At 44.2% G+C, this 288,358-nt stretch overlaps 2 protein-coding genes across 7 annotated transcripts; one reads left to right on the forward strand and one right to left on the reverse strand.

The window, feature by feature from the left end:
• Nucleotides 1-28,503: 28,503 nt before the first annotated feature.
• On the forward strand, nt 28,504-179,720 carry DZIP1 (DAZ interacting zinc finger protein 1). Of its 5 annotated transcripts, none has more exons than XM_077297158.1 (19): nt 28,626-28,759; nt 72,969-73,529; nt 75,359-75,431; nt 90,605-90,729; nt 92,479-92,646; nt 99,829-99,972; nt 101,584-101,646; nt 106,256-106,396; nt 114,728-114,773; nt 124,243-124,305; nt 125,836-125,883; nt 128,937-129,079; nt 129,178-129,376; nt 129,667-129,820; nt 143,402-143,455; nt 157,466-157,677; nt 158,164-158,294; nt 165,768-165,930; nt 178,967-179,720. In XM_077297158.1, the coding sequence occupies exons 1-19, from the start codon at nt 28,757-28,759 to the stop codon at nt 179,047-179,049; spliced, it is 2,574 nt and encodes an 857-aa protein (XP_077153273.1). In that variant the 5' UTR covers nt 28,626-28,756; the 3' UTR covers nt 179,050-179,720. The 5 variants fall into 5 exon arrangements, with proteins under 5 accessions (XP_077153274.1, XP_077153273.1, XP_077153276.1 ...); XM_077297160.1 differs by lacking the exon at nt 28,626-28,759 and adding an exon at nt 28,779-28,910; XM_077297159.1 differs by lacking the exon at nt 125,836-125,883 and having other exon boundaries at nt 28,504-28,759.
• A 1,451-nt stretch (nt 179,721-181,171) lies between these two features.
• CLDN10 (claudin 10) lies at nt 181,172-215,202 on the reverse strand. Of its 2 annotated transcripts, XM_077297163.1 has the most exons (5): nt 214,862-215,202; nt 208,413-208,574; nt 205,494-205,575; nt 195,777-195,884; nt 181,172-181,399 (listed from the first exon to the last, which is right to left on the reverse strand). In XM_077297163.1, exons 1-5 carry the CDS (start codon nt 215,073-215,075, stop codon nt 181,297-181,299), a joined length of 669 nt encoding a protein of 222 aa, XP_077153278.1. In that variant the 5' UTR covers nt 215,076-215,202; the 3' UTR covers nt 181,172-181,296. The 2 variants fall into 2 exon arrangements, with proteins under 2 accessions (XP_077153278.1, XP_077153279.1); XM_077297164.1 differs by lacking the exon at nt 195,777-195,884 and having other exon boundaries at nt 214,862-215,192.
• Between the last annotated feature and the right edge of the window lie 73,156 nt (nt 215,203-288,358).

A 288,358-nucleotide genomic window follows, 5' to 3' on the forward strand; every position in this document is an offset into this window, starting at 1 on the left:
AGAGGGGGAGTGGTGCTTCAGCCCAGGGGGGGTGGCTTCACCCCCCCGTGGCTACGATCGCTCTGATTGGCTGTTGAAAGTGATTTGTAATATTTCACCTAAAAAACAGGTGAAATATTACAATCCAGCCATGGCCGATGCTGCAATATCATCGGCCATGGCTGGAAAACCTGAAGTGACCACCCCCCACCCCACCGATCGCCCCCCCACCGCTCCGTTATGGGGTCCGGTCCCCTCCGTCCTGTGCTCCGCTGCCCCGTGTTCCTGCCCGCTCCCCCGTCCTGCTGTCCGCTCCCCCCGTCCTCCGATCACCCCCCCTGTGCTCAGATCCAACCCCCCCCCACCCCTTCATACTTACCGATCCTCCCGGTGTCCGGCCGTCTCCTCGCTGGGCGCCGCCATCTTCCAAAATGGCGGGCGCATGCTCAGTACGCCCGCCGGCCGGCAGATTCCTTACAGGTACATTTTGATCGCTGTGGTAGGTTCTACCACAGCGATCAAAATAAAAAAAATAATAAATAAACCCCCCCCTTTATCACCCCCATAGATAGGGACAATAATAAAATAAAGAAAATATTTTTTTATTTTTTTTCCCACTGTGGTTAGGGTTAGAACTAGGGTTAGGGTTAGAACTAGGGTTAGGGTTACGGGTAGGGTTAGGGTTATGGCATGTGCGGATTTGGCAGCGGATCCGCAGCGGATCGGCGGCGGATCCGCAGCGGATCGGCCGCGGATCCGCAGCGGATCGGCCGCGGATCCGCAGCGGATCGGCCGCGGATCCGCAGCGGATCGGCCGCGGATCCGCAGCGGATTGGCCGCTGCGAATTCGTAGCAGTTTTCCATCAGGTTTACAGTACCGTGTACACCTATGGAAAACCAAATCCGCTGTGCCCATGGTGCGGAAAATTCCGTGCAGAAACGCTGCGTTGTATTTTACAGCATGTCAATTCTTTGTGCGGATTCCGCAGCGTTTTACACCTGTTCCTCAATAGGAATCCGCAGGTGAAATCCGCACAAAAAAACACTGGAAATCTGCTGTAAATCCGCAGGTAAAACGCAGTGCCTTTTACTTGCAGATTTTTCAAAAGTCGTGCGGAAAAATCTCACACGAATCCGCTACGTGGGCACATACCCTTAGGGTTAGGGTTGGAATTAGGGCTAGGGTTGGAATTAGGGTTACGGGTGTGTTGGGGTTAGGGTTGTGGTTAGGGGTGTGTTGGGGTTAGGGTTGGGATTAGGGTTATGGCTACAGTTGGGATTAGGATTAGGGGTGTGTTGGGGTTAGTGTTGAAGTTAGAAATGAGGGGTTTCCACTGTTAGGGCACATCAGGGGTCTCCAAACGCAACATGGCGCCACCATTGATTCCAGCCAATCTTGCATTCAAAAAGTCAAATGGTGCTCCCTCCCTTCCAAGCCCCGACGTGTGCCCAAACAGTGGTTTACCCCCACATTTGGGGTACCAGCGTACTCAGGACAAACTGGGCAACAACTGTTGGGGTCCAATTTCTCCTGTTACCCTTGCAAAAATAAAAAATTACTTGCTAAGACATAATTTTTGAGGAAAGAAGAATTATTTTTTATTTTCACGGCTCTGCGTTGTAAACTTCTGTGAAGCACTTGGAGGTTGAACGTGCTCATCACACATCTAGATAAGTTCCTTGGGGGGTCTAGTTTCCAAAATGGGGTCACTTGTGGGGTGTTTCTACTGTTTAGGCACATCAGGGGCTCTGCAAATGCAACGTGACGCCCGCAGACCATTCCATCAAAGTCTGCATTTCAAATGTCACTACTTCCCTTCCGAGCCCTGACGTGCGCCCAAACAGTGGTTTACCCCCACATATGGGGTATCACTGTACTCACAACAAACTGGGCAACAAACATTGGGGCCCAATTTCTCCTGTTACCCTTGTGAAAATAAAAAATTGCTTGCTAAAACATCTTTTTTGAGGAAAGAAAAATGATTTTTTATTTTCACGGCTCTGCGTTGTAAACTTCTGTGAAGCACTTGGGGGTTGAATGTGCTCATCACACATCTAGATAAGTTCCTTGGGGGGTCTAATTTCCAAAATGGGGTCACTTGTGGGGTGTTTCTACTGTTTAGGCACATCAGGGGCTCTGCAAATGCAACGTGACGCCCGCAGACCATTCCATCAAAGTCTGCATTTCAAATGTCACTACTTCCCTTCCGAGCCCTGACGTGCGCCCAAACAGTGGTTTACCCCCACATATGGGGTATCACTGTACTCACAACAAACTGGGCAACAAACATTGGGGCCCAATTTCTCCTGTTACCCTTGTGAAAATAAAAAATTGCTTGCTAAAACATCTTTTTTGAGGAAAGAAAAATGATTTTTTATTTTCACGGCTCTGCGTTGTAAACTTCTGTGAAGCACTTGGGGGTTGAATGTGCTCATCACACATCTAGATAAGTTCCTTGGGGGGTCTAGTTTCCAAAATGGGGTCACTTGTGGGGTGTTTCTACTGTTTAGGCACATCAGGGGCTCTGCAAATGCAACGTGACGCCCGCAGACCATTCCATCAAAGTCTGCATTTCAAATGTCACTACTTCCCTTCCGAGCCCCGGCATGTGCCCAAACAGTGGTTTACCCCCACATATGGGGTATCAGCGTACTCAGGAGAAACTGGACAACAACTTTTGGGGTCCAATTTCTCCTGTTACCCTTGCAAAAATAAAAAATTCTGGGCTAAAAAAATATTTTTGAGGAAAGGAAACACATTTATTATTTTCACGGCTCTGCGTTATAAACTTCTGTGAAGCACTTGGGGGTTCAAAGTGCTCACCACACATCTAGATAAGTTCCTTGGGGGGTCTAGTTTCCAAAATGGAGTCACTTGTGGGGAGTTCCTACTGTTTAGGCACATCAGGGGCTCTGCAAATGCAACGTGACGCCCGCAGAGCATTCCATCAAAGTCTGCATTCCAAAACGTCACTACTTCCCTTCCGAGCCCCGGCATGTGCCCAAACAGTGGTTTACCCCCACATATGGGGTATCACCGTACTCAGGAGAAACTGGACAACAACTTTTGGGGTCCAATTTCTCCTGTTACCCTTGCAAAAATAAAAAATTCTGGGCTAAAAAAATATTTTTGAGGAAAGGAAACACATTTATTATTTTCACGGCTCTGCGTTATAAACTTCTGCGAAGCACTTGGGGGTTCAAAGTGCTCACCACACATCTAGATTAGTTCCTTGGGAGGTCTAGTTTCCAAAATGGGGTCACTTGTTAGGGAGCTCCAATGTTTAGGCACACAGGGGCTCTCCAAACGTGACATGGTGTCCGCTAATGATTGGAGCTAATTTTCCATTCAAAAAGCCAAATGGCGTGCCTTCCCTTCCGAGCCCTGCCGTGTGCCCAAACAGTGGTTTACCCCCACATATGGGGTATCATCGTACTCAGGACAAACTGGACAACAACATTTGGGGTCCAATTTCTCCTATTACCCTTGGAAAATTAAAAAATCCTGGGCTAAAACTCATTTTTGAGGAAAGAAAAATTATTTTTTTATTTTCACGGCTCTGCGTTATAAACTTCTGTGAAGCACCTGGGGGTTATAAGTGCTCACTATGCATCTAGATAAGTTCCTTGGGGGGTCTAGTTTCCAAAATGGGGTCACGTGTAGGGGAGCTCCAATGTTTAGGCACACAGGGACTCTCCAAACGCGACATGGTGTTCGCTAACGATTGGAGCTAATTTTCCATTCAAAAAGTCAAATGGCACGCCTCCCCTTCCGAGCCTTGCCGTGCACCCAAACAGTGGTTTACCCCCACATATGAGGTATCAACATACTCAGCAGAAATTGCCCAACAAATTTTAGGATCCATTTTATCCTGTTGCCCATGTGAAAATGAAAAAATTGAGGCTAAAAGAAATTTTGTGTGAAAAAAAAGTACTTTTTAATTTTTACGGATCAATTTGTGAAGCACCTGAGAGTTTAAAGTGCTCACTATGCTTCTAGATAAGTTCCTTGGGGGGTCTACTTTCCAAAATGGGGTCACTTGTGGGAGCGCTCCAATGTTTAGGCACACGGGGGCTCTCCAAACGTGACATGGTCTCTGCTAGCGATGGAGATCATTTTTCATTCAAAAAGTCAAATGGCGCTCCTTCCCTTCCGAGCCTTACCATGTGCCCAAACAGTGGTTTACCCAAACATGTGAGGTATCAGTGTACTCAGGAGAAATTGTCCAACAAATTTTAGGATCCATTTTATCCTGTTGCCCATGTGAAAATGAAAAAATTGAGGCTAAAATAATTTTTTTGTGAAAAAGTACTGTTTAATTTTTACGGATCAATTTGTGAAGCACCTGGGGGTTTAAAGTGCTCACTATGCTTCTAGATAAGTTCCTTGGGGGGTCTAGTTTCCAAAATGGGGTCACTTGTGGGGGAGCTCCAATGTTTAGGCACACGGGGGCTCTCCAAACGCGACATGGTGTCCGCTAAAGATTGGAGCCAATTTTTCATTCAAAAAGTCAAATGGCGCTCCTTTCCTTCCAAGCCCTGCCGTATGCCCAAACAGTGGTTTACCCCCACATATGAGGTATCAGCGTACTCAGGACAAATTGGACAACATCGTTCGTGGTCCAGTTTTTCCTTTTACCCTTGGGAAAATAAAAAAAATGTTGCTAAAAGATCATTTTTGTGACTAAAAAGTTAAATGTTCATTTTTTCCTTCCATGTTGCTTCTGCAGCTGTGAAACACCTGAAGGGTTAATAAACTTCTTGAATGTGGTTTTGAGCACCTTGAGGGGTGCAGTTTTTAGAATGGTGTCACTTTGGGGTATTTTCAGCCATATAGAACCCTCAAACTGACTTCAAATGTGAGGTGGTCCCTAAAAAAAATGGTTTTGTAAATTTTGTTGTAAAAATGAGAAATCACTGGTCAAATTTTAACCCTTATAACTTCCTAGCAAAAAAAAAATTTGTTTCCAAAATTGTGCTGATGTAAAGTAGACATGTGGGAAATGTTATTTATTAACTATTTTGTATCACATAACTCTCTGGTTTAACAGAATAAAAATTCAAAATGTGAAAATTGCAAAATTTTCAAAATTTTCGCCAAATTTCCGTTTTTTTCACAAATAAACTCAGAAATTATCGACCTAAATTTACCACTAACATGAAGCCCAATATGTCACGAAAAAACAATCTCAGAATCGCTAGGATCCGTTGAAGCGTTCCTGAGTTATTACCTCATAAAGGGACACTGGTCAGAATTGCAAAAAACGGCAAGGTCATTAAGGCCAAAATAGGCTGGGTCATGAAGGGGTTAACTACATGTTCTGTTCCACAAACTAATGTTGTGCATTGCAATAGCCGCCGATAGATTTTAACCCCTTCACCCCCAAGGGTGGTTTGCACGTTAATGACCGAGCCAATTTTTACAATTCTGACCACTGTCCCTTTATGAGGCTATAACTCTGGAACGCTTTGACGGATCTTGGCGATTCTGACATTGTTTTCTCGTGACATATTGTACTTCATGTTAGTGGTAAAATTTATTCGATATAACTTGCATTTATTTGTGAAAAAAACGAATATTTGGCGAAAATTTTGAAAATTTCGCAATTTTCCAACTTTGAATTTTTATGCCCTTAAATCACAGACATATGTCACGCAAAATACTTAATAAGTAACATTTCCCACATGTCTACTTTACATCAGTACAATTTTGGAACCAAAATTTTTTTTTGTGACGGAGTTATAAGGGTTAAAAGTTGACCAGCAATTTCTCATTTTTACAACACCATTTTTTTTTAGGGACCACATCTCATTTGAAGTCATTTTGAGGGGTCTATATGATAGAAAATACTCAAGTGTGACACCATTCTAAAAACTGCACCCCTCAAGGTGCTCAAAACCACATTCAAGAAGTTTATTAACCCTTCAGGTGTTTCACAGGAATTTTTTGAATGTTTAAATAAAAATGAGCATTTAACTTTTTTTCACACACAATTTATTTCAGCTCCAATTTGTTTTATTTTACCAAGGGTAACAGGAGAAAATGGACCCCCAAAGTTGTTGTACAATTTGTCCTGAGTACGCTGATACCCCATATGTGGGTGTAAACCATTGTTTGGGCGCATGGCAGAGCTTGGAAGGGAAGGAGCGCCATTTGACTTTTCAATGCAAAATTGACTGGAATTGAGATGGGACGCCATGTTGCGTTTGGAGAGCCCCTGATGTGCCTAAACATTGAAACTCCCTACAAGTGACACCATTTTGGAAAGTAGACCCCCTAAGGAACTTATCTAGATGTGTGGTGAGCACTTTGACCCACCAAGTGCTTCACAGAAGTTTATAATGCAGAGCCGTAAAAATAAAAAATCATATTTTTTCACAAAAATGATCTTTTTGCCCCCAATTTTTTATTTTCCCAAGGGTAAGAGAAGAAATTGGACCCCAAAAAATGTTGTGCAATTTGTCCTGAGTACGCTGATACCCCATATGTGGGTGTAAACCATTGTTTGGGCGCATGGCAGAGCTTGGAAGGGAAGGAGCGCCATTTGACTTTTCAATGCAAAATTGACTGGAATTGAGATGGGACGCCATGTTGCGTTTGGAGAGCCCCTGATGTGCCTAAACATTGAAACTCCCTACAAGTGACACCATTTTGGAAAGTAGACCCCCTAAGGAACTTATCTAGATGTGTGGTGAGCACTTTGACCCACCAAGTGCTTCACAGAAGTTTATAATGCAGAGCCGTAAAAATAAAAAATCATATTTTTTCACAAAAATGATCTTTTTGCCCCCAATTTTTTATTTTCCCAAGGGTAAGAGAAGAAATTGGACCCCAAAAAATGTTGTGCAATTTGTCCTGAGTACGATGATACCCCATATGTGGGTGTAAACCATTGTTTGGGCGCATGGCAGAGCTTGGAAGGGAAGGAGCGCCATTTGACTTTTCAATGCAAAATTGACTGGAATTGAGATGGGACGCCATGTTGCGTTTGGAGAGCCCCTGATGTGCCTAAACATTGAAACTCCCTACAAGTGACACCATTTTGGAAAGTAGACCCCCTAAGGAACTTATCTAGATGTGTGGTGAGCACTTTGACCCACCAAGTGCTTCACAGAAGTTTATAATGCAGAGCCGTAAAAATAAAAAATCATATTTTTTCACAAAAATGATCTTTTTGCCCCCAATTTTTTATTTTCCCAAGGGTAAGAGAAGAAATTGGACCCCAAAAAATGTTGTGCAATTTGTCCTGAGTACGATGATACCCCATATGTGGGTGTAAACCATTGTTTGGGCGCATGGCAGAGCTTGGAAGGGAAGGAGCGCCATTTGACTTTTCAATGCAAAATTGACTGGAATTGAGATGGGACGCCATGTTGCGTTTGGAGAGCCCCTGATGTGCCTAAACATTGAAACTCCCTACAAGTGACACCATTTTGGAAAGTAGACCCCCTAAGGAACTTATCTAGATGTGTGGTGAGCACTTTGACCCACCAAGTGCTTCACAGAAGTTTATGATGCAGAGCCGTAAAAATAAAAAATCATATTTTTTTCACAAAAATGATCTTTTTGCCCCCAATTTTTTATTTTCCCAAGGGTAAAAGAAGAAATTGGACCCCAAAAAATGTTGTGCAATTTGTCCTGAGTACGATGATACCCCATATGTGGGTGTAAACCATTGTTTGGGCGCATGGCAGAGCTTGGAAGGGAAGGAGCGCCATTTGACTTTTCAATGCAAAATTGACTGGAATTGAGATGGGACGCCATGTTGCGTTTGGAGAGCCCCTGATGTGCCTAAACATTGAAACTCCCTACAAGTGACACTATTTTGGAAAGTAGACCCCCTAAGGAACTTATCTAGATGTGTTTTGAGAGCTTTGAACCCCCAAGTGTTTCACTACAGATTATAACGCAGAGCCGTGAAAATAATTTTTATTTTTTTTCTCAAAAATGATTTTTTAGCACCCAGCTTTGTATTTTTACAAGGGTAACAGAATAAATTGGACCCCAAAATTTGTTTTCCAATTTGTCCTGAGTACGCTGATACCCCATATGTGGGGGGGAACCACTGTTTGGGCGCATGACAGAGCTCGGAAGGGAAGGAGCGCCATTTGGAATGCAGACTTAAATGGATTGGTCAGCAGCCGCCACGTTGCATTTGCAGAGCCCCTAATGTACCCAAACAGTACAAACCCCCCACAAGTGACCCCATATTGGAAACTAGACCTCCCAAGGAAGTTATCTAGATGTGTTTTGAGAACTTTGAACCCCCAAGTGTTTCACTAAAGTTTATAGCGCAAAGCCGTGAAAATAAAAATTCTTTTTTTTTTTCACAAAAATGATTTTTTAGCCCCCAGTTTTGTATTTTCACAAGGGTAACAGGATAAATTAGACCCCAAAAGTTGTTGTCCAATTTGTCCTGAGTACGCTGATACCCCATATGTGGGGGGGAACCTCTGTTTGGGTGCATGACAGAGCTCGGAAGGGAAGGAGCGCCATTTGGAATGCAGCCTTAAATGGATTGGTCTGCAGGCGTCACGTTGCATTTGCAGAGCCCCTGATGTACCCAAACAGTACAAACCCCCCACAAGTGACCCCATATTGGAAACTAGACCTCCCAAGGAACTTATCTAGATGTGTTGTGAGAACTTTGAACCCCCAAGTGTTTCACTACAGTTTATAACGCAGAGCCGTGAAAATAAAACATCTTTTTTTTCCCACAAAAATGATTTTTAGCCCCCCAAATTTTTATTTTCCTAAGGATAACAAGAGAACTTGGACCCCAGAAGTTGTTGTTCAATTTGTCCCGAGTACGCTGATAACACATATGTTGGGGTAAACCCCTTTTTGGGCGCACGGGAGAGCTCGGAAGGGAAGGAGCACTGTTTTACTTTTTCAACGCAGAATTGGCTGGAATTGAGATTGGACGCCATGTCGCGCTTGGAGAGCCCCTGATGTGCCTGGACAGTGGAAACTCCCCAATTCTACCTGAAACCCTAACCCAAACACACCCCTAACCCTAATCCCAACGGTAACCCTAACCACACCCCTAGCCCTGACACACCCATAATTCTAATCCCAACCCTAATCCAAACGTAAATGTAATCCAAACCCTAACCCTAACTTTAGCCCCAACCCTAACTTTAGCCCCAACCCTAACTTTACCTCCAACCCTAGCCCTAACCCTACCCCTAACCCTAACCCTAAACGTGACTGAAATACGTGGCACTGAAATACGTGGCACTGAAATACGTGGCACTGAAATACGTGGCACTGAAATACGTGATACGTGGCACTTAAATACGTGGCACTGAAACACGTGGCACTGAAATACGTGATACGTGGCACTGAAATACGTGGCACTGAAATACGTGGCACTGAAATACGTGGCACTGAAATATGTGATACGTGGCACTGAAATACGTGGCACTGAAATACGTGGCACTGAAATACGTGGCACTGAAATACGTGGCACTGAAATACGTGATACGTGGCACTGAAATACGTGGCACTGAAATACGTGGCACTGAAATACGTGGCACTGAAATACGTGGCACTGAAATACGTGATACGTGGCACTTAAATACGTGGCACTGAAACACGTGGCACTGAAATACGTGATACGTGGCACTGAAATACGTGGCACTGAAATACGTGGCACTGAAATACGTGGCACTGAAATATGTGATACGTGGCACTGAAATACGTGATACGTGGCACTGAAATACGTGGCACTGAAATACGTGGCACTGAAATACGTGGCACTGAAATACGTGGCACTGAAATACGTGATACGTGGCACTTAAATACGTGGCACTGAAACACGTGGCACTGAAATACGTGATACGTGGCACTGAAATACGTGGCACTGAAATACGTGGCACTGAAATACGTGGCACTGAAATATGTGATACGTGGCACTGAAATACGTGGCACTGAAATACGTGGCACTGAAATACGTGATACGTGGCACTGAAATACGTGGCACTGAAATACGTGGCACTGAAATACGTGGCACTGAAATACGTGCAACTGAAATACGTGGTACTAAAATATGTGGCACTGAAATACGTGATACGTGGCACTGAAATACGTGATACGTGGCACTGAAATATGTGATACGTGGCACTGAAATACGTGGCACTGAAACACGTGGCACTGAAATACGTGGCACTGAAATACGTGGCACTGAAATACGTGGCACTGAAATACGTGGCACTATGACTGTCAGAAAATGTTCATTAAACGGTTAGGGGTGAGGTTAGGGGTAGAGTTAGGGTTAGGGTTTGGATCTCTTTATCACCTTGATGGTGGTGGGTGGCTTTTCAGTGTGTTTTCTGTTTTTTTTTCGAAAAAATGCATGCGTTTTTAACGCAAACAAACGCATGTGCTTAAAAACGCAAGAAAATACTGCAGGTTGTATTTCTGAAAATGAACGCATGCAGAAAAAAAACGCATGCGTTTGAAAACGCGACCAAACGCGTACAAAAAAACCGCATGCGTTTTCAATGTTAAATATAGGGAAAAAACGCATGCAGACAAAAACGCAAGTGTGAAACCAGCGACGCTTTTTATAGCAAAAAAGTTTTTGCGTCTCCACATTTTGAGACCTATAATTTTTCCACATTTTGCTCCACAGAGTCATGTGAGGTCTTGTTTTTTGCGGGACGAGTTGACGTTTTTATTGGTAACATTTTCGGACACGTGACCGTTTTTGATCGCTTTTTATTCCGATTTTTGTGAGGCAGAATGACCAAAAACCAGCTATTCATGAATTTCTTTTGGGGGAGGCGTTTATACCGTTCCGCGTTTGGTAAAATTGATAAAGCAGTTTTATTCTTCGGGTCAGTACGATTACAGCGATATCTCATTTATATCATTTTTTTATGTTTTGGCGCTTTTATACGATAAAAACTAAAATATAGAAAAAATAATTATTTTGGTATCGCTTTATTCTCAGGACTATAACTTTTTTATTTTTTTGCTGATGATGCTGTATGGCGGCTTGTTTTTTGCGGGACAAGATGACGTTTTCAGCGGTACCATGGATATTTATATCAGTCTTTTTGATCGCGTGTTATTCCACTTTTTGTTCGGCGGTATGGTAATAAAGCGTTGTTTTTTGCCTCGTTTTTTTTTTTTTTTTCTCACGGTGTTTACTGAAGGGGTTAACTAGTGGGGCAGTTTTATAGGTTGGGTCGTTACGGACGCGGCAATACTAAATATGTGTACTTTTATTGTTTTGTTTTTTTTATTTAGATAAAGAAATGTATTTATGGGAATAATATATTTTTTTTTTTTATTATTTATTTAGGAATTTTTTTTTTTTTTTTTTTTACACATGTGGAAAAATTTTTTTTTTACTTTTTTACTTTGTCCCAGGGGGGGACATCACAGATCATTGATCTGGCAGTGTGCACAGCACTCTGCCAGATCGACGATCTGCTGTGCAGGGCTGCAGGCTTACGAAGTGTCTGCTCTGAGCAGACACTCGGTAAGCCACCTCCTTCCCTGCAGGACCCGGATGCCGCAGCCATCTTGGATCCGGGACCTGCGGCGAGGAGGGAGGTAGGAGACCCTCAGAGCAACGCGATCACATCGCGTTGCTCCGGGGGTCTCAGGGAAGCCCGCAGGGAGCCCCCTCCCTGCGCGATGCTTCCCTATACCGCCGGTACACTGCGATCATGTTTGATCGCGGTGTGCCGGGGGTTAATGTGCCGGGGGCGGTCCGTGACCGCTCCTGGCACATAGTGCCGGATGTCAGCTGCGATATGCAGCTGACACCCGGCCGCGATCGGCCGCGCTCCCCCCGTGAGCGCCGCTGATCGGTGATGACGTACTATCCCGTCGGCGGTCATACGGGCCCACCCCACCTCGACGGGATAGTACGTCAAATGTCGGGAAGGGGTTAATTTCATAAATTGATTAATTTCCATAATTTCCATGTGACTTAAATATGAGTGGCTGAGCAAAGGGTCTGAATACTGATGACCATGTGATATTTCAGTTTTTCTTTATTAAATTTGCAAAAATTACTACATTTGTTTTTCTCAGTCAAGATGGGGTGCACAGTGTACATTAATGTGAAAAAAATGAACTTTTTTAAATTTACCAAATGGCTGCAATGAAACAGAGAGTAACAAATGTAAAGGGGTCTGAATACTTTCCGTACCCTCTGTATGCTATTCGGTTGCGCAACCATTTCCCACTTTTACTAATCTATGTATGTGCCATAACCTGACCATATGACCAATTTTTACAGCAGCCAGGAAGGTTGTCACCTCGGGCTTTCTTGCGATGGCGCAACCCACTGTGGGCCTTCAGCATCCTACAAAAGATGGGTAACAACTGTGGGCTCAGTAAAGGCACATGTGGCTAATCACCCGGCTCTTCCCCCTTAATTGGGTGGGATTTGACTTTTGCAGCAGTTTTCATATATTGAAATTCAGTGGCACAAATCTGCAGGAACTCTGCAATAAAACAGCATTGCCGTGCGGCCCCGTAGCCTGGAGTCCCCCTAACAAATAGCCGGGGAGGGTCAGAGCTCGCAGTCAGACCTTAGAACAAGAGTTAATAGTTTTATTTCTTCTGTCTTAAAGGAAAAAAAGGCTAAAATGACTTCTACAAGAAAATTGCCCCCAAGTTATCCCGCCTGCTGTACCACCATCATAATTTACAAGAACGTCGCTGACATCGTGCTAGGAAAACGGAAACAAGGAGTAAAGAGAGAAGTTCCTTATGGCTGCATGGAGTAATGCAGAAGATCGCCAAGTCTGCAGGGACAACAGAGACTTTACCAAGAAGGGAAACCAGGATTTAGTGTTGGCACCAGTGTGAGGAGATTTATGCAACAGGACTGAAGTTCTGGAACAGATATGAACCTAACAAAATACATTGTAGACAAACCTAATTTGCTAACTATTCATTTCATTGCCTTCCATATTACCATGAACTTTCCTTAAATCCGGTATTTAATAATCCACAATGACATATACTGAATGTTCACTGCCCTTTAGGCCTCATTCAGATGTCTGTTTGCTGTGATTTTCACGGATAGAACACAAACCCATTATTATCTATGGGGCTGTCCACATGTTCATGTTTTTTTGCTGACCCTGTGTCCTAGCAAAAATCATAAAAACGTGTTTGTTTGTTTTTTATCAGAAGACGCTGCAGCAGCAGAGAATGAGGAGAGGTGAATATTTGTTTTTATTTTTAGGTATGTAGCAATATATGGGGCCATTATACTGTATGGAGCAATATATGGGCCATTAAACTGTATGGAGCAATATATGGGGCCATTATACTGTGTGGGACAATATATGGGGCCATTATACTGTATGGAACAATATACGGGCCATTATACTGTATGGAACAATATATGGGCCATTATACTGTATGGAGCAATATATGGGGCCATTATACTGTATGGAGCAATATATGGGCCATTATACTGTATGGGGCAATATATGGGGCCATTATACTGTATGGAATATATGGGGCCATTATACTGTATGGAGCAATATATGGGGCCATTATACTGTATGGGGCAATATATGGGGCCATTATACTATATGGAGCAATATATGGGGCCATTATACTGTATGGAGCAATATATGGGCCATTATACTGTATGGAGCAATATATGGGGCCATTATACTGTATGGAATATATGGGGCCATTATATGCTGAATGGAGAAACATATGGGGCCCATTATATTGTATGGAGCAAATATGGGGCCATTATACTGTATGGAGCACTACATGGGGCCCATCATACTGTGTGAAACATTATATGGGCCCTTTATTCTGTATGGCCCATTATACTGTATGGAGCGCTATATGCAGTATGAGCTCCCATATAGCCTCCTATATACAGTATGATCCCCCACATAGCCTCCTGTATACAGTATGAACCTGCACATAGCCCCTATATACATTATGAACCTGAACATAAAATCCTTTATACAGTATGAGCCAACATATAGCCCCCTGCACACAGTATGAGCCCGCACATAACCTCTTGTATACAGTGTGAGCCCCATATAGTCTGCCATATACAGTACTCACATCGCATACACATAATAATTAAAAAAAAAAATACTTATCTCTCTCCCATTGCCCTGCTGATTTGCTCTGGACCCCGAGGTTCCACTTCTAAATGCTAGCGCGCTGACATCATCCTCGCTCTGGCACATCACAGCACAGCACGTCACAGCTCCTCTAGAGCTGCACTACCATTTGTCATACACTGTGTGCAGAATTATTAGGCAAGTTGTACTTTGATCACATGATACTTTTTATACATGTTGTCCTACTCCAAGCTGTTCAGGCCTGAGAGCCAACTTCCAATTAAGTAAATCAGGTGATGAACATCTCTGTAATGAGGAGGGGTGATGTCTAATAACATCAAAACCCTATATAAGGTGTGCTTAATTATTAGGCAACTTCCTTTCCTTTGGCAAAATGGGTGAGAAGAGAGATTTGTCGACCTCTGAAAAGTCCAAAATTGTGAGATGTCTTGCAGAAGGATGAAGCAGTCTTGAAATTGCCAAACTTTTGAAGCGTGATCACCGAACAATCTAGCGTTTTATGGCAAATAGCTAACAGGGTCGCAAGAAGCGTGTTGGGCAAAAAAGGCGCAAAGTAACTGCCCATGAATTGAGGAAAATCAAGCGTAAAGCTGCCAAAATGCCATTTGCCACCAGTTTTGCCATATTTCAGAGCTGCATCGTTACTGGAGTAACAAAAATCACAAGGTGTGCCATACTCAGGGACATGGCCAAGGTAAGGAAGGCTGAAAAACGACCACGTTTGAACAAGAAACATAAGATAAAACGTCAAGACTGGGCCAAGAAATATCTTAAGACTGACTTTTCAAAGGTTTTATGGACTGATGAAATGAGAGTGACTCTTGATGGGCCAGATGGATGGGCCAGAGGCTGGATCAGTAAAGGGCAGAGAGCTCCACTCCGACTCAGACGCCAGCAAGGTGGAGGTGGGGTACTGGTATAGGCTGGTATCATCAAAGATGAACTTGTGGGACCTTTTCAGGTTGAGGATGGAGTGAAGCTCAACTCCCAGACCTACTGCCAGTTTCTGGAAGATAGCTTATCAAGCAGTGGTACAGGAAGAAGTCGGTATCGTTCAAGAAAAAACATGATTTTCATGCAGGACAATGCTCCATCACATGCCTCCAACTACTCCACAGCGTGGCTGGCCAGCAAAGGTCTCAAAGAAGAAAAAAAAAATGACATGGCCCCCTTGTTCACCTGATCTGAACCCCATAGAGAACTTGTGGTCCCTCATAAAATGTGAGATCTACAGGGAGGGAAGACAGTACACCTCTCGGAACAGTGTCTGGGAGGCTGTGGTGGCTGCTGCACGCAATGTTGATCGTAAACAGATCAAGCAACTGTCAGAATCTATGGATGGAAGGCTGGTGAGTGTCTCCAGAAAGAAAGGTGGCTATATTGGGCACTAATTTTTGGTGTTTTGTTTTTGCATGTCAGAAATGTTTATTTCTAAATTTTGTGCAGCTATATTGGTTTACCTGGTGAAAATAAACAAGTGAGATGGGAATATTTGGTTTTTATTAAGTTGCCTAATAATTCTGCACAGTAATAGTTACTTGCACAAACAGATATCCTCCTAAGATAGCCAAATAAAAAAAAACCCACTCCAACTTCCAAAAATCTTAAGCTTTGATATTTATGAGTCTTTTGGATTGATTGAGAACATAGTTGCTGATCAACAGGGCCGGCGTCAGCACCCGGCGTACCCGGGCAAGTGCCGGGGCCCTGACGAGACAGAGGGGGCCCATAACGGTAAGACACTGCTGCCGACACTAATGTGCATCATGCGCTCCTGGGGGGGCCCCGAAGCCGGACTTCATCCCTCCCTGCAGGGCCACCATCAGGGCATTACAGCCCTACCCTTACTGGCGTATGGTGCCTGCCCGGTGAGCAGAGAGGGGCCCGAGCGGCCCCTCACTTCTGCTCTCCACTCCTGGTACAGCCGGCGTGCTGGAACACCGAGTATCAGCGCATCTGCGCGCACTCATTCTCTGCTCCTTCCTCTCTGCAGAGTGAGGACTGGAGCAGAGTGCTGGCAGTGCGCGCGGCCGTGCAGAGAGTTGCTGGCTGCAGTGTAGCAGGGGCACACAGTCACACACGCTGTGACACTACTCACCGCACCTGCAGTCAGCAGCAGAAGCATCGGATCCCTCCCCTCCAGCAGCGTCACAGCTCTCACACTGTGAACAGCCATGGAGGGGCGGGACTAAATGTCGGGGGTGGAGCCACAGACAAGCAGGGAGAAGAAGGCAGAAAGGATTAAGGAAATATAAAAATCAGAGCGGGAGACAGAAAAGATGTAAGAAGAGAGACAGAAAACACAACAGAGAGGCAAGACACAGGTGAGAAGTTTACATATATATATATATGTTTGTATATATATACTATATAATTGTCTAAGGGTCACACTTCTGTCTTTCTGTCTGTCACAGATATTCATTGGTCGCGGCCTCTGTCGTCGCTGATTGGTTTCGGCAGCTGCCTGTCATGGCTGCCGCGACCAATCAGCGACGGGCACAGTCCGATTAGTCCCTCCCCTGCAGTCAGTGCCCGGCGCCCACTCCTTCCTCCCCACAATCAGTGCCCGCTCCATAATCTCCTCCAGTCACCACTCACACAGGGTTAATGGCAGCGGTAACGGGCCGCGGTGTAACGCACTCCGTTACCGCTGCTATTAACCCTGTGTGTCCCCAACTATTTACTATTGATGCTGCCTATGCAGCATCAATAGTAAAAATATGTCATGTTAAAAATAATAAAAAAACAAAAAACCTGCTAAGGCTACGTTCACATTTGCGTTGTGCGCCGCAGCGTCGGCGCCGCAGCGCACAACGCAAACAAAAACGCAGCAAAACGCATGCACAACGCTGCGTTTTGCGCCGCATGCGTCGTTTTTTTCATTGAATTTGGACGCAGCAAAAATGCAACTTGCTGCGTCCTCTGCGCCCCGACGCGGGCGCCGCAGCGACGCATGCGGCGCAAAACGCAAGTGCGCCGCATGTCCATGCGCCCCCATGTTAAATATAGGGGCGCATGACGCATGCGGCGCCGCTGCGGCGCCCGACGCTGCGGCGCTGGCCGCAAATGTGAACGTAGCCTATACTCACCATCCGTCGCCTTTCCCGCTCCTCGCAACACTCCGGTGCCCGCTCCATGCAAGCGGCAGCTTCCGGTGCCAAGGATGGTATGCGAGAAGGACCTGCGATGACGTCACGGACATGTGACCGCAACGTCATCACAGGTCCTGCGCTCATACCAGCCCTGGGACCGGAAGCTGCCGCGTGCGGTACAGGGCCAGAACTTCATCGGAGGGTGAGTATATGTTTATTTTTTATTTTAAGTCTGTATACTACGTGGCTTTGTGCTGTATACTCCGTCACTGGGCAATATACTACGTGGCTGGGCAATATACTACGTGGCTGGGCAATATACTACGTGGCTGGGCAATATACTATGTTGCTGGGCAATATAGTAAGTGACTGGGCAATATACTACGTGGCTGGCCAATATACTACGTGGCTGGCCAATATACTACGTCACTGGGCAATATACTACGTGGCTGGCCAATACACTACGTGGCTGGCCAATATACTATGTGGCTGGTCAATATACTACGTGGCTGGGCAATATGCTACGTGGGCTGTGCAATATACTACATGGCTGTGTTATATACTACGTGGCTGTGTTATATACTACATGGCTGTGCTATACGCTACGTGGGCTGTGTTATCCACTACGTGGCTGTGCTATATGCTACGTGGGCTGTGTTATATGCTATGTGGCTATGCTATATTTCTCTGCTGTATCTGTGCATCATGAATCGTGCTATGTGTTAAAGGGGGGGCCCACTGAGACTCTTTCGCCCGGGGCCCTCTAAAACCTGGAGCCGGCCCTGCTGATCAATAAGAAAAATAATTCTCTAAAATACAACTTGCCTAATAATTCTGCACACAGTGTAGCGTGTGTCACTAGGACAGGGCTGCAGTGTGATCATGAGCTTACACTTTAGGGTGTCACTATAACAGGGCTGAAGTGTGACCATGAGCTTACACTATAGGGTGTCACTAGGACAGGGCTGAAATGTGACCATGAGCTTACACTATAGGGTGTCACTAGGATAGGGCTGCAGTGTGATCATGAGCTTACACTATAGGGTGTCTGTAGGACAGGGCTGCAGTGTGATCATGAGCTTACACTATAGTGTGCCACTAGGACAGGGCAGAGTGTGAACATGAGCTTTCACTATAGTGTGTCACTAGGAGAGGGCTGCAGTGTGCACATGAGCTTACACTATAGGGTGTCACTAGGACAGGGCAGAGTGTGAACATGAGCTTACACTATAGGGTGTGTCACTAGGACAGGGCTGCAGTGTGACCATGAACTTACACTATAGGGTGTCACTAGGACAGGACTGAGTGTGAACATGAGCTTACACTGTAGTGTGTAACTAGGACAGGGCTGCAGTGTGCACATGAGCTTACAATATAGGGTGTCACTAGGACAGGGCTGCAGTGTGATCATGAGCTTACACTATAGGGTGTCACTGGGACAGGGCTGCAGTGTGATCATGAGCTTACACTATAGGGTGTCACTAGGACAGGGCTGCAGTGTGAACATGAGCTTACACTATAGGGTTTCACTAGGACAGGGCTGCAGTGTGATCATGAGCTTACACTATAGGGTGTCACTCGGATAAGGCTGCAGTGTGAACATGAGCTTACACTATAGGGTGTCACTAGGACAGAGCTGCAGTGTGAACAGGAGCTTACACTATAGGGTGTCACTAGGACAGTGCTGCAGTGTGAACATGAGCTTACGCTATAGGGTGTCACTAGGACAGGGCTGCAGTGTGAACATGAGCTTACACTATAGGGTGCGTCACTAGGACAGGGCTGCAGTGTGACCAGTGCAGTGTTTATTCATTTATACAAAACATGATTAAAATGTTCAGGAACATGCAAATACTGGAAAAATGGAGGTTGAATGAAGGATCACTACTAAGTAATGACATATATGGCAGACAAATTTGAATATAGCAGTAATTAATAACAACCAATATGTGAATGGCAAATTGTTTGCATGAGTAGAAACTAATATCAACCAAAATATTTAAAGTGCTTAGTGCATAAAAAATAATTTACGAATGCGTCATTTAATGCCATCACTATTAAAATTAGCCACTAATTGGTGATATAACTCAAACAATTGAAAAAGTAAATTAATGAGCCTGAAGTACACTGCTCAAAAAAAAAAGAGAACACTTAAACAACAGAATATACTGTAACCCCAAGTAAATCAAACTTTTGAGACCTCAAACTGTCCACTTAGGAAGTAACACTGTCTGACAATCAATTTCACATGCTGTTGTGCAAATGGAATAGACAACACATGGAAATTATTGGCAATTATCAAGACACAATAAAGGAGTGGTTCTGCAGGTGGGGACCACAGACCACATCTCCGTACCAATGCTTTCTGGCTGATGTTTTGGTCACTTTTGAATGTTGGTTGTGCTTTCATACTCGTGGTAGCATGAGACGGACTCTACAACCCACACAAGTGGCTCAGGTAGTGCAGCTCATCCAGGATGGCACATCAATGCGAGCTGTGGCAAGATGGTTTGCTGTGTCTGTCAGCGTAGTATCCAGAGGCTGGAGGCGCCACCGGGAGACAGGCCAGTATACCAGGAGAAGTGGAGGGGGCCATAGGAGGGCAAAAACCCAGCAGCAGGACCGCTACCTCAGCCTTTGTGCAAGGAGGAAAAGGAGGAGCACTGCCAGAGCCCTGCAAAATGACCTCCAGCAGGCCACAAATGTCCATGTGTCTGCACAACGGTTAGAAACCGACTCCATGAGTCCAGGCGGGAGGTTTAAGTTCTGGCAGCAACACAAGCAGCGGGCACAGAGATATCCAGGTAATTATCATTTGCGGCGTTTAAAATCCTATTTATAAATCTTATCAGCCACTTGCATTTTCAAGCTTGCAGGGCACAATTCGGGCTGTTTTATGTATTAACTAGCTGTACTACCCGGCTTCGCCCGGGTTAATGACTGCTGTTAGCAAAATAGAATGTGTTAACAAAAATTTATTCTGCACACAAAAACCACAAAACAAATAGATAGAAATGTAATTATTAAAAGGCAAAAACTAAGCAAATAGAAGCATTTCACAACATATATTAGCTTTGTTATACTGAGAATGTCTTTGTTGCCTATATTAACCAATCAGAGCTCAGGTTAATTAACTGTAGCAAAATAGAAGCTGAGCTGTGATTGGTTGCTATTGGCAGCCTGATAAATCCCCAGCCAACAGGAAGCCCTCCCCCCTGGCAGTATATATTAGCTCACACATACACATAATAGACAGGTCATGTGACTGACAGCTGCCGTATTTCCTATATGGTACATTTGTTGCTCTTGTAGTTTGCTTATTAATCAGATTTTTATTTTTGAAGGACAATACCAGACTTGTGTGTGTTTTAGGGCGAGTTTTATGTGTCAAGTTGTGTGTGTTGAGTTGCGTGTGGCGACATGCATGTAGCGACTTTTGTGAGATGAGTTTTGTGTGGCGACATGCGTGTAGCAACATTTTGTGTGTTGAGTTGCATGTGACAGGTTAGTGTAGCAAGTTGTGTGCAGCAAGATTTGTGTATGGCGAGTTTTGCGCGTGGCGAGTTTTATGTGTGGTGCATTTTGAGTATGTGCAAGTTTTGTGTGAGGCAACTTTTGCATGTGGTGCAACTTTTGTACATGTGGCAATTTTTCTGTGTGTGCAAGTTTTGCATGAGGTGAGTTTTCCATGAGGTGAGTTTTGCACGTGTGGCGAGTTTTGCGTGAGCCTAGTTTTGCATATGGCGAGTTTTGCATGTAGCGAGTTTTGAGTGGTGACTTTTGTGTTTCGACTTTTATGTGGCGAGGTTGGTGTGTGTGTGTGGTGAAATGTGTGCTGAGGGTGGTATATGTGTTCAAGCACATGGTAGTGTGTGGCGCATTTTGTGTTTGTGTTCATATCCCCGTGTGTGGTGAGTATCCCATGTCGGGGCCCCACCTTAGCAACTGTACGGTATATACTCTTTGTCGCCATCGCTCTCATTCTTTAAGTCCTCATTGTTCACATCTGGCAGCTGTCAATTTTCCTCCAACACTTTTCCCTTCACTTTTTCCCCATTATGTAGATAGGAGCAAAATTGTTTGGTGAATTGGAACGCGCGGGGTTAAAATTTCACCTCACAACATAGCCTATGACGCTCTCGGGGTCCAGACGTGTGACTGTGCAAAATGTTGTGGCTGTAGCTGCGACGGTACAGATGCCAATCCCGGACATACACACATACATACATACACACATTCAGCTTTATATATTAGATATACCTGTATGTAATCTCCTGTATATAGTATATACCTGTGTGTCATCTCACCTATATATAGTATATATCTGTGTGTCATCTCCTGTATATAGTATATACCTGTATGTCATCTCCTCCTATACATAGCATATACCTGTGTCATCTCCTCCTGTATATACTATATACCTGTAGGTAATCTGCTCCTGTATATAGTATATACCTGTGTGTCATCTCCTCCTGTATATAGTATATACCTGTATGTCATCTCCTCCTGTATGTAGTATGTACCTGTATGTCATCTCCTCCTCTATATAGTATATACCTGTGTGTCATCTCTCCTGTATATAGTATATATCTGTGTGTCATCTCCTCCTGTATATAGTATATACCTGTGTGTCATCTCCCCTGTAAATAGTATATACCTGTGTGTCATCTCCTGTATATAGTATATAGCTGTATGCCATCTCCTCCTGTATTAGCCCTCGTTCACACGTTATTTGGTCAGTATTTTTACCTCAGTATTTGTAAGCTAAAATGGCAGCCTGATAAATCCCCAGCCAACAGTAAGCCCACCCCCTGGCAGTATATATTAGCTCACACATACACATAATAGACTGGTCATGTGACTGACAGCTGCCGGATTCCTATATGGTACATTTGTTGCTCTTGTAGTTTGTCTGCTTATTAATCAGATTTTTATTTTTGAAGGATACCAGACTTGTGTGTGTTTTAGGGCGAGTTTCGTGTGTCAAGTTGTGTGTGTTGAGTTGCGTGTGGCGACATGCATGTAGGGACTTTTGTGAGATGAGTTTTGTGTGGCGACATGCGTGTAGCAACTTTTTGTGTGTCGAGTTGCATGTGACAGGTTAGTGTAGCAAGTTGTGTGCAGCAAGTTTTGCGCATGGCGAGTTTTGCGCGTGGCGAGTTTTATGTGTGGTGCCTTTTGAGTATGTGCAAGTTTTGTGTGAGGCAACTTTTGCATGTGTTGCAACTTTTGTGCATGTGGCAATTTTTCTGCGTGTGGCAATTTTTCTGCGTGTGCAAGTTTTGCGTGTGGCGAGTTTTGCACGTGTGGCGAGTTTTGCATGTGGAGAGTTTTGCGCGTGGCGAGTTTTGAGCGGCGACTTTTGTGTTTTTACTTTTATGTGGCGAGGTTGGTGTATGTGTGGTGAAATGTGCACTGAGGGTGGTATATGTGTTCGAGCACGTGGTAGTGTGTGGCGCATTTTGTGTGTGTGTTCATATCCCCGTGGTGGTGTGATTATCCCATGTTGGGGCCCCACCTTAGCAACTGTACAGTATATACTCTTTGGTGCCATCGCTGTCATTCTTTAAGTCCCCCTTGTTCACATCTGGCAGCTGTTAATTTGCCTCCAACACTTTTCCTTTCATTTTTTCCCCATTATGTAGATAGGGGCAAAATTGTTTGGTGACTTGGAAAGCGCGGGGTTAAAATTTCACCTCACAATATAGCTTTGACGCTCTCAGGGTCCAGACGTGTGACTGTGCAAAATTTTGTGCCTGTAGCTGCGACGCCTCCAACACTTTTCCTTTCACTTTTTCCCCATTATGTAGATAGGGGCAAAATTGTTTGGTGAATTGGAAAGCGCGGGGTTAAAATTTCACCTCACAACATAGCCTATGACGCTCTCGGGGTCCAGACGTGTGACTGTGCAAAATTTTGTGGCTGTAGCTGCTACGGTTCAGATGCCAATCCCGGACATACATACATACATACATACATACACACACACACACATTCAGCTTTATATATTAGATATGTATATATTCTGATAAGATATCGTATTTTATAATATTTATACAGCCTAAACATCATTGTCTGAAGATTGTAACTTAGGATCAATATATGAGACGCTGTTACAGCTGTGTTGGCTTGATCTTGGCAGCAAATATACTTCAAGCTCATTAATTTACTTTTTCAATTTTTATAGCACCATCTAGTGGCTAATTCTAATAGTGATGGCATTAAATGACAAATGCGAATGTAAATGATTTTTTCGGCACTAAACACTTTATATAATATTTTAGTGTTGATATTTATTTCTACTCTTGCAAACAATTTGCCATTCACATATTGGTTATATTTTATTATTAATTACTGTTATATTCAAAATTGTCTGCCATATATGTCAGTTCTCAGTAGTGATCCTTCATTCAACCTCCATTTTTCCAGTATTTGCATGTTCCTGAACATTTTAATCATGTTTTGTGTAAATTAATTAACTATTATAGTTTTAGTAAATTTCGTGTCAACTTCCAAAATTTTTTTTTCTGCACCACACTTCTTGAACAGGGTGCATGAAAAATAAGGTTGTGTTGTTAAACTAGTAGGAAGTGTTGGCCTTTGATTATGGGCGTTCTTATTGACTGAGGACTTGTTTGTTGGATTTAGCTATAGACTACAGTGTAAGCTCATGATCACACTGCAGCCCTGTCCTAGTTACACACACTATAGTGTAAGCTCAGCCTTGTCCTAGTGACGCATACTATAGTGTAAGCTCATGATCACACTGCTGCCTTGTCCTAGTGACACACCCTATAGTGTAAGCTCATGGTCACACTGCAGCCCTGTCCTAGTGATACACCCTATAGTGTAAGCTCATGGTCACACTGCAGCCCTGTCCTAGTGATACACCCTATAGTGTAAGCTCATGATCATACTGCAGCCCTGTCCTAGTGACACACTATAGTGTAAGTTCATGGTCACACTCAGCCCTAACCTAGTGACGCACCCTATAGTGTAAGCTCATGTTCACACTCAGCACTGTCCTAGTGACACACTATAATGTAAGCTCATGATGACACTCAGCTCTGACCTAGTGACGCCCTATAGTGTAAGCTCATGTTCACACTCAGCACTGTCCTAGTGACGCCCTATAGTGTAAGCTCATGTTCACACTCAGCCCTGACCTAGTGACGCACCCTATAGTGTAAGCTCATGGTCACACTGCAGCCCTGTACTAGTGACGCACCCTACAGTGTAAGCTCATGAAAACACTGCAGCCCTGTCCTAGTGACGCGCCCTATAGTGTAAGCTCATGATCATACTGCAGCCCTGTCCTAGTGACACCCTATAGTGTAAGCTCATGTTTACACTAAGCCCTGACTTAGTGACACCCTATAGTGTAAGCTCATGATCACACTGCAGCCCTGTCCTAGTGACACCCTATAGTGTAAGCTCATGATCACACTGCAGCCCTGTCCTAGTGACATACCCTTTAGTGTAAGCTCATGGTCACACTGCAGCCCTGTCCTAGTGACACCCTACAGTGCAAGCTCATGATCATACTGCAGCCCTGTCCTAGTGACACCCTATAGTGTAAGCTCATGATCACACTGCAGCCCTGTCCTAGTGACACCCTATAGTGTAAGCTCATGATCATACTGCAGCCCTGTCCTAGTGATACCCTATAGTGTAAACTCATGTTCACACTCAGCCCTGTCCTAGTGACACACCCTATAGTGTAAGCTCATGATCACACTCAGCCCTGTCCTAGTGACACCCTATAGTGTAAGCTCATGGTCATACTGCAGCCCTGTCCTAGTGACACCCTATAGTGTAAGCTCATGTTCACACTCAGCCTTGTCCTAGTGACACCCTATAGTGTAAGCTCATGGTCACACTCAGCCCTGTCCTAGTGACACCCTATAGTGTAAGCTCATGTTCACACTCAGCCTTGTCCTAGTGACACCCTATAGTGTAAGCTCATGATCACACTGCAGCCCTGTCCTAGTGACACCCTATAGTGTAAGCTCATGATCCCACTGCAGCCCTGTCCTAGTGACACCCTATAGTGTAAGCTCATGTTCACACTCAGCCTTGTCCTAGTGACACCCTATAGTGTAAGCTCATGTTCACACTCAGCCTTGTCCTAGTGACACCCTATAGTGTAAGCTCATGGTCACACTCAGCCCTGTCCTAGTGACACCCTATAGTGTAAGCTCATGGTCACACTGCAGCCCTGTCCTAGTGACACCCTATAGTGTAAGCTCATGTTCACACTCAGCCTTGTCCTAGTGACACCCTATAGTGTAAGCTCATGGTTACACTCAGCCCTGTCCTAGTGACACCCTATAGTGTAAGCTCATGTTCACACTGCAGCCCTGTCCTAGTGACACCCTACAGTGTAAGCTCATGGTCACACTCAGCCCTGTCCTAGTGACACACCCTATAGTGTAAGCTCATGGTCACACTCAGCCCTGTCCTAGTGACACACCCTATAGTGTAAGCTCATGGTCACACTGCAGCCCTGTCCTAGTGACACCTTATAGTGTAAGCTCATGTTCACACTCAGCCTTGTCCTAGTGACACCCTATAGTGTAAGCTCATGTTCACACTCAGCCTTGTCCTAGTGACACCCTATAGTGTAAGCTCATGGTTACACTTAGCCCTGTCCTAGTGACACCCTATAGTGTAAGCTCATGTTCACACTGCAGCCCTGTCCTAGTGACACCCTACAGTGTAAGCTCATGGTCACACTCAGCCCTGTCCTAGTGACACCCTACAGTGTAAGCTCATGTTCTCACTGCAGCCCTGTCCTAGTGACACCCTACAGTGTAAGCTCATGTTCTCACTGCAGCCCTGTCCTAGTGACACCCTATAGTGTAAGCTCATGATCACACTCAGCCCTGTCCTAGTGACACACCCTATAGTGTAAGCTCATGGTCACACTGCAGCCCTGTCCTAGTGACACCCTATAGTGTAAGCTCATGTTCACACTCAGCCTTGTCCTAGTGACACCCTATAGTGTAAGCTCATGTTCACACTCAGCCTTGTCCTAGTGACACCCTATAGTGTAAGCTCATGGTCACACTCAGCCCTGTCCTAGTGACACCCTATAGTGTAAGCTCATGGTCACACTGCAGCCCTGTCCTAGTGACACCCTATAGTGTAAGCTCATGTTCACACTCAGCCTTGTCCTAGTGACACCCTATAGTGTAAGCTCATGTTCACACTCAGCCTTGTCCTAGTGACACCCTATAGTGTAAGCTCATGGTTACACTCAGCCCTGTCCTAGTGACACCCTATAGTGTAAGCTCATGTTCACACTCAGCCTTGTCCTAGTGACACCCTATAGTGTAAGCTCATGGTTACACTCAGCCCTGTCCTAGTGACACCCTATAGTGTAAGCTCATGATCACACTCAGCCCTGTCCTAGTGACACACCCTATAGTGTAAGCTCATGGTCACACTGCAGCCCTGTCCTAGTGACACCCTATAGTGTAAGCTCATGTTCACACTCAGCCTTGTCCTAGTGACACCCTATAGTGTAAGCTCATGTTCACACTCAGCCTTGTCCTAGTGACACCCTATAGTGTAAGCTCATGTTCACACTGCAGCCCTGTCCTAGTGACACCCTACAGTGTAAGCTCATGTTCACACTCAGCCTTGTCCTAGTGACACCCTATAGTGTAAGCTCATGTTCTCACTGCAGCCCTGTCCTAGTGACACCCTATAGTGTAAGCTCATGGTCACACTCAGCCCTGTCCTAGTGACACCCTACAGCGTAAGCTCATGTTCTCACTGCAGCCCTGTCCTAGTGACACCCTAAAGTGTAAGCTCATGTTCTCACTGCAGCCGTATCCTAGTGACACCCTATAGTGTAAGCTCATGGTCACACTCAGCGCTGTCCTAGTGACACCCTATAGTGTAAGCTCATGATCACTCTCAGCCCTGTCCTAGTGACACCCTATAGTGTAAGCTCATGCTCACACTGCAGCCCTGTCCTAGTGACACCCTACAGTGTAAGCTCATGTTCTCACTGCAGCCCTGTCCTAGTGACACCCTATAGTGTAAGCTCATGATCACACTCAGCCCTGTCCTAGTGACACCCTATAGTGTAAGCTCATGATCACACTCAGCCCTGTCCTAGTGACACCCTATAGTGTAAGCTCATGATCACACTGCAGCCCTGTCCTAGTGACACCCTATAGTGTAAGCTCATGTTCACACTCAGCACTGTCCTAGTGACACCCTATAGTGTAAGCTCATGGTCACACTCAGCCCTGTCCTAGTGACACCCTACAGCGTAAGCTCATGTTCTCACTGCAGCCCTGTCCTAGTGACACCCTACAGTGTAAGCTCATGTTCTCACTGCAGCCGTATCCTAGTGACACCCTATAGTGTAAGCTCATGATCACTCTCAGCCCTGTCCTAGTGACACCCTATAGTGTAAGCTCATGCTCACACTGCAGCCCTGTCCTAGTGACACCCTACAGTGTAAGCTCATGTTCTCACTGCAGCCCTGTCCTAGTGACACCCTATAGTGTAAGCTCATGATCACACTCAGCCCTGTCCTAGTGACACCCTATAGTGTAAGCTCATGATCACACTCAGCCCTGTCCTAGTGACACCCTATAGTGTAAGCTCATGATCACACTGCAGCCCTGTCCTAGTGACACCCTATAGTGTAAGCTCATGATCACACTCAGCCCTGTCCTAGTGACACCCTATAGTGTAAGCTCATGATCACACTGCAGCCCTGTCCTAGTGACACCCTATAGTGTAAGCTCATGATCACACTGCAGCCCTGTCCTAGTGACACCCTATAGTGTAAGCTCATGTTCACACTCAGCACTGTCCTAGTGACACCCTATAGTGTAAGCTCATGTGCACACTGCAGCCCTGTCCTAGTGACACCCTACAGTGTAAGCTCATGATCACACTCAGCCCTGTCCTAGTGACACCCTATAGTGTAAGCTCATGATCACACTGCAGCCCTGTCCTAGTGACACCCTATAGTGTAAGCTCATGATCACACTGCAGCCCTGTCCTAGTGACACCCTATAGTGTAAGCTCATGATCACACTCAGCCCTGTCCTAGTGACACCCTATAGTGTAAGCTCATGTTCACACTCAGCACTGTCCTAGTGACACCCTATAGTGTAAGCTCATGTGCACACTGCAGCCCTGTCCTACTGACACACTGGCTGCACTAGTGCCTCCTGACTCTTTCTTGCACTGACCCGTTTCTGTGCTGATTCTTTACATGGGTTTATGTGGCTGACAATTCCAGATAAACCCCCCGTTTTTGGTCCGCCCAGCTAAGTGGTGCCGGTATGATGCGCCAGGGCGCCCCCTCATCACAGGCCGCGGTGCGGTGCCTCGGACCTAGTCCGCAGCAGTATCACCGCCCCCCGCACATGTGGACGCCGCACTGAGGGTGAGGGATGTCTGGGGGCGGAGCGTATAACTTCAATCTGTACAGTGCAGTGTGAAGATTATGGGCGGAGCTTCCCTCTGTTACCATGGTAACTGTGCAGACCACCCGGGCTCCTCCAGCCTAATGCCAGCAGCTCAGCGAGTCCCCGGATGATGAAGAAGCGGAGGAAAGGGGAATGGTAAGGAGGGGGAGGGGGGATTCCGGGGAGCCCTGCACGTACAGGCGGGGGCCTCATATTAACCCCTTCCTATGTCAGTTTAACTAGCGCCGGCGGGTGCGCTGTGTGTCGGGTGTTTCGGGTAGCGGAGCTCGTACTATTGTCCAGTGAGGTGAGTGTGCCCCCCGGCCACCGAGTACAGCCCCCACTGTGCCCGCTACAGCCGGTGAGGGGTGCGGGCACCACAGCTGGAGAGGGGGCAGAGCTGGGGAGGAGAAGGAATGTGCAGCCTGTGCAGACCTGTGTGCAAGGAGCGGGTCCTCAGTGTCAGGCCCTGTGTGTGTGTGTGTGTGTGTGTGTGTGTGTGTGTGTGTGTGTGTGTGTGTGTGTGTGTGTGTGTGTGTGTGTGTGTGTGTGTGTGTGTGTGTGTGTGTGTGTGTGTGTGTGTGTGTGTACGGGCATGTGTGCAGGGGAACCTATAGATGGAGCATGTGTGCAGGGATAAGGGGGTCATATATATATGGAGCATGTGTGCAGGGATAAGGGGGTCATATATATGTGGAGCATGTGTGCAGGGATGAGGGGGTCATATATATATATATATATATATATATATATATATATATGGAGCATGTGTGCAGGGATGAGGGGGTCATATATATATGGAGCATGTGTGCAGGGATAAGGGGGTCATATATATGTGGAGCATGTGTGCAGGGATAGGGGGTCATATATATATATGTGGAGCATGTGTGCAGGTATAGGGGGTCATATATATATGGAGCATGTGTGCAGGTATAGGGGGTCATATATATGTGGAGCATGTGTGCGGGTATGAGGGGGTCATATATATATGGAGCATGTGTGCAGGATAAGGGGGTCATATATATGTGGAGCATGTGTGCAGGTATAGGGGGTCATATATATGTGGAGCATGTGTGCAGGTATAGGGGGTCATATATATATGGAGCATGTGTGCAGGGATGAGGGGGTCATATATATATGGAGCATGTGTGCAGGTATAGGGGGTCATATATATGTGGAGCATGTGTGCAGGGATAAGGGGGTCATATATATGTGGAGCATGTGTGGAGGTATGAGGGGGTCATATATATATGGAGCATGTGTGCAGGGATAAGGGGGTCATATATATGTGGAGCATGTGTGCAGGTATGAGGGGGTCATATATATATGGAGCATGTGTGCAGGGATAAGGGGGTCATATATATATATGGAGCATGTGTGCAGGTATAGGGGGTCATATATATATGGAGCATGTGTGCAGGGATAAGGGGGTCATATATATATATGGAGCATGTGTGCAGGGATGAGGGGGTCATATATATGTGGAGCATGTGTGCAGGTATAGGGGGTCATATATATATATGTGGAGCATGTGTGCAGGTATAGGGGGTCATATATATATATGGAGCATGTGTGCAGGGATAGGGGGTCATATATATGTGGAGCATGTGTGCAGGTATAGGGGGTCATATATATATATGTGGAGCATGTGTGCAGGGATAAGGGGGTCATATATATATATATGGAGCATGTGTGCAGGGATAAGGGGGTCATATATATATATGGAGCATGTGTGCAGGGATAAGGGGGTCATATATATGGAGCATGTGTGCAGGGATGAGGGGGTCATATATATATGGAGCATGTGTGCAGGGATGAGGGGGTCATATATATATGGAGCATGTGTGCAGGGATGAGGGGGTCATATATATATGGAGCATGTGTGCAGGGATAGGGGGTCATATACACTCACCGGCCACTTTATTAGGTACACCTGTCCAACTTCTTGTTAACACTTAATTTCTAATCAGCCAATCACATGGCGGCAACTCAGTGCATTTAGGCATGTAGACATGGTCAAGACAATCTCCTGCAGTTCAAACCGAGCATCAGTATGGGGAAGAAAGGTGATTTGAGTGCCTTTGAACGTGGCATGGTTGTTGGTGCCAGAAGGGCTGGTCTGAGTATTTCAGAAACTGCTGATCTACTGGGATTTTCACGCACAACCATCTCTAGGGTTTACAGAGAATGGTCCGAAAAAGAAAAAAAATCCAGTGAGCGGCAGTTCTGTGGGCGGAAATGCCTTGTTGATGCCAGAGGTCAGAGGAGAATGGGCAGACTGGTTCGAGCTGATAGAAAGGCAACAGTGACTCAAATCGCCACCCGTTACAACCAAGGTAGGCCTAAGAGCATCTCTGAACGCACAGTGCGTCGAACTTTGAGGCAGATGGGCTACAGCAGCAGAAGACCACACCGGGTACCACTCCTTTCAGCTAAGAACAGGAAACTGAGGCTACAGTTTGTACAAGCTCATCGAAATTGGACAGTAGAAGATTGGAAAAACGTTGCTTGGTCTGATGAGTCTCGATTTCTGCTGCGACATTCGGATGGTAGGGTCAGAATTTGGCGTAAACAACATGAAAGCATGGATCCATCCTGCCTTGTATGGAGCATCTTTGGGATGTGCAGCCGACAAATCTGCGGCAACTGTGTGATGCCATCATGTCAATATGGACCAAAATCTCTGAGGAATGCTTCCAGCACCTTGTTGAATCTATGCCACGAAGAATTGAGGCAGTTCTGAAGGCAAAAGGGGGTCCAACCCGTTACTAGCATGGTGTACCTAATAAAGTGGCCGGTGAGTGTATATATACACTCACCGGCCACTTTATTAGGTACACCTGTCCAACTTCTTGTTAACACTTAATTTCTAATCAGCCAATCACATGGCGGCAACTCAGTGCATTTAGGCATGTAGACATGGTCAAGACAATCTCCTGCAGTTCAAACCGGGCATCAGTATGGGGAAGAAAGGTGATTTGAGTGCCTTTGAACGTGGCATGGTTGTTGGTGCCAGAAGGGCTGGTCTGAGTATTTCAGAAACTGCTGATCTACTGGGATTTTCACGCACAACCATCTCTAGGGTTTACAGAGAATGGTACGAAAAAGAAAAAAAATCCAGTGAGCGGCAGTTCTGTGGGCGGAAATGTCTTGTTGATGCCAGAGGTCAGAGGAGAATGGGCAGACTGGTTCGAGCTGATAGAAAGGCAACAGTGACTCAAATCGCCACCCGTTACAACCAAGGTAGGCCTAAGAGCATCTCTGAACGCACAGTGCGTCAAACTTTGAGGCAGATGGGCTACAGCAGCAGAAGACCACACCGGGTACCACTCCTTTCAGCTAAGAACAGGAAACTGAGGCTACAATTTGTACAAGCTCATCGAAATTGGACAGTAGAAGATTGGAAAAACGTTGCTTGGTCTGATGAGTCTCGATTTCTGCTGCGACATTCGGATGGTAGGGTCAGAATTTGGCGTAAACAACATGAAAGCATGGATCCATCCTGCCTTGTATGGAGCATCTTTGGGATGTGCAGCCGACAAATCTGCGGCAACTGTGTGATGCCATCATGTCAATATGGACCAAAATCTCTGAGGAATGCTTCCAGCACCTTGTTGAATCTATGCCACGAAGAATTGAGGCAGTTCTGAAGGCAAAAGGGGGTCCAACCCGTTACTAGCATGGTGTACCTAATAAAGTGGCCGGTGAGTGTATATATACACTCACCGGCCACTTTATTAGGTACACCTGTCCAACTTCTTGTTAACACTTAATTTCTAATCAGCCAATCACATGGCGGCAACTCAGTGCATTTAGGCATGTAGACATGGTCAAGACAATCTCCTGCAGTTCAAACCGGGCATCAGTATGGGGAAGAAAGGTGATTTGAGTGCCTTTGAACGTGGCATGGTTGTTGGTGCCAGAAGGGCTGGTCTGAGTATTTCAGAAACTGCTGATCTACTGGGATTTTCACGCACAACCATCTCTAGGGTTTACAGAGAATGGTACGAAAAAGAAAAAAAATCCAGTGAGCGGCAGTTCTGTGGGCGGAAATGCCTTGTTGATGCCAGAGGTCAGAGGAGAATGGGCAGACTGGTTCGAGCTGATAGAAAGGCAACAGTGACTCAAATCGCCACCCGTTACAACCAAGGTAGGCCTAAGAGCATCTCTGAACGCACAGTGCGTCAAACTTTGAGGCAGATGGGCTACAGCAGCAGAAGACCACACCGGGTACCACTCCTTTCAGCTAAGAACAGGAAACTGAGGCTACAATTTGTACAAGCTCATCGAAATTGGACAGTAGAAGATTGGAAAAACGTTGCTTGGTCTGATGAGTCTCGATTTCTGCTGCGACATTCGGATGGTAGGGTCAGAATTTGGCGTAAACAACATGAAAGCATGGATCCATCCTGCCTTGTATGGAGCATCTTTGGGATGTGCAGCCGACAAATCTGCGGCAACTGTGTGATGCCATCATGTCAATATGGACCAAAATCTCTGAGGAATGCTTCCAGCACCTTGTTGAATCTATGCCACGAAGAATTGAGGCAGTTCTGAAGGCAAAAGGGGGTCCAACCCGTTACTAGCATGGTGTACCTAATAAAGTGGCCGGTGAGTGTATATATATGGAGCATGTGTGCAGGGATAAGGGGGTCATATATATATGGAGCATGTGTGCAGGGATAAGGGGGTCATATATATGTGGAGCATGTGTGCAGGTATAGGGGGTCATATATATATATGGAGGATGTGTGCAGGGATAAGGGGGTCATATATATATATGGAGCATGTGTGCAGGATAAGGGGGTAATATATATGTGGAGCATGTGTGCAGGGATAAGGGGGTAATATATATATGGAGCATGTGTGCAGGTATAGGGGGGTCATATATATATATGGAGCATGTGTGCAGGGATGAGGGGGTCATATATATATGGAGCATGTGTGCAGGTATGAGGGGGTCATATAGATATGGAGCATGTGTGCAGGGATAGGGGGTCATATATATATATGGAGCATGTGTGCAGGGATAAGGGGGTCATATATATGTGGAGCATGTGTGCAGGTATAGGGGGTCATATATACATATGGAGCATGTGTGCAGGGATAAGGGGGTCATATATATATATGGAGCATGTGTGCAGGTATGAGCGGGTCATATATATATGGAGCATGTGTGCAGGGATGAGGGGGTCATATATATGTGGAGCATGTGTGCAGGTATAGGGGGTCATATATATGGAGCATGTGTGCAGGGATAAGGGGGTCATATATATGTGGAGCATGTGTGCAGGTATAGGGGGTCATATATATATATGGAGCATGTGTGTAGGGATAAGGGGGTCATATATATATATGGAGCATGTGTGCAGGGATAAGGGGGTCATATATATTGAGCATGTGTGCAGGGATGAGGGGGTCATATATATATGGAGCATGTGTGCAGGGATGAGGGGGTCATATATATATATATGGAGCATGTGTGCAGGGATGAGGGGGTCATATATATATGGAGCATGTGTGCAGGGATAAGGGGGTCATATATATATATATGGAGCATGTGTGCAGGATAAGGGGGTAATATATATGTGGAGCATGTGTGCAGGGATAAGGGGGTCATATATATATATGGAGCATGTGTGCAGGTATAGGGGGTCATATATATATGGAGCATGTGTGCAGGGATAAGGGGGTCATATATATATATGGAGCATGTGTGCAGGGATGAGGGGGTCATATATATGTGGAGCATGTGTGCAGGTATAGGGGGTCATATATATATATGTGGAGCATGTGTGCAGGGATAAGGGGGTCATATATATGTGGAGCATGTGTGCAGGTATAGGGGGTCATATATATATATGGAGCATGTGTGCAGGGATAGGGGGTCATATATATGTGGAGCATGTGTGCAGGTATAGGGGGTCATATATATATATGTGGAGCATGTGTGCAGGGATAAGGGGGTCATATATATATATATGGAGCATGTGTGCAGGGATAAGGGGGTCATATATATATATGGAGCATGTGTGCAGGGATAAGGGGGTCATATATATGGAGCATGTGTGCAGGGATGAGGGGGTCATATATATATGGAGCATGTGTGCAGGGATGAGGGGGTCATATATATATGGAGCATGTGTGCAGGGATGAGGGGGTCATATATATATGGAGCATGTGTGCAGGGATAGGGGGTCATATACACTCACCGGCCACTTTATTAGGTACACCTGTCCAACTTCTTGTTAACACTTAATTTCTAATCAGCCAATCACATGGCGGCAACTCAGTGCATTTAGGCATGTAGACATGGTCAAGACAATCTCCTGCAGTTCAAACCGAGCATCAGTATGGGGAAGAAAGGTGATTTGAGTGCCTTTGAACGTGGCATGGTTGTTGGTGCCAGAAGGGCTGGTCTGAGTATTTCAGAAACTGCTGATCTACTGGGATTTTCACGCACAACCATCTCTAGGGTTTACAGAGAATGGTCCGAAAAAGAAAAAAAATCCAGTGAGCGGCAGTTCTGTGGGCGGAAATGCCTTGTTGATGCCAGAGGTCAGAGGAGAATGGGCAGACTGGTTCGAGCTGATAGAAAGGCAACAGTGACTCAAATCGCCACCCGTTACAACCAAGGTAGGCCTAAGAGCATCTCTGAACGCACAGTGCGTCGAACTTTGAGGCAGATGGGCTACAGCAGCAGAAGACCACACCGGGTACCACTCCTTTCAGCTAAGAACAGGAAACTGAGGCTACAGTTTGTACAAGCTCATCGAAATTGGACAGTAGAAGATTGGAAAAACGTTGCTTGGTCTGATGAGTCTCGATTTCTGCTGCGACATTCGGATGGTAGGGTCAGAATTTGGCGTAAACAACATGAAAGCATGGATCCATCCTGCCTTGTATGGAGCATCTTTGGGATGTGCAGCCGACAAATCTGCGGCAACTGTGTGATGCCATCATGTCAATATGGACCAAAATCTCTGAGGAATGCTTCCAGCACCTTGTTGAATCTATGCCACGAAGAATTGAGGCAGTTCTGAAGGCAAAAGGGGGTCCAACCCGTTACTAGCATGGTGTACCTAATAAAGTGGCCGGTGAGTGTATATATACACTCACCGGCCACTTTATTAGGTACACCTGTCCAACTTCTTGTTAACACTTAATTTCTAATCAGCCAATCACATGGCGGCAACTCAGTGCATTTAGGCATGTAGACATGGTCAAGACAATCTCCTGCAGTTCAAACCGGGCATCAGTATGGGGAAGAAAGGTGATTTGAGTGCCTTTGAACGTGGCATGGTTGTTGGTGCCAGAAGGGCTGGTCTGAGTATTTCAGAAACTGCTGATCTACTGGGATTTTCACGCACAACCATCTCTAGGGTTTACAGAGAATGGTACGAAAAAGAAAAAAAATCCAGTGAGCGGCAGTTCTGTGGGCGGAAATGTCTTGTTGATGCCAGAGGTCAGAGGAGAATGGGCAGACTGGTTCGAGCTGATAGAAAGGCAACAGTGACTCAAATCGCCACCCGTTACAACCAAGGTAGGCCTAAGAGCATCTCTGAACGCACAGTGCGTCAAACTTTGAGGCAGATGGGCTACAGCAGCAGAAGACCACACCGGGTACCACTCCTTTCAGCTAAGAACAGGAAACTGAGGCTACAATTTGTACAAGCTCATCGAAATTGGACAGTAGAAGATTGGAAAAACGTTGCTTGGTCTGATGAGTCTCGATTTCTGCTGCGACATTCGGATGGTAGGGTCAGAATTTGGCGTAAACAACATGAAAGCATGGATCCATCCTGCCTTGTATGGAGCATCTTTGGGATGTGCAGCCGACAAATCTGCGGCAACTGTGTGATGCCATCATGTCAATATGGACCAAAATCTCTGAGGAATGCTTCCAGCACCTTGTTGAATCTATGCCACGAAGAATTGAGGCAGTTCTGAAGGCAAAAGGGGGTCCAACCCGTTACTAGCATGGTGTACCTAATAAAGTGGCCGGTGAGTGTATATATACACTCACCGGCCACTTTATTAGGTACACCTGTCCAACTTCTTGTTAACACTTAATTTCTAATCAGCCAATCACATGGCGGCAACTCAGTGCATTTAGGCATGTAGACATGGTCAAGACAATCTCCTGCAGTTCAAACCGGGCATCAGTATGGGGAAGAAAGGTGATTTGAGTGCCTTTGAACGTGGCATGGTTGTTGGTGCCAGAAGGGCTGGTCTGAGTATTTCAGAAACTGCTGATCTACTGGGATTTTCACGCACAACCATCTCTAGGGTTTACAGAGAATGGTACGAAAAAGAAAAAAAATCCAGTGAGCGGCAGTTCTGTGGGCGGAAATGCCTTGTTGATGCCAGAGGTCAGAGGAGAATGGGCAGACTGGTTCGAGCTGATAGAAAGGCAACAGTGACTCAAATCGCCACCCGTTACAACCAAGGTAGGCCTAAGAGCATCTCTGAACGCACAGTGCGTCAAACTTTGAGGCAGATGGGCTACAGCAGCAGAAGACCACACCGGGTACCACTCCTTTCAGCTAAGAACAGGAAACTGAGGCTACAATTTGTACAAGCTCATCGAAATTGGACAGTAGAAGATTGGAAAAACGTTGCTTGGTCTGATGAGTCTCGATTTCTGCTGCGACATTCGGATGGTAGGGTCAGAATTTGGCGTAAACAACATGAAAGCATGGATCCATCCTGCCTTGTATGGAGCATCTTTGGGATGTGCAGCCGACAAATCTGCGGCAACTGTGTGATGCCATCATGTCAATATGGACCAAAATCTCTGAGGAATGCTTCCAGCACCTTGTTGAATCTATGCCACGAAGAATTGAGGCAGTTCTGAAGGCAAAAGGGGGTCCAACCCGTTACTAGCATGGTGTACCTAATAAAGTGGCCGGTGAGTGTATATATATGGAGCATGTGTGCAGGGATAAGGGGGTCATATATATATGGAGCATGTGTGCAGGGATAAGGGGGTCATATATATGTGGAGCATGTGTGCAGGTATAGGGGGTCATATATATATATGGAGGATGTGTGCAGGGATAAGGGGGTCATATATATATATGGAGCATGTGTGCAGGATAAGGGGGTAATATATATGTGGAGCATGTGTGCAGGGATAAGGGGGTAATATATATATGGAGCATGTGTGCAGGTATAGGGGGGTCATATATATATATGGAGCATGTGTGCAGGGATGAGGGGGTCATATATATATGGAGCATGTGTGCAGGTATGAGGGGGTCATATAGATATGGAGCATGTGTGCAGGGATAGGGGGTCATATATATATATATATATGGAGCATGTGTGCAGGGATAAGGGGGTCATATATATGTGGAGCATGTGTGCAGGTATAGGGGGTCATATATACATATGGAGCATGTGTGCAGGGATAAGGGGGTCATATATATATATGGAGCATGTGTGCAGGTATGAGCGGGTCATATATATATGGAGCATGTGTGCAGGGATGAGGGGGTCATATATATGTGGAGCATGTGTGCAGGTATAGGGGGTCATATATATGGAGCATGTGTGCAGGGATAAGGGGGTCATATATATGTGGAGCATGTGTGCAGGTATAGGGGGTCATATATATATATGGAGCATGTGTGTAGGGATAAGGGGGTCATATATATATATGGAGCATGTGTGCAGGGATAAGGGGGTCATATATATTGAGCATGTGTGCAGGGATGAGGGGGTCATATATATATGGAGCATGTGTGCAGGGATGAGGGGGTCATATATATATATATGGAGCATGTGTGCAGGGATGAGGGGGTCATATATATATGGAGCATGTGTGCAGGGATAAGGGGGTCATATATATATATATGGAGCATGTGTGCAGGATAAGGGGGTAATATATATGTGGAGCATGTGTGCAGGGATAAGGGGGTCATATATATATGGAGCATGTGTGCAGGTATAGGGGGGTCATATATATATGGAGCATGTGTGCAGGGATGAGGGGGTCATATATATATGGAGCATGTGTGCAGGTATAAGGGGGTCATATATATATATGGAGCATGTGTGCAGGGATGAGGGGGTCATATATATATGGAGCATGTGTGCAGGTATGAGGGGGTCATATATATATGGAGCATGTGTGCAGGGATAGGGGGTCATATATATATATGGAGCATGTGTGCAGGGATAAGGGGGTCATATATATATATATATATATATATGGAGCATGTGTGCAGGGATAAGGGGGTCACATATATGTGGAGCATGTGTGCAGGTATAGGGGGTCATATATATATGGAGCATGTGTGCAGGGATAAGGGGGTTATATATATGAGAGCATGTGTGCAGGGATAAGGGGGTCATATATATGGAGCATGTGTGCAGGGATGAGGGGGTCATATATATATATATGGAGCATGTGTGCAGGGATGAGGGGGTCATATATATATTTATATGGAGCATGTGTGCAGGGATGAGGGGGTCATATATATATGGAGCATGTGTGCAGGGATAAGGGGGTCATATATATATATGGAGCATGTGTGCAGGGATAAGGGGGTCATATATATGGAGCATGTGTGCAGGGATAAGGGGGTCATATATATATGGAGCATGTGTGCAGGGATAAGGGGGTCATATATATGTGGAGCATGTGTGCAGGTATAGGGGGTCATATATATATATGGAGGATGTGTGCAGGGATAAGGGGGTCATATATATATATGGAGCATGTGTGCAGGTATGAGCGGGTCATATATATATGGAGCATGTGTGCAGGGATGAGGGGGTCATATATATGTGGAGCATGTGTGCAGGTATAGGGGGTCATATATATGGAGCATGTGTGCAGGGATAAGGGGGTCATATATATGTGGAGCATGTGTGCAGGTATAGGGGGTCATATATATATATGGAGCATGTGTGTAGGGATAAGGGGGTCATATATATATATGGAGCATGTGTGCAGGGATAAGGGGGTCATATATATGGAGCATGTGTGCAGGGATGAGGGGGTCATATATATATGGAGCATGTGTGCAGGGATGAGGGGGTCATATATATATATATGGAGCATGTGTGCAGGGATGAGGGGGTCATATATATATGGAGCATGTGTGCAGGGATAAGGGGGTCATATATATATATATGGAGCATGTGTGCAGGATAAGGGGGTAATATATATGTGGAGCATGTGTGCAGGGATAAGAGGGTCATATATATATGGAGCATGTGTGCAGGTATAGGGGGGTCATATATATATGGAGCATGTGTGCAGGGATGAGGGGGTCATATATATATGGAGCATGTGTGCAGGTATAAGGGGGTCATATATATATATATGGAGCATGTGTGCAGGGATGAGGGGGTCATATATATATGGAGCATGTGTGCAGGTATGAGGGGGTCATATATATATGGAGCATGTGTGCAGGGATAGGGGGTCATATATATATATGGAGCATGTGTGCAGGGATAAGGGGGTCATATATATATATATATGGAGCATGTGTGCAGGGATAAGGGGGTCATATATATGTGGAGCATGTGTGCAGGTATAGGGGGTCATATATATATGGAGCATGTGTGCAGGGATAAGGGGGTCATATATATATATATATATATATATATATATATATATATAGAGCATGTGTGCAGGGATAAGGGGGTCATATATATGGAGCATGTGTGCAGGGATGAGGGGGTCATATATATATATATGGAGCATGTGTGCAGGGATGAGGGGGTCATATATATATTTATATGGAGCATGTGTGCAGGGATGAGGGGGTCATATATATATGGAGCATGTGTGCAGGGATAAGGGGGTCATATATATATATGGAGCATGTGTGCAGGGATAAGGGGGTCATATATATGGAGCATGTGTGCAGGGATGAGGGGGTCATATATATGGAGCATGTGTGCAGGGATGAGGGGGTCATATATATATGGAGCATGTGTGCAGGGATAAGGGGGTCATATATATATGGAGCATGTGTGCAGGTATGAGGGGGTCATATATATATGGAGCATGTGTGCAGGTATGAGGGGGTCATATATATATGGAGCATGTGTGCAGGGATAAGGGGGTCATATATATATGGAGCATGTGTGCAGGTATAGGGGGGTCATATATATATGGAGCATGTGTGCAGGGATAAGGGGGTCATATATATATGGAGCATGTGTGCAGGGATAAGGGGGTCATATATATATGGAGCATGTGTGCAGGGATGAGGGGGTCATATATATATGGAGCATGTGTGCAGGGATAAGGGGGTCATATATATATGGAGCATGTGTGCAGGTATAGGGGGTCATATATATATGGAGCATGTGTGCAGGTATGAGGGGGTCATATATATATGGAGCATGTGTGCAGGGATAAGGGGGTCATATATATATGGAGCATGTGTGCAGGTATAGGGGGGTCATATATATATGGAGCATGTGTGCAGGGATAAGGGGGTCATATATATATGGAGCATGTGTGCAGGGATAAGGGGGTCATATATATATGGAGCATGTGTGCAGGGATGAGGGGGTCATATATATATGGAGCATGTGTGCAGGGATAAGGGGGTCATATATATATGGAGCATGTGTGCAGGTATAGGGGGTCATATATATATGGAGCATGTGTGCAGGTATGAGGGGGTCATATATATATGGAGCATGTGTGCAGGGATAAGGGGGTCATATATATATATGGAGCATGTGTGCAGGTATAGGGGGTCATATATATATGGAGCATGTGTGCAGGGATGAGGGGGTTATATATATATGGAGCATGTGTGCAGGGATAAGGGGGTCATATATATATGGAGCATGTGTGCAGGGATGAGGGGGTCATATATATATATATGGAGCATGTGTGCAGGGATGAGGGGGTCATATATATATATATATATGGAGCATGTGTGCAGGGATGAGGGGGTCATATATATATATGGAGCATGTGTGCAGGGATGAGGGGGTCATATATATATATGGAGCATGTGTGCAGGGATAAGGGGGTCATATATATATATGGAGCATGTGTGCAGGATAAGGGGGTAATATATATGTGGAGCATGTGTGCAGGGATAAGGGGGTCATATATATATGGAGCATGTGTGCAGGTATAGGGGGGTCATATATATATGGAGCATGTGTGCAGGGATGAGGGGGTCATATATATATGGAGCATGTGTGCAGGTATAAGGGGGTCATATATATATATATGGAGCATGTGTGCAGGGATGAGGGGGTCATATATATATGGAGCATGTGTGCAGGTATGAGGGGGTCATATATATATGGAGCATGTGTGCAGGGATAGGGGGTCATATATATATATGGAGCATGTGTGCAGGGATAAGGGGGTCATATATATATATGGAGCATGTGTGCAGGTATAGGGGGTCATATATATATATATATATGGAGCATGTGTGCAGGTATGAGGGGGTCATATATATATGGAGCATGTGTGCAGGGATAAGGGGGTCATATATATATGGAGCATGTGTGCAGGGATAAGGGGGTTATATATATATGGAGCATGTGTGCAGGGATGAGGGGGTCATATATATATGGAGCATGTGTGCAGGTATGAGGGGGTCATATATATATGGAGCATGTGTGCAGGGATAAGGGGGTCATGTATATATGGAGCATGTGTGCAGGGATAAGGGGGTCATATATATATGGAGCATGTGTGCAGGGATAAGGGGGTCATATATATGTGGAGCATGTGTGCAGGTATAGGGGGTCATATATATATATATGGAGCATGTGTGCAGGGATGAGGGGGTCATATATATATATATATATATATGTGGAGCATGTGTGCAGGTATAGGGGGTCATATATATATGGAGCATGTGTGCAGGTATAGGGGGTCATATATATGTGGAGCATGTGTGCGGGTATGAGGGGGTCATATATATATGGAGCATGTGTGCAGGATAAGGGGGTCATATATATATATGGAGCATGTGTGCAGGATAAGGGGGTCATATATATGTGGAGCATGTGTGCAGGTATAGGGGGTCATATATATGTGGAGCATGTGTGCAGGTATAGGGGGTCATATATATATGGAGCATGTGTGCAGGGATAAGGGGGTAATATATATATGGAGCATGTGTGCAGGGATAAGGGGGTCATATATATATATGGAGCATGTGTGCAGGTATAGGGGGGTCATATATATATGGAGCATGTGTGCAGGGATGAGGGGGTCATATATATATGGAGCATGTGTGCAGGTATGAGGGGGTCATATATATATGGAGCATGTGTGCAGGGATAGGGGGTCATATATATATATGGAGCATGTGTGCAGGGATAAGGGGGTCATATATATATATGGAGCATGTGTGCAGGGATAAGGGGGTCATATATATGTGGAGCATGTGTGCAGGTATGAGGGGGTCATATATATATATGGAGCATGTGTGCAGGGATAAGGGGGTCATATATATATATGGAGCATGTGTGCAGGGATGAGGGGGTCATATATATATGGAGCATGTGTGCAGGTATAGGGGGTCATATATATATGGAGCATGTGTGCAGGGATAAGGGGGTCATATATATATATGGAGCATGTGTGCAGGGATGAGGGGGTCATATATATGTGGAGCATGTGTGCAGGTATAGGGGGTCATATATATATATGGAGCATGTGTGCAGGGATAAGGGGGTCATATATATATGGAGCATGTGTGCAGGGATAAGGGGGTCATATATATGGAGCATGTGTGCAGGGATGAGGGGGTCATATATATATATATGGAGCATGTGTGCAGGGATGAGGGGGTCATATATATATGGAGCATGTGTGCAGGGATAAGGGGGTCATATATATATATGGAGCATGTGTGCAGGATAAGGGGGTAATATATATGTGGAGCATGTGTGCAGGGATAAGGGGGTCATATATATATGGAGCATGTGTGCAGGTATAGGGGGGTCATATATATATGGAGCATGTGTGCAGGGATGAGGGGGTCATATATATATGGAGCATGTGTGCAGGTATAAGGGGGTCATATATATATATATATATATATATATATATATATAGAGCATGTGTGCAGGGATGAGGGGGTCATATATATATGGAGCATGTGTGCAGGTATGAGGGGGTCATATATATATGGAGCATGTGTGCAGGGATAGGGGGTCATATACACTCACCGGCCACTTTATTAGGTACACCTGTCCAACTTCTTGTTAACACTTAATTTCTAATCAGCCAATCACATGGCGGCAACTCAGTGCATTTAGGCATGTAGACATGGTCAAGACAATCTCCTGCAGTTCAAACCGAGCATCAGTATGGGGAAGAAAGGTGATTTGAGTGCCTTTGAACGTGGCATGGTTGTTGGTGCCAGAAGGGCTGGTCTGAGTATTTCAGAAACTGCTGATCTACTGGGATTTTCACGCACAACCATCTCTAGGGTTTACAGAGAATGGTCCGAAAAAGAAAAAAAATCCAGTGAGCGGCAGTTCTGTGGGCGGAAATGCCTTGTTGATGCCAGAGGTCAGAGGAGAATGGGCAGACTGGTTCGAGCTGATAGAAAGGCAACAGTGACTCAAATCGCCACCCGTTACAACCAAGGTAGGCCTAAGAGCATCTCTGAACGCACAGTGCGTCGAACTTTGAGGCAGATGGGCTACAGCAGCAGAAGACCACACCGGGTACCACTCCTTTTAGCTAAGAACAGGAAACTGAGGCTACAATTTGTACAAGCTCATCGAAATTGGACAGTAGAAGATTGGAAAAACGTTGCTTGGTCTGATGAGTCTCGATTTCTGCTGCGACATTCGGATGGTAGGGTCAGAATTTGGCGTAAACAACATGAAAGCATGGATCCATCCTGCCTTGTATGGAGCATCTTTGGGATGTGCAGCCGACAAATCTGCGGCAACTGTGTGATGCCATCATGTCAATATGGACCAAAATCTCTGAGGAATGCTTCCAGCACCTTGTTGAATCTATGCCACGAAGAATTGAGGCAGTTCTGAAGGCAAAAGGGGGTCCAACCCGTTACTAGCATGGTGTACCTAATAAAGTGGCCGGTGAGTGTATATTGGGAGCGAGTGTGCAGGGATAAGGGGGTCATATATATATGGAGCATGTGTGCAGGGATAAGGGGGTCATATATATATGGAGCATGTGTGCAGGGATAAGGGGGTCATATATATGTGGAGCATGTGTGCAGGTATAGGGGGTCATATATATATATGGAGGATGTGTGCAGGATAAGGGGGTAATATATATGTGGAGCATGTGTGCAGGGATAAGGGGGTCATATATATATGGAGCATGTGTGCAGGTATAGGGGGGTCATATATATATATGGAGCATGTGTGCAGGGATGAGGGGGTCATATAGATATGGAGCATGTGTGCAGGGATAGGGGGTCATATATATATATATATGGAGCATGTGTGCAGGGATAAGGGGGTCATATATATGTGGAGCATGTGTGCAGGTATAGGGGGTCATATATATATATGGAGCATGTGTGCAGGGATAAGGGGGTCATATATATATATATATATGGAGCATGTGTGCAGGTATGAGCGGGTCATATATATATGGAGCATGTGTGCAGGGATGAGGGGGTCATATATATGTGGAGCATGTGTGCAGGTATAGGGGGTCATATATATATATGGAGCATGTGTGCAGGGATAAGGGGGTCATATATATGTGGAGCATGTGTGCAGGTATAGGGGGTCATATATATATGGAGCATGTGTGTAGGGATAAGGGGGTCATATATATATATGGAGCATGTGTGCAGGGATAAGGGGGTCATATATATGGAGCATGTGTGCAGGGATGAGGGGGTCATATATATATGGAGCATGTGTGCAGGGATGAGGGGGTCATATATATATATATATATGGAGCATGTGTGCAGGGATGAGGGGGTCATATATATATGGAGCATGTGTGCAGGGATAAGGGGGTCATATATATATATATATATATATATATGGAGCATGTGTGCAGGATATGGGGGTAATATATATGTGGAGCATGTGTGCAGGGATAAGGGGGTCATATATATATGGAGCATGTGTGCAGGTATAGGGGGGTCATATATATATGGAGCATGTGTGCAGGGATGAGGGGGTCATATATATATGGAGCATGTGTGCAGTTATAAGGGGGTCATATATATATATGGAGCATGTGTGCAGGGATGAGGGGGTCATATATATATGGAGCATGTGTGCAGGTATGAGGGGGTCATATATATATGGAGCATGTGTGCAGGGATAGGGGGTCATATATATATATATGGAGCATGTGTGCAGGGATAAGGGGGTCATATATATATGGAGCATGTGTGCAGGGATAAGGGGGTCATATATATGTGGAGCATGTGTGCAGGTATAGGGGGTCATATATATATATGGAGCATGTGTGCAGGGATAAGGGGGTCATATATATATATATATGGAGCATGTGTGCAGGGATAAGGGGGTCATATATATGGAGCATGTGTGCAGGGATGAGGGGGTCATATATATATATATGGAGCATGTGTGCAGGGATGAGGGGGTCATATATATATTTATATGGAGCATGTGTGCAGGGATGAGGGGGTCATATATATATGGAGCATGTGTGCAGGGATAAGGGGGTCATATATATATATATATATGGAGCATGTGTGCAGGGATAAGGGGGTCATATATATGGAGCATGTGTGCAGGGATGAGGGGGTCATATATATGGAGCATGTGTGCAGGGATGAGGGGGTCATATATATATGGAGCATGTGTGCAGGGATAAGGGGGTCATATATATATGGAGCATGTGTGCAGGTATAGGGGGTCATATATATATGGAGCATGTGTGCAGGTATAGGGGGTCATATATATATATATATATGGAGCATGTGTGCAGGTATGAGGGGGTCATATATATATGGAGCATGTGTGCAGGTATGAGGGGGTCATATATATATGGAGCATGTGTGCAGGGATAAGGGGGTCATATATATATGGAGCATGTGTGCAGGTATAGGGGGGTCATATATATGGAGCATGTGTGCAGGGATAAGGGGGTCATATATATATGGAGCATGTGTGCAGGGATAAGGGGGTCATATATATATGGAGCATGTGTGCAGGGATGAGGGGGTCATATATATATGGAGCATGTGTGCAGGGATAAGGGGGTCATATATATATGGAGCATGTGTGCAGGTATGAGGGGGTCATATATATATGGAGCATGTGTGCAGGGATAAGGGGGTCATATATATATATGGAGCATGTGTGCAGGGATAAGGGGGTCATATATATATGGAGCATGTGTGCAGGGATGAGGGGGTCATATATATATATATATATATATATATGGAGCATGTGTGCAGGGATGAGGGGGTCATATATATATGGAGCATGTGTGCAGGGATAAGGGGGTCATATATATATATATGGAGCATGTGTGCAGGATAAGGGGGTAATATATATGTGGAGCATGTGTGCAGGGATAAGGGGGTCATATATATATGGAGCATGTGTGCAGGTATAGGGGGGTCATATATATATGGAGCATGTGTGCAGGGATGAGGGGGTCATATATATATGGAGCATGTGTGCAGGTATAAGGGGGTCATATATATATATGGAGCATGTGTGCAGGGATGAGGGGGTCATATATATATGGAGCATGTGTGCAGGTATGAGGGGGTCATATATATATGGAGCATGTGTGCAGGGATAAGGGGGTTATATATATATGGAGCATGTGTGCAGGGATGAGGGGGTCATATATATATATGGAGCATGTGTGCAGGGATAAGGGGGTCATATATATATGGAGCATGTGTGCAGGGATAAGGGGGTCATATATATATGGAGCATGTGTGCAGGGATAAGGGGGTCATATATATATGGAGCATGTGTGCAGGGATAAGGGGGTCATATATATATATGGAGCATGTGTGCAGGGATAAGGGGGTCATATATATATATGGAGCATGTGTGCAGGGATAAGGGGGTCATATATATATGGAGCATGTGTGCAGGTATAGGGGGTCATATATATATATATGGAGCATGTGTGCAGGTATGAGGGGGTCATATATATATGGAGCATGTGTGCAGGGATAAGGGGGTCATATATATATGGAGCATGTGTGCAGGGATAAGGGGGTCATATATATATGGAGCATGTGTGCAGGGATGAGGGGGTCATATATATATGGAGCATGTGTGCAGGGATAAGGGGGTCATATATATATGGAGCATGTGTGCAGGGATAAGGGGGTCATATATATATGGAGCATGTGTGCAGGTATAGGGGGTCATATATATATGGAGCATGTGTGCAGGTATAGGGGGTCATATATATATATGGAGCATGTGTGCAGGTTTGAGGGGGTCATATATATATGGAGCATGTGTGCAGGGATGAGGGGGTCATATATATGTGGAGCATGTGTGCAGGTATGAGGGGGTCATATATATATGGAGCATGTGTGCAGGGATGAGGGGGTCATATATATATATATGGAGCATGTGTGCAGGGATGAGGGGGTCATATATATGTGGAGCATGTGTGCAGGGATAAGGGGGTCATATATATATGGAGCATGTGTGCAGGGATGAGGGGGTCATATATATGTGGAGCATGTGTGCAGGTATGAGGGGGTCATATATATATGGAGCATGTGTGCAGGGATAAGGGGGTCATATATATATGGAGCATGTGTGCAGGGATAAGGGGGTCATATATATGTGGAGCATGTGTGCAGGTATGAGGGGGTCATATATATATGGAGCATGTGTGCAGGTATGAAGGGGTCATATATATATATGGAGCATGTGTGCAGGTATGAGGGGGTCATATATATATGGAGCATGTGTGCAGGTATGAAGGGGTCACATATATGGAGCATGTGTGCAGGGATAACGGGGTCATATATATATGGAGCATGTGTGCAGGTATGAAGGGGTCACATATATATGGAGCATGTGTGCAGGTATGAAGGGGTCATATATATATGGAGCATGTGTGCAGGGATAAGGGGGTCATACATATATGGAGCATGTGTGCAGGGATAAGGGGGTCATATATATATGGAGCATGTGTGCAGGTATGAGGGGGTCATATATAGAGCATGTGTGCAGGGATGAGGGGGTCATATATATGGAGCATGTGTGCAGGTATGAGGGGGTCATATATATATGGAGCATCTGTGCAGGTATGAGGGGGTCATATATATATGGAGCATGTGTGCAGGTATGAGGGGGTCATATATATATATATATGGAACATGTGTGCAGGTATGAGGGGGTCATATATATATGGAGCATGTGTGCGGGTATGAGGGGGTCATATATATATGGAGCATGTGTGCAGGTATAGGTGGGTCATATATATGGAGCATGTGTGCAGGTATGAGGGGGTCATATATATATGGAGCATGTGTGCAGGTATGAGGGGGTCATATATATATATATATATGGAGTATGTGTGCAGGTATGAGGGGGTCATATATATATGGAGCATGTGTGCAGGTATGAGGGGGTCATATATATATGGAGCATGTGTGCAGGTATGAGGGGGTCATATATATATATATATATATATATATATATATGGAGCATGTGTGCAGGTATGAGGGGGTCATATATATATATATATATATATATATATATATATATATATGGAGCATGTGTGCAGGTATGAGGGGGTCATATATATATATATAGCATGTGTGCAGGTATGAGGGGGTCATATATATATATGGAGCATGTGTGCAGGTATGAGGGGGTCATATATGGAGCATGTGTGCAGGTATAGGGGGGTCATATATATGGAGCATGTGTGCAGGTATGAGGGGGTCATATATATATGGAGCATGTGTGCAGGTATGAGGGGGTCATATATATATATATATGGAGCATGTGTGCAGGTATGAGCGGGTCATATATATATATATATGGAGCATGTCTGCAGGTATGAAGGGGTCATATATGGAGCATGTCTGCAGGTATGAGGGGGTCATATATATATATGGAGCATGTGTGCAGGTATGAGGGGGTCATATATATGTGGAGCATGTGTGCAGGTATGAGCGGGTCATATATATGGAGCATGTCTGCAGGTATAGGGGGGTCATATATATATGGAGCATGTGTGCAGGTATAGGGGGGTCATATATATATGGAGCATGTGTGCAGGTATAAGGGGGTCATATATATATATATATATATATATGGAGCATGTGTGCAGGTATGAGGGGGTCACATATATATGGAGCATGTGTGCAGGTATAGGGGGGTCATATATATATGGAGCCTGTGTGCAGGTATAAGGGGGTTATATATATATATATATATATATATATATATATATATATATATATATATATATAGCATGTGTGCAGGTATGAGGGGGTCATATATATATGGAGCATGTGTGCAGGTATGAGGGGGTCATATATATATATGGAGCATGTGTGCAGGTATGAGGGGGTCACATATATATATGGAGCATGTGCGCAGGTATGAGGGGGTCATATATATGGAGCATGTGTGCAGGTATGAGGGGGTCATATATATATGACATGTGTAGGTATGAGGGGGTTATGTATGTATGTGTATATATATATATATATATATATATATATAATCTCAAAATAATAAAGTGAACACTAAAATCCCACATCCTAGATATCACTGACTGAAGTATTTCGTTGTAAATCTTTATTCATTACATAGTGGAATGTGTTGAGAGCAATAAAACTTATTGGCTCCTTTCCTCTTGCGAGATAAACGTCCGTGTCTCGCATGTGAAAACCAAGCTGTGGCGCTGGCACTCCGGAGCGGAGAGTGCGGCTGCATAGCAACACATGCAGCCGCACGCTCCGCTCCCAAGTGTTGGCGCCACAGCTTGGTTTTCCCATGCGAGACACGGATGTTTATCTCGCAAGTGGAAAGGAGCCCTAAAAATGATCAATGTAAATCAAACTGAATATCCCATGAAGATCAGGATTTGGAATGATGCTCAAAATAAAAATGGAAAATCAAATTACCGGTTGTTCCAACTTCAATGGAAATGCCTCAAGATGAGGAAATGATGCTCAGTAGTGTGTGTGTGGCCTCCACATGCCTGTATGACCTCCCTACAACGCCTGGGCATACTCCTGATGAGGCGGCGGATAGTCTCGTAAGGGATCTCCTCCCAGACCTGGACTAAAGCATCCACCAACTCCTGGACAGTCTGTGGTGCAACGTTGGTGGATGATGCGAGACATGATGTCCCAGATGTGTTCAATCGGATTCAGGTCTGGGGAACGGGCGGGCCAGTCCATAGCTTCAATGCCTTCATCTTGCAGGAACTGTTGACACACTCCAGCCACATGAGGTCTGGCATTATCCTGCATTAGGAGGAACCCAGGGCCAACCGCACCAGCATATGGTCTCACTAGGGGTCTGAGGATCTCATCTTGGTATCTAATGGCAGTCAGGCTAGGTCTGGTGAGCACATGGAGGGCTGTGCAGCCCTCCAAAGAAATGCCACCCCACACCATTAGGCTATGTGCACACGTTCAGGATTTCTTGCAGAAATTTCCCGAGCAAAACCAGACATTTTCTGCAAAAAATCCGCATGCGTTTTTTGCGTATTTTTCTTGCGTTTTTACCACGTTTTTGGTGTTTTTTTGCGGATTTCTCTGGAGGTTCCCAATGCAATAATATAGTGGGAAATCCGCAAAAAATCCGCAGAATTAATGAACATGCTGCGTTTTTTACCGTGATGCGTTTTTTTTTGCAGAACAAAATGCATCATGTTCACAAAAATTGCGGAATGCATTCTAAATGATGGGATGCATAATGTATGCTTTTTTTCGCGTTTTTATAGCGAAAAAAACGAGACAAATCTGCAACGTGTGCACACAGCCTTACTGACCCACTGCCAAACTGGTCATGCTGGAGGCAGCAGAACGTTCTCCACGGTGTCTCCAGACTCTGTCACCTCTGTCACATGTGCTCAGTGTGAACCTCCTTTAACCTGTGAAGAGCACAGGGCGCCAGTGGCGAATTTGCCAATCCTGGTGTTCTGTGGCAAATGCCAAGCGTCCTGCACGGTGTTGGGCTGTGAGCACAACCCCCACCTGTGGACGTCGGGCACTCAGTCCATCCTCATGGAGTCGATTTCTAACCATTTGTGCAGACACATGCACATTTGTGGCCTGCTGGAGGTCATTTTGCAGGCCTCTGGCAGTGCTCCTCCTGTTCCTCCTTGTACAAAGGCTGAGTTAGCGGTCCTGCTGCTGGGTTGTTGCCCTCCTACGGCCCCCTCCATGTCTCCTGGTGTACTGGCCTGTCTCCTGGTAGCGCCTCCAACCTCTGGACACTACGCTGACAGACACCGCAAACCTTGCCACAGCTCGCATTGATGTGCCATCCTGGATGAGCTGCACTACCTGAGCCACTTGTGTGGGTTGTAGAGTCAGTCTCATGCTACCTCAAGTGTGAAAGCATAACCAACATTCAAAAGTGACCAAAACATCAGTCAGAAAGCATTGGCACTGAGATGTGGTCTGTGGTCCCCACCTGCAGAATCACTCCTTTATGGAGTGTATCTTGATATTTGCCAATAATTTCCATCTGTTGTCTATTCCATTTGCACGACAGCATGTGAAATTGATTGTCAAACAGTGTTGCTTCCTAAGTGGACAGTTTGATTGCACGAAAGTTTGATTTACTTGGAGCTATATTCTGTTGTTGGACACACCTCATTTAAAGATTTTTCTGTATTTTCATGACTATGAAAATTGTAAATTCACACTGAAGGCATTAAAACTATGAATTAAGACATGTGGGATTATATAATTAACAAAAAATGTGAAACAACTGAAAATGTCTTATATTCTAGGTTCTTCAAAGTAGGCACCTTTTGCTTTGATGACTGCTTTGCACACTGTTGGCATTCTCTTGATGAGCTTCAAGAGGTAGTCACCGGGAATGGTTTTCACTTCACAGGTGTGCACTGTCAGGTTTATAAGTGGGATTTCTTGCCTTATAAATGGGGTTGGGACCATCAGTTGTGTTGAGCAGAAGTCTGGTGGATACAGCTGATAGTCCTACTGAATAGACTGTTAGAATTTGTATTATGGCAAGAAAAAAGCAGCTAAGTAAAGGAAAACGAGTGGCCATCATTACTTTAAGAAACGAAGGTCAGTCAGTCCGGAAAATTTGGAAAACTTTGAAAGTGTCCCCAAGTGCAGTTGCAAAAACCATCAAGCGCTACAAAGGAACTGGCTCACATGAGGACCGCCCCAGGAAAGGAAGACCAAGAGTCACCTCTGCTTCTGAGGATAAGTTTATCAGAGTCACCAGCCTCAGAAATCTCAGGTTAACAGCAGCTCAGATTAGAGACCAGGTCAATGCCACACAGAGTTCTAGCAGCAGACACATCTCTACAACAACTTTTAGGGCTTGTTTCCATTTGCGAGAAACACGTCCGTGTCTCGCATGTTAAAACCAAGCTCTGGCGCCGGCACTTTGGAGCGGAGCGTGCAGTTCCATGTGTTGCTATGCGGCCGCACGCTCCGCTCCCAAGTGCTGGCGCCAGAGCTTGGTTTCCACATGCGAGACACGGACGTGTTTCTCGCAAATGCAAACGAGCCCTTAAGAGGAGACTTTGTGCAGCAGGCCTTCATGGTAAAATAGCTGCTAGGAAACCACTGCTAAGGACAGGCAACAAGCACAAGAGACTTGTTTGGGCTAAAGAACACAAGGAATGGACATTAGACACTAGTGGAAATCTGTGCTTTGGTCTGATGAGTCCAAATTTGAGATCTTTGTTCGACGCAGAAAAGGTGAACGGATGGACTCTACATGCCTGGTTCACACCGTGAAGCATGGAAGAGGTGTGATGGTGTGGGGGTGCTTTGCTGGTGACACTGTTGGGGATTTATTCAAAATTTAAGGCATTCTGAACCTGCATGGCTACCACAGCATCTTGCAGCGGCATATATATATATACACACACACATCGAATATGTCTTCCCGCCCTAATGGGGGACAGGAAACAGAAGAGATTAAATACCCTCCCCTTCCTGCAACCACCAGTGTTTTTCCTGTCCCCCATGGGGCATGAAGAGGCTTTCGATGATGCTGACGTGGCCGGCGATCTGGAGCACTCCATGTTACCTTCAATGCCGGGCAGCTGAGGTCAGGGGCTCCGCTCTCTTCCTCCGGTGGCTGCTCCCGTCTCCACGTGTGGGTGTGACTTGGGACCTTTCCCGCCCCTCCTGCGCTCCCTCGGAGGGTAAAGCGGGGCGGTGATGTGCGGCCGGGGTCCTCTTGTAGCTCCCCGGCATCCTTCTCCTTCGTGCTGCTTATTTCATGAAGCGTGCGCACCGAAAGTGACGTTGGCCCGAACTTCCGGTTCTCATCCGGTTCGTTCCACGCTGGAACACGTGCGCACTGGCACACGCCGGGTCTTTGGAATCAGCAGCCTCTTGGGGCTTACTCATTGCGTGTTCCCCATTGGACCTGGGGGGGGGGGTAAGAGGAGCACAGAACGACGCTGGGGCCTCAGTTTTCATTAAAATCCTGGTCGAGGATGCCGCCAGGTAGGACTCTAAGACTGTGAAATGACATGGATGGCGACAAATCCTCCTTATCTACATCTGCAGAACCCAGCGTTCCCTCTAAGTAGTGGGTGATGTCCCTGCTATCCAGATACATGTGATCAGGAAGACCTTTGGCACTCAACAAGTCCACAATTCTTTGTTTCAAAATGCAAATTTATTTTGGCAGCCAGCAAAAATATATAACAGACAAATCCGACGTTTCGGCATACAATGCCTTTTTCAAGGTAGTCTATAATGGAAAAAAATATATGTTTTTTTAAAAAAAATAATTACACAACAATTTATGTTTATAAGGAAAAAATAGCCGACCGCACAATAGGCTTAAATAAGCTTCACCAAGGGTAGGTGCAAGAATTGGAATGAGTCCTTTACTGTAAGGAAGAAGTAGTGTATAACCCAAAAAACCCATGGAAAAGTGATAAATATTGAGAAAAAAACCTCAGTGGAAAAACTGCTCTAGGGAATAAGCAGATGAGATGCACAAAGGAAATATGAGAACAAGAGAACCACCAATCAGGAAAACGTGAAAAATAAACAAAAGAAGAAAGGCATGTGCCAATAGATGGTATGGATATACATATATATGTATACATACATATACATACATACAAGAAGATGCATGCAGCCATAAGTCCACTAACATTCATATAAAGGTAAAGAAAGGTAGAGTCTGATAAAATAAAATGAAAAATACCTGTATATAGTATATAGCGCTCCTAAGGGGTTAATTAGTCAAACATGACTTGAGAAACAGGGCGCATACTGAAAAATAAGGCATATAGCTATAAAGATATATTAATAAGTATAGCACCCAAATATCATCAGTAAATCAAAAAAGTCCCACGGAGCAGGAGATAAACAACATCGGGCATAACCATCCCGCATATACAGCAAAGGCATATGAAGAAACTCGGTCTCCCATAAGGAGATCCCGTAAAGGAAGCCAAACCCTCACTACAAAAGATAAATAAAGAAACACCGATACCTGAAGGAAAAGCAAGGCTGGCGTGTGTTCAGTGGCCCAAGGCAAGACGACATGTGAGTGCCGTACTCCGAGTATAAATGTCGTAAAATGTATGATGTAACTTCCGGTACTACGAGTGAGAACTCGTGTAAGGTCCGGAGAAAGCCGAATGTCAAAATAGGCGCAGGCGCACTACAAAGGCTGTACAACGTGAGGTGCGTTTGGGACAATCTAAATAAAAGTAATATGCGCTGAATTAGCACAACATTATTACGGCGCGTGCGCCCTAAGACCATGTATTAAAATTACTTCAAAATAGAAAAAAAGGGGATTTTGTACATAATAAATAATGCCCGGTGAATAAAATAGAAGAAAAAAAAGGGAAAAATATAATGAACTGAAGAGGCATCTAATCATGACACATGCGTATTTAATTCAAATAGATATTCAAGCCCGCTCAGACAGGGTGATAAGAAATATAGAAAAAATAAAAATAACTAAGAATACTAAAAAGATAACAATTCTATATGGGTGCCTACTTGAAGATCAAGTAAATAGTATAAATTTCTACTGGACAATATGGCATAGACCGTAATAAGAAGAAACAGCATCCATACCACATATTCATATGTATACATATATACACACATATGACAAAACGAAAATATAGTCAGCATCTAAATATGCATGCTCAAGAAGATCACAAAATAGGTCTATACATAATATGAAGAATAAAGAGAGTGGGAAAAGGCATACCACCGTAAGAGAACCAGATTGGAAAATAGAAGTGAAATCACGTCGGCACCTAGAAAAGAGGGAATCATAGAGGTAAGTACAAAAAAGTCATATCATATAATTAGTATATCAAATATTATAACAGATATGAATACTATACAGCCTCATATTCCCTATTCATGCCTCGTGGATGAAGCGTCTGGAGAGTGAAAATCCAGAACGCTTCTCTCTCTTTTAATTTCTGTATCCTATCCCCACCACGCCTGGAAGAAGAAATACTCTCGAGTACTTGAAATTTTAATTGAGAGACCGAGTGTCCCGCTGAAATGAAATGAAATGGGATCGGTAACATGGTGCGCTTGCACCTAATAGTGGATTTGTGTTGAGAAATACGGTCTCGGATATGTTGGGTAGTTTCCCCAACATATCCGAGACCGCAAGGGCACTTAATCAAGTAAATGACAAATGTAGAGTCACATGTAAAAAAACCCTTTATCGGGAATAACTTACCCGATCTAGGGTGGGAAAATGTACTGCCCCTAGTTATATTTGAACACTGTGAGCAATGTAAACAGGGGAATGTGCCCTGTCTCTGTGTGGCCAAGAGAGTTTGCCGGTGCTCAGCTCTAGCAGAGCCAACATCGGCCCTTACGAGCATGTTCTTGATATTTTGTGGCCTCTTATAACACATTAATGGTCGATTAGTAAATTCTGGTATGGAAGGGTAGGATTTACCCAAAAGTGGCCAATGCTCTAATATACATTTTTTGAACAAATTAGTATAAGGATGATATGTAGTAACAAAAGTTACTCTCTTCTGTTTCTCCCTCCGTATACCATCTGACGAAGTAGCTTTCTCTAAAATCGATGGTGGATACCCCCTTTCCAAAAAATTTTTATTCATCTCACTTACACGTTGATTTATTGTACACGGATTCGTAACTATGCGTTTAACTCGTTGTATTTGAGATTTCGGTAGTGATGATTTCACGTGAGATGGATGACAACTGGAGTATAATAACAGGCAATTACGGTCTGTTGGCTTTGTATATAAATCGATCTCTAATGAACCATCTTCTTTCACTATCACTAGTGTATCGAGAAAATTTACACTATGGTGGTCCTTTGAAATAGAGAATGTTAGATTAGGGATGCAAGAGTTCATATCTTGAAAAAACATTGACAATGATATTTCGTCGCCACTCCACACCAGAAAAACATCATCGATAAATCTTTTCCAATACCTACAGTATTGTTGAAAAAGTGGATGAGTATAAACAAATTTCTCCTCGAAAAATGCCATAAAAATATTGGCATACGGCGGCGCGACATTAGATCCCATGGCGGTCCCGACCTGTTGAATATAAAATTGGTCAGCAAACAGAAAAATTTTTTTTGTAAGGATCAGATTAAGCAATGTCAGGCAAAAATCTTTTTGGATCGTGGAGAAATTAGTATACTCATCTAGAAACCATTGAACGGCCTCAAGGCCTTTGGAGTGATCAATATTCGTGTACAAAGAATTAACATCCATTGTAACAAGAAAACCTCCTTTCTGTAGGGTACCAACTGATTTGAGGCCCTCCAGGAAATCTGAGGTATCCCTAATAAATGAGGTTATATGGACGAGGAGGGGAGTTAGAATTTTCTCAACCGTTCTGGCTAATGGAGAAAGTAGTGAATTGGTGGATGCAACAATAGGTCGCCCCGGGGGGCACGTAGGATGTTTGTGAATCTTTGGAAGCGCATAAAAAACAGGCGTGACCGGATGTAAATTCAACAAAAATTCACTTAATTTTGAATCTATCACATTACTCTCTTTATACGACCTAATTATCCGTTGAATTTCTTTAGACACTTCTCCAGATGGATCCCTATTGACGGGTAAATAGGTGTTCCTATCACTAAGGTGTTTATGAACCATTGATAAGTAGAACGAGGTGTCCATCACCACAATTGCACCCCCCTTGTCCGCTGGTTTTATGGTTATAGATTTATTCTGTTTAAGATCCTCAAGGGCCCGTCTATCAAGTATAGTACAGTTACGTTTGATAGGACACAAACCCTGATTAATCTGAGGTTTTCTTGTTACAATGGATGTTAATTCTTTGTACACGAATATTGATCACTCCAAAGGCCTTGAGGCCGTTCAATGGTTTCTAGATGAGTATACTAATTTCTCCACGATCCAAAAAGATTTTTGCCTGACATTGCTTAATCTGATCCTTACAAAAAAATTTTTTCTGTTTGCTGACCAATTTTATATTCAACAGGTCGGGACCGCCATGGGATCTAATGTCGCGCCACCGTATGCCAATATTTTTATGGCATTTTTCGAGGAGAAATTTGTTTATACTCATCCACTTTTTCAACAATACTGTAGGTATTGGAAAAGATTTATCGATGATGTTTTTCTGGTGTGGAGTGGCGACGAAATATCATTGTCAATGTTTTTTCAAGATATGAACTCTTGCATCCCTAATCTACCATTCTCTATTTCAAAGGACCACCATAGTGTAAATTTTCTCGATACACTAGTGATAGTGAAAGAAGATGGTTCATTAGAGATCGATTTATATACAAAGCCAACAGACCGTAATTGCCTGTTATTATACTCCAGTTGTCATCCATCTCACGTGAAATCATCACTACCGAAATCTCAAATACAACGAGTTAAACGCATAGTTACGAATCCGTGTACAATAAATCAACGTGTAAGTGAGATGAATAAAAATTTTTTGGAAAGGGGGTATCCACCATCGATTTTAGAGAAAGCTACTTCGTCAGATGGTATACGGAGGGAGAAACAGAAGAGAGTAACTTTTGTTACTACATATCATCCTTATACTAATTTGTTCAAAAAATGTATATTAGAGCATTGGCCACTTTTGGGTAAATCCTACCCTTCCATACCAGAATTTACTAATCGACCATTAATGTGTTATAAGAGGCCACAAAATATCAAGAACATGCTCGTAAGGGCCGATGTTGGCTCTGCTAGAGCTGAGCACCGGCAAACTCTCTTGGCCACACAGAGACAGGGCACATTCCCCTGTTTACATTGCTCACAGTGTTCAAATATAACTAGGGGCAGTACATTTTCCCACCCTAGATCGGGTAAGTTATTCCCGATAAAGGGTTTTTTTACATGTGACTCTACATTTGTCATTTACTTGATTAAGTGCCCTTGCGGTCTCTGATATGTTGGGGAAACTACCCAACATATCCGAGACCGTATTTCTCAACACAAATCCACTATTAGGTGCAAGCGCACCATGTTACCGATCCCATTTCATTTCAGCGGGACACTCGGTCTCTCAATTAAAATTTCAAGTACTCGAGAGTATTTCTTCTTCCAGGCGTGGTGGGGATAGGATACAGAAATTAAAAGAGAGAGAAGCGTTCTGGATTTTCACTCTCCAGACGCTTCATCCACGAGGCATGAATAGGGAATATGAGGCTGTATAGTATTCATATCTGTTATAATATTTGATATACTAATTATATGATATGACTTTTTTGTACTTACCTCTATGATTCCCTCTTTTCTAGGTGCCGACGTGATTTCACTTCTATTTTCCAATCTGGTTCTCTTACGGTGGTATGCCTTTTCCCACTCTCTTTATTCTTCATATTATGTATAGACCTATTTTGTGATCTTCTTGAGCATGCATATTTATATGCTGACTATATTTTCGTTTTGTCATATGTGTGTATATATGTATACATATGAATATGTGGTATGGATGCTGTTTCTTCTTATTACGGTCTATGCCATATTGTCCAGTAGAAATTTATACTATTTACTTGATCTTCAAGTAGGCACCCATATAGAATTGTTATCTTTTTAGTATTCTTAGTTATTTTTATTTTTTCTATATTTCTTATCACCCTGTCTGAGCGGGCTTGAATATCTATTTGAATTAAATACGCATGTGTCATGATTAGATGCCTCTTCAGTTCATTATATTTTTCCCTTTTTTTTCTTCTATTTTATTCACCGGGCATTATTTATTATGTACAAAATCCCCTTTTTTCTATTTTGAAGTAATTTTAATACATGGTCTTAGGGCGCACGCGCCGTAATAATGTTGTGCTAATTCAGCGCATATTACTTTTATTTAGATTGTCCCAAACGCACCTCACGTTGTACAGCCTTTGTAGTGCGCCTGCGCCTATTTTGACATTCGGCTTTCTCCGGACCTTACACGAGTTCTCACTCGTAGTACCGGAAGTTACATCATACATTTTACGACATTTATACTCGGAGTACGGCACTCACATGTCGTCTTGCCTTGGGCCACTGGACACACGCCAGCCTTGCTTTTCCTTCAGGTATCGGTGTTTCTTTATTTATCTTTTGTAGTGAGGGTTTGGCTTCCTTTACGGGATCTCCTTATGGGAGACCGAGTTTCTTCATATGCCTTTGCTGTATATGCGGGATGGTTATGCCCGATGTTGTTTATCTCCTGCTCCGTGGGACTTTTTTGATTTACTGATGATATTTGGGTGCTATACTTATTAATATATCTTTATAGCTATATGCCTTATTTTTCAGTATGCGCCCTGTTTCTCAAGTCATGTTTGACTAATTAACCCCTTAGGAGCGCTATATACTATATACAGGTATTTTTCATTTTATTTTATCAGACTCTACCTTTCTTTACCTTTATATGAATGTTAGTGGACTTATGGCTGCATGCATCTTCTTGTATGTATGTATATGTATGTATACATATATATGTATATCCATACCATCTATTGGCACATGCCTTTCTTTTGTTTATTTTTCACGTTTTCCTGATTGGTGGTTCTCTTGTTCTCATATTTCCTTTGTGCATCTCATCTGCTTATTCCCTAGAGCAGTTTTTCCACTGAGGTTTTTTTCTCAATATTTATCACTTTTCCATGGTTTTTTTGGGTTATACACTACTTCTTCCTTACAGTAAAGGACTCATTCCAATTCTTGCACCTACCCTTGGTGAAGCTTATTTAAGCCTATTGTGCGGTCGGCTATTTTTTCCTTATAAACATAAATTGTTGTATAATTATTTTTTTTTTAAAAACATATATTTTTTTCCATTATAGACTACCTTGAAAAAGGCATTGTATGCCGAAACGTCGGATTTGTCTGTTATATATTTTTGCTGGCTGCCAAAATAAATTTGCATTTTGAAACAAAGAATTGTGGACTTGTTGAGTGCCAAAGGTCTTCCTGATCATATTTTGCCTTTTTCCTTTGAGCACCACATAAAAATTTAGAGTGCACCGCTCCTGACCTGATCCAGATACATGTAACATGGGTCACTTAGTATACCTTCTCTCTCACCTAGGGCTAGGGTCACACTACAGCGTAATACGGATGAATGATATGCGATAGAAAATCGCATAGTACTCGGACCAGTGTTCTTCTATGGGGCAGCTCACATCCCCGTTTTTTTTCCTCGCCGTTTTCAGTGTGCAAGTGAAATCTCAGCATGCTGCGATTGTCACCGACACTCGGCCGAGACTTGTCTCACTCGCACCCATATAAGCCTATGGGTGCGAGTGAGACAGCGCACATCACTCAGATATCATCCGAGTGATGTGCGTTATACGCTGACCCCGGCAATGGAGAAGATGGAGAAAGTAATTTCTCCGCTTTCTCTGCAGCTGTCCTCCGATTCGTTCTGTGGAAGAGGCTCGGAGCACAGACGCATGACACTTGGCTCCCACGCGCAGCAGAGCAGGAGCCGAGGGTCATTAGCATATCGCATCCGATGCTCTTGCATTGGATGCAATACGCTAGTGTGACCCCGGCCTTATAGGGAGAAAAGGTCCCTGCCCTAAAGAAAGATAAAACAAGCCGCAAGTGTGGTATTTGCGCCTGCAGGCTCCCTTCTACACATAAGAAAAATATTGCCAGCCGTGCACAGATGAGGTGTTACGTACGGAGCAGCCCTCCCTCCTGGATAGCATAAAAACCCTTATAAAAACAGGAGGTCCAATTCTCTATGGCTACCTTCTCCCAGGCCCCAGTACCACAGCCCCTTCCTCCTAAAAAAAAAAAAGAAAAAGTAAGATGGCTCCTGTAGAATCTGACTCAGACTCGGGCGAAATCCGTACCTCGGGTTCGGAGGATTTTTGGGAGAATGAGGCTTCCACTTCCACCCCTAAATCAGATAATAAGAAATATTACTTTTCTTCCGAAGACGTTGAAGAGCTGATTGGTATAGTGAGAAGCACCATGGGGGTTGAGGAGGAGGAAGTAAAACACTATACTAGACGAGATGTTTGGGGGGCTGAAACCCAGGTATCAGAAGGGGTTCCCTATACATGAGAATGTACAAAACCTTATCCTTCAGGAGTGGGGTCACCCTGAGAAAGGTCTTAGTGTGCCTTCGGAAGTAAAAAAAAAAACGGTTCCCCCTGGACGGGGATGGTTCATTATGAGAAATCCCTAAGGTAGGTGTGCAGGTGTTGCCAAAAAGATGGCTCTTCCTTTTGAGTATTCTTCCCAGTTCAGTGATTCTATGGCCCGGAAAATCTAGAGTTTGTTAAGGAAATCCTGGGACACCTCCACCAACCTGCTTAAAATGAACGTGGCCTCGACGTGCGTCACCTTACTCAAGGTACTTCTAGAGAGGAGACTGGATTCCCTTCCCCTCCTACAGAAGGCGACGGGGTTCCTGGCTGACGCTTCGGTTGAATCCGTCCAGGTGGCGGCGAGGTCTGCCGTCCTCTCCAATTCATCCAGGAGAGCACTATGGCTGAAGTCTTGGGGGAGGGGGCGACCTTACTTCTAAATCTAAACTATGCTCTATTCCCTTTCAAGGCCATTATGTGTTCGGCCCAGCCCTGGACGAGATCCTAGACAAGGCTACGGACAAGAAGAAATCCCTTCCCATGCAGAAAAGTTCTAGGAAGCGTTTTTTTGGCCCCCCCCTCCTCGGGACCAACCCTCACAGGAGTTCAGGGGAAGGGCAAAATAGGGCGATGGAGTTACCCCAAAGGTGGCAAGGGAAAGAACATTCTGGTGCCCCATCAACATCAAACCCCGGACAAACAATGACTGCTCTGCTGTCGGGGGTCGACTCTCGCATTTCCTCACCCAGTGGCAATCCATCTCCACAAACCAATGGCTTCTCCGTACCATACGGGATGGACTGAGGTTAAAATTCGAGAGTCCTCCCCCTCAATGTCTTAAGGATTATCTCCCTGCAGTCTCCACATATCCAAGAGTCCCTGATGTCAGATCTACAGGATCTTCTTCAGATGGAGGCGATCTCTCAAGTTCCACAGCTGGAGATAGGCAGAAGCCATTATTCTCGTCTGTTTGTCATAATGAAACCCTCGGGGAAACATTGGGTTATCATAAATTTAAAATCCTTGATTCGAGTGGTCAGATACAGACTATTCAAAATGGAATCAGTCAGGTCAGCAATCCCGCTCATCAGACGGAATTGGGTAATGGCTACACTGGATCTGAGGGATGCATACTATCATGTGCCGATACATCCGGACCACAGAAAGTTCCAAAGATTTGCAGTTTCCCATGGTCATCGGGGCAGCCATTTCCAGTTCAACATCCTTCCCTTCGGCATCTCATCAGCACTGCGGGTGTTTACCAAGATCATGACGGAGGCAGTCATTTTCATCCGAAGCCAGGGAGTGTGCATTATCCCATATCTGGACTACTTTCTTATAGTCACTTCATCTATCCGTCGTCTGAACCTAGATGTGGCGAAGACTCTGGAAATCCTGAAATCCCTAGGCTGGATCCCGAATCTAGAAAAATCGGATCTCCATCCTTCCACAAGGAAAAAGTTTCTAGGAATCCTTCTAGATTCAGAGAAGAGGACATCCTTCCTACACAGGGATTGTCACCTCGACCTCATGCAAAAAATTTCCAGATTCATGGATCAGAGATCGCCTACCTTAAGGGATTCAATGTCCATTCTGGGATCCCTGACTGCGTGTATCCTGGGCTAAAGCTCATACACGAGTCCTACAATCCCACATACTTCTATATTCAAAGAGACATCAGGGCCCAGTATCCAGGAGAATCCCACTTCCCGGTCATGTGAAATCGGCCCTATTGTGGTGGCTGGATTACCGAAATCTTCAGCGGGGGATCAGCTGGGACCAGCTTCCCTTGAAGATACTCTTTTCGGATGCCAGTCAGAGAGGTTGGGGTGCAAGAATAGAGGGATCTTACTTCCAGGGGCTGTGGCCCCTAAACATCAGCTCCAGCTCCTCAAATTTGAGAAAGCTGAAAGCTGTGGAGGGAGCGTTAAAAGCCTCATCAGCTCTGATTCAATACCACTACGTGCGTGTCTAGTCAGACAACATAACCACAGTGGCCTACCTCCGTCACCAGAGGGGCACAAAATATGCCAATCTAAAATCAATCGCGGTAAGGATTTTTTTCTCAAGTGGCAAAAAAACATATTGTCCATATCGACAGTACACCTGAAAGGATTAGACATTGTTCAGGCAGACTTCCTCAGCAGGAAGGGCGTCCATCCGTGGGAGTGGTGCCTGGACCAAGAGGTCTTCCTGCAAGATGGGGGAATCCCGACGTAGACCTATTTGCCAATGACCAAAAATGCAAACGTAAGGACATTCTTTTCTCTCTGTCCCGCAAGTTGAGCACGGGGGATAGACGCCTTCTCCCATCCTTGGGGTAGTCGCTCCCATGTGGCCAGGGAGAAGCTGGTACGGCCCCTTGCTGGACATGGCTCAAGAGGGTCCTTTACTCCTGCCTCAGAAGATCAACCTCCTTCACCAAGGTCCACTTCTATATTCGGATCTAGCCAAATTGAACCTTGCGGCCTGGTTACTGAAGCCAGGATCTTGAAGGCTAAAGGTCTCTCTGATAAAGTGATCCAAACTCTCCATAAAAGTAGGAAGCCAGTCACTAATGCCATCTGTGGCAAAGTCTGGAAGCGCTTCTCATCCTGTGTTTCCCAAACACTCCTGATCCTTTTTGTCCAAATATAGCACAGGTTGTAGACGTTCTACAAAAGGCATTGGAGCTAGGACTTGCACCCAGTACACTGAAAGTGCAGGTATCAGCTCTTGGCTCTTTCTTTGATCAAGAGAACCCTCCGCTGGGTTAAATGTTTCATGATTTCTGCAACTAGAATTCATCCTAGGCTCCATAGTCAGATCCCCCCCCCTTGGGAATATAGTTTAACCCGAGACCCATTTGAACCTCTGTCATCCATCACCTTAAAAAACCCGACCCTCAAAACCATCTTTTTAGTTGCGATTACTACCACTAGATGCATAGGAGAGTTACAGGCCCTGTCGATACAGGAACCTTATTTGACTATCACTACAGATAGTATTGTTCTTAGGTTAGATCCCTCCTTTCTACCTAAGGTAGTCTCAGAGTTTCACAGAGGTCAGGATATTATGCTACCCTCATTTTGCCCAGATCCTTCCAACGCGAAGGAAGAAATCCTTTACAACCTTGATGTCCGCTGGGTGGTCCTATATTACCTCCAACAAACTGAAAATTGGAGGATTGACCAAAACCTATTCATTCAGTTCATGGGACGGAAACAAGGGCAAGAAGGCGGCAAAGAACACGATTGCTAACTGGATCAAGCAAGCTATCTGTCTGGCATATTCATCACAGAATCTTTGTCCTCCTGCTACACTTAAGGCTCATTCCACGTGGGCAGTATCTGCATCATGGGCGGAGGGAACGCATCTTCCGAGCAGATATGCAGAGTTTGAGTTGGCACCTGGTCGTCTGTCCACATGTTCACCAGACACTATAGACTAAATTTCAATAGGGATTTAACTTTTGGCAGACCAGTTCTGAAGGCTGTGATCCCTCCCTAAAGAAATTAGTTGTTGGTATTACTCCGATGATACTGTCGTGGAAGGTGACTGGAGAAAATATAATTTTTCTCACCGGTAATTCAGTTTCTAGGAATCTTCCACGACAGCACTTATTTCCCACCCTATCTGATATTCTTATTGGATGATTCCTGCACTTGATTGGTAACTATACATCCCAATGACCCTGATCAAAAGTTTACATACCCTGCTGATTTTGGCCTGATAACATGCATAGAAGTTGACACAAATGGGTTTGAATGGCTACTAAAGGTAACCTCCTCACCTGTGACCTGTTGGCTTGTAATCAGTGTGTGCATAAAAGCTGAGTGAGTTTCAGGGATCCAGACAGACATTTGCATCTTTCATCAGGGTCATTTGGATGGTTTGGGTTGTCATTATGATTTAAAAAGAGAAAACACAGTAGTTTGACAATAAATGGTTTCACCCAACTACTAACCATGAGTGGAGAAAAAGTTTTGGTGCTATTACACATATTCTCTGAATAGAGGCCAAGAAAGCAAAAATAATCACACATCTTCTCCGGGATCCTGCGCCATTCCGTTCCTGTTATGTAAAAGTCACTTATGAGTCACACAGTGCAGTGTGGCTAAAAGAGTCTGCAGAACGGTGACGTCACTAAGAAGAGGAGCCGAACCTCACTAGATCAGAGAGGACAGATTTATGTGAATAAATTGATACACTACCCTACGTACGCATATATACATATTTAGGGGAAAAAATGTTCATGGGAGGACTTCTTTAAGGTCTTTACTGGCTAGCCAAGTAGTGGAATCTTTGATGCATGTGAAAGAGCATTGTCCTACATAAAAATAATGGTTTTCTTGAAAGATGCAGATTTTTTTCCTGTTGCACTGCTTGAAGAAATTGTCTTCTACAAACTGGCAGTAGATTTGAGAGTTGATTGAGTCTATCTTCAACCCGAAAAGGTCCATCTAACTCCTCTTTTTTAATACCAGCCCATAACAGTACTCACCTCCACCTTGCTGGTGTCTAAGTAGAAGTGGAGCTCTGTGTCCATTCCTGATTAGTGTTGAGCGATACCTTCCGATATGCAAAGGTATCGGATTGGATCGGCCGATATCCAAAAAATATCGGATATCGCCGATACCGATACCCGATACCAATGCATATCAATGGGACACAAAATATTGGAATGGTTCCCAGGGTCTGAAGGAGAGGAAACTCTCCTTCAGACCCTGGGATCCATATTCATGTATAAAATAAAGAATAAAAAAAAAAATATATTGATATACTCACCCCTCAGACGGCCCCGGCTCTCACCGGTCCAAGCGTCTGCCTCCATTCCTAAGAATGCAGGGAGTGAAGGACCTTCGATGACGTCGCGGCTTGTGATTGGTCGCGTGCCCGCTCATGTGACCGCTCACGCGACCAATCCCAAGCCGTGACGTCATCAAAGGTCCTACACTCACTGCATTCTTAGGAACGGAGGCTGCCGGTTACATCGCTAAGGTCCAGGGTCCGCCGGAGGGGTGAGTATATCCATATTTTTTATTCTTTATTTTTTACATGAAAATGGATCCCAGGGCCTGAAGGAGAGTCTCCTCTCCTCCAGACCCTGGGAACCATACGCACCGCACACTTCCGATTCCGATTTCCGATATCGCAAAAATATCGGAACTCGGTATCGGAATTCCGATACAGCAAATATCGGCCGATACCCGATACTTGCAGTATCGGAATGCTCAACACTATTCCTGATGCATCCATCTGATCCATCAAGAGCCACTTTCATCTTGTGAGTCCATAAAGCCTATGAAAAAAATCTGTCATCAGATAAATGTTGGCCCACTCTTGATGTTTCAACTTTTGTGTCTTGTTCATTGGTGGATGGGTTTCAGCTTCCTTACCATGGCCATGTCTCTGAGCACTGAACACCTTGTACTTCTGGGCCTCCGGGAAGGTTGGAGCTCTGGAATATGACTGCACTGGAGGAATAGTGGGTCCCTGGTCATTTCACGTTTGATTCTTCTCAAATCTTTTGCAGTTAATTTCTCAATATGTTTTTTATGACCCTGGTGACTATTTGCAATACAGCCATTGATGGTTCAATGATCTCTCCCCAATATCTTTTCACAATTTGTGACTTTTTAGAGTCGGTTAAATATCTTTTATCCAATTTTTGTCTGAGGAACACCAGCTGCCTAATTATTTTGCACACTTTGATAAAGGGTGTTGATATCCTTACCGTTCATCATTACATAAATACACGTCACCTGACCTGTTTTGCCCATTCTAGCTTATACAACTAAGAGAATCTGCATAAGGCCGGGGTCACACTAGCGCTGAATACGGGCGAGTGCTATGCGAGAAAACATCGCATAGCACTCGGACCAAGGTTAATCTATGGGCAGCTCACATATCACTGTCTTTTTTTTTCTCAGGCGTATTCTACGTGCGAGTGAAATCGCAGCATCCTGTTATTGTATGCATATATCACCCGAGTCTCGCCAATGCAAGTCTATGGGTGCTAGAAAGAATTGGACTCCACACAGACAATCAGTGTGACTTGTGAGAAGTACGCACACATTTTCCTCATTTCATCCCATTAAGTTCAATGAGGAAAAACAGTGATAAATGTAAAGCCATACGCATGTCATACGGATATCATACAGATACATAGGTGCGAGACAATTGCATCACACACGGATGACCATACGGAGAACATTTGTGTGACTCTCGGCCGAGAGAATCGGACCGAAATTTTTTTATTTTCCATACCTTAAGTGTGACCCCGACTTAAAAATCATGATCTGGTCAAAATCCTTACTAGTCAAATAATTGTTCACAGTGTATATAAGGTGGCATCGTATAAAGGTCGCTTAATGTATGTAGTTCTGTGGGAGTCTAGAACCAGCTCATGCCAGTGTATGTGCCCCTGTATCACTTATTATATTTCAGGGTTAGATATGTGTCCTTCTGTATAATGTAGCCGTTTTTGTCACGTTACGATAACACAGGATCTTTGTATTTTGAAGCCTGTTATGGTATTATTACTGGTGATGTCTACACACCAAGCTGCAACTTATAATGATTTGAATTAGCATCTCATGGTATATTTTGGACAGAAATAACACTGGTTCTATAGAAAATGATGGGAAATTGTACACTTATTTATATGTATACAGAAGTATGATGTTTTCAACCCTGTAGTTTGGCTTAGCTTGGCACTTTTTGATGTATTGCGAGGCTCAGGTCTTGATTGTGAGCTTGGTACACACTCCCATGAGTAGCAGGATGACGGCAATCTTATGATACTCCATGATAAAGACGCTTACATGTCCTAATGTAAAAGTAGGAGTTTGATAAAACCATTTTCACATCTATTAATACAGCTTACATCTAGAAAAGTTTCTCAATGCTCCGTCTCTCCAGTGGTAGAGTGATGATGTGCTGTATGCCAATGTGACCACTGGTGTCAGCAGCGATGCTGGCTTATATGGCAAATGATCCCTGAGGTCAGTGTGGCACTTTGTCACTCCAGGACAGTAAACAAAGACTGGCTGGGACCACCGGATCATGCCAGAGTAGCAGCATTAAAGGGGTTTTCCAAGAGCAAAGTTTAATCAATAGATCTTGGAATAATAATAATTTCCACAATTGAATGTGTATAAATAAAATGTCCCTGTGCTGAGATAATCTCATAAATGTGCCCCTGCTGTGTACTGTGTAATGGCTGTGTCTGACCGTGCTGGAACATAGTCTGATCATATCACATCTCCTGGGCAGGGAAATAAGACAAAGAGAGTATACAGACATTCTGTGAGGTTAAACATTTCCCTGCCTGTTTGAAAGGTTTACCTCCCAGAAAGAATCAGCTGTGATTCCCTGCTGTAATGTCTGTATACTCTCTTTTTCTTTATCTCAGCACATGGATATTTTTTTTAACAAATCTAATTGTGGAACTTACTTTTGTTCCAGGATCTATTCACTAAAGTGTACTTTGTTTGTGGCAAAACTCCTTTAAAGGGAACCTGTCAGGTCCTCCATGCCCTCCAATGCAGAAGTTTAGACTATAGCTCCTGGTCATGAGCAGCATGCCTCTGAAGCCAGGAAGTGTACATCTGGCTTCAGAGACGCACGTACGCTGCCAGAATGAGCGGCGCTCCTGTGCAGATTTGTGTGAGTGGCGATGACGCAGCTAGTGCAAATTATGTTATAACGCCCACAGGGGCTTGATAACATGGAAAGAAGGCTGACTAGTCTGGGGATCTAACGCCCCATCCTCTAGTCAAAACCCTCATTAGCTTGGGGAAAGTGGAGGTTATAAATGCTTTTTTAAAGCATTTATTTAACTGAATTATGTTATACAGGGCTGGTTAGGGAGGGAGTTTCATCACAAACAGCTGAATACTAATGGATTGGACAGGTTCCCTTTAACCCTTTAACGTCCAATGACTGGCCAAGTGTCATTTCCCGCACCAGGACGGGCTATGTCCGTCATGCATTTAAAGGGAACCTGTCACCCCCCCCAGGCGTATGAAACTAAAAGAGCCACCTTGTGCAGCAGTAATGCTGCATTCTGACAAGGTGGCTCTTTTAGTTCAGGGTGCTGTAACTAGAGAAATAATCAGTTTTATAATTTGTCTGAAATACCTGGTCTTCAGTCCTGGAGGCCGGCGTTTCCCCCCTGCTTCAGACAGCACACAGCTGTCACTCACATCTTCTTGGCGCCGGGCGCCGTCTCCTCACCGCTGTTTTCAAAGTAGCCGGCGCCTGCGCTCTTTTCCCCTGCCTGGTGCAGGCGCAGTGAGCGCTGGCCGTCTGTCCTCATATGCAGCCCAGCTGACTGCGCCTGCGCGGCCGCCCTGCCTCTGCATCCCAGCCCCGCAATGTGAATAAATCATAAGTCACTGCGGGGCTGGGATTCACAAGCAGGGCGGCCGCACAGGCGCAGTCAGCTGGACTGCATATGAGGACAATTAATCAAATTCACCGCACTCTCTATGGATAAGAGTCAAAAATTATAACAGTTTATTCAACCTGGATTAAGTTGGGAGCACAACAGAATATTACAGCATATGCGATTAACAATGTTTCGGCTCGACCTGAGCCTTTATCACGTTATCGCTTATTCCAAAGAGGATAGTATGTGAGGAGGGATAAGTCCCAGTGATGCAGCAGATTCTTATAAGTAATGTACTGGTGTGCTGCTAAGTAGGTATGAACAGAGGTTCCCTTATGGGGGTATGGACCTTGAGAGTCAGGATGGCGAGCGGCGCTCCCGCGCTGTGCTCAGTGTCAGCGTGTGTCAGGTATAATGCTGGGACAGTGTGCTGTCCCAGCATTATACCTGACACACGCTGACACTGAGCACAGCGCGGGAGCGCCGCTCGCCATCCTGACTCTCAAGGTCCATACCCCCATAAGGGAACCTCTGTTCATACCTACTTAGCAGCACACCAGTACATTACTTATAAGAATCTGCTGCATCACTGGGACTTATCCCTCCTCACATACTATCCTCTTTGGAATAAGCGATAACGTGATAAAGGCTCAGGTCGAGCCGAAACATTGTTAATCGCATATGCTGTAATATTCTGTTGTGCTCCCAACTTAATCCAGGTTGAATAAACTGTTATAATTTTTGACTCTTATCCATAGAGAGTGCGGTGAATTTGATTAATTGTTTATTCAGGGCCACTAGGTCCATTACACCAGCACCTCGTCACATTAGGCCGAGTGCACGCCAAATAACCTCCTGCATATGAGGACAGACGGCCAGAGCTTACTGCGCCTGCACCAGACAGGGGAAAAGAGCGCAGGCGCCGGCTATTTTGAAAACAGCGGTAAGGAGGAGGCGGCGCCCGGCGCCAAGAAGATGTGAGTGACGGCTGTGTGGCGTGGAAACCAGGGGGGAAAAGACTGCCTCCAGGTCTGAAGACAAGGTATTTTGGACAAATTATAAAACTGATTATTTCTGCAGTTACAGCACCCAGAACTAAAAGAGCCACCTTGTCAGAATGCAGCATTACTGCTGCACAAGGTGGCTCTTTTAGTTTCATACGCCTGGGGGGGGGGTGACAGGTTCCCTTTAAAGGGACACTGTCACCCCCTCCAGCCGTTATAAACTAAAAGAGCCACCTTGTGCAGCAGTAATGCTGCATTCTAACAAGGTGGCTCTTTTAGTTTTTGTTACTGTTATTCTCAAAATAAAGCGTTTTATAATTTTGCCCAAATACCTATCTTTATACCTGGAGGCAGGTCTTTGAAGCGCCCAACTGCTGTCAGTCATCTCTTCTGCGGCGCTGGTCGCCGCCCCCTCAGCGATGTTTTCCTCTGAAATCCGGCGCCTGCGCTGTGCTCTTCTGCCTGGAGCAGGCGCATAGAGCATTGGCCGTCATAGCACAGATGCCGGGTTCCGGACTGCGCCTGTGCCATGCCTAGGAAACCCAGCCCCGCGCTTTGCATAATGCATAACACACTGCGGGGCGGGGATTCAGTAGCAGGGTGGCCGCACTGCCCGCACAGGCGCAGTCCGGAACCCGGCATCTGAGCTATGACGGCCAATGCTCTATGCGCCTGCTCCAGGCAGAAGAGTACAGCGCAGGCGCCGGATTTCAGATGAAAACATCGCTGAGGGGGCGGCGACCAGCGCCGCAGAAGAGATGACTGACGGCAGTTGGGCGCTTCAAAGACCTGCCTCCAGGTATAAAGATAGGTATTTGGGCAAAATTATAAAACGCTTTATTTTGAGAATAACAGCAACAAAAACTAAAAGAGCCACCTTGTTAGAATGCAGCATTACTGCTGCACAAGGTGCCTCTTTTAGTTTATAACGGCTGGAGGGGGTGACAGTGTCCCTTTAAACTGTCACTGCGTGTAAATTGTAATTGCATTGCAAATGTTTCAGAGTTATTACCACATAGAGTGACACCGGTAAGATTTGTAAAATTTGGCCTGTTCATGAAGGTGAAAACAGGCTGGGGGTGAAGGGGTTAACAGGTGGGTAACTTTTATTTATATATATATATATATATATATATATATATATATATATATATATATATATATATATATATATATATATATATATATATATATATTACATCTGAATGCTGGGAAAGAGATTATCCAAAGCAGGCAATCCCTCCAGGAGACTTTACTTGTAGATGTGATTTTCAGTGTTGACTGGTTTTGATTTTAGCATTCTCTTCTTTTTCAGCCTTTCTTTGAAAATGCTTACTATCCCTTCGAGCCTGAGCCGGCACAAATCTCCCCAGACAGGCTAAGAACTCCTTGGATGCCACGTCCTTCTACGCCCAGCAGAATGCTTTCTTACAACCATGACTCTCGGTTTAAATTCCGAACGCGCCATGAAAGTGTAGACTGGAGACGCATTGGGGCTATTGATGTGGACAGACTAGCAAGTGAATTAGACTTTCTGACCCTTCAGGAAAACATCATGGGTATCACATTCTGTAACATAGAGAATGAAAAGTGCCCGCATTGTCACAGTAGCCTTGATCCTATTCTCCTAAAACTGTTCCGACTAGCCCAGTACACTATTGAGTACCTGCTTCACAGTCAGGAGTACCTGACCGCCAATCTCCACACATTAGAAGAGAAGGTCCGGGCCACCTTGACTGAGACAGAGCAGATACAAGAGAAAATGGTCAAACAGACTCAGGAAGTGAAGACGCTAAAGGATGAATGCAAGCGGAGGAAGCAGATCATCTCTACTCAGCAGATGATGATCAGTGCCAGTGCGGGGCCCTACCAGAAGGTAAAGTAAGCCTTGGTGACTACTGGATAGTCTGGGAAAGAAACTGGTCCACAATTTTCTCAGTGGCTCCCACATGCCTCCACACAGATGGTAAACCTCTACCTCTAGTATTGTATTGAGTTCTTTATGTGTTATCTCCTACACCTGAGTCTTATTTGTGCTTGTAAATCATTCAGATATTGCTAAGACATGGTGTGAATTAGCGAGGAGGGAGCATCAAAGAACAGGGTGAAAGACGCAGGTAGATGTTTTCAGTTGTCTGCTTCTAGGAAATGTTTCTAGACCTCCTGTGCATAACCACTTTGTAGAACTAAAAATGCTAGGGGTAAGACATACTCTTACCTGTGCCTCCAATGGTTTGTTCACAAGGTACTGCACAGGGTGGATTAGCTTCAGCTATTCTAGAGTTCTTACTAAAAATTTCATTTTTTGTTGTAAATGCTGCAGATTTCTCACACGTCCGCAGATTTATAATTTGTGGGTTTATAATGTGTATTACAGATTACCTCAAGATGCAGATTTGCTTATATACATTTTGTTAAATCTCATTCACTTTGCATTTCATTTTTTTTTTTTTAACCCCTTCTCAACATCTGCTAAACAATGTAGAGCGCATCTCAGGTACGGGTGTACGGAGTGGACCCAGGAACTGGAAACCGCAGCGATTGCCCTTATTTACCCTTTAAAGTGAATCTGTCAGAAGCCTTTTAAGCCATCTACAGCGGTTGAAATAAGGATTGAACTTGTCACCAATTTTCTAAGTAAATATATTTCTAAAGGTCTTATTGATATGAAATTCTCACCAGATACTTTTTTGTTGTGTGATTGCTCATTATGACACATAACTTACGGTAATTTATGGACATCTTTGGTTTGATCTCTTTGCATGTGTGGATTGGATGGGTTGTTACCGACATCTGGGGATAATTTTATGTTAATAGCACCTTTAGAAATATATTTACCTAGAAAATTGTTGATGTGTTCAATACTTAATTCACCCTCTGATTATGGGTATTTGATATCTGCAATCCAATATCTTATTCCCTAGAAATAATAATGTTTCTTAATATGTAAATGAGCTGTTAAGATTTTGGGCCGGATATAGATCTCCCAGAGTCTGCATCTAGAGTTTATTTTAAAAGAAAGTGGGCGTTACCAGTGTGAGACATGTAATGACTGACCGCCTGCATTCCTGATCTCACTGCAGAGCTGTGTGTGATTATAACTAGCACAGTACAGCAGAGCTGAGCTTTGTCTCATTACAAACACATCTGAAGTTGTAGCTCATCTCTTACAGTGCTGTCAACTGAAAAGCAGAGCTCTGTCTGATTACAAGTAACACTTCTCTAGTTTCATTCTCACAGGCAGCCAGTGTGGAGGAAGGGAAGATGACATCTCTGAGGTGATCTGCAACTGCAAATGTGTTTGTAGTGAGACAAAACTGTCCTCAGATTACATAATAAAAAACTGCTGACATATTGCCTTTAACTCGTCGGATTTTAGCATTCCATTGGTTATTAGTAGGGCTCATTTTGTTAGCTTTGATGTCAGAAATCGAGCAAGATCTTCAGCAATCAATCAGAGCTTTCCATTTCTAACCTTCACCAGAATAATGAAATGTTCATCCTTGTTTGCTATGCGTAACAAGGACACTTTTTCTCTGCAGGACTTTTTCTTGGAGGTAAGCCATCGACAAATCAGTCTAGATTATTTTTAAATAGTTTTTGTTCTGTAAACTTGGGTGCGGCTTATAATCTGAAGCAATAAGGTTCAAAGTATACATTTTACTCATCAAATACCAAAAATAATGTGTACTATTTTCATTTCAGTGCCAGTATTGTGAGAAGGCGTTCATGAATACTTCGTATCTGCAAAGTCACATTACAAGGAGACATCCAGAAGGTGCGTATCTGGTAATGCCGGCTTACCCCTTTGTTGTAAATATATGTTATTTCATATGGAAAGTCAAATATCTAAAAGATCTGCCCCTATGTGAAGCCGCAATAACACGATGGGGCACTACGGGTGTGTGCACAAAATGTTTTTCTTGGATATTAAAAACTAAAAGCTTACTAGTGGAAACCTCTTCATAAAATGTTCCTTTTTTGGATGTTTTTGGAGTTTTTCATTTCCTGCAGCAGTTTTGAGGTTTTTGAAGAGTTTTTATTTTTACCTCCAAAGCATTTTTTGCAGCCCTCTTGATTGGACAGTACTTTGGATTCAATTCCATCAGGAGTCCGTGGCACATTTGCATTGTAATCCGCAGGTAACACATGTGAATCCACCCTTCAAGGAGTTTCCATGATTTATAAAAATTAGGTAACAGCAGGAAATGCGATAAAATAAAAAATAACTAATATTTACCTGTTCTATACTCTCTATTGATCCAGCACTGACACTATGGTGGTCCCTGGTGGGCTTTACTTCCCTTAAGTAATGTCTTGCTGCTCTACATGCACAGTCCTGCTGCAGCCAATTATTGGTCTCCGCAGTCATTCTAGCATATATAGCACGAGGCCTCTGATGCCGTGATTTATTGTAGGCCCACATGGGTGTATAGCACATCATCATTGCAGGAAAGTAAACAAAGGCTGAGGTCCACAGAAGTGTGAACTCTAAACCTTGCGAGGATCACAACACAACAAACTGCATCTATTATTAAATAGATTATTAAATAAATCTTTGACATGATGGGGCTGTTGTATTTACTTTGAAAATCTGTGCCAGAATGGCTGCATAAACTTATATGGAAATTCAAGTCAATCTCTGCCCATCTAGCCTGATTGAAAGTTCCTCAATGTCCCTCCTCTCTGCCGCAGAGATCTCACACTGCCAAGTACAACCTGTAGATGTTACGAAACTGCAGCACAGAACTAGGAGAGATGGTGGAAAGCTGACCCTGCACTAAGCCTAGGCTGAAACCCTACGATGGAGTGGGCGACCCATTCCTTGTGAATAGACCCACCAACGATCCTAGTCTAAACTCAGTGAAGACCTATAGATAAGGGGAAGGAGGTCCCTAAAAGATCTAATGACTGGGTACAAAAAACTGGTCACCTCCTAATAGGAAACACAGAGAAGGCTTCAGAAACAAACTGAAAACAGAAACAAAAGATAGCAGAACCAGAGATCCCAGAACTGCACAATATCAAACACAGAAAGCTGTCTAAGCACCTAGCCAGAACTCTAGCGGATTAACACTGTTGTCCAGCAAGTAATGGGAGGCAGGTGCTGGGTAATAAAGGGTGATACAATCACCTGACCAAGACAACCCAGCACCAGGAGCCACATGTGGCTTGAGGTCCAATGATGTGCGGCTGTTTGGCAGCTTGGTGCATTAGTCCGAGGTCATGTTAAGTATGGTACGCTGGAGATAGGATGACACTGCCAGTCAGAGGAGGTATTGGAAGATGGATGCCACAGTGTGGTGGGAGAGTTCTATAGGAGAGTACCGATTGGGGGAAGATGGGAAGCCCTAGTTGTAAGTATACGACCTCCGTGTCATTTCAGTGGGCGAGCTGTGGGTTATTATGTCATTATGCCCACTCATAATGAAGACTCCTGGTGCCAGCACTGTGGGAAAGGGAGGTGGGAGCTGGATGTCACTGGGCTGTTGATGTGGCTCTCGGGGTAAGCTCTTGGGGTAGGAAAGGTTGGGAACCACTGGTGTGTATATTTAGGTATAAAATGTATTATCTTTATTAATTAGCATTTTTTTAAAGCACAAAAATAATTTAAAAACGGAAAAATACAAAGAGATAGGTAAAGCCCAGATCAGCAGGCTACCAGGTCCGAGAGGGCTGATAAAGGCATGAAAAGATGAGTGGTAAACATAATATTTTAATATGAGAAAAAACAGCTGAATTTATGTTCTTCCATGAGACAGTATCATGGCGTATTCCAAGCTGGTGTTTCTGGTGTTGATTATAAAAGCAACTTTCTTGTATCCCCACTTGGCTTTTCCTGCCATTATCAGCCCTCTTGGACCTGGTAGCCTCCTGCTCTGGGCTTTACGTTCCATTGTGTATATTTAGCTTAACCCCTTCCCGACCTTTGACGCCACGTAGGCGTCATGAAAGTCGGTGCCAATCCGACCCATGACGCCTATGTGGCGTCATGGAATGATCGCGTCTCTGCAGATCGGGTGAAAGGGTTAACTCCTATTTCACCCGATCTGCAGGGAGAGGGGGAGTTGTACTTCAGCCCAGGGGGGGTGGCTTTGCCCCCACGTGGCTACGATCGCTCTGATTGGCTGTTGAAAGTGCAACAGCCAATCAGAGCAATTTGCAATATTTCACCTATGAAAATGGTGAAATATTGCAATCCAGCCATGGCCGATGCTGCAATAGCATCTGCCATGGCTGGAAATCATGTTCTGCCCCCCCCCCACCACCCCCGATCTGCTCCCCAGTCCTCCGTTCTGTCCGGTACCCCCCTCCGTGCTCCTGTCCGCTCCCCCGTGCTCCTGTCAGCTCCCCCCGTCCTCCGATCCCCCCCCCCTGTGCTCCGATCCACCCCCCCCCCACCCCCACATACTTACCGAGCCTCCCGAAGTCGGTCCGTCTTCTCCCTGGGCGCCGCCATCTTGCAAAATGGCGGGCGCATGCGCAGTGCGCCCGCCGAATCTGCCGGCCGGCAGATTCATTACAAAGTACATTTTGATCGCTGTGGTAGGTTCTATCACAGCGATGAAAATAAAAAAATAAGAAATAACCCCCCCCCCCTCTTTATCACCCCCATAGGTAGGGACAATAATAAAATAAAGAAAATATTTTTTTTTTTCTTTTTCCACTAGGGTTAGGGTTAGAACTAGGGTTAGAACTAGGGGTAGGGTTAGGGATAGGGTTAGGGTTAGGGTTACGGGTAGGGTTATGGCATGAGCACACAGTGCGGATTTGGCTGCAGATCCGCAGCGGATTGGCCGCGGATCCGCAGCGGATTGGCCGCTGCGAATTCGTAGCAGTTTTCCATCAGGTTTACAGTACCATGTACACCTATGGAAAACCAAATCCGCTGTGCCCATGGTGCGGAAAATTCCGTGCGGAAACGCTGCGTTGTATTTTCCGCAGCATGTCAATTCTTTGTGAGGATTCCGCAGCGTTTTACACCTGTTCCTCAATAGGAATCCGCAGGTGAAATCCGCACAAAAAAACACTGGAAATCTGCTGTAAATCCACAGGTAAAACGCAGTGCCTTTTACCTGCAGATTTTTCAAAAATCGTGCGGAAAAATCTCACACGAATCCGCAACGTGGGCACATAGCCTTACGGTTAAGGTTGGAATTAGAGTTAGGGTTGGAGTTAGGGCTAGGGTTGGAAATAGGGTTAAGATTAGGCTTGTGGTTAGGGTTACGGATAGGGTTAGGGGTGTGTTGGGGTTACAGTTGTGGTTAGGGTTGGGATTAGGGTTAGGGTTGGAATTAGGGTTACGGGTGTGTTGGGGTTAGGGTTGTGGTTAGGGGTGTGTTGGGTTAGGGTTGTGATTAGGGTTATGGCTACAGTTAGGATTAGGATTAGGGGTGTGTTGGGGTTAGTGTTGAAGTTAGAATTGAGGGGTTTCCACTGTTTAGGCACATCAGAGGTCTCCAAACGCAACATGGCGCCACCATTGATTCCAGCCAATCTTGCGTTCAAAAAGTAAAATGGTGCTCCCTCCCTTCCAAGCCCCGACGTGCGTCCAAACAGTGGTGTACCCCCACATTTGGGGTACCAGCGTACTCAGGACAAACTGGGCAACAACTGTTGGGGTCCAATTTCTCCTGTTACCCTTGCAAAAATAAAAAATTACTTGCTAAAACATAATTTTTGAGGAAAAAACAATTATTTTTTATTTTCACAGCTCTGCGTTATTAACTTCTGTGAAGCACTTGGGGGTTGAAAGTGCTCACCACACATCTAGATAAGTTCCTTCGGGGGTCTAGTTTCCAAAATGGGGTCACTTGTGGGGTGTTTCTACTATTTAGGCACATCAGGGGCTCTGCAAATGCAACGTGATGCCCGCAGACCATTCCATCAAAGTCTGCATTTCAAATGTCACTACTTCCCTTCCGAGCCCTGACATGCGCCCAAACAGTGGTTTACCCCCACATATGGGGTATCAGCGTACTCACAACAAACTGGGCAACAAATATTGGGGCCCAATTTCTCCTGTTACCCTTGTGAAAATAAAAAATTGCTTGCTAAAACATCTTTTTTGAGGAAAGAAAAATGATTTTTTATTTTCACGGCTCTGCGTTGTAAACTTCTGTGAAGCACTTGGGGGTTGAACGTGCTCATCACACATCTAGATAAGTTCCTTGGGGGGTCTAGTTTCCAAAATGGGGTCACTTGTGGGGTGTTTCTACTGTTTAGGCACATCAGGGGCTCTGCAAATGCAATGTGACGCCCGCAGACCATTCCATCAAAGTCTGCATTCCAAAACGTCACTACTTCCCTTCCGAGCCCTGGCATGTGCCCAAACAGTGGTTTACCCCCACATATGGGGTATCAGCATACTCAGGAGAAACTGGACAACAACTTTTGGGGTCAAATTTCTCCTGTTACCCTTGCAAAAATAAAAAATTCTGGTCTAAAAAAATATTTTTGAGGAAAGGAAACACATTTATTATTTTCACGGCTCTGCGTTATAAACTTCTGTGAAGCACTTGGGGGTTCAAAGTGCTCACCACACATCTAGATAAGTTCCCTTGGGGGTCTAGTTTCCAAAATGGAGTCACTTGTGGGGAGTTCCTACTGTTTAGGCACATCAGGGGCTCTGCAAACGCAACCTGACGCCCGCAGAGCATTCCATCAAAGTCTGCATTTCAAAACGTCACTACTTCCCTTCCAAACCCCGACATGTGCAAAAACAGTGGTTTACCCCCACATATGGGGTATCAGCGTACTCAGGAGAAACTGGACAACAACTTTTGGGGTCCAATTTCTCCTGTTACCCTTGGGAAAATAAAAAATTGTGGGCTAAAAAATCATTTTTGAGGAAAGAAAAATTATTTTTTATTTTGACGGCTCTGTGTTATAAACTTCTGTGAAGCACCTGGGGCTTATAAGTGCTCACTATGCATCTAGATAAGTTCCTTGGGGGGTCTAGTTTCCAAAATGGGGTCACTTGTAGAGGAGCTCCAATGTTTAGGCACACAGGGGCTCTCCAAACGCGACATGGTGTCCGCTAACGATTGGAGCTAATTTTCCATTCAAAAAGTCAAATGGCACGCCTCCCCTTCCGAGCCTTGCCGTGCACCCAAACAGTGGTTTACCCCCACATATGAGGTATCGACGTACTCAGGAGAAATTGCCCAACAAATTTTAGGATCCATTTTATCCTGTTGCCCATGTGAAAATGAAAAAATTGAGGCTAAAAGAAATTTTGTGTGAAAAAAAAGTACTTTTTCATATTTACGGATCAATTTGTGAAGCACCTGAGAGTTTAAAGTGCTCACTATGCTTCTAGATAAGTTCCTTGGGGGGTCTAGTTTCCAAAATGGGGTCACTTGTGGGGGAGCTCCAATGTTTAGGCACACGGGGGCTCTCCAAACGTGACATGGTGTCTGCTAGCGATGGAGATAATTTTTCATTCAAAAAGTCAAATGGCGCTCCTTCCCTTCCGAGCCTTACCATGTGCCCAAACAGTGGTTTACCCCCACATGTGAGGTATCAGCGTACTCAGGACAAATTGGACAACAACGTTCGTGGTCCAGTTTCTCCTTTTACCCTTGGGAAAATAAAAAATTTTTCGCTAAAAGATCATTTTTGTGACTAAAATGTTAAATGTTCATTTTTTACTTCCATGTTGCTTCTGCTGCTGTGAAACACCTGAAGGGTTAATAAACTTCTTGAATGTGGTTTTGAGCACCTTGAGGGGTGCAGTTTTTAGAATGGTGTCACTTTTGGGTATTTTCAGCCATATAGAACCCTCAAACTGACTTCAAATGTGAGGTGGTCCCTAAAAAAAATGGTTTTGTAAATTTTGTTGTAAAAATGCGAAATCACTGGTCAAATTTTAACCCTTAACTTCCTAGCAAAAAAAAAATTTGTTTCCAAAATTGTGCTGATGTAAAGTAGACATGTGGGAAATGTTATTTATTAACTATTTTGTGTCACATAACTCTCTGGTTTAACAGAATAAAAATTCAAATTGTGAAAATTGCGAAATTTTCAAAATGTTTGCCAAATTTCCATTTTTTTCACAAATAAACTCAGAAATTATCGACCTAAATTTACCACTAACATGAAGCCCAATATGTCACGAAAAAACAATCTCAGAATCGCTATGATCCGTTGAAGCGTTCCTGAGATATTTCCTCATAAAGGGACACTGGTCAGAATTGCAAAAAACGGCAAGGTCATTAAGGCCAAAATAGGCTGGGTCATGAAGGGGTTAATGCATGTATATTTATGTATAATATGACCATTAATGAATATGATAGATTATTTCATATACATATTTGCTGTTGAGTATCTTTTAGGTGTTGTTATGATAGGTCGGCGTCAGGAGAGAACTTTTCATCGTGGACCAGTCCAGGCTTTTATGAGTTTTGGGAGTTTTTCAGTTACTATTCGCTTATTTATGAAGTGACGGCAGAATTTATATCATTTGGTGCCTGTGCAGTATCTCCTGAAGAGTTTCTGCTTATAAAAGCATCATTCATACATTGGACACTTTGTGTGACATTGCAGAAATGGACACAGAGGGCTCTTGAGTGGAGGAAGGTGCTATGAGAAATGTGCAGTATAGCTGCTCCACAGCGTCTGTAAGAGTTCTGCTCCGTTGGCACTATTCCTTATGTCAGACATGAATGCCCTTGTTGATGAAGCAGAACATTTCATTACTTGTCTGCCAGCCTGCTGCCTCGGCTGAAAGCTGGTACACTAGTTGGGAGCACAAAAGAGATGAAAAGTCTGTCAGATGAGGTAGATGTGGCTGTGCAGATAACTGGGGTCAGAGAAGAACCTTCTCTCGCCTGAATATCATTTAATTTGAGGCTGTGTTATTTTCTACAAAAATAAAGCCGTCATTTTCCCTCTGTATGTTTCATGGTTGCCAGTCACTTCCAGTTGTCAGCGCATTGTCTGTTCTTAGAGGGACATAAAACGCTATGTCCTTGATGACTCTTGAACCAAGCTAGCTGTCAGCTATTTTATGTGCCCAGATTACTCAGGCCTCAAGTGCTGGCACAGAAAATACTTTACAGAATTTCTAAGAATGACTACTAAAGAACTATTTTTTTAAGTGTATTTTTGATATTTTGAAGAAAATGTGATTTTTTTTTTCTTTGTATGTGTTCACCAAAGATGTGTATCAAAGGGTTTCTTGAGGACTGAAATATTTATAGGTCATCAATATAAGACAGCGGGCAGAGGCATAGCTATAGTTTTGGTTCGGGGGGAGGGGGGGGCAAAACTTCTGAGTGGGACCCTAACTAGCTTTATACACAGTACAGACCAAAAGTTTGGACACACCATCTCATTTAAAGATTTTTCTGTATTTTCATTATTATGAAAATTGTACATTCACACTGAAGGCATCAAAACTATGAATTAACACACGTGGAATTATATACGTATTTAACAAAAAAGTGTGGAACAACTGAAAATATGTCTAAGGCTACGTTCACATTTGCGGTGTGCGCCGCAGCGTCGCCGCCGCAACGCACAGCGCAAATGTGAACACATGCACAACGCTGCTTTTTGCGCCGCATGCGTCCTTTTTTCCATTGAATTTGGACGCAGCAAAAATGCAACTTGCTGCGTCCTCCGCGCCCCGACGCGGGCGCCGCAGGGACGCATGCGGCGCAAAAAGCAAGTGCACCGCATGTCCATGCGCCCCCATGTTAAATATAGGGGCGCATGATGCATGCGGCGCCGCTGCGGCGCCCGACGCTGCGGCGCTAGCCGCAAATCTGAACGTAGCCTTATATTTTAGGTTCTTCAAAGTAGCCACCTTTTTGCTTTGATGACTGTTTTGTTTGCACACTCTTGGCATTCTCTTGATGAGCTTCAAGAGGTAGTCACCGGAAATAGTTTTCACTTCACAGGTGTGCCCTGTCAGGTTTAATAAGTGGGATTTCTTGCCTTATAAATGGGTTGAGACCATCAGTTGTGTTGTGCAGAAGTCTGGTGGATACACAGCTGATATTCCTACTGAATAGACTGTTAGAATTTGTATTATAGCAAGAAAAAAGTAGCTAAGTAAAGAAAAACGAGTGGCCATCATTACTTTAAGAAATGAAGGTCAGTCAGTCCCAAAAATTGGGCAAACTTTGAAAGTGTCCCCAAGTGCAGTGGCAAAAGCCATCAAGCGCTGCAAAGAAACTCACATGTGGCTCACATGAGGACCGACCCAGGAAAGGAAGACCAAAAGTCACCTCTGCTTCTGAGGATAAGTTTATCCGAGTCACCAGCTTCAGAAATCGCAGGTTAACAGCAGCTCAGATTAGAGACCAGGTCAATGCCACACAGAGTTCTAGCAGCAGACACATCTCTACAACAACTGTTAAGAGGAGACTTTGTGCAGCAGGCCTTCATGGTAAAATAGCTGCTAGGAAACCACTGCTAAGGACAGGCAACAAGCAGAAGAGACTTGTTTGGGCTAAAGAACACAAGGAATGGACATTAGACCAGTGGGAATCTGTGCTTTGGTCTGACTAGTCCAAATTTGAGATTTTTGGTTCCAACCACCGTGTCTTTGTGCGACGCAGAAAAGGTGAACGGATGGACTCTACATGCCTGATTCCCACCGTGAAGCATGGAGGAGGAGGTGTGATGGTGTGGGGGTGCTTTGCTGGTGACACTGTTGGGGATTTATTCAAAATTGAAGGAATACTGAACCAGCATGGCTACCACAGCATCTTGCAGCGGCATGCTATTCCATCCGGTTTGCGTTTAGTTGGACCATCATTTATTTTTCAACAGGACAATGACCCCAAACACACCTCCAGGCTGTGTAAGGGCTATTTGACCAAGAAGGAGAGTGATGGGGGCTACGCCAGATGACCTGGCCTCTACAGTTACCAGACCGGAACTCATTAGAGATGGTTTGGGGTGAGCTGGACCGCAGAGTGAAGGCAAAAAGGCCGACAAGTGCTAAGCATCTCTGGGAACTCCTTCAAGATTGTTGGAAGACCATTTCCGGTGACTACCTCTTGAAGCTCATCAAGAGAATGCCAGAAGTGTGCAAAGCAGTCATCAAAGCAAAAGGTGGCTACTTTGAAGAACCTAGAAGATAAGACATATTTTCAGTTGTTTCACACTTTTTTGTTAAGTATATAATTCCACGTGTGTTAATTCATAGTTTTGATGCCTTCAGTGTGAATGTACAATTTTCATAGTCGTAAAAATACAGAAAAATCTTTAAATGAGAAGGTGTGTCCAAACCTTTGGTCTGTACTGTAAGTCAACCCCTTATATGCCATTTTTTGTGACCTACACCCTCTTCCTCAGTCACCAGTAGGCAATGTATTGTTAGCTAAACTAGCTGCAAAGAAAAAAACTGCATACATTGAATATGACAATTTTTTAATGGAAAACTTTTTAAATTAAACATTATAAAGTATTAACGTAGAACATTTGTAAAAATGCAAAATGGGTAGTATATAGCACAGCCACGCAGTATATAGCACAGCCACGTAGTATATAGCAGTGTGGGCACCCTATCCCTGTTAAATAAAGAATTAAAATAAAAAAATAGTTATATACTCGCCTTCTGGCCGTCCCTGGATCCAGTCCAGGCCTTAGCGATCCTCCCGCCGGCTCCCGTTCCCAGTGATGCCTTGTGACAATGACCTGTGATGAAGTAGCAGTCTCGCGTGATCCTACGTCATCTGGGGTCATTTCGCAAGGCATCACTGGGAACAGGAGCTGCCGGGAGCATCGCATGCTGCATAGGCAGCATCAATAGTAAACAGTTGGTCACACTTGTCAAAATGGGTCCCCCGTCTCGCTAGGGCCCCAGCACTTGCCTGGTTGCGCTGGGTGCTGACGCTGGCCCTGCTAACTAGGTAACCATGATTACAACTATGGTGGATGTAGGAGAAACTCCGCTGATGACTGTGCTGTTACTAATAAAAAGCTCTATACAAAGAGCAACACTGATAATATCGCCATATAGTGACCATATAGTAGTAGATACCACTTCTGCAGAACACATGAAAGATAACAGTACAGTTACACTTAAGGTACCTTCACACGAAACGACTTTGTAATGATATCGCTAGCGATCTGTGACGTTGCAGCGTCCTGGCTAGCGATATCGTTTAGTTTGACACGCAGCAGCGATCAGGATCCTGCTGTGATGTCGCTGAATAAAGTCCAGAACTTTATTTGGTCGTCCGATCGCCGTGTATCGTTGTGTTTGAAAGCAAAAGCAACGATACCAGCGATGTTTTACACTGGTAACCAGGGTAAACATCGGGTTACCAAGCGCAGGGCCGCGCTTAGTAACCCGATGTTTACCCTGGTTACCAGCGTAAAAGTAAAAAAACCAAACAGTACATACTCACCTGCGCGTCCCCCAGCGTCTGCTTCCTGACACTTACTGAGCGCCGGCCCTAAAGTGAAAGTGAAAGCACAGCGGTGACGTCACCGCTGTGCTGTTAGGGCCGGAGCTCAGTCAGTGTCAGGAAGCAGACGCCGGGGGACGCGCAGGTGAGTATGTACTGTTTGTTTTTTTTACTTTTACGCTGGTAACCAGGGTAAACATCGGGTTACTAAGCGCGGCCCTGCGCTTAGCAACCCGATGTTTACCCTGGTTACCCGGGGACCTCGGCATCGTTGGTCGCTGGAGAGCGGACTACAGCTGACGTTCTTTCTAACTGAAAGCAAAAAGCAGACAGCACATCAGATAAGCATCAGGATGCATGCTCCAAGTCCAAAGACCCAATTGGACATAAATGACTCCAAGAAAAGGAACAGCATCCAATCCAGGTGAAAAAAAATTTGAAAAACCTTTATTCCGCCATCATACAACATTTCTAACAATAGTGGTCTTTATCAAGTATACAGCATAGAGTAAATGGCAGCCTTATATAGTGTGGATACAAACATGCACCAATCACCAACAAGGTACTGCCCACCTTCATATAATACAGAAAACACATAATATTCTAAAAAAGTTCACATAAATACATTAGTATCATAACAATAAATATCACAAACATCAAAAATCAAAAAAGAAATCATAAATAGGGAAAACATCATTTTTCTTGAAGCCAGCCTCCTGTGTTCACCAGTCAGTCCGCATTATGTATACTGGTAGTCATAGTGACCTCCCACCAATCCCCTTATGCGATTCAAATCACACATATATAAAGCTATATCCACAAATGCATAAGGGCCAAGATATTGGCGCTTAAATCCTGGGTTCGGATAGCCTATCACAATTACTCACACATCCATGCATGACCTGGAACATGTACTTGTGGCAATGATCAGCCGCCGGCATCCACCCGCGCGAGTGTGCATGCGCACTGGCCAGGGACGGCGAGCGTTCACATGCCTACGTCACGTGTCTACTTCGCCGGCCCCAGACTCAACACACAGGCGCAAACTGCGCGCCCACACCAGCTGGAAAATATCCATGGCAACAAAGGAGCGCAGAGGCACAAGTTAACCCTTTATCCCCCCACTTGATCAAATAAGGTCCACAGATCTTAGGCATATGGCCAATAAAAAGATATAGTTAACAGAGCAGCATACAGTATGTTTGGATAGCATGAACTTTAATCACATATAATGACAAACGAGGAAGGAGCAGAGGGTATGGGGACTGGGAAAATATAGAAGGGCAGGCACATATATTGCTTCGGGACACTCAGTCCCCATATCCTCCAGTTGTCCCTGGCCATCAATCCCCAAAACAAACAAAACAAAATATATATATATAAATATGTGTGAACACAATAAAAGAATAAAAATGCACTGATTAGATAGCACCAAGGAGGGTCTAATAAGTTTAAGGTGCACACATTTGTAGATTATATTCTATATTAACATCCCTAGGTTGCAACGTATTGAGGGTAGAGATCCATCTAAATTCTTTCATTTTGAGCATCTTCACCCTATCACCACCCCTCTTTTGTATCGGAACCGCATCTATCACTCTGAACCTCAGTTGATTAACCAAGTGCCTACATTCACAGAAGTGTTTTGGCACCTGTAAATCCAGCAGTTCTTTTTGATTGAGTCATTCACTTTTCCTGTCTTTTCCATCTGGCCCAGACCGACATGACAACTTCCAGCCAGGACTCGGCTGCAGAGATTACAACAAACACATCTGACTTCTCACATTTCAGGCAACATCCCCCTCTATGCCCAACCTGCACAAACGCCTCATCTGCTGATACACCAATGCTGAGCTGCTGCTGCCATATGTGTCCTTATTATGTGTCCTAATATGTGTGCCCTCTAGATGGTAAAACAAACCACTAGAATATATTAATTCTCTGTGTAAGTGCCCTAGAAAACAGTGCCCACATTTTGCCACATAGAATGTTATAATGCCCTCTGTGTACCCCTTTGACAGCCATAATGACCAGAGTGCCCCTATAACAATAAGTGCCCACTTTACATTAAATAATGTTCCAAGTCTTCCCACTGTACAGCTCCCCTCTACACAGTATGATGCTCCCCTATACACAGTATAATTCCCCCATACAGTATACTGACCCTAGTAGCCACCAAACTGTTTGATGACTCAAACACTGTATGGTGGCCCCCACACTGTGCAAAGTCCCCACATGAGCTCCCACACTGTATGATGGCTCCCTTTCTGTAATCACCACATTGTATGATGTCCCTCTAAATAGCCCGCATATAGTATTATGCATCCCATAGTCCTCCGTATAGTATACTGCACTCCTCATAGGTCTCTCTGTAGTATAATGCACTCCTATTAGGCCTCCATATAGTATAATGTATCCCATAGTCCTCCATATAGTATAATGTCCTCCCCGTGCGCCTCCTTATAGTGTAATGCACTCCCCATAGGCTTCCATATAGTATAATGTATGCCGTAATTCTCCATATAGTATATTTAGTGCCGTAGCTCTCCATATAGTATAATACACTCCCCATAAGCCTTCATATAGTATAACACACTCCTCATAGGCCTCTGTGTAGTATAATTCAATCCCCATAGGCCTCTATATAGCATAATGCACTCCCCATAGGCCTCTATATAGTATCATGCACTTCACTTAGTCCTCCATATAGTATAATGCACTCCCCAAAGGCCTCCATATAGGATAATGCACTCCCCAAAAGCCTCCATATAGGGTAATGCACTCCCCATAGCCTCTTTACAGTATAATGCTCTCCCCAGAGGCCTCTATATAGTATAATGCACTCCGCAGAGGCCTCTATATAGTATAATGAACTTCTCATAGGCCTCTATATACACTGCTCAAAAAAAATAAAGAGAACACTTAAACAACAGAATATAACTCCAAGTAAATAAAACTTCTGTGAACTCAAACTGTCCACTTAGGAAGCAACACTGTTTGACAATCAATTTCACATGCTGTTGTGCAAATGGAATAGACAACAGATGGAAATTATTGGCAATTATCAAGACACACGCCATAAAGGAGTGGTTCTGCAGGTGGGCACCACAGACCACATCTCAGTACCAATGCTTTCTGGCTGATGTTTTGGTCACTTTTGAATGTTGGTTGTGCTTTCACACTCGTGGTAGCATGAGACGGACTCTACAACCCACACAAGTGGCTCAGGTAGTGCAGCTCATCCAGGATGGCACATCAATGCGAGCTGTGGCAAGAAGGTTTACTGTGTCTGTCGGCGTAGTGTCCAGAGGCTGGAGGCGCTACCAGGAGACGTGGATGGGGCAACAACCCAGCAGCAGGACCGCTACCTCAGCCTTTGTGCAAAGAGGAACAGGAGGAGCACCTCCAGAGCTCTGCAAAATTACCTCCAGCAGGCCACAAATGTGCATGTCTGCACAAACGGTTAGAAACCGACTCCTTGAGGATGGTCTGAGTGCCCGACGTCCCCAGTTGGGGGTTGTGCTCACAGCCCAACACCATGCAGGATGCTTGGCATTTGCCACAGAACACCAGGATTGGCAAATTCGCCACTGGCGCCCTGTGCTCTTCACAGATAAAAGCAGGTTCACACTGAGCACATGTGACAGAGTCTGGAGACGCCGTGGAGAGCGATCTGCCTGTAACATCCTTCAGCATGACCGGTTTGGCAGTGGGTCAGTAGTGGTGTGGGGTGGCATTTCTTTGGAGGGCCGCACAGCCCTCCATGTACTCGCCAGAGGTAGCCTGACTGCCATTAGGTACTGAGATGAAATCCTCAGACCCCTTGTGAGACCATATGCTGGTGCAGTTGGCACTGGGTTCCTCCTAATGCAGGACATTGCTAGACCTCATGTGGCTGGAATGTGTCAGCAGTTCCTGCAAGATGAAGGCATTGAAGCTATGGACTGGCCCGTCCGTTCCCCAGACCTGAATCCGATTGAACACATCTGGGACATCATGTCTTGCACCATCCACCAACGTCATGTTGCATCACAGACTGTCCAGGAGTTGGCGGATGCTTTAGTCCAGGTCTGGGAGGAGATGCTTCAGGAGACCATCCGCCGCCTCATCAGGAGCATGCCCAGGCGTTGTAGGGAGGTCATACAGGCACTTGGAGGCCACACACACACTGCTGAGCATCATTTCCTTGTCTTGAGGCATTTCCACTGAAGTTGGATCAGCCTGTAACTTCATTTTCCACTTTGACTTTGAGCATCATTCCAAATCCAGACCTCCGTGGGATATTAATTGTGATTTACGTTGATCATTTTTAGGTTTTATTGTTTTCAACACATTCCGCTATGTAATGAATAAAGATTTACAACTGGAATATTTCATTCAGTGATATCTAGGATGTGGGATTTTAGTGTTCCCTTTATTTTTTTTAGCAGTGTATTTTATGGTAGATCAATTACATAAAAGTGTGATCCTAAGGGAATCTATTGCTATTCATATGGGGAAAAGAATGTGAGATACAGAAACAGCCAGATGGACGTGTGTTTGTGTGTTCTCCTACTACTAATGGTGTGTTCTCTTTTTAAAGGAAAGCAGGACATCCAGGCAAGTAATAAACTGCAGCATGAAATAAAGTGGCTAAAAGAAGAACTACAGATTACCAAAAGTCATCTGGAGGCAGAACAAGCAGCTCATTTAGAGAAGCTTTCACAGGTAAGGCTGGTTTCACACTTGCGTTTTTGTCTGCAGCGTTTTTTGCACAAAAAACGCATGCGTTTTTTTTCCTATATTTAACATTGAAAACGCATGCGTTTTTTTGCACATGCGTTTGGTCGCGTTTTCAAACGCATGCGTTTTTTGTCTGCATGCGTTCATTTTCAAAAATGCTACCTGCAGTATTTTCTTGCGCGTTTTTTTGCCGCGGAAAAACGCATGCGTTTTTTCGCGGCAAAAAAATGCATTGCTGTCTATGTAAACGCATGCGTTTTTAAGCACATGCGTTTGTTTGCGCTAAAAACGCATGCGTTTTTATAGAAAAAAACCAGAAAACACACTGAAAAGCCACCCACCACCATCAAGGTGATAAAGGGATCTAAACCCTAACCCTAACTCTACCCCTAACCTCACCCCTAACCGTTTAATGAACATTTTCTGACAGTCATATTGCCACGTATTTCAGTGCCACGTATCACGTATTTCAGTGCCACGTGCCACGTATTTAAGTGCCACGTGGCACATATTTAAGTGCCACGTGCCACGTATTTAAGTGCCACGTGCCACGTATTTCAGTGCCACGTATGCCACGTGCCACGTATTTAAGTGCCACGTGCCACGTATTTCAGTGCCACGTATGCCACGTGCCACGTATTTCAGTGCCACGTATGCCACGTATTTAAGTGCCACGTGCCACATATTTAAGTGCCACGTATCACGTATTTCAGTGCCACGTATGCCATGTGCCACGTATTTAAGTGCCACGTGCCACATATTTAAGTGCCACGTGCCACGTATTAAAGTGCCACGTGCCACGTATTAAAGTGCCACGTGCCACGTATTAAAGTGCCACGTGCCACGTATTTAAGTGCCACGTGGCACATATTTAAGTGCCACGTGCCACGTATTTAAGTGCCACGTGCCACGTATTTGAGTGCCACGTATTTAAGTACCACGTATTTCAGTTGCACGTATTTCAGTGCCACGTATTTCAGTCACGTTTAGGGGTAGGGGTAGGGTTAGGGTTTTCTTGTTTTTTCTTGTGTTTTCTTGTGTTTTCTTGTGTTTTTCTATAAAAACGCATGCGTCTAAAAAACGCATGCGTTTTACCGCGTTTACATGCGTTTTTCACACATGCGTTTTTTTTTAAAAACGCATGCAGACAAAAACACAAGTGTGAAACCAGCCTAAGAGATCTTTTTAAAAGTGATGGCGTATGATAGCTAGGATGCGCCATCACTTTATGATTAGTGTCTGGGAACACCACCAATCCTGAGACTGAAGGGGCTGTTGTACTGATGTAGCTCCCCGTCCCCTCACCAATCAAAAAGTGATGTCATATCCAAGCTACATTATATAGTATCACTTTATAAGATGGGAATAAGTTGCTAATGTACAAATAAGTCCTAAGTGCATATATACTAAGGCCATACAGAGTTAATGGGGGAGAGTCCTTCATTGAAGGCTGGATTCCCCAAATCATTTGTCTTATTCTGAATACAGACTGGGATGCACAGACCGATCCTGGAACTCCTGACCCCAACTTGACAGCCCCATTTATGCCTGCGAGGCTGTTAAGTTCAGGTCAGAAGACTTGACCCCGGTCAGTGCATCATGGTCTAGGACAATGGATGTGTTAATGAAGCAGAAGAGTGCCATAAATTAGTCAAATTAAAGCTCTGTAGGGATCAGAGAGCAGGGTCCTTCTTTATGCTGTATTGTAAATGTGCATGGATCCTTTTTCTATAGATACAAGGAAATGAACAGAAGAAAACAATGGAGCAGGACGTGTTGAGAAAGTTTGATGATTGGAAAAAAGAAGAAAGAGAGAAATTTGAAGATGAATTGAACAAAGTGCGAGAGATGTTTATGAAAGAGCTTAAAGAAGTGACATCTAAGAATTCCTCTTTGGAAAATGTAAGTGGCCATTTTTGGTTTTATGTGATAAAAAAATCTTATTTTTTAGATGTCTTTTTACCCTCACAGCTATTTAGGGATCGTTCAATGTATACTGAGCTAGGTTTCAATATGGTACTTTGTAAATGGACATGCAAGCCACGTGCCATGCTGAAGGGCCGAAGTGAAAGGGCACCTCTAGTTTGTGGGGACAACAGAACATGATGTAGAGTGTTACAGATCATCTCAGGATGCTCTGTAAGAAATCAGTTGCAGCCAAGGCAACATTCAGTAACCCACCGCCTAGTGGACTTGTGAATACAAGCACCAGGAATTACACTGAAGAAAAACCAAGTTATATTGAATCTTTTCCCACAGATCTGTAGATCATTCTGCTCACCTTCTTCTCTATGACATGCTTTTCTAAGCTCTGACTTCATGTACAAACACTGCCAGTTGTAGTGTTCTCAGTGGCATATGTTTTCAAGGGCGGCACGGTGGCTCAGTGGTTAGCACTGTCGCTTTGCTGATGCCTGGGTTTAAATGTCACCAAGGACAACATCTGCAAGGAGTTTTTATGTGCTCCCCGTGTTTGCGTAGGTTTCCTCCCACACTCCCAAGACATACTGATTGGGAATTTATATTTTGAGCCTCATCGGGGACAATGATGATAATATCTGTAAATTAATGGTGAAGAATAGCCACATAGATACTGTTCTGTCCTCACTAAATAAGGCATGCTCACGTAGCTATACAGGCAGCTAAACCACTATACCGGAGTCCAATAATGAGACTGTGGTTGAGTCTGTGCTTTATTAAACGTAGTGGTATATTGATGCGGTGAAACTGTAAACAATGATATACATAGAATCAGTGCATGGTATAGAAGAAATACATACTACACATGATGTACATTATGCATAACATTTAGAAAGCTAGTAACTGAACTGGGAGTACAACAAAGCTAGGCTAATATAGAGCAGAAATTATCTACAGAAAACATAAAGACATACCGGCAATGCAATCGCAAGGGGGATGAAGTGCAAGCGTCTTTCCTTGAAGGCAGACTGAAGGAAGTGAAGAGAAAATGGAGGGAGATGTAGGCTGAACTACCATAATGCTTTGCAATGGGGGAGGAGAATCAGACATGGAAAAATAGAGAAAACAGAAATAGAACTGTGAACATGACTCTGACTGCTAGAGGGAGCCAAAACACTACAAAGGTATGAACAAATTAGATGGCGGAGACAGAACACTCCCCGTCTGACATCAACGGATGTCACTACTCCTTTGTTCTGAAGGCAACAATAGGAACAGTTCGGATACCGGTCTGGAAAATGTCTTAGGTTCATTCCCTTTGGTCATCCTTAGTTCAACTTTGCGGATGTTGCCGTCCTTGCTCGGGAATGTTGCGGTAACTAGATCAAGTGGCCACTGGTTCCGGTGAATTTGACAGTCTTTCACAAGAACAAGGTCACCTATGCTCAGATTAGGCTTAGTAGATTGCCACTTCGTCCGTGGCTGCAGGGTAGACAAATATTGTTTGCGCCACCTGTCCCAGAAAGTATTTGCAAGACTTTGTACCTGTCTCCATTGGCGCTTGACCAGATTGTGATAGTGTTGTACGATTAGGTAGGCAACATGACATTTTACGGGAAATATAAGAGGGAATTTCTCCACAAACTCCATTTCAGCTTCTTTGAGTCGACCTCCTACTCTAAGCAGGCCGCTGTTGTCGATGAATGGGTCAAGTTTTCTCAATGCGCTGCTCACTGGTATTGGAGCTTTGTTAATAAGACATTGAATTTCTGCAAAGTAGGTTTCTCTTTGAACAGTGAGGATGATGTGATTTCTAGAGAATTCTAAGTCGGAAGTAACATAGGTATTTTTATAAAGATGCCAACCTTTACGTTTTTCTGTGCCACAAGTTCTGGTGGCCCTGAATGAGCGAGCTATATGAGTTAGGCAGGTAATGGCTCGAGTAAGTGACTTCCAACTTGAGAATCTGTTGAACCTGCAAGATCCAAGCTGGATAACAGTGGTCATTGTATGAAGTGTAGACACCTGAGGGCGGATTTCAGCATTTGAATCCTCTCCTACTAGTTCAAAGGTGTCTGGAAAACATTCCTCAATGTACAATAGTTTTGGTCCTGAGAGCCATGTTGTGCTTCCTAGTCGACTTGCGTCAACTGTCCTAGTTGCGTGATCTGCGGGATTCTGGTCCATGGGTATGTAATGCCACTGCTTCGGATGAACTGATCTCCTGATTCGTAGCACTCTGTTATTGACATAAATGTAGAATCGCCTGGTTTCGTTGTGGATATATCCCAGGACTACTTTGCTTTCTGAGTAGAACTTGGCCTGTGTCAAGTCGATATCCATTTCGGATGTGATGAACTCCGCTAACTCAACAGCTAGGACTGCGGCACAAAGCTCTAACCTGGGTATAGTGTGCTCTGGTTGTGGTGCGAGTTTGGCCTTTCCCATAATGAAACCAATGTGGCACTGACATTTGGAGTCTACAGTTTTGAGGTAGGCAACAGCGGCAATTGCTTTGACAGAAGCATCTGCAAATACGTACAGTCTTTGGCTTTGTATTTCAGTAGATGACACAGGGGCTTATGGTCTTGGCACATTCAGGTTGGAGAGTGCCGCTAACGAGTTCTTCCACCCTTCCCACTGGTTCCTCTTATCAGGTGGCAGAGGTGCATCCCAGTCAGATGTTTCCCTAGTTAAGTCTCTTAGTAGGGCCTGCCTTGTATAGTAACAGGAGCTGCAAAACCCAAGGGATCGTACAGACTGTTGATGGTAGACAGGACGCCTCTACGTGTGAAAGGCCTTTCTTCCTGGCTGACCTGAAAGGTGAAAGTGTCTGACTGTAGATTCCAGAGAAGCCCGAGGCTGCGTTGCATTGGTACGGGGTCTGACCCCAGGTCCAGGTCTCTGAGACCATTTTATAAGTCCTGAGAAGGGAATGCTTCCATGAGTTCTTGGCTGTTTGAGGCTATTTTATGAAGCCTAAGGTTCGAGCAGGCAAGCATGTCCTGGGCTCTCCTGAGAAGACTGGCAGTCTCATTTGAAGGCATGGCTTTCAGACAGTCGTCGACATAAAAGTCCTTTTCTATGATTTGTCTGACATCTGCTCCATATTCTGCTTCTCCTTCCTGAGCCGACCTTTTGAGTCCGTAAATGGCGACTGCAGGTGAAGGACTGTTGCCAAAGATGTGCACTCTCATGCGATACTCTGTGACTTCTTTAGTAGGATCATTGTCTCTGTACCAGAAGAATCTTAGGAAGTTCCTGTCTCTCTCTCACACAAGGAAACAATGGAACATTTGCTGGATGTCAGCGATGAAGGCAATGGAATCCTTACGGAAGTGCATAAGTACTCCCAGCAGTTTGTTATTGAGGTCTGGTCCTGTCAGTAGAACGTCATTCAGGGAGGCATAATTAAACTTGGCACTGGAATCGAACACAACTCTAATCTGGCCTGGTTTCTTAGGGTGATATACTCCGAACATGGGTAGGAACCAGCATTCTTCAGAGCCTTTGAGAGTAGGAGCTAGTTCTGCGTGACAGTTTTAGAAAATCTTTGACATGAAAGAGAAAAGGTGATCTTTCATCTCTTGTTTCTTTTGTAGATTACGTTTGAGAGAGGAGAAACGTTGTAATGCCTGATTTCTGTTGTTCGGTAGACGTGGTCTGTGGGTTTTGAAGGGAAGATGTGTGACCCAGCTGTTGGTCTCATCTTTAACAAGTTCCTTGTCCATTACCTCTAAGAACAACTTGTCCTCTACCGACATTGCCACTTGGTTGTCCTGCTTAGTTCTCTGGAAGACTGTGCACCCTAACCGATCCTCATAACTTCCCGACACTATACTGCTGTCGTGAGTAAAGTCTATTGAATGGTTGGGCAGTTGGATGCTGTGTGGCAGTTCCCTGACATGGAACTCATCGTTACAAGGTTGAAACAGAGATGGTCGTCCTTTCTCCAATGTATTTGTCAGCATGCTTATCACAGAAGATGGGGCGTGCATGCGTCCCAAGCATACGTTGCCAATTATGACCCATCCTAGGTCTAGCCTTTGGGCATAGGGAGCATTGTGGTGTCCGTTGATATGACGTCGCACTTTATGAACCTGCATTATATCTCTCCCCAACAGCAGGATTATCTGGGCCTGATGGTCGAGTTCCGGTATAAGGTGTGCTATGCGTTTCGAGTGAGCGTGATGGATTGCTACATCTGGAGTAGGGATTTCAGATATGTTGTCTGGGATCTGGTTACATTCGATGATCGTAGGTAGTGGTAGGCAGAATTGTCCGTCTAATGACTCGATTTGGTAGTCAGTAGTTTTCCTGCCTGCTGTTGTCACAGTACCTGCACACGTCTTTACTGAGTAGGGAGTGCTTGGCCCTTTGATGTTGAATAGGTCAAAGAATGTTGATCTAGCCAAGGATCGATTACTTTGATCACCCAAGATAGCATACAGTCTTACAGCTTGGTCTCTATGGCCTTTTGGGTACACTCTGACAAGGCATATTTTTGTACAGGACCTACTGTCTATTGTCCCTTTGCAGACTTCTGTACATTGTGAAGTGATCTCTGGCGTAGCTGTATCAGTGTTCATTGTCCTCCCCGCCATGCTCACTGTCAGCTGGCGTGTTTTGTGTACTCTATGGAGCTGGGACAGGGTGTAGAGCGGTGTTATGATCTGTGGTGCCACATTCTGTGCATTTTACACTGACCTTGCAATCCTTGGCGAGATGATTTGTGGACGAGCAGCACTTGTAGCAGATACCGTTTTCTTTCAGGAAGCTTCTGCGATCTGGCATAGATTTTCCTCTGAAGGCTCTGCATTTCAGGAGGGATGAGGCTTCTGATGAAGTGGGTACTGCTTGTCAGGGTCCTGCACCTTTGTCTCTGATTGGGAGCAGCTAGCAGACCTGTAATTAGAACCTGAAGAAGAAACATAAATCTTGTGTACTGCCACAGATGTTCTGCGTGGATTTGCAGGTGGTGTCGGTGTGGCATATGGTATTGCAAAGTCAAAGCTCGGATCGTTTCTAATTCTCGCTTGTTGGTGTATAAAGTCTACAAAAATGGAGAAGGGAGGGAATGGAACACTGTGTTTGTATTTGTACGTGGAACTATGTGTAAGCCACCTCTCCTGTAGATTGTAGGGCAACTTTTGGACTATAGGGTAACACCTCTGGCTGTGTCGAGGAATGCAAGTCCCTGTAGGTCGTCTTCATATTTGGCAACTTGGACTTCCATTAGCAGGTCGCTTAGTTCTCTAAGTTTCTGGAGACCTTTGTTAGATATTTTAGGAAAGTCATCGATTCTTTTGAACAAGGCTCTTGCTATTACTTCTGCTGAGCCGTAACACTCATCCAGCCTCTTCCAGATCTCTTTGAGGCCAGTCTCAGGGCGGTTTATATTAATGTCTCTGATCCTTACTGCGTGTTTGACTAACTCTTCTCCCAGGTATTTGACTAACAGGTCTATCTCTTCCCTGTGTTGTAGCCCCAAGTCTCTAGTGACATTTTGAAAGGAAGCTTTCCAAGCTCTGTAACCTTCAGCTCGGTCAGTGAATTTCATGAGTCCCTTGGCAACCAGTTCACGTCGTGAAGAACTTGGCAAATTCTGTCGTGAACCGGTTGTCAGGGGAGCACACTGGTGATGTGTCGCCCTGATAGTGATGTGAGGTGCGTTCGTACTTGTTAGTATCCTCAGGGTGGTGCCAGCCGGTGTTGTATTGCTTCGGTCTGATGTACGGTGTGTCAGCAGGGTGATCCACGTTGGTTACCTGGTGAGGGGCAAGGTAGTCATTAGCAGAGTTGTTTTGCCTCACGTTTTCGAGTTTTTCTGTCCTGGAGCTGAGCCTCATGACGACTCTCGTTCACTTCGCTGGAGACGTCATATTCTTGTTTTGATACTGGTTCAGGGTTATAGTTTGGATCAGGAAGTTCATTAACATACTGAGATATGCGTTGTGGTGAGTCTTGCAGTGGAAACTCCAGACTCGACATACTGCTTTGGCTGTGCAGCTTGGGATTTTGCATGGCTTCTAGCGATTCTGCTTCAGCGAGGGCTGCGGCAGCTTCCCTTTTTGCCGCTAGACTTTCTAAGGCGGCATCCACACGTGCCTTCTCTAACTGCGACCTTCTCTCTTGATCGGCTCTCTCATCTTCTATGCGTGCTTTCTCTAACTTAAGTTGCATCTCTTGGTCAGCAAAGCTCGTTCGCATTTTGGCGGCTTCAGCATTTGCGCGGGCAATGGCGACCGCGTTGCTGATAGATGTTGTCTTTGAGGAGACGGAAGTAACAGATCTTGTCCTGTGTGATTTGTGAGACATGGTTTCTTGGGAAAGTGCTTGGCTGTGCAGAGATTGCTGTAGCTGTATCCAGTCTCTGTGTAGCTGGTGACTTGAATCCCACTAGTTGGATGGCTGCCGTTTCACTGTTCTGTCCTCACTAAATAAGGCATGCTCACGTAGCTATACAGGCAGCTAAACCGCTATACCGGAGTCCAATAAGGAGACTGTGGTTGAGTCTGTGCTTTATTAAACGTAATGGTATATTGATGCGGTGAAACTGTAAACAATGATATACATAGAATCAGTGCATGGTATAGAAGAAATACATACTACACATAATGTACATTATGCATAACATTTAGAAAGCTAGTAACTGAACTAGGAATACAACTAAGCTAGGCTAATATAGAGCAGAAATTATCTACAGAAAACATAAAGACATACCGGCAATGCAATCACAAGGGGGATGAAGTGCAAGCGTCTTTCCTTGAAGGCAGACTGAAGGAAGTGAAGAGAAAATGGAGGGAGATGTAGGCTGAGCTACCATAATGCTTTGCAAAGGGGGAGGAGAATCAGACATGGAAAAATAGAAAAAACAGAAATAGAACTGTGAACAAGACTCTGACCGCTAGAGGGAGCCAAAACACTACAAACAAAGGTATGAACAAATTAGATGGCGGAGACAGAACACATACAAACTTCACAAGAGATGCCATGGCGACAGTATATTCAAATGTCTCCATGTGCTGCCGGATAGCCGCCATAAACATCAGTTCTTCCTTTGATACAAGAGGACACAACATTGTTCCAGAGAATATAAATTGTAGCCCTCATTCTTCCCTGTGATGTAATTTGAACTAACAAATATACCAATGTCAATTTCAGGAGCTCCATGATATTAAGAAAGACAGTCTGCACAGGAGATCTGGCCTTGGCGTTCTTCAGGAGAGCCCAACGAGTGATACAGGAGAGGGCAAATCCAAATGTCCTCATGACATTCAGAGTGTGAAGGAACTGCTTGAAGTTCAGGTATCGTTACCATAGTCATCTCCAATTACACTTTCTACAGTTATTCTAGACCAGGGATCTCCAACCTCGTGGGCCCCTGCTGTGTGGTTTGTGGCTCTCTGTTCTTCGGTGCGCGAGTGCAGTGTAAAGCAGACAGGTAGGAACAGGATGAAGTATAGGAGGAGGATGACGAGCCATGAAGAGGTTAAGGTTGCCTCCTCCTCCTTGCTGGTGATGTCACCCCTCTCAGTGTGCGAGGGGGAGTGGGCTCCACCTCCTGATGTGTCTAGTGCGCTGAGTGCCGCCGATTAGTGATGGGCAGTCCGGCTCTTTTGGATCCTAAATGGATCCCTATTAAATATGTGTTCACAATATGTGAACACATATTTAACCCCTTTGTGCCATCGGACGGAATAGTACGTCCCAGGGCAGAACCCCCTTTGATGTTGTCTCCAGCGGTGAGCCCGCATCAAAGCCGGGACATGTCAGCTGTTTTGAACAGCTGACATGTGCCCGCAATAGGCGCGGGTGGAATCACGATCCACCCACACCTATTGACTAGTTAAATGCCGCTGTCAAACTCGCACAGTGGCATTTAACAAGTGCTTGCGGCCATCCGGACAGAAATGCGCACACCGGTGACCCCCATCACGTGATCGGGGGGTCATTGGCGCATCGGCACAACAACCAGAGGTCTCTTTGAGACCTCTATGGTTATTGATGCCAGATTGATATGTGCGCCACCCTGAAGGGGTTAAAATGCAATAACGGGTGATCAAAAGAACGTATCTGCACCAAAATGGTATAATTAAAAACATCAGCTCGCCACCAAAAATAAGCCCTCACCCGACCCGAGATCACAAAAAATGGCATCATTTTTTTTAATTTTTTTGCAAACTTTGGAATTTTTTCTCACCACTTGGATAAAAAAGAACCTAGACATGATTGGTGTCTATGAACTCGTAATGACATGGAGAATCATAATGGCAGGATAGTTTTAGCATTTAGTGAACCTAGCAAAAAACAAGTGTGAGATTGCGCTTTTTTTGCAATTTCACCGCACTTGGAATTTTTTTCCCGTTTTCTGTTTCACGACATGCTAAAACCAATGATGTCGTTCAAAAGTACAACTTGTCCCACAAAAAATAAGCCCTCACATGGCCATATTGACAGAAAAATAAAACAATTATGGCTCTGGGAAGGAGGGGACCAAAGAACGAAAATACCCCGGGTCATGAAATTACTGACCTTTGCCGGGCCTGCGCACTGCAGTACTTTGCTCTGCCCTCAACAGGGCAGATAAAGTACGCCTGCGTCGGAGCCGCGACAGGAAGAAAAGAAGAGGACGTCATCGTATGAAGATGGGAGACTCCAGACCCGGACTGCGATGCCCATCGGACCGGACTGCAGCGGGACCGCCCCTGGGTGAGTATAATCTAACTTGTTTTTCTTATCTTGCAGGATACATCGGGGGCTTATCTACAGCATTACAGAATGCTGTAGATAAGCCCCTGATGGCAGTGGCCTTAGCTTATAGGCGAATTTTGGGGTGACAGATTCCCTTTAAGAAGGTTGGGGACCACTGTTCTAGACATTGAAATGAATGTTTCTATTTCTATTTTTCCCTTGAAGGAAGAAAAGTGGGGAAAGCGCATCCATCTACTTCACCAGGAACATGACAAGGAGAAGCACCAGGTATTGCTCTACAGGCCATCTTGTATCTCCCTTACATGTCATTTTTTAGCGTTTTAGAATTTTTGTAGGCTGAGATAAAATATACAATGAAACAGTAGCTCATGTTCCATATCCTATTTATATCTATTTTTGGAGTAAAGCCAACAATAAGCATTAGATGGCTGTCAGCCAGAAAATGCTTTGGCCAAACTTCGGTCCAACAGCCATCTTGGCTGTTCTCCCAAACACAGGAGCACTCAGTCAAGTGCTCCTGTGCGAAAGCCACCAACAGACCTCTCCGCCGATGGCTTATTTCTGAGAGAACAAAAATCGGCAGTCTGAAATTGGAGCTGTGCCCAATGCACATTAAAGTGTTCTCCGAACCTGTCGATATCATCATAACCATAGGGTCTGTGCACATGTTGCGTATTTGTCTCGTGTTTTTTCTGTACAGTTTTGTTACAAAACCTGAAGGATTTCCGAGTTCCAGCTAAATTAATGAGATTCCTGAAATCTCATGCTCACGTTGCTTATTTTTTTTCCTCACAGATTTGCACAGATGTAAATCTGCAGGATGTCAATTCTTTCAGCGTTTTTGCTCCAGATTTCACCCATACTAATAAGTGAGGGAAAATCTGCACCAAAAATGCTGCAAAAGCATGCGTAATTTATGGTGCGTTTTTCCTGCCAAAAGATGTAGAAATTGTGCCAAAATGTCTGCTCAAATACTTAACATGCGCACATACCCTTAGCCTGAGGCCGGAGTCACACTAGACCCTAATACGGACGAGTGCAGTGTGATAAAAAATCGCATAGCACTCGGCCCAATGTTAATCTATGGGGCAGCTCCTATCATCCGTTGTTTTCTGCGATTGTCAGCGAGACACGCCAATTCAAGTCTATGGGTGCGAGTAAAACTCTCACACCACACGGACCATCAGTGTGACATCCGTATGGCATCAGTATGCAATGCAATTTTAACATGAGCTCTTACATAGAGAGAACTGCTGTATGTAAAAGCTGATGTTAAAATCGCATTGCATGCGGATGCCATACAGATATCGCACTCTTACTAGATGTGAGGAAATCACATTCTCGCATTGCAAACGGATTACATACGGATCACTGTTCGGGAACATTTGTGCGATTTTCGGCCGATTTTTTTTTTATACGGTTAGTGTGACTCCAGCCTAATGTGTAGTCTGTATTTTTAATGGATATAAAACTACAAGACGTACCCATTGTAGCATATGGTGCTGTTCACATGTGTGTGTTTTTTCTCAGACTGTGTGTCCACAGAAAATCACCGACATATGCCTGATTTTGATCCGAGTCACGGATCAACATTACCAATACAAGGCTGTTGGTCCGTGAAAATCCTGGACAGTACATGGATGCCACATGTGTATAATCCGTGTGCTGCCCGTATTTCACATTGCAGTGACAGGAGCAGAGCTGCAATTTTTGGGAGGCTACTAGAAAATCCTTGAGGAAACATTAAACATCAAACCGTTCTTTGCGTACGAATAAGATCACCGAGGTCTGAATGAGGCCTTACTGAGAGAAGTCCCATGCATGTAGCTTCCGTTGTGTCCATCTTCTACATATTCCTTTCTAACTTCAGTGTTGGATGTTGGATGTTGTACTACAGAAACCTGAGCGTGAGTGTCTGCTCAGAACTGTAAAAGCATTTTTATGTCCTCACTTCATGGTTTCATATCATGGGATCTGACAAAAATCAGACGGTCTCTTTACTGTCGGCGGTCATTTTCTTTAGCGGAAGTCCATGCATTGGTTATAGCTGTGAGCCCAGAGATGGCCCCTTTGCACTGTGGAGCTGTAGGTGCTCTCTGTGCTGTTACGTGGTTTTCATTGCTTCACATAAGAATGAGACAATAATCTGGCACCCGATGGACATGAACGGTAGGTATGCTCCGTGCTGACATAAGGTACCTACTGTTACATCTCACTAGGAGATGTGGAAGCTATTGGTCCAGATGAGCAGCTCTAATGCAGCACGGGCAGATGGAGTTGGTGCAGCTAGGCAATATCATTGGAGAGCGGTGAATAATGACAGAGTAGCGGAGTTGGAACAACAGCGGCAGAGCAGGAACAGTGATGTGGCAGAGTTGTCATATCTACACTGTGTTCCAAGTTATTATGCAAATTGGATTTAAGTGTCAAAACGATTTAATTGTTTTGTTTTTCAAATAAACTCATGGATGGCATTGTGTCTCAGGGCAATGGATCACTGAAATCAATCTGAAACACTTGTGATAATTAGTTTTCCAGGTGATTCTAATTAAAGGAAAATTACTTAAAAATGATGTTCCACATTATTAAGCAGGCCACAGTTTTCAAGTAACATGGGAAAGAAAAAGGATCTCTCTGCTGCTGAAAAGCATTAAATAGTGCAATGCCTTGGTCAAGGGATGAAAACATTAGATATTTCTTGAAAATGTAAGCGTGATCATCTTACTGTTAAGAGATTTGTGGCTGAATCTGAGCACAGTCGTGCTCATGCTGATAAAGGCATAATGAGGAAGGTTTCTGCCAGGCAAGTTCATCGGATAAAGAGAGCAGCTGCTAAAAAGCCATTACAAAGCAGCAAACAGATATTTGAAGCTGCTGATGCCTCTGGAGTCCCTCGAACCTCAAGGTGTAGGATCCTTCAAAGCCTTGCTTTGGTTCATAAACCTACTATTCGGCCACCCCTAAACAGTGTTCACAAGCAGAAACGGTTGTAGTGGGCCCAGACATACATGAAGACTAATTTTCAAACAGTCTTGTTTACTGATGAGTGTCGAGCAACCCTGGATGGTCCAGATGGATGGAGTAGTGGATGGTTGGTGGATGGCCACCATGTCCCAACAAGGCTGCAACGTCAGCAAGTATGTGGAGGAGTCATATTTTGGGACGGAATCATGGGGAAACAGCTGGTAGGGCCCTTTAAAGTTCCTGAAGATGTGAAAATGATCTCTGCAAAGTATATAGAGTTTCTGACTAACAACTTTCTTCAATGGTATAAAAAGCAGAAATGTGCCTTGAGGAGCAAAATCATCTTCATGTATGACAATGCACCATCTCATGCTGCAAAGAATACCTCTGAGTCATTGGCTGCTATGGGCATAAAAGGAGATAAACTCATGGTGTGGCCACCATCTTCCCCTCACCTCAACCCTATAGAGAACCTTTGGAGTATCATCAAGCAAAAGATCTTTGAGGGTGGGAGGCAGTTCACATCCAAACAGCAGCTCTGGGAGGCTATTCTGACTTCATGCAAAGAAATACAAGCAGAAACTCTCCAAAAACTCACAAGTTCAATGGATGCAAGAATTATGAATATGATATCAAAGAAGGGTCCTATGTTAGCATGTAACTTGGCCTGTTAGGATGTTTTGGAGTTAAATAGCTTTTTTGTTCAGTGAATGTGACCTCCTAATGTTGCAAATTCCACAAATGAGCATTTTCAGTTCTTTAAAACATATCAAATGTTTAGAATTTCTACTGTGCCTAATAATTTGGAACAGTGCATTTTGAGGTCTTATTCATTTTGGAGATTATATTATCATTGGGAGGTTTCTTCAATAAAATTCGATGTATACGCTAACGGGTGATTACTTTTGTTAGACTGACTGTCATTTGGACCGACCATTTAAGAAAATCAGAGAAAAATATCATTTGCATAATAATTTGGAACATAGTGTATTATGAATCAGTGTGGTAGAGCGGATTTGCAACAGGGGCTCAATGCAACATAGCTGGCACATTTATGTAGCAGAGCTGACTAAGCGATGAGGAACTGTTGCAGAAGAGCTGATCTAGATTTTTGCCTCTATAGGAGGTATATGTCGGGATTATGTCCTGATGGGTATCTCAGACTTAAGGCTCTCAATAATAATAATAATTTTAATAATTACAATTTTTTTGTTCTATAGCACTATTGGTTTCATGGTGCTGTACATGAGAAGTGGTCACATACAAAATAAAGATATAACTTACAGAGAACAAACTAACAATGATAGACAGGTGGAGAGAGCCCGACCCTTGGGGGCTTACATTCTACAGGAAAGAACCCGGTACTAGCATACAGCGCAGGGGTGGACACAGACAGAAAAGAGCCCCTGTGCATTAACAGTATATGGGCCCTTTGCAGCCCAATAATGCACTCCTTTATGCATCTATAACAGAAGCTGCTTGCTGCTTTGGAGGGGAAAGTAGTCCTGCGTACCTAATGGGTTCCCGTCCACCACTGATAGTGTTATATATTATTATTATTATTTATTATTATAGCTCCACTTATTCCATGGCGCTTTACATGTGAGGAGGGGTATACATAATAAAAACAAGTACAATAATCTTGAACAATACAAGTCACAACTGGTACGGGAGGAGAGAGGACCCTGCCCGCGAAGGCTCACAATCTACAATATATGACGCAGTATAGATATATAGAGTGGGAGATGTCAGCTATTGTTTCTCATTGCAAAAAAAAAAAAAAAAGTGCCATGCATAATTATTCTAACTATGTGCCCCTTAATAGGGAAGGGATTACTAGAAACTTACAGATATTGGCCCGGCCATGACACAAGGATAGTCTTTTAACATATGCTTCCCTCATTATTTTTAGCTCATGTCAAAAATTGAGAACCTGAGATTATCAATGAATGAAGACCAAAAGACTGCAAATGATTTCTACAAGAAACGACTGGATGAACTCTCGCAAAGACTTCAAGGGCAAAATGAATTAATAAAGTCCCAAACAGAACAGGTATGTGATGGGTCTGTACGTGTGAAAGAGTTATTCTAGAGGAGAATCAATCCTCACATAGCTCCCTTCAGTAGTAACTACAGTCACGTATTTGTCCCATCAGATTTGACATTTCGGTACTTACTACACTTACATATAAAGCATGGCTGTAACTTATATGTACATATAAAGCATAGCTGTAACTTATATGTACATATAAAGCATGGCTGTAACTTATATGTACATATAAAGCATGGCTGTAACTTATACGTACATATAAAGCATGGGTGTAATTTACACGTACATATAAAGCATGGCTGTAACTTACACTTACCTATAAAGCATGGCTGTAACTTACACTTACCTATAAAGCATGGCTGTAACTTACACTGACATATAAAGCGTGGCTGTAGCTTACACTGACATATAACGCATGGCTGTAACTTACACTTACATATAACGCATGGCTGTAACTTACACTTACATATAAAGCGTGGCTGTAACTTACACTTACATATAAAGCGTGGCTGTAGCTTACACTGACATATAAAGTGTGGCTGTAGCTTACACTGACATATAAAGCGTTGCTATATATACGTGTAAGTTACAGCCACGCTTTATATGGAAGTGTAAGTTACAGCCATGCTTTATATGTCAGTGTAAGTTACAGCCACGCATTATATGTACGTGTAAGTTACAGCCACGCTTTATATATACAGTGCCTACAAGTAGTATTCAACCCCCTGCAGATTTAGCAGGTTTACACATTTGGAATTAACTTGGCATTGTGACATTTGGACTGTAGATCAGCCTGGAAGTGTGAAATGCACTGCAGCAAAAAAGAATGTTATTTCTTTGTTTATTTTTTTTTTAAATTGGAAAAAGTCTTTTCAGAGGGTCATTTATTATTCAACCCCTCAACCCACCAGAATTATGTTTGGTTCCCCTAAAGTATTAAGAAGTAGTTCAGGCACAAAGAACAATGAGCTTCACATGTTTGGATTAATTATCTCTTTTTCCAGCCTTTTCTGACAATTTAAGACCCTCCCCAAACTTGTGAACAGCACTCAAACATGGTCAACATGGGAGAGCATTCCAAGGCCATCAGAGACAAGATCGTGGAGGGTCACAAGGCTGGCAAGGGGTACAAAACCCTTTCCAAGGAGTTGGGCCTACCTGTCTCCACTGTTGGAAGCATCATCCGGAAGTGGAAGGCTTATGGAACTACTGTTAGCCTTCCACGGCCTGGACAGCCTTTGAAAGTTTCCTCCCGTGCCGAGGCCAGGCTTGTCCGAAGAGTCAAGGCTAACCCAAGGACAACAAGGAAGGAGCTCCGGGAAGATCTCATGGCAGTGGGGACATTGGTTTCAGTCAATACCATAAGTAACGTACTCCACCGCAATGGTCTCCGTTCCAGACGAGCCCGTAAGGTACCTTTACTTTCAAAGCGTCATGTCAAGGCTCGTCTACAGTTTGCTCATGATCACTTGGAGGACTCTGGGACTGACTGGTTCAAGGTTCTCTGGTCTGATGAGACCAAGATCGAGATCTTTGGTGCCAACCACACACGTGACGTTTGGAGACTGGATGGCACTGCATACGACCCCAAGAATACCATCCCTACAGTCAAGCATGGTGGTGGCAGCATCATGCTGTGGGGCTGTTTCTCAGCCAAGGGGCCTGGCCATCTGGTCCGCATCCATGGGAAGATGAATAGCACGGCCTACCTGGAGATTTTGGCCAAGAACCTCCGCTCCTCCATCAAGGATCTTAAGATGGGTCGTCATTTCATCTTCCAACAAGACAACCACCCAAAGCACACAGCCAAGAAAACCAAGGCCTGGTTCAAGAGGCAAAAAATCAAGGTGTTGCAGTGGCCCAGTCAGTCTCCTGACCTTAACCCAATTGAAAACTTGTGGAAGGAGCTCAAGATTAAAGTCCACGAGACACCCAAAGAACCTAGATAACTTGGAGAAGATCTGCATGGAGGAGTGGGCCAAGATAACTCCAGAGACCTGTGCCGGCCTGATCAGGTCTTATAAAAGACGATTATTAGCTGTAATTGCAAACAAAGGTTATTCCACAAAATATTAAACCTAGGGGTTGAATAATAATTGACCCACACTTTTATGTTTAAAATTTATAAAAAATTTAACTGAGCAACAAAACTTTTTGGTTTGTAAGATTTATGCATCTGTTAATAAATCCTGCTCTTGTTTGAAGGCTCTAACTTATTTGCATCTTATTAAATCTGCAGGGGGTTGAATACTACTTTTAGGCACTGTACGTGTAAGTTACAAAGCGTGGCTGTAACTTACACGTACATATAATGCGTGGCTGTAACTTACACTTCCATATAAAGCGTGGCTGTAACTTACACTGGCATATAAAGCGTGGGTGTAACTTACACGTATATATAAAGCGTGGCTGTAACTTACATGTATATATAAAGCGTGCCTGTAACTTACACGTATATATAAAGCGTGGCTGTAACTTACACTGACATATAAAGTGTGGCTGTAGCTTACACTGACATATAAAGTGTGGCTGTAGCTTACACTGACATATAAAGCATTGCTATATATACGTGTAAGTTACAGCCACGCTTTATATGGAAGTGTAAGTTACAGCCACGCTTTATATGTCAGTGTAAGTTACAGCCACGCTTTATATGGAAGTGTAAGTTACAGCCACGCATTATATGTACGTGTAAGTTACAGCCACGCTTTATATATACGTGTAAGTTACAAAGCGTGGCTGTAACTTACACGTACATATAATGCGTGGCTGTAACTTACACGTATATATAAAGCGTGGCTGTAACTTACACGTATATATAAAGCGTGGCTGTATCTTACACTGACATATAAAGCGTGGCTGTAACTTACACGTGTATATATAAAGCGTGGCTGTAACTTACACGTATATATAAAGCGTGGCTGTAACTTACACGTATATATAAAGCGTGGCTGTAACTTACACTGACATATAAAGCGTGGCTGTAACTTACACGTATATATAAAGCGTGGCTGTAACTTACACGTATATATAGAGCGTGGCTGTAACTTACACCCACGCTTTATATGTAAGTGTAAGTTACAGCCACGCTCTATATATACCTGTAAGTTACAGCCACGCTTTATATATACGTGTAAGTTACAAAACGTGGCTGTAACTTACACGTACATATAATGCGTGGCTGTAACTTACACTTCCATATAAAGCGTGGCTGTAACTTACACTGACATTTAAAGCGTGGCTGTAACTTACACGTATATATAAAGCGTGGCAGTAACTTACACGTATATATAAAGCGTGGCTGTAACTTACACTGACATATAAAGTGTGGCTGTAACTTACACTGACATATAAAGCGTGGCTGTAACTTACACTGACATATAAAGCGTGGCTGTAACTTACACTGACATATAAAGTATGGCTGTAACTTACACTGACATATAAAGTGTGGCTGTAACTTACACTGACATAAAGCGTGGCTGTAACTTACACGTATAGAGCGTGGCTGTAACTTACACTTACATATAAAGCGTGGCTGTAACTTACACGTATATATAGAGCGTGGCTGTAACTTACACTTGCATATAAAGCGTGGCTGTAACTTACACGTATTTATAGAGCGTGGCTGTAACTTACACTTACATATAAAGCGTGGGTGTAACTTACACTGACATATAAAGCGTGGCTGTAACTTACACGTATATATAAAGCGTGGCTGTAACTTACACGTATATATAAAGCGTGGCTGTAACTTACACTGACATATAAAGCGTGGCTGTAACTTACACTGACATATAAAGTGTGGCTGTAACTTACACTGACATATAAAGCGTGGCTGTAACTTACACGTATATATAGAGCGTGGCTGTAACTTACACTGACATATAAAGCGTGGCTGTAACTTACACGTATATATAGAGCGTGGCTGTAACTTACACTTACATATAAAGCGTGGCTGTAACTTACACGTATATATAGAGCGTGGCTGTAACTTACACTTACATATAAAGCGTGGGTGTAACTTACACTTACATATAAAGCGTGGGTGTAACTTACACTGACATAAAGCGTGGCTGTAACTTACACGTATAGAGCGTGGCTGTAACTTACACTTACATATAAAGCGTGGCTGTAACTTACACGTATATATAGAGCGTGGCTGTAACTTACACTTACATATAAAGCGTGGGTGTAACTTACACTTACATATAAAGCGTGGGTGTAACTTACACTGACATAAAGCGTGGCTGTAACTTACACGTATAGAGCGTGGCTGTAACTTACACTGACATATAAAGCGTGGCTGTAACTTACACGTATATATAGAGCGTGGCTGTAACTTACACTTACATATAAAGCGTGGCTGTAACTTACACGTATATATAGAGCGTGGCTGTAACTTACACTTACATATAAAGCGTGGGTGTAACTTACACTTACATATAAAGCGTGGCTGTAACTTACACGTATAGAGCGTGGCTGTAACTTACACTTACATATAAAGCGTGGCTGTAACTTACACGTATATATAGAGCGTGGCTGTAACTTACACTTGCATATAAAGTGTGGCTGTAACTTACACGTATTTATAGAGCGTGGCTGTAACTTACACTTACATATAAAGCGTGGGTGTAACTTACACTGACATATAAAGCGTGGCTGTAACTTACACGTATATATAAAGCGTGGCTGTAACTTACACGTATATATAAAGCGTGGCTGTAACTTACACTGACATATAAAGCGTGGCTGTAACTTACACTGACATATAAAGTGTGGCTGTAACTTACACTGACATATAAAGCGTGGCTGTAACTTACACGTATATATAGAGCGTGGCTGTAACTTACACTGACATATAAAGCGTGGCTGTAACTTACACGTATATATAGAGCGTGGCTGTAACTTACACTTACATATAAAGCGTGGCTGTAACTTACACGTATATATAGAGCGTGGCTGTAACTTACACTTACATATAAAGCGTGGGTGTAACTTACACTTACATATAAAGCGTGGCTGTAACTTACACTGACATTTAAAGCGTGGCTGTAACTTACACTTAGGCTGCCGTCACACATGCGAGTTTTACGGACGTAAGAGCGCAGAAACTACGTGCGTAAAACTCGCATAACATACGGCACAATGCTTCTCAATGGGTCTCGTCCTATCAGCCGTATATTACGGATCCGTAATATACGGCCGTACAAAATCGCAGCATGCTGCGTTTGTCAGCGTATTGCGCAAATAATACGCCAATGAAAGTCTATGGGGCGAGAAAAATACGGATTCCACACGGACCAGCAGTGTGACTTGCGAGAAATACGCAGCAGTGTTAGTGAAAAGTCGGTAATTCAATTGCCGGCTTTTCATTTCTCCTGCCTAAACCCGACATGATATGAGACATGGTTTACACACAGTAAACCATGTCATATCCCCCTTTTTTTGCATATTCCACACTACTAATGTTAGTAGTGTGTATGTGCAAAATGTGGGCGCTGTAGCTGCGCAAATAAAGGGTTAAATGGCGGAAAAAATTGGCGTGGGCTCCCGCGCAATTTTCTCCGCCAGAATGGTAAAGCCAGTGACTGAGGGCCGATATTAATAGCCAGGAGAGGGTCCATGGTTATTGGCCCCCCCGTGGCTAAAAACATCTGCCCCCAGCCACCCCAGAAAAGGCACATCTGGAAGATGCGCCTATTCTGGCACTTGGCCACTCTCTTCCCACTCCCTGTAGCGGTGGGATATGGGGTAATGAAGGGTTAATGCCACCTTGCTATTGTAAGGTGACATTAAGCCAGATTAATAATGGAGAGGCGTCAATGATGACACCTATCCATTATTAATCCAATTGTCTGAAAGGGTTAAAAAACACACAGACATGATTAAAAAGTATTTTAATGAAATAAACACCCAGGTTGTTTTAGTATTTTATTGCTCTCTCAATCCATCAGAACACCCTCGCTTGGCAAAATAGTAAACGCACAAGATACATATCCTCAGATGAACCGTCACGTCCCACGAAGTAATCCATCTGAAGGGGTTAATTATTTTACAGGCATGAGCTGCGCTAATGCACTCGCTCGTGTCTGTAATCCCCGGGTAATGAAAGGAAATCTGAGTGATCTGTACTTACATTGAGTTGCGGTGAGGCGCCCTCTGGTGGATGTTCTCATGAACTGCAGCCTTGGAAAAGTTCCCACGCTCGAGTTCATATGAGTTCATCCACCAGAGGGCGCCTCACCGCGACTCAATGTAAGTACAGATCACTCAGATTTCCTTCATTACCCGGGGATTACAGACACGAGCGAGTGCATTAGCACATCTCCTGCCTGTCAAATAATTAACCCCTTCAGATGGATTACTTCGTGGGACGTGACGGTTCATCTGAGGGTATGTATCTTGTGCGTTTATTATTTTGCCAAGCGAGGGTGTTCTGATGGATTGAGAGAGCAATAAAATACTAAAACAACCTGTGTGTTTATTTCATTAAAATAATTTTTAATAATGTGTGTGTTTTTTAACCCTTTTATACAATTGGATTAATAATGGATAGGTGTCATCATTGACGCCTCTCCATTATTAATCTGGCTTAATGTCACCTTCCAATAGCAAGGTGGCATTAACCCTTCATTACCCCATATCCCACCGCTACAGGGAGTGGGAAGAGAGTGGCCAAGTGCCAGAACAGGCGCATCTTCCAGATGTGCCTTTTCTGGGGTGGCTGGGGGCAGATGTTTTTAGCCACGGGGGGGGGGCCTATAACCATGGACCCTCTCCTGGCTATTAATATCTGCCCTCAGTCACTGGCTTTACCACTCTGGCGGAGAAAATTGCGCGGGAGCCCACGCTAATTTTTTCCGCCATTTAACCCTTTATTTGCGCAGCTACAGCGCCCACATTTTGCACATACACACTACTAACATTAATAGTGTGGAATATGCAAAAAAAAAGGGGATATGAGATGGTTTACTGTATGTAAACCATGTCTCATATCATGTCGGGTTTGTGCAGGAGAAATGAGAAGCCGGCAATTGAATTACCAGCTTTTCACAGATATCGCGCTGAATTAAATATAAATACAGAATATATATATATATATATATGTGTGTCTCAATGATATATATATATATATATATATATATATATATATATATATATATATATATATATATATATATATATATATTATACTGTAAATATGTTTTCCCGAACACATTTGAGCACATAAATCCATTAGATGTCGGTTTTGCAAGCCTGCGAGAAAATATCGCAGTACGGATGCCATACGGATTACATACGGAGGATGCCATGCGCAAAATACGCTGACACACCCTGACTATGGATCACTATTTTGGGAACATTTCTCCGTATTACCTACCGTATTGTCTTACGCCGAGTGTGATGCCGGCCTTACATATAAAGCGTGGCTGTAACTTACACTTACATATAAAGCGTGGCTGTAACTTACACTTACATATAAAGCGTGGCTGTAACTTACACTTACATATAAAGCGTGGCTGTAACTTACATGTATATATAGAGCGTGGCTGTAGCTTACACTGACATATAAAGCGTGGCTGTAACTAGAGCCAGGTGCAAGGAGTTTTTTGCAGCTTCTGGCTTTCTGCTATTGGGCGCCAAATATGTGTGTTCTCTGGTCTATGGCGCTATTATCCTTACATTTTAATTATTGCTACTCATGCTACTTACTTTCCTCTAATTAGCTGGTAAGGGCCAATCTAATTTTGGAGTTGGGCTCTATAACTTTTTTACTCCCCAGATTTAGGCTAGGTGCAGACAGCCGTATTTTGTCATCCCAAAAAATTGTGGCAATTATGCAAATAACGCTCTGATCAGAATGTGACCATAGTGCAATCTGATTCTTTCAGATGAGGAGAAGATGGACAAAAAATATCTCAATCTTCTGAATTCTGTGAGTGCATGGAAGTCGGACTGCGCTCCGATGTCTTCCAAGTGCAGTCCGATGATTTCCACGGACTCATTGCTTTGCATGGCCAGGAGCGATCCAAACATCGGATCAAACTCGGGCATGCAGAGGTCTCTGAGGAAAAAATCGGACATGTGCACGGCCTCATAGAACAACATTGGTACGAGTGCGATCTGACAAGACATTGACAGCAACACACTCGTCGGCACCTGCCCTTGAAGCAGTCATTTTTGACAGTGACTGGAAGGTTCACAGTATTAATATATTGTATTTCTGCACTTTTGAGTTAAGCGAAGCATTTTCAGCATTGGTCGTTAGCCCCAGCCTGAATAGACTCACGTAGACGTGGTTTCCAGGTCCTTATGAGCTTTTTGTTGTTTCAGATTAAGGAACTTTCCAATAAACCACAAGTGGCCAAGAAACATTCAGGTGAGGATTGTCAGTTGTCGTAGCCATAAAGTATTCAGATACCTGTTAGCTCCATGAAGCAGATCTGTTTCAGTAGTCATTCACCACACTCTGCCCTTGGTTAGGTTCCCACCATGAGTTTTTTATTCTGCGTCTTTTCACTGCACAAAAATGGCAGCATCTTATGGTTCCATCAAAGTGGATGGGATTCATAGAATTTTATGCATTTGCTCTGGGGAAACACACTGAAAATGTTTGTAAACCACGCATGATTATATCAATAAAGTATTGTCAAAATAAACATTTTGGCAAGTATCAAAAACAAAGCAGCTAGAGGTGCATCTCACAAAATTAGAATATCATCAAAATGTTCATTTATTTCAGTTCTTCAATACAAAAAGTGAAACTCATTTATTATGTAGAGTACTTACAAACAGAGTGATCTATTTCAAATGTTTATTTCTTTTAATGTTGATGATGATGGCTTACAGCCAATGAAAACCCAAAAGTCATTATCTCAGTAAATTAGAATACTTTATAACACCAGCTTAAAAAATTATTTTAAAATCTGAAATGTTGGCCTACTGAAATGTACGTTCAGTAAATGCACTCGATACTTGGTCGGGGCTCCTTTTGCATCAATTACTGCATCAATGCGACATGGCATGGAGGCGATCAGCCTGTGGCACTGCTGAGGTGTTATGGAAGCCCAGCAGTGGAATTGGTACTATTGGCAGTGTGGACAGGTACCAGGACCTGCTGGAGAATGAAATGTCCATCTTCATAAAGCTTGTCGGTAGAGGGAAGCTTGAAGTGCTCCAAAATTTCCTGGTAGACGGCTGCACTGACTTTGGTGGATCTACACCAGCAGATGACATGGCTTCCCAAACCATCACTGATTGTGGAAACTTCATACTAGACCTCCAGCAGCTTGGATTGTGTGCATCCCCACTCTTCCTCCAGTCTCTGGGACCTTGATTTCCAAGGTCTAGTGTGAAGTATCCACAATCAATGATGGTTTGGGAGCCATTTCAGTGTAGATCCACTGTGTTTTATCAAGACCAAAGTCAGCGCAGCCGTCTACCAGGAAATTTAATTCTCCAGCAGGACTTGGCACCTGTCCATGCTGCCAAAAGTACCAATACCGGGTTTAAAAACAGTATCATTGTGCTTGATTGGCCAGCGAACTCGCCTGACCTTAACCCCATAGAGAATCTATGGGGATTTGTCAAGAGGAAGATGAGACATCAGACCCAACAGTGCAGACAAGCTGAAGGCTGCTATCAAAGCAACCTGGGCTTCCATAACACCTCAGCAGTGTCACAGGCTGATCGCCTCCATGCCACGCTGCATTGATGCAGTAATTGATGCAAAAAGAGCCCCAACCAAGTATTGAATGCATTTACTGAACATACATTTCAGTAGGCCAACATTTCGCATTTTAAAATAATTTTTTCAAGCTTGTGTTATAACGCATTCTAATTTACTGAGATAATAACTTTTGGGGTTTCATTGGCTGTAAGCCATAATCCTCAACATTAACAGAAATAAACACGTGAAATAGATCACTCTGTAATGACTCTATATAATGAGTTTCACTTTTTGTATTGAAGAACTGAAATAAATTAACTTTTTGATAATATTCTAATTTTGTGCGATGCACATGTATATTTAAAAAAAAATGATATACCAAAAGGAGACAAAAACAGTGATAAAAGCATGAGTAAAAAATGCACCAAAAAATACAATGAAAAAAACATAAGTAACCCAATTTACCTAGGGGTATGTGCACATTTTAAGTGTTTGGTGAAGAAATTTCCCCACCATTTCTGCATCTCTTGGCAGGAAAAATGCAGCATAAAATAGGTGCATCTTTTACATGCGTTTTTGTTGCAGATTTTTCCCCACTCATTAGTATGGATGAATTCTGCTGAAAGAATTGACATGCTGCAGATTTAAGTCTGTGCCAAATCTGCAAGTCACAAATTAGCATCATGTGCATGAGACGTCAGGATTCTCATTCACTTGCTGGCATCAGGAAACCCTTCAAGTTTTGTGCAGAAAAAAATGTGACAAACGCAACAAATCTGCAACAAGTGCACAGGCCCTTGCACCATTTCTGCAGAAAATCTGCAATATTAAAAATTCACCAAATACTTATTCTGGGAATACAGAATAAAAATCATACTTTTTCAGTTCACCACCTGACAGAACCGTTGGAGGACGTCCTTCTTACCCTCAGTGGAACAGGAACAACAAGCGGTTAAAAGGACCCTCCCTACTCCACCCATCAGTGTTTTTCCTGTCCCACTGTGGATAGGAACGGCAAGCTTTTCCTCCGACGGTGCTATGCAGATGGTGGGGATCGGGGGGCCCAGCCATTCCCTTCCCCACCGCAAGTTATCTGCTGCTGATACCTGCCATGGGGGGTCCCTCAGCCTACCCAGTGTAGCGCTGCTCCTGGGGTCGGGTCTGCTTCCTCCGTACAGGGGGCTCTCGGTCCGGGCGTCTGACTGCTGGGGGGTGAGTGCGGCGATCGCTTCCAGCTCAGCGACCGATTCCCAGCATGCGGCCGCTTTCTTCTCTGGAGACAGCTTCCATCGGCGGCAGCGGCCACTTCCAGGTCCAGCGGCCGCGTCACTTCTGGCCGCAACGGCCACGTCACTTCCGGTCGCAGCGAGTGCCGGAGCGCGGGACGCCAGCAGCAGCGCCGGCCTCAGGAGAGGCCTTGGAGCACGGTCAGTCGCAGAGACGCAGTAAGGAGGGCAGGATCAACCAGGTAAAACCTATATAAACATTATAGGGGGGTCTATATGCCGTTGGCCATCCTGACAAGGAGCACTCGGCTAAAGGTACCTTCACACTGAACAACGATAACGATAGTGATCCGTGACGTTGCAGCGTCCTGGATAGCGATATCGTTGTGTTTGACACAGCAGCGATCAGGATCCTGCTGTGACATCGTTGGTCGGAGCTAGAAGGCCAGCACCTTATTTCGTAGCTGGCTCACCCGCTGACATCGCTGAGTCGGCGTGTGTGACGCTGATTCAGCGATGTCTTCACTGGTAACCAGGGTAAACATCAGGTTACTAAGCGCAGGGCCGCGCTTAGTTACCCGATATTTACCCTGGTTACCATTGTAAATGTAAAAAAAAACAAACACTACATACTCACCTTATGATGTCTGTCGCGTCCCCCGGCGTCCGCTTCCCTGCACTGTGTCAGCGCCGGCCGGTACACAGTGCAGGGAAGCGGACGCCGGGGGACGCGACAGACACCGGAATGTAAGTATGTAGTGGTTTTTTTTTTTTACATTTACACTGGTAACCAGGGTAAACATCGGATTACTAAGCGCGGCCCTGCGCTTAGTAACCCGATGTTTACCCTGGTAACCCGGGGACTTCGGCATCGTTGGTCGCTGGAGAGCTGTCTGTGTGACAGCTCTCCAGCGACCACACAACGACGAAACAGCGATGCTGCAGCGATCGGCATCGTTGTCTATATTTCTGCAGCGTCGCTTAATGTGACGGTACCTTAAGCTATCTCCGCTATGGAAGAGACAGCCAGACCTGAGGGGACAAATCAACTACAGAGGAACGTGAGCGGGCTAATTGAAGCCATACCACAATGCTTCTCACCCCTCCCCCTACTTCCCTATATACACTGGTATCTCTATGTATTCTAGGCAGAGCTTCCCATCCCTGCACCTGAAAGGAAAAAATCCAGGAAAAGTAAATGCTTTATTTGTGCTGCTAAATTCCCGGAAAATTGACGAAAGCCACTATGCAAGTCGCGCACATCTAAAATTGTGGGTGATGAACAGACTGCATTATTAACCAGTATGAGAACAATGATCCGTCAGGAGGTTCAGGCATCCATCTCGAGCCTGAATCTTCCCCAGACAAGTCAGACAGAACCGCAAACATCACGGAAAAGACCAAGAGAGTCTAGTCCTTCTTCCGAGGAAGATGATTCGGAAAAATCAGACCAGGAAGGGAGAGACGAATCGTTGGGTAGAGGGAAAAGATATCTCTTCTCGGCGGCAGTTTCAGATGAACTTCTTCATGCAGTTCGTAACACCATGCAGTTACAGGACACGCCAGAGGAAACCTCGATTCAGGATGAAATGTTTGGCGGTTTTCATGCTCAAGTCACAAAAGTATTTCCAGTCAACAATCATATTCGTTCCATGATTTTGGAAGAATGGTAGGAAGCGGAGAAGAAACTAGTAGTGCCTAGAGACTTCAGACTCCGTTTACCTTATAATCCGGAGGATATTAACGTGTGGGATGAAGTTCCCAAGATTGATGTTCCATTGGCAAAGGTGGCAAAGAAGACATCAATCCCATGTGAAGATTTGTCCGCTTTAAAGGATCCAATAGATTGCAAAGCAGATGGACTGCTCAGGAGAACTTGGGAATCCTCGGCAGCAATAATACGGGCCAATATAGCGGCAACATCGGTAGCCCGGTCCATGCATTTGTGGATAGACGATTTGGAGGAACATCTCAAAGCTAAGACTTCCAGAGATGTTATTCTCAAATCCCTTCCATTACTAAAACTTGCAACAGGCTTTATGGCGGACACCTCAGCAGAGTCTGTACGCTTCGCTGCCAGAAGCGAGTCTTTGTCCATCGCGGCCAGAAGAGCTATCTGGCTAGAGACTTGGTCAGGGGATATCCAATCGAAAAATAAACTATGTGGAATCCCATTCTCAGGGAGTAAAGTATTTGGGCCTATTCTAGATGACATTTTAGAAAAAGCCTCAGATAAAAAGGGGTTCCCTGAGGAGAACACAAAGTTCCAGCCCTTTCGTAGATCACGACCTAGTCAGCAGACAGACTACAAAGGGAAAGGGAAGTCGGGGAGGTGGTCTTATCCCAAGGTTGGAAATAATTCTTCCCTCATTCTGCCAACACCCTAGAAACACGAAGGAAGGGGTCTACCATAACCTTGACGTTAAAGAGACTGTTCTAAAATACCTGGGGGTGTCGGAAGGTTGGAGACGGGACACTAACTTGTTCATACAGTACGGGGGTCCAAATAGAGGTTGTAAGGCAGCAAAATCCACCATTGCCAGGTGGATTAAAACCATGATAAACCTAGCGTATACAGACCAAGGGAAAGATCCCCCGGATATTCTTAGAGCCCACTCAACTCGAGCTATTGCTACATCATGGGCAGAGAAGGGGGGAGTCTCAGCAGAGCAGATTTGTAGGGCGGCGACTTGGACCAGTCTTTCTACGTTTGCCAGACACTATAAATTAGATGTCTCATCAGATCAGTTAGGCTTTGGTAGAAAAGTATTACATGTAGTAGTCCCACCCTAGTTTACCATCCTTTGGTATTCCTCCAATGGTGCTGTCAGTTGGTGAACTGGAAAACGGTAATTAGACCTACCGGTAATTGTATTTCCAGGAATCCATCCTGACAGCACTACTAGTTCCCTCCCACTGCAAGTTTGTATTATAGACTAATGTGATGTAACATTGGTGTATGACTGTTAATAATAAACTCTCTTTTTGCATCCATCCAGATGTGGTACTTAGAAAATCACCGGTGGGTGGAGTGGGGAGGGTCCTTTTAACCGCTTGTTGTTCCTTTCCCACTGAGGGTAAGAAGGACATCCTCCAATGGTGCTGTCAGGATGGATTCCTGGAAATACAATTACTGGTAGGTCTAAAAACCATTTTTTTTTTGCCTTTTTTCCCAATCATTAGAATGGGTGAAACCCACTGAAAGAATTGACATGCTGCAGATTTCAGAAATCTCATTCACTCATTTTTATAAGCAAAACAGTGACATATGAACATACCCTAAGTTTGTAGGGTATAATGCCACCTGTGCTATATGCTTTTTTTTTATATAAAAACAGGAACAGTGAATTTCAGATGCGCCGCTGATTCCTTCCTTAGGACAGCCACATGAGAGTCGTTACTTTGAAACACGTTGACAATTCACCATCTTGTCTTCAGATCTTGAAATCAGCAGCGCATCTACTATTCCTGTCTTTTCATATGAATCGATTCCTGTGGATATTGCAGCAGCTGACAGTTACGCTATATACTGGTTGTGTCACACAGAACCTCTTAAGGTGCGCCTATCACCCCTATCTTCTGTCTCTCATACTTAAGTAAGACCCTATTGCGCTTTGCATATTTCTGTCAATATATTTTTTATATACACATATCATTTTCTGACAGCAAGATATAAGTGACTCTGTGAGTGTTTTCTCTGGTTATCATCACCCCCATCAGTGTGGCTGCCTGGGGACGATTAGTTATTTGTACTATACACAGCAATGCTGAAGTGTTGCAGTATATATAAAACAAGCAGTCAGATAATTGCAGGTTCAGGTCCCCTATTTGGACTAAGATGTAAACTGGAAAGTATTAAAGAAGAAAAAAAAAGCTTTTTTCCCCATTCAAAAATAAAGAATCTTAAAAGTATTCATAAAAGTCCAATTTATACCAATATACAGTGGCTTGAAAAGTATCCACCCCCCTCCTTGGCATATTCCATGTTTTGCTACCTCACAACCTGGAATTTCACTATTTTTTGGAGGGTTTGCATCAGTTCATGTAAAGAACATGCCTACAACTGTTAATATATGATTTTCTTTTTATTGTGAGGCAAACAACAAATAGGACAAGTCTCTATGAGCTTGCCACGTCTTGCCACTGGCAAAACTGCTCCTGTTCCTTCAAGTTAGATGGTTTCCTCTGGTGAACAGCAATCTTCAAGTCTGACCACATATTCTCAATTGGATTAAGGTCTGGACTTCGACTAGGCCACTCCAAAACATTTTACATGTTTCCCGTTAAACTTCTTTAGTGTTGCTTTAGCAGTATGCTTTGGGTCATTCTCTTGTTGTAAGGTGAACCTCAGTCCCAGTCTCAGCTGACAGACTGAAACAGGATTTGCTCCTGAATATCACTGTATGTGATCCATTTTCCCCTCGACTCAGACCATTTTCCTTGTCACCCCTGCAAATAACATCCCCACAGCATGATGCTGCCACCACCATGTTTCACTGTGGGGATGGTGTTCTTGGGGTGATGAGCTGTGTTGGTTTGGCGCCAGACAAAGCCTTTACCTTGGTGGGCAAAAAGTTCAATGTTGGTCTCTTCTGACCACAGCCCCTTCCTCTATACATTTGAGTTATCTCCCACATGTCTTTTGGTAAACTCAAAGCGAGCTGTACAATTTTTATGTGTAAGTAAAATCTTCCTACCCACTCTTCCATAAAGGCCATCTCTATGGAGTGTATGGCTTATTGTGGTCATATGGACAGACACTTCCATCTCTGCTTGGGAACTCTGCAGCTCCTTCAGAGTTGCCTTTTAGTTTCTGTGCTGCCTCTCTGATTAATGTCCTCCTTGCCTAGGCTGAGAGTTTTGGTGGGCGTCCCTTTCTTGGCAGGTTTGCTGTGATACCATGTTCTTTCCATTTGATGTTGCTCCAGGGGGATCATCAGAGATTAAGATATTTTTTTTATAATCAAACCCTGACTTGAACTTTTCAACAACTTTGTCCCTGACTTGTTTGGAGATCTCCTTGGTCTTCATGGTGTTGTTTGGCTAATGCATATTTTCCGGCACATGACAGCTGATCTGATCAGCTGGCATGTGCACCTAACAGCTGCTGGTTGTATTGCAATCCACCTGCGGCTGTTAACATGTTAAATGCTGCTGTCAATCCACACCCATCAGCGCCCGTGTCACATGACCGCGGGTTGCTGATGGGTTGGCATGACAACCCGGGGTTGGCGGTACACCCTTATGGTTGTCATAACCCGATTCTATGAGCGCCGCCCAGCTGTCGGTGCTCATAGCAAGTTTACATTTCTGCTACATAGAGCAGGGCTACAGATGATCGCAGTCAAGTCTCCCATGGAGAGTATTAAAGCAAGTAAAAAAGTGAAAAATGTTTTTCCATTTAAAAAAAAAAAAAAATATGAAAGTTTAAATCGCCCCTCTTTTGCCCCATTCAAAGTAAAACCATAAAATAGAAATACATATATTTGGTATCGCTGCCTTCAGAATCACCTGATCTATTAATATATAAAAAGAATTGATCTGATTGGCAAACGACGTAATGCGAAAAAAAAAACTTTATTTATTATTTTTATATAGCGCTAACATATTCCACAGCGCTTTACAGATTGCACACATTATCATCACTGTCCCCGATGGGGCTCACAATCTAGATTCCCTATCAGGATGTCTGTGGAATGTGGGAGGAAGCTGGAGAACACGGAGGAAACCCACGCAAACACGGGGAGAACATACAAACTCCTTGCAGATGTTGTCCTTGGTGGGATTCGAACCCAGGACCCCAGCGCTGCAAGGCTGCAGTGCTAACCACTGAGCCACCATGCTGCCCATCCACTGAGCCACCGTGCTGCCCATCCACTGAGCCACCGTGCTGCCGTGCTATACTTTCACAAGCCACTGTATATTGAAATACGGCCTGTAGTATCATGCCACCAGGTAATTTTTTTACTGCACAATAAATGCTGTAAAAGCAAAACCAGAAACACAATGATGGAATTGTTTGTTTTTTAATCTGAGATGGATTGTTTTTGCTGTTTTTCATTATATGGTAAAATTAATGGTGTCTTTAAAAACTACATAAACCCGCAAAAACACAAGCCTTCACACATCTGTGTGGACTGAAAAGTGAAAAAAGTTATGGTTCTTGGAAGAAGAGAACGAAAAAACAAAAAGTACTAAAACGAAAACTGGCTGCATCATTATAGGGTTAAATCTGAAAATCTAAAATAAACAAACATATGACAAAATGTCAGTAACGTGACCCTGCTACAGGGATGAAGAATCCAGTGTGCGTGCGGCGAGGACTCGCAAGGCTGCAGTCAGAAAAGCTTCATGAAGCCATAATACTGTTGCTTCATTGTGGCCACATCACGGTGGTCTGAGGGTACAGTCTCATATTCTGACTGGCTCATCTACGTTCTGTGTTTTATTAATAAATGGACTAATTATTTTTTGTGTTTGTTAGGCAATCCCTGCATGTGTTATGGCTGTCTAACTGCCGTGAGACTTGCAGGTGTGGGGTCTTGAACATATTATTCGAGCACACCCAACACACTGGGTTGGCACCCGAGCATGCTCAGATAACACCTTACCACTAGTTACCCCGGATTGATATGTAATGAGGAGCACATTTTATCTTCTGTCTGTAGGAATGTTTGCTGAATTGAACGCTTTAGCTGAGATTACACGTTATATTTCTGAGCAGCATACCGCTACATGTGAATATTGTATACTTTATTCTTTGAGTAGGGAATGTTTGTTGTGTCTGAAGATCTCGTCAGTGGTGGTCTGTGTGCTGGGAGCCCACTGATCTTCCGACTGGGCTGTACGACATACCCATCCAGCTACATGTCCATACAATCTGATCAGGATCACACCACACTGATATCCTCATGGAAGTAACAATAACGTTTTAATTTTGTTTTCCTTTTCAGCTCCAATACTTGTTCCTCTGATACAAAATGTAGAACCAAAGCTAAGTGCGTCAGGACCGAGAGGTAAGATAATCATTAGCATGTGGCTTGTGGATTCTGGTAATAAGTACACGGGTAGTTACTACTTTATGTTGTAGACATATTCAGATCAGTGATAAAGTACAGATGTGGCGTTAGCCCAATGAACGTTCATTGTGCCATGAATATTCTATCAGAAAAAAAAGACGTTTCGTAGTACGTTCTTTCTAATACCAACTAGGTGAGCGACTTCATAGGTGCTACACCTGTATCTGGTCTGTCACCCCCAAAACCCTAATCACTTGTACAGTTATATAGGGGACTTGGCACCTATAACAATCATACCCGTTGTATAGATTTTAGAAGTTTAGTTTAACTGAAAAACACGATTTATTTTGTATGTAAATGAGGGTGCTCTGGTGCACCCTAGGTGTGGCCAAGGGCTCCATGCACCATTACACCTGCTCAATTTGCATACTGAGCACATTGTCATAACCTGATACTTGGCTCTCAAGTGACCACTGCCTAAATTCAGTCAATGGCTCTGCACCTCCGCACAGTCACTATAGGAGCCCAGCCTTGTTCGCATAGTGTCGTTGAGGGTGCTGATTGCTGCAACCACCACTCAATTTGATACTGCTTGCAGGAACAAGCAATGATAGGCGGCAATAACACTGAGCGAGGCTGTGCGTGCACTATCAATCAAGATACGACCATGCACAGTATGCAAATTGAGGGGGTCTGACCATGCACTTATTTCTTGGCCACCCTGAGGGTGCACCAAAGTCCCTTTGTTTGCATATAATCCACTAAAATCTATACTTCACTAGGGATGAACGAATATATTCGTTACTCGAGATTTCTCGAGCATGCTCGGGGGTCCTCCGAGTATTTTTTAGTGCTCGGAGATTTAGTTTTCCTCACCTCAGCTGAATGATTTACATCTGTTAGCCAGCTTGATTACATGTGGGGATTCCCTAGCAACCAGGCAACCCCCACATTTACTTATGCTGGCTAACAGATGTAAATCATTCAGCTGAGGTGAGGAAAACTAAATCTCCGAGCACTAAAAAATACTCGGAGGACCCCCCAAACATGCTCGAGAAATCTCGAGTAACGAGTATATTCGCTCATCACTATACTTCATGTATGATTCTTTTATAGGGGCTAAGTTCCCCCTGAAATATCTGCATAAGTATTTTAATAGTATTTTGGGGTGATAGACGCTCTTTAATAATAATTTCCATGGAACTTAACACTCAACTGTCACTAAAAACAGAGAATGGTATTCATCAAGGTAAATCAAGAAGAGATTGTGGGGTCTCCAGTGATGCTAGAGAAAACATTATGAAAGGAGGGGCAGCAATTGCCTCCCAGGTTTCCAGAGTAAGCCATAAAGATTAAAAATCCCAGTCACAATCGATCATGTGTACTGGGAGTAGGGTTCGTTAAGTGTTAGTCACATTGCTACATTCATTTACCATACAATCCTGACAGTAGCCAGATATAGTATATCGGTGCCATTTCTTGTGAACTATAGTATGTGTTCTACTTTCCCCATGTGCGCCATGTCAGAGCTGGCACATACACTGGAGCCTATTCAGGAGCTCTCTGAGGACAAAGGTAACCCTGCTCTTAGAAAAGCATGGTCTGTTCTGTGTCTCGTCTTATATTTATTTGGCATGTTCTCATTGTCTCATTCCTATAAAGTTGAGTTTGAGTGATTTGGTTTAAAGGGAGTGTACAGGACTGTGATAATGATGACCTAGATTCAGACTGGTGGGGTCCTGACACCTGGCCCACTATCTAATCAGCTGTGTGTGGATCCAGAACAGCATGGCTCTGTACTGTGTGTAGTCGCTGTCGCCAGGAAATGGTCACTACAGTTAGTGGAGCTGCTGCTCCTCTCACTACTTATTGTCCATCTACCCTGGAGCTAATAACAGCTGATCATAGGGATGCCGGGTGTCGGAGCTATGCTGATCTGATATTGATGACTTGACCTGTCACCTGATTCATGCTGTCCAAACCGCGTGCAGCATGACTCGAGCCCGGCTGCACAATTGTAGCCATGTTTTTCTTTCTCTAAACGCTCCGGTGTTTTGGGGAAAATTTACTTTACTAGCCAAGGATGACTCTAGACTTGGTCTCTGGTCATGGTTCCTGGCTGGTTCTTCTCAGCACCGCTACTGGTGATTGATAGGTCTCTCCTGTATGGAGACACCTATAAATCACTTAGACAGGCACTCGGAGAACGAGCCCGGAGCAGAACCAGACTAGTCTTGTCTGTGGGTGTCGTCGGATGTTTAAAGATTATTTTGTCTGAGAGAACAAACCTACCTGGCGGTTTGGGCAGCATGGATAAAGTCACAAGTTCACTTTAAGGCAATTTGTGACAGAAAAAATTCCGGGTTAATGTTCACACCCATGGCCTGTAGGTGGCAGGAACGATTTGCATCTCCACTCTGAAAATCAGTGGAAACAAGGTTGCACTTGGTTTTTACATTGCAATCCCTTTAGTGGCCTCATCAGACGTTGTGGATGTCGCATGGGTTGAACCATAATTGCTTTTTGTGGATTTGCATGTATGTGTTGGTGAAGGCTTGTGTTCCTAAACAAAGATACAAAACTCTTCTTGTTACATTGGGTCCTCCCTACTACACGTTACAAGAGAAGAGTTTGTACAAAGCAGAATAATATTTAGAATTGAGAGTCCTCAGTGGTTGATACCTTTTAATGGCTACCTGAAAAGATGGTAACAAATTGCAAGCTTTCGAGACTAAGCAGGTCTCTTCATCAGGCAAAGACTAAAAGAAATTCTGAAGAATCACATATTTATGCACAACATAGCACAGAAAAAAAAAAAGGAAAAACCATGGATAAGACAGGTGACATGAAGCAGAATTACCATGAGTGATAAACAGTTATGTCCATAAATATTGAGCCAGTTCTTAGATAAGGAATGTTTTATTGCCCTCTGATTGGGGTCTGGTTCTGTTGTGATGACCCTTCATAGTCTGAGGGGCAAGTTCCTTAGTTGATGTAAAAAGACATAAATCCATGCGACACATTCATTCCTGCACTAAGACTGTCAAAGATCGTCATCACTTTATATTCCCATACTCTCCTGTCTTAGATTTGAAGCCACCTTTTAACACAAGTAATTTCGTGTCCATAATGTTATGATTTGGGAGACAAAAATGTATTGCCACAGGTAGATCCATTCTTTTTTTCTCTTATTGTGTGGCGGTGAGAATTCATTCTTGTTCTAAGCTTTTGCCCTTTCTCCCCCACATACAGACCCCCAGTTGGACATTTAGTACAAATAATTAGGTACACCACATTAGAAGTGTTGCAGCTGAAAGTACCTGGTATCTTGTAGTCCTGATGTGAATTTGGGATCTTTATCTTGTCCGAGGCCATTATAAATGGACAGGTTTTACATTTTTTTCTGATTGCAATGAAAGGTACCTGCAGCTGTTGGAGAGGACAGGGAGCTCTTGACAATGATGCTTCTTAGATTTGAGGGCTGCCTAAAACACAGTAGTGGGGGGTCTGGAAAAATGGATTGTAAGCGGGCATCTTTTTGTAGTAAAGATTATAATTTCCGTGCAGCTCCCCTTAGCACCTCCAGATTTGGATTGTAGGTAACTACTAGAGGTACCCGGTTATTTTCTTCTTTAGCTTTGTAATGTAGCAGGTGATTCCTTGATATTCTGGTGGCTCTTGTAATCTGGTTTTCAATTGTTCTTGGATGATAGCCCTGATTCAAAAAGGTCTTTCTGAGGCGACCAAGGTGTTCATTCCTATACATTGGGTTGGATCATATACGATTGTATCTGATGGCTTGGCTGTAGACAATAGAGTTTTTTATGTGTTTTGGATGTCTCTATTTTATTGTTCTGCAGCTTAATGATGGTGTCCAAAAAGTAAATTTCAGTGCAGGAGTAGTTGAGTGTCAAGTTGATGGTAGGATGAAATTGATTAAACTGTTCATGGAACATCTTTAGCTGTGGCTCAGACTCCGTCCAGATGATTAAAATGTCATCAATGTAGCGGTAGTACGCCAGAGGCCTGATGGGACATGAGGACAAAAAGTCGCTTTCAAGCTTGGCCATGAAAAGATTTGCATACTGTGGGGCCATTTTACTTCCCATTGCTGTGCCAGTCTCCTGTAGATAGATCTTCTTGTCAAATTCAAAGTAATTGTGGGTGAGGATGAATTTTATAAGTTTCACCACAGAATTTGCATCAGTCCCTGTGTTTTCCAGGAAGAATTTGCAGGCATTTAATCCATCCTAGTGTGGGATATTAGAGGACAAAGATTCCACATTCATGGTGGGCAGGATGGTTCCTTCTGGTAGAGGACCTATTGCTGATAGTTTATTCAATAGGTCACTTGTGTCCTGAATGTAGCTGGGTGTATCCTTTACCAGGGCTTTAAGACTACCCTCTACCCATCCAGATACCTGCTCAGTAAGGGTGCCCACACATGAAATAATTTGTCTTCCTGGATTTCCAGATTTGTGGATTTTGGGAAGCATGTAGAATGTCCCTGTTCTTGGACTTTCTGGTATCAGGTCATTGGCTCTTATGGATTCGTCGGGCAGACAAGATACCAACTTGTTTAGTTTATACAAAGCAGAATGTCATCCGGAGTCCTCCTTTCATTACAGACTGGGACAGTGAAGAATTACCAAGCACCAGCAAACAGCTGCTGATAATTGCCCTGAAGAAGAACCCCTCATTAACCCGAGAGCTGCGGAAAGTGCTGGAGCAGGGCCTACTGGAGAAACTAGAGACCTTGGGCGTTAAACCGGTAAACGATTGCCGGATTTCACATGATTTCTGGTAGCACAAACACGTTATATTATGTAGTTTTTATACATTACGACTGAAGCACTGTGTCCTTTGTAGGGTGTGCGGGGGATCCCAAGTGAACATTTTAATAGAGTTTTGGACGCAGTGGAAACTACCAGAGAAGAAAAGGAGAAATTAGTGCCAGAAATTCTGCAATTCCGACAAAGTCTTATCGAACTTGTAAACCAAAAGGTGGAGGAACGAGCATCAACAACATCATTGAAACTTAACCCCAGCTCTCTGCTCATTACTGATGGTACCAGTGCCTTACACTCCTACGTCCTATGTGGTACAATGTACAGTTTCCTAATGTTTTCTACGGATTCCCTTATCTCTACAAACTTATATAGAAATGCTCCCCCATCCACCTGTCACCAGACGCCCTTTTTCATCCTTTTTCTGTTGCACCATAGTGACTGCTGTAAGTGGCAGCCTTCATTCTGCTGATGGCTCCAGGCTTGCTTAGTGATTACAGTAATCATGTCTGCCTGTAATCTTATTAGAAGCTTTTCCTATATGATAATATTTTACTTTTTCTCTTTTCAGTTTTTTCCACACTTAAGTCATCTACTTTGGGAAGTGCGTTCTCTGCTTCGCTACCTAGACCGGTGAAATCCAAAAAGTCAATGCTGAAGTCTTCACAGGAAGAATTACACCGTGAGACCGGATATCCCATCCCAGTAGTTAGTTCCACCCCAAAGTAAGACATTAAACTGAGAGGTGGAAATGTGTGGATTGTGACTTGTGCTTTATAGGTTTTAGATGATGACTAGTAGAAATTCATGCCCTCAAAGTTTGGATCTGGTAATACACTCATGTTCTTGTTGTTGTTATTGTTGTTATTATTATTTGGTGCTACTTGGTTTTGAAATAATTCAGATTCATTTTGGGTCTTGTTCAAGTTATAGGAAAACTTTTAGAATAACTGAAACATTAGGTAGTGGGCGAGATGGCTTATTCTCTCAGGACACCAGGGACCTCACATGTTTTATGTGTTTTTTGCAGTCATCAATTCAGAAGCTTCTCTGGCTGACACCACATTTTTAACCCCTTCCCGACCTGTGACGCCATGTAGGCGTCATGAAAGTCGGTGCCAATCCGACCTGTGACGCCTATGTGGCATCATGGAGGGATCGCATCCCTGCAAATCGGGTGAAAGGGTTAACTCCAATTCCACCCGATCTGCAGGGACAGGGGGAGTGGTACTTCAGCCTAGGGGGGGGTGGCTTCACCCCCTCGTGGCTACGATCGCTCTGATTTGGCTGTTGAAAGTGAAACAGCCAATCAGAGCGATTTGTAATATTTCACCTATGAAAATGGTGAAATATTACAATCCAGCCATGGCCGATGCTGCAATAACATTGGCCATGGCTGGAAACCCTGATCTGCCCCACCGCCACCGATCGCCTCCCCAGTCCTCTGTCCTTTGCTCCGCTCCCCTCCGTCCGCCTGTCCGCTCCCCCGTCCTCCTGTCCGCTCCCCCCGTGCTCCGATCCCACCCCCCGTGCTCCGATCCCCCCCCCCCCCTCATACTTACCGAGCCTCCCGGTGTCCGTCCGTCTGCTCCATGGGCGCAGTGCGCCCGCCGAATCTGCCGGCTGGCAGATTCGTGCTAGGTACATTTCTCCTATGCCTCATTGGGGGACACAGGACCATGGGTGTTATGCTGCTTGCCACTAGGAGGACACTAAGTAAACACAGAGTTAATTCCTCATCTGCAGTATACACCCCCTGACTGGTCAGTAACGACTCAGTTCTTGCTTAGTGTCTGTAGGAGGCACTTGGGTCTGTTTTCAGACCCCACCGTTTTTTGTTTTATTTTTATTTTCTGTAAATTTTTATTTTTTAATTAACGGAGTGAAGGGGGCGACGGATTCCTCTCTAGGGTCTGCTCTCCCCCGAACCATCAACAGGCGAGCACGGCGAGTATACCTCCCCGTACCTCTCCTGCGACGACTGGGGCACGCCTAATCTACACCAGGGCGACGGTTCCTGTACGGTCCCGATCTCCCCCCTGTTAGAGGGCGAGCACATAGAGTATACCTCTTATGTGCATCTCCCGGGCTCATCCGAAATTATGCCCTCACCTTGGCATCACGTAGACCCCATAGTAGCCGTAAGCCCCCTGCGGCAGGCGTATCCGTAAGTCCCCTGCGGCAGGCACAGCCGTAAGTCCCCTGCGGCAGGCACATATGAAGACACAGACGCTCTCCATCCCCCAGCATAGGGAGGATCGATTGAGCTGCAGGCAACCCTCCTCGGTGAGTAATCCCTTCCTCACGCTGCCTGCGTGAGAAGGTGCGGTCCGGGTACCTGGGGAGAGATACCGCTGGCTAGATGCCAGCTGCGGTCATCAGGCGTGGCCGCCGGTGCGTGCCGCCGGCCGGCTCCATAAATTTAGTCCCCGGCTTCTACTGCCGCAACTTTAAATTCCCGCCCACCGCCCAAGCCTCGCCCACTACTCAGGCGCTTCTCATCCTGAACGAGAAGTGCCCTGCAAATCTCGGGCGCCATCTTGGAACTCCACTTCTGCAAGGAAACTTCAGCCGAAAACGCTGCCTTCCCGGGCACACCAGCACAGGACCGTGGGTAAGCTGCTCCACTCCATAGGGAAAAGCTTAACCCCTTCTCTGCTCCAATAGCCCTGCTATCGCAGTTTAATCGGAGTATAGACATACACTATGTCTCAATCTAAGGACGCAAAAAGGGGCAATAAAAAGCACACTGTGTTTTTTACTTCATGTGCCACTTGCAACTCTGCATTGCCACGTGCCCACAATACCCCTTTGTGCCAGAACTGTGACCCGGCTTGTGCGCAGCCGCCTTCTGCCGCCACCTCCAATGTCTCCACCGACCCCGCCGAGCCTAACCCTCCTGAGTGGGCCGCGTCCCTGTCACGTTCAATGGAATCCTTGGTCAAGGCATTGGACTCTTTCCGAGGGTCCTCCTTAAGCCAGAATTCACCTCCGTCGGCTGCAACGGAATCTGGAGACAGTGCGGGGCCGTCCGACCACAGGGGGCGTACTGTTCTACGGGACTCTCGGGGTGCCAGGAAAAGAACCCTTCCCCCATCTCCCGTCCATGCTCGAGCTTCAGTATCTGTGAGCTCATCTTCTCGCTCCCCCTCCCCCGAGGGTCGCAGCGTACATGACTCAGAATACGAGTCGGAGGAATCTTTAACCCAAGACTCCTCTGTCGGTCAGGAGACACTTGACTCCCTTATTGAGGCAGTCAACAAAACACTAATAGTGGACGACGAATCTGTTTCCTCTCAGGAACACGTCGTATCTTTTAAAAAGACTAAACGCGTCCAAAAGATATTTGCTAATCACCCTGAGTTTCAGAACCTTATCCAAAAACACAGGGAACACCCAGAGCAGCTCAAAAAGCCACGGAAGCTAAATATCCTTTCTCCAAGAATCTGGTAAAGGAGTTGCTTCCCTCTCCTTCTGTGGATCCTGCCGTATCGCGACTCACATCCAAAACAGTCTTATCTTTGTCCGACGGTTCATCAGTCAAAAATCCTTCTGACCGTCAAATTGACTATCTGGCTCACTCAGTCTTTGAGGCCTCAGGAGCAGCTCTCCTTCCATCATTTGCAGCTACCTGGGTGGCTAAGGCAATGGTAGCCTGGGCAGAGGTGCTAACCTCTACCGTCCATGGGACTGATCTTCCCCCCCCCGAGGCGGCCAGACTAGCTAACCAGTTAGCTCTGGCTGGAGATTTCGTAGTTAACGCTTCCATAGATGCGGCTAATTGCGCAGCGCAAGCGGCTGCAAACGCAATTTCCATCAGGAGGGCCTTATGGCTCCGCGACTGGCGAGCAGATTCTGCTTCTAAAAAGTCGCTGACTTCTCTACCTTACCAATATGGCCGTTTATTTGGGGAGAAACTAGACCAAATCATTTCTGACGCTACCGGAGGGAAGAGTAAATTTCTTCCCCAGCAAAAACCTGCCCGGCCTTTTCGAAATCAGCAGCAGTTTCGATTCCGGTCCTTTTGTAACAACTCCAGTTGGTCGTCCTCTTCCCCTGGTTCGGGACGGCGGGAAAACAGAAATTCCCAGGTCTCATACAGACCAAACCGTTCCTGGAAACCCAGACCGAGACCTTCTGCCCCTAAGCCATCCGCATCTCTTAAGCCTTCTACACAATGACTCGTCGACGTGTTCCGTCAAAATTGGCTCTCCGTTGTTCACGACGAGTGGGTCAGAGAGCTCGTGTCCGCTGGATACAAAATCGAGTTTTATTCCATCCCCCCTCCGCGCTTCTTCCAGTCTTCTCCCCCCAAATCAAGGGCGTTACATCTTCTTCAGGCCATACAGGCGCTTCAAAGAGACGGTGTCATCGCTCCGGTCCCTCAAGACCAAAGGTTCAAGGGGTTTTACTCCAACCTTTTTGTGGTCCCAAAGAAGGACGGGACTCTATGGCCCATACTGGACCTCAAACTGCTGAACAAGTTCGTACGGGTCCGACACTTCAGGATGGACTCGCTCCGTTCCGTTGTCGCTTCCCTGGAAAAAGGAGAGTTCCTTGCATCCATAGACATCAAGGATGCTTATCTACATATTCCAATTTTTCTCTCTCATCAGCAGTTCCTGCGCTTCGCAGTTCAAGAAGAACACTTCCAGTTTGTGGCCTTGCCTTTCGGACTCGCCACTGCCCCCAGAGTCTTCACGAAGGTCATGGCGGCTGTCATGGCCATTCTTCACGCCCGGGGAGTGGTAGTTCTGCCCTATCTGGATGACCTATTAATCAAGGGTCCGTCCCATTCTGCCTGCGAGGAGTATGTAAATATCACCGTGGATTCTCTTTCTCGCCTGGGTTGGAAAATCAACTTCGAGAAATCATCTCCGGTGCCGGCTCAACAAATCTGCTTCCTGGGCATGATTTTGGACTGTTCCCGCGGGTTGGTCATTCTCCCTCCAGAGAAGGTCTTGTCCTTACAACAGGGAAGCGCGCAAGCTCTCCCGCCCAGTCCCTCACTCCATTCACTTCGCAATGCGCATCCTCGGGAAAATGGTTGCGGCGATGGAAGCCGTTCCGTTTGCGCAGTTCCATCTCGGTCCCCTGCAACAGGCGCTTCTGTTAGCCTGGGACAGGAGCCCGTTTTCCCTCGACCGTCGTTTTTGCCTGCCCCCACAGGTCAGGCAGACCCTCAGGTGGTGGACGCTTCAGTCCTCCCTGAACTAAGGGAAGTCTTTTCTCCCAGTGCACTGGTTAGTGGTGACCACCGATGCCAGCCTTTTGGGCTGGGTCGCAGTTTTCAATCACCACACGGTACAGGGTCGTTGGTCCACAGGAGAGTCACGTCTTACAATCAATATCTTGGAGATTCGAGCGCTCACTCTTGCATTACGCAACTTTCACCACCTTCTCGCAGGCCATCCTATCAGAATCCAATCCGACAATGCCACAGCGGTGGCGTACATCAACCGGCAAGGGGGAACCCGCAGCAGGGCAGCCATGCTCGAAGTCTCTCACATCCTGCGCTGGGCCGAGACCAATCACTTGCTCATCTTGGCGATCCACATACCGGGTGTGGAGAATTGGGAAGCGGACTTCCTCAGTCGCCAAGGTCTTGCCGCGGGCGAGTGGTCTCTCCATCCGGAAGTCTTCCAGCAGATTTGTCTTCGCTGGGGGACGCCAGATGTGGATCTCATGGCCTCGAGGATCAACAACCAGGTTCCCCAGTTCATTGCGCGGACCCGCGATCCTTGCGCCATCGGGGCAGATGCTCTGGTCCTGCCGTGGCATCAGTTTCAGCTGCCATACATATTTCCGCCTCTTCCTCTGCTCCCGAGAGTCATCAAGAAGATCAGGGCAGAGGGGAGACCAGTGATTCTCGTCGCGCCAGACTGGCTGCACCGTGCATGGTACGCAGAACTCGTCCAAATGGTCGCCGACGTCCCCTGGCGGCTTCCAGATCGCACGGATCTTCTCTCACAGGGCCCGATTTGCCACCAGAACTCCGGGGCCCTGTCTTTGACGGCGTGGCCGTTGAATCCTTGATTTTAGCCCAAGCCGGATTCTCTCCAGGGGTTTCTTCTACCATGATTCGCGCTAGGAAACCCGTATCCATGTGCATTTATCATCGCACCTGGCGCATCTTCTTTTCATGGTGCAATACCCATGGAAGTTCTCCTCTGGTTTTTTCCATTCCGTCCATTCTGGAGTTTCTTCAATCAGGCTTAGAGTCAGGCCTTGCCCTAAGCTCGCTCAAGAGACAAGTGTCCGCATTGTCTGTTCTATTCCAACGAAAGATCGCTTCCAGACTGCCGGTTAAGACGTTCATCCAAGGAGTCTCCCGGGTGGTCCCTCCCTATAGAACGCCTCTGGCTTCATGGGATCTTAACTTGGTTCTCGGAGTTCTTCAGGAGGCCCCTTTCGAACCATTGCAGGACATCTCTCTCACCCTCCTTTCATGGAAGGTGGTCTTTCTCGTGGCGATTACGTCAATCAGGAGAGTTTCTGAGTTGGCGGCTCTCTTGCCGGCCCCCTTTCCTGATTTTTCACCCAGACAAGGTAGTTTTGAGAACCTCTCCCTCTTTCCTACCGAAAGTCATCTCCTCCTTTCATTTAAATGAGGACATTGTCTTGCTGTCATTCTGCCCGGCACCAACCCATCGTATTGAGAAAGCTCTCCATACTTTGGATGTGGTTAGAGCTCTTCGGCGGTACATATCTCGCACGGCTCCCTTCCGTAAGTCGGATGTCCTGTTCGTGCTTCCGGAGGGACATAGGAAAGGTCTACCCGCCTCAAAGGCCACTCTAGCCAAGTGGATTCGCTCCACTATTCAGGAATCTTATCGCATCAGGAACATCCCTGTCCCAGCTGGGATTAAGGCGCATTCGACTCGGTTGGTCGGTGCTTCTTGGGCCATTCGGCACCAGGCTTCCGCACGACAGCTTTGTAAAGCTGCGACTTGGTCCAGTCTGCATACCTTCACGAAGCACTATCACGTCCATACCCAGGCTTCGGTAGACACTGCCCCTGGCAGGCGCATTCTGCAGACAGTGGTACCCCACTAAGCCAGTGGTACATGGGGTTTTTTAGCAGTGCAATTGCTCCCCACCCAGGGACTGCTTTAGGACGTCCCATGGTCCTGTGTCCCCCAATGAGGCGTAGGAGAAACTCCAACTCCTTCATAAATGGCCAATTCGTAACAATAAATTTACTGTTGTAAAATATTAACATCGTGCTTATTCAGTTTCTCACCATCATATAAGTAATCAGACCGCTTAGAGCAAAAACTATATTTATTAGAATACAATTAGAATATAGCAAATAACTTTTATAAACTTTTCTAAACTCTTGTAAGTAAATATGCAATAAACACTGTTATGCAGTTAATAAGAAGAAATCTATAAATTTGTCCTCAGAAAAAGTATTGCCTCTGTGAGATCCTCCTTCATGGATGCCCTCAAATCTGATCTAATTATTTTGAGAGCAGAGAACAACCTCTCTACACTAACTTGGGTTGGTGGCAAAGCCGTAACCACTCGGGCAACATCTCTGACAATGTCAGGATACAGAAGAATAAGTTATTTTTGATGAAAGGTCAAATTTCTCAATTTCTTTTAGTGCACATGAAAAATTCTGCTGAAATGTACTGGCTGTGTTCTTTGATGGGGATGACTCTTCTTCTATGCGGGAACGCTTTGCACGGTTCTTGTGATCCAAATATTTTTCGAAATTCAATTCTTCATCAGTTGATGAGGGTGAAGATGTGGCAGGACGACCAAATTCTTCTTGTTCCTCCTGACTGTTCTGCAACCCTTTCATCCTTACTGCTATTTCAAACAGAGCTTCTTTTCCTTTAGTTAGCTGTTGATCATCTAGAAGAATCCGATGCATTGGATCTACATAAACAGCTGCCAAAAGAATGTTATTTTGTAATAGTAGCTCCTCTCTCCGTTTCATTAATGTAGCAATGCCACTTGCAATTAACCCTCCTCCTTGGGACAGGTGAAACATCAGGTTCTTCCACTCCTTTAAGAAAATACCTGGAGTTAAGTCCTCTGCTTGTAATTTTTTAGTCACTGTAAATTGGTGCTCTAGCAATTTTTCCAGCTCAGTCACCTGATTCCACTGACTTTCATTTAGCGTCAGTTGAGGGTTAGCCATGTCTACAAGAAAGGTTTTCAGTTCAACAAAGCGCTGAATCATTAAGTAAGTACTGCCCCATCGTGTGGCTTGATCAATAATTGCCCCTTTTCCAGCACGTCTCTTCAAAATTGAGTCAACTTTAGGGGTTCTGGCAACAGTAGCCAATTTTCTCACCTTGCCAATCAGTGCAGCAGCATGTCCTTTTTGCAGACTGTCTCTTATAGCCAGCTGTAGCGTATGCACAACACAGCGCATGTGATGAATGAAAGAATGTATTGACACAGTTTCAACAAGATCACCTAAACTATCATGTTGCTGTTCATCTGAAGCAACTTCAGTTTGCTCCTCGGTTACAATACTGTGTTCCTCTATTTCAAACATTTCTGTGTCTGTGGACCCAGAATGTACTTCTAGCTGCTGGTCACCATCATTACTCTCATTCATTAGCTTAATAGTATTTATCATATTTGAAGCATTGTCAGTTACGACAGAAAGAACTTGCTCTTTTTTAAGTTCATAGTCTTGCAGAACCTTTTCCACCAAGACCTGGATAAACTCACTGGTGTGATGAGCTTTGGTGTCTTTTACTGCCAATGTCTTGGTAACTATTTCATTTGTCACAAACAAATCGGACATTGATGGCAAAATAGTTCACTCTGTGACGTGTGCAGGCATCCATTTTAAGAAACAGAAAGCGTTCCTTGAGAGTTTTTTTAAGTTCTTCCTTTTGTTTAAAAGCTTCTTCGATTACTAATTTTCTAATACTCTCTCTCTCCAGAGAAACACCAAGCTTGTGGGCCATTTCCCCATTCAGACACATAAAAGCTGGTCGTGAAAATAATGAAATAGGCACACTATCCTTTACAACAAGCTCTATGATCTGTTTTTTAAATGTATCTACTGTCATTGTCACAGTAACTTTGTCACTGACAAAATATCTTGCAACTGATGGCTGCAACGTTCTCTGCTCCTTTGTTTGGCTGGAAGAGCTGGGTACTGGTTCATTGGTTTGGATGCAGTCTTTCTCATCCACTGCTTTCAGTACTTCTGGATGAAAGTGCTGTAAATGTCTCTTTAGATTAGAAGCTCTGGTAGGAGCATTTTTTTCTTTGCCTGAATATGCACTGATCTTGGCTTCACAGCATTTGTTTTCGTCTGGATCATTTGTCATACACTGACAGACATAATGTTTTCTATCTTGAGTGATGGTGAAATGTTCAAATACAGCTGATTTAATGTGACACTTCTTTGACATTCTCAGGTTTTTAATTCTGCATTCACAATCCAAATGACAATTGTTTTTCCTAAAAACAATTGTACAAAATTATTGCCAGGTCGTACAACTGATATAGTGGTCAGTAATACTGTTATTCCTCATGTACTCACAGTTAACTGATGCAAAAGTTTGTTGAAAGGATAATACTTCTTACAGTCTTCCTCTTCTGAGTAGCAGCTGTGAGATGCTTGGAAGACGCACACCTAGTAAACATCTAGTCTAGAGGAGGAGCTTTACTACTAAGAATTTGCAACACATTTTCACTTTCAGTTTCATACATTGTAAGTAGGGGGGTTGGGGCACCATGAGGTTAACCAAGTTTAAGATTAGATAAGGTCAGTGGAGAACAGTGACACACAAGAAGTAAGAAATGTCTCTATCTCCAGCAGAACTGCTTATCACTGTTGTTCATAGTTTGATAGAACACATATATTTGAGTAACATTTTTAACATCCATATGAAAGTTCAATTATGAAATATTAATACATTTTTTTTAAAGCTGGAGTCGGTACATTTCTACCGACTCCATCTCCAACCAAAACTAACTCCGACTCCACGACTCCGACTCCACAGCCGTGGAGAAAAGGAGATTTTTGTGTACTCACCGTAAAATCTTTTTCTCCAAGCTAATCATTGGGGGACACAGCACCCACCCTGTTAGCCTATTGACTGTTCATTGTTGTATTTTGTTCCTCAGCTGAGTCGTTACTGACCAGTCAGGGGGTGTATACTGCAGAGGAGGAGTTAACTCTTTGTGTTTACTTAGTGTCCTCCTAGTGGCAAGCAGCATAACACCCATGGTCCTGTGTCCCCCAATGATTAGCTCGGAGGAAAAGATTTTACGGTGAGAACACAAAAATCTCCTTTTTGATCACTGTGATGAAACCTATCACAGTGATCAAAATAAAAAAAATAGTAAATGAACCCCCCCTTTATCACCCCCATAGGTAAGGACAATAATAAAAATAAAGAAAATATATTTACTTTTATTTTTCCACTAGGGTTAGGGTTAGAACTAGAACTAGGGTTAGAATTAGGCTATGTGCACATGGTGCGGATTTGGCTGTGGATTTGGCTGCGGATCTGCGGCGGATTGGCTGTTGCGGATTCGTAGCAGTTTTCAATCAGCTTTACAGTACCATGTAAACCTATGGAAAACCAAATCCGCTGTGCCCATGGTGCGGAAAATACCGCGTAGAAACGCTGCATTGTATTTTCCACAGCATGTCAATTCTTTGTGCGGATTCCGCAGCGTTTTAAACCGGTTCCTCAACAGGAATTCGCAGGTGAAATCCACACAAAAAAACACTGGAAATCCGCGGTAAATCCGCAGGTAAAACGCAGTGCATTTTACCTGCGGATTTTTCAAAAATGATGCGGAAAAATCTCACACGAATCCGCAATGTGGGCACATAGGGTTAGGGTTGGAATTAGGGCTAGGGTTGGAAATAGGGTTAAGATTAGGCTTGTGTTTAGGGTTATGGTTAGGGGTGTGTTGTGGTTAGGGTTGTGGTTAGGGTTGGGATTAGGGTTCGGATTAGGGTTAGGATTAGGGTTGGGATTAGGGTTAGGGATGTGTCGGGGTTAGGGTTGTGGTTAGGGGTGTGTTGGGGTTAGGTTTGTAATTAGGGTTATGGCTAGAGTTGGGATTAGGGTTAGGGGTGTGTTGGGGTTAGTGTTGGAGTTAGAATTGAGGGGTTTCCACTGTTTAGGCACATCAGGGGTCTCCAAACGCAACATGGCGCCACCATTGATTCCAGCCAATCTTGCGTTCAAAAAGTCAAATGGTGCTCCCTCCCTTCCGAGCCCTGATGTGTGCCCAAACAGTGGTTTACCCCTAAATATAGGGTACCAGCATACTCAGGACAAACTGGACAGCAATTATTGGTGTCCAATTTCTCCTGTTACCCTTGTGAAAATAAAAAATTGCTTGCTGAAACATAATTTTTGAGGAAAGAAAAATGATTTTTTATTTTCATGGCTCTGCGTTATAAACTTCTGTGAAGCACTTGGGGGTTCAAAGTGCTCACCGCACATCTAGATAAGTTCCTTGGGGGGTCTAGTTTCCAAAATGGGGTCACTTGTTGGGGATTTCTACTGTTTAGGCACATCAGGGGCTCTGCAAACGTAACATGATGCCCGTAACATGATTCCATCAAAGTCTGCATTCCAAAACGTCACTACTTCCCTTCTCAGCCCCGACGTGTGCCCAAACAGTGGCTTACCCTCCCATATGGGGTATCAGCGTACTCAGGACAAACTAGACAACAACTTTTGGGGTCCAATTTCTCCTTTTACTCTTGTGAAAATAAAAAATTGAGGGCTAAAAAATAATTTTTGAGGAAAGAAAAATGATTTTTTTATTTTCACGGCGCTATGTTATAAACTTCTGTGAAGCACTTGGGGGTTTAAAGAGGTCACCACACATCTAGATTAGTTCCATGGGAGGTCTAGTTTCTGAAATGGGGTCACATGTGGGGGAGCTCCAATGTTTAGGCACACAGGGGCTCTCCAAACGCGACATGGTGTCCGCTAACGATTGGAGCTAATTTTTCATTCAAAAAGTCAAATGGCGCTCCTTCCCTTCCGAGCCCTGCCGTGTGCCCAAACAGTGGTTTACCCCCACATGTGAGGTATCAGTGTACTCAGGAGAAATTGCGCAATAAATTTTAGGATCCATTTTATCATGTTGCCAATGTGGAAATGAACAAATTGAGGCTAAAAGAAATTTTTTGTGAAAAAAAAAAAAAAAAGTACTTTTTCATTTTACGGATCAATTTGTGAAGCACCTGGGGGTTCAAAGTGCTCACTATGCATCTAGAGAAGTTCCTTGAGGGGTCTAGTTTCCAAAATGGGGTCACTTGTGGGGGTGCTCCAATCTTTAGGTACACAGGGGCTCTCCAATCGCGACATGGTGTCCGCTAACGATTGGAGGTAATTTTTCATTCAAAAGTCAAGTGGCGCTCCTTCCCTTCCGAGCCTTGCAGTGTGCACAAACAGTGGTTTGTGACCACATATGAGGTATCAGTGTACTCAGGGGAAATTGCCCAATAAATTTTAGGATCCATTTTATCATGTTGCCCATGTGGAAATGAACAAATTGAGGCTAAAAAATTTTTGTGAAAAAAAAAAAAAGTACTTTTTCATTTTTACGGATCAATTTGTGAATCACCTGGGGGTTCAAAGTGTTCACTATGCATCTAGATAAGCTCCTTGGGGGGTCTAGTTTCCAAAATGGGGTCACTTGTGGGGGAGCTCCATTGTTTAGGCACACAGGGGCTCTCCAAACGCGACATGGTGTCCGCTAAAGATTGGAGCCAATTTTTCATTGAAAAAGTCAAATGGCGCTCCTTCCCTTCCGAGCCCTGTCGTGCGCCCAAAAAGTGGTCCCCCCCCCCCCCATATGGGGTATCGGCGTACTCAGGACAAATTATACAATAACTTTTGGGGTCCAGTTTCTCTTTTTACCCTTGGGAAAATAAAAAAATTGTTGCTAAAAGATAATTTTTGTGACTAAAAAGTTAAATGTTCATTTTTTTCCTTCCATGTTGCTTGTGCTGCTGTGAAGCACCTGAAGGGTTAATAAACTTTTTGAATGTGGTTTTGAGCACCTTGAGGGGTGCAGTTTTTTTTCACTTTTGGGAATTTTCAGCCATATAGAGCAGACATGTGGGTAATGTTATTTATTAACTATTGTGTGTCACATAACTCGTTTAACAGAATAAAAATTCAAAATTTGAAAATTGCAAAATTTTCACATTTTTTGCCAAATTTCCATTTTTTTCACAAATAAATGCAAAAATTATCAACCTAAATTTACCACTAACATGAAGCCCAATATGTCACGAAAAAAACAATCTCAGAACCGCTAGGATCCGTTGAAGCATTCCTGAGTTATTACCTCATAAAGGGACACTGGTCAGAATTGCAAAAAACGGCCAGGTCATTATGGTCAAAATAGGCTGGGCCATGAAGGGGTTAAAGAATCTACATGTTTTTTAGAATTTGCATGACCTCCAGTCATGTAAAGAAATTCATCTGTATTCTTGCATTTAAATAGATTGCATAACTGAGCAATCCTATCAATGTGCCTTATCAGACACGCATTTACTTATTATTGGGACATAAATGTTATTTGAAGGGGTTTTCCACTATCTGGACAATCCCTCTTTAAATAAATTGGTCCACCTTGTAAAATAAAAATAACATCTACTCCCTTCCCGGACTGATGCTGTTCCAATGTTACTGGCATCGGGTCTCCTGGGGCTCGGTTAATGTTGTTATGCCACATGAGCCCTGCAGCCAATCACTGGCAGCTATTGAGCTGCTGAGCTCTCATTTCTTGGACAAGTAGAAGAGGTAAGTGCGCAGCAGCCCAATAGCCACCACTGATTGACTGCAGGGCTCATATAGCATAACATTGTCACGGGAGACTCGGTACCAACAACACTGGACCAGCCCTAGTGCAGAAGGTGAGTATGTGCTATTTGTTTTACAAGAGGGAGTATTCCATTTTAAAAGGGGTTGTCCAGGTAGGAGACGGTCCCTTTAATTTGAATAGGCACCATGTAAAAGTACATTTTGTGGCCTTCACCTCTGATTCCTGAGGTTTTTGGCAAACACTGCTTTAGGTAAGGGTTCTATGAGCGAATGAATTGTGTAGTAGCTGTCAGCGAGGTTTGTCTGCTCTGACTAAATGATGCTGTGTAGTAGATAAATTATTCATGCGGTCAGTGACAGAATCTGTAAGCCTGTGACTCTGCTAGCGACACGTTATGTGATCACTGTACAGAACGATACATTGCATCTTCCTGACCTTAGAGCTGCACTCACAGTTTGTACAACTGTTTGTTGAACATTCGATAATAAAATTAAATCTCATTTATGTTTTTCAAGAATTAAGCTGGTATCCTCAAAGGAAGCTATTGTGAGAAAGCCATCAAGTATTACGTAAGTATTTTACTAGATGTGAATATATGGCGTTCATTCATGTTCGGTATGTTAGATAAACCATTCACCAGGCTGCTGCAGGACACATGCACACTCCATAGGCTACTTTCACACTAGCGTCGTTTTGAATACGTCGTAATGCGTCGTTTAGGAGAAAAAACGCATCCTGCAAAGTTGTCTGCAGGATGCGTTTTTTCCCCATAGACTAACATTAGCGACGCATTGTGACGTATGGCCACACGTCGCAACCGTCGTGCGACGGTTACGTCGTGTTTTGGCGGACCTTCGGCACAAAAAAACGTTACATGTAACTTTTTTTGCGCGTCATGTCCGCCATTTTCGACCACGCATGCGCGGCCGAAACTCCGCCCCCTCCTCCCCGGACATTACAATGGGGCAGTGGAAGCGTCGTAAGACTGCTTCCGCTGCCCACGTCGGGCATTACTTTCACAACGCGCGTCGGCACGTCGGGCCGATGCATAGCGACGGCCCTGTGCCGACGCTAGTGTGAAAGCAGCTATAGCGTTAGACTTTGGAAGATATATCCATTGGGCCGGTATCACAGAGTTTTGTTTTTTGAGCCAAAGTTTAAAGTGCATCCAGCAGGAATGAGCCTTTTATAAAAAGTCCTTTCTATATAATTCCTCTTCCTCTCTGCTCTGTCGAATGGGCATCACTGTGGACATCATGCTGATTGACAGCTGGCTCCCCCTAACTCAGTGCTGTTAGGCAACAGGGAACTGGTAGTCAAACAACATGATGTTGGCAGTGATGTCTATTCGATAGAGCAGAAGAAAATAAACTGATCTGTTAATGGGACGTCACAGGAAGCAGGGGAATCACTGGCAGGAGCGATCAGGAAAGCACAACATAACAGGCCGGTAGATGGCAACTACCTTCCGATAAGTGCTTAGAGCCCCATTTAAAAAAAGGCCGGGATAGCCACTTTAAGATATCATTTCACACACAGTGTACTCTGGGCCGGTTTTAGAGAAACTGGGGCCCAGGACAAACGTTTAAAGTTGGGCCCCTGTTGTGAAATTGGATTCTGGGCTCCCCCGGTGGCCACTTGTGGAATTGTACTTGTGTGCATCATCCCCTCTGTTCACCTGCTCCTATCAGGATGTGGGAGTCGCTATATAACCTTGCTCCTCTGTCAGTTTCATGCCGGTCAACAATGTAATCAGAAGCCTTTCTGTGCATGTTCCTGCTACTAGACAACTCCCAGCTAAGTTGGACTTTTGTCCTTGTGTGTTTTTGCATTTTGTTCCTGTTCACAGCTGCTGTTTCGTTACTGTGTCTGGAAAGCTCTTGTGAGCGGAAATTGCCACTCTGGTGTTATGAGTTAATGCTAGAGTCTTAAAGTAATTTCTGGATGGTGTTTTGATAGGGTTTTCTGCTGACCATGAAAGTGCCCTTTCTGTCTTCTTGCTATCTAGTAAGCGGACCTCGATTTTTGCTAAACCTATTTTCATACTACGTTTGTCATTTCATCTAAAATCACCGCCAATATATGTGGGGGCCTCTGTCTGCCTTTTGGGAAAATTTCTCTAGAGGTGAGCCAGGACTGTCTTTTCCTCTGCTAGGATTAGGTAGTTCTCCGGCTGGCGCTGGGCATCTAGGGATAAAAAAACGTAGGCATGCTACCCGGCCAATTCTAGTTGTGCGGCAGGTTTAGTTCATGGTCAGTATAGTTTCCATCTTCCAAGAGCTAGTTCTCATATATGCTGGGCTATGTTCTCTCGCCATTGAGAATCATGACAGTTTGACCGGCCAAATAAAAGGGTTAAATTACTGGCTGAGAAAGGAGAGAAAAAAGAAGTCTGCTACAATTTTTTTTTTTTTTTTTTTTTTTTTTTCCCCTCTAGTTCTGAGTGTGCTCTTAATTGAATCACTTGCTAGTCTGCCTATACTGCAGCCTTCCTCTCTTTCTCTCCTTCTTATCCTTGAATGGCTCTGTGTTCACCTGTTTCAAATGGATCTTCAGAGTGTAGCTACAGGTTTGAATAATCTCGCCACAAAGGTACAAAATTTGCAAGATTTTGTTGTTCATGCACCTATGTCTGAGCCTAGAATTCCTTTGCCTGAATTCTTCTCGGGGAATAGATCTCACTTTCAAAATTTTAAAAATAATTGCAAATTGTTTTTGTCCCTGAAGTCTCGCTCTGCCGGAGACCCTGCACAGCAGGTCAGGATTGTAATTTCCTTGCTCCGGGGCGACCCTCAAGACTGGGCTTTTGCATTGGCACCAGGGGATCCTGCGTTGCTCAATGTGGATGCGTTTTTTCTGGCCTTGGGGTTGCTTTATGAGGAACCTCATTTAGAGCTTCAGGCGGAAAAGGCCTTGATGTCCTTGTCTCAGGGGCAAGATGAAGCTGAAATATACTGCCAAAAATTCCGCAAATGGTCTGTGCTTACTCAGTGGAATGAGTGCGCCCTGGCGGCGATTTTCAGAGAAGGTCTCTCTGATGCCATTAAGGATGTTATGGTGGGGTTCCCTGTGCCTGCGAGTCTGAATGAGTCCATGACGATGGCTATTCAGATCGATAGGCGTCTGCGGGAGCGCAAACCTGTGCACCATTTGGCGGTGTCTACTGAGAAAACGCCAGAAAATATGCAATGTGATAGAATTCTGTCCAGAAGCGAGCGGCAGAATTTTAGACGAAAAAATGGGTTGTGCTTCTATTGTGGTGATTCAACTCATGTTATATCAGCATGCTTTAAGCGTACTAAGAAGCCTGACAAGTCTGTTTCAATTAGCACTTTACAGTCTAAGTTTATTCTATCTGTGACCCTGATTTGTTCTTTGTCATCTATTACCGCGGACGCCTATGTCGACTCTGGCGCTGCTTTGAGTCTTATGGATTGGTCCTTTGCCAAACGCTGTGGGTATGATTTGGAGCCATTGGAGGCTCCGATACCTCTGAAAGGGATTGACTCCACCCCATTGGCTAGTAATAAACCACAATACTGGACACAAGTGACTATGCGTGTTAATCCGGATCACCAGGAGGTTATTCGCTTTCTGGTGCTGTATAATCTACATGATGTTTTGGTGCTGGGATTGCCATGGCTGCAATCTCATAACCCAGTCCTCGACTGGAGAGCTATGTCTGTGTTAAGCTGGGGATGTAAAGGAACTCATGGGGACGTACCTTTGGTTTCCATTTCATCATCTATTCCCTCTGAGATTCCTGAATTCTTGTCTGACTTTCGTGACGTTTTTGAAGAACCCAAGGTTGGTTCACTACCTCCGCACCGGGAGTGCGATTGTGCCATAGACTTGATCCCGGGTAGTAAATACCCTAAGGGTCGTTTATTTAATCTGTCTGTGCCTGAACACGCGGCTATGCGAGAATATATAAAGTAGTCCTTGGAAAAGGGACATATTCGTCCTTCGTCATCTCCCTTAGGAGCCGGTTTTTTCTTTGTGTCTAAGAAAGACGGCTCTTTGAGGCCGTGTATTGATTATCGACTTTTGAATAAAATCACGGTTAAATATCAATATCCGTTACCACTGCTTACTGATTTGTTTGCTCGTATAAAGGGGGCCAAGTGGTTCTCTAAGATTGATCTCCGTGGGGCGTATAATTTGGTGCGAATCAAGCAGGGGGATGAGTGGAAAACCGCATTTAATACGCCCGAGGGCCATTTTGAGTATTTGGTGATGCCTTTTGGTCTTTCAAATGCCCCTTCAGTCTTCCAGTCCTTTATGCATGACATTTTCCGCGATTATTTGGACAAATTTATGATTGTGTATCTGGATGATATTCTGATTTTTTCGGATGACTGGGACTCTCAGGTCCAGCAGGTCAGGAGGGTTTTTCAGGTTTTGCGGTCTAATTCCTTGTGTGTGAAGGGTTCTAAGTGTGTTTTTGGGGTTCAAAAGATTTCCTTCTTGGGATACATTTTTTCCCCCTCTTCCATCGAGATGGATCCTGTCAAGGTTCAGGCTATTGGTGATTGGACGCAACCCTCTTCTCTTAAGAGTCTTCAGAAATTTTTGGGCTTTGCTAACTTTTATCGTCGATTTATTGCTGGTTTTTCTGATGTTGTAAAACCATTGACTGATTTGACTAAGAAGGGTGCTGATGTTGCTGATTGGTCCCCTGATGCTGTGGAGGCCTTTCGGGAGCTCAAGCGCCGCTTTTCTTCCGCCCCAGTGTTGCGTCAGCCTGATGTTGCTCTTCCTTTTCAGGTTGAGGTCGACGCTTCTGAAATCGGAGCTGGGGCGGTGTTGTCACAGAGAAGTTCCGACTGCTCCGTGATGAGACCTTGTGCTTTTTTTTCCCGTAAATTTTCGCCCGCCGAGCGGAATTATGATATTGGGAATCGGGAGCTTTTGGCCATGAAGTGGGCTTTTGAGGAGTGGCGTCACTGGCTTGAGGGGGCCAGACATCAGGTGGTGGTATTGACTGACCACAAAAATTTAATTTACCTTGAGTCTGCCAGGCGCCTGAATCCTAGACAGGCGCGCTGGTCGTTGTTTTTCTCTCGGTTTAATTTTGTGGTGTCTTACCTACCGGGTTCTAAGAATGTTAAGGCGGATGCCCTTTCTAGGAGTTTTGAGCCTGACTCCCCTGGTAATTCTGAGCCCACAGGTATCCTTAAAGATGGAGTGATATTGTCTGCCGTTTCTCCAGACCTGCGGCGGGCCTTGCAGGAGTTTCAGGCGGATAGACCTGATCGTTGCCCACCTGGTAGACTGTTGGTTCCTGATGATTGGACCAGTAGAGTCATCTCTGAGGTTCATTCTTCTGCGTTGGCAGGTCATCCTGGAATCTTTGGTACCAGGGATTTGGTGGCAAGGTCCTTCTGGTGGCCTTCCCTGTCACGAGATGTGCGAGGCTTTGTGCAGTCTTGTGACGTTTGTGCTCGGGCCAAGCCTTGTTGTTCTCGGGCTAGTGGATTGTTGTTACCCTTGCCTATCCCGAAGAGGCCTTGGACGCACATCTCGATGGATTTTATTTCGGATCTGCCTGTTTCTCATAAGATGTCTGTCATCTGGGTGGTGTGTGACCGTTTCTCTAAGATGGTCCATCTGGTTCCCTTGCCCTAAGTTGCCTTCTTCTTCCGAGTTGGTTCCTCTGTTTTTTCAAAATGTTGTTCGTTTGCATGGTATTCCGGAGAATATCGTTTCTGACAGAGGGACCCAATTCGTGTCTAGATTTTGGCGGGCATTCTGTGCTAGGATGGGCATAGATTTGTCTTTTTCGTCTGCTTTCCATCCTCAGACTAATGGCCAGACCGAGCGGACTAATCAGACCTTGGAGACATATTTGAGGTGTTTTGTGTCTGCGGATCAGGATGATTGGGTTGCTTTTTTGCCTTTGGCGGAGTTCGCCCTCAATAATCGGGCCAGCTCTGCCACCTTGGTGTCCCCGTTTTTCTGTAATTCGGGGTTTCATCCTCGATTTTCCTCCGGTCAAGTGGAATCTTCGGATTGTCCTGGAGTGGATGCTGTGGTGGAGAGGTTGCATCAGATTTGGGGGCAGGTGGTGGACAATTTGAAGTTGTCCCAGGAGAAGACTCAGCTTTTTGCCAACCGCCGTCGTCGTGTTGGTCCTCGGCTTTGTGTTGGGGACTTGGTGTGGTTGTCTTCTCGTTTTGTCCCTATGAGGGTTTCTTCTCCTAAGTTTAAGCCTCGGTTCATCGGCCCGTACAAGATATTGGAGATTCTTAACCCTGTGTCCTTCCGTTTGGACCTCCCTGCATCCTTTTCGATTCATAATGTTTTTCATCGGTCATTGTTGCGCAGGTATGAGGTACCGGCTGTGCCTTCCGTTGAGCCTCCTGCTCCGGTGTTGGTTGAGGGTGAGTTGGAGTACGTTGTGGAAAAGATCTTGGACTCTCGTGTTTCCAGACGGAAACTCCAGTATCTGGTCAAATGGAAGGGATACGGTCAGGAGGATAATTCTTGGGTCACTGCCTCTGATGTTCATGCCTCCGATCTTGTCCGTGCCTTTCATAGGGCTCATCCTGATCGCCCTGGTGGTTCTGGTGAGGGTTCGGTGCCCCCTCCTTGAGGGGGGGGTACTGTTGTGAAATTGGATTCTGGGCTCCCCCGGTGGCCACTTGTGGAATTGTACTTGTGTGCATCATCCCCTCTGTTCACCTGCTCCTATCAGGATGTGGGAGTCGCTATATAACCTTGCTCCTCTGTCAGTTTCATGCCGGTCAACAATGTAATCAGAAGCCTTTCTGTGCATGTTCCTGCTACTAGACAACTCCCAGCTAAGTTGGACTTTTGTCCTTGTGTGTTTTTGCATTTTGTTCCTGTTCACAGCTGCTGTTTCGTTACTGTGTCTGGAAAGCTCTTGTGAGCGGAAATTGCCACTCTGGTGTTATGAGTTAATGCTAGAGTCTTAAAGTAATTTCTGGATGGTGTTTTGATAGGGTTTTCTGCTGACCATGAAAGTGCCCTTTCTGTCTTCTTGCTATCTAGTAAGCGGACCTCGATTTTTGCTAAACCTATTTTCATACTACGTTTGTCATTTCATCTAAAATCACCGCCAATATATGTGGGGGCCTCTGTCTGCCTTTTGGGAAAATTTCTCTAGAGGTGAGCCAGGACTGTCTTTTCCTCTGCTAGGATTAGGTAGTTCTCCGGCTGGCGCTGGGCATCTAGGGATAAAAAAACGTAGGCATGCTACCCGGCCACTTCTAGTTGTGCGGCAGGTTTAGTTCATGGTCAGTATAGTTTCCATCTTCCAAGAGCTAGTTCTCATATATGCTGGGCTATGTTCTCTCGCCATTGAGAATCATGACAGGCCCCAAATGCTCACATAATCCACATCACACAAATATTTCGGTTGTATTTACAGGTATAGAGTTCAGGCCGTTAATCGAGCGTGGTCGACAATAATAAAGTCGTTCGATGCTTGTTCCCTAGTTTCTTTACACCGTCTGAGGAAAAATGATGTGGACAGATAGTCCTCGATATAGTATAATGCAGGTCCCATATAGTACAGTGCACTCCCCATGGTCCTTGATAGAGTCCACTGCAGCCCCCCTCAGAGTATGCTGCAGCCACACACACACACACATATATAGTATAATGCAGCCCCTCCCCCACACAGTATAATGCAGCCCCTCTCCACACATGCAGTATAATGCAGCCCCTCTCCACACGCAGTATTATGCAGCCCCTCTCCACACACAGTATAATGCATCTCCCCACACACAGTATAGTGCATCCCCCACACACTGTATAATGCAGCTCCCCCCTACACACAGTATAGTGCAGCTCTCCCCCCACACACAGTACAGTGCAGCTCCCCCCCCCACACACAGTACAGTGCAGCTCTCTCCACAAACAGTATAGTGCAGCTCCTCCCACACACACAGTGCAGCTCCCCCAACACACAGTACAGTGCATTTCCCCCAACACACAGTATAGTGCAGTTCCCCCCAACACACAGTACAGTTCAGCTCTCCCCACAAACAGTATAGTGCAGCTCCCCCCACACACACAGTACAGTGCAGCTCCCCCAACACACAGTACAGTGCATTTCCCCAACACACAGTATAGTGCAGCTCCCCCCAACACACACAGTACAGTGCAGCTCCTCCAACACACAGTACAGTGCATTTCCCCCAACACACAGTATAGTGCAGTTCCCCTGTTGTGAATTTACTTTTTGCTCCCTCTAGTGGTTACTAGTTTTTTGACTCTGGTTTTTCTGTCATTCCTTTTATCCGCACCTGGGTCGTTAGTTAAGGGTGTTGCTATTTAAGCTCCCTGGACCTTCAGTTCAATGCCTGGCAACGTAGTTATCAGAGCTAGTCTGCTGTGCTCTTGTCTACTGATCCTGGTTCCAGTTATATCAGCTAAGTCCGCTTTTTGCTTTTTGCTATTTTGTTTTGGTTTTGTATTTTTGTCCAGCTTGTTCCAAATATATATCCTGACCTTTGCTGGAAGCTCTAGGGGGCTGGTGTTCTCCCCCCGGACCGTTAGACGGTTCGGGGGTTCTTGAATTTCCAGTGTGGATTTTGATAGGGTTTTTGTTGACCATATAAGTTACCTTTCTTTATTCTGCTATCAGTAAGCGGGCCTCTCTGTGCTAAACCTGGTTCATTTCTGTGTTTGTCATTTCCTCTTACCTCACCGTTATTATTTGTGGGGGGCTTCTATCCAGCTTTGGGGTCCCCTTCTCTGGAGGCAAGAAAGGTCTTTTGTTTTCCTCTACTAGGGGTAGCTAGATTCTCCGGCTGGAGCGTGTCATCTAGAATCAACGTAGGAATGATCCCCGGCTACTTCTAGTGTTGGCGTTAGGAGTAGATATATGGTCAACCCAGCTACCACTGCCCTATGAGCTGGATTTTTGTATTCTGCAGACTTCCACGTTCCTCTGAGACCCTCGCCATTGGGGTCATAACAGTTTGCCAGGCCAGCCCGATGTCTCACTTCCCTTTCAGGTTGAGGTGGATGCTTCAGAGATTGGAGCAGGGGCCGTTTTGTCGCAGAGAGGCCCTGGTTGCTCTGTTATGAAACCTTGTGCCTTTTTCTCTAGGAAGTTTTCGCCTGCCGAGCGAAATTATGATGTGGGCAATCGGGAGTTGTTGGCCATGAAATGGGCATTTGAGGAGTGGCGTCATTGGCTCGAGGGTGCTAAGCATCGTGTGGTGGTCTTGACTGATCACAAAAATCTGATGTATCTCGAGTCTGCTAAACGCCTTAATCCGAGACAGGCCCGCTGGTCATTGTTTTTCTCCCGCTTTGATTTTGTTGTCTCGTATTTACCAGGTTCAAAGAATGTGAAGGCCGATGCTCTTTCTAGGAGCTTTGTGCCTGATGCTCCTGGAGTCGCTGATCCTGTTGGTATTCTTAAAGATGGAGTTATCTTGTCAGCTATTTCTCCGGATCTGCGACGTGTGTTGCAGAGATTTCAGGCTGATAGGCCTGAGTCTTGTCCACCTGACAGACTGTTTGTCCCGGATAAGTGGACCAGCAGAGTCATTTCCGAGGTTCATTCCTCGGTGTTGGCAGGTCACCCGGGAATTTTTGGCACCAGAGATCTGGTGGCCAGGTCCTTTTGGTGGCCTTCCTTGTCAAGGGATGTGCGGTCATTTGTGCAGTCCTGTGGGACTTGTGCTCGAGCTAAGCCTTGCTGTTCTCGTGCCAGCGGTTTGCTCTTGCCCTTGCCTGTCCCGAAGAGACCTTGGACACATATCTCCATGGATTTCATTTCTGATCTTCCGCTATCCCAGGGCATGTCCGTTATCTGGGTGATATGTGATCGCTTCTCAAAGATGGTCCATTTGGTTCCTTTGCCTAAGCTGCCTTCCTCTTCCGATCTGGTTCCTGTGTTTTTCCAGAACGTGGTTCGTTTGCACGGCATCCCTGAGAATATTGTGTCAGACAGAGGATCCCAGTTCGTTTCCAGATTCTGGCGATCCTTTTGTAGTAGGATGGGCATTGATTTGTCGTTTTCGTCTGCTTTCCATCCTCAGACTAATGGACAGACGGAGCGAACCAATCAGACTTTGGAGGCTTATTTGAGGTGTTTTGTCTCTGCTGATCAGGACGATTGGGTGACATTCTTGCCGTTGGCTGAGTTTGCCCTTAATAATCGGCTAGTTCCGCCACCTTGGTTTCGCCTTTTTTCTGCAACTCTGGTTTCCATCCTCGCTTTTCTTCGGGTCATGTGGAGCCTTCTGACTGTCCTGGGGTGGATTCTGTGGTGGATAGGTTGCAGCGGATCTGGAATCATGTGGTGGACAACTTGAAGTTGTCACAGGAGAGGGCTCAGCGCTTTGCCAACCGCCGCCGCGGTGTGGGTCCCCGACTACGCGTTGGGGATTTGGTATGGCTTTCTTCCCGCTTTGTTCCTATGAAGGTCTCCTCTCCCAAATTTAAACCTCGTTTTATTGGGCCTTACAAGATATTGGAAATCCTTAATCCTGTATCTTTTCGTCTGGATCTTCCTGTGTCGTTTGCTATTCACAATGTATTTCATAGGTCCTTGTTGCGGCGGTACATTGTGCCTATAGTTCCTTCTGCTGAGCCTCCTGCTCCGGTGTTGGTTGAGGGCGAGTTGGAGTACGTGGTGGAGAAGATCTTGGATTCTCGCCTCTCCAGGCGGAGGCTTCAGTACCTGGTCAAGTGGAAGGGCTATGGTCAGGAGGATAATTCCTGGGTGGTCGCCTCTGATGTTCATGCGGCCGATTTAGTTCGTGCCTTTCATGCCGCTCATCCTGATCGCCCTGGTGGTCGTGGTGAGGGTTCGGTGACCCCTCACTAAGGGGGGGGTACTGTTGTGAATTTACTTTTTGCTCCCTCTAGTGGTTACTAGTTTTTTGACTCTGGTTTTTCTGTCATTCCTTTTATCCGCACCTGGGTCGTTAGTTAAGGGTGTTGCTATTTAAGCTCCCTGGACCTTCAGTTCAATGCCTGGCAACGTAGTTATCAGAGCTAGTCTGCTGTGCTCTTGTCTACTGATCCTGGTTCCAGTTATATCAGCTAAGTCCGCTTTTTGCTATTTTGTTTTGGTTTTGTATTTTTGTCCAGCTTGTTCCAAATATATATCCTGACCTTTGCTGGAAGCTCTAGGGGGCTGGTGTTCTCCCCCCGGACCGTTAGACGGTTCGGGGGTTCTTGAATTTCCAGTGTGGATTTTGATAGGGTTTTTGTTGACCATATAAGTTACCTTTCTTTATTCTGCTATCAGTAAGCGGGCCTCTCTGTGCTAAACCTGGTTCATTTCTGTGTTTGTCATTTCCTCTTACCTCACCGTTATTATTTGTGGGGGGCTTCTATCCAGCTTTGGGGTCCCCTTCTCTGGAGGCAAGAAAGGTCTTTTGTTTTCCTCTACTAGGGGTAGCTAGATTCTCCGGCTGGAGCGTGTCATCTAGAATCAACGTAGGAATGATCCCCGGCTACTTCTAGTGTTGGCGTTAGGAGTAGATATATGGTCAACCCAGCTACCACTGCCCTATGAGCTGGATTTTTGTATTCTGCAGACTTCCACGTTCCTCTGAGACCCTCGCCATTGGGGTCATAACATTCCCCCCAACACACACAGTACAGTTCAGCTCTCCCCACAAACAGTATAGTGCAGCTCCCCCCACACACACAGTACAGTGCAGCTCTCCCCACAAACAGTATAGTGCAGCTCCCCCCACACACACAGTACAGTGCAGCTCCACCAACACACAGTACAGGGCATATCCCCCCAACACACAGTATAATGCAGCTCCCCCAACACACAGTATATTGCAGAAACGGGCAGCACGGTGGCTCAGTGGATAGAACTGCAGCCTTGCAGCGCTGGAGTCCTGGGTTCTAATCCCACCTTGGACAACATCTGCAAGGAGTTTGTATGTTCTCCCCATGTTTGCGTGGGTTTCCTCCGGGTACTCCGGTTTCCACCCACATTCCAAAGACATACTGATAGGGAATTTAGATTGTGAGCCCCATCGGGGACAGTGATGATAATGTGTGCAAAACTGTAAAGCACTGCGGAATATGTTAGCGCTATATAAAAATAAAGATTATTATTATTAGAAAGACACACACACAGTATAATGCATACATTCACGCAGACACAATACTCACCCCTCCTCCCTGTTCCCTGCGCTGCTCCGGTCTTTTCGGCACCACTGCTGGCACAGCGTAGCGCAATATGAAGTGACGTCATCGCGCGCCTGTTGAGACACAAGCAGGGGGGGATTGATGGGAGAGGGAGTGTCATCTGATGCTCTCTCCTCCATCACTGCTTTCAACTGTATCGGCGTCTATGATGTTGATAAGTTGAATGAGAAATGGGGGGGGGGGAGCGGTGCCAGACTCCATGGCAGCCGCGTGGTGTGCTGGTCTTCATATGACTATGCCAATAGAAAGAATCAATAAATGAATGGCTGTCAAATTTGAGGCAAAAAAACAAACTAAATTGTGACCTGATGGGAGCCGATTTATGACTTGTCACTATTCATATATCCATTAGACCCGGATTCGGAAAAATGAACATTTTGCACTCCAGTCTTCATGGGGTCTGTGCAGAAATAAGAGGCTCCTCTTAAAACATAACCATCGTTTTAAATTTTATTTAATAAATCAATAATACACATAAAAATAAGCAACTTTGTAATATATCTTATCAGAGAAATCTGCTTTTTTCTCCACTGGAATTGATTCCGAGCTTTCATTCACCCCCCACATCCGATCACTGGCTCGCTCTTCTTATCTGCATCTCAAAAACATTTCTAGAATTCGCCCTTTTCTTACTTTCGACTCTGCAAAAACTCTTACTGTTTCTCTTATTCATTCCCGTCTGGACTATTGTAACTCTCTACTAATCGGCCTCCCTCTTACCAAACTCTCCCCGCTCCAATCTGTCCTGAATGCTGCTGCCAGGATCATATTCCTCACCAACCGTTACACCGATGCCTCTACCTTGTGCCAGTCATTACACTGGCTACCCATCCACTCCAGAATCCAGTACAAAACTACTACCCTCATCCACAAAGCACTCCATGGCTCAGCACCACCCTACATCTCCTCTCTGGTCTCAGTCTACCACCCTACCCGTGCCCTCCGCTCCGCTAATGACCTCAGGTTAGCATCCTCAATAATCAGAACCTCCAACTCCCGTCTCCAAGACTTTACACGTGCTGCGCCGATTCTTTGGAATGCACTACCTAGGTTAATACGATTAATCCCCAATCCCCACAGTTTTATGCGTGCCCTAAAAACGCATTTGTTCAAACTGGCCTACCGCCTCAACGCATTAACCTAACTATCCCTGTGTGGCCTATTAAAAAATTTTGAAAAAACAAAACACATAATCAGGTTCCTTGCATCGTGTTCTCATACACTTTATGCAGTTAATAGCACTCTGTGTCTGTACTGCTACATACTTAGGCTGATAACTGGTTCATGCAGCTTTACATGAACACCCGAGCCTTACACTATGGCTGGTCCAAATAACTAAAGCAATTGGTACCATCCACCTCTCGTGTCTCCCCTTTTCCTCATAGTTTGTAAACTTGCGAGCAGGGCCCTCATTCCTCCTGGTATCTGTTTTGAACTGTGATTTCTGTTATGCTGTAATGTCTATTGTCTGTACAAGTCCCCTCTATAAGTTGTAAAGCGCTGCGGAATATGTTGGCGCTATATAAATAAAAATTATTATTATTATTATTATCAGTCATTATCACCATTCTGAATTCTGAGGTAAAATCTGTATTCAGTGTAGACAGATTATCATGTTCCTGAGATAGGAGGTGTAAGCTGCTACCGATAAGATTCTATGTGGGAGGAGCTCTGTCTCTAGCTTCTCCCTCCTCCCCGTGACGGATCATTCTGGCAGAGAAAGAAGCAGATTTCTCTGATGAGATATATTGCAAAGTTGCATATTTTCATATGCACTATTGATTTATGAAGTAAAAATGAAAACAGTTATGCTCTAATGAATTTGTCTCATCTCGGACTGCAGTGCCCCATCTTCTGACAGAGAGTACGTCTCTGTCCTAATTTATAAGCCCTTGTGTGTTGTAAATGATGGTGAATTTGTTGAACGTGTCCACACCCCATCTCACTGAAGTGCTGCCCATGTTTCTAAAAGGTGCCAGAGCTGTCTAGGGCGGCTTTAAAACTTCAAAAGTTTCCAAATTTCTGCACAATTTTGAGTTGAGTTTTGCAGCATTTGAAGCAGTTTTTCTCCAGATTTGGATGAAAATTGCTTGATGATTTGATTAATGTCTGCTTCAACATTGTTAGCCAATATTAGTCTCCAGGTCATCCCGGCAGTGGGAAGCCTTTGTACTACACCCCTTACTAATGGAACCTCATTCTGTGAGCTGAGGTAAAATATGTGTAAATGTCAACCTTTGAGATGTGAGATGATGGCTGCATTTTAGGTCTTTGAATGCAGATTTAGAGCTAGTGTCCAGAGATGCAGTGTTATATCCAATATCATAATGAAAAATAACACCACTTCTGCACCGTGTGAACATGGCCTTAGTGAGGGAACAGTAACTCCATACATAAATAATCGTTCTTCATTTCAGGACACCTCCGTTTACCTCTGATGATGAGTCAGACTTAAAGGATGAGTCTGCGTGGCACCACAAACGTCGGGATTCTTTCAAAGCAAAACCTTCGCTTAATGGGAAAGTCGGAGTTGGTTTTGCTACATCCGAAAGTGAATCAGATGGCAGTGTGCTGGAGGAGATAAAACCAGCGCCAGCCCAGAAGCCAGCTCCTGCCAAACCAGCCCGAGGTTAGCACTCCACAGACACTTAGCATACAAATATATCTTTAATGTCAGTTCTGAATTATATTACTATTTTCTGTATGAGCCAATCTATTTGTATTCATGTCTAGTTAATCCCTGGACAATGTGCCTTGCGCATAAGCGGTAGGTCAGATAGAAAGTGTCACTATTGCCGATAGAAACCAGTCAGATCATTGATTTTCTAACCTTTACTTTGTAATTGCTTCATGACTTCTATGGTCTGAGCATATTCTGACTACTATAATTGGCCAGTATTACTACTATGGTCTGGCAGTATTATGGCCATTCGTGAGGCTGTACTAGTCTCACCTACGACGATGGTTTCCGGTAGGACCTTCTAATTAGATTTTATCTGAGACATACCTGAGTGCAATAGTGCTGCCGAAGGTTTTGCCAGCATTAATCATGGGACATATTATTCTTCATTTACTTAGTGATTTTTGGGGGCTGTTTTTTTATTTTATTTAATAGCAACACTGGTGAAAGAACTTTCTGAACAGTTGGAGATGGCACGGTCTGCGCGTTCAGTTGATCTGAAACCTGTTGGTGGAGTCGACATGGCTGAGGCCTTTGTTCAAAAAGATCCAGTCATGGAGTTAAAAGTAAGAATCCTATTTTTCTTAGATTTCTCCACATCATACAACATAACGCAACCACTAAACTATCCATAAATAATTTACTATCTCCTCCAATCACTTTGGAAAGGGGAGCAAGACAGGGATGCCCAATCTCACCGATACTTTTTAATCTGGCACTGGACCCACTATTAAGGTACTTGCAGAAGTGGCCAGGTCTTCAGGGATTACAATTTGGGAATACTGAAATTAAAACGATGGCTTTCGCAGATGACCTTTTAATCTTTATGTCAAGACCTCGGGTCAATTTGGGCCCTTTGCTTTCAATAGTAGAGCAAAAGGGAGCAATAATAGGTTTCTCAATAAATGTGACAAAATCTGAAGCTCTGATGCTCACGGGACCTGCAAAACCTACGTGGACTCAAGGTTACCCTATCCAGTGGAAAACCCAATCTATTACATACTTGGGTGTTCAAATTACTAGATCTCCAACAGAACTGCAGCGGACTAACCTGCAGGCATTTATCAAATCATTACAGGACGACTTAAATGCGTGGAGCAAATTCACCCTCTCTTTTATAGGTCGGGCAAACCTAATAAAAATGATCTCCTTCCCGCGGCTGCTATACCTGTTTAATGTCTTACCGTTCTATCTAAGACCCGTAGATGAACGCAACATCAATCGACTATTCCGCAATTTCATATGGCAGGGAAGGAGACCTAGAATTGGACTGTACATCCTCCAACAGCCTAAGACTAATGGGGGAATCAATTTCCCAGATGTTAAATTATATAATCTGGCAGCCAATATGCGGATCCTTAAAGACTGGCTGAACGGTACATCCACTTATTCATCCAATGCCGTAGAATCACCTCTGATAGGTAGTGGGTCCCTGGTAAGCTTGTTGCATTCCCCTTATCCCTCGTTAACATCAGACCACAAAAATAACCCCTTATTCATGTCAATGTGGAGGACGTGGGTGGTGGTGCGTAGGAGGCTGCATTTATCCAGTGGTGTTTCACTTGCACAATCATTTTCCAATAATCCTAGTTTCCATGATGGAAAGGCACACCCCATCTTCTCTAGATGGCAGAGAGAGGGTTTACGGTCCATTGGAGACATAGTTGACATACAGACAAGGACCGTCATTTCATTTGCTCAGGCATGCACTTTGTTTGATTATATACGCGCACACCCTTTCCACTACATGCAGCTGCAAAGCTACGCACATAGTGTCATACACACTTTCAATGACAATGACTGGCAGGACAAATTACTGAACAAATTGAATACATGCACTCAGAATAGGGGCCTGGTCTCGGAGTACTATACATTCCTTCGTCCTTTGCTACAGTATGATACCGTAGGGGTGGGAATTACAAAATGGCAGGTGGATGATGTCTCCTTTGCGCCATCTCTTATCTTGCGGGCATTACAGAAAGCACTTAAATATATACCTTCTATCTCTTATTGGGAAATGGCATTACAGATCCTACACAAGACCTATGTTTCACCAAAACGTAGTTATCTGATGGGGAATCTGGCGAGCCCGGCCTGCTCTAGATGTGGGGAACCTGAGGCGGACCACTTTCACTGCTTCTGGGCTTGTCCACAAATTCAATTGTTCTGGCAGCGTATACATACCTTTGTGTTGACGCACACCTTATATAACATCACACTTACTCCGGCCTGGGCTCTCTTTGGTCATGTTACAGATAACGACGTCCATATTCCATACCATGGTAAAAAATTCCTTTTTATTATCTCAGCTGCAGCTCGTAAAACAATTCTACAAAACTGGTTGGCGCCTAAAGTGCCCACATTGCGACTTTTCCTAGAGAAACTTGCTTTTCTGTTTAGAATGGACTGGATAGATGCTTCTCTTCAGAAAGAGAGACGGACTCAGACATTCTTTAACACATGGGAACCATTTATAGCGATTCTTCCGACTCACACTAAGCAAGGAATCAGAGATTGTTTTAAGATGACTACTTGGTTCTTGGAACAGACAATAGCAGGTCGTCCGCCTCTGTGAGGATGATTCGCGGATTGGGGCATGCAAATCTGAGGATGTAGAGGTGGAAGCCGTGTGCTCTCCCCCCTTCCCCCTCCCCCCCTCCCCCTACTCCCATTTCCCCCAGGTGTTCTCCTCCCCCCCCCCCCCCAAGAACAGACCTTTCAAAATTAGTCATTTTGCTTATTTGTCATGTTTATGCAAATTATTTTATTTGCTCACATCGTATTGCTCGAGATGTGACGTAACATTGACTGATTGATACGACAATGTGCAAATTATATCTTGTTTCAGTTTTTCCTTGACACCCCCCCCCTTTTTTTTTGTCTACATTTTATATGTGTATTGTTAAAAAAGTTTAATAAAAACATTATTGAAAAAAAAAAAAAAAGTAAGAATCCTAAAATCTATGTACCAGGTATCTAACATGCTCTTACTAGACCATGAATAATTACATACTCATATGAGAACACATAGTCATACATTCTTTAAGAAAGAAAACACAGATCTAATCGTCTAAGGATATTATTAAAAAATGGAAAAAACATTAAAAAATCCATAAATGAAAGTTTCCATCTTCCCTTTTTGGCCAAACTTAAATAGCTAAATGAAAAAAAAAATAGAAATTAACATTTGGTTTTGCTGCATGTGTAAGTGCCCAAGGTGGAAAAATACAAAAATATGTATCCCATACAATAAATGCCTGCATGAACAAAAAAAATGTAACTTTAGAATTGGTGTTTTCCAAGTGACACACTGCCCCCCCCCCTCCCCCCAACCCACCAGAATGTCATAAAAAAATGCTCAAAGCGTATGTATATCAGAATGTAATCCATAAAAACATCAGTGGCATTAAATTAAATACTGACCTGGAGGATTGTATTGCCAGGTTATTTTTAGCGCAAAGTGAACACTGTAAAAACAAAACTCAAAAAAAGAATGGCGGGATTAAATTTTTTTCACCATGTGACCACATTTGGATTTTTTTTTTCTTGTTTTCAGTACATTGTATGGAAAAGTGAATGGTCTGAACTCCTATACAAAAAAATACAAGACCTCTTTACGGCTATATTGACGGAAAAAAACTAAAATTGTGCTTTTTGGAAGAAGGGAAGGACGAAACAAAAGCATAAAAATGTTGAAAAAAATTCTGATCCTGTTAGAAAATGATCTATTTTGTCAGCTTTTTGTGTTACATGTTTTCTTTTTTTTTTTTTTTTCAGCTTTAAAGTTGGCAATGTTATTCTTTTTATGTACAGGTGCTTCCTACAAACTTAGAATATCATCAAAAACTTAATTTATTTCAGTTCTACAAATCAAAAAGTGAAACTTATATATTATATAGAGTCATTGCAAACAGAGTGATCTATTTCAAGTGTTTATTTCTGTTATTGTTGATAATTATGGCTTACAGCCAATGAAAACCCGAAAGTCATTATCTCAGTGAATTAGAATACTTTACAACACCAGTGTCACGGATCCCTTACTCTGTGGTGTCACTAATTCGTCACGTATCCACTCTCAGCATGTGACTTAGATTAACCCTTACACGCTGCCACCACTCATCGAATACACGGGCGATGATTCCCCAAAATATTAATAATAATAATGTGTACCACTCATATGGCTCACACACCTTAGGCTATGGATTATTTTAGAACATTCAAGGTTCAACTTGTTAAAGTTTTATACTTTAATACAAAAAGGTTAATTGCTTACAGTAAGAAAAGTTATAAAAATATGATAATAAAAAGACATACAACTTATGCAAAACAGTATAAAATAACAGGAGAAAACTTACAGAAATCATCTAACTGGTAGTTTGCTTTCTACTCCCTGAGGGTAGGATGAATGTAGAGTGGATCACACCAGCTCGGCCGCCCCCATTATGTGAACACGTGTCTCTGTATACCGATCTAATTTATAGCTTTGGTCTAGAGGTCAGGTTTCTAGACCAGCGCCTCAGGTTAATATCATAATTGCTTGGTTTTTGATTGGACCACGGCCACGCCCCCCAATGAATATATTATTTTCTCTTGAGATCCTTTGTGTAAAAGCTCAGACAGAGATACTATCAGGCCGTAATTAGCATCTCTCTTCCAAGAGCTAGGAGGTGTCAAATGTTACCTTTGTTCTTGGCTTCCAGCAGGACCCCTTGGTGAGATTGGAGACAGAATTCTACTTGTCCCAGGAAAATACATATTAACACCTGGGTGCGAACCTGCAGCCTTCAGGACAGATGTTCCTAGTCACACAATACCTATACATAAGGTCACTGCACATACAGTTATATGAAAAAGTTTGGACACCCCTATTAATCTTAAGCTTAATGTTTTATAAAAATTGTTTTTTTTGCAACAGCTATTTCAGTTTCATATATCTAATAACTGTTGGACACAGTAATGTTTCTGCCTTGAAATGAGGTTCATTATACTAACAGAAAATGTGCAATCTGCATTCAAACAAAATTTGACAGGTGCATAAGTATGGGCACCTCACCAGAAAAGTGACATTAATATTTCGTAGATCCTCCTTTTGCAAAAATAACAGCCTCTAGTCGCTTCCTGTAGCTTTTAATGAGTTCCTGGATCCTGGATGAAGGTATTTTTGACCATTCCACTTTACAAAACAATTCCAGTTCAGTTAAGTTTGATGGTCGCCGAGCATGGACAGCCCTCTTCAAATGATCCCACAGATGTTCAATGATATTGAGGTCTGGGGACTGGGATGGCCATTCCAGAACAGTGTAATTGTTCCTCTGCATGAATGCCTGAGTAGATTTAGAGCGGTGTTTTAGATCATTGTCTTGCTGAAAGATCCATCCCCTGCGTAACTTCAACTTTGTCACTGATTCATGAACATTATTGTCAAGAATCTGCTGATACTGAGAGGAATCCATGCATCCCTCAACTTTAACAAGATTCCCGGTGTCGGTATTGGCGACACAGCCCCAAAGCAAGATGGAACCTCCACCAAATTTTACTGTGGGTAGCAAGTGTTTTTCTTGGAATGCTGTGTTTTTTTGCCGCCATGCATAACGCCTTTTTGTATAACCAAACAACTCAATCTTGGTTTCATCAGTCCACAGGACCTTCTTCCAAAAAGAAATTGGCTTCTCCAAATGTGCTTTTGCATACCTCAGCCGACTCTGTTTGTGGTGTGCTTGCAGAAATGGCTTATTTCGCATCACTCTCCCATACAGCTTCTCCTTGTGCAAAGTGCATTGTATAGTTGACCGATGCACAGTGACACCATCTGCAGCAAGTTGATGCTGCAGCTCTCTGGAGGTGGTCTGAGGATTGTCCTTGACTGATCTCACCATTCTTCTTCTCTGCCTTTCTGATGTTTTTCTTGGCCTGCCACTTCTGGCCTTAACAAGAACTGTACCTGTGTTCTTCCATTTCCTTACTATGTTCCTCACAGTGGAAATTGACAGGTTAAATCTCTGAGACAGCTTTTTGTATCCTTTCCCTGAACAACTATGTTGAATAATCTTTGTTTTCAGATCATTTGACAGTTGTTTTGAGGAGCCCCTGATGCCACTCTTCAGAGGAGATTCAAACAGGAGAACAACTTGCAAGTGGCCACTTTAAGTAGCTTTTCTCATGATTGTATACACCTGGCTATGAAGTTCACAGCTCAATGAGGTTACAAAACCAAAAAAAAGTGCTTTAAGTCAGTAAAAAGTAGGTAGGAGTATTTAAAACAAGAAAATGATAAGGGTGCCCATACTTATGCACCTGTCAAATTTTGTTTGAATGCAGATTGCACATTTTCTGTTAGTACAATAAACCTCATTTCAAGGCAGAGACATTGCTGTGTCCAACAGTTATTAGATATATGAAACTGAAATAGCTGTTGCAAAAAAAACAATTTTTATAAAACATTAAGCTTAAGATTAATAGGGGTGCCCAAACTTTTTCATATAACTGTATATATATATATATATATATATATATATATATATATATATATATATATATATATATATATATATATAATCACCACAACCAGCTTGAAAAATGATTTTAAAATCTGAAATTTGGGTCTGGTGTCTCTCATCTTCCTCTTGACAATACCCCATAGATTCTCTATGGGGTTAAGGTCAGGCGAGTTTGCTGGCCAATCAAGCACAGTGATACTGTTGTTTTTAAATCAGGTATTGGTACTTTTGACAGTGTGGACAGGTGCCAAGTCCTGCTGGAGAATTAAATTTCCATCTCCAAAAAGCTTGTCGGCAGAGGGGAGTGTGAAGTGCTCTAAAATTTCCTGGTAGATGGCTGCGCTGACTTTGGTCTTGATAAAACACAGTGGACCTACACCAGCAGATGACATGGCTCCCCAAACTATCACTGATTGTGGCAACTTGACACTAGACCTCAAGCAGCTTGGATTGTGTGCCTCTCCACTCATCCTCCAGACTCTGGGACCTTGATTTCCAAATGAAATGCCATATTTACTTTAATCTGAAAACAACACATTGGACCACTGAGCAACAGTCCAGTTCTTTTTCTCCTTGGCCCAGGTAAGACGCTTCTGGCGTCTATTGGTCATGAGTGGCTTGACACAAGGAATGCAACACTTGTAGCCCATGTCCTGGATACTCCAGCAGCAGTCCACTCCTTGTGAATCTCCCTCAAATTTTTGAATGGCCTTTTCTTAACAATCTTTCCAAGGCTGCGGTTATCTCGGTTGCTTGTTCACCTTTTTCTACCACACTTTTCCCTTCCACTCATCTTTCCATTAATATGCTTGGATACAGCACTCAGTGAACAGCCAGCTTCTTTAGCAATGACCTTTTGTGGCTTACCCTCCTCGTGGAGTGTGTCAATGACTGCCTACTGGACATCTATCACGTCAGCAGTCTTCCCCATGATTGTGGAGCCTACTGAAACAGACTAAGGGACCTTTTACATGCTTAGGAAGCCTTTGCAGGTGTGTTTGTTAATTGTTCTAATTTACTGAGATAATTACGTTTGGGTTTTCATAATCATAATCATCAACAGCCATAATCATCAACAGAAACAGAAATAAACACTTAAAATAGATCACTCTGTTTGTAATTACTCTATATAATATAATAGTTTTACTTTTTGTATTGAAGACCAATTACAATAACAAAAAAAATGCACAAAAGAGGATCAAAGTGTTATAGGTACACGAAAATAGCATCACTAAAAAATATAACTCCTACAGCTATGTCGACAAAAAAATTACTCTTGGGAGGCAACAAGTGTAAAACAAAAAATTTGCTTTGTCTTTAAGGCCCGAAATAGACTGCTGCTGAAGAAATTAAATGACAAGTGAAGCCAAAAATAAATCTATATCCATGTATAACATTGCCCCCAGTGTCTCCAGTGCAGCAGAAAGGCATTGTTACTCCCTGCTGTGTCTCTTCACGGAGTCCCCTGTTAGCTCCTGAATGTCCGTAAAGAACAGCTTTTCCAACAATATTTATTTTGTTTCTATTTCGTTTGCTCAACAGGTTACCGACCTTGATGACTCTGAATTCGATAGCACTTCACTAGAGGACGAACTGTTTGAAGAGCCAAGATCTGTAAAACCCAGAAAGGCTACTGCGCCCAGAAAAGAGCTTCCTGAAACTACTGTGAAAAATACTTTCAGTGCTTCTAAATTAACAAAAGGAGGTATGTCATTTACTGAGAATCCTGTTATAGAGGCATTCACGGATTCCTAGAAAGTCTGAACCTGGAGATATTTATCCAGCAAAATGTGGCAGATTTCAAATTCAAGATGCTGCAAAAAAAGGGTACAAATTGTCTGTGCTTTGACAAACTTTACTCCTACCTAACAGTTTCAAAAAGTGCTGAGATAAAAATGATGCCTAATTCTGGTTTCATCCATCTAATAGAAGTCAGTAAATACTACAATAGTTTGTATCAGTTGTGGGATGGTGTAAGCAAAAGATTGGAAACGTTAAACTTTTCCTGACATCCTGCGTACATGTAGGTCGCAAGCTGAGAATGGGTGTATGGAGAAGGCTGACATGCTGAGCTTGCCCCATACACGGCCAGGATCTGCCCTTAACCGCCGCGACTGTTAACCTATTAAATGCCGCTATCAATCTATGTTAGCGGCATTAACAGCGCACCACCATTGTGGTGTGCCATTCTATGCACCCGTGGAACAGTCCGTGACGTGATTGCGGGTTGCCAATGGGCTCTTATGATGTCATGGGGGTGTTAAAGACCATCATGGAACTCTGTTGAAACTATACTGTAGTATTGCTCTATAAACAAACATTATTTGCCAAAGGAATTCAACATTTGGTTGGTGCCTATGTACAAAGATTAGAAGTGACAAAGTGTAATTAAATAAAATTACTAATTTTTATCATTTGCATAAATTATAAAATGACATAATTAAAACAGGAAAGGATGTGTTTTCACTATATATTACCTGTTGGTAAAAGGCAGATGGATTTTTTTATACCACTTAGTCTTAAAAAATTATTTTCTTGGCGCTTATTAATATAATCAAATTCACTCACTTTAAATTGCACCTATTCTATAATATTTACAAGGTCACTTTTAGTTTTTTATACTTACCTCTGATGTATATATAATAGATTTAATTTATTTAAAAAAAGTTTATAAATTTATTATATTATTTAAGGACATGATGTATCCCTTCCTAATTAGTCATTTTTTAGCTCCTTTAATATAAGCACTTTACCTGGGGCGACATCGTATTAGGCCTCTTCTCCCTTAAAGGGAAGGTGCCATAAAAAAAAAATTTTTTTCCAGCAATTGAAAAAATGTAAAGAATTATTGTTCACATTTTCTTAAAAAACATTATCATTTGTTTATAATTTAGTAAAATGTGAAAAAATAATTTGAAAAGGTTTGGCATTTCCACTTTTAAACACTAGGGGGAGCAGCTGCTGAAATTTGACAAAAACCTAGTGTACAAATAGCTCACATTACTGCACTGCAGTAAATATGGGTGGAGTCTGCTGACGTGTGTGATGTCTCCTCTCCTCCCCTTCTGGGTGTTTGCTAAGGGATAAGAGAGGATGATATTCAGGAACCCAGTGAGCAGCCATTTTGTTGGTGATTGCAAAGTTATACTGACAAGTAGACAGTCACCGAGGATGGCAGGCAGCAAGGATTCTGGGAAATATATGGTGGAGGGAGAGGAGAGCAGTGTGCTGGTCTATCGGGGGCCCCCTGTTTGGTGCGCGGAGCAGCCAGGGATTGTACATAGAGCGCTGTCTTTTATACACATGGATGGACCGTCTGCTCCACAGAAATCCAGGATTTCTGCGGATTGATGGCCTGTTCTGATCCAGACATTGCATGCAAAGACCCCATTCCCCTCCTCAGATCCTATCTTCTCCAGCCTGACCTGGCGATGTGTGAAAGCGAGGTGACAGGCACCGTCTGGGTGATGCTGGGAAGGAAATGTAGCCATATAGTAATGATAAAAATGAGACCCCTCTCTTCAGCTGCCTCACCAGCCCTCCCCTGCCTGCACATAACTGGAGGTCATGCTGCCCCCTCTATTACCCCAGACCCGTGTGCAGGTGCTCAGCCAGAACCACCCTAGAATGGGTCCCCTTTTTGAAGATAATACTGCCATAGTGTTCTCACATAATACCGCCATAGTGTTCTCGCATAATACCGCCATAGTGTTCTCACATAATACCGCCATAGTATTCTCAAATAATGCCACCATATAGATCACACATAATGCCGCCATATAGATCACACAGTGCCACCATATAGATCACACATAGTGCCACCATATAGATCACACATAATACCGCCAATGTTCTCACATAATACCGCCATATAGATCACACATAATGCCGCCTAATACATCTCACATAATCCTGCCATATAGATCACACATAATACCACCACATACGTCTCAGATAATACCGCCACATACGTCTCACATAATACCGCCACATAGAACACACACAATACCACCATATAATTTTCACATAATACCGCCACATATATCACACATAATACCACAATCTAGTTCTCATATACCGTCGTATAGCTTTTACATCATTCCACAATACTGATCAAAATAATACCGCCATATAGATCACATATAATACAGCCATAGATCACACATAATGCCATAATACAGCATGACCGCAGCAGCTCCTCTTATTGCACGCACTGAGCTGTGTGTGCAATGGGGAAAGACATGCAGGGGGGAAGAGGACTTCATAGGAGAGGATTAGAGACACGGCTCAATAGACAGTATCACACAGGAGAGGATTAGATACACGGGTCAGCAGTCGGTTTCACACAGTATAGGATTAGATACATGGGTCAGCAGACAGTATCACACAGTGTAGGATTAGATACACAGCTGAGCAGTCAGTATCACACAGGATAGAATTAGATACACAGCTCAGCAGACAGTATCACACAGTATAGGATTAGATACACAGCTCAGCACAGTATCACACAGTATAGGATTAGATGCACAGCTCAGCAGACAGTATCACACAGTATAGGATTAGATACACAGCTCAGCAGACAGTATCACACAGTATAGGATTAGATACACAGATCAGCAGACAGTATTACACAGGAGAGAATTAGATACACGGGCCAGCAGTCAGTATCACATGGGATAGGATTAGATACACGGCTCAGCAGTCAGTATGGCAGAGGAGAGAATTAGATACACGGCCGGCAGACAGTATCACACAGCAGAGGATTACATACATGGTTCAACAGTTTAGTATCACACAGCATAGTAATAGATATACCATGGTCTGATGTCCTTGATCAGTGGCTGCAGTGAGAGGCAGAGCGGGAGCAGCACAGAGAGACTCTCCCCCTCCCCCATGTTACCCCTGCAGCTCCTGATAAGAGGACATCAGACCGCAGCACTTCAGCCTCTCTAGGGATTCTAGAGATTACAGGCAGCAGAGAAGAGGATAGGGAACAGCCGCTGACAGAGTGAAGGGGAGACAGATGGAGCTGCCCCTCCAACAGCCCAGCTCTCAAGTCACAGTGGAGCTCACAGGTACACTCCACTGTGGGCTGAAGAAAGAAGGCGCCGACCTCCTGCCTCTGCTGTGATGTGGAGACAGCCCAGGGGGCGTGGCCAGATCACAGCAGGGAGCAGCTCAATGATAGGTATGGCGTCGGACGCCGACTGCAGATGTCTATGCCCAGGGCTGCCGTATTTGCAGAGTGTAAGTGTCGTGCAGCTACACTTACACTCCTGCAAAGCAAAATGGCGGCGCCCAGTGGCTGCAAAAATAATAAATAATAAAAAAGATATTAACCCCTTACTGACCTCGGACGGGATAGTACGTCCGAGGTCAGCTCCCCTGCTTTGATGCAGGGCTCCGCGGTGAGCCCGCATCAAAGCCGGGACATGTCAGCTGTTTTGAACAGCTGACATGTGCCCGCAATAGCGGCGGGTGAAATCGCGATTCACCCACCGCTATTAACTAGTTAAATGCCGCCGTCAAACGCAGACAGCGGCATTTAACTACCGCATCTGGCCGGGCGGCCAGATATGAGCGCATCGCCGACCCCCGTCACATGATCGGAGGTCGGCGATGCTTCTCCATTGTAACCATAGAGGTCCTTGAGGCCTCTATGGTTACAGATCCCTGGCAGCTGTGAGCGCCACCCTGTGGTCGGCACAGACAGCACACTTGATTTTCTGCTACATAGCAGCGAACAGCAGATCGCTGCTATGTAGCAGAGGCGATCGTGCTGTGCCTGCTTCTAGCCTCCCATGGAGGCTATTGAAGCATGGCAAAAGTTAAAAAAAAAAAAAAAATGTGAAAAAAAAAAAAAAAAAAATGAAAGTTTAAATCACCCCCCTTTCGCCCCAATCAAAATAAATCAATAAAAAAAAATCAAACCTACACATATTTGGTATCGCCACGTTCAGAATCGCCCGATCTATCGATAAAAAAAAGCATTAACCTGATCGCTAAACGGCATAACGAGAAAAAAAATCGAAACGCCAGAATTACGTTTTTTTGGTCACCACGACATTGCATAATGCAATAATGGGCGATCAAAAGAACGTGTCTGCACCGAATTGGAATCATTAAAAATGCCAGCTCGGCACGCAAAAAATAAGCCTTCAACCGTCCCCAGATCATGAAAAATGGAGACGCTACAAGTATCGGAAAATGGCGCGATTTTTATTTATTTTTTTTAGCAAAGTTTGGAAATTTTTTTTCACCACTTAGGTAAAAAATAACCTAGTCATGTTAGGTGTCTATGAACTCGTAGTGACCTGGAGAATCATAATGGCAGGTCAGTTTTAGCATTTAGTGAACCTAGCAAAAAAGCCAAGCAAAAAACAAGTGTGGGATTGCACTTTTTTTGCAATTTCACCGCACTTGGAATTTTTTTCCCGTTTTCTAGTACACGACATGGTAAAACCAATGATGTCGTTCAAAAGTACAACTCGTCCCACAAAAAATAAGCCCTCACATGGCCAAATTGGCGGAAAAATAAAAAAGTTATGGCTCTGGGAAGGAGGTGAGTGAAAAACGAACACGGAAAAACGAAAAATCCCAAGGTCATGAAGGGGTTAAAGTTAAAAAAAATTAATTTTGTATTAAAAATAATTGTTTATATAAAGAATCATTTTTAATACAAAAACAAAATTGTGGCACCTTCCCTTTAAGATCCTTCAGACACCTTATCTGGTGGTGCGCATGCGCCAGCGGCGGACACATAGAGGCTCCTGAGTCTCCGCTCTATATGTGCCTGTCATGTCGCTTGGCTCAGGTAGGTAAATAATAAAAATTAATAATTTTATTTAATTTCACTTTGTCACTTCTAATCTTTGTACATAGGCACCAACAAGATTTTGGATTCCTTTGTCAAGTAATTTTTGTTTATAGATTTCTAACTATATACTGTATAAGTGCTACTCATTTGTATGAGTATTTGTTTATTGAGGACAACCGATGTATATTGACTGTAGAATTGCTGTATATAGTACAAACTATCGCATGTTCAAATCGCTTGAGGGGACTAACAAAGCAGAACAGGAAAGAAACTAAAAAAAACATAAAATTTTGAATCAACCACTCATTTTTCCCACTAATAATAAAGATATTTAAATAATATACGAATTCTTGCCGCATCCATAAAAGTCCGATCTACCGAAATATAAAATCAATTAACCCAATCAGTAAACACTGTAAACAGAATTGGGGAAAAAAAAGAGAATCGCTTTTTTTTTTTGGTCACCACAGCAAGAATCATGAAAGAAGTGATCAAAATCTCATATCTATCTTAAAATGGCATCAATAAAAATGACTTGTTCTGTAAAAAATAAGCTTTTGCACAGCCCCATTGACTGAAAAAAGGAAAAAGTTACAAGTCTTGGAAAATGGCGGCACAATCAAATGAAGTAAAACAACGTCCTCTTTGTGAGAAGGGTGTATGAGCGGGCTCAGGAGTAGCATTATGTGGATGACATCCACCTCTATCTGTCACTGTCTGAACTTGTTCCATTGGCAGCAGTTTTAACTCCTTAAATGCTGCAGTAAGTAGCCACTAAGGCTTCTAAATGATTAAAGATATGGGGTGGCTTCTATCGCCCATCGTCCTCCCTTCCCTGTACTTATGGGCTGCTAATAGTCTTTGTCATGGTAGCCAGGAGCCTGCTGAAGGCTGCCAGATCTCTTCCATTTTGGTACTCTTATGAAGTCAACCACAGACAGGTCTTCATAGGAGAGCTCTAATTTTACAATAAACAGATTGCTAAAGTATTTTAGTGCGTTGTACAGCTATCATACTATCAAAGGTTCAAGTCACCTAGGGGGATTACAAAACTAAACAGAAGTATTACAAAATATAAAAAAAAAATAGTTCAAATCCATCACATTTTTCTTCTCTTTTAAATAAAAAAAATAACTAAACTGTTTAAAAAAAAATATTGGTATCCCCGTGTCTGTAAAAGACTAACGGTGAGTTTATTTTTTTTCTTTATCGCTTCATTGGGGGACACAGATAACAGTGGGTGTATGCTGCTGCTGCTTGGAGGCTGACACTATGCAGAAAAGGAAAAAGGGGTAGCTCCTCCCTGGCAGTATACACCCACCGACGAGCACCAAGTACTTCAGTTTGTGCTTAGTGTCTGTAGGAGGCGGACCTGGATCTCTCCAGATCCGCAACTAACCTTTCTTTCTACAGGTTTGTTGTGTTTTTATTAACTCTTTCCTTTTTGTGTTTCAGATATCAGCTTCTGGGTGTTATTTTCACTCTGCCTTCCCCTTATAGGCGGCTGAGCGACCAGTGTGGTGTCATCCACATTGTCTCTCTCAGGCCCGCCGGCAGGACTATATCCCCTGTCACCCTCATAGGTGCTCCAGGGTTCTGGTGGCCAGTCTTCGCCATTTCACTCCTCACCCCTCTCCTCGGAGACGGAGAGGGCTGAGAGGAAGACGGTGGTTGCCAGTGGTGACCTCCCCCCTCCCTAGGGGGTTGATACCGTCTTCTACACCATCTGGACGCGGTGTGGGAAGAAGGTTTCGTGTATTCCAGCGACCCTCCCATCGGGCCCTGGACGATCCTCGCAGACTACGGACCGGACAGTATCAGGTACAGAAGAGCTGGAGGAGCGCTCTTCAGATTCTTTGCGGTCCCGCGCTCAGCGCCGCTCCATGGCTATGTGCAGTCGCGCCATACCTCTCCCTGCGGGCGCGCTCCCCGGCCTGTGCGCGTCTTCCTAGCGTTCCCTAGGGCCAATCAGACGTCGTCCCTTATCGGGACACGCCCCCCTTTCTTGCCGCCCGTCCTATCGGTTCGGCTCCTCCTTTAGGCCACGCCTCCCGTTTTCACACTCTTGTGCTCGCTGCAAGAAAAAGTGGTCAACAGGCCAATCATCGCCTTTCTGCCAGTCCTGCAGTCCTCCTACTATGTCTGCCCCACAGGAAGCCTCTGACTCTCAGGATGAGTGCACTCCTCCTCCCCCACAGTGGGCCGTTGCTATGTCCCAGTCGGTCTCTGACCTGACTAAGGTATCCCAGTCTCTGGTGTGGTATTTCCTGATGAAGGGGGCATGAGACCCCTGAAACGCGTTGAATAAAACCACTGTGAATCAACTATACTCTCTTGAAATTCATCTTAGCGGCAGCGCGGCAGCGCGGAAATTTAACAACAAATCTCCTTTTGAAGACATTAGTCTCTGGTCCAGGCGCTTGAGCGATTTCCACAACTGTCTGCAGCCACCAGTGCTCCAAACGTCTCTCCTGGCGATTCGCACGCACCTGATACCGACCCTCAAAGAGACAGACCAGCCTGCCGTTCTAGGAAGAGGACTCTGTCTGTCTGGCTCTTCATCCACCTCTCCGGGTCCCTCCGCAGCACCCAAGCTGCTCTCCTCTTCCCAATTCCCCTCTTCGGAGGAGGACTTTGGGTCAGACATAGATTCCCAGTCTGGGTCTGACTCTGATTCAGACCAGACTTCTAGTATGCAGGCAATTGTTGATAGTCTCATCTCGGCTATCTCTCAAACCCTCAAACTTAAGCAGGATGAGGCTCCTTCCCAAGATCCTTGTGTTTCCTTTAAGCGAGTAAAACGTCCCTCTTGCTCCTTTCCCAACCACAAGGAGTTTGAGTCTACCCTGTCTAAGCACTGGGAGCATCCCGAAAAGCGTTTTTCAGGCAGAATACACCTGGACGTTCTATACTCTTTTAGTGCCGATCTTCTTTCAAGGTGGGCAGAGTCCCCCAAAGTCGATCCGCCGGTTTCTCGTCTTTCCTCCAAGACGGTTCTGTCCTTACTGGATGGTGCATCTCTTAAGGACGCGACGGACAGACAGATTCAGGCACTGGCCAAATCAGTCTTTGAGGCAACGGGCGCTTCCCTCTGCCCCAGTTTCGCTTCCACCTGGGTGGCAGAGGCCGTCTCTGCCTGGGCCAAGATTCTTCGCCTGGGCATTTTAGCTTCGGCCTCTCCAGACGAGCTAGCCGAACTTGCTGACCAGATTAACCATACTGGCAAATACCTTCTGACTGCCTCCCTGGATGCAGCAGCTTGTGCGGCCAGACCAAGTAGCAACATCGTGGCTATTCGCCGCATCCTTTGGCTGAAGGCGTGGAGCGCAGATACCACTTCCAAAAAGTCCTTCACGAACTTAGCCTTCCAGGGTTCCAGGCTGTTTGGGGCTCGGTTAGACCAGATCATTTCGGACGCCACGGGAAGCAAAAGCACTTCTCTCCCTCAATCTAGGCCCAAACGTTTTTTCAACAGAAAGGGCCCTCTGCCCTTTCGGTCATTTCGCTAATTTGCAGCCTCGGATTCCTCGTCGCAACAGGACCGCCCCTCAGCCTCGGCCGATCGACAGAAACCCTTTTAAAAGCCAACCCCCAGCTGGAGGCCTAAGACCCAACCTTCAAGGTCCTGTGGGTCCCGTTCCAACAGATACCGTTCTAAGTGACGGGTCGCCCCCACCTGGAAATCTTTCCAGGGTGGGAGGCAGGCTTCTTGCTTTCAAGGACACCTGGTTGTCGGTGGTCAGCGATGCCTGGGTCAGGGAGATCGTTACCTCCGGTTACAAGATCGAGTTTTCTTCCCTCCCAGAAAATCGCTTCTTTCTTTCTCGTCCACCAAGGCAGCCTTCCCAATTACCCGGCTTTCTTCGAGCAGTATCTTCTCTGGTCGCCGCTGGTGTAGTCGTTCCCGTCCCTTCAAACGAACGATTTTCGGGGTTCTACTCGAACCTCTTCGTAGTCCCGAAAAAAGACGGCTCTCTCTGTCCAATTCTGGACCTGAAATTGCTGAATCGTCACGTTCGTCTCCGCCACTTCAGGATGGAATCCCTACGGTCAGTGATAGCCGGCCTGGCATCTGCCCCGAGGGTTTTCACCAATGTCATGGCGGCTGTCATGGCCATTCTTCGCTCCAGGGGGATTCTCATTATCCCTTACCTGGACAATCTGCTGATCAAGGGATCTTCTCATTGAGACTGCACGGAGTCTTCAAATCTCTCTGGACACTCTCTGATCCGTCTCGGCTGGATCATCAACAGAGACAAGTCCTCTCTGACTCCCTCTCAGCGTCTGACATTCCTGGGCATGGAATTCGACACGAACTTGGCTCGGGTATTTCTCCCGAAGGACAAGTTTTCCGTTCTCCGCAAAGCAGTCCAGTCTCTCAAACATCCATCCCTCCGTCCCCTACGATCCTGTATGGGAGTTCTGTGAAAGATGGTTGCTTCCATGGAAGCTGTGCCTTTCGGCCAGTTCCACACTCGTCCCTTGCAGCTATTCCTTCTGTCCAGCTGGAACAAGTCCACGACTTCCCTCGACGGTCCAGTTCGTCTGCCTCCCCATGTGTGGCAATCCCTAACCTGGTGGACCCTGTCCTCCTCCGTCCTGACGGGGAGGTCCTTTCTCCCCCTTCGGTGGCAAGTCATCACCACCGACAAGAGTCTCCTCGATTGGGGAGCAGTCTTCCAACAACACACAGTTCAGGGTCGCTGGTCCGGCCAGGAGGCTCTTCTTCCCATCAACCTCCTGGAAATCAGGGCAATCTTCCTGGCCCTATTACACTGACAGGTGGGCCCGTCCGCATTCAGTCGGACAATGCCACGGCCGTGGCATACTTGAACCACCAGGGCGGGACCCGCAGTAGTCAGGTGATGGCGGAAATGGCAAAGATTCTCCGTTGGACGGAACGTCGCGTTCCCGTTATATCAGCCGTTCACATTCTGGGGTCGAAAATTGGGCGGCCGATTTCTTAAGCCGCCAAGGCCTAGCAGCGGGCGAGTGGTCTCTCCATCCCTCGGTCTTCGATCAGATATGCCAGCGTTTTGGCACTCCGGACGTCGACCTCATGGCATCTCGGATGAACCGCAAGCTAGCTCAGTTTGTAGCCAGGTCCTGGGTTCCTCTGGCTATCGACCACGACGCCCTCGTAGTTCCGTGGTCCCAGTTTCAGTTCCCTTACCTGTTCCCTCCTCTTCCCTTGATTCCAAGGGTCGTAAAAAAGATAAAGGCAGAGAAGATTCCGGTTATCCTGATAGCGCCAGACTGGCCACGGCGCCCTTGGTATGCGGAACTCGTGAACATGCTCTCGGATACCCCTTGGAGACTCCCAGACCGACCAGATCTTCTCTTACAGGGTCCGTTCTTCCACCAGAGTTCTCAGTCTCTGAGTTTAACGGCATGGCCATTGAAGGCCGGAGGCTTAAGGGAGTCCGGTTTTTCACAGCAGGTCATTCAGGCCATGATCAGAGCTAGAAAACCAGCTTCTTCCCGAATTTACCACAGGTACTGGAAGGCTTTCTTTCGATGGTGCGAGACTAACCAGGTTTTTCCGATGTCTTTTTCCCTTCCGGACTTTCATGGTTTCCTTCAGGCAGGTCTCGAGTCGGGACTCTCCCTCAGCACCCTGAAGGGTCAGGTCTCCGCTCTGTCCATTCTTTTTCAGAGGGACCTGTCTTTCATCCCTCAGGTGAGGACCTTTCTCCAAGGAGTTGCACACCTTACTCCTCCTTTCCAGGCCCCTTTAGAACCTTGGGATCTCAACCTGGTTCTGGATGTTCTACAGGCTGCGCCCTTCGAACCTCTTCAGGACATTCCTTTTTCCCTTCTTTCCTGGAAGGTGGCTTTTCCGATTGCTATTACATCAGGAGAGTCTCCGAGTTGGCAGCTTTATCCTGCCGATCTTTGTTTCTCGTCCTACATCAGGACAAGGTAGTTCTAAGACCTGTCCCTTCGTTCCTTCCCAAGGTGGTGTCCGCTTTCCACATCAATGAGGACATCGTCCTTCCCTCTTTCTGTCCTTCCCCGGTTCATCCTCTGGAAAAGTCTCTTCACAAGCTGGACGTGGTCAGAGCCATCCGGATCTATCTTTCTAGAACTGCCTCCTTTCGCCAATCCGATTCTCTGTTTGTCATCTCTGAGACTCGCCAAAAGGGTCTTCAGGCGTCAAAGTCCACGATCTCCCATTGGATTCGTTCAGCAATAATGGAAGCCTACCACATTCATGACAAACGGCCCCCTCCAAGGGTGCGGGCCCACTCCACCAGAGCTGTCAGAGCCTCTTGGGCTGTTCGCCACCCGGCTTCCGCCTTACAGGTCTGCAAGGCCGCAACTTGGTCGTCCTTGCACACTTTTACGAGGTTCTATAGGGTTCTTACCCAGGCCTCGTCTGATGCAGGTTTTGGTAGGAAGGTACTGCAGATGGCGGTTGCGCACCGGCCGACCTGAGCCTTTTCTATTAGTCCTTTTCTACCCACCCTTATCTGGGACTGCTTTTGGACATCCCACGGTTATCTGTATCCCCCAATGAAGCGATAAAGAAAGAGGGATTTTTGGTACTTACTGTAAAATCTCTCTCTTGGAGCCTTCATTGGGGGACACAGCACCCTCCCTGCTTGTTTTTTTTTGTACCATGTTGGGCCTAAACGCCCTAGTTGAGTTGGTACTTATATGTTTCTGAGTTCTGTCGCTTCTCCTACTGCTTATTACTCCAACTGAGGTACTTGGTCCCTGTCGGTGGGTGTATACTGCCAGGGAGGAGCTACCTCTTTTTCCTTTTCTGCATAGTGTCAGCCTCCTAGCAGCAGCAGCATACATTCACGGTTATCTGTGTCCCACAATGAAGGCTCCAAGAAAGAGATTTTACGGTAAGTACCAAAAATTCCCTCTTTTTTATAAATTAATAGTACAAGTCAGAACAAGAAACTTTGTAATATATCTTATTAGTAGAGATGGGCACATTTTTTGAGTGCAATTGAATTCTAATTGAATTTTACAGATATCCGCAGCATTGTGTAAAATACAGATTACTTGTAATTCTTTCAGTGTAAATTCTCACAATGGTGGTGACATGCGACCGCCATCTTTCTGAACAGTAGAGGTCCAGCAAAAGGTTAAAAAGAAAAAAAAAACATTCATCACCGCTCACTTATCTAGGCGCAACTGCTGTTCCAGGTCCGAAGAATGCATTGAAAAGTTTTAAGTGTCCCACAATGGTATCATTAATACCTACAGTTCTTCCTGAAAAAACAAACACTCACCCAGCTTTATCAACCGAAAAATTTTAAAAATGGATTAGCTGTGTGTTTGTTTTTTTTATTTTTATTATTAAACCCCAATATATTAAAGGTTGAATCAAATGATGTCCATGAAAAATACTATTTGTCCTGCAAAAATGAGCTGTCATGTTGGAGGAAAAATAAAAAGTAATGGCTATTGAAAAATGAGGATTAGAAAAACAAAATAAAAAAATTAATGTTCTATGTATAGTCCCAATTACTTTTATTGTCTCAGAGTTTTAAGGCTGATGGTAGACTGAAGTCCATCGAATTCAACCTATAACCTAACATGTTCCAGAAGAAGGCAAAAACCCCTTGGGGCAGACATTAATGTAACTATTTCTGACCCCGTAAACAGCTATCAGACTAGTTCCCTGGATTAACGTCCCATTGCATTTACCGAAATCTGTTCCCGACTTTTTTAATGCTCTCCGATGAACCCATATTTTTTCAGAAATGCTCATTACTGGAGTGGATTTACAGGTCAGGTAAAGTGATTTTTTCTGACCATAGAAGCAGGTCAGTGGGTTTGCTAGATATTTTTCAGGTCTGGAAACAAAATTGCTTGACTTTGAAACCATCTATAGATCTTCTTATTGTGAATGCCCTGCAGTTCTGTGCGCTGATGACATATTCCCATCTTCCCTGCCTTACAGATGGCCGTGACGCCGACACCTCCAGCACACTAGTGAGCAGTCTAGTTACTGTGAGTGACATCAGTGACACATCGGACGCCTGACTCACAATAAAATACGTTGCACAGTGCCTTAAGGATTTGTACAGCCAGTGTTGGCAATCCCAAAGTGTTTTTTAATTGTACCCTTTGTATGTTTGTCTTTGTATTACCAGATGTAGCGAATTGTGCAAACACCATTGATGTCCTCTCCGATCACGAATGCAGTATTATATTTGCATATGTCTTTTCGGTCCACACTTTGACGTCTTATCTCTGTACGGTACAATGAATTCATATGAAGCACTTACTGTTCCTACTCTCCGCTGCCTCCACGGCACTTTGTACAATTCAAAGCAATGCTCTAGCGTTAATATACTGCACAATGCGCACCGGAGCCTTACAGAATTGACCCATTATGGAATCAAAATTCTAGAAAAGATTTCCAAGTACTCTACACTCCTATTCTATAAGATGCAATACGGGGCTTTATACCCCTACAAATGTATGTGATTGAGTGTAGCAAAATAGTCATACGTTCTATATATAGAGAATATTTGCCTCCTCTTTCTATAGTGCAGCTGCAAACCTTTAAAGCACAAGATTTTGTGATTTTCTAATTATTTATAATACAACATTTATTCAGTGGTTGAAAAAACGGTACTGTATTTTTTACTGTTTTTTTTTTTGTACTGGAGCTTTAGCAGAAAAACAGTATTAAAATCTTGACTTTGAAATTAATTTCTGTGAACATTTTTTGAATTCTAAAAAGTCTAATATGGAATAATGTGCAGATCAATTCTAAGTATAATGCCGTGATGTTACAGAAGTGTATCCCACCCAAAAGACTAGAACCTCAATATTTTAACTGTGTTTTTAGTAAATAAAGGAAAAGAGCGGCTGGACAATGGCAGTACTCCTACCAATGCTCCTTGGAATACCTTAGGGGTGGCACCACTGTAAGACCCGAATCTATCTAGTGACACAATTGCTGTAAAACAGTGTTCAGAGATCACACGTGATAATCATGTAGGGTAGTCCATCTAACTACTGTTTATAACATGGCATCAACGTATTTTCTAGATTTGCTGCTATTTTATTTACTTAACCCTTTTAGTTTTAACCCTACACAGCTATAAATTTGCACTCAAATACATATTTAGAGGGAACTTGTCACTCAATTCATGCTGCTCATACCAAATCAGAGTTCAGTGGTGCCGGATTAGTCTCCTCTCTTCCTATAGTCCCGGATGGATCTTCAAACTAACGCTGGAGCATTACAAAGTAAATCATACATGGTGTCAATCATGCAGCCAGGCTCATGTTGGCCATGGTTTGGGCATGACAGATTCCATTTAATATCCAAAACTAACAGCATCATAGAAATCTAAAAGGAGCAAGATATAAGATTTGTGCGCAAATGGCCCAAACAGTTCACTTAGTGCCTGATACACAAGTATGTGATGTACTGTCAGCTACTAAGACATCTTGGCACATCACGGAGCCATAAGAGACTGGACCATGATGGCATGGAAAGTGAGAAGTATTTCTGTTTTATACCTCCTCTATTTAAACTCTGTTAATTGTTGAAAAGGTATAACATGTAAATACATGATTTAATTGATCAGCGTTACTTACATTCTGTTTCAGCTGCATTTTTCTTCTACCGAAGTAGTCTTTCAAAGTGTCCACATTGAGGAGCATGGCTGCGAGGAGTACCAACTTACCTTCCAAAATATTGTCAGGGGTGGACCCAGAAAGTAGAGGGCCAATGTGCAAGGACTTTGTATAGAGCCCCCTCTTATCCCATCCCTCATAATTATTTCTAACAATCCACAAGTAATTATGAGCTGTGAGGTTTATTAGTTTATTAGTACAAGCTCTCATGTGCAAGCTAATTGGTGATACGATGACATTGGCCCCCTAACCTATTGGGCACTTATGCACAGGTTACACTGATGGTATGTCCGCCACTGATTGGTGGAAATGTGGTCCATTAATGAGATGGCAGAAGAAAAACCATCTTCCATGTTTTTGCTAGTTTTTCCACTTAGTATTATCACTTATTCATTCCGTCATTGATTTAAGTCACTTTCTATTGTCAGTTTGATAGCAAGTCAAATGCTTAAAAGGATGTAATGATAGAAAATATTGAAGTCCGAACTACGCGACAAGCAAGAACAAGATAATGAATTCTCCACACTTAAGAATGAATGAAGCTTTATTGTTTTTATTTATTCCTTTCCTTTTTTACTCTTTTTCTTTTTTACTGCTTCCATTTTTTCTCCTTTCTGTTCCTCTAATTAAAATGTTTCAGACAAATGTTTTTGTGTTATAGTCTTCCGAGGTACCAGTCATCTTCAGTTTGGTAATCCCTTTGGCCTGGCTGTATGAAATCTTATTAGATGATGCTGGTCTGAAAAGAAAATATATATATTGTACCAGTGTTACTTCTGTAAGTCTTTGTATGCTTTACTAATAACATTTTAGTGTGTAGAGAAAAGCTAGTTCCAGAAGGTAAGAAATAATGTTGTCAATTAGCATGGTTCATTTGGCTGTGTGAATTTAGTGGAAGATAAATGGACCTTTTAGGTAAAGTAATATTGAACTCTTAATTTGACACCCAGGACATAGGGGCATAGTGAAAGTTAAAGGAGTGATCTCATGTTGTGTTTTGAGTGCACTGCTTCCTTGTGGCTGTCCCCCTGAAGATTGACAGTTCATACCAGCTTTGTTGCATGCACCACTTGTCCAGACTGGATTAAAGAACCTGCTAGCGGTATACGCTCCTTACTTAGGTAACCGATCCCTCTGAGACTTCGGGGTGGCCGGTTTCTCAGTCAACATGTTATACACTATACAATTACAGCACCAATCATAGCAGTGAAAAGGGATGTAGGTGATCGCAGCGCCACCTCTGTTTATTAACCCTTTTGGTGCTGATTGGCTGCTCAATAGTTACTGACCAATCTGCACCCAAAAGATTAATTTAAAATAATGATCGCCCATCTGCATGCTATTTGTCCCTCAGATCTGGCGTGCAGAGCGGTTGTGTAGACTTTCTGTGTACCTGTGAGAGAGAATTCATTGGTGGCCAGTGCGATCCTCCTGCAATCTGATTTCTATGCTCTCTGCTGTGTGACTGATCTGTGATCACAGCAGTTCCCAATTCCTGTTCCAGTCGCCCTCAATCTCCCCAACCCCCACTTTCGTTTTTGTGGATCACTGTTTTTGGCATCTTTTACGTGTGCGACCACTCTCCCATTGCATTTTACACTGGGCAACCAAGTTCAATTTTTGACGCACTTTTTTTTTGCAATACGTGTGCAGTTCCTGAGGTTGCAGTGCACTGATCAGAGTCTGTGCCAAGGGACTTTTTCTTTATCTATAAGTAGAGTAGCAAACGTTGCAGTGTGATGGATGTCCGATATTCTTGTAGAAGAAATAAAATTGTAGTTAATACCGAGTTGCTTTATAGGTAGAGAGGTAGGGCATTAGGGGAACAGACGTCACAATGTTAGTGATGTCCGTTTTTATTTTGCAGAAAAAAATAATAGTACATTTCTCTTCATAGGTAGAGCACTAGTGTAGTGAACGTCACTGTAAATTTTTTTATACCATTTTTTTTTTTTTAGAGAAAAAAAGCAAAAAAAAAAGGAAGTTAAAACTTAACAATTAATGTAACCATTAAATTGACAAGACACAATAAATAAAATCAGACACCTACCCAATAGTGCATAAAAATGCCAAACAGGGAGCTGATTGTGGGTCAAGAGACTACCAGTAACACTAGCAATAATATTTCAAATTAGACATGCACAACCTATTATATAGATCAGTACCACTTATGATCTTGTGAACTATGTCTAAATAAATAGGGGGTACATATAGACAAAATCAATCTCACCAATCTGGTAGATGATATAGTTTCCAAGTTGAAAAATGAACCCTCCTATGAAACAATGGACAGGAATCCATGAAGGCAATTCTTATGTCAATACAAAAATTCAGTATGCCATTCCTAAACAAGACCGCCTCCCAGTATTGACATAATAATTGCCTTCATTCATGATAGATCATCTATATCAGCTGCCTGGAGAACACCTTTAAGTAAACATGAAATTTGATGTAGAATCAGAATCTTTTTACTGTTCAACCTCATGCAGCCTAGTACATCACAAAGCGAACAATGGATAAGACAAGTGGAAGAAAACAATACAAATTATATGGCCAGTCCTGTCCTCATAGTCAGAATAATTTTATTCAGATCACTAGAAAGTTCTAGTTGATTATTATAATTTACATAAGACTCTTTTGGCCTCTGTCTGCGGAATCATGCCATAGACACGTTTAGCACATATCCCTGTGAGCTTTTCCTGGCGTATTCACCAAATGTCCGCGAATGTGATTGGAACAAACCCTTACTAGAACCTATTTACATAATGTGTGCTTCTCTTCCTTTTCCTTTCAGATTACAATTTAATCAGATGATGCAATCTGAATTCTTCAGGGTAAATTCTTCCTTCAACACAAGCCTACTTCATGGCAAGCAGTCAGAGAAAATATAAATCTGTTTGTTTCTGGCTTTCATGCACTATTGATAAAGTCACATGAAAAAAAGATCACGAGAAAGTTATAAGGGAAGGTTATTTATTAATCATTAAAACCGGCTTCTCCATAGTTCTCTTTCATTTTCTGTAAAATGGGGGGGCAGCCATCTATACTGAGCTCTAGACCGTAATTGAAGGGAACCGACATACATGCAGCATGTAACAGACCCTGGCTGCATGGTTTCAGCCATATATGTTTAGTCTCCTGTGCGACTTGGTCTCCGGCAGCTATTAAACTATGTTTTACTCTGAAATTCTGCAGCATTTTAGAGTCAAACATACCTGGCTGAAATCAAGCAGCCAGTGTCTGATAAATGCTGCCTGTGGGTTGGGCAGCATGTTTCAGCTGTTATTTTCCCTTTAAATCAGTGTGAGACATCCACGAAAAAGGACCTATCCCATGATTAGTGCATGTGCACACAACGTCTTTTTCAGACAGTTTTTCAAAAGGAAGACGCTTCAGGAGATGTCAGAAGTTTTTTACCTAAAGCGTCTTTTTGTAATTTCCTGAGTTTTATGATTGACTGAATATTTTTTAGCCTTTTTACATAGTCTTTGGGAAGTCTGTGTGAATAAAGACATGAATAAGGGCAGACAAAGGACTGGGTCCCGAACTCTTGACACCTTTTTAAAGTTAATGTCCTGCTCAAGGAGGGGAGGCTATGCCCTAACTTGCACAAAATGCAAAACTCCATGAAAAAACACACAAATTGAGCTGGAGTTTGAGTTAGTATACATACAACATATAAATGAATGTTCACATTAGCGATTAAACAGACAAAACCTACAAGAAACAAAATGAGCATAAACCCTGATGTAACTAAATAAGTAAAAACGCAAATGTGATTTTAAATAACATAGGGTTCCTAGTGAATGCTTTTGATAAAAAAAAAGTATAAAAGCCATCCCACTAGCGGCAAAGTGGCCCTATTCGGGATGGTTACTCCAGCTCAGTTTGTGTGTTTTTTCTTGGATTTTTGCATTTTGTGCAAGTTAGGACATGGCCTCCCCTTCTTGAGCTTGATATTACATTTAAAAAGCTTCCCAAAGCTGGTGTCCAGAGTTTGGGACTCAGTCCTTTCTCTGCCCTTATTCACAGAAGTCACTTCTGATAAGTAAGGTAAGGTTTTAGTATTAGACAGTGTAGGACCGTCCCAAATACAATCACTTTGCCGCTGGTGCAATGGCTTTTATGTTTTGCTTTATCAAAAATAGAATTAGACTTAGCGGTAATTCGGTTTCTAGGAACATCCCATGACAGCATAGGAGGTTGTCTCCACGCCCTAATGGGGGACAGGAAGCACAAAGAGGTTAAAAGCCCCCCCCCCTCCGCCTACTTGCCAGTGATTTATAACGGACACCATAGCACCGGTTACCTTTAAGACCCCTTGAGAAAGGCACCCGCCGAAACGTGCGTCGGGGTGGACGGGGGCGAGGTACCAGTTCTATTTGCTATATCTTTGCACTAACCGTGTACTCTATATATACGTTTTATGTGCCAGGCTCCTTTGTGATCCTTCTGGGCTTTAGGTCCAAGTTGCATATATATACCAGGTAGTCTGACGCAATTTTCTTATTTGTTTTGCTATATTTATGCTGGTTAGTAAATGGCTATTTATATGCTGTAGTCACCTGCCCCCTGTCCCTATAGGTACTTGCTGATGGTTGCACGGGGATTGTTTCCCTCTGTCATGTTTCTCCCTGGTTTTATTTTCAATAAAGATATTTGTATATTGATATAAATTGGACTGTTTGCTGCCTTTTTTTCGCTGCTGTTCTGTTTCATTATATGGCAGTTGGTCCACTATGGTCCTATTTCTCTGGTCCCAGTTTGAAATTATATGAATATACCCTATTTTGGGTAAATAATTATTATGGTGGTGACCTTTTATTTTTCCACAATTGTGTTCTTTCTTACCTTTAAGATCCCCGGAATAATCCAAGGAACATAGGGAGGGAAATAGTGCTATCGTGGAAGGTTCCTAGAAACCAAATTACCGGTATGTCTAATTCTATTTTCTCTAGTCACCTTCCACGACAGCATATGAGGAATAACAATTGATTCTGCACTAGGGGGGACAATAGCCTGGAGAACTTTCTGGCCAAAGGCTAAATCCCTATTGGGCAATAAGTCCAATTTGTAGTATTTGGTAAAGGTATGAATTGATGACCATGTAGTGGCGCTGCAAATCTGCTCAGTAGAAGCACCAGCTCTCTCAGCTCAGGAGGTTGAGGTAGATCTTGTAGAATGATCCCTGACACCACTTGGGGGAGTCATGTTTTGGGCTAAATATGATTCTGAGATAGCCCTCTTTATCCAGTTTGCAATGGTACTCTTCGCCACCTTCCTTGCCCTATTCTGCCCTGATAGATGAATAAATAGATTTAGATCAATTCTCAATGATTTGGTTTGTTCCAGGTAGTATAAAATTGTACATCGAACATCCAGTGTATGGAATTAATCCTCCCTTGTATTTTTCGGATTTTGACAAAAGGAGGGAAGCGCAATATCCCGAGAAAGGTGGAAGTCAGACACGACCTTGGGCAGAAAGGATGGATCAAGATGGAGAACTAAGCAATCGTCTTTGATTATTAAATAGGGTTCTCATGCGGATAGAGCCTGTAGTACCCCTATGAGCCTTGCCATGGTAAAGCTACTAGAAAAGCTGCTTTAAAAGATAGAAGTTGAGGGGTACAGTAGGACAAGGGTTCGAATGGAAGGTTGTGTAAGACCCCGGAGGACTACATTTAGATCCCCTGAGAGGATGACAGGCTGTTTCCTAGGAAACCGTCTAAGGGCCCGCACCATAAATCTTTTAATCCAACGGTGGTTGGCTAAGTTCTGGTCAAACACTGAACTTAGGGCAGAAACTTGAACTTTTAAGGTACTAGCTTAAGGCCTAGCTCTTACCCCCTCTGTAAGAAGTCCATAATTTGTGAAATGTTGGAGTGAAAGGGGTCTAGGAGTGCACCAGGAAGGGAATTTATTCCATACTTTGTTATATATTGCATTGGTGACTAGCTTTCTGGACATCTGTAAGGTGGCAATTACTTTATCCGATAGCCCCTGCGCATGCAAGACCTGGGCTTCAGTAGCCAAGCAGCTAACTTCAACTTCTGGGGATCTGAGTGATACAAAGGTCTCAGAGAGAAGATCTGTGTCTAGAGGTAAGTGGATTGGACCGTCATCCTGAAGATCAATCACCAGGTTGAACCAGCTCCTTTTGGGCCACATTGGAGCCACCAGGATGGTTGGGACCTGATCTTCCCAAATTTTTTGAAGAGTTTTTGCTAGCATTGGGATTGGGGGGAACGCATAAGCCAGATGAAAATTCCACTGCTGAGCGAAGGTGTCTATCCCTTTGGATCTGTCCCCAGGATCCAGAGAGAAGAAATTCTCGAGCTGTGAATTCTGACCTGAGGCGAACAAATCGATCTCTGGTAGACCCCATCTTGCTACTAGCATACGGAAGATTCCCTGATTCAAACTCCAATCTCCTGGTTGTAAGTCCTGCCAACTCAGGAAGTCTGCCTGAAGATTGGAGGATCCCTTCAGATGGACAGCTGTCAGAGGAGATGCCTTTCGGCCCAGCAAAATATTTGGTTTGATATATTCTTTAAACTGATGAATTTTGGGCTCCCCTGATGATTGAGGTGAGCTACACTGTGACATTGTCCGAATATACTTTGACATGATGACCGATGATCATGTTGCCTGCTGCAAGAAGGGTCTTCTACACTGCCTTCAATTCCCTGAAATTGGATGATCTGGTGCTTGTCTCCGGACTCCATTGCCTCTGAAAAGGAGTATGCAGCACTACACCTCCCCACCCCCTCTTGCTGGCATTGGTTGTTACCGTAATTAGGGGTGACTGAGACCAAGCTACGCCCTTTTGAAGATTTCTGGGGTTCAACCACCAAGCAATAGATGCTTTTACCCTGCCCGGAATGCGAATCTTCCTGTTTAGAGAGCTGGGGACTCCATTCCAACTTCTGAGAATATGGGCTTGCAAGGTCCTGGAGTGGGCTTGAGCCCAGGGTACTGACTGGATGCAGGCAGCCATGGAGCCTAGGACAGACATTGCTGTTCGGAGGGTAGGAGACCTTTGGTCCCTGAACTTGGATATTTTGGTTATCCCTCTTCTGGGAGGAAGGATGTCTGCTTTTCTAAAAATCACTCCCAAAAACCTTGTTGTGAAAGGTTGGAGCTCATTTTTCTAGGTTCAGGATCCATCCTAGGGACTGTAGAATGTCCAGTGATTTCAGTACTTGAACTCTGTGTGTTTGAGGTTACTGTCTCGACCATAATTCTCGAGAATACCCTCGGTGCTGAGGAGATGCTGAAAGGGAGCACGTTGTACTGTGTAGGGGTTTTACTTGCTCAGGTGCAACGGCTGACACTCAAGAGGCACGTTCCATTAAAAGTTCACAGGGTTTATTGCTCCATAAACCACATAGCAAAACAGAAAACAAATAGCCTTCAGCTCAGAAAAAGGAAAACAAGTGTCCAGTCTTTCAGGCTCAGTCCTGAAGCCTTAACACACTCTGGAGGCTAACACCTCCACTCATACACCACCTGTGTTAAGCATTAGCCTTTCTTTTATAGGTCTAACCACACCCAGGAACCCATCACATGATTAGACATGTGGTTATGACATCACCACAGGTCCTGAAACACATAAATAGGCATGGTTATGTCACAGCGACAAGCCACCTATGTGACACATATCTCTCGTCGACTATACAACCTTTAGCCACGCTACAACTGGTAGTGCTTCACCTGCTCGTTTTGTAGAACCGCACACCTTAAATACCGCCTGTGGTGAGGGTGAATGGGGACATGAAAGTAAGCGTCCTTTAAGTCGATGGTGGCCATAACAAAATGGGGACCTATCAGTGGAATTGCTGACTTCACTGACTCCATCTTGAATCTTCTATACCGCACATGCCGGTTGAGACCCTTCAGATTTATAATGATGTGTGCATCCCCTGAAGGTTTCTTTACGATGAAGAGGTGGGAGTAGTGACTTCTTCCCCACTCCTTTGTTGGCACGGGGAAATTACATTTGAACTCAGCAGTTTCTGGAGACCTGATATCAAGAAGTCTTGAGCTCCCTTGGACGAAAGGGAGGTGACGCTCAGATCCCGAGGAGGGGAGGACTTGAGCTCTATAAGGAGGCCCTCTTTGATAATATTGAGGACCCACTGGCAATCGGAAATCGCCAGCCACTGATGAAAGAAACCCAAGAGCCTCCCCCCACAGGGTCAAAGTCACTGTTTATACTGATGCTGCTGCTGGGGGACAAGGATATTCCTGCCTTTCCCCTTAGCATAGGTCCACCTTCCAGTCTTCCCTTTTCCCCTGGCTTTAGAGGTCTGAGTCAGAGAGGGATGAAAAAACTCTTTTTAGCAGGTTTCTGTTCCGAAAGGGTCTTCTTTTTATCAGTGGCCTTTTCAAGTATGTCATCAAGGGCAGGCCTGAAGACCTATTCACCCTTAAAGGGGATGGAGCACAGCTTAATTTTTGACTTAACATCTCCACTCCACATTTTAAGCCACAAGGCTCTCTGGCAGAGTTGGACTGGACCATGGACCTGGCAGCAATGCGAACCGATTCGGCTGAGGCATCAGCCAGGAATCCAGCTGCATTTTTCAGAAGCTGAAGGGAATCTAACAGTTCTCCTCTCGAGGTCCCTCTGGTACCATGACTCTCCAATAGTTCTATCCATTTAAACACATGTGGAAGCTATATTAGTTTTGAATGAAGAAGTGTAGGTCTCCCAGGATTTTTTTTAGAATTCTCTCCACCTTTCTATCCATAGGGTCTTTTAGTTGAGAGGAGTCCTTGAATGGGAGAGCAGTTTTCTTAGCTACTCTTGCAACCTGAACGTCTATTTTCGGAACATCCTAACTGACAGATTCACCTTCTAGAGGGAACCTATGCTTTAGCTTCAAAGGGGGGCTTTTCTGGAAATTCCCATTCTTGGGAAATTATTTTCATGATGTTCTCTTGGACCGGGAACCCTATTTGCCTCTCTGCTTTCAATCCTCCAAACATCTCATCCTGAATTGTTTGGGGAACCTGTTCCTCCTCAAGGCCCATAGTGTTACGAACCGCACTTATTAGATCTTCCATGTACTCTGTAGAAAAAAGTATTTTCTGGCTTCAGATAGCCTATAGGACATCTGAGTCAGAGTACTCAACCTGCAGTTTCCTCTTTTTAGGGAGGGATGTCCGGGGGAAGGAGGGGGAGGCATAAAGGTAGCCAAGGAGGATTGGACCTCCTGTTTTACTAGGGTACGGATTTCATCCAGGAGTGAGGGATGTTCAGCCCTAACCACCTTGTCCATACTCTCCTGACATAACTTCTTTTCCCACCGGGATGGAAGTTTCTTAGAGCAGAGGGCACATTTAAGGACTTTTCTGGCCAGGTTTTTGTGGGCAGACTTGTCTCCCTAGGAAGAGAGGGGAGAGAAGTATCACTAGAGGAACCCACTAACACTATACAAGAACCGGACTAGGACCCCCCATTTCCAGTACTTACTGGGGCTGGGGCAGAGCTGGGCTCTGCAGAAGCAGGGCTAGAAGCAGAAACACCTTCCATATTGTAGGGGATAAGCCTTACCCGAGGGTGTCTTTTGGCAGGCTTACATAGAAATAAGCCCTGCCCTCAGCGCTGATAGCCATTCCCCTTCTCCTCCCTGGGTCCTGAGCAGGCTTCTGCTAACTTCCACGTGCTCTGCACACCGTTCAGAGGTTCGGAGGCTGCAGAAGGCCGAAACCGGAAGTTCATGTATTCCACTGTGGAACACACGACCCAGAAGTGACACACGCCCTCAGATGACATCACTTCTGGGTCACCGAACAACACGCACGGGAGGAAGACCAGATAGCTCAGGGAGGTCTCCGGCATGGGGATCCCTGGCCCACTTTACCCTCACGAGGGCGAAGGTGGGCCAGGGAGGTCCCAGAATCCACCAGCAAGGGGAGACGGGAGCAGCAAGAAGGAGGAAAAGGCAAAGCCCATGATCACCACTGCCCGTCTACATTAGAACAGGTAACTGCAGTCGCCGGCCATGCAGCATACCCAAAACCTATCCATGCCCCATGGGGACAGGAAAGACACTGGCAAGTAGGCGGAGGAAGGGGCTTTTAACCTCTTTGTGCTTCCTGTCCCCCATTAGGGCATGGAGACAACCTATGCTGTTGTGAAAGGTGACTAGAGAAAACAGTGTTACTAAGAACTCTGTTATTTTGATGCACTTTTGCTTTTTACTTATTTCGTTAGAGCAGGGCTTATGCTCATTTTGTTTTTTGTAGGTTGTGTCTATTTAACGGCTAAGGTGAACATGCAGTTCTTTGTCTGCCCTTATTCACACAGGTCACTTCTAACACATGGTAAGGTTTTAATATTAGACAATGTAGGACCGTCCTGAATAGAGTCACCTAGCCGCTGGTGGGATGGCATTTGTTTTTTTTCTCATCAAAAACAGTGTTGATAATAACTTATTTAAATACACTTTAGCTTTTTACGTAGGCTGGATTCACACTTGCGTGTGGGTTCTTTGCGTAGGGCTGCGTACTTCTTCCCTTCAAATACGCATAGATGAGCATGTGTCCTGCGTAATCTATCTTTAACATTGGGTACGCAGGGACTTGCGTTGTATGCGGATTCGTCCGCGTGCGCCATTTTGAAAATGTTGCATTCCTGTGCGGTCGGCGGCCACGTCAAAACAACGCACGTGGACGAATCCGCATAAAATGCATGTCCCTGCGTACCCGATGTTAAAGATAGGATTTGAAGGGACGAAATATGCAGCTCTACGCAAAGAACCCGAACGCAAGTGTGAAGCCAGCCTCATTTAGTTACATCAGGGTTTATGCTCATTTTGTTTCATGTAGGTTTTATATTTTAAAGTATAGAGCATCATTAGAGAGGAAAATGTCTGAAGAATGGTCAACTCACTTTTAACTGCTTGATGTCTATGGAAATATGAAGCGGTTAAAAGACACTCAAAAATCTGAACATAAGAACAGCAGGTCGTATTTACATAGAAATCTATATGTTCATTTTGTTGAGTGTTTAGCTCTTTCTAAGGCAGATTTTTGAGTAGAATCAATCTAAAAAAGACATTGTGTGCACTGTGATGCTGCGATCACTAACAGGTTGGGGAATACTCGCTTGACAACGGGATGAAGGCACAAAGTCAAGTTTTCTTACTTAAAACAGTCCATGTGGTTTATTATACACTCAGCATAAACCACTATAGGCCATGTTACACATCACAGACCTTCCACCTAGTCCATAGCACTCCATGACACACGACATTAGGTTGCAGTCTCTGCATACGCTGGATCTCATTTCATCCAGTTACCATGAGTGACCACACAGTTCATTAACTGACCCCCTGTCAGTGCACACAGTCCCCCATACTCTGGGTTACCTTCCAAGAGCTCTGCTACACACGCTGACTTCCTGTCAGTCTTCTCTCCTGGGGAAACTGCCTTACTGGGATCACCGTCCCGGACGATGCCTTGCTCACCAGGCCACCCAACAGTTCAGACCCACAGAAGGAATGGTAGCTTCAACAACACAGTGCCTTCACAGACTCTGCAGGACTATGGCTTCACCATGTGCTTTTCAGGACTCCGGTCCTACTTCCAGGACCATCCAACACAGAGGCCATCCAGATCCACGGCCTCTCAGTGTGCTACTCAGGATGTCCACACCTTGGACTGTCCAACACAAGTCTTCCAGGACCTGACCCACCAACCATGTGACCAGACCTCAGTCACATTATATCACAGTACCCACTCCCACAGGTGGGAGGTGTGTGTGGTTAGTCAGACCCGCACAGCTCTCCAACTAGCCCTGTTAGCCTCCCTTATAAACTACACAAACACTTGTGGGACTGCAGGTCCCTGAACAACCTTACTTCAGGCTTACAGCGCAGACCCCCTCTGCGACACATACCGTCCATTTACAACCATGCCGGACATTGACTCATCACAGTTATATCTGCTGCTGCCATGCATTCTCATGGCCTCAATACGTCTCCGTGCATATTCTGAGGAGACCATGCAGTGCCCCCTACCTGTAACAGGGGTCACTGCATCACGGCACGTACAGTTGCTTCTGAAACCAAGTAGTAAGGCTGAATCAGAGCTTCTGTTTGTGTTGGTTTTGCGTTTGTACATGATTAATACATTTCTCCCAGAATTGAAATAAAGTGTAACTCTTTTCATAATGATGCTTCTAACCAATCAATTCGGAATAGATAAGAGTTTATCTAAGATGATATGTACAGTGTTAGAAAATCTGTTTGATTGTTTTTCTTGCAGCTGTAGATATAAGAGCGACTAACAGATTTTTACTATTTTGGTGTCATTCAGTGAATTGTACTTTATTGTAAATACTTTGAAATAATTATTCCATGATAAAAAAAAATGTGACTAAGTGTATAATTATTGCATCACCCCCAAAGTGCAATCTATCTACTGTATATAATCGTCTTAAGAGGTACTTCCGTCTGTTTGTCTGTAACCAAAATCCCGCGTTTCTGATTGGTTGCGGCCGTCCGTCCGCGAACCAATCAGCAACGGGCACAGTCCAGCCGCGAAGTCGCCCTTCCCTACTCCCCTCCAGTCAGTGCCCCCTCCCTACTCCCCAGTCAGTGCCCCCATAGCGGTTTAGCAGTCCGTTAAATGGACTACGTTACACCGCGGCATAACGCGGTGTAACACAGTCTGTTAACTCTGCTATTAACCCTGTGTGACCAACTTTTTACTATTGATGCTGTCTATGCAGCATCAATAGTAAAAAGGTCTAATGTTAAAAAAAAATAAAAAATCATTATATTCTCACCTTCCGGCACTTCTCCCGCTCCTGGCGACGCTCCGGTCCCAAGAATGCATTTTGGCAATGACCGGAGATCACGTAGCGGTCTCGCGAGATGATGACGTAGCGGTCTCGCGAGACCGCTGCATCATCACGTGTTATTGCCGCAATGCATTCTTGGGACCGGAGCGTCACGAGGAGCATCGCGAAATGCCTGGGCTGGATCCGGGGGCCGACAGAAGGTGAGTATATAACTATTTTTTATGTTAAGTCTTTTTTTAACAGGGATATGGTGCCCACATTGCTATATACTACGTGGGCTGTGTTATATACTGCGTGGCCTGTGTTCTATACTATGTCTCTGTGCTATATACTACATGGGATGTGCTATATACTATGTAGCTGTGCAATATACTACGTGGCTGTGTTATATACTGCATGGGCTGTGTTATATACTGCGTGACCTGTGTTATATACTACGTCTCTGTGCTATATATTACGTGGCCTGTACTATATACTATGTGGCTGTGTAATATACTACGTGTCTGTGTTATATACTGCATGGGCTGTGTTATATACTGCGTGGCCTGTGTTATATACTACGTCTCTGTGCTATATACTACGTGGGCTGTGCTATACACTACGTGGGCTATGTTATATACTACGTGGCTGTGCTATATACTACGTGGCTGTGTTATATACTACGTCGCTGTGCTATATATTACGTGGCTGTGCTATATACTATGTGGCTATGCTATATACTACGTGGCTTTGCAATATACTATGTGGCTGTGCAATATACTACGTGGCTGGGCAATATACTACGTGGCTGTGCTATATACTATGTGGCCTGTGTTATATGCTACGTGGCCTGTGTTATATACTACGTGGGCTGTGTTACATACTGCGTGGACTGTGCTATATACTACTATACATATTCTAGAATACCTGATGCGTTAGAATCGGGCCACCATCTAGTGCAATAATAAACACCGTTGTTCCTCTAAAGATGATAGAGTTGGGATATTTCGGCCAGAAAAGGGAGATTATTATCATTTACGGTATTTGTGAGTGTAACCGAGAGTAAAATAAATTCTAGCTCTTATTTGTGACAATTAATATCCATTAGGTGGGGGATCCCTTGAAAAAATATAGCTCAAAATGTTTAAAATTGACAAAGAATCAAACATGTTTTTGATCACCCGCATATATTATGTCAGTATTATGTAAAGTGAAAATCTGTGTTTCACATTAGTCTACCAGAAGTCTGATAATCTCTTACAGTTAAGAATCGATCAGTATAACTACTGGAAACCCTAATATCACTGCTGATATCAGTCAAGATCACGCAGTTAGGATCTGATTCATGCTGGATGTGGTGCAGTTTGGCTGCTAAAATATGTACAGTATTAATATTTGAGGGAAGTAGATTCCTCTTTTCATGCTGGGTTGTTAGTGTACACATAAACCCACATTAGATCTGTGATCGCTCAATGTATAACCCCAAAACAACGGGTCAATATGCTTGACATTCCCTGGTCTCAGATAAGTAGGTACAGACTGAATTAAATCAAAATGTTTTGGAAAGTCCGCCATCTTTAAGAGATTCGCTCGTTCCAAAAAGGATCATTTAAAATATCTCTAAGGTGATAGCTAAAGTTGTCCCACAAGAAAGTATATTTTAATCCATATATCTTGGAATAAAAATAAAATTTCATAATTGGTTGTGTTAAAAAAATGTTCCTGTGCTGAGATAATCTTGGAAAAGAACATGGTCTGAACATATCACAGCTCCTGGCCAGGGAAGGAAACAAAAGAGTATACAGACAGGACAGAATGGGATTACATTTGATTCTTTCTGTGAGCTAAAATCATTTTATTGGACAACACATTTCTACACCGTACTGGCATCTTTTTGTAGTTAAAAAAACAACAGATGTTCCTGCGTAGTCAGACGCAGCCATTACACAGCACACAACAGGGGCACATTTATAAGATATCTCAGCACAAGAAGATTTTTTTTTACACATCCAATGTAAAAAAAATGTTATTTGAACCTTGTCGTACAAGTGGCATAATTGAATACAGACTTCTCATTAAATTAATAGTTTTCCCAGTATAAGATAATTTTTATTGTGGCGTTCCATTCATCTGGAAGTATTTTGAACATTTCTAAACACTAACTCCAAAGTATTGTCATTATTGGCTGACAAAAATGTGAAGAATGATGTACCCCGATTGATAGAGCTGATTGTTTCTAGAACTAGATTATTAATGGCTATCTTTACTTCTATGGCCAACTTTTCTTTGAAGAGTATAACAAATAAAAGTACTTCTGCATTACCTTAAAACAATGTGTTGGGCTGATGTTGTGCAGCAAAATATAAATCCTCCCACCAAGCAGAGAACAGATCCGGTCCACCCAATAAACAGTGCTGTCCCAAGCTCATACCTGCAATTAAATGATATGTATGTCACAGACAATCTGAGATATTTATGGTAATATATGAAGTACATTTTAATATGTAGTAGGGGCCTTTGGCATCCATCCTGTTGGGTGTATACTCTTGGTAGGTTTGTTGTGGTACCATGTTCTTTCCATTTGATGATAATGGATTTAATGGTGCTCCAGGGAATCATCAGAGATTAGGATATTTTTTATAACCAACCCTGACTTGTACTTCTCAACATCCTTTGTCCTTGACTTGTTTGCAAATCTCCTTGGTCTTCATGGTGTTGTTTGGTTAGTTGTTTCTCTTGCTTAACCTTGTTACAGCCTCTGTGGCCTTTCAGAAAAGGTGTGTACTGTATATACTGACAGACCCTGAGACACTTAAGGTACCGTCACACTAAGCAACGTCGCAGCGATATAGCCAGCGATGCGACTGAAACGAGATTGCTGGAGCGTCGCTGTTTAGGTCGCTGTAGAGACGTCAAACACACCAACGCCAGAGCGATGCAGGAGCGATCCAGTGACGTAGCGGCAACCAATTTATCGCTGTCGCTGGTTGCTCGCTCCATGTCAAACAGCCAGAGTGTATTGACTTGACACACCCAAAGGGGCGTTGTAGTGTAGCCAGATAGGCTGAGACCCCCAGGATGTGACGCGTCGGCGTCCTGTAATATAAACCGCGACTCTGCAGCGATGCAGAACTTGTATATTTGCAAGCGTTATCGTCCCGTTGCGCCTTTCAGCGTTCACAGTGACACGACGTCACTGACACATATTAACGCCGAGCCATCATCAATAGATTTTGCTGTTGCCTCTCAGGTCGTCGCGGATGAGGGCGTCTCCTTTTTTAATAAAACACGCCTCTCTATCCTCGTCGCTGTCGCTGCTGGCGTCGCTCCTTTTATGTCAAACACGGCGATACACGGCGACCTAGCGACCAAATAAAGTTCAGACCTTCTAGCAGCGACCAGCAATTTCACAGCGGGATCCAGATCGCTGCTGCGTGTCAAATACAGCGATATCGCTACCTAGGACGCTGCAACGTCACAGATCGCTGGCTATATCGCTGCGACGTTGCTTAGTGTGACGGTACCCTTAGGGTACCGTTACACAAAACGATTTACCAACGATCACGACCAGCGATACGACCTGGCCGTGATCGTTGGTAAGTCGTGTGGTCGCTGGGGAGCTGTCACACAGACAGCTCTCCAGCGACCAACGATGCCGAAGTCCCCGGGTAACCAGGGTAAACATCGGGTTACTAAGCGCAGGGCCGCGCTTAGTAACCCGATGTTTACCCTGGTTACCATCGTAAATGTAAAAAAAACAAACCGTACATACTCACATTCCGGTGTCCGTCAGGTCCCTCGCCGTCTGCTTCCCGCACTGACTGAGTGCCGGCCGTAAAGTGAAAGCAGAGCACAGCGGTGACGTCACCGCTGTGCTGTGCTTTTACTTTCTGGCCGGCAGTCAGTCAGTGCGGGAAGCAGACGGCTAGGGACCTGACGGACACCGGAATGTGAGTACAGTATGTACGTTTTTTTTTTTTTTACATTTACGATGGTAACCAGGGTAAACATCGGGTTACTAAGCGCGGCCCTGCGCTTAGTAACCCGATGTTTACCCTGGTTACAAGCGAACGCATCGCTGGATCGGTGTCACACACACCGATCCAACGATGACAGCGGGAGATCCAGCGACGAAATAAAGTTCCAGACGATCTGCTACGACGTACGATTCTCAGCAGGGTCCCTGATCGCTGCTGCGTGTCAGACACAGCGATATCGTATGGATATCGCTGGAACGTCACGGATCGTACCGTCGTAGCGACAAAAGTGCCACTGTGAGATGGTACCCTTAGATTGCAGACAAGTGGACTTCCTTTAACTGAGCACTGTTTAGGGCTTCATAGCAAAAGGGGTGAATACATACACTCACTGGCCACTTTATTAGGTACACCTGTCCAACTTCTTGTTAACACTTAATTTCTAATCAGCCAATCACATGGCGGCAACTCAGTGCATTTAGGCATGTAGACATGGTCAAGACAATCTCCTGCAGTTCAAACCGAGCATCAGTATGGGGAAGAAAGGTGATTTGAGTGCCTTTGAACGTGGCATGGTTGTTGGTGCCAGAAGGGCTGGTCTGAGTATTTCAGAAACTGCTGATCTACTGGGATTTTCACGCACAACCATCTCTAGGGTTTACAGAGAATGGTCCGAAAAAGAAAAAAAATCCAGTGAGCGGCAGTTCTGTGGGCGGAAATGCCTTGTTGATGCCAGAGGTCAGAGGAGAATGGGCAGACTGGTTCGAGCTGATAGAAAGGCAACAGTGACTCAAATCGCCACCCGTTACAACCAAGGTAGGCCTAAGAGCATCTCTGAACGCACAGTGCGTCGAACTTTGAGGCAGATGGGCTACAGCAGCAGAAGACCACACCGGGTACCACTCCTTTCAGCTAAGAACAGGAAACTGAGGCTACTATTTGTACAAGCTCATAGAAATTGGACAGTAGAAGATTGGAAAAACGTTGCATGGTCTGATGAGTCTCGATTTCTGCTGCGACATTCGGATGGTAGGGTCAGAATTTGGCGTAAACAACATGAAAGCATGGATCCATCCTGCCTTGTATGGAGCATCTTTGGGATGTGCAGCCGACAAATCTGCGGCAACTGTGTGATGCCATCATGTCAATATGGACCAAAATCTCTGAGGAATGCTTCCAGCACCTTGTTGAATCTATGCCACGAAGAATTGAGGCAGTTCTGAAGGCAAAAGGGGGTCCAACCCGTTACTAGCATGGTGTACCTAATAAAGTGGCCGGTGAGTGTATGTCTTTATGTAAAGTCTTGTCTAAAGTCCACTTTAAGGGAGGATATTAGCGAACGGAATGAGGATGTCGAGTCCATATGGGTTAAAATACATGGAGGGGAAAATAGTAACAAAAGTCTCATTGGTGTCTGTTACAAACCCCCAAATATAACAGAAATCGTGGAAAGTCTACTACTAAGGCAGATAGATGAAGCTGCAACCCATAATGAGGTCCTTATGAGGTACTTTAACTACCCCGATATTAACTGGGAAACAGAGACCTTGGAAACCCATAAAGGCAACAGATTACTGCTAATAACCAAGAAAAATTATCTTTCACAACTGGTGTAAAATCCAACCAGAGGAGCAGCACTTTTCGACCTAATACTATCTAATAGACCCGACAGAATAACAAATCTGCAGGTCGTTGGGCATCTAGGAAATAGCAACAACAATATTGTACAGTTTCACTTGTCTTTCGCTAGGGGGACTTGTCAGGGATTCACAAAAATGTTGAACTTTAGGAAGGCAAAGTTTGACCAGCTTAGAGATAACCTTAATCTGGTTGACTGGGACAATGTCCTCAGAAATAAGAATACAGATAATAAATAGGAAATGTTTAAGAACATCCTAAATAGGCACTGTAAGTGGTTTATACCTTGTGGGAATAAAAGGACAAGAAATAGGAAAAACCCAATGTGGCCAAACAAATAAGTAAAAAGAAAGCATTTAAACTACTAAAGCAGGATGGCACCGTTGAAGCTCTAAAAAACGATAGGGAGAAAAACACTTTATCTAAAAAACTAATTAAAGCTGACAAAAAGGAAATAGAGAAGCACATTGCTAAGGAGAGTAAAACTAATCCCAAAAGGTTCTTCAACTATATCAACAGCAAAAGAATCAAAAGTGAAAGTGTATGCCCCTTAAAAAATTGTGAGGAAAGAATGGTTGTAGATGATGAGGAAAAAGCTAATATATTAAACACGTTCTTCTCCACGGTATTCATGGTGGAAAGTAAAATGCTAGGTGAAATGCCAAGAGACAAAGAAAACCCCATATTAAGGGTCACCACTCTAACCCAAGAAGAGGTGCGAAACCAGCTAAATAAGATTAAAATAGTTAAATATCCGGGCCCAGATGACATACATCCACGAGTACTAAGAGAACTAAGTAATGTAATAGACAAACTATTATTTCTTATATTTAGGGACTCTATAGCGACGAGATCTGTTCCAGAGGACTGGCGCAGAGCAAATGTGGTACCAATATTCAAAAAGGGCTCTAAAAGTGAATCTGGAAATGATAGGCCAGTAAGTCTAACCTCCATTGTTGGTAAAATATTTGAAGGGTTTCTGAGGGATGTTATTCTGGATGAGAATAACTTTAACTCAATATCAGCATGGGTTTATGAGGAATCGCTCCTGTAAAACCAAACTAATCAATTTTTATGAAACGGTAGGCTATAGACTGGACCAAGGTGAGTCATTGGACGTGTTATATCTTGATTTTTACAAAGCTTTCATACCGTGCCACACAAGAGGTTATTACATGAAATGAGAATGCTGGGTCTGGGGGAAATATGTGCAATTAGGTAAGTAACTCGCTTAGAGGGTGGTTATAAATGGTATATTAACTAACTGGGTCGCTGTGACCAGTGGGGTACCACAGGGGTCGGTGTTGGGACCTATTCTCTTCAACATATTTATTAACGATCTGGTAGAACGTTTACACAGAAAAATATCAATATTTGCAGATGATACAAAACTATGTAAAGCAGTCAATACAAGAGAAGATAGTATTCTGCTACAGTTGGATCTGGATAAGTTGGAAACTTGGGCCAAAAGGTAGCAGATGCGGTTTAACAATGATAAATGTAAAGTTATACACATGGGAAGAAGGAATCAATATCACCATTACACACTGAACGGGAAACCACTGGGTAAATCTGACATGGAGAAGGACTTGGGGATCCTAGTTAATAATAAACTTACCTGGAGATGCCAGTGCCAGGCAGCAGTTGCCAAGGCAAACAGGATCATGGTGTGCATTAAAAGAGGTCTGGATACACATAATGAGAGCATTATACTGCCTCTGTACAAATCCCTGGTTAGACCGCACATGGAGTACTGTGTACAGTTTTGGGCACCAGTGCTCAGGAAGGATATAATGGAACTAGAGCAAGTACAAAGGATGGCATCAAAATTAATAAAGGGGATGGGGAAACTACAATACCTAGAGAGATTAGCAAAATTAGGATTATTTAGTCTAGAAAAAAGATGACTGAGGGGCGATCTAATAACCATGTATAAGTATATAAGGGGGCAATACAAATATGTCTCCCAGGATCTGTTTATACCAAGGATGGTGACTGTCACAAGGGGGCATTCTCTGCATCTGGAGGAGAGAAGGTTTTTCCACCAACATAGAAGAGGATTCTTTACTGTTAGGGCAGTGAGAATCTGGAATTCCTTGCCTGAGGAGGTGGAGATGGCGAACTCAGTCAAGGGGTTGAAGCGAGGACTGGATGCCTTCCTGGAGCATAACAATATTGTATCTTACAGTTATTATGTTCTTTAGAAGGACGTAGATCTGGAGATTTATTCTGATGGAATATAGGCTGAACTGGATGGACAAATGTCTTTTTTCTGCCTTGCTAACTATGTTACTATGTTATATGCACATGCCAATTTGTAGTTATTTTATCCTATAAATTTAATATATGCCAATATTTTTCTCACTTCACCAACTTAGATTACAGTGGGAAAAAAAGTATTTAGTCAGCCACCAATTGTGCAAGTTCTCCCACATAAAAAAAAATGAGAGAGGCCTGTGATTGACATCATAGGTAGACCACAACTATGAGAGTCAAAATGAGAAAACAAATCCAGAAAATCACCTTGCCTAATTTAACAATATTTATTTTGCAAATTATGGTGGAAAATAAGTATTTGGTCACCTAAAAACATGCAAGATTTCTAGCTCTCACAGACCTGTAGCTCCTTTTTAAAAGGCTCCTCTGTTGCCCACTCATTACCTGTAGTAATGGCACCTGTTTGAACTTGTTATCAGTATAAAATACACCTGTCCACAACCTCAAATAGTCACACTCCAAACTCCTCCTCGCTTCAGACCCCAGATCCAAGATGGCCGCGGGGGGTCCTACTGGGTCCTGCAGGGAGGTAGCTTGCAAGCGCCTGCTGAGAGCTTTATAACGATCTGACACTATACAATGATGTCCCACCCTGGGACAAAGTGAAAAAGTAAAAAAATAAATATTAACATGTCTTAAAAAAAATATCCTAAATAAAGAAAAAAAAAATATTGTTCCAATAAATGCATTTCTTTATGTAAATAAAAAAAACAAAAAAAAGTACACATATTTAGTATCGCCGCGTCCATAACGACCCGACCTATAAAACTGTCCCACTAGTTAACCCCTTCAGTGAACACCGTCAAAAAAATGAATAAAAAACGAGCCAAAAATAATGCTTTATCATCATACCGCCGAACAAAAATGGGGATAACACGCGATCAAAAAGACGGATATAAATAAACATGCTCCCGCTGAAAACGTCATCTTATCCCTCAAAAAACAAGCCAACATACAGCTCCATCAGCGAAAAAATAAAGCTATAGCCCTCAGAATAAAGAGATTCAAAAATAATTATTTTTTCTATAAAATAGTTTTTATTGTATAAAAGCGCCAAAACATAAAAAAATGATATAAATGAGGCATTGCTGTAATCGTACTGACCTGAAGAATAAAACTGCTTTATCAATTTTACCAAAGGCGGAACGGTATAAACGCCCCCCCCCAAAAGAAATTCATGAATTGCTGGTGTTTGTTCATTCTGCCTAACAAAAATCGGAATAAAAAGTGATCAAAAAATGTCATGAGCCCAAAAATGGTACCAATAAAAACGTCAACTCGTTCCGCAAAACACAAGACCTCACATGACTCTGTGGACCAAAATATGGAAAAATTATAGCTCTCAAAATGTGGTAACGCAAAAAACATTTTTTGCAATAAAAAGCATCTTTTAGTGTGTGACAGCTGCCAAACATAAAAACCTGCTATAAATAGTAAATCAAACCCCCCATTATCACCGCCTTAGTTAGGGAAAAATAATAAAATAAAAAAATGTATTTCTTTCTATTTTCCCATTAGGGTTAGGGTTAAAGTTAGGGTTGAGGCTGAAGTTAGGGTTAGGGTTGGCTAAAGTTAGGGTTGGGGCTAAAGTTAGAGTTAGGGTTTGGATTACATTTACGGTTGGGATTAGGGTTAGGGGTGTGGTTAGGGTTATGGTTGGGATTAGGGTTAGGGGTGTGTTGGAGTTAGGGGTGTGGTTAGGGTTGGGATTAGGGTTAGAGTCATGTTCTGGTTAGGGTTATAGTTAGGGTTGGGTTTAGGGTTAGGGGTGTGTTGGTGCTAGGGGTGTGGTTAGGGTTGGGATTAGGGTTGGAGCTAGAATTGGGAGGTTTCCACTGTTTAGGCACACCAGGGGCTCTGCAAACGCAACATGACGTCCGATCTCAATTCCATCCAATTCTGCATTGAAAAAGTAAAACGGTGCTCCTTCCCTTCCGAGCCCTGCCATGCGCCCAAACAGTGGTTTACCCCCACATATGGGGTATCAGCATACTCAGGACAAATTGTACAACAACTTTGGGGTCCAATTTCTCCTGTTTTCCTTGGTAAAATAAAGCAAATTGGATCTGAAGTAATTTTTTTGTGAAAAAAAGTTAAATACTCATTTTTTTAAACATTCCAAAAATTCCTGTGAAATACCTGAAGGGTTAATAAACTTCTTGAATATGGTTTTGAGCACCTTGAGGGGTGCAATTTTTAGAATGGTGTCACACTTGGGTATTTTCTGTCATATAGACCTCTCAAAGTGACTTCAAATGAGATGTGGTCCCTAAAAAAAAAAAATGCTGTTGTAAAAATGAGAAATTGCTGTCAACTTTTAACCCTTATAACTCCCTAACAAAAAAATGTTGGTTCCAAAATTGTGCTGATGTAAAGTAGACATATGGGAAATGTTACTTATTAAGTATTTAGTGTGACATATCTCTGTGATTTAAGGGCATAAAAATTCAAAGTTGGAAAATTGCGAAATTTTCAAAATTTTTGACAAGTTTACATTTTTTTCACAAATAAATGCAAGTAATGTCAAGAAAATTTTACCACTAACATGAAGTACAATATGTCACGAGAAAACATTGTCAGAATCACTGGGATCCATGCAAGCGTTCCAGAGTTATAACCTCATAAAGGGACAGTGGTCAGAATTGTAAAAATTGGCCCGGTCATTAACATGCAAACCACCCTTGGGGGTTAAGGGGTTAAAGGAAATGAATATTCACTGCTCCCCACTCCCATAGTCCTGCCCAACTCTCCGTGCTGAGTCCACTGCAAAGAGGTGGAAAGGATTATGGGTGTTGGGAGCAGTGATTATTCATGTTCATTAATAGTGGGTACAAGTGTTAGCCTGCAGCAGCAGGCTCCTGTCTTCTGTGATCCTGCTCCGCTCCGCTGCCGGTTCACCCCCCACAGCTACAGCTGTACTATAGTCCGCAAAATAAAATACAGTTGTTTTATTTTTCCATCAATGTGCCCCCCCCCCTCAGGGAGGCAGGATGTAGCCCCCTAGGCAGGTGACTACCCCTTGTCCCAGCCATGCTATAATCTGCTGAGTCTCAAACTGGCTCCTGTTATACATGAGAATTATACATTTGTAACAGATGATGCCAAAAGGAGAAAAATTCAGAGCAATGATTTATAAAACAAACTTTAATTGCCATAAATAGTACAAAAATATATATCAAAACATTACATTATTTAATGACTAGAGCACAGGATGAATGTCCCAGGAATGCTGGAAAAGCGCCCATCCCCCCGCTCCCCCAGATGTAAATACCCTTGTAATGGTATGCATAAGGAAAAGCACCTACACTATCCAACCAAGGTCACCCCAAAACAGTGGGATTCTATAGTAATGCCATTAAGTATGGTGGTCGAAAGAGGGTGCTAGGACTTACCACTACACAGAGGTAGGAGGGGGCGGTCGGGCGATGGTCCCCAACGCACGTTTCGTGGCCACCAGTGCCACTTCCTCAGGGGGATAACCATATACTGCCTAACAGGACCTTAAAATAGCCCTTGGCCCCGGTCACATGGTACACAGCAGCCAATCACAGTGGCGCCATCGGCACATACGCACTGTGTCCGGCAGGTCCCGGCAGTGAAACCCAGCGTCAGACCAGGTGCGCACGCCCAGGGCAAAAAAATGCCCGGAGCGCACACACCGGGCCCTGAGACGCCGGTCCACACAGGGACAGGACGAGTCACAGCGCGATGCGCACGGCCACCGATGAGGGAAGATACTAAGATGCACAATATAGGTATAAAAGCTACTCCCTCCACATCCACTACTCATAGCTACTACCAATACAGGACAATTGGGGACCCATCAAAAATACAGCTCATAATAAAAAACGGTAAATAAATAAATATACAAAGTGGAACTAAGCCGTTTTCTATACATCGGCTTCACATTATAGTGGGAAAGGCGCATCGCTTCAGTATAACAGTCTCCATAGTAAGAATATTTGTCCCATTTTCTCTGAAGCCGATGTCTTGATGAGTCCACTTTGCCCCGATTTGGCTGGTATCCACGCTGGTTACTTGAACGGAGCCAAGGACATATTGCTATAATCTGCTGAGTCTCAAACTGGCTCCTGTTATACATGAGAATTATACATTTGTAACAGATGTTATGATTAAAGAAAACTTACTTTGCTGTTACATGTGTAGGGTCAAAAAATTCCACTGTAGTTTTATGCGCATAAAGGGAGCAACCAGCCAGGGAGCTTATACCTAAAAAACATCACAAGACAAACATATTAAGGCTAAATTCACATGAACATATAAATAAATTGTCAGAGTTTCATCCAGAAAACTCCGACTATTTTTCTGTCACTTGTCATCCGTATGCAGTTCATATGCAATATGTTTTTTACAGCAGCTATTTACAAGACCATTTACAGTTTACTATTTTCAGAATTGCAATAAATCCATATAAAAATCAGATGCTACACTCTGACACCATACAGCATATGATTTTTTTTGGGGAACACATACACTTGAATGGGTGATTCTCATCTGACACAAGGATGAAACTAGAGCGTAATGTGATTTTTTTTCAAACACGGGTTCAGTCAATGAAAAAAATAGTTCGTCTACACTGCCCCATTGAATAACAATGGTCATATGAACTTGGCCTTATGAACATATTTGTGTTGAAAGGGAACTTGTCAAGTCACCTCACTATCGCAAATTACCACAATAACATAATTTATCCCAGATTATAGCTGTATTCTTATAAAGTCTTTTTAATCTGTAGGTCAGAATATGCAAATGAGCCAGGACTAGTCCACAAGGATATCATCTCCCTAAGGCAGGTGTCACACGAGCGATGATTCTTTCATTGTTGCATGGGTACCATGGCAGAGAGTGGTCTACTCTATTTCAAGGGTCAGAAGATCGCAGCGTTTGGCTACATGCACACCTGCACTAGTTGGATGTACTTTGCTTTCCAGTTAGCTGTGCAGATTTCCCTTTTTCTTGTGCTGTAAGGGTTAAGCAGTTCTGTTTGTCTCCTAAAGTTTCTGTCCTGAGTTATCTCAGCTGTTCTGATTTCTCCACTCCCCTCTGGTATAAGTACTCACCTCTTAGCTTAGGTAGTTGCCAGTGATAGCTTGCTTAATTTTGGTCTCTGCTTGGAGGTGTGAGCTGAGGATAGAGAAGTCATCTAGGAGTTGTCTCTGGAGATGCTATATAGAAGTTTGTTTGGTGTCTTCCTTTCCTATATCTCTTTTTTGTTTTGCCTTACCCTTACATTATACTTTTAAGTAGCATGGGAGCATGTTGAGTGCTGTTCCTTTTACCCTTGTCTGTTTCCCTTTAGTGCCTTTATCTGAGAGCAGAACTAGTGTTCCTGCTGCCCCATGCACTAGCCAACTGGGGCTGTGCTTAGGGAAAGATAGGATAGGAACATGATCGCCTCATGGGGTGAAAGAACCCATCTTGGGATGCTAGGGAGCCAGTGTAGTGCCAGTGCTTCCCTTTACATCTGTTTCGCCGTGCACTGTCTGATCAGTGCGTGACATTCATGCAAGAGAATCAGATTGATTATGTAAATGACACTCGGCTTAAACTCTGTCTAAGTTTTATCAAAGTGTCAATTTACTGTGATCCTATTCTCTCATTCGAGAGCACAGATGCAGTGAAGATGGAGAACTTAATTTCTCCATCTTCTTCATTGTCTGTGTATGCATAAATCAACTGCACTTGGATGACATTCGAGTACAGTCCAATGTTTTAAACGCAACCATTGACTTGTATACGTGCACATGGTCTGACTTTCGGAGCCACTCAGAGCATGCTGCAATTTTTTTTCTCATGTCGAATCAGCATGAGAAAAAAAAAACACATCTCAGCACTGCCCCATAGTATAACATAGGTCCCAGTGATATCCGATAAAATATTGAATTCTGCAACGATATCCTGGCAAAATTAATCCTAACTCATTAGCATATGCCAAACTGCTGATTAAAAGTTCATTGTAATTAGACTTAATTTAACATATACTGTATTCTCTTAGGTATTATGGTCATATATACAGCAACATCCTATTCTATTATAATGGTGGGTGTTCTTTCCTACTGCTACCTCTTGTCTACAAGGAAAATTGGTGTTTAAAAAATACAATGAATTTCTAAGCCCTGTTGGTGTCATCTCTGCATAGCTATTTTTGGCATATACCGCTTGTGCTACCTGACTGTCACTACCCATACAGATAGCAAACATTTATTGACTATTTTCCTATCATCATCCATAACAAATCTAAATTCTTATTGGTTGAGAAACAGAAAGAGAGAAATGTTTGCACAATTTTAGATTTTCATTTAATATAGTTACATTGAATAATTTTAAATTATCTTCAGATATAACAATGAGCAGTATTGTATCGTTGTGGTCCCATAAACCAAGACTCCCACTGATCACAAGAAATAAAGGTCTGTGAATCTGTATTTAGCACCATGGCATTTGTAATTTATTATAATGTTTTATCCTTTTTCCATTTCCTACAGCATATTGTGGATACATCACAGACTCTAACCAGGGGTATCTTTTGATACTCTCATTCATATGTTAGAACATATTTGAAGGTGTTCTTTCCCTTTAAACAGCGTTATCATCTTTAAAAATTAATCCTAAAAGGTGTAAGTGGCATTAAATTTATGAGACCGTCAACAGCAGGAGCTGTCCATTTTTTGGTAATTTTTATGTGTGTCTTTCAGCACTGAATTTGCATGGTTTGTGAGCTTGTTACTCCTAGATACTTATACTATGTATATATATGTATTTGTGAAAGACGACATTTTATGAAATTGTCACATTTATAGTCATGGCTGTATGTGTGATTTTGTGCATTTGTTTGCAATGGATGTGGCTGTCGCTCCTGAACTCAATAATCTGGAGTGGTGTCCATATACTTTTGTGACATATTGTATAGGTACATAGATATATAGTTTTGCTGGGAAGATTATGTAAACATGTCATCATCATATCAATGCCTGTTTCCAATGCTTAGTATCTATAGAGAAATAACTTCAGGATCCATATAGTCTTCGAACTACAAACGTCATTACCTGATAGTATGAATAGTATTCCAGACAAACAGGCGACTTTAGCTTTCATTTGGTCGGCACCTCCTATCCTTGTACATTTCATGCCAACAAAAGCTAACAGTGTACCGAAGAATCCCAAGCATATGGCTGAAATCATGAGAGCCCTACAGGCTTGCAGGAATCCTGGAGGTTAGAAGCAAAATTAAAAAATACAGGGTATGAAAAATGCTCATGACCTCCCAAGCTGTAGAGCAGTGATGGTGAACTATTTAGAGATGGATTGCACAAACTGCAACCCAAAACTTACTCTTATCTCAAAGTGCTGACACAGCAATTTAACTTGAATACTGAGATTTTAGTTTAGAAAAAAACAACTCATATGTTAACATTCTTTGTCTTAAAAGAAAAACACATTATGATTTCTCCACAGTTCCCCTACACACAGTATAATGGGGTCACAGCTCCCCTGTACACAGTATAGTGGGCCCACAGCTCCTCCATACACAGTATAAAGGGTCCACAGCTCCTTCATACACTGTATAAAGGGTCCACAGGTCCCCTATAAACAGTAGAATGTATATATATATATATATATATATATATATATATACATATATATATATATATACACAATGTTTTATTAAAAAATTTTCCTGAGCCCATTCCATACTCGGTGACCTGACCTGTGACATGCTCTTGAGTAACATGTCGTGAAGGTATTTAAAAAAAATTAAAAATACTTGTAATTTTCACACTGGCCACTGGGGCTATTTCAGCTTCATATTTCTTATAATTTCATAATGAGTTTTCAGCAGGCACATTATCTTCAGAGGCAGGGTTATAATGATAGGAACCACCCCTATGCACAGTTGATAACACAGCATCAATCATTCACAGCAGTTAATATCACACCTGAACCTGCTCTCCATACCTTCACAATTACCTTTTCACACACACAGTAGATGCTTCCATGCAAGTAATAGAGTGCGAGTCAGTCTTGTGCTGCCAGTGTCCATGTGAATTTCCAGAAACAACAGGAAGTAAAAGTCTAGAACAGCCACTGTGGCCAGTGTTGAATTGCCTAATTTATATATATATATAGCTCTGGCAAAAATTAAGAGACCACCACATCAAAACCCTGTCATGGGCAGCCCAATCTCCAGACCTGAACCCCATTGAAAACCTCTGGAATGTAATCAAGTGGATGATGGATAGTCACAAGCCATCAAACAAAGAAGAACTGCTTACATTTTTGCGCCAGAAGCAGTGTGGAAGACTGGTGGAAAGCATGCCAAGACGCATGAAAGCTGTAATTAAAAATCATGGTCATTCCACAAAATATTGATTTCTGAACTCTTCCTGATTTAAAACATTAGTATTGTTGTTTCTAAATAATTATGAACTTGTTTTCTTTGCATTATTTGAGACCTGAAACACTGTTTTTTTTATTTCATTTTGACCATTTCTCCTTTCCAGAAAAAAAATACAAAATTTATTGCTTGGAAATTTTGAGACATGTTGTCAGAAGTTTATAGAATAAAATAACAATTGACATTTTACTCAAAAATATATCTATGATGAGAAAAATCTGACAAAATGTTAATTTTGCAGTGGTCTCTTAATTTTTGCCAGAGCTGTGTGTATATGTGTGTATGTATATATATATATATATATATATATATATACACACGTTTGAATGTTGGTTGTGCTTTCACACTCTTGGTACAATGAGACGGACCCTACAACCCACACAAGTGGCTCACGATGGCACATCAATGTGAGCTATGGCAAGAAAGTTTGCTGTGTGTCAGCGTAGTATCCAGAGGCTGGAGGTGCTACCAGGAGACAGGCCAGTACACCAGGAGACGTGGAGGGGGCCATAGGAGGGAAACAACCCAGCAGCAGGACCCCTACCTCCGCCTTTGTGCAAGGAGGAACAGGAGGAGCACTGCCAGAGCCCTGCAAAATGACCTCCAGCAGGCCACAAATGTGCATGTGTCTGAACAAATGGTTAGAAACTGACTCCATGAGGATGGTCTGAGTGCCCGACGTCCACAGATGGGGGTTGTGCTCACAGCCCAACACCGTGCAGGACGCTGGGCATTTGCCACAGAACACCAGGATTGGGAAATTCACCACTGGCGCCCTGTGCTCTTCAGATAAAAGCAGGTTCACACTGAGCACATGTGACAGACGTGACAGAGTCTGGAGATGCCGTGGATAATGATCTGCTGCCTGCAACATCCTTCAGCATGACCGGTTTGGCAGTGGGTCAGTAATGGTGTGGGGTGGCATTTGTTTGGAGGGCCGCACAGCCCTCCATGTGCTCATCAGAGGTAGCCTGACTGCCATTAGGTTCCGAGATGAGATCCTCAGACCCCTTGTGAGAACATATGCTGGTGCGGTTGGCCCTGGGTTCCTCCTAATGCAGGACAATGCCAGACCTCATGTGGCTGGAGTGTGTCAGCAGTTCCTGCAAGATGAAGCATTGAAGCTATGGGCTGGCCCGCCCGTTCCCCAGACCTGAATCCGATTGAGCACACCTGGGACATCATGTCTCGCTCCATCCACCAATGTCACGTTGCACCACAGACTGTCCAGGAGTTGGCAGATGCTTTAGTCCAGGTCTGGGAGGAGATCCCTCAGGAGACCATCTGTCACCTCATCAGGAGCATGCCCAGGCGTACAGTAGGGAGGTCATACAGGCAAGTGGAGGCCACACACAATACTGAGCATCTTTTCCTTGTCATGAGACTTTTCCACTTAAGTTGGATCAGCCTGTAATTTGATTTTCCACTTTGATTTTGAATATCATTCCAAATCCAGACCTCCATGGGATATTTGATTTACATTGATAATTGTTATGTTTTATTGTTCTGAACATATGCAATGAATCAAAATGTGCAACTGGAATATTTCATTCAGAGATATCTAGGATTTGGTATTTTAGTGTTCCCTTTATTTTTTGAGCAGTGTGTGTGTGTGTGTGTGTGTGTGTATATATATATATATATATATATATATATATATATATATATATATATATATATATATATACATAGTACAGACCAAAAGTTTGGACACACCTCACTTAAAGATTTCTCTGTATTTTCATGACTATGAAAATTGTACATTCACACTGAAGGCATCAAAACTGTGAAATAACACATGTGGAATTATATACGTAACAAAAATGTTGATGACTGCTTTGCACACTCTTGGCATTCTCTTGATGAGCTTCAAGAGGTAGTCACCGGGAATGGTTTTCACTTCACAGGTGTGCACTGTCAGGTTTAATAAGTGGGATTTCTTGCCTTATAAATGGGGTTGGGACCATCAGTTGTGTTGTGCAGAAGTCTGGTGGATACACAGCTGATAGTCCTACTGAATAGACTGTTAGAATTTGTATTATGGTAAGAAACAAGCAGCTAAGTAAAGAAAGACGAGTGGCCATCATTACTTTTAAAAGCGAAGGTCAGTCAGCCCAAAAAATTGGGAAAACTTTGAAAGTGTCCCCAAGTGCAGAGGCAAAAACCATCAAGCGCTACAAAGAAACTGGCTCACATGAGGACCGCCCCAGGAAAGGAAGACCAAGAGTCACCTCTGCTTCAGAGGATAAGTTTACCTGAGTCACCAGCCTCAGAAATCGCAGGTTAACAGCAGCTCAGATTAGAGACCAGGTCAATGCCACACAGAGTTCTAGCAGCAGGCACATCTCTACAACAACTGTTAAGAGGAGACTTTGTGCAGCAGGCCTTCATGGTAAAATAGCTGCTAGGAAACCACTGCTAAGGACAGGCAACAAGCAGAAGAGACTTGTTTGGGCTAAAGAACACAAGGAATGGACATTAGACCAGTAGAAATCTGTGCTTTGGTCTACTGAGTCCAAATTTGAGATCTTTGGTTCCAACCACCGTGTCTTTGTGCGACGCAGAAAAGGTGAACGGATGGACTCTACATGCCTGGTTCCCACTGTGAAGCATGGAGGAGGAGGTGTGATGGTGTGCGGGTGCTTTGCTGGTGACACTGTTGGGGATTTATTCAAAATTGAAGGAATACTGAACCAGCATGGCTACCACAGCATCTTGCAGCGGCATGCTATTCCATCCGGTTTGCGTTTAGTTGGACCATCATTTATTTTTCAACAGGACAATGACCCCAAACACACCTCCAGGCTGTGTAAGAGCTATTTGACCAAGAAGGAGAGTGATGGGGTGCTGCGCCAGATGACCTGGCCTCCATAGTCACCAGACCTGAACCCAATCGAGATGGTTTGGGGTGAGCTGGACCGCAAAGTGAAGGCAAAAGGCCCACAAGTGCTAAGCATCTCTGGGACCTCCTTCAAGATTGTTGGAAGACCATTCCCGGTGACTACCTCTTGAAGCTCATCAAGAGAATGCCAAGAGTGTGCAAAGCAATCATCAAAGCAAAAGGTGGCTACTTTGAAGAACCTAGAATATAAGACATAATTTCAGTTGTTTCACACTTTTTTGTTAAGTATATAATTCTACATGTGTTAATTCATAGTTTTGATGCCTTCAGTGTTAATGTATAATTTTCATAGTCATGAAAACACAGAAAAATCTTTAAATGAGAAGGTGTGTCCAAACTTTTGGTCTGTACTGTATATATAATGCTAGCGATGATGCAGGCGCTTATAAGTCATGTCATCAAGCCCACATGTCAACTGGTTTCGGGACACTAACACCCATCAACTAGTCAAAGGCCTCATGCACATATCATAGGAGGACTTAAGAAATACTTTTCTAAAGATCTGTTTATGTGTATAATGTAACATATGGACTGTTAGGCAGGGTATTTAGACATGTAAACACACCTTCTGGTGGGTCTGGGAACATGGGGGATCTGATAGGTTCCCTTTAACTGTTCACAATAACAGTTATTTTGACCCGGGGTGCCCAAACTTTTACATACCACTGTATATACATTTTTATTTTTTTATTCTTGTATCACAAAATTCTGATTGAAGCAATATGTAATTTTATGATGACACATTCCCATTAATATCCAGGAGACATCCTTTAGCAGTAATGCAAGTACATGTATGTGCAAGTTGTTGGAACCGGTTGGAGGTAGGTCCATATCAATGCATGTTGCCAAGGGGATACATTATTTAGAATCACAACGGTAAGACATGCCTATACATTGCCTTCAGGTGCCATGTATTTATAAGGAACAAGTTATATTTCCTGATCCGCCAGAGAATTTACTACACATAATATTAGGAATTATTCACAAATGTTCGGTCCTCACAGTCTTATTTTCTCACAAGCTAGAGCAAAAAAATACAGAAGGGAAACTGATCACAAAACAAATCTGGAACTTTCCTGGTGCCATTTTTATCCCCAATAATTTCAGTTTTTCTAGTAATTGTCTTTCTCTGATAGACAGAGAAATGTTGCATTTTATGGGGAGAATTTATCTGGAGCGGAAGTTTTGAAAGTCAATTTTGCTTGTAGCTGCGCCAAATTTACAAAATTTACAAAATTGTTACAATGTTTGATCACTTTGCCACATTACACTTCTGTCTAGAAATGTCACTATACATTTTAGGCCACCTCCATCCTGGAGTGAGTTTATGTCTTTTATGCAACTTGTTTTAAAAGAAAAAAAAAAAAGCTGCTGGTCTCCTTGGGATTCCGTTTGGCCCATGTTCAATGTATGACCTCTATGAGATGGCTATAACTAGGTCGTAACATTCCACATCATTTCCCCCCTTTCCTTTTGTCTGAGTCTGTTTGTAAAATTTTACTCTTCATCTACTTAAAAATGTTTAACTATTACTATAGTTTAAGATTGGTTGTTAACCTATAAATGATAGTGAAAAATATAAAATATAATTATTTTTTCTTTTGCTGTAAAATGTGAAACATTTTCAATAAAAATTACAATTTAAAAAAATAAAGCTGCTGATCAGAAATCTGTCTCAATGTTTATGGCTGGCCATTTGTACTTTATAAGCGTGGCTAGAAAAGTGTAAAATTGCAAGAAGTCACACAACAAAAATGGCACATGGCAAAATTTTGCAACATTTAAAAAAAACAAACCTGTTGGAAGACTTGATAAAATCCCCTTTATTTGTCTGGTTGTGAATGCTGAACAGTTACACAAAGTGCCCAACTTTTCCATCACTTGTTCCCATACTGGCTAGGTACAACCAGCATATTGAACATATCCTTGTTGTAAGCCAGGAACCATAAACTATGTGAGCATCGTTACCATATCGTCTTAGTTCGTATGTATTACTTGAGTGAATATTATTACTTTACAACAATGTTTTTTATAGCTTTTACAAGAAATATGTATTAATATATTTGTAGCCATATCTTTTCTTTTACAAATATCCACTAAAACTACACAGAATAGCTTCATCACTCATATTTCACACGAAAGTTTCCTTAGAAAACAGAAAATAAAGGAAAAACTAAATAAAAAGGAGCCTTGCTTACCTTCTACACGGAAAATGGTTAAGTGTGGGCGACAGTGATATGAGCCCAGAGCATTCCCTGCACAGTTCATCCACAAGCCCTGGAACACCCAAGTGGCCGTAATGACAGAGCTGGCTCGGCTGGTCACTCTCCATTCGTTTGAAACCACTGCACCAATTACGGCTCCGGTGCCACAAACACAAAATATGAATGCAATAATCTGAAATCCAGACATATCCGAAAAGTAGTGGGTTGGAATCCACGGAGAGCTGTGTTAAAAGATCTGGTGGTCTGAAGGCCTAATTACATTACAAGGACGCTACAAAAACAACAGGTCCTTGTAAAACATGGTTTTCTTTTCTCAGGAGTGATCCGTACTGAGGGGCAAAGTACATTTTTCTGGAGGCGAAGCACTGGGGCAAGAATGACTACCATGTATTAATGAACGGATTAATGTGTTATGGGTAATAATGAAAAGAGAATGATTGTGGTATTCTTTTGCTTATGTGAAGACCATAAAACATTTATATTGGGCCGACAGTAAATTTAAATAAAAAATACTTTTCAGTCACTAACAATAATGTTAAAGTTAAGTCAAACTTGGAAACAAAGTTCAAACTAATGATTAATTGAGAAATAGTGCTGTTCTAAATGGTTAAAAAGGACAAACTGTCGTGAAGTTACTGGCAGCAGGGAAAAAAATTCCACTATAAACTGCATAGATGTATGGATGGTAGATATTGTACAGAAGAGGCAAACGGTCTGGTTGGACATTGGTTTAGATATTTGATTGTCAATATGTTTGCTGTCCATAATTTTTTTATAGGTTAACCAGAAAAAAATAAATCAAGTTGGCAACCCTGAATCCATAATAATGTTAATACACATTTTTATGGCATTCATTAATACGGTCTCTTTTTTTATTATTTTCTTCGACCGAGTAAGTGGATGAGGCGAGGGAAGGAATGGATTGGAACCTCGTTTTAATTTTTAATCAATTATTGAATACAGCTGTTTCCATAATTTCCATGTACAGTATGTCGATGGTGAGTGCAAACCTTTTGATGACATCTACACCATTCTTAAATTTCCTCAAAATGTTAAGTCAGCATGGAACTTCTGTTCTTCTGCTTTGGACCTCTACTAATATAACATTTATCTTCTATGTTAAGTGATTTTCTTCCTTTCTTTGGACTTGGGGTATATTGGGTGGGAGCAAAATGGTGGAGTCACATTTCACCATTTGCTTTGCTTCAGGAAGCAGAAATCCTATGTGCTCATCTGTTAGATCAGTACAGGTATGGGAAATTAAGCACAGCTTGGTCCTGCCTAGCTTAGCGTCTTGTAATAACTGAAAGTCTGAGTAGCCTGAAAACGAGAGGGAACCAGGTCTACATTGATCAACTCCATTCACTACCCTGGCCCATAATGAATGTGTGATGCTAAGTCACTTATCACAGACAAGCTGAAAGTCGGGATGGTCAAGGAATCCAAAGACAATAGTCAGGAGGTTAAGTCATAAACAGTGGGAAGAAACAAAGGTGTAGTCAGATAATGGTCGTCCAAGGTCAGAATACCAGGAAGATAGCGGACCAGATCAAAGGAGGTGATACAAATGGGTAGCCAATAGTAAAGTCCAGCATCCAACAACAAAGTGTCAGAATGCTGAGAACAAGGCACAGAGAAACAAGCCAGACAGAGCTGAAAGCTACAGCTGGCAGATTTCTAGGCCAGACAGCTCAGTAAACTAGCTAAGTAATTACTGGAACAGGGAACACCTGAAGAGAGCTCAGCACCTCCTGAACTCATATTGGATGGTCATGTTAATCACTGTCCAGACAGCTCAGCACGCCCCTGCACAAGACTGTATGACTGAGCTGTCAATCACATTGAGGGTGTGGAAATGGTTTCTAAATTATTTTACCCTACTTAGTCCACCAATGATGTTTCTTTTATCTTTTCTTTTTTAGCATCATTTTTACATGTAAAAGTAGGGGGCATCCAGCTGTACTATGCCTAAGAGAAAACTTCTACCATATGCAGCTCCATGTATTACATGGTGTGAAGTTCATTTGAATTGGTGCCTTGTTATATAATTTTCACCATAGAAGAAAAGTGTGGATACAGTGGGGGAAATAAGTATTTGATCCCTTGCTGATTTTGTAAGTTTGCCCACTGACAAAAAGACATGAACAGTTTATAATTTTAAGGGTAGGTTAATTTTATGATTGAGAGATAGAATATCAAAAATAATACACAGAAAATCACATTGTATAAATAAAATAAATGTATTTGCATTTTGCAGTGAGAAATAAGTATTTGATCCCCTACCAACCATTAAGAGTTGTAGCTCCTACAGACCAGTTAGACGCTCCTAGTTAACTCGTTACCTGCATTAAAGACAGTTCTCTTACATAGTCACCTTTACAAAAGACTCCTGTCCACAGACTCAATTAATTAAAGGGAACCTGTCACCCCCAAAATCGATGGTGAGGTAAGCTCACCGTCATCAGGGGCTTATCTATAGCATTCTGTAATGCTGTAGATAAGCCCCCGATGTTACCTGAAAGAGGAGAAAAAGACGTTAGATTATACTCACCCAGGGGCGGTCCCGGTACGATGGGTGTCGCGGTCCGGGGCCTCCCATCTTCTTACGATGACGTCCTCTTCTGGTCTTCACGCCGCGGCTCCGGCGCAGGCGTACTTTCTCTGCCCTGTTGAGGGCAGAGCAAAGTACTGCAGTGCGCAGGCGCCGGAAAGGTCAGAGACGCCCGGAGCCTGCGCACTGCAGTACTTTGCTCTGCCCTCAACAGGGCAGACAAAGTACGCCTGCGCTGGAGCCGCGGCGTGAAGACCAGAAGAGGATGTCATGGAATGAAGATAGGAGGCGCCAGAGCGGACCTGAGACACCCATTTGACCGGACCGCAGTGGGACCGCCCCTGGGTGAGTATAATCTAACCTCTTTTTCTCCTCTTTCAGGTAACATCGGGGGCTTATCTACAGCATTACAGAATGCTGTAGATAAGCCCCTGATGACGGTGAGCTTACCTCACCATTGATTTTGGGGGTGACAGGTTCCCTTTAATTAGTCAGACTCTATCCTCTACAACATGGGCAAGGACAAAGAGCTTTATAAGGATGTCAGGGACAGGATCATAGACCTGCGCAAAGCTGGAATGGGCTACAAAGCCATACGTAAGATGCTAGGTGAGAAGGAGACAACTGTTGGTGCAATAGTAAGAAAATGGAAGAAATACGAAATTACTGTCAATCGACATCGATCTGTTGCAACATGCAAAATCTCACCTCGTGGGGTATCTTTGAACATGAGGAAGGTGAGAGATCAGCCTAAAACTACACTGGGGAACATGTTAATAATCTCAAGTCAGCTGGGACCATAGTCACCAAGAAAACCAATGGTAACACATTACGCTGTAAAGGTTTAAATTTCTGCAATACCTGCACGGTTCCCCTGCTCAAGAAGGCACATGTGCAGGCCTGTCTGAAGTTTGCCAATGAACACCTGGATGATTCTGTGAGTGATTGGAAGAAGGTGCTGTGGTCAGATGAGAAAAAAAATTAGCTCTTTGGCATTAACTCAACTCGCCGTGTTTGGAGGAAGATAAATACTGCCTATGACCCAAAGAACACCATCCCCATGGTCAAGCATGGAGGTGGAAACATTATGTTTTGGGGGCGTTTCTCTGCTAAGGGCACAGGACTATTTCACTGCATTAATGGGAGAATGGATGGAGCCATGTACCATAAAATCCTGAGTGACAACCTCCTTCCCTCGCCAGGACATTAAAAATGGGTCATAGTTGGGTCTTCCAGCAAGACAATGACCCAAAACATACAGCCAAGGAAACAAAGGAGTGGCTCAAAAAGAAGCACATTATGGTCATGGAATGGCCTAGCAAATCTCCAGACCTTAATCCCATAGAAAACTTATGGAGGGAGTTGAAGCTCCGAGTTGCCAAGCGACAGCCTCAAAATCTTAATGTCTGAGAGATGATCTGCAAAGAGGAGTGAACCAAAATTCCTCCTGACATGTGCACAAACCTCACCATCAACTACAAAACACGCCTGACTGCTGTGCTTGCCAACAAGGGTTTTGCCACCAAGTATTAAGTCTTGTTTGTCAGAGGGATCAAATCCTTATTTCTCGCTGCAAAATGCAAATAAATTTATATAATTTATACAATGTAATTTTCTCGATTTTAGTTTTGATATTCTATTTCTCAATGTTAAAATTAACCTACGCTTAAAATTATAGACTGTTCATGTCTTTGTTAGTGGGTAAACTTACAAAATCAGCAAGGGATCAAATACTTGTTTCCTCCACTGTATATAAATCACTCACCATAGGTCACAAAGTTGTAGAACCAGCATAAATTAGCCTTTTAGCAACCCTACCCAGCCCGGAAAATTCAGCATTTACTCCTTAGCCACCCCTGTGATACATATAATGCACCTCAGTCCTGCTCTCCCTTTATGGCTCCTAGAATCGACCTAAACTCAATATATGCATCTACTCTCCATTGTAGAAAGGACATTTTTTTTGTCAGATGATCCAGAAGTTCTACTGGCCTCCCGAATATGATAAATCCAAGATCAGGCTCAGTTCTGACAGTGGCCCACAGAAACTAGATCAGGAGCAGAAGGACAAGCAGCCAGTCCACTGCAGAGCCAGGGCATAAGCAGACCATTTCCAAGTTACACTGATGTGAAGTATTGCAAACCTTGGAGATGTGGGGATAGAGAGAGATTTTGTGTGATTTTATTCCAAAGCATTAAAAATAATAATAATCAATTGAAAAAATATATTTTCCTTCGGCCTCTCAAAAATGGCACCAAAACTACAACTCATCCTGCACGTTATGCAAGTACATTATAGCTCTCTGGATGCAAATACACACAAATCATTTGTTTTCCATAAAGCATATCTATGTGTCTCAAAAGGCAGAGCTTTTCTCAAGCATGTATTGGAGTGTTGCACCCATTATTGTGGTTTGTATATAAGAAGTTCTGGTGATAATCTTCAGAGCTTTGCATTTTTGCATGGAAAGCTTCTATCTATCTAGAGTGGCTTACAAAAGTATTCACAACCTGGAAATCAACTGTTTTTTTTAGGGTTTACATCAGTTCATGTAAAGAATGTGCCTACAACTGTGAACATTTTGTTTCTTTTAATTGTGAAGCAAACAACAAATAGGACAAAATAACGAAAACTTCAGTGTGCATAACTATTCACCCCCTAAAATCAGTACTTTGTAGTGCCTACTTTTGTGACAATTACAGCTAGAAGTCACTTTGGATAAGGGTACCGTCACACAGTGCAATTTTGATCGCTACGACGGTACGATTCGTCTGACACGAATCTGACACGCAGCAGCGATCAGGGATCCTGCTGAGAATCGTACGTCATAGCAGATCGTTTGGAACTTTCTTTCGTCGCTTGATCACCCGCTGACATCGCTGGATCGTTGTGTGTGACAGCGATCCAGCGATGCGTTCGCTGGTAACCAGGGTAAACATCGGGTAACTAAGCGCAGGGCCGCGCTTAGTAACCCGATGTTTACCGTGGTTACCAGCGTAAAAGTAAAAAAAAACAAACCGTACATGCTCACCATCTGATGTCCGTCCGGTCCCTTGCCGTCCGCTTCCCGCTCTGACTGTCTGCCGGCTGGAAAGTGAGAGCAGATCACAGCGGTGACGTCACCGCTGCACTCTGCTCTCACTGTACGGCCGGATCTGTCAGAGCAGGAAGCGGACGGCAAGGGACCGGACGGACATCAGATGGTGAGCATGTACGGTTTGTTTTTTTTTACTTTTACGCTGGTAACCACGGTAAACATCGGGTTACTAAGCGCGGCCCTGCGCTTAGTAACCCGATGTTTACCCTGGTTACCCGGGGACTTCGGCATCGCTCCAGCGCCGTGATTGCAACGTGTGACCGCAATCTACGACGCTGGAGCGATAATCATACGATCGCTGCGACGTCACGGATCGTGCCGTCATAGCGATCAAAATTGCACTGTGTGACGGTACCCTAAGTTCCCATGAGCTTTCCACATCTTGCCACTGGGATTTTTGCCTATTCCTGGAGGCAAAACTGTACCAGCTTCTTCAAGTTTGATTGCTTCCTCTGATGAACAGCAATCTTCAAGTCTGACCACAGATTTTCAATTGGATTAAGGTCTGAGCTTTGACTTGGCCACGCCAAAACTTTTATATGTTTCCTCTTAAACCAATCAAGTGTTGCCTTAGCCATTTAGTCATAGTCTTGTTGGAAGGTGAATCTCTGTCCCAATCTCAAATCACTGACAGACTGAAACAGGTTTTGCTTAAGAATATCCCTGCATTTTGCACCATCTATTTTCACCTCAACTTGGGCCATTTTTCCTGTCTCTTCTGCCAAAGAATATCACCACGGCATAATGCTACCACCACCATCTTTCACTGTGGGGATAGTGTTCTTGGGGTGATGAGCTATGTTGGTTTGGCACCAGACATAACGTTTAACTTGGTGGCCAAAAAGTTAAATTTTGGTCTCATCTGACCACAGCACTCTATACATTTGGAAAGTCTCCCATATGTCTTCTGACAAACTCAAAACGAGGCTTACAACTTTGTGTGTGAGTAAAGGCTTTTTCTGCCCACTCTGCCATAAAGGCCACCTCTATGAAGTGTACAGCTTATTGTGGTCTTATGAACAAATACTCCAGACTCTGCTTGGGAACTGCAGCTCCTTCAGGGTTACCTTTGATCTCTGTGTTGTCTCTCTGATTAATGCCCTGTTTTCCCGTTGTGAGGCAGTAAATCATGTCACAGGTAGGGGTCGCTGTGTGTTCTCCCCAGGTTGTGCATGCAGATGGATGAAGTCCATAGGTATGCATGGGAGTCACAGCTTTCCGGTCTGGGATTTCCATGTGGCTGAAGGCCACAGGTTTGTGTTATGACCCCAATGGCGAGGGTCTCAGAGGAACAAGTAAGTCTGCGACGTACAAAAATCCAGCTCATTGGCAGTGGTGTCATGATCTCTGCAGGCAGAGATCATAGCAAGCCTATAGAGGGACAAGCTCTCGGAAGATGGAACTATACTGACCATGAACTAAGCCTGCCGCGCAACTAGAAATAGCCAGGTAGCATTTCCTATTTATCGCTAGATGCCCAGCTCTGGCCTAAGACCTAAATAGCTAGCAGAGGGAAATATAAGACCTGGCTCACCTCTAGAGAAATATTCCAAAGAAGACAGTAGCCCCCACATATAATGACGGTGAGTTCAGATGAAACAACAAACGCAGCAGGAAAATAGTCTTAGCAAATTTGAGGTCCGCTTACTAGATAGCAGAAGACAGATAGTATACTTTCATGGTCAGCAGAAAAACACTAACAAAACACCATCCAGAGATTACCTTAAACTCTGGCATTAACTCATAACGCCAGAGTAGCAATCCCTGATCAACGAGAGCTTTCCAGACACAGTAACAAAACTTCAGCTGTGAACTGGAACAAATAGGCAAAACAAAACATGGACAAAAGTCCAACTTATCTAGAAGTTGTCTAGAAGCAGGAACAAGCACTGAGAGGCATCAGATAACATTGTTGACCGGCAAGAAACCACCAGAGAAATGAGCTTAAATAGCGACACCCACTACTGATGGAACCAGGTGAAACAGGAAAGAGGATGACAAGTCCAATTCCACAAGCGGCCACCGGGGGAGCCCAGAATCCAAATTCACAACAGTACCCCCCCCTCAAGGAGGGGGCACCGAACCCTCACCAGATCCCCCAGGGCGACCAGGATGAGCCCTATGGAAGGCACGAACAAGATCAGAAGCATGAACATCAGATGCATTGACCCAAGAATTATCCTCCTGGCCGTAACCCTTCCAGTTGACCAGATACTGGAGTTTCCGTCTGGAAACACGAGAGTCCAAAATTTTCTCCACAACGTACTCCAACTCACCCTCAACCAACACCGGAGCAGGAGGCTCAACTGAAGGTACAACAGGTACCTCATACCTGCGCAATAACGACCGATGAAAAACGTTATGAATGGAAAAGGACGCAGGGAGGTCCAAACGGAAAGAAACAGGATTAAGAATCTCCAATATTCTATAAGGGCCGATGAACCGAGGTTTAAACTTAGGAGAAGAGACCCTCATAGGGACAAAACGAGAAGACAACCACACCAAATCTCCAACACAAAGCCGAGAACCAACACGACGATGACGGTTGGCAAAACGCTGAGTCTTCTCCTGGGACAACTTCAAATTGTCCATAACCTGCCCCCAGATGTGATGCAATCTCTCCACCACCGCATCCACTCCAGGACAATCCGAGGATTCCACCTGACCGGAGGAAAATCGAGGGTGAAACCCCGAATTACAGAAAAACGGGGACACCAAGGTGGAAGAACTGGCCCGATTATTGAGGGCGAACTCTGCCAATGGCAAAAAAGCAACCCAATCATCCTGGTCAGCAGAGACAAAACACCTCAGATATGTCTCAAGGGTCTGATTAGTCCGCTCGGTCTGGCCATTAGTCTGAGGGTGAAAAGCAGATGAAAAAGACAAATCTATGCCCATCCTAGCACAGAATGCCCGCCAAAATCTAGACACAAATTGGGTACCTCTGTCAGAAACAATATTCTCAGGAATACCGTGCAATCGGACAACATTCTGAAAAAACAGAGGAACCAACTCAGAAGAAGAAGGCAACTTGGGCAGAGGAACCAAATGGACCATTTTAGAGAAACGGTCACAGACCACCCAGATGACAGACATCTTCTGGGAAACAGGCAGATCTGAAATAAAATCCATCGAGATGTGTGTCCAAGGCCTCTTAGGAATAGGCAAGGGCAACAGCAGTCCGCTAGCCCGAGAACTACAAGACTTGGCCCGAGCACAAACGTCACATGACTGCACAAAGACTCGCACATCTCGTGACAGGGAAGGCCACCAGAAGGATCTTGCCACCAAATCCCTGGTACCAAAAATTCCGGGATGACCTGCCAATGCAGAAGAATGTACCTCAGAGATGACTCTGCTGGTCCAATCATCCGGAACAAACAGTCTATCAGGCGGACAACGATCCGGTCTATCCGCCTGAAACTCTTGCAAGGACCGCCGCAGATCAGGAGAAACGGCCGACAAAATTACTCCCTCCCTAAGGATACCTGTGGGTTCAGAATTACCAGGAGAGTCCGGGTCAAAACTCCTAGAAAGGGCATCTGCCTTAACATTCTTAGAACCCGGTAGGTATGACACCACAAAATTAAAGCGAGAAAAAAATAAAGACCAGCGCGCCTGTCTAGGATTCAGGCGTCTGGCAGTCTCAAGATAAATCAAATTTTTGTGGTCAGTCAATACCACCACCTGATGCCTAGCCCCCTCGAGCCAATGGCGCCACTCCTCAAAAGCCCACTTCATGGCCAAAAGCTCCCGATTCCCAACATCATAATTCCGCTCTGCGGGCGAAAATTTGCGAGAAAAGAAGGCACAAGGCCTAATGACGGAGCAGTCGGAACCTTTCTGCGACAACACTGCCCCAGCTCCGATCTCCGAAGCGTCAACCTCAACCTGAAAAGGCAGATTCACATCAGGCTGACGCAACACAGGGGCAGAGGCAAAACGGCGCTTAAGCTCCTGAAAGGCCTCTACAGCATGAGGGGACCAATTAGCAACATCAGCGCCTTGTCTGGTCAAATCAGTCAGTGGTTTAACGACATCCGAAAAACCAGCAATAAATCGGCGGTAAAAGTTGGCAAAGCCCAAAAATCTCTGAAGACCCTTAAGAGAGGAGGGCTGAGTCCAGTCACAAATAGCTTGCACCTTGACGGGATCCATCTCAATGGAAGAGGGAGAAAAAATATACCCCAAAAAGGAAATTTTCTGGACCCCAAAAACGCACTTAGACCCCTTCACACATAAAGAATTAGACCGCAGAACCTGAAAAACTCTCCTGACCTGCTGGACATGAGAGTCCCAGTCATCAGAAAAAATCAGAATATCATCCAGATATATTATCATAAATTTATCCAGAAAATCGCGGAAAATATCATGCATAAAAGACTGGAAAACTGAAGGGGCATTAGAAAGACCAAAAGGCATGACCAAATACTCAAAGTGGCCCTCGGGCGTATTAAATGCGGTCTTCCACTCATCCCCCTGCCTGATCCGCACCAAATTATACGCCCCACGAAGATCAATTTTAGAGAACCACTTAGCACCCTCTATACGAGCAAACAAATCAGTAAGCAATGGCAATGGGTATTGATACTTAACAGTGATCTTATTCAGAAGCCGATAATCAATACATGGTCTCAAAGAGCCGTCTTTTTTTGAGACAAAGAAAAACCCAGCTCCCAAGGGAGAAGAAGATGGACGAATATGTCCCTTTTCCAAAGACTCCTTTATATATTCCCGCATAGCAGCATGTTCCGGCACAGACAAATTAAACAAACGACCCTTTGGATATTTACAACCCGGTATCAAATCTATGGCACAATCGCACTCACGGTGCGGAGGTAACGACCCAAGCTTGGGTTCGTCAAAGACGTCTTGATAATCAGAGAGGAACTCAGGGACTTCAGAGGGAATGGACGACGAAATAGAAACCAAAGGTACGTCCCCATGAATACCCTTACATCCCCAGCTCAACACAGACATTGCTCTCCAGTCCAAGACTGGGTTGTGAGACTGCAACCATGGCAATCCCAGTACCAAATCGTCATGTAAATTATACAGCACCAGGAAACGAATAATCTCCTGGTGATCCGGATCGATACGCATGGTTACTTGTGTCCAGTATTGTGGTTTATTATTAGCCAATGGGGTGGAGTCAATCCCCTTCAGAGGAATAAGAGTCTCCAAAGGCTCTAAATCAAAACCACAACGATTGGCAAAGGACCAATCCATAAGACTCAGAGCGGCGCCAGAGTCAACATAGGCGTCCGTGGCAATGGATGACAAAGAACAAATCAGGGTTACAGACAAAATAAACTTAGACTGAATGGTGCCAATGGAAACAGACTTATCAAGCTTCTTTGTACGCCTAGAGCATGCTGATATAACATGAGTAGAATCCCCACAATAGAAACACAATCCATTCTTCCGTCTAAAATTCTGTCGCTCGCTCCTGGACAGAATTCTATCACACTGCATACTTTCTGGCGTCTTTTCCATAGACACCGCCAGATGGTGCACCGGTTTGCGCTCCCGCAGACGCCTATCAATCTGAATAGCCATTGTCATGGACTCATTCAGACCTGCAGGCAAAGGGAACCCCACCATAACATCCTTAACGGCATCAGAGAGACCTTCTCTGAAAGTTGCCGCCAAGGCGCACTCATTCCACTGAGTAAGCACAGACCATTTACGGAATTTTTGGCAGAAAACTTCAGCTTCGTCTTGCCCCTGAGATAGTGCCATCAAAGTTTTTTCTGCCTGAAGTTCCAAATGAGGTTCCTCATAAAGCAAGCCCAAGGCCAGAAAAAACGCATCCACATCGCGTAACGCAGGATCCCCTGCTGGCAATGAGAAGGCCCAATCTTGAGGGTCACCCCTGAGCAAGGAAATCACAATCCTAACCTGCTGAGCAGGGTCTCCAGCTGAACGAGACTTCAGGGACAAATAAAGCTTACAATTATTTCGGAAATTCTGGAAGCTAGCTCTATTCCCTGTGAAGAACTCCGGCAAAGGAATTCTCGGCTCAGATACCGGAGCATGTACCACAAAATCTTGTAAATTTTGTACTTTCGTGATGAGATTATTCAAACCCGCAGTTACACTCTGGAGATCCATTATTGTCAGGTGCACACAGAGCATACAGAGATTAGGAGGAGAGAGAGAAAAAAGACTGCAGCAAGGCAGACTGGAGGAAAAAAAAAAAAAAAAAAAAAAAATTCCAGCAGACTTCTTATAACTCTCCTTTCTCAACCTGGGTCTTTAACACTTTATGGGCCGGTCAAACTGTCATGATCTCTGCAGGCAGAGATCATAGCAAGCCTATAGAGGGACAAGCTCTCGGAAGATGGAACTATACTGACCATGAACTAAGCCTGCCGCGCAACTAGAAATAGCCAGGTAGCATTTCCTATTTATCGCTAGATGCCCAGCTCTGGCCTAAGACCTAAATAGCTAGCAGAGGGAAATATAAGACCTGGCTCACCTCTAGAGAAATATTCCAAAGAAGACAGTAGCCCCCACATATAATGACGGTGAGTTCAGATGAAACAACAAACGCAGCAGGAAAATAGTCTTAGCAAATTTGAGGTCCGCTTACTAGATAGCAGAAGACAGATAGTATACTTTCATGGTCAGCAGAAAAACACTAACAAAACACCATCCAGAGATTACCTTAAACTCTGGCATTAACTCATAACGCCAGAGTAGCAATCCCTGATCAACGAGAGCTTTCCAGACACAGTAACAAAACTTCAGCTGTGAACTGGAACAAATAGGCAAAACAAAACATGGACAAAAGTCCAACTTATCTAGAAGTTGTCTAGAAGCAGGAACAAGCACTGAGAGGCATCAGATAACATTGTTGACCGGCAAGAAACCACCAGAGAAATGAGCTTAAATAGCGACACCCACTACTGATGGAACCAGGTGAAACAGGAAAGAGGATGACAAGTCCAATTCCACAAGCGGCCACCGGGGGAGCCCAGAATCCAAATTCACAACACAGTGGTAACTGGGTTGACCATATAACTACTCCTAACGCCAACACTAGAAGTAGCCGGGGAACATGCCTACGTTGGTCGCTAGATGTCTCGCGCCAGCCGGAGGACTGCAAAACTGAAGGGGCATTAGAGAGCCCAAATGGCATCACCAAGTACTCAAAATGACCTTCGGGCGTATTGAATGCGGTTTTCCATTCATCGCCCTGCCTAATGCGCACAAGGTTGTACGCACCACGAAGGTCTATCTTGGTGAACCACTTGGCACCTTTAATCCGGGCAAACAAATCTGACAACAGCGGCAAAGGATACTGAAATTTGACAGTGATCTTATTTAAAAGCCGATAGTCAATACAAGGCCTCAAAGATCCGTCCTTTTTGGCCACAAAAAAGAATCCCACACCAAGAGGGGAAGAAGAAGGACGGATATGCCCCTTCTCAAGAGACTCCTTGATATATGAACGCATCGCGGTATGTTCAGGTACCGACAGATTAAACAGTCTCCCCTTAGGAAACTTACTGCCAGGAATCAAATCTATTGCACAGTCACATTCCCTATGAGGAGGCAGTGCACTGGACTTAGACTCGCTGAAGACATCCTGATAATCAGACAAATACGCCGGAACTTCCGAAGGCGTAGAAGAAGCAATAGACAAGGGCAGGGAATCTCCATGAATTCCATGGCAGCCCCAACTTGACACTGACATAGCCTTCCAGTCCAAGACTGGATTATGGGTCTGTAACCATGGCAAACCCAAAACAACCAAATCATGCATTTTATGCAGAACAAGAAAACGTATTACCTCCCGATGTTCGGGAGTCATGCACATGGTAACCTGTGTCCAAAACTGCGGTTTATTTTTTGCCAATGGCGTAGAATCAATACCCCTAAGAGGGATAGGATTTTCCAATGGCTCAAGAACAAATCTGCAGCGCTTGGCAAATGACAGATCCATAAGGCTCAGGGCAGCACCTGAGTCCACAAACGCCATGACAGGATACGATGACAGTGAGCAAATCAAAGTTACAGATAGAATAAACTTAGGTTGCAAATTACCAATGGCGACCGGACTAACAACCTTAGTAAGACGTTTAGAGCATGCTGAGATAACATGTGTAGAATCACCACAGTAGTAACACAAGCCATTCTGGCGTCTATGAATTTTCCGCTCATTTCTAGTTTGCCAGGACATATTAAATGTTAAATGCATTGCAGAAGCGGGATTATAAGAAAGAAAGTTCTGAGTTTTTTTTTCTCTCTCTCATTTTTTTTTTTTCTTTTCCCCTTTACCCCTGAGTGGCTTGTGTTTGCTGCAGACATGAATGTCCAGACCTTGATTACAAGTGTGGATCAGCTTGCGGCTCGTGTGCAGGGCATACAAGAGTATGTTATCAGAAATCCTGTGTCAGAACCTAAGATACCGATTCCTGAACCGTTTTCCGGAGACCGATTTAAATTTAGAAATTTCAGGAATAATTGTAAATTGTTTTTGTCCCTGAAACCCTGTTCATCTGGAGACTCCGCTCAGCAAGTAAAAATTGTTATTTCTTTTTTACGGGGCGACCCTCAGGATTGGGCTTTCTCGCTGGCGCCAGGAGATCCGGCATTGGCTGACATTGATGCGTTTTTTCTGGCGCTTGGTTTGCTTTATGAGGAACCCAATCTTGAGATTCAGGCAGAAAAAGCCTTGCTGGCGATGTCTCAGGGCCAGGACGAGGCTGAAGTGTATTGCCAAAAATTTCGGAAATGGTCCGTGCTGACCCAGTGGAACGAGTGTGCATTGGCTGCAAATTTTAGAAATGGCCTTTCTGAAGCCATTAAGAATGTGATGGTGGGTTTTCCCATTCCCACAGGTCTGAATGATTCTATGGCCCTGGCTATTCAAATCGACCGGCGGTTGCGGGAGCGCAAGACCGCAAATTCCCTCATGGTGTTGTCTGAACAGGCACCTGATTTAATGCAATGTGATAGAATCCTGACTAGATATGAGCTGGATTCTAGCGTTGTTAAACCGCTGACGGATATGACCAAGAAAGGCTCTGATGTAGCTAACTGGGCTCCTGCTGCCGTGGAGGCTTTCCAGGAGTTGAAACGCCGATTTACTTCGGCGCCTGTTTTGTGCCAGCCTGACGTCTCACTTCCCTTTCAGGTTGAGGTGGATGCTTCGGAGATTGGGGCAGGGGCCGTTTTGTCGCAGAGAGGCCCTGGTTGCTCTACTATGAGGCCTTGTGCCTTTTTCTCTAGGAAGTTTTCGCCGGCAGAGCGAAATTATGATGTGGGCAATCGGGAGTTGTTGGCCATGAAGTGGGCATTTGAGGAGTGGCGTCATTGGCTCGAGGGTGCTAAGCATCGTGTGGTGGTCTTGACTGATCACAAAAATCTGATGTATCTCGAGTCTGCTAAATGCCTGAATCCTAGACAGGCCCGCTGGTCATTGTTTTTGTACCCCCCCCTTAGTGAGGGGTCACCGAACCCTCACCAAGACCACCAGGGCGATCAGGATGAGCGGCGTGAAAGGCACGAACTAAATCGGCCGCATGCACATCAGAGGCGACCACCCAGGAATTATCCTCCTGACCATAGCCCTTCCACTTGACCAGGTACTGAAGCCTCCGCCTGGAGAGACGAGAATCTAAGATCTTCTCCACCACGTACTCCAACTCGCCCTCAACCAACACCGGAGCAGGAGGCTCAGCAGAAGGAACCACAGGCACAACGTACCGCCGCAACAAGGACCTATGAAATACGTTGTGAATGGCAAACGACACCGGAAGATCCAGGCGAAAGGATACAGGATTAATGATTTCCAATATCTTGTAAGGACCAATGAAGCGAGGCTTAAATTTGGGAGAGGAGACCTTCATAGGAACAAATCGAGAAGACAGCCATACCAAATCCCCAACGCGAAGTCGGGGACCCACACCGCGGCGGCGGTTGGCAAAACGCTGAGCCTTCTCCTGTGACAACTTCAAGTTGTCCACCACATGACTCCAGATCCGCTGCAACCTATCCACCACGGAATCCACCCCAGGACAGTCAGAAGGCTCCACATGTCCCGAGGAAAAACGAGGATGGAAACCAGAGTTGCAGAAAAATGGCGAAACCAAGGTGGCGGAACTAGCCCGATTATTAAGGGCAAATTCAGCCAACGGCAAGAAGGTCACCCAATCATCCTGATCAGAAGAGACAAAACACCTCAAATAAGCCTCCAGAGTCTGATTAGTTCGCTCCGTTTGTCCGTTAGTCTGGGGATGGAAAGCGGACGAAAACGACAAATCAATGCCCATCCTACCACAAAAGGATCGCCAGAACCTGGAAACAAACTGGGATCCTCTGTCCGACACAATATTCTCAGGAATGCCGTGCAAACGAACCACGTTCTGGAAGAACACAGGAACCAGATCAGAAGAGGAAGGCAGCTTAGGCAAAGGAACCAGATGGACCATCTTGGAGAAACGATCACATATCACCCAGATGACAGACATGCCCTGAGACACCGGAAGATCCGAAATGAAATCCATAGAGATGTGTGTCCAAGGTCTCTTCGGGACAGGCAAGGGCAAGAGCAACCCGCTGGCACGAGAGCAACAAGGCTTAGCTCGGGCACAAGTACCACAGGACTGCACAAATGACCGCACATCCCTTGACAAGGAAGGCCACCAAAAGGACCTGGCCACCAGATCTCTGGTGCCAAAAATTCCCGGGTGCCCTGCCAACACCGAGGAATGAACCTCGGAAATGACTCTGCTGGTCCATCTAGCAGGCACAAACAATCTGTCAGGTGGACAAGAGTCAGGCCTACCAGCCTGAAATCTCTGCAACACACGTCGCAGATCTGGAGAAATAGCAGACACGATAACTCCTTCCTTAAGAATACCCACAGGTTCAGCGACTCCAGGAGCATCAGGCACAAAGCTCCTAGACAGAGCATCGGCCTTCACATTCTTAGAACCTGGTAAATACGAGACCACAAAGTCAAAACAGTATACTAAACATTACACCAACAGGCCGGAAGACTAACTACCCCTAGAAGAGGAAAACAAAGACCTCTCTTGCCTCCAGAGAATAGACCCCAAAAGTCGGATACAAGCCCCCCACAAATAATAACGGTGAGGTAAGAGGAAATGACAAACACAGAGATGAACTAGGTTTAGCAAAGAGAGGCCCACTTACTAATAGCAGAATGTAGTAAGATAACTTATATGGTCAACAAAAACCCTAACAAAATTCCACACTGGAGATACAAGAACCCCCGAACCGTCTAACGGCCCGGGGGGAGAACTCCAGCCTCCCTAGAGCTTCCAGCAAGGTTAGGATACAGATTATGTACAAGCTGGACAAAAATGCAAACAAAAACAAATAGCAAAAAGCAAGAAAGCAGACTTAGCTTAATTTAGCAGGAACCAGGATCAGAAGACAAGAGCACAACAGATTAGCTCTGATTACAACGTTGCCAGGCCTTGAACTGAAGGTCCAGGGAGCTTATATAGCAACACCCCTGACCTAACGACCCAGGTGAGCATACAAGGGATGAATGACATACCCAGAGTAAAATCACTAGTAACCACTAGAGGGAGCCAAAAGGTAAATTCACAACAGGTTTGTGTGTGTTAAAAAGCCCTGCAGTTAGAGGTATGGGTGTGTCAGGTGTGTGATGTGCACGTCAGTGTCAGTCTGGTGTGTGCTGGTGAGCAGAGCAGAGGCCTGCAGAGCACTGGCTGAGTGCATGGAGCGGAGCCAGCACCCAGGGCAGCTGAATAGCCTGGCACCTGCAGCGTATACAGCGATGCAAGTCGTCCATGGTACTGGTTTCGGATGTGGACAGTCCTGTGCCCGGAGGTGGATGTCCTGTGCCCGAAATAGTCGCATGTGGGCAGTCCTATGCCCGGAAGTGGATGTCCTGTGCCCGAAAGACGGGTGTGGACAGTCCTGTGCCCGGAGGTGGATGTCCTGTGCCTGAAAGAGGACTAGCATGTGTAAAGATTGCAAGCAGGTGGATATGGTGCCTGGCTGCTATTCGAAGGATATCCTGGGCTGTGTACGGCTGTGTGAGTAAAGAGACTGTAAGAGACTGTGATACAGTGATGCAGGACACCCACAAGAACTAGTCAGAGGAAGGCTGGCGTGTGTAGTGTCTGCAACATATGAGGCTGTGTATATGGAGACTGTAATATGGCGTGCGGTCGCCAAGGGAAACTGGAAAAGTGAAGTCTGGCCTGTTTAGGGACTGCAAATCTAAAGCCATATGATATGTATTGCTATGAACTGGTGTGAACTGAACACTGATAATATACACTGAAGTTATATGCATTTGTGTGAATTGGACTTTAACCCCTTCAGGACCCAGCCTATTTTGACCTTAATGACCTGGCCATTTTTTGCAATTCTGACCAGTGTCCCTTTATGAGGTAATAACTCAAGAACGCTTCAACGGATCCTAGCGAATCTGAGACTGTTTTTTCGTGACATATTGAGCTTCATATCAGTGGTAAATTTAGGTCAATAATTTTTGCATTTATTTGTGAAAAAAAACAGAAATTTGGCGAAAAGTTTGAAAATTTTGCAATTTTCAAATTTTTAATTCTTATTCTGTTAAACCAGAGAGTTATGTGACACAAAATAGTTAATAAATAACATTTCCCACATGTCTACTTTACATTAGCATAATTTTGGAAACAACATTTTTTTTGCTAGGAAGTTATAAGGGTTAAAATTTGACCAGCAATTTCTCATTTTTACAACAAAAATTAGAAAACCATTTTTTTTAGGGACCACCTCACATTTGAAGTCACTTTGAGGGGTCTATGTGGCTGAAAATACCCAAAAGTGACACCATTCTAAAAACTGCGCCCCTCAAGGTGCTCAAAACCACATTCAAGAAGTTTATTAACCCTTCAAGTGCTTCACAGCAGCAGAGGCGTCATGGAAGGAAAAAATGAACATTTAACTTTTTAGTCACAAAAATGAACTTTTAGCAACAATTTTTTTTATTTTCCCAAGGGTAAAAGGATAAACTGGACCCCAAAAGTTGTTGTACAATTTGTCCTGAGAACGCCTATACCCCATATGTGGGGGGAATCACTGTTTGAGCGCACGACAGGGCTTGGAAGGGAAGGAGCGCCATTTGACTTTTTGAATGAAAAATTGGCTCCAATCTTTAGCGGACACCATGTCGCGTTTGGAGAGCCCCTGTGTGCCTAAAGATTGGAGCTCCCCCACAAGTGACACCATTTTTGAAACTAGACCCCCCAAGGAACTTATCTAGATGCATAGTGAGCACTTTCAACCCCCAGGTGCTTCACAAATTGATCTGTAAAAATGAAAAAGTACTTTTTTCACAACAAAAATTCCTTTAGCCTCAATTTTTTCATTTTCTCATGGGCTACAGCATAAAATGGATCTTAAAATGTGTTGGGCAATTTCTCCTGAGTACGCCGATACCTCACATGTGGGAGTAAACCACTGTTTGGGCACAAAAAGAAAAACAGATTGCCGCCCCAACCGCTAGTGAAAACACCTGTACATGTGTGTGTCAGATATCCAGCGTATATGCCACTTGCAGAACTTGGGTGCTGCCACAGAAATATAGTCCATGAAATAGCAAATTGTTTGGGCACACGGCAAGGCTCGGAAGGGAAGGAGCGCCATTTGACTTTTTGAATGAAAAATTAGCTCCAATCGTTAGCGGTCACCATGTCGCGTTTGGAGAGCCCCTGTGTGCCTAAACATTTGAACTCCCCCACAAGTGACACCATTTTTGAAACTAGACCCCCAAGGAACTCATCTAGATGTGTGATGAACACTTTGAACCCCCAAGTGCTTCACAGAAGTTTATAACACAGAGCCATGAAAATAAAAAATAATTTTTCTTTCCTCAAAAATTATTTTTTAGCCCAGAATTTTTTATTTTCACAAGGGTAACAGGAGAAATTGGACCTCAAAGGTTGTTGTCCAATTTGTCCTGAGTATGCTGATACCCCATATGTGGCGGTAAACCACTGTTTGGGTGCATGGCAGAGCTCGGAAGGGAAGTAGTGACTTTTTGAAATGCAGACTTTGATGGAATGGTCTGCGGGCGTCATGTTGCGATTGAAGAGCCCTTGACGTACCTAAACAGTAGAAACCCCCACAAGTGACCCCATTTTGGAAACTAGACCCCCCCATGGAACTTGTCTAGATTTGTGGTGAGCACTTTGAACCCCCAAGTGCTTCACAAAATTTTATAACGCAGAGCCGTGAAAATAAAAAATAATTTTTTTTCCCACAAAAATATTTTTTTTGGCCCCCATTTTATTATTTTTCCAAGGGTAACAGGAGAAATTAGACCCCCAAAATTGTTGTACAATTTTTCCTGAGTACGCTTATGCCCAATATGTTTGGGTAAACCACTGTTTGGGCACACGTTGGGGCTCGGAAGGGAGGGAGCACCATTTGACTTTTTGAATGCAAGATTGGCTGGAATCAATGGTGGAGCCATGTCGTGATTGGAGACCCCTGATGTGCCTAAACAGTGGAAACCCCTCAATTCTAACTCCAACACTAACCCCAACACACCCCTATCCCTAATCCCAACTCTAACCATAACCGTAATCACGACCCTAACCCCAACACACCCCTAACCACAACCCTAACTCCAACACACTCCTAACCCTAATCCCAACCCTAACCCTAATCCCAACCCTAACCCCAACACACAACCAACCCTAATCCCAACCCTAACCATAACCCTAACAACAAGCCTAACCCTAACCTCAACACACCCGTAACCCTAATCTTAACCCTAATTCCAACCCTAACCCTAATTCCAACCCTAACTCTAGTTTCAGCCCTAACCCTAAGGCTATGTGCCCACATTGTGGATTCGTGTGCGGAAAAATTTTTCCGCACCGTTTTTTAAAAATCCGCAGGTAAAACGCACTGCGTTTTACTTATGGATTTACCGTGGATTTCCAGTATTTTTTGTATGGATTTCACCTGCGGATTCCTGTTGAGGAACAGGTGTAAAACGCTGCGGAATCCGCACAAAGAAGTAACATGCTGCGGGAAATACAATGCAGCGTTTCCGCGCTGTATTTTCCGTACCATGGGCACAGCGGATTTGGTTTTCCATAGGTTTACATGGTACTGTAAACGTGATGGAAAACTGCCACGAATCCGCAGCAGCCAATCCGCTGCGGATCCACAGCCAAATCTGCACTGTGTGCACATAGCCTAATACTAACCCTAATTGCAACCCTAACCCTAATTCTAACCCTAACCCTAATTGCAACCCTAACCCTAGCCCTAACTCTAACCCTAACCCTAGTCCTAACCCTAACCCTAGTTCTAACCCTAGTTCTAACTCTAACCCTAGTGGAAAAATAAAAATAAATATATTCTATTTATTTCATTATTTTCCCTACCTATGGGGGTGATAATGGGGGGCTTTATTTACTATTTTTTTTTATTTTGATCACTGTGATATAACCTATCACAGTGATCAAAATGTACATGTAATGAATCTGCCTGCCGGCAGATTCGGCGGGCGCATTGCGCATTATGTATACCCCTCCTCACATGTAAAGCGCCATGGAATAAATGACGCTATAAATGATAATAATAATTGCAAAAATATGTTAAGACAGGTTGTAATATAACAAAATAAGTAAAAAGCCAGGTGTGAATACTTTTGTAAGCCACTGTGTCTATCTCTTGAAGAGCCGTAACTACCTGCCTGATGTAGGTGAAAGGAACTACATTATGCAATTCATGTGCAATAATCTGTCATCACCAATATTACTAAGTGATTACACTTTTCATCTCCTGTAAATTATTACATGCTATGTCCTCCTCTGCAGCTTTCATTTACTCTATAACCATCCTTGTCACGTTATTTATGGCACTTGTCACACTGATCATGATCTGTAATATCACATTAGAGAATAACAGCATAAGAGCTGATCTGATATTTCTTATTTTGTTGGTTCCTGCTAATTTATTAGTTTGTAATAAAAAAGCCTTAAATGATATTGCCTCATTTTTATACTGTTATCTTTGATAATAAATAATCTGTAAACAAACTTTTAATTTGCTTTTTTATTGTAAATATTGTAAAAAGAATGAACAAGCAGAACATTTTTGTCCTCCCCCCAAAAAAAGTAAAATGTAAAGCTTTTTAATATATTATATGTATCATAAAATGCTACTATTTAAAATTACAACTTGTCTTGCAAAAAATGAATCACGTGGCTATTTCAACTGACACATTGAACAGTAAAAAAATGGCCCATCATTGCTGTTTTAGGGGGTTAATGACATGTCAAAAAACACAATTTTTTTCTGTATTTAAAATAAAAAAAAATTGCAGTTCATTTTCTGACAAGGGACTCCCATAGAAAGCTGATACCAGGATCAGGTAGAAGTAGGGAACTCTCAAAGGTTTAAAGCAAAGCCAGAAACATAAACCCACAACAGTGCATGACAGTCCCCTTACCTCCAGTGGTGAGGATTATTGGAGTCATGAACCACATCATAAGTCAAAGGATCAAAGTTGAGGGAAATTATCAGTCATTATACACGGTTGGTGAGTAATAAACAAGTCCTGAAATGTGTGAGAAGACACTTTAAATGCAGAAGCGGAGGGCCTGTCCTGAACAGAGTGAACCCACCGGTTTAATTAGTTTTACATGTCCATTATTTTTTTTGTCCTCCTAAGGGTACGCTCATACTAGTGTACATTATCTCATGTGAAATAATCAGGCCTATTATGCTAATGACATGCTAGTGTCACATTTCTGTGCTGCGATTCTCTTGCATGAGAGAATTGCAGCACAGGTGTGAAGAAGATGGAGAAGTTAATTTATCCATCTTCTATATTGTCTCTGTCAGGGCGTTACAGCCCTTACTGGTGTATGGGGTCCGATGAGCAAAAGTCCGGTCCGGACACCCCTCTTTTTGCTACTGGTCACTGAGCCTCAGTGGCAGGATTTGGCCGATTTATTCTCTAACTGAACTTGCGTCCTCAGACATACATTCCGTTGAAATCTACTGCTGTGCAGGAAGCCACCAGCACTGCAATAGTTACTAGCCACCAGTGAATCAGAGGCTGTCAGCTGATGTCGGCACGCATGTTTCCAGCGTATGACATCACTGCCATGTGCCAGCACATCTCAAATGGATGAGAAAGAGGGCGCCACTCTAAATAGGGAAGGAGAAACTTTTTTTATTTTTTTTAACTGAAAGCCACAATATGGAGACAGGATGGAGACACATGGGGCCAGGATAGGAGAACATATGGTGCCAAGATGGGAGGACATATGGGGCCAAGATGGGAGAACATATGGGGGCAGGATGGAGACATTTGGGATCAGGATGGGAGACTATGTGGGGGCATGATGGAGACACATGGAGCCAGGATGGGAGAACATATGGGGTCAGGATGGGAGATCATATAGGATCAGGATGTAGCTGTATGGGGCCAGGGTGGGAGAATATATGGGGGCAGGATGGAGACAATAGACTAGGATGGGAGAATATATGGGGTCAGGGTGGAGACACATGGGGCCATGATGGGAGGACATATGGGGCCAGGATGGGAGAACATATGGGGCAGAATTGAGACACATGGGGCCAGGATGGGAGATCTTATGGGATTAGGATGGAGACGTATGGTGCCAGGATGGGAGAATATATGGTGCCAGTAATAAGACACATGGGGCCAGGATGAGGGACATTATTACAGGAAGGGACCAGGATATGGGACATTATTACTGTAGGGGATAATTAAAGGATACTATTAATGCTGTGATGTATTTTATTTTTGCAGATACAGTTTTCAGTGGGGGGAGTGTTGTGAATTCCGCTCTTGGGATCCCTCCGGTGGTTATAAGTAGCATTTTTGTGAATTCTGCTCTTGGGCTCCCTCCTGTGGTTTTGAGTGGTATGGCTGCTTCTTGGATTTAGCATCAGCAGCTGTTCTCACTGATCGTCTTTCTGGCTCGGCTATATTAGTCGGGCCTTATCCCTAATTCAATGCCAGTTGTCAATTGTTGAGCTTGGAGTCATGGCTCTCTGAGGATTTCCCTGCCACTCTGACCATTTCAGCAAAGCTAAGTCCTTGCTTGTCTTTTTGCAGTTCACTTGTTGTGGACTTTGTTGTTTGGCATTTTCTATGTTTTGCTCATTTGTCCAGCTTATCAGTATGGATCTATTTAGCCAAGCTGGAAGCTCTGGGCAGCAGAGTTTCCCCTCCACACCTTTAGTCAGGTGTGGAGATTTTTGCATTTCTCTGCGGTGGACTTTTTCTAGTTTTTTATTACTGACCGCACAGTTTTCTGTTCTGTACTAATTCTGTCTAGCTAGTAGTGGCCTCCTTTGCTAAATCTTGTTTCATACTACGTATGTCATTTCCTTCTCCTCTCACAGTCATTATTTGTGGGGGGCTGTCCTATGCTTTGGGGATTTTCTCTGAGGCAAGATAGCTTTCCTGTTTCTACCTTTAGGGGTAGCTAGTTCTCCGGCTGTGACGAGGTATCCAGGGAGTGACAGGAACATCCCACGGCTACTGCTAGTGTCTGTGTTAAGATTAGGAACTGCGGTCGGTATAGTTACCACCTGCTCAGAGCTAGTCGCATGTCGCTCCTTAATCACCAGATCATAACAGTACAACTGGCCAAAAATGAGCTGAATACATCTCAAAAGAAGGAAAAGAAAAAGAGTTCTGAGCAATTTTTTTTTTTCTTTAGTCTGTTTTGTCTTTTTCCTTCCTCTTAATCTCTGGGTGATTCAGGATTTGGATGCGGGCATGGATGTTCAGGGGTTGTTTTCTCGTGTGGATCAGCTTGCTGCAAGAGTACAGAGTATTCAAGATTATGTTGTTCAGACTCCGGCCTTAGAGCCTAGAATTCCTACTCCGGATTTGTTTTACGGGGATAGAACTAAGTTTTTGAACTTTAAAAATAACTGCAAATTGTTTTTTGCTCTGAAACCCCGTTCCTCTGGTGACCCCATTCAGCAAGTAAAAATAGTTATTTCTCTGCTGCGTGGTGACCCTCATTGCTTAATGTAGATGCATTTTTTCAATCGCTCGGATTATTGTATGACGAACCTAACTCTGTAGAGCATGCTGAGAAAACACTGTTGGCCCTGTGTCAGGGTCAGGAAGCAGCAGAATTATACTGCCAGAAATTTAGAAAATGGTCTGTGCTCACTAAATGGAATGAGGATGCTCTGGCAGCAATTTTCAGAAAGGGTCTTTCTGAAGCCCTTAAGGATGTTATGGTGGGGTTCCCCACGCCTGTTGGTTTGAGCGAGTCTATGTCTCTGGCCATTCAGATTGATCGGTGCCTGCGCGAACGCAAAGTGGTGCACCATATGGCAGCGTCCTCTGAGCAGAGTCCTGAGCCTATGCAATGTGATAGGATTTTGACTAGAGCAGAACAGAGGGGATACAGACGTCAGAATGGGCTGTGTTTTTACTGTGGGGATTCTGCTCATGCTATTTCTGATTGCCCTAAGCGTATTAAGAGGGTCGCTAGATCTGTTACCATTAGTACTGTGCAGCCTAAGTTTCTCCTGTCTGTGACCCTGATTTGCTCATTGTCATCTTTTTCTGTCATGGCATTTGTGGATTCAGGCGCTGCTCTGAACTTAATGGACTTAGAATTCGCTAGGCGCTGTAGTTTTTATTTGCAGCCTTTGCAGAGTCTCATACCCTTAAGGGGTATTGATGCTACACCGTTGGTCAAAAATAAACCTCAGTATTGGACTCAGCTGACTATGTGCATGGCTCCAGCACATCAGGAAGATTGTCGTTTTCTGGTGTTGCATAATTTACATGATGTTGTTGTACTGGGTTTTCCATGGTTACAAGTACACAATCCAGTGCTGGATTGGAAATCAATGTCTGTGACTTGTTGGGGTTGTCAAGGGGTACATAGTGACGTTCCTTTAATGTCAATTTCCTCTTTCCCCTCTTCTGATGTTCCTGAATTTTTGTCAGATTTCCAGGATGTATTTGATGAGCCCAAGTCCAGTTCCCTTCCTCCACATAGGGACTGTGATTGTGCTATTGACTTGATTCCTGGCTGTAAGTTCCCTAAGGGCCGACTTTTCAATCTGTCTGTGCCAGAGCATGCAGCCATGCGGAGCTATGTAAAGGAGTCTTTAGAGAAGGGGCATATTCGGCCGTCTTCGTCACCATTGGGAGCGGGATTCTTTTTTGTTGCCAAGAAGGATGGCTCCTTGAGACCCTGTATTGATTATCGTCTTCTTAATAAGATCACGGTCAAATTCCAATACCCTTTACCTTTGCTCTCTGATTTGTTTGCTCGGATTAAGGGGGCTAGTTGGTTTACCAAGATTGACCTTCGAGGGGCATATAATCTTGTTCGTATTAAACAGGGTGACGAATGGAAAACTGCATTTAATACGCCCGAAGGCCATTTTGAATACCTGGTGATGCCTTTCGGGCTTTCTAATGCTCCTTCTGTATTTCAGTCCTTTATGCATGATATTTTCCGCAATTATCTTGACAAATTCTTGATTGTGTATTTGGATGATATTTTGATTATTTTCAATGATTGGGAGTCTCATGTGAAGCAGGTCAGGATGGTATTCCAGATCCTTCGTGATAATGCTCTATTTGTGAAGGGGTCTAAGTGCCTATTTGGAGTTCAGAAGGTCTCTTTTTTGGGGTTTAGTTTTTCTCCTTCGTCTATAGAAATGGATCCTGTTAAGGTCCAAGCCATTCATGACTGGATTCAACCCACATCTGTGAAGAGCCTTCAGAAATTTTTGGGCTTTGCTAATTTTTATCGCCGTTTCATTGCTAACTTCTCTAGTGTGGTTAAACCCCTGACCGATTTGACGAAGAAAGGCGCTGATGTGACTAATTGGTCCTCTGAGGCTGTTGAGGCCTTTCAGGAGCTTAAACGCCGATTTACTTCTGCCCCTGTCTTGCGTCAGCCGGATGTTTCTCTTCCTTTTCAGGTTGAGGTTGACGCTTCTGAGATTGGGGCAGGGGCCGTTTTGTCACAGAGGAATTCTGATGGTTCCTTGATGAAGCCATGTGCCTTCTTTTCCCGAAAGTTTTCGCCTGCGGAACGCAATTATGATGTCGGCAATCGGGAGTTGTTGGCTATGAAGTGGGCATTTGAGGAATGGCGACATTGGCTTGAGGGAGCCAAGCACCGCATTGTGGTCTTGACCGATCATAAGAATCTGATTTACCTCGAGTCGGCCAAGCGGCTGAACCCTAGACAGGCTCGGTGGTCCCTGTTTTTCTCCCGTTTTGATTTTGTGGTCTCATATCTTCCAGGATCTAAGAATGTTAAGGCGGATTGTTGTGAATTCCGTTCTCGGACTCCCTCCTGTGGTCATGAATGGTACTTTGGTTAGTTCTGCTCTTGGACTCCCTCTAGTGGCTTTGAGCGGAACTACTGGTCATTGAGGTTGGCTTTCTCAGCTGCCTCGTTTATTGCTATGTTGGCTTCCCTATTTAACTCCACTCAGATCGTTACTTCATGCCAGCTGTCAATGTCTCAGTATTGGTTCAGATCTCTCTTGGACTTCTCTGAGGACCTGTCTACTCCAGCAGAAGCTAAGTCTTTGCTAGTTCATTTGATGTTACTGCTTTTTGAATCTATTTCTTAGTACTGCTTAATTCTAGTCCAGCTTGCTATCATGATATTCCCTTGCTAGCTGGAAGCTCTGGGGTGCAGAGTTGCACCTCCACACCGTGAGTCAGTGTGGGGGTCTTTTTGCATACTCTGCGTGGTTTTTGTAGTTTTTTGTGCTGACCGCATAGTTCCCTTTTCTATCCTCTGACTATTTAGTGAAGTCTGGCCTCCTTTGCTAAAACCTGTTTCATTCCTGTGTTTGTGACTTTCCTCTTGACTCACAGTCAATATATGTGGGGGGCTGCCTTTTCCTTTGGGGAATTTCTCTGAGGCAAGGTTAGGCTTCTATTTCTATCTTTAGGGGTAGTTAGCTCTTAGGCTGTGAAGAGGCGTCTAGGGAGAGTTAGGTACGCTCCATGGCTATTTCTAGTGTGTGTGATAGGAGTAGGGTTTGCGGTCAGCAGAGTTCCCACTTCCCAGAGCTTGTCCCGATTTCTAGTTTACTCATCAGGTCATTCCGGGTGCTCCTAACCACCAGGTCCATAACAGCGGATGCCCTCTCTTGGAGTTTTTTGCCTGATTCTCCTGGAGTCCTTGAGCCAGCTGGCATTCTTAGGGAAGGGGTGATTCTGTCTGCCATCTCCCCTGATTTGCGGCGGGCGCTTCAGGAATTTCAGGCTGATAAACCTGACCGCTGTCCTGTGGGGAAGCTGTTTGTTCCTGATAGATGGACAAGTAAGGTAATTTCTGAGGTCCATTGTTCTGTGTTGGCCGGTCATCCTGGGATTTTTGGTACCAGAGATTTGGTTGCTAGGTCCTTTTGGTGGCCTTCCTTGTCGCGGGATGTGCGTTCTTTTGTGCAGTCCTGTGGGACTTGTGCCCGGGCTAAGCCTTGCTGTTCCCGCGCTAGTGGGTTGCTTTTGCCTTTGCCTGTCCCGGAGAGGCCTTGGACGCATATTTCCATGGATTTTATTTCGGATCTTCCTGTGTCCCAGAGGATGTCTGTTATCTGGGTGGTTTGTGACCGGTTCTCTAAAATGGTCCATTTGGTACCTTTGCCTAAATTGCCTTCCTCCTCTGATTTGGTTCCATTATTTTTTCAGCATGTGGTTCGTTTGCATGGCATTCCAGAGAATATTGTGTCTGACAGAGGTTCCCAGTTTGTTTCCAGGTTTTGGCGGGCCTTTTGTGCTAAGATGGGCATTAATTTGTCTTTTTCTTCGGCGTTCCATCCTCAGACAAATGGCCAAACTGAGCGAACTAATCAAACCTTGGAAACCTACTTGAGATGCTTTGTGTCTGCTGATCAGGATGATTGGGTGGCTTTCTTGCCGTTGGCCGAGTTTGCCCTTAATAAGCGACTACTTTGGTTTCGCTTTTCTTTTGTAATTTTGGTTTCCATCCTCGTTTTTCTTCAGGGCAGGTTGAGCCTTCTGATTGTCCTGGTGTGGATTCTGTGATGGACAGGTTGCAGCAGATTTGGACTCATGTGGTAGACAATTTGACATTGTCCCAGGAAAAGGCTCAGCGTTTTGCTAACCGCCATCGGTGTGTTGGTCCTCGGCTTCGTGTGGGGGATTTGGTCTGGTTATCCTCTCGTCATGTTCCTATGAAGGTTTCTTCCCCTAAGTTCAAGCCTCGGTTTATTGGTCCTTATAAGATTTCTGAGATTATCAATCCAGTGTCTTTTCGTTTGGCCCTTCCAGCCTCTTTTGCCATCCACAATGTTTTCCATAGATCTTTGTTGCGGAGATATGTGGTACCCGTTGTTCCATCTGTTGATCCTCCTGCCCCAGTGTTGGTTGAGGGGGAGTTGGAATATGTGGTTGAGAAAATTTTGGATTCTCGTTTTTCGAGGCGGAGGCTTCAGTATCTTGTCAAGTGGAAGGGTTATGGATAATTCTTGGGTGGTTGCCTCCGATGTCCATGCCGCCGATTTGGTTCGTGCTTTCCATTTGGCTCGTCCTGATCGGCCTGGGGGCTCTGGTGAGGGTTCGGTGACCCCTCCTCAAGGGGGGGTACTGTTGTGAATTCTGCTCTTGGGCTCCCTCCTGTGGTTTTGAGTGGTATGGCTGCTTCTTGGATTTAGCATCAGCAGCTGTTCTCACTGATCGTCTTTCTGGCTCGGCTATATTAGTCTGGCCTTATCCCTAATTCAATGCCAGTTGTCAATTGTTGAGCTTGGAGTCATGGCTCTCTGAGGATTTCCCTGCCACTCTGACCATTTCAGCAAAGCTAAGTCCTTGCTTGTCTTTTTGCAGTTCACTTGTTGTGGACTTTGTTGTTTGGCATTTTCTATGTTTTGCTCATTTGTCCAGCTTATCAGTATGGATCTATTTAGCTAAGCTGGAAGCTCTGGGCAGCAGAGTTTGCCCTCCACACCTTTAGTCAGGTGTGGAGATTTTTGCATTTCTCTGCGGTGGACTTTTTCTAGTTTTTTATTACTGACCGCACAGTTTTCTGTTCTGTACTAATTCTGTCTAGCTAGTAGTGGCCTCCTTTGCTAAATCTTGTTTCATACTACGTATGTCATTTCCTTCTCCTCTCACAGTCATTATTTGTGGGGGGCTGTCCTATCCTTTGGGGATTTTCTCTGAGGCAAGATAGCTTTCCTGTTTCTACCTTTAGGGGTAGCTAGTTCTCCGGCTGTGACGAGGTATCCAGGGAGTGACAGGGAGTGACAGGAACATCCCACGGCTACTGCTAGTGTCTGTGTTAAGATTAGGAACTGCGGTCGGTATAGTTACCACCTGCTCAGAGCTAGTCGCATGTCGCTCCTTAATCACCAGACCATAACAGGGGAGGCCTGTTATTGTTCATTGTGACACTATATCGCTTTTTCCTTCATCTGGCATAGTGTAGAAGTTGTGGAAAAATTGGGGAATGTGCTCTGGAAGCGGTGCTCTAGATAACTGTGTTATTTTCTGCAGAATCGAGACCTGGCTGGAAGAAGTGATGGTGGTCTGCACTGGATGAAGAAGAAAAGCAACGATGAATATCTTCAACTAGAGATGTCACTGGTGAGTCAGTGTATTACCTGTACACTTACACTATACATTGTATACTATGTACAGGGCTCCTGTGTATAATATCACTGGTGATCCCTGTATTACCTGCACACTGATGCTATATACAGACCTATATACAGAACTACTGTGTATAATGTAAACGGTGATCCCTGTATTACCTGTACATTGACTATATACAGAGCTCCTGGGTCTAATGTCACTGGTGATCACTGTATTACCTTTACAAACCTTACTAATCTTACTAATATTTGCACTCTTTCATCTCCTTCTTTTAATTGTGCCCTTTGGAATCCACGGTGTGTATGTAACAAGCTTCCTTTCCTACACAATTACTTTCTGAAAAACTCTCTTAATCTGTTCGCTTTTACGGAAACCTGGATTCAGGATTCTGACACTGTCTCTCCTGCTGCCATTTCCCATGGTAGCTTACAATTCTCACATTCCCCGAGACCCACAAACAGACATGGTGGTGGAGTCGGCATACTCCTGTCCCCACAATGCACTTTCCAGGTCATCCCCCAGCTCCATCACTCTCATTCCCTTCTTTTGAGGTTCACACCATCAGGCTCTTTCGTCCTCTCTCCCTCAGAGTAGCTGTTATATATTGACCCCCAGACTCACCCACCCACTTTCTGGACCATTTCTCTGCCTGGCTGCCACACTTCATGTCCTCAGAACTCCCAACCCTTATCCTGGGAGACTTCAACATCCCCATTAACAGCCTCACTTCCACATCTGCATTCCAGCTTCTATCACTGACCACTTCTCTTGGCCTCTCACAGCTCTCAGCCTCTGAAACACACAAAGATGGTAACACCCCTGACCTGGTCTTTGTCCGGCTCTGTTCAATCTCCTACCTAGATAACTCACCGCTTCCCTTCTCTGACCACAACATTCTCTCCTTCACACTCACAATTCCTCGCCCACTCCAGCACACTCCTACCGACCACACATTCAGAAATCTACATGCTATTAACCCTCACACACTTTCAGACTCCCTACACTCATCATTGTCCCCAGTCTCCTCTTCCTGTCCTGATCTGGCTATACATCACTTCAATGACACTCTTAGAAGCACCCTTGACCAAGTAGCTCCCCTCACCCTCAGAACCTCCAAACACAGAGTAAAACAGCACTGGCTCACATCGCAATCCCGATTTCTCCAGCGATGCTCTAGGTGTGCTGAACGCTTATGGAGAAAAACTCGCACACCAGAAGACTTCATGGACTTCAAATTTATGTTAAAAACCTATAATTCTGCCCTTCACCTCACCAAACAGACCTACTTCGCCACTCTGATCTCCTCACTATCCAACAACCCCAAGAAACTTTTTGACACCTTTCACTCCCTCATCAGACCAAAAGCACAAGCCCCCATCACAGACATTTATGCTGATGACCTGGCCTCCCACTTTATAGGGAAAATAGATAATATCCTTCAGGATCTCCGCTCCCAGACACCAAGTGCAGTTACTCCCATCCATACCTGCATCTCCCCTTGCTCACTCTCCACATTCGATCCTATCACAGAAGAAGTCTCCCAGCTCCTCTCTTCTTTTTGTCTGACTGCTTGCACTACCGACTCCATTCCCTCACATCTCCTCCAGTCTCTCTCCAGTTGTCACAACTCACCTAACTACAATCTTTAATCTCTCCCTCTCCTCTGGCATTTTCCCCTCCTCCTTCAAACACTCTATCATTACTCCATTACCAAAGAAACCTGCCCTCGAACCATCCTGCACAAATAACTGCAAACCGGTCTCCAATCTCCCCTTCATCTCTATACTCTTGGAGCCCCTGATCTACTCCCGCCTTACCCGTTACCTCTCCACTCATTCCCTCCTAGACCCTTCACAGTCCGGTTTCCCTCCCTACATTCGACAGAAACTGCACTCATCAAGGTGACCAATGACCTTCTGACAGCAAAATGTAATGGTAACCACTCTCTGCTCATTCTTCTCGACCTCTCTGCAGCTTTTGACACTGTTGACCACCCTCTCTTACTCTCTAGGCTTCAGTCACTAGGCATTAAGGACACTGCTCTCTCCTGGTTCTCCTCCTATCTTTCTGACCGCTCCTTCAGTTTTCTGTTCTCTGGCTTCACTTCATCTCCGCTTCCTCTCACTGTCGGGGGACCTCAGGGCTCAGTCCTTGGCCCCCTTCTCTTCTCCCTCTACATGGCCCCAATTGGACAGACCATCAGCAGATTTGGCTTTCAGTACCATCTTTATGCCGATGACACACAACTATACACATCATCCCCTGACCTTACCCCGCTGTACTACAGAACGCCACTGATTGTCTGTCTGCAGTCTCCAACATCATGTCCGCTCTCTATCTGAAGCTCAACCTCTCCAAAACTGAACTTCTTCTGCTCCCGCCATCTACTAACCTCCCTAAATCTGATATTTCCCTCTCTGTGGGTGGCACCATAATAACACCCCGGCAGCAGGCGGTGTTATGTTTGACTCCGATGTCTCCTTCACATCCCATATACAATCTCTCCGCTCGTGCCGCTTACACCTAAAGAACATCTCTAGAAACCCTTTTCTCGCCATGGAAACAACAAAAACCCTCATTGTCACCTTGGTCCACTCCCGCCTGGACTACTGTAATGCTCTATTAATTGGCCTCCCCCTCGACTTTGCCCTCTCCAGTCTATCCTTAATTCAGCAGCCAGGGTTGTCCATCTAGCTAATCAGTATTCAGACATGTCCGCTCTTCGCCAGTCGTTACACTGGCTGCCCATTCATTAAAGAATCCAATTCATTGTTCTCACCCACAAAGCTCTCCACAGTGCGGCACCCCCTTACATCTCCTCCCTCATTTCTGTCTATCGGCCTAACCGACCACTGCGCTCTACAAACGACTTTCGACTAACCTCTCCACAAATCCGTACCTCCCATTCCCGACTCCAAGATTTCTCCCATGCAGCGCCAATCCTCTGGAATGCTCTACCCCAAGATATTAGGACCATCCACAATTTACATAGTTTTAGGCTCAAAACACATTTGTTCAGAGCGGCCTATCACGTTCCCTCATCAAAGTCGTTTTATGTTTGTGTGTGTGTGTGTGTGTGTAGCCCATTCACTATCCCCATCTTTCCCCTACCCCCTGAAGATGGCTGGACCATCATTGTAAATACATCATTGTAAATACACACCTGTACTTTGTATCATCCCCACCTCATTGTAGATTATAAGCTCTCACGAGCAGGGTTGTCTTATTTTGCTTTAATTATTGTATTGCTAACGTTGTTACTTATGACTGTTGTGTTTGAAACTGTTAAACTGTAAAGCGCTGCGGAATATGTTGGCCCTATATAAATAAATATTATTATTATTACATAGATACTATATATAGAGTTCCTGTGTATAATATCACTTGTTTATCTCTGTATTACCTGTACACATACACTATATACAGATCTCCTATGTAATAATAATAATAATAATAATAATAATTTTATTTATATAGCGCCAACATATTCCGCAGCGCTTTACAACTTATAGAGGGGACTTATACAGACAACAGACATTACAGCATAACAGAAATCACAGTTCAAAACAGATACCAGGAGGAATGAGGGCCCTGCTGCTCGCAAGCTTACAATCTATGAGGAAAAGGGGAGACACAAGAGGTGGATGGTAACAATTGCTTTAGTTATTTGGACCAGCCATAGTGTAAGGCTCGGGTGTTCATGTAAAGCTGCATGAACCAGTTAACTGCCTAAGTATGTAACAGTACAGACACAGAGGCTATTAACTGCATAAAGTGTATGAGAACATGATGGAGGAACGTGATTATGTTGTTGTTTTTTATTAATAGGCCACACAGGGATAATTAGGTTAATGCGTTGAGGCGGTAGGCCAATCTGAACAAATGAGTTTTTAGTGCACGTATAATGTCACTGTTGATTCCTGTATTACCTGTACACTGTACGCAATAAACAGAGCTCCTGTGCATAATGTCACTGGTGATCACTGTATTACTTATATACTATATATTATATACAGAGCTCCTGTTTATAAAGTCACTGATGAGTCACTCTATTACCTGTATACTTACACTATATATTATGTACAGAGCTCCTGCGTATAATGGCACTTATGGTAATATCAGTATTGTTTTTTTAATTATTGATCAGTATTATAGTATTCGGTCAGTATGCGGTGGAAATATGTTGTTCGTCCATCCATGGTGTAAAGGTATTTGTCCCTTGTATGTAGTATTATTCAGTCACTATGGGGTGGTAATATGTGGTCTGGTCAAGGGTTGGCTGTATTTATCAAATGTATGTGGTATTATTCGGTCACTGTGTGGTAATATCTGGTTTGGTTAAGGTTTGGCGGTATTTGTTCCTTTTATGTGATATTATTCGGTCACTATGTGGTGGTAATATGTGATCTGGTTATGGTGTGGTGGTATTTGTTCCTTGAATATTTTATTATTCGGTCACTATGTGGAGGTAATATCTGCTCTGGTCACGGTGTGGTGGTATTTGTTCCTTGTATTATTGTGGTATTATTCGATTACTATGTGTTTGTAATATGTGGTCTGGTAATGATGTGATATTTATCCCTTGTATGTAGTATTTTTCATCACTATGTGATGGTAGTATGTGGTCTGACCATGGTGTGATGGTATTTGTCCCTTGTATGTGGTATTATTGGTCATTTTAAAAAATGTATGTGACACATTCCCTTAAAGAAACATAAATAAAAATATATCTAAAAACGAGTATTGGGTATTTTAACAAATGTTTAATAGGTTAGAGTAGAGCAGGGCCTGGAAAAGAAGTCTATCTTGTTGTACTGGCAGCTTAAAAAATCTTTTGACAAAAACAAAAGCTGATGGCTATGTATGTAATCTGGTGCTCGATGGGAACTGTTAATGTGTGATTGGTGAGGTGGTGCAAAACTGTTTTTTTTCCAAGAGTGGGCGGTGGGTCTGTGGAAGATTCAAGAGGTGGATTATTTTGCCAAGCGAGGGTGTTGCTGATGGATTGAGAGAGCAATAAATTATTAAAGCAACCGCTGTGTTTATTTCATTAAAATACTTTTAAATCATGTGTGTGTGTGTGTTTTTTTTAACCCTTTCATACAATTGGATTAATAATGGATAGGTGTCATAATTGACGCCTCTCCATTATTAATCTGGCTTAATGTCACCTTACAATAGCAAGGTGGCATTAACCCTTCATTACCCCATATCCCACCGCTACAGGGAGTGGGAAGAGAGTGGCCAAGTGCCAGAATAGGCGCATCTTCCAGATGTGCCTTTTCTGGGGTGGCTGGGGGCAGATGTTTTTAGCCACGGGGGGGCCAATAACCATGGACCCTCTCCTGGCTATTAATATCTGCCCTCAGTCACTGGCTTTACCATTCTGGCGGAGAAAATTGCGCGGGAGCCCACGCCAATTTTTTCCGCCATTTAACCCTTTATTTTAGCAGCTACAGCGCTGAAATTTTGCACATACACACTACTAACATTAGTAGCGTGAAATATGCAAAAAAATGGGGATATGAGATGGTTTACTGTATGTAAACCATGTCTCATATCCTGTCGGGTTTGTGCAGGAGAAATGAAAAGCCGGCAATTGAATTACCGACTTTTCACTAACACCGCTGCGTATTTCTCGCAAGTCACACTGCTGGTCCGTGTGGAATCCGTATTTTTCTCGCCCCCATAGACTTTCATTGGCGTATTATTTGCGCAATACGCTGACAAACGCAGCATGCTGCGATTTTGTACGGCCGTAGAAGACCGTATAATACGGATCCATAATATACGGCTGATAGGAGCAGCCCCATTGAGAATAATTGTGCCGTATGTAATGCGAGTTTTACGGACGTAGTTTCTGCGCTCTTACGTCCGTAAAACACGCATGTGTGACCCCGGCCTTAGAAATCTTCCACAACTTGCCCATTCAAAGGTTGTCTTGGTGCTTCTGTTACCTTTATCATCAGCCCTTCCTTTGGTATGGTTCTGCAAAATACATGATTTCAGTCATAGTTCACTTGCCTGATTGTACATAGCCAGAGGAGTACATGTAGTTAGAGTAGGATTCTCACCATTAACTCTCCTTATCTGATATGAACATGTCCATAACCTTGCCAATTATTGGGTGCACATGTGCTTCAGTTCATCAGCACAAGATCTTTTCCTGTAATGTTGGCAGCCACAAAACCATTGACTTCGGCTGCCGTCGCACTAGCCGTCACCCACTCCTGGTTTTGGCTTACAAATACTGATGTAAAATACTGACCAAATACTGCTAGTGTGACGGCAGCCTACTTTCCACCACATCAAATTCAATAGTATCTGTGTGACTGCATGGGTTAAACTATCTTGTCTCACTCAATCATGTGCTCAACCTTCAGTTATAGGCTGTAAAGTGAACACAGTGAGCAAACAGGGTGATGAGTCCCCAAATATACACTGCATACTCACAGTCAAATGGATATAAACTCTTTATAGCATAAAAAAGGATCAAATGTATTACTGTTTTAAGATTCAATATAAAAAGTGCAGTGTTTGCAAGAAAATGGATGAAAGAAGAAAAAAGGCCACATGCAAATATGCAACAAATAGTTATAATATAAAAAAGGAGAAAAAAAAACAGTGTCCTTGAGAGTAGAGAAAGCTTATGGATCAGGCTCAGCTTGTCTGACCCCCAACATTTGAACACGTATCCATTGTTTAACCCATCCTTTTACATGCCTAGCCCCGGGCTCAAGTTTCCAGTCCAGCCTATATTTTAATGATGAAATAGCAGGTCTGTAACTGGACCGTGGGCTAATGAAGAAGCAAGCATATTGCATATTACATAACTCGTTTTCCTCCATCCTCACTTCCTATAGTAAATGCTGGATGTCCAGCTTGGATAGGACCACCTGCCCATCCTTGAAACGCAGGTTCACCAGGCCGAAGTGTCAGGAATGCCCAGTGAAAGCCCACAATGACTTTGAATTTCTCTTTTCCTCCTGACGTGTAATAGAAGTTCACAGATTTGATAGCGCTTTTACAGAGTTTTAAGGGGTGATCCGAAGTACAACTTAATTTTTATCCTAAATCACTATTAACTTAGTGCCATAATATAAACTATTTTCGAATATTCTTGAATTAAAATTTCCTATCTTTCCCTAACTACACTAACTGCCTTTTTTTCATAACTTCCTCTTTGATGATGCTTCATTTTGCTGTGTCTCTCAGCGTAGTGTCCAGAGGTTGGAGGCACTACCAGGAGACAGACCAGTACACCATGAGACATGGAGGGGGCCGTAGGAGGGGAACAACCCTGCAGCAGGACCGCTACCTCAGCCTTTGTGCAAGGAGGAACAGGAGGAGCACTGCCAGAGCCCTGCAAAATGACCTCCAGCAGGACACAAATGTGCATGTGTCTGCACAAACCGTTAGAAACCGACTCCATGAGGTTGGTCTGAGTGCCCGATGTCCACAGATGGGGGTTGTGCTCACAGCCCAACACTGTGCAAGACGCTTAGCATTTGCCATAGAACACCAGGATTGGCAAATTCGCCACTAGCGCCCTGTGCTCTTCACAGATGAAAGCAGGTTCACACTGAGCACATGTGGCAGATGTGATAGAGTCTGGAGACGCCGTGGAGAGCGATCTACTGCCTGCAACTTCTTTCAGCATGACCGGTTTGGTAGTGGGTCAGTAATGGTGTAGGGTGGCATTTCTTTGGAGGGTTGCACAGCCCTCCATATGCTCACCAGATGTAGCCTGACTGCCATTAGGTACCGAGATGAGATCCTCAGACCCCATGTGAGGCTATATGCTGGTGCGGTTGGCCCTGGGTTCCTCCTAATGCAGGACAATGCCAGAACTCATGTGGCCGGAGTGTGTCAGCAGTTCCTGCAAGATGAAGGCATTGAAGCTATGGATTGGCCTGCCCGTTCCACAGACCTGAATCCGATTGAGCACATCTGGGACATCATGTCTCGCTCCATCCACCAACGGCATGTTGCACCACAGACTGTCCAGGAGTTGGCGGATGCTTTAGTCCAGGTCTGGGAGGAGATGCCTCATCAGGAGCATGCCCAGGCGTTGTAGGGGGGTCATACAGGCACGTCTAGGCCACACACACTACTGAGCATCATTTCCTTGTCTTGAGGCATTTCCACTGAAGTTGGATCAGCCTGTAACTTCATTTTCCACTTTGATTTTGAGGATCATTCCAACTCCAGACCTCCGTGGGATATTAGTTGTGATTTACATTGATATTTTTAGGTTTTATTGTTCCACACACACATTCCACTATGTAATGAATAAAGATTTACACCTGGAATATTTCATTCAGTGATATCTAGGATGTAGTATTTTAGTGTTCACTTTATTTTTCTGAGCAGTGTATGTATATATATATATATATATATATATATATATATATATATATACAGTACAGACCAAAAGTTTGTACACACCTTCTCATTTAAAGAGAACCTGTCACCCCCAAAATCTGTAATGCTATAGATAAGCCGCCGATGTTACCTGAAAGAGAAGAAAAAGACATTAGATTATACTCACCCAGGGGAGGTCCTGCTCCAATGGGCGTCTCAAGTCCGGTACAGCGCCTCCCATCTTCATTCCATGACGTCCTCTTCTGGTCTTCACGCCGCGGCTCCGGCGCAGGTGTACTTTGTCTGCCCTGTTGAGAGGAAAGGTCAGAGAGGCCCGGCGCCTGCGCACTACAGTACTTTGCTCTGCCCTCAACAGGGCAGACAAAGTACGCCTGCGCGGAGCCGCGGCGTGAAGACCAGAAGAGGACGTCAGGGAATGAAGATAGGAGGCGCTGTACCGGACCTGAGACGCCCATCGGAGTGGGATCGCCCCTGGGTGAGTATAATCTAATGTCTTTTTCTCCTCTTTCAGGTAACATCGGCCGCTTATCTTCAGCATTACAGAATGCTGTAGATAAGCCCCTGATGACGGTGGGCTTACCTCACCATCGAATTTGGGGGTGACAGGTTCCCTTTAAAGATTTTTCTGTATTTTCATGACTATGAAAATTGTACATTCACACTGAAGGCATCAAAATTACAAATTAACACATGTAGAATTATATACTTAACAAAAACGTGTGAAACAACGGAAATGATGTCTTATATTCTAGGTTCTTCAAAGTAGCCACCTTTTGCTTTGATGACTGCTTTGCACACTCTTGGCATTCTCTTGATGAGATTCAAGAAGTAGTCCCCGGGAATGGTCTTCCAACAATCTTGAAGGAGTTCCCAGAGATGCTTAGCACATGTTGGCCCTTTTGCCTTCACTCTGCGGTCCATCTCACCCCAAACCATATCGATTGGGTTCAGGTCTGGTGACTGTGGAGGCCAGGTCATCTGGCGTAGCACCCCATCACTCTCCTTCTTGGTCAAATAGCCCTTACACAGCCTGGAGGTGTGTTTGGAGTCATTGTTCTGTTGAAAAATCAATGATGGTCCAACTAAACGCAAACAGGATGGAATAGCATGCCACTGCAAGATGCTGTGGTAGCCATGCTGGTTCAGTATGCCTTCAATTTTGAATTAATCCCCAAGAGTGTCACCAGCAAAGCAGCCCCACACCATCACACCTCCATCTCCATGCTTCACGGTGGGAACCAGGCATGTTGAGTCCATCCGTTCACCTTTTCTGCGTCACACAAAGACACAGTGGTTGGAACCAAAGATCTCAAATTTGGACTCATCAGACCAAACACAGATTTCCACTGCTCTAATGTCCATTCCTTGTGTTCTTTAGCCCAAACAAGTCTCTTCTGCTTGTTGCCTGTCCTTAGTAGTGGTTTCCAAGCAGCTATTTTACCATGAAGGCCTGCTGCACAAAGTCTCCTCTTAACAGTTGTTGTAGAGATGTGTCTGCTGCTGTGTCCATGCCCCCGCAAGAAGCGGAAGCGAAATGTGCGTCAGGGTGAGGAGGGATTCTGGTCACCCACTGGGCCTTGGAGCAGCACTTTAATAACCGGGTAATAATTAAGAATTTTTACACTTATATTGCTATTTATCCCTTTAGTACTGGCCGGGATTGCTTAGAACTTATTTAGGTCATGTAACTATTATTTTATTTGTATATAAACACCCTTGCCTTGTTCTGAATAGGGATACCTATGGACTAGATATTATGCCTAGCGGTTTTTTAGTGTTATGATGCTCTTGATTAACCATATACTAGTATTTGAATGTACCGAAATTAGCCTCAGAATCCCCCCTAGTTGGGGTACCTATATATATTTTAGATATGTTTTGTCTAAATTTTAAAATTCTTTAATAAAAGTTATTTTTATTCTTAATATAATCTGGAACTCTTCTTGCGGCTTCCAATAGAGTGTTAGTCCGCCTTTTGGTTATATCTTAACAGTTGTTGTAGAGATGTGTCTGCTGCTAGAACTCTGTGTGGCATTGACCTGGTCTCTAATCTGAGTGTAATAATTAGAGGGGATAACCCAGGAGACTCTTTGCGTGGAACAAGACAACTACAGGACACAGTTTTATAAGTGGTAAAGTCTATATTATCACACGGTGATTCAAACAGGTGCAAAGAGAAACTCAAGTCCACAACACTTGGTGCAAATATCAAACGCAGCTCAGCAGTCTATAGGAAACTTCAGAGGAAAATGCAATCACGCAAAAAGTCTATGAAGCACAATTATTCTTGAGGATACTTGACACGAATAAGTCCTTGCTTAGTCCAAAACACAGACAGATATGCTTATAAGGCTGTTCAAATAATATCTTAGCTCAGCCAGGGAGGCCTGGGTAATAGTCTCAGGTTCTTGCAGAGCAGAAACAGCTTACATGTCCAGCAAATGCAGATGGAAGCAAACACGAGCAGCAGATGAAGGAGGATTACTGGAACTGGTGTATGCAGCAGAAACTCAGAGCAGAGTAGCAGGATAACCCCACAGGTTCACAGGAGTAGGTATATAGCCATGGAGTAACCAGAGGTCAGGAGCTGGATGCAAGGCAGAATACTCTAGCACAGACTGAAGGCTGGGGTGGAGTTTTATAGCAGGAAGACACAGTGCACATGAGACCAAAGACGCCATCTTGGAAAAGGGTAGTAATGCACAAAAAGGTAATAAAAAATGTTCAGAGTCCTGACATTACTCCCTCCTTAGAAGCGGCCTCAGGACGATCCTGTACCTGGTTTCTCAGGGAATCTCTGATGAAAACGAGAAATCTTCTGTTGGGCATTGATGTTTTCCACAGGTTCCCAAGAGTCTTCCTCAGGGGGATATCCATGCCATCTTATCAGATATTGGAGCCGATTCCTGCGAATCCTGGAATCAACAATTTCCTCCACCACAAAATGTTCTTGCCCATCAATCACCACAGGCTGCGGAGGTGGCACAACACGTCCCTGGAAGGTATTAGAAGATACAGGCTTTAGTAAAGATACATGAAAAACTGGATGTACCTTCATAGTCCTAGGCAGCTTCAGCCGGCAGGCCACAGAGCTCACAATACCGTTGATCTTGAAAGGGCCAATGAATTTCTGTCCAAGTTTTTGTGAAGGAATGTTTAACTTCAGATTCTTAGTTGCTAACCACACGGAATCTCCTACCTTGAACATGGGTGCAGGTTTACGGAATCTATCAGCCGATCTCGTATAACGTTCTTGAGCTGTGGTCAGGAATTCCTTCAGAACCTCCAGATTTTGCCTCATCGCAGTCAGCCTTTCCTCCACTGCCGGAACCGGAGAATTAATTGGAGACTTAGGTAAGATACACGGATGATAACCCAGATTGGCAAAGAAAGGTTTAAATTTAGTGGAGGCTCTCTGAGAATTTTTATATGAAAATTCGGCTAACGGCAGCAACTCCAACCAATCATCCTGGAGATGGCTGACATATCATCTTAGATATTGTTTCAGCGTCTGGTTGGTACGCTCAGTCTGACCATTTGTCTGGGGATGGTAAGCGGAAGAGAGAAAGACATTAATATTGAGTGCAGAGCAAAACCCCTTCCAGAATCTTGAAGTGAACTGTACTCCACGGTCAGAGATGATCTCATCCGGAACCCCATGCAGCCGAAAGACATTCTGTATAACCAAGTTCACTGTATCTTTAGCTGAGGGGAGGCCGGTGCACGGAACAAAATGAGCAGCTTTAGTCAGGCGATCAACTACCACCATGATTGTATTCATGCCCCCCGATGTAGGCAGCTCCACAATAAAGTCCATTGATATAGACCCCCAAGGGCGGGACGGAACAGGTAATGGTTGTAGAAGACCCGTAGGTGCCACATGAGGAGTCTTGTAATGAGCACATACCTCGCAAGAGAGAACATAGTCCTTAGTATCCTTCAGGCAAGTTGGCCACCAGAAGAGTCGGCTCAGGAACTCTTGTGTCTTCTGTAACCCCCTGTGACCAGCCAACTTGGAGTCATGTACCAACTTGAGGATCTGCAGATGGATGACCTCAGGGACGTAGATACGTCGATCTCTGAACCACATGCCACCCTTAAAGACAAGATTAATATCCACAGGTGGGTTGGCCAGAAATACATCACCGTCATAGGCCTCCCTGTACTCCTTCCACAAGTCCTGATCGTGGATAACTCCGATGAAATTGGCATCAGATAGAATGGTCTTGGACGGGGCTCCAGGTACGGAATCCGCAGCATGGATTCGGGATAAAGCATCAGCCTTCCCAATATGAGAACCTGGACGGTACGAGATAACAAAGTTAAATTGATTTAAAAATAAGTTCCAACGAGCCTGATGAGGAGAAAACATCTAGCGGATATAAGGAACTCTAAATTGCGATGGTCAGTTAGCACTATGATCTGTTGTGCAGTTCCTTGCAGATGATGCCTCCATTCTTTGAAAGCCGCAATAATAGCCAGCAATTCCTTGTCTCCCACGTCGTAATTCTTCTCTGCTGAGGTTAGTCTACGGGAAAAGAAAGCACAAGGATGTAGCAGACCCTTCTCTCCAGTTCTTTGGGAGAGAATAGCCCCCAAAGCATTATCAGAAGCGTCCTCCTCCACAGTGAAAGAAAGTGTTGGATCTGGGTGTATCAACAGCGGTGCTGATGTGAAACAGATCTTAAGCCGATCAAAAGCTTCTCGAGCCTGTGATGACCACTTAAAGGGCTTTTCCTTCTTTGTCAAGGAAGTAATGGGACGGACGTAGAATTTTGCAAAACCAATAAAACGTTGGACCTCCTTAACGTTCTTGGGTACCGGCCAGTCAAGGATAGCCTGAATCTTACCAGATTCCATGTTCAGCCCCTGGGGAGAGATGATATAACCTAACAACTGTATCTCAGAACGATGGAACTCGCATTTCTCCGGCTTAATATACAGATGGTTCTCTTTCAGACGTCTTAAAACAGTTTTGACATGTTCTTCATGTTCCTGTAAAGAGTCAGAAAAGATTAGTATATCGTCCAAATAGATCACCATAAACTGGTCCAACAAATCTCTGAAAATGTCATTAGCAAGGTGTTGAAACGTTGCAGGGGCGTTACAAAGCCCGAAGGGCATCACAAGATATTCAAAGTGTCCATACCGGCATCTGAATGCTGGCTTCCACTCATCCCCTGGATGAATACGCACCAAATTATAAGCCCCACGAAGATCCAGTTTAGAGAACACCTTAGCATGGCGGACTCTTTCCAGTAATTCGGGAATCAGAGGCAAAGGGTAACGGTTTCATACGGTTACCTTATTGAGTTCCCGATAGTCAACACAGGGTCTCAGGGTCCCATCCTTTTTTTTACAAAAAATATAGGTGCCCCTGCTGGTGAGGAAGAAGGACGTATGAAGCCTTTGGCCAGATTTTCATCAATATACTCCTTTTAGGCTTGAAGCTTAGGTGCCGCCAAAGGGTATATGTTACCAAAAGGAATAGCTGCCCCAGGAAGCAGCTCAATGGGACAGTCATAATGCCTGTGTAGAGGAAGCTGATCTGCATTCTTCTTGTCACAGATGTCAGAGAACTCTTTATATGCTGAAGGTAAAGAAAATACCTGTACATGTGGTTCCGTAGCCATGGACTCAGGGACAGCTTCTGTTAACGCTGAGTTGCTCCTTGTTGGAAAGATAATCTCCTCGGTCTCCCAGTTGATAACTGGGTTCTGAGAACGCAACCAAGGAATGCCTAAAATCACAGGAAAATGAGGAGAAGAAATTGGCAAGAAAGAAAGTTGCTCCTGATGATTAGCCTCCAACACAATTTCAAGGGGTACGGTCTCCTGATCCACAGGCCCAGAGATTAAAGGTGACCCATCCACTGTTTCCATGGTAATTGGAGAGGCTCTTTGCTGAATTTCAATACCATGTTCCTTGGCAAATGCGATATCCATGAAATTGCCACCTGCACCAGAGTCAATCATAGCTGCACTGGAAATCCACTGTCCTGAACACAGGATCTTAATAGGGAGAGAACAGTGAGAGTTCTTTTCCTTAAGCTCCTTGGGGGTGAAGTCATAGAAAGTGAATGGAATACAGCGTTTAAAGGCAGGCTACATTCAGAGATGTCAGATTCATCATCACAGTTGTCATACTCCCCTACTGCTGCTAGCACCTTGTTAGGCCGTCTAGGACACTTAGGACAATTGATCAAGAAGTGGTCAGACTGGCTGCAGAAGAAACATAGACTTTCACGAAGGCGATGCTCCCGGCGCTCATTGATCTCGCGCATCTGAACAGAATCAATTTGCATGGGCACCGCCTCTTCCTCCCGAGATGTTTTACCTGCAGGCTCTTTGGAAGGAAGGGAAAAGCTAGAAATACGGTTATATGCAGCAAACTCCTCCTGCCTACGCTCAGTAAGGCGAATGTCTATGCGCACACAATGCTGTATAAAGGTCTTTAGCTCTTGTGGTGACTCAAAGCGAGCTAGTTCATCTTTTACAATACTAGACAGACCCCTTTTCAAAATAGGCAGTTGTGCATAACTCTCCCAATTGGTATCTACCGCTAATCTCCTGAATTCAGTAGCATACTCAATAACAGAATGTTTAGCCTGGCGTAAAGACAATAAAGCAGATTCAGCTGTTGCACGGTGATTAGGGTCATCAAACATTAATGCCATAGCGGCCAAGAAATCATCCAAGTTATTTAACCGTGGGTCACGAGACTCAATCATCGGATTCGCCCAGGCGAGCGCTCGTGCGGTCAGCAGCATTATTACACACAATACTTTGGATCTATCATTAGGAAAACGGTCAGCATGCACATCAAAATATAGCATACATTGATTCACAAAGCAACGAAATTTGTCGCGATCACCATTAAATCTGAATGGGGGCAACTTAGGCGGGCTAGCTGGTGGCGGTTGCCCAGAGGGTAAAGTCGCTTGTGCAGCTATTTGCGTGCTTATGTCCTGAAAAGCACGTCCATACTGGGACTCTATGCCAGCAAGTTTGTTTTCCTGGGCTGCCATGCAGGTGCCTAAGTCCTGCAAAGTCTGTCCAAACACTTGTTGATTGTGTTCAAAGCTTCCAAACTTCTTTTGCAGACCTTCCACATCTTTCTGCAGTGATCTAAATATGGAAAACACCTGCTCTAATCTGCTCTCTGCAGTCATTGTTCCAGCAGTCTCCTATTTCGTGGCTAGAGTATCCTGTAATAATTATAGGGGATAACTCAGGAGACTCTTTGCATGGAACAAGACAACTACAGGACACAGTTTTATAAGTGGTAAAGTCTATATCATCACACGGTGATTCAAACAGGTGCAGAGAGAAACTCAAGTCCACAACACTTGGAGTAAATATTAAACGCAGCTTAGCAGTCTATAGGAAACTTCAGAGGAAAATGCCATGCAGAAAGTCTATGAAACACAATTATTCTTGAGGATACTTGACACGAATAAGTCCTTGTTTTAGTCCAAACCCAGATAGATATGCTTATAAGGCAGTTCAAATAATATCTTAGATCAACCAGGGAGGTGTCATGATCTCAATGGCAAGAGAACATAGCATCAGCATATATAGGAACTAGCTCTTGGAAGATGGGAACTGAGCTGACCATGAACTAAACCTAACACACAACTAGCAGTGGCCGGGTAGCATGCCTACGTTGATTCTAGATGCCCAGCACCAGCCGGAGGACTAAATAATGCTAGCAGAGGAAAATAAGTCCTAGCTCACCTCTAGAGAAATACCCCGAAAGGAGACAGAGGCCCCCCACATGTATTGGCGGTGAATTAAGATGAAATAACAAAACATAGTATGAAAATAGGTTTAGCAAATTTGAGGTCCACTTACTACATAGCAGAAGACAGAAAGAACACTTTCATGGTCAGCTAAAAAACCCTATCAAAACACCATCCAGAAATTACTTTAAAACTCTGGCATTAACTCATAACACCAGAGTGGCAATTCCTGTTCACAAGAGCTTTCCAGACACAGTAACGAAACTACAGCTGTGAACTGGAACAAAAATGCAAAAACAAACATGGACAAGAGTCCAACTTATCTAGTAGTTGTCTAGGAGCAGGAACAAGCACAGAGAGGCTTCTGATAACATTGTTGACCGGCAAGCAACTAACAAAGCAGCAAGGTTATATAACGACTCCCACATCTTGATGGGAACAGGTGAACAGAGAAGATGAAGACACCAGTTCAATTCCACCAGTAGCCACCGGGGGAGCCCAGAATCCAAATTCACAACAGTACCCCCCCCTCAAGGAGGGGGCACCGAACCCTCACCAGAACCACCAGGGCGATCAGGATGGGCCCTATGAAAGGCACGAACCAGATCAGAGGCATGAACATCAGATGCATTCACCCAAGAATTATCCTCCTGGCCGTATCCCTTCCACTTGACCAGATACTGGAGTCTCCGTCTGGAAACACGAGAGTCTAAGATTTTCTCCACAACGTACTCCAACTCACCCTCAACCAACACCGGAGCAGGAGGCTCAACGGAAGGCACAACCGGTACCTCATACCTGCGCAATAATGACCGATGAAAAACGTTATGAATAGAAAAGGATGCAGGGAGGTCCAAACGGAAGGAAACAGGGTTAAGAATCTCCAATATCTTATACGGGCCGATGAACCGAGGCTTAAATTTAGGAGAAGAGACCCTCATGGGGACAAAACGAGAAGACAACCACACCAAATCCCCAACACAAAGCCGAGGACCAACACGACGGTGGCGGTTGGCAAAAAGCTGAGTCTTCTCCTGGGACAACCTCAAATTGTCCACCACCTGCCCCCAGATCTGATGCAATCTCTCCACCACAGCATCCACTCCAGGACAATCCGAAGATTCCACCTGACCAGAGGAAAATCGAGGATGAAACCCCGAATTACAGAAAAACGGGGACACCAAAGTGGCAGAGCTGGCCCGATTATTGAGAGCGAACTCCGCCAATGGCAAAAAAGCAACCCAATCATCCTGGTCAGCAGACACAAAACACCTCAGATATGTCTCCAGGGTCTGATTAATCCGCTCGGTCTGGCCATTCGTCTGAGGATGGAAAGCGGACGAAAAAGATAAATCTATGCCCATCCTAGCACAGAATGCCCGCCAAAATCTAGACACGAATTGAGTCCCTCTGTCAGAAACGATATTCTCAGGAATACCATGCAAACGAACAACATTTTGAAAAAACAGAGGAACCAACTCGGAAGAAGAAGGCAACTTGGGCAGAGGAACCAAATGGACCATCTTAGAGAAACGGTCACACACCACCCAGATGACAGACATCTTCTGAGAAACAGGCAGATCTGAAATAAAATCCATCGAGATGTGCGTCCAAGGCCTCTTAGGAATAGGCAAGGGCAACAATAATCCACTAGCCCGAGAACAACAAGGCTTGGCCCGAGCACAAACGTCACAAGACTGCACAAAGCCTCGCACATCTCGTGACAGGGAAGGCCACCAGAAGGACCTTGCCACCAAATCCCTGGTACCAAAAATGCCAGGATGACCTGCCAACGCAGAAGAATGAACCTCAGAGATTACTCTACTGGTCCAATCATCAGGAACAAACAGTTTATCAGGTGGGCAACGATCAGGTCTATCCGCCTGAAACTCCTGCAAGGCCCGCCGCAGGTCTGGAGAAACGGCTGACAATACCACTCCATCCTTAAGGATACCTGTGGGCTCAGAGTTACCAGGCGAGTCAGGCTCAAAACTCCTAGAAAGGGCATCCGCCTTAACATTCTTAGAACCCGGTAGGTATGACACCACAAAATTAAACCGAGAGAAAAATAATGACCAGCGCGCCTGTCTAGGATTCAGGCGCCTGGCGGTCTCAAGATAAATCAAATTTTTGTGGTCCGTCAATACCACCACCTGATGTCTGGCCCCCTCAAGCCAATGGCGCCACTCCTCAAAAGCCCACTTCATGGCCAAAAGCTCCCGATTCCCAACATCATAATTCCGCTCAGCGGGCGAAAATTTACGGGAAAAGAAGGCACAAGGCCTCATCACGGAGCAGTCAGAACTTTTCTGCGACAACACTGCCCCAGCTCCGATCTCAGAAGCGTCGACCTCAACCTGAAAAGGTAGAGCAACATCAGGCTGACGCAACACAGGGGCAGAGGAAAAACGGCGCTTAAGCTCCCGAAAGGCCTCCACAGCATCAGGGGACCAATCAGCAACATCAGCACCCTTCTTAGTCAAATCGGTCAATGGCTTAGCAATATCCGAAAAACCAGCAATAAATCGACGATAAAAGTTAGCAAAGCCCAAAAATTTCTGAAGACTCTTAAGAGAAGAGGGCTGCGTCCAATCACAAATAGCTTGAACCTTGACAGGATCCATTTCAATGGAAGAGGGGGAAAAAATATATCCCAAAAAGGAAATCCTCTGTACCCCAAAAACACACTTAGAACCCTTCACACACAAAGAATTAGACCGCAAAACCTGAAAAACCCTCCTGACTTGCTGGACATGAGAGTCCCAGTCATCCGAAAAAATCAGAATATCATCCAGATACACAATCATAAATTTATCCAAATAATCGCGAAAAATATCATGCATAAAGGACTGGAAAACTGACGGAGCATTTGAAAGACCAAAAGGCATCACTAAATACTCAAAGTGGCCCTCGGGTGTATTAAATGCGGTTTTCCACTCATCCCCCTGCCTGATTCGCACCAAATTATACGCCCCACGAAGGTCAATCTTAGAGAACCACTTGGCCCCCTTTATGCGAGCAAACAAATCAGTCAGCAACGGCAATGGGTATTGATATTTAACAGTGATTTTATTCAAAAGCCGATAATCAATACATGGTCTCAAAGAGCCGTCTTTTTTTGACACAAAGAAAAAACCGGCTCCTAAGGGAGATGACGATGGACGAATATGTCCCTTTTCCAAGGACTCCTTTATATATTCTCGCATAGCAGCATGTTCAGGCACAGACAGATTAAATAAACGACCCTTTGGGTATTTACTACCCGGGATTAAATCTATGGCACAATCGCACTCTCGGTGCGGAGGTAACGAACCAAGCTTGGATTCTTCAAAGACGTCACGATAGTCAGACAGGAACTCAGGAATTTCAGAGGGAATAGATGATGAAATGGAAACCCCAGGTACATCCCCATGAGCCCCCTTACATCCCCAGCTCAACACAGACATAGCTCTCCAGTCGAGGACTGGGTTGTGAGATTGCAGCCAAGGCAATCCTAGCACCAAATCATCATGTAGATTATACAGCACCAGAAAGCGAATAATCTCCTGGTGATCCGGATTAATACGCATAGTTACTTGTGTCCAGTATTGTGGTTTATTATTAGCCAATGGGGTGGAGTCAATCCCCTTCAGAGGAATAGGAGTCTCCAAAGGCTCTAAATCATACCCACAGCGTTTGGCAAAGGACCAATCCATAAGACTCAAAGCGGCGCCAGAGTCGACATAGGCGTCCGTGGTAATAGATGACAAAGAGCAAATCAGGGTCACAGATAGAATAAACTTAGACGGTGAGGTGCAAATGGAAACAGATTTACCAAGCTTTTTAGTGCGTTTAGAGCATGCTGATATAACATGAGTAGAATCACCACAATAGAAACACAACCCATTTTTCCGTCTAAAATTCTGCCGCTCGCTTCGGGACAGAATTCTATCACACTGCATACTCTCTGGCGACTTCTCAGTGGACACCGCCAGATGGTGCACTGGTTTGCGCTCCCGCAAACGCCTATCGATCTGAATAGCCATTGTCATGGACTCATTCAGACCCGCAGGCACAGGGAACCCCACCATAACATCCTTAATGGCATCAGAGAGACCCTCTCTGAAAGTCGCCGCCAGGGCGCACTCATTCCACTGAGTAAGCACAGACCATTTACGGAATCTTTGGCAGTAAATTTCCGCTTCATCTTGCCCCTGAGATAGGGACATCAAAGTTTTTTCTGCCTGAAGCTCCAAATGAGGTTCGTCATAAAGCAACCCCAAGGCCAGAAAAAATGCATCCACATTGAGCAACGCAGGATCCCCTGGTGTCAATGAAAAAGCCCAGTCTTGAGGGTCGCCCCGGAGCAAGGAAATCACAATCCTGACCTGCTGTGCAGGGTCTCCGGCAGAGCGAGATTTCAGGGACAAAAATAATTTGCAATTATTTTGAAAATTCTGAAACCCAGATCTATTCCCCGAGAAAAATTCCGGCAAAGGAATTCTCGGCTCAGATACAGGTGCATGACAAACAAAATCTTGCAAATTTTGTACCTTCGTGGCGAGATTATTCAAACCTGCAGTTACACTCTGAAGATCCATTACAAACAGGTGGACACAGAGCCATTCAAGGGTTAAGAGGAGGTAAGAAGCAGCTAGACAGCAATTAAGGGCTAGACAGCAAAACTCTGAAGGGAAAAAAAAAAAAAAAAAAAATTTCCCTTAAACACTTCTCTATCTCCTGCTTCAGCCCAAACAATTAACACTTTGTGGGCCGGTCAAACTGTCATGATCTCAATGGCAAGAGAACATAGCATCAGCATATATAGGAACTAGCTCTTGGAAGATGGGAACTGAGCTGACCATGAACTAAACCTAACACACAACTAGCAGTGGCCGGGTAGCATGCCTACGTTGATTCTAGATGCCCAGCACCAGCCGGAGGACTAAATAATGCTAGCAGAGGAAAATAAGTCCTAGCTCACCTCTAGAGAAATACCCCGAAAGGAGACAGAGGCCCCCCACATGTATTGGCGGTGAATTAAGATGAAATAACAAAACGTAGTATGAAAATAGGTTTAGCAAATTTGAGGTCCACTTACTACATAGCAGAAGACAGAAAGAACACTTTCATGGTCAGCTAAAAAACCCTATCAAAACACCATCCAGAAATTACTTTAAAACTCTGGCATTAACTCATAACACCAGAGTGGCAATTCCTGTTCACAAGAGCTTTCCAGACACAGTAACGAAACTACAGCTGTGAACTGGAACAAAAATGCAAAAACAAACATGGACAAGAGTCCAACTTATCTAGTAGTTGTCTAGGAGCAGGAACAAGCACAGAGAGGCTTCTGATAACATTGTTGACCGGCAAGCAACTAACAAAGCAGCAAGGTTATATAACGACTCCCACATCTTGATGGGAACAGGTGAACAGAGAAGATGAAGACACCAGTTCAATTCCACCAGTAGCCACCGGGGGAGCCCAGAATCCAAATTCACAACAGGGAGGCCTGGGTAATAGTCTCAGGTTTTTGCAGAGTAGCAACAGCTTACATGTCCAGCAAAATGTAGATGGAAGTAAACACAAGCAGCAGATGAAGGAGGATTACTGGAAACTGGTATATGCAGCAGGAACTCAGAGCAGAGTAGCAGGATCACCACACAGGTTCACAGGAGCAGGTATATAGCCAGGGAGTCACCAGAGGTCAGGAGCTGGATGCAAGGCAGAATACTCTAGCACAGACTGAAGGCTGGGGTGGAGTTTAAATAGCAGGAAGACACAGTGCACATGAGACCAAAGACGCCATCTTGGAAAAGGGCAGTAATGCACAAAAGGTAATAAAAAATGTTCAGAGTCCTGACACACTCCTGCTGTAACGAATGGAAACAGAGGCACAGAAGTTGAAGTTCACATTCGTTTTTATTAAGGTTTAACGTGGAACTTTTGGGCCACGGTCCGGGGGGCTCTGAAGGGGACGTGACTACGTGAGTCCCAGACACCCGTGGTTAGTCCCCTCAAACAGGGTCAGAATGGAATGCCGGGAGACACGGGTGCTACCTCCAGTTAGACCCCAGACTGATGGTAGCTGTCCCAGCGGGACAAATGGACAAGTAGGGTTAGCGGCAGACGTAAAGCTAACCAGGTGGAACCGGGTTTACAGGTAGAAGCTGTACAGGCGTTGTCCGGAGATGAGGATGGCAGATTGGCAGGACGAGATGGAACTGACGTAGGCAGGGCGAACGTCGTCCAAGATAGCCAGGTAACTGATAGCTGATGATCTGTGGAAACAGAGAGTATAAGCAGAGCAGTGACAGAGAACTTTCAGAAACAGAAGCACATGCTGACAGGAACCGGGAGAAGCAACCGTAGGTACTTGTTGCTCCGGTGCCCTCCCTATGGTGGAGGAACTAAAAATAGCAATGAATCACACGTCCTTGGCCAGAAGCATATTTATAAAATGCGCGCTGTCTCTTTAAGAGACCGGGAGCGAGCGCGCGTGGCCTAAGCACTCTGCCTGAGAACCTGCTGGCAGCATGTCAGGAAGCAGGAGAGGAAGGAGGGGCAGAAGCTGCATCCTGACAGCGTGGAGCCAGCACAGAGCGGGAGTCCCAACGGGGACCCCTTTTATGATCCGGTGACCTTGGAGCCGCATGAGAGACTTTCTCAGGAGTAGGTGGTACCTGTACTGACCGCAAACCCTAAACTAACACCGCAACTAGAAGTAGCCGTGGGATGTACCTAACACGTCCTAGACACCTCGACTGTTATGATCCTAAGTGGCTGAGGATCACAGAATGAACTAGCTAAGTTACTGAACATAGAACGAGCTCTAGGGAGGTGGTAACTGGACTGACCGCAAACCTGATCCTAACCAAACACACTGAAGGTAGCCGGTGAACGTGCCTAAATTCCTGGACGTCTCGACGCAGCCTGAGAAACTTGCTACCCCTATAGAGAAAGTAAGACCTCACTTGCCTCAGAGAAATGACCCCAAAAATATAGGAAGCCCCCAACAAATAATAACGGTGAGGTAAGGGGAAAATACAAAACGTAGAAATGAAAACAGATTCAGCAAATGAGGCCCACTAATACTAGATAGCAGAAGACAGGCAGGGAACTGTGCGGTCAGTAAAAAACCCTATACAAAATATCCACGCTGAGAATTCAAGAACCCCCACACCAACTAACGGTGTGAGGGGAGAAACTCAGCCCCCTAGAGCTACCAGCAAGCAAGAAAATCACATATTAGCAAGCTGGACTAGGACAAGTAAATAACCAAGAAACATATTGAACACTGATGAGCAAAAAATAACCAAACAGAAAACTTAGCTTCTCTTGGAGAGACTGATAGCGAAGGAATTCAGGAGAGATCAAAATAGCACTGAATACATCGACAGCAGGCAAACACTGAAAGTCCAGGTGAGCTAAATAGGAAACCAGCTAACAGATAACGAGACAGCTGATCCTGCCTCAGACCTGCAGAATGACACAAAGAGCCACCAGAGGGAGCCCAAAGACAGCACTCACACAGTACCACATGTGACCACAAGAGGGAGCCCAAAAACAGAGTTCACAACAGTACCCCCCCCTTGAGGAGGGGTCACCGAACCCTCATCAAAACCCCCAGGGCGATCAGGATGAGCCACATGGAAGGCATGAACCAAATCGGCCGCATGAACATCAGAGGCGACAACCCAGGAATTATCCTCCTGACCATAGCCCTTCCACTTAACCAAATACTGAAGCCTCCGTCTAGAAATACGAGAATCCAAGATCTTCTCCACCACGTACTCCAATTCGCCCTCAACCAGCACCGGGGCAGGGGGCTCAACAGAAGGAACCACAGGCACCACATACCTCCGCAACAAAGACCTATGGAACACGTTATGAATGGCAAACGACGCTGGGAGGTCCAAACGAAATGACACCGGGTTAAGGATTTCCAAAATCTTATAAGGACCGATGAAGCGAGGCTTGAATTTAGGAGAGGAGACCTTCATAGGAACATACCGAGAAGACAGCCATACCAAATCCCCAACACGAAGTCGGGGACCCACACCACGACGGCGGTTGGCAAAGCGCTGAGCCTTCTCCTGTGACAACTTCAAATTGTCCACCACATGGTTCCAAATCTGCTGCAACCTATCCACCACAGAATCCACCCCAGGACAGTCAGAAGGTTCAACCTGACCCGAGGAAAAACGAGGATGAAAACCAGAATTGCAGAAAAAAGGCGAAACCAAAGTAGCAGAACTAGCCCGATTATTAAGGGCAAACTCGGCCAATGGCAAAAAAGTCACCCAATCATCCTGATCAGCAGAAACAAAACATCTTAAATAAGTTTCCAAGGTCTGATTAGTTCGCTCAGTTTGGCCATTCGTCTGAGGATGGAAGGCCGACGAAAAAGACAAATCAATGCCCATCTTAGCACAAAAGATCCGCCAAAATCTGGACACAAACTGGGATCCTCTGTTAGACACAATATTTTCAGGGATGCCGTGCAAGCGAACCACATTCTGAAAAAATAGAGGAACCAAATCGGAGGAGGAAGGCAACTTAGGCAAGGGCACCAAATGGACCATTTTGGAAAAACGATCACACACCACCCAGATGACAGACATTCTCTGAGAGACTGGAAGATCCGAAATAAAATCCATGGAAATGTGCGTCCAAGGCCTCTTCGGGACAGGCAAAGGCAAAAGCAAACCGCTGGCACGAGAACAGCAAGGCTTAGCCCGAGCACAAATCCCACAAGACTGCACAAAGGAACGCACATCCCGCGACAAGGAAGGCCACCAGAAGGACCTAGCCACCAAATCTCTGGTATCAAAAATCCCAGGATGGCCTGCCAACACCGAAGAATGAACCTCGGAAATAACTCTGCTGGTCCATCTATCTGGGACAAACAGTCTCTCTGGTGGGCAACGGTCAGGTCTATCCGCCTGAAATTTCTGCAGCACTCGTCGCAAATCTGGGGAAATGGCAGACAAAATCACTCCCTCTCTGAGGATACCAGCCGGCTCTGAAACTCCTGGAGAGTCAGGCACAAAACTCCTACAAAGAGCATCAGCCTTCACGTTCTTCGAACCAGGCAGGTACGAGACCACAAAATCTAAACGGGAGAAAAACAACGACCAACAAGCCTGTCTAGGATTCAGCCGCTTGGCAGACTCGTGATTAATCAGATTTTTGTGATCAGTCAAGACCACCACACGATGCTTAGCTCCCTCGAGCCAATGTCGCCACTCCTCAAATGCCCACTTCATAGCCAACAACTCCCGATTACCAACATCATAATTCCGCTCGGCAGGCGAAAACTTTCTTGAAAAGAAAGCACAAGGTTTCATCACAGAGCAATCAGAGCTTCTCTGCGACAAAACAGCCCCTGCTCCAATCTCAGAAGCATCAACCTCGACCTGAAAAGGAAGAGAGACATCAGGCTGACACAAAACTGGAGCCGAAGAAAACCGGCGCTTCAGCTCCCGAAAGGCTTCCACGGCCGCAGGAGACCAATTAGTCACATCAGAACCCTTCTTGGTCAAATCCGTCAAGGGTTTAACCACGCCAGAAAAATTAGCAATGAAGCGACGGTAAAAATTAGCAAAACCCAAGAACTTCTGAAGACTCTTAACAGATGTAGGCTGAGTCCAGTCATGAATAGCCTGGACCTTGACTGGGTCCATCTCAATAGTAGAAGGAGAAAAAATAAAACCCAAAAAGGAAACCTTCTGTACTCCGAAGAGACATTTTGAGCCCTTCACAAATAAGGCATTAGCACGCAGGACCTGAAACACCATCCTGACCTGCTTCACATGGGACTCCCAGTCCTCAGAAAAGACCAAAATGTCATCCAGATACACAATCATAAATTTATCCAGATATTCTCGGAAGATGTCATGCATGAAGGACTGGAACACAGAAGGAGCATTAAAGAGTCCAAAAGGTATCACCAAGTACTCAAAATGGCCTTCGGGCGTATTAAATGCTGTTTTCCATTCATCCCCCTGCTTAATACGCACAAGGTTATACGCACCACGAAGATCTATCTTGGTCAACCAACTGGACCCCTTAATCCGAGCAAACAGATCAGATAATAATGGCAAAGGATACTGAAATTTGACCGTGATTTTATTTAGAAGACGATAATCTATACAAGGTCTCAGAGTACCATCCTTTTTGGCCACAAAAAAGAATCCTGCACCAAGAGGGGAGGAGGACGGGCGAATATGTCCCTTCTCTAAAGACTCCTTTATATAACTCCGCATCGCGGCATGTTCTGGTACAGACAAATTAAAAAGTCGTCCCTTAGGGAACTTACTACCAGGAATCAAATTTATAGCACAATCACAATCCCTGTGAGGAGGCAGGGCACCGGATCTGGGCTCATCAAATACATCCTGGTAGTCCGACAAAAACTCAGGGACCTCAGAAGGAGTGGAAGAAGCAATTGACACCAAAGGAGCATCGCCTTGAATCCCCTGGCAACCCCAACTTGAAACAGACATAGCTTTCCAATCCAGAACTGGATTATGGGCCTGCAGCCATGGCAGACCCAAAACGACAACATCATGCAAATTATGCAGCACAAGAAAACGAATCACCTCCTGATGTACATGAGTCATGCACATGGTCACTTGAGTCCAATACTGAGGCTTATTCTCAGCCAATGGTGTAGCATCAATTCCCCTCAGTGGAATAGGGAATTCTAAAGGCTCCAGAACAAAACCACAGCGCCTGGCAAACGACAAATCCATCAGGTTCAGGGCAGCACCTGAATCCACAAAAGCCATAACCGAGTAGGATGACAAAGAACAAATTAAAGTAACAGACAAAATGAACTTAGGCTGTATAGTACCAACGGTGACAGATTTAGCGATTTTTTTTACGCGCTTAGAGCATGCTGAGATAACATGAGTTGAATCACCACAGTAAAAGCACAACCCATTTTGATGTCTATGATTTTGCCGCTCAATTCTGGTCAGAATTCGGTCACATTGCATAGACTCAGGTCTCTGTTCAGAAAACACCGCCAGATGGTGCGCAGATTTGCGCTCCCGCAAACGCCGATCAATCTGAATGGCCAAAGCCATTGAGTCATTCAGACTTGCAGGCGTGGGGAACCCCACCATAACATTCTTAATGGCTTCAGAAAGACCTTCTCTGAAATTTGCAGCCAGGGCACACTCATTCCATTGAGTAAGCACCAACCATTTCCGAAATTTTTGACAATACACCTCAGCTTCATCCTGGCCCTGAGAGAGAGCCAGCAAGTCCTTTTCTGCCTGGTTCTCAAGATTAGGTTCCTCATAAAGCAATCCAAGTGCCAGAAAAAACGCATCCACATTCAGCAATGCAGGATCTCCTGGCACCAGGGAGAAAGCCCAATCTTGAGGGTCGCCACGTAACAGGGAGATAACAATTCTAACTTGCTGAGCGGAATCCCCAGAGGAACGAGGTCTCAAAGAAAGAAATAATTTACAATTATTCTTAAAATTCAGAAACCTAGATCTATCTCCAGAAAACAACTCAGGAATAGGTACTTTTGGCTCAGACATAGGACTGTGAACAACAAAATCCTGAATGCTTTGCACCCTTGCAGCAAGATGATCCACACTAGAAGTCAGACTCTGAATATCCATGTCTTCAGCTGAACTCAAAGCCACCCAGAGATTAAGGGGATGAGAGAAGCTGGACAGACTGCAGCAAAGGGAGAGGAAAAAAAATAAAATAATTGTACTCAGGACTTCTCTTATCCCACTTCTGCGATGCATTAAACACTTTTAGGCCTGCTGTACTGTTATGATCCTTAGTGGCTTAGGATCACAGAATGAACTAGCTAAGTTACTGAACATAGAACGAGCTCTAGGGAGGTGGTAACTGGACTGACCGCAAACCTGATCCTAACCAAACACACTGAAGGTAGCCGGTGAACGTGCCTAAATTCCTGGACGTCTCGACGCAGCCTGAGAAACTTGCTACCCCTATAGAGAAAGTAAGACCTCACTTGCCTCAGAGAAATGACCCCAAAGATATAGGAAGCCCCCAACAAATAATAACGGTGAGGTAAGGGGAAAATACAAAACGTAGAAATGAAAACAGATTCAGCAAATGAGGCCCACTAATACTAGATAGCAGAAGACAGGCAGGGAACTGTGCGGTCAGTAAAAAACCCTATACAAAATATCCACGCTGAGAATTCAAGAACCCCCACACCAACTAACGGTGTGAGGGGAGAAACACCAAATTTTCCACTACATGAGCCCAAATCTGCTGCAACCTGTCAACCACAGAATCCACACCAGGACAATCAGAAGGTTCAACTTGCCCCGAAGAAAAACGAGGATGAAAACCAAAATTACAAAAGAAGGGCAAAACCAAGGTAGCCGAACTAGCCCGATTATTAAGGGCAAACTCGGCCAATGGCAAGAAAGCCACCCAATCATCCTGATCAGCAGACACAAAGCATCTCAAATAAGTTTCCAAAGTCTGATTAGTTCGCTTGGTCTGGCCATTTGTCTGAGGATGAAATGCGGAAGAAATAGACAAATCAATGCCCAGCCTAGCACAAAAGGCCCGCCAAAACCTAGAAACAAACTGGGAACCTCTGTCAGACACAATATTCTCCGGAATACCATGCAAACGAACCACATGCTGAAAAAACAACGGAACCAAATCAGAAGAGGAAGGCAATTTAGGCAAAGGCACCAAATGAACCATCTTAGAAAACCGGTCACAAACCACCCAGATAACCGACATCCTCTGGGAAACCGGAAGATCCTAAATAAAATCCATAGAAATATGCGTCCAGGGCCTCTCAGGAACCGGCAAAGGCAAAAGCAACCCACTAGCACGGGAACAACAAGGCTTGGCCCGCGCACAAGTCCCACAGGACTGCACAAAAGAACGCACATCACGCGACAAAGAAGGCCACCAAAAGGACCTACCAACCAAATCTCTGGTACCAAAAATACCAGGATGACCAGCCAACACAGAACAGTGAACCACAGAAATCACTCTACTAGTCCATCTATCAGGAACAATCAGTTTCCCCACAGGACAGCGGTCAGGTTTGTCAGCCTGAAATTCCTGCAGAACCCGTCGCAAATCAGGGGAAATGGCAGAAAGGAGCACCCCTTCCTTCAGAATGCCGACCGGCTCAAATACCTCAGGAGAATCAGGCAAAAAAATCCTAGAGAGGGCATCAGCCTTAACATTCTTAGAACCCGGAAGATACGAGACTGTTATGATCCTTAGTGGTTGAGGATCACAAATACTCCAGCAAGGTGACTAAACATAGGACAAGCTCTAGGGAGGTGGAAAACTGGACTGACCGCAAAACTGAACCTATCCAACCACACTAGAGGCAGCCGGTGAACGTGTCTAAAATCCTAGACGTCTCGAGCCAGCCTGAGGAACTAACTACCCCTAGAGAGAAAGAAAGACCTCTCTTGCCTCCAGAGAAATAATCCCCAAAAGATATAGAAGCCCCCAACAGATAATAACGGTGAGGTAAGAGGAAGGCACATACACAGGGGTGAAAGCAGATTCAGCAAAAGAGGCCCACTAATTCTAGATAGCAGAAAATAGAAAAGGGGTCTATGCGGTCAGTAAAAAACCCTTACAAAATATCCACACTGAGATTTCAAGAACCCCCACACCAACTAACGGTGTGAGGGGAGAAACTCAGTCCCCTAGAGCAACCAGCAAGTAAGAAATCACATTTTAACAAGCTGGACAAAAAACATGATGAACGCTGATAATCAGAAACTGAACAAACAAAAACTTAGCTTGTCTTGGAGAGACTGAGAGCAAGGTAGTCACCAGGAATCTGAAGAGCACTGAATACATTGATAGCAGGCAAGGAACTGAGTATCCAGGTGAGCTAAATAGGAAACCAACCAAGGATAACGAACCAGGTGATGAAGCCAACCTGCAGAAAGACAACACTACACAGTACCGCTTGTGACCACTAGAGGGAGCCCAAAAATAGAGTTCACAACACGAGATCACGAAATCAAAACGGGAGAAAAACAGGGACCATCGAGCCTGTCTAGGATTCAGCCGCTTGGCAAATTCGAGGTAAATCAGATTTTTATGATCGGTCAAGACCACAATACGGTGCTTAGCTCCCTCAAGCCAATGTCGCCACTCCTGAAACGCCCACTTCATAGCCAACAACTCCCGATTGCCGACATCATAATTGCGTTCAGCAGGCGAAAACTTACGGGAAAAGAAGGCACACGGTTTCATCAAGGAACCATCAGAATTCCTCTGAGACAAAACGGCCCCTGCCCCAATCTCAGAAGCGTCAACCTCAACCTGAAACGGAAGAGAAACATCTGGCTGACGCAACACCGGGGCAAAGTAAATCGGCGTTTAAGCTCCTGAAAGGCAGAGACAGCCACAGGGGACCAATTCGTTACATCAGCGCCTTTCTTTGTCAAATCGGTCAGGGGTTTAACCACACTGGAGAAGTTAGCAATGAAACGGCGATAAAAATTAGCAAAGCCCAAAAATTTCTGAAGGCTCTTCACAGATGTGGGTTGAATCCAATCATGAATGGCCTGAACCTTAACCGGATCCATCTCTATAGATGAGGGAGAAAAAATAAAGCCCAAAAAAGAAACTTTCTGCACTCCAAAGAGACACTTAGACCCCTTCGCAAACAAAGTATTATCACGAAGGATCTGAAATACCATCCTGACCTGTTTCACATGAGACTCCCAATTATCGGAAAAAATTAAGATGTCATCCAAATATACAATCATGAATTTATCAAGATAATTCCGGAAGATATCATGCATGAAGGACTGAAAAACAGATGGAGCATTAGAGAGCCCGAATGGCATCACAAGGTATTCAAAATGGCCTTCGGGCGTATTAAACGCAGTTTTCCATTCGTCACCCTGCTTAATACGAACAAGATTATATGCCCCCCGAAGGTCAATCTCAGTAAACCAACTAGCCCCCTTAATCCTGGCAAACAAATCGGAAAGCAAAGGTAAAGGGTATTGAAACTTGACCGTGATCTTATTCAAGAGGCGATAATCAATACAGGGTCTCAAGGAGCCATCCTTCTTAGCAACAAAAAAGAATCCCGCTCCCAACGGTGAAGAAGATGGCTGAATATGCCCTTTCTCCAAAGACTCCTTAACATAACTCCGCATGGCGGTATGTTCCGGCACAGACAGGTTGAAAAGTCGGCCCTTAGGAAACTTACTGCCTGGAATCAAGTCAATAGCACAATCGCAGTCCCTATGCGGTGGAAGGGAACTGGACTTGGGCTCATTGAATACATCCTGAAAATCAGACAAAAACTCTGGAACTTCAGAAGAGGAGGAAGAGGAGATTGACATCACAGGAACGTCATTATGAACCCCCTGGCAACCCCAATTAGTCACAGACATAGACTTCCAATCCAACACAGGATTATGTATCTGCAACCATGGAAAACCCAGCACAATAGCATCATGCAAATTATGCAACACCAGAAATCGACACTCTTCCTGATGGGCTGGCGCCATGCACATGGTCACCTGTGTCCAAAACTGGGGTTTATTTTTAGTCAAAGGTGTAGCATCAATGCCCCTTAAAGGAATAGGGTTCTGCAAAGACTGCAAGGGGAAACCACAACGCCTGGCAAATTCAAAGTCCATTAAGTTCAAAGCGGCGCCTGAATCCACAAACGCCATGACAGAAAATGACGACAATGAGCAGATCAAGGTCACAGATAACAGAAATTTAGGTTGTACAGTTCTGATGGTAACTGAACTAGCGATTCTCTTTGTACGTTTTGGGCAGACTGAAATGACATGAGAAGCATCGCCACAATAAAAACACAACCTATTCTGACGTCTGAATCCTTGTTGTTCCGTTCTAGACAGAATCCTATCACACTGCATAGGCTCAGGCATCTGCTCTGAGGACAACGCCACAGCGCGCACAGTTTGACGCTCCGCAAGCGCCGATCAATCTGAATGGCCAGAGACATAGAATCACTCAGACCAACAGGCGTGGGAAACCCCACCATAACATCTTTAACAGATTCAGAAAGACCCCTTCTAAAAATTGCCGCCAAAGCATCCTCATTCCATTTAGTCAGCACAGACCATTTTCTAAATTTCTGACAATACAATTCTGCAGCTTCTTGACCCTGAGACAGGGCCAACAAGGTCTTCTCCGCTTGATCCACATAATTTGGTTCATCATATAATAATCCTAGAGCTTGAAAAAAGGCATCTACATTAAGCAAGGCCGGATTCCCAGATTCCAGGGAAAATGCCCAATCCTGAGGGTCGCCACGCAGCAGGGAGATGACAATTTTAACCTGCTGAATGGGATCACCAGAGGAACGAAGCTTCAGAGCAAAAAACAGTTTACAATTGTTTTTAAAACTCAAAAATTTGGACCTTTCCCCAAAAAACAAATCAGGAGTAGGAATCCTAGGTTCTAAAAGCGGAGTCTGAACAATATAATCCGAAATACCCTGTACCTTAGCAGCAAGCTGGTCTATACGAGAAATTAATCCCTGAACATCCATGCTAGCACAATACTCCTCAGTCACCCAGAGGAAAAGAGGGAAGAAAAGACAAAGCAGGCTACAGAAAAAAAATGGCTCTTTCTTCCCTTCTTCTGAGATGCATTTAACTCATTGTTGGCCAGTTGTACTGTTATGATCCAGTGACCTTGGAGCCGCATGAGAGACTTTCTCAGGAGTAGGTGGTACCTGTACTGACCGCAAACCCTAAACTAACACCGCAACTAGAAGTAGCCGTGGGATGTACCTAACACGTCCTAGACACCTCGACACAGCCGGAGGACTAAATACCCCTATAGATGGAAATGGGAATTCTATCTTGCCTCAGAGCAGAACCCCAGAGGATAGGCAGCCCCCCACAAATATTGACTGTGAGTATAAGAGGAAAAACACACGCAGGCAGAAAAACAGGGTTTAGCAAAAGAGGCACTTCTAGCTAAACAGAAAAGGATAGGACAGAATTCTAAGCGGTCAGTATTAAAATACTAAAAATATCCACAGCAGATAATACAAATATACTACATCTAACTAAAGACATAGAAAGTATATCTGCATCTCCTGAGAATCCAGCATGACTGAAAATTCCAAACAAAGTCTAAGCTGGACAAAAACACAATGGATTGCACTGAATTGCAAAGCACACTGCATGTGTGCACAGAGACAAAAAAACAGACACTTATCTTAGCTGAATTGACAGCAGGGCATGAGGAGCCAGAGAGAGATGCAATCCCTCCAAGTACAATGGACAACTGGCATGGATTAAAGGATCCTACACACCTAAATACCTAATAGAGCTGCAATCAGCAGAAACACCTGCCCGGATTACAAGTCCAAGACAACTGCACTACCACCAGCAACCACCGGAGGGAGCCCAAGAGCAGAATTCACAACAGACCCCGCAAAGGTACAGAGACCGGACCAGGTGTAACACCTGCAGTGTATAGCACTGAGCTGTTGTGAGAGAGGTAACATGAGTTCATCAGCTGATGAGCACTGGTGATTTCACTTACAGCACCACCGCTGCGTGAAAAAGTTCACCGGAGTTCATCATGAACTCGTGACCTCTCTCACAGCAGCTCAGTGCTATACACTGCAGGAGTGATTACGGGAGATGTGACTGCTCTACCTGGCCACCGGCGATACACTGACAGGAGCATCATCGCTCCCACAGTGTAAACCGCTGATCTGCCGTGAGAGAGGTCACATGAGTTCATCAGCTGATGAGCACTGGTGATTTCACTTACAGCACCACTGCTGTGTGAAAAAGTCCACCGGAGTTCATCATGAACTCATGACCTCTCTCACAGCATGTCAGTGGTTTACACTGTGTGAGCGATGATGCTCCTGTCAGTGTATCGCCGGCGGCCAGATAGAGCAGTCACATCTCCCTATGTAACTGTTCTACACTTTAGATCGCTGTGGAACACTTGGGATTACATGGACTATGGCTGACAGGTGAGTTTATGGTGGTTTATTATTTTTTATTTTTTTATAGGAGACTTGAGCATCAGGGATTGGGCGTTAAGGTGAGTATATGTTTTTTGTAGGAGACAATGGTGTTGGGGATTTGGTGATAGGTGAGTACAATGTGTTTTTTTAATTTTTATTTGAATATGTATTTAATTAATTTGTATATTTTTTTTAACTTTGAGCACAGGCAACGGATGACGAGAGACTACTTCTCCCATTAGCAGCTCCTGCCATCACTGTTTTCAGTGACAGCAGATGTAGGATGATGGGAGAAGTAGTGTCTCATCAGCCTGCGCCTGCTGACCTGTGGTAAAAAGCTTACTGCTGCTGGTCACAGTATCTCTGCTGGGCCCTGGTAACATCTGACAGCGTGACCCCGCAGTGCTCTGACCGACAGTAAAATTTTTTTTAAGTTTGTGCACATGCACCAGCTGGTGAGAGACTACTTCTACCATCAGCCGCACCTGCTGTCATTGTTATCTGTGACAGCAGACGTAGGCTGATGGGAGAAGTAGTAACTCATCAGCCCTCGACTGCTTAGCTGTGCTAAGCTTTTTACCACGGGTCTCCGCATCTTTGCGGGGTCACGCCGACGTCTATCACACAGCATGGGAAACACCTGCTTTTGTGCTGTGTATGGTGTTCGGCTATATTCGGCGATTAAATCGGCGAATATTGCAAATTCGGCGACCGTGATATGAACCAAATATTGAAATATTCACTCATCTCTACTTAAAACTATTTAGCATGATACAGACTGAAGTTGCTAGGCCCCATAGCAAAAAATAAATACAGCTAAAATGTATAAAGTAATATATCCAAATAATACAGTTATACAATTAGCAAATATTATCTACATACTACATATTACATACTACATACAAAACTCAGTATCCCAAGATCTATATAGCAATAATATCACATAGAAGGGAGAAATACTGCCACATAACACCTTTACCTCAAATTTCTACCATATTGCTAGAATACTCAGTGGCCACCAAATAATTCTAATTAACAAAAATTTCAGTTCTAAAACTTTTGTCACTAGTGACAGTTATACAAAGGAGTTCTAAGTATATACAGCAAAGAACAATGCAGCGACTCACCTGTGACATCAGTAATTGAAGTAGTACATTTTCTTCTTTATCTGGCTCAGATCACTATAACTTCTTACAGTCCAGACTTGTTTCTGCAGAATATAATACACAGATACTGTATTTATGGCTGATTTCTTCGAGAGCACACTCCCTACTTTTTCTCTCGATTCTACATTGCATCAGGTGAAGAAGAAAATGCCATAGTGCCGCCCTGTTTCCTATACAACAGTCGTACACCCACTTTGTTTCTACACAGTAAAAGAATCTCCAAAAATAAAATATTTGACAGTAGTGATGTCCCTATTTGCGTCCCCCTCACAGTAGAAATGTCCCCCTCTGTGACCCCCTTTTAGTACTAATGCATATGTCCACTTTGTGGCACCTGTACAATAGTAAAAATCCTCTTTTGCGCCCATACAGAAGTAATGACAACCCCTCTCCATTGGCACCCATCCAGTAATTATGCCTTGTTACAGTTGTAACTTCACTTATTTCGGGCCCATATATTAAGGTATGGGGACATAATGGGGGACAGAATGGTGGCACAATTGGGACAATTTTTAATGTATAGGGTAACAATGGGAGATACTATTAATCTCCCCCTTTGCCATTTTGTTTTCCCTCACATTAATAATATCCTCCACTGTGACCTCATACAGTAATAGTGTCCCCCATTGTCACTTAATACAGTAATAATATCCACCATTGTCGCCCTTTAAACTAATAGCATCCCCATTGTGGCACCCATATACTAATTATGTCCCCAATTTTGGTCCCAAAACCCTAATAATGTCACCAAATTCTGGCGCCCATGCACTGATAGTGTTCTTCATTCTGATCTCCATGCACTTATAATGTCCCACATTCTGACCTACAAACACTGATAATATCCTCCATTCAGGTCCCTAAACACTGATAATGGCCCACATTCCGGCTCCTATAGATTTTAAATGTCCCCAATTCTGGCCACTATATACTATGATATCCCCCAACTCTAGCCCTTAGATTCTTATAATGTTCCCAATTTTGGCCCCTACACAATTTCAATGACCTTATTTTTGGCCCTATACACTTATAGTGTCCTCCACAGTGGTCCTATTAATATAGAAAGTAACTAAAACAACATGCTTGTCACTTGTTTCTACTCCCACAAGGAGCAGCTCTTACTCCACCAGGAGGCGCATGGCAGTGATGTCTTAGACAATTGGTCACATACATTATCCTACTACCCAGACAGGTGGTAATCATAATTTGCAGGATCAGTAAATTAAATAAGACATCTTTAGCCAGTACCTCCGAGACCACAGCTGGACACTTAATCTAGTCTACCCATACTTTGCCAAAATTATCAACCACTCCCCTCTTGATATAAACGGTCCCTTTATCACATTAAGATAGTAGAGTTGAGAGCTTGGACCACTTCTACACAGGGAGGTCTGGTTGTAGGCCAGTGTGTGGTTATAGATTTTCTAATCTGGTAGAGTATTTCAGCAATAGCTAGCTGTACCTGGGGAGATCCTCCCACCTACACTGTTAATCCTAAAGTCCCTTTCACACATCAGTTTTTTTCCATCAGTCGCAATCCATCGAATTTTGAAAAAAACGGATCCGGCGACTGGTGCCGCCGGATCTGTTTTTTTCTCATAGACTTGTATTAGCGACGGATTGTGACGAATGGCCTCACAATTCAACCGTCGTTCGCCGGATCCGTCGAAAATTGTTTGTCCGGCAGACGAAGACAACAGACAAAGTAACGTTTTTTGTGTATGTCGAAAAAACGCACAGCGACGGACCCGTCACCGTCTGTCGTTTGACAGGAATGAAGCCCATGGCACCGGATCAGTCAAATGATGGAATTCGGCAACGGATTCCGTTTTATTTTAACTGAGCATGCTCCGATCCAATTAGCCAGATCCGCTAGTCGGATCCGTCCAAAAAAATGGATCCGTCGTGTCAGTTTTTCACAATCTGCAATGGATCCGTCGATCCAACGGATTGTGACTGACGGCAAAAAACTGATGTGTGAAAGGGGCCTAACACACAGGTTTTCACACTAAGTGCAGTTTGAATATTAAACACTTCTGCTATTAATCTACTATCCTCTTCCAAAGCCCCACTAGTCTCAATCATGCCCAAAACATGTGCATCAAGTTCGCATTTTCTTCCCTGCAACGTGGACTACAGTCATCCATCTTTAGGCCTATTCTTTACAATACATTTGGGGTCCTATAAAGTCTATGAACTAGAAACAATTGAAATGTTCTCTGCGTCGTGTTTATTGAAAGCAACCCTGGAGATTCCAGCACCTCTTCCCATTCCTCTGTAAAAATGCTACCCACATCCTCCTCCCACTTACTCCAAACCTGAGCCATTGGGTCACTCGAAATTTTGAGTTGTAAAACAGAGATGATTCCCTTCATTGATTTTGCCTGTACTATGAAGTCTAGTAAACGAAAAAAAGGGCAAGAAAACCACCAAAGGGAATGCACACCGCTGCTCAATGATATGTAAAAGGTAAACTTTTATTGACAAAGAACATAAATACCAATTAAAAACAATAACAACCAATCCCCCCCATCATCATAGTCCCGCAAATACACAGGTGTATGGATATATGTTACATATAGATATGCCAACAGTAATCTTGATAATGCAAATAAGAAAAATAATAATAGCCAAACACCTAAATTGCAATAACCCCTAAACACCCCTGATAATAGAAAAATCCTAAATGCAGGATGGTACAGATCAAACCTAAAACGATGTGCAAAGATCAAGAGGAAGAATGGCACGCCAGGACCAAATAGTCCGCTGATGTTAAAGCATTTACGAACAATTGCCTGTAGCAGGAGTTATAATTGCCATAAATCAGCCAATGAGAGTGCAGAAATAAATGATCTATATGCACTACCAATATAAATGCTCTCAGAATGACCGCAGCACTATAGCCATAGGCTTCACACCAGAGATAGACCAAATGAATAGCAGCTCACAGGTACAGGGTAGAACAAGGCGTCCAACTCCTAGAATAGAGGACTGGGGAGAAAGGGGAACGGGAAAAAGCATGGGAGGGGGAGAGCCCAACACGTGTCACCGTTGCACGGATGGCTTCGTCAGGGGAAGTCCTATGTACTATAAAGTCTAACAGCACATTAGAGGATACAGAAAGATCAGCTATGGCTTCCTGAGCCTGTATTTAGTGTCTTTTTGCAAGTATTTAAAGAATTAAGTTTTAGGCAAATTAAACTCCCGTTTCAGCTGTTCGAACGACTTGAGATATTATCAAAGTATAATGGATGCACATATTTCAATCCTTGATTATTCCATTCTACAAATCTCTCCAATCTCGCAACTCCACTAGATTAAAGTTATTCCAGATAGGGTGTACTTTGAGCAGTCTGTCATCCCAAACAGTCTTTTCCATGTCCAACATAATTTTATGGAACAATGATCGGCTGGGGTATATACTCGGACTACCTACAAATTTGTGTGATTCCAGTATCTCCAGTAACTTCTCCCCCCTCCCAAGTGTTACTATCGACCCTGCTTCCTGGGACTCCTCCAATGCCCAGCCTCAGAAATGCTGAAACTGGGGAGTTAAGTAGTACGCCCATAAATGAGGCAAAACTACCTTCCCCCCTAATTTTTGGGTAATTGCAGTTTTTCCAGTTTTATTCTGAGGTCCCTCTTTTCCACATCAAATCTCTAAAGATGTTGTGCATTTTCCTAAACCAGTATTTAGGAATCCAGGCAGGTGAGTTATGAACAGCGTACAGAATGCATGGCATTAAGCACATCTTAATGAGGAAGACTCTTGGGAACCTGTGGAAAACATCAATGCCCAACAGAAGATTTCTCGTTTTCATCAGAGATTCCCTGAGAAACCAGGTACAGGATCGTCCTGAGGCCGCTTCTAAGGAGGGAGTAATGTCAGGACTCTGAACATTTTTTATTGCCTTTTGTGCATTACTGCCCTTTTCCAAGATGGCGTCTTTGGTCTCATGTTCACTGTGTCTTCCTGCTATAAAACTCCACCCCAGCCTTCAGTCTGTGCTAGAGTATTCTGCCTTGCATCCAGCTCCTGACTCTCATGACTCCCTGGCTATATACCTGCTCCTGTGAACCTGTGGGATGATCCTGCTACTCTGCTCTCCAGGCCTCCCTGGTTGAGGTAAGATATTATTTGACCTGCCTTATAAGCATATCTATCTGTGTTTTGGACTAAGCAAGGACTTATTCGTGTCAAGTATCCTCAAGAATAATTGTGCTTCATAGACTTTTTGCGTGATTGCATTTTCCTCTGAAGTTTCCTATAGACTACTAAGCTGCATTTAATATTTACTGTTATGACCCCAGTGGACAGGGTCTCAGAGGAACGTGTAAGTCTGCGAGATTCAAAAATCCAGCTCATAGGGCTGTGGTAACTGGGTTGACCAAATAGCTACTCCTAACGCCAACACTAGAAGTAGCCGGGGATCATGCCTACGGTGATCGCTAGATGACTCGCGCCAGCCGGAGAATCTAACTACCCCTAGGAGAAGAAAACAAAGACCTCTCTTGCCTCCAGAGAAAGGGACCCCAAAGCAAGATACAAGCCCCCCACAAATAATAACGGTGAGGTAAGAGGAAATGACAAACACAGAAATGAACCAGGTTCAGCAAAGAGAGGCCAGCTTACTAATAGCAGAATATAGCAAGATAACTTATCTGGTCAACAAAAACCCTATAAAAATCCACGCTGGAGATTCAAGAACCCCCGAACCGTCTAACGGTCCGGGGGGAGAACACCAGCCCCCTAGAGCTTCCAGCAAAGGTCAGGATACAGATTGGAACAAGCTGGACAAAAATACCAAACAAAACAAAAGCAAAAAGCAAGGAAGCAGACTTAGCTTGAAATACAGGAACCAGGATAATAGGACAAGAGCACAACAGATTAGCTCTGATTTCAACGATGCCAGGCATTGAACTGAAGGTCCAGGGAGCTTATATAGCAACGCCCCTGAACTAACGGCCCAGGTGAGGATATAGGAAAAGACAGAAGCTCCAGAGTCAAATCACTAATGACCACTAGAGGGAGCAAAAAGCAAAATCACAACAGTACCCCCCCCCTTAGTGAGGGGTCACCGAACCCTCACCACGACCACCAGGGCGATCAGGACGAGCGGCGTGAAAGGCACGAACTAAATCGGCCGCATGAACATCAGAGGCGACCACCCAGGAATTATCTTCCTGACCATAGCCCTTCCACTTGACCAGGTACTGAAGCCTCCGCCTGGAGAGACGAGAATCCAAGATCTTCTCCACCACGTACTCCAACTCGCCCTCAACCAACACCGGAGCAGGAGGCTCAGCAGAAGGAACCACAGGCACAACGTACCGCCGCAACAAGGACCTATGAAACACGTTGTGGATAGCAAACGACACAGGAAGATCCAGGCGAAAGGATACAGGATTAAGGATTTCCAATATCTTGTAAGGACCAATAAAAGAGGTTTAAATTTGGGAGAGGAAACCTTCATAGGAACAAAGCGGGAAGAAAGCCACACCAAATCCCCAACACGTAGTCGGGGACCCACACCGCGGCGGCGGTTGGCAAAGCGCTGAGCCCTCTCCTGTGACAACTTCAAGTTGTCCACCACAAGATTCCAGATCCGCTGCAACCTATCCACCACAGAATCCACCCCAGGGCAGTCAGAAGGTTCCACATGACCCGAAGAAAAACGAGGGTGGAAACCAGAGTTGCAGAAAAACGGCGAAACCAAGGTGGCGGAACTAGCCCGATTATTAAGGGCAAACTCAGCCAACGGCAAGAAGGTCACCCAATCGTCCTGATCAGCAGAGACAAAACACCTCAAATAAGCCTCCAAAGTCTGATTAGTTCGCTCCGTCTGTCCATTAGTCTGAGGATGGAAAGCAGACGAAAACGACAAGTCAATGCCCATCCTACTACAAAAGGATCGCCAGAATCTGGAAACGAACTGGGATCCTCTGTCTGACACAATATTCTCAGGGATGCCGTGCAAACGAACCACGTTCTGGAAAAACACAGGAACCAGATTGGAAGAGGAAGGCAGCTTAGGCCAAGGAACCAAATGGACCATCTTGGAGAAGCGATCACATATCACCCAGATAACAGACATGCCTTGAGACACCGGAAGATCAGAAATGAAATCCATGGAGATATGTGTCCAAGGTCTCTTAGGGACAGGCAAGGGCAAGAGCAACCCGCTGGCACGAGAACAGCAAGGCTTAGCTCGAGCACAAGTCCCACAGGACTGTACAAATGACCGCACATCCCTAGACAAGGAAGGCCACCAAAAGGATCTGGCCACCAGATCTCTGGTGCCAAAAATTCCTGGGTGACCTGCCAACACCGAGGAATGAACCTCGGAAATGACTCTCCTGGTCCACTTATCAGGCACAAACAGTCTGTCAGGTGGACAAGAATCAGGCCTATCAGCCTGAAATCTCTGCAACACACGTCGCAGATCTGGAGAAATAGCTGACAAGATAATACCATCCTTAAGAATACCAACAGGTTCAGCGACTCCAGGAGCATCAGGCACAAAGCTCCTGGAAAGAGCATCGGCCTTCACATTTTTTGAACCTGGTAAATACGAGACAACAAAGTCAAAACGGGAGAAAAACAATGACCAGCGGGCCTGTCTAGGATTCAGGCGTTTAGCAGACTCGAGATACATCAGATTTTTGTGATCAGTCAAGACCACCACACGATGCTTAGCACCCTCGAGCCAATGACGCCACTCCTCAAATGCCCATTTCATGGCCAACAACTCCCGATTGCCCACATCATAATTTCGCTCCGCAGGCGAAAACTTCCTAGAGAAAAAGGCGCAAGGTCTCATAACAGAGCAACCAGGGCCTCTCTGTGACAAAACGGCCCCTGCTCCAATCTCTGAAGCATCCACCTCAACCTGAAAGGGAAGCGAGACATCAGGCTGGCACAAAACAGGCGCCGAAGTAAACCGACGTTTCAACTCCTGGAAAGCCTCCACGGCAGCAGGAGCCCAATTAACCACATCGGAGCCCTTCTTGGTCATATCCGTCAAAGGTTTCACAATGCTAGAAAAGTTAGCGATAAAACGACGGTAGAAGTTAGCGAAACCCAAGAACTTCTGAAGACTCTTAACTGACGAGGGCTGAGTCCAATCAAGAATAGCTCGGACCTTGACTGGGTCCATCTCCACAGCAGAAGGGGAAAAAATGAACCCCAAAAAGGGAACCTTCTGTACACCAAAAAGACACTTTGAGCCCTTGACAAACAAAGAATTTTCACGCAAAATTTTAAAGACCATCCTGACCTGCTCCACATGCGAGTCCCAATTATCAGAAAAAAACAGAATATCATCCAGATAAACGATCAAAAATTTATCCAGATAGTTCCGGAAAATGTCATGCGTAAAGGACTGAAAAACTGAAGGGGCATTAGAGAGCCCAAAAGGCATCACCAAGTACTCAAAATGACCTTCGGGCGTATTGAATGCGGTTTTCCATTCATCCCCTTGCTTAATGCGCACAAGGTTGTACGCACCACGAAGGTCTATCTTGGTAAACCACTTGGCACCTTTAATCCGGGCAAACAAGTCAGACAACAGCGGCAAAGGATACTGAAATTTGACAGTGATCTTATTTAAAAGCCGATAGTCAATACAAGGCCTCAAAGATCTGTCCTTTTTAGCCACAAAAAAGAATCCCGCACCAAGAGGGGAAGAAGACGGACGGATGTGTCCTTTCTCCAGAGACTCCTTGATATATGAACGCATAGCGGTATGTTCAGGTATCGACAGATTAAACAGTCTTCCCTTAGGAAATTTACTGCCTGGAATCAAATCTATTGCACAGTCACATTCCCTATGAGGAGGCAATGCACTGGACCTGGACTCGCTAAAGACATCCTGATAATCAGACAAATACTCCGGAACTTCCGAAGGCGTAGAAGAAGCAATAGACACAGGCAGGGAAT

The sequence above is a fragment of the Ranitomeya variabilis genome, chromosome 3, assembly GCF_051348905.1.
Source record: "Ranitomeya variabilis isolate aRanVar5 chromosome 3, aRanVar5.hap1, whole genome shotgun sequence".
NCBI classification, from domain to species: Eukaryota; Metazoa; Chordata; class Amphibia; order Anura; family Dendrobatidae; genus Ranitomeya; species Ranitomeya variabilis.

Excerpts from the sequence above, each read along its gene's own strand:
- CLDN10 (XM_077297163.1), bottom strand. The coding sequence starts at position 215,075 with ATGTCTGGATTTCAGATTATTGCATTCATATTTTGTGTTTGTGGCACC. Across the intron at positions 195,885-205,493 it reads CCTACACATGTAACAGCAAA|GTATGAGCTTGGGACAGCAC; the intron begins GTAAGTTTTCTT and ends ATTTAATTGCAG. Across the intron at positions 181,400-195,776 it reads GCCCAACACATTGTTTTAAG|ACCAGCATCATCTAATAAGA; the intron begins GTAATGCAGAAG and ends TTTTCTTTTCAG.
- DZIP1 (XM_077297158.1), top strand. Across the intron at positions 99,973-101,583 it reads AGGAACTGCTTGAAGTTCAG|GAAGAAAAGTGGGGAAAGCG; the intron begins GTATCGTTACCA and ends TTTCCCTTGAAG. Across the intron at positions 124,306-125,835 it reads AAGTGCGTCAGGACCGAGAG|AGCTGGCACATACACTGGAG; the intron begins GTAAGATAATCA and ends GCGCCATGTCAG.